The following is a 266,120-nucleotide window of genomic DNA, read 5'->3' as shown; positions in this document are numbered from 1 at the left end:
CTTTAGGGAGTTCAGCCATTCGCTGGCTCTCTGTAGGCCGTCGAAGTTTCCTGCAAAGCACACAGGTGTGTATCATTTTGGCCACCAGCTTGCTCCCACCAATGACCCAGAATCCATTTGCTCTAAGCTCCATTTGTGTCTGGCTTCGACCTTGATGGCATGTCTTAGCATGGTAGTGGGACACAATCAGCTTGGTTATATGACTGTTGCTTGGTAAGATGAGTGGGTGCTTCACTTTGTGGCAAAGAGACGACCACTTTAATCTGCCACCAACACGCAAGAGTCCATCAGACCACATGGGGTCAAGACTGAAGAGAGAGCTTGAGTTTGGAAGGTCCCTTATTGCTTGAAGCGTTTTTATTTCATGAGGGAAGGCGTGCTGCTGTACGATCTTTATCACTGCTTCAGCAGCCTTCTCACGCTCCTCGATTGTCGCATGTTCAGTATGCTTTTGTTGAGACCTCAGTCTTTTGATTCTTGCAACCACCTTTATGAGTTTCGTCCAAGATGAAAACTGATTCAGACGATCGAGAATATCATTGAAGGTACTGACGTCAGTTGCGAGCACCTGAATTGTCTTGACTTCGGGATCGCCAACAAGTAACTCAGCTGGAGTGCTGGGTGTTAGACGTAACTCACGTTCCCCAGAGAAACTTTGGTCCTTGCAGCCAGTTTGTAGAGTGGATGTCTGAAACATGAAGCCCTCTGGATGCATGATCCGCTGGGTTTTCTGAGGTGTCCACATAATACCATTGATTGGGATTGCTGTTGTCTCTAATGAGTTGAACACGGTTTGCAACAAATATGTGGAACCTGCGAGCGTCATTGTTGATGTAACCAAGTACCACTTGGTTACATCATCAATTTTCATGTCAAGCTCAGCCTTTAACAGGACGCTTACTTTTGCAGAAACCACCGCCGCTGCGAGTTCAAGCCTCGGGATACTTGTGACCTTTGAGGGTGCCACCCTTGCTTTTCCCATCACAAGGCTGCAATGGACCTCGTCCTTGTCATTTATATATCTCAGGTAAGAACATGCACCATATCCTATGCAGCTGGCGTCCGAAAAATGGTGTAGCTCTACTCTGACAATGTTTTGGAAGTCGTGTGGGTGGTAACATCTTGGAATTGAGACCTCCTTCAACTTGAACAGACCATTTATCCATTTCTCCCACTGTGGCTTCACATCTTCTGGGAGTGGGTCATCCCATCCAACGCCTCTGTGACAAAGCTCTTGTAGGATATATTTTCCACTTAGGCTGAATGGAGCGATAAATCCAAGTGGATCGTAGAGTGAGGCAATGACAGACAAACAACCACGGCGGGTTGAAGACTGATCTTTCAGGCTGGTGTTGAAGCTGAAGGTGTCGTCCTTTATCGACCATTGAATGCCAAGAGCGCGTTCTGAAGGGGATGGGTCAAACCCACGAGCTTCAATGGTTGCTGCTCTTTCAGAAGGGTCTAAGTTGGAGAGAGCAGCTTCTTCATTTGAGTTGAATTTGTGAAGGCGCAGGCCTCCTTTTCTGCACAACTCTTGTGACTGAGTGATCAGTTCTTTGGCTTCCTCAACTGATGGAACGCTGGCTAATCCATCATCAACGTAGAAGTTTTTCTCCACAAAGGCTGATGCTAGCGGATAGTCGGTTTGATGTTGTCGTGCAAGATGCTTTAAACCAAAATTGGCGCATCCTGGAGATGATGCAGCTCCAAACAGATGAACTGCCATTCTGTACTCCTGAGGTTCTTTCTCCAAATCACCTTCTTTCCACCAGAGGAATTTCAGATAGTTTCTGGATTCAGGGGTGACAGCAAATTGATGGAACATTCTTTCAATGTCACAGATTACGGCCACGGCTTCTTTCCGAAATCTGCAAAGCACTCCAACCAGAGGGTTGATGAGATCAGGTCCAGTTAATAGGGTATCATTTAGAGAGACACCATGGGATTTGGCCGAACAATCAAAAACAACTCTTAGTTTGTCCGGCTTCCTGGGGTGATAGATTCCATGATGTGGCAGGTACCACTCGGTCTGTCCCTGAGATGCTATAGGAGCAGGCTCTGCATCACCCCTGTTGATGGTTTCTTCCATGAATGTTCGGTACTGATCGTAGTATTGTTTGTTGGCCTTTAGTTTTTTCTTGAGACACTGTAGACGTACCGTGGCTAACCTCTTGTTGTTTGGCAGGTTGGGTGGGCTGTTCCCTTTGAAAGGGAGAGGCATTTCATAATGTCTGTCTTCCCTTTGTGTGATGTGATTACTGAGGAACTGTATGAAATGGACATCTTCTTGGGACACATATTTGTTCTCATAGGTTCTCTCAGCAAAATCTGATTCCAGGGCTTTTAGAACATCTGTCGCTGATGGAACAGGCAACTCTTTTACTGTGAGCCGATGCACAAAGCTCTGGTTTCCTTGTCTGTCTAGGTGGGGGTTTGATGAGCCAATTATACTCCATCCTAGTTCTGACCTTTGTGCGAAGGGTTCATGCTTGTCACCTATGATGACTTCAAGAGGAGCCAGAGCAGATGGACAGTCATATCCAATCAGGAGCCCTACATCACAATCTTGGAGGGGTGGCAACTTATTTGCCAAGCTTCTGAGATGAGGCCACAGTAATGCTGTCTCCTTCGTTGGGATGTACGACTTATCAACTGGGATAAAGTCGCGGCTATAAGCCTGTTGCAGTTGGATACAACTCTCAGAGTGGAGTCCTCTAACTTGTAAACCATAAACACTCTTACTCGAGATGACTGTGTCAATAGCCGTCATGGTACTGAGTTTCAGTTTTACTGGTTGGACATCCACATTCAGCTTATCAAGTATGTCGTCCAAGACAAATGTTGAGTCACTTTGTGTGTCTAGCAATGCATAGGTGAGTATTTCTCTGTGTGGCTCTTGTACAGAAGACACAAAGACTGGGACAATACTTGAGGTAGCCGAAACGCGTTGTGTTGATGTATGAGACATGACCTTGTGTGTTTCCTGGTTTACAGGTTCTTCCGTGGGAGTGGAGCTATTTGTTACTGCTTCTGCAGGGTTTTGCTTCCTGTTTTCGTGCAGGCAGGTTGGATGACGACGTTCACAAATGTTGCACGTGTGTCGCCTTTTGCAATCTTTGGTGATATGACCTTTTCTTAAACATCCAAAGCAGAGCCGGTTTTCATGGATGAATGCCTTTTTATCTTCAACACTCTTAGCTGCAAAGATGGGACACTTTGAGATTCCATGAGTTTCATTTCTACAAACAGAACAAGGTGATTTTGGTTTACTAATGTTTGTGTCTTGTTTCTCTTGAGCGGAACTCTTTGGTTGCATGTTTGTGTTGAAGACTTTGGCTCTCTTTGTGATTCGATCATCTACAGGTTTGAAATTCATCAACAGTGGAGAAGCTATCGGGTTGCAAGCTATCCGTGCTTCTCTACTCAGGAAGTCTGTGAAGCATGCAAGATTTGGATAGGTGCCAGATTTGTCAAGTTCATCTACAACAATTCGACTCCACTTGCGCACGATCCATTCTGGCAGTTTTTTGAGCAATTTGTGATTTTCTTCACAATCGTTTAGGATAGCTAGTCCTTTGACGTGTGGGATTGCTTCAGAGCATCCTTTGAGGAAATCGGCAAACTCTCGTAGCGCTAGTGGGTCATTTGCGCTGATTTTTGGCCATCTCATGAGTTTATCACGAAATGCTTTCTGTACAATGAATGGGTTCCCATATCTGTCCTCTAAGACCTTCCATGCTCCCTTGTATGCATTTTCTGAATCTTGGTAAAAGAAACCTTCTACCGCTTTGCGTGCTTCTCCTGCGAGATAATTTTTCAGATAAAACATCTTCTCGCTTGCTGGAAGGGGTTTTCGGTCAATCAGATTCATGAATGACATTTTCCAATCGGTAAACTGCAAAGGGTCCCCACTGAATGTGGCAGGCTCAGGGACTGGCAAGCGATTCATACTTAATGAGCTAGCGATTGCTTGTGCTAAGCTGACAGACTCCTGGGTCATTGTCATTTCTGGAATTGCTTGGTGGGGTTGGAATGATGCGGCATTTGGATTCATCTGAGGTTCAATTTGCCTTCTGTAGCAAGCAGAGCTAATTTTACTATCAATTTCCCCGTTGTGGTTCTCAAACCCTTCAAGGCTGTTGTACGCCTTCACGCGAGCTATTGCTATAGCAACTTCTTTGTCTGCTTGTAACTGCTGTAGTTTTGCTCTTTCTTGTTCCAACTGTTGTTTCATTTCCACCTCTTTTAGTTTAATTTCTGACAACATTTTTGCCTCTTTGAGTTTCCATTCACTTTCTAACTTGTGAAGATGTGCTTGCTGTGCTCTAATTTCTTCCATAGCCTTTGATTGCTCCAGCTTGGCAGCAAGCTCTGCTTCTGCATCTACTCTACTGCTGCGGGTACAGGATGAACCAGAGTGATGGCTCAATTGCTCTGACAAATCTATAGAGCTTGCAGTTTCCGTTATGCTGTCGCCAAAAACAGACCCATATTCGTTCTTGCTTAACACTTCTCTTACTCTTTCTTTCTCAAGATGGTTATTATATTCCTCATGAACAGTCTTTAGACGGTCACTTATGAGGTTACATACCTCCTTTGTTAGTGTAACACAGGCGTCCATTTTGTTGACAATGTCAGGTGTGGTGTTACTGTTACGCAGGATAGGTTCATACTGTGAACTTACAGCGTCGTGCTTTGCTTCAATGTTTTGTTGCAGTTTATTGAGGTCTTCTGCTGAGCAGAGGGATTTTAGTTTTGTTCTAGTTTCCCTTGCTACGAGCTTCCAAGAGTCATAAGTCTTGTTGAATGATTTTTCACATTTTCTGATATCGTGCTTTTGCATCTCTAGGCCTTTCTCTGTTAATTTTCTCTCACGTGAGCTAGATTTGCATGGTGCGTTTGTAGGGTTGCTTGTTTCTTCTTCTGGTGAGCTGGATTCACATGGTGCCCTTGTGGGGTTGTCTGTTTGCTCTTCTGGTAGTGACATTTTGTTTCCGTAGCTGCCTTAAGTCGATTATAGCTTTGATTGCCTTACTGCCTGACTATACTTTTAAGCTGTAGTTAATCTTTACCACAGAGTAACGCTGTGTCAAACATTTACTGATTATGGACATTCAAAGGTATGTTTAGTATAAGACAGCAACAACAAATGTTCATAAATTAGTTAATAAGCTTCACCTTTTAAACCTTTTCATAAACAGACATCTTGTGAATTATTATTCAACAAAAAACACATTTTGCTCACCAAGAAACATTAACCAGATTCAAGAATATTATGTGTTGGAAGTCCATAAATTATGGCCTCGTAATATTATTTAAAGAGTTTCTAGTTATGCATTAAGCTTGTGCATGGGTGTAAGCAGTCCCGTGTTTCTTCTTGATAGTCAATGTCTCGTTCAGTATCTGGGGTCCTGAGCTTTAGTATGCTGTTCTTTCTAACCTTGCGAGTGCAGTTTGTGTTATGCGAGTGGAATCAGCTGGCTGGTAACAGGTTGGTATCTGGATCTCTGATGAAATGGTGTCAGGTTCTCTGCAGGGATGGCAGGTCTCTTGCAGTCAAGGAGTTTTCACTGTAGCTGCCCACTTGGAATTACCACTCGTGACGCAGAGAGCTTCGACTGATGCAACTTTATTCTCTCCTCTTTAAACCACCGACAATATGGCACCGTGAAAACTATAAAGATGCACAAACAAATACCATTTAACATTTAAGTAAAAAGTGCAGAAATGTTCACATTTTACCATAGAAAATTATTTTGATTAACTCAAATAGTAACATTGACATAAATCAATAGTTTTTAAACTATTTATGTTACAGCATTTAAAATGAATTAACAACAACCTTTCTGTTTCTTAAATACGTAAACAATCATTTGCATCATTAAACCAACCTCTTTCTGCTTCCAAGGGTGCTAATCATGCTGAACCAGCTAGCCAACCTCCTCCATGCACATCTCTTAGCCAGTCTTTCCACACCACAAACAAATGACATGCATATACAATAAAAAACGAATTCCACCACATTAAGTAAACTTTCAAAGTTATAGCATGTGACAGATAAATAAAATACATAGTTTGCACAAGTATTTTCAAAAAATAAACTTTTTTACTCACTCTGAAGCAACGTGTTTGTCGTTTCGCTGAGAACAGAACAGGAAGTCTGACACAATAAAAGAGGAAGTGCCAATGTACTCTTCAAAATAAAAGCGCAAAGTAAAGTGGTTTTGCCGGCATTTACATTATCCACAGCGTTAATGTGCACAGTTAACGATTCCACTTCTTGTGTCTTGATTTTGACCCAGGTGTCGTCTACATATCTGTACCAGTGGCTGGGTACTCTCCCTTTAAAAGAGCCAAGAGCCTTTCTTTCCACTTCTTCCATGTAAAGGTTGGCTGCAATAGGTGACACAGGGGGGCCATGTTTTTGTCTGTAGAAGCCCTCGTTGTATTTGAAATATGTAGTTGTGAGGCAGAGGTCTAACAGTGTGCAAATCTGATCGGGTGTGAAGTTGGTCCTGTCTTCCAAGGAGCTGTCTTCTTGTAGTAGTTTTCTGACAGTCTCCACTGCCTCGGTGGGTGGGTGGGGGGTATGCAAGTGAAGAGAGAGACTACATCAAAGGACACCATGGTTTCATCTGGATCCAGGGTAAGTTTCTGGACCCTGTCGGTGAAGTCGGTGGAGTTCTTGATGTGGTGTGGGGTGTTCCCCACAAGGGGTGCCAGGATGGTAGCAAGGTGTTTCGAAATGTTGTAAGTGGCTGAGTTTATGCTGCTAACAATGGGTCTGAGTGGGACACCTTCTTTGTGGATCTTAGGAAATCCGTAAATGCAGGGTATGGCATCCCCGGGATAAAGGCGGTGATATGTGAGGCGGTCAATGATTTTGTCCTTTTCAAGGTCTTGAAGGCAAGCTATAACTTTCTTCTTGTAGCTGCTTGTGGGGTCTCGCTTGAAGGCTTCATAGGTATTGTTGTCAATGAGGAGAGTAGTGATCTTTGTGTGGTAATCCGTTGTGTTCAGAACCACGGTGCACCTTCCTTTATCAGCTGGTAATATAGTGATGTTGTGGTCTTTGCTCAGGAAAGCAACGACCTTCTTTTCTTATAATGTGAGGTTCGACGGTGGGACTTTGGCACTGGAGAGGGTGGCTGAGACTTTCATCCTGATTTGCTCTGCTACTTAATCCGTATGGCGGTTTCTGTGGCTGTGATGAGGTCCACTATGGGCAACTGTTGCGGAGAAATGGCAAAATTGAGTCCTTTGGCTAATACTCTCTTTTCAGGTTCAGTGAGATTCCGGTCTGAAAGGTTCTTCACCCATTTTTCCTGACTGTCCTCAGGTGTGTGTTCTTCTCTGAGTTGTGTAGGTTCAGACCGAGGAGTGTTTTTGAAAGTAAGGTGTGGAATTTCCTCTGTTGTCTTTCTTTTCCTTTAGAGTGTTGGGCCCGCTGAGCCTTGTCCACAAACTTGTAAACCTCTTCTAAAATAGGAGAGGGTAAAACGGTTTCCAGTTCCTGCAGAGACTGGCTAATCTTGCTCTGGAGGGCATCTATAGTGAAATGGACCGGTCTTATCCTTTCACTTAGAAGCTTATTTTGTGATCAGAACTCCCACTGGGTTTAAATCTGGGACTCCACCATTTGACCCTTAGAACTGAAGAAGCTTCTCGGATGAGAGGTGAAACGTCTTCAAGCAACTTAAACAAGTCCAGACGCTTTTCTTTCCAAGCTCCTTAGACTACAATGACCTGGATGACTGAGAACCTTCACAGACATATTTCTGGATTGTGTTCACTTATGGCTTATTCTTTGCATTATAGCGCTTTAACCTGCCTTTGTGGATGACGTTGTAAACTATGTTCACACACAATGATTTCTATAAGCATTTCTGAGTCCATGACAGAATCATACCTGTTTTTAATGCCATGGTGTCAAATGGACATTTTACTCATCAGTCCAGTTTTTGGAATTTGGGTTATATCGTCAGCTTTTAATGGATCAGCTACACAATAAAAGCTCTTAAGACTTTTATGTTTGTGTAAATGATCATTTCTGTTCACACTGGACAGAAACAGTGTGAACAGTGCCATCAGGTGAGGAGGGAGCAAGGTGATAAAAAGCACAATACTCTCAGCACTATCAAGAGAACCCACTAGGTGGCAGCATTAAGCAGCTATGTTCAGGCTTTGTGAGGTTTTGTTGAGCCCTCAAGAGCTGAAGTTGGACAACAGCACAGCTTTGTGTGAACCACAACTGTTCTCACAGTCAGCAGAAATTGTGGTATTCTCCATTCTCAGACACCTTGGCAGTGTAGTGATCCTGCAGGTGAGCCAGTGTGCAAGAAAGCAGTTTTTATTAGAATCTTAATGCTGTCCTCATAACATTTCACCACAGAGACCTGGATCTTGTTTCATTTATCTGCAGTTATAACTTCAACCGGATCTCCAAAGTGGGAGTTTGGCCTGTTTATCTGCCAGCTGTGTGAGGAAGAGAGGGCAGCTTTGATAAGTGTAACACTTAACAGTTATATCTCCTGGGTCTAGGTGCGGTTTCCCCCTCTGGGGGCGAGGGTACCTGAACCTGGGTTGTAAAGTATGTTTGGGGAATATGATTGTGTGTTCAGTGTCCATTTGTGTCTGTCTTCAAGTTGGGTGAGTGCTGAGTATTTTTATATGCGTGCATGAGGGTGGAAATGCACATCTGTGTCTATATGTCAGGTCGGGTCTTAGACTCCACCTCTCTGGGAACATCTCAGGCCCTCCAAAATATAGAGGCCTATCTCCCCTCACCACACCCCCTGCTGGTGGCCGATGCCCTCAGGCGTTGTTGGTTCTTGGTGTCCGGGGCTGGGCGCACAGGTATGTTCTGGCTCACTCCCAGTGGCTGCTTGGCAGGGCCTGGCGCCCGTAGCTCAGTCTGGCCTCTTCCATGCGGTGCCCTGTGGCTCGGTTCACTGCTCCGTGGCTGCTGGGTGACCCCTGCTCTGGGGCGCTCCTCAGCTCTTCCCAGGAGGGTGGCACGGATGCCCCTCGCACCCTGGGGCCTTTGGATGTCTGGGTCCTGGATCTTCTCCATGCATGCTTCATGCCCTGGAGGACGGGGCTATGGCTCCCTACACCGTCTAGCAGATCATTACATGGAGAAACCTTTTAAAGTGCGCTCATCCACACAGGTGTACACACGAGTGTTCCCTGTTCATAGACAAACCACACCTTTCTTGGTTGCTACCTCAAAGAACATTGTGCACTGTCGGTCCTGAGTGCTGCACAACAACATTCAATGTTATCGCATCAATGTCAACTTTAATGTGATGGTGTTGTGTTTATTATGCTGCTCTTTTTTTACTTTTACTTTACTTGAAAACAAACAAAGATGTGTATTTCATGAGTGATTTTGTACAGAGGCACTGTGAAAAAAGTATTTTATTAAACATGAAAAAAAAAACTGTACATACTGCACTTCAAGTCTGCAATTAGGGATACAACAATACTGATATGTACCATGACTGTGGCAAAGGGAGAAGTCACATGATGATCTAACATTCAAATATTAAAGATAAAGGTTTAAAACCTCACAGGGAGCGCTGTAACAGTTTGGAAAGGCCACATATACAAAATGGAAGACGTTTAGGGTTAAATCCCATAAAGTGCCATGTTGCACGTGTTCATCGTAAAGCTATATATCTAAGTGTAACTTTTACTGAATATTTGAAACCCTCTCAAACAATTTCAGCTTCTGTCCACCAGTTTGTAGTTAGAAAAACCTGTAACTGAGGTGTAGTGTTGTCTTCTTTGTTCCCCTTGTCTTCTTCAAAGCTCCCCGGCATCATGAATCTTTCCCTCTTCTACCTCCTCCTCCACACTTGTCTCCTCCTCAGCTCCTTCTTCATCCCCCATGTCTCCTTTCCACACCTCCTTTAGACATTCTGAGGGAAGGGGAGAGAGGAGAGAAAAAAAACAAAAAAAACCCACAAAGGGCTGTGTGGTTTCAGTTCACATTTCAGTCACTTTGCATGCAAACATAAACATTCTCCGATAGCTGTGGTTAAAAAATAAATAAGAATAAATGCACAGCATCATCCATGCTTACAGTTGAAGGACTTTGTGCAAGCATGTCTGAGTAAATCTCTCACTCTTTGTAGCCAAAGATCTACAAGTGGACACAAACACTAACAAATGTCCAAACAGCAGGGCGAGCAGCAGTAGGACTCCCTTACAGAAAAGGGCAAACATCAGTGATAACAGCATTAGCAATAATTCTGTCAGACACAGCATCAAAGATGAGTTTGGGTGCAGGTGGTTTGCAAAGTGGCTTGCAGGTAACCAAATGAAAACAGAATTGGGTCTTTACGTGTACTCACACCACAGTTCCAGTTTATCCTAGAATCTGACATCCTCTCTTTTGCTCACATACACACTTTAAAAACGTTGTATTGCATAAATTTTGTGATTTGACTTCAGGGCCTGTTTGAATTAACCCTGGGCTCGATTCAATTTACAAAACAGAGGAAATGAGAAGTTCTTATTTTCTGTTGCTTTTTCCTGGTATTTGAATGTAATCATTTTGGCAGCTTGTTTACATTCTCAAAGTGCGACTTAAAATATAAATATCATCTGCCAACCAGTAACTTGTTTTGGCATCATGCATTTCCCACCTTGCTCTGATGTCTCGAGGACGTGGTTCTCACAGAGGAAATTCTCCAGCCTCTGGTCCTGATGATGGAAGTACCAGTTCTCCACCACATCCTCATACTGCTCCAGCATCGTCTCACACTAACACACACCAAGAAATTAATATCAATTAATTTAAGTGTACACTACATTAAACACATTTCCTCTTGGTTTCCATAGCAGCACCTGCATAATGCCCACCACAATATACTGTAATATGACTAAATGATTACATATGCAGTGTCATCAAATAACTTATGCACTTTACAAAATGTGCATTTAAAACACACACACCTACCTGTTTTTTCATTTCTGTCACCTCCACAGAGGGCTCGTCCCACAGCTCGTAAGGCATCCCCAAGTCCACTTTAACCCCTTTGTGTACCAGATCCTTCAGGGTCGTCATGGTCTGACTGGAGCCCTGCAGACACAAACGAGCTAAATGTCAGTCTGACACAAAAACTGAACGCAAGGACCACGTAACCAACTTTTTAAATGCACAAGTATATATATATATAAAAAAAAAACTGTTAGATTACCTTAGCATATCTCAGGCTGCCAGGCCTCTCTGCATGAACATTATACTCCAGGATGCGCTCGCATATGTTGTCTACAGCCTCAGTCAGCCGAGTTTCCCTGCATTCAAACACACGGGGTTAACTACTGGTCTCACAGTCAGACACAAGCCACAGCCTGCAGTACAGCTCACACATGCCACAAAGAAATCCCATTAAAAAGCTTCAAATAAGTTGCATGTCCTCATTCAGAGATACCTACGAGGTGTTGTATTTGATCTTTTTCCTTCTCTTGCCGGTGCCCAACACTTCTCCGACCTCCAAGACCTCACGGGAGCGAGCGGTTTTCTCCAGAGCTTCCTGCAGCTCGACTGTCAGAAACTTACACACTGACCGAGACCAGAAATCACACGTTAACAAGAAGTTCGGTAACTGTGGGCAGGTCCAAGAATAGCTGCTGGTGCTAGTTTCTGCTCCTACCTTCGCATTTATTCGGCAGTCTCTCGTTTTCTTCCGCCGAAATAAAGCCGCAGAGCCAAAACAAAGACACAACGGCAAGTTTCATTGCAACGGTTCGCTTTAAAACCTGCGGGAAAAGTCAAACTACCACGAGTTTAAAGGCACAGGAGCCACATCGGCGTATTTGACGGCGAATTTATACTGCGCGTGCGTAGTGCGTCATAACAGACGGAACTAGTCGATGCATGATGCTGCGATGTCAGGGAAGATAGTCTATCCACAAACGTTAAAGAGCTCAGTTCTGAGTTCAGTTCTTTACTAATAAATCTATAAGCTCTTAGAATCAACGTCACTTATTATTCTTTTAATAACTGTAATTTAATGTATTCATTTTTTAACATTAGTGTATTTATTAGTATTTTTTTTAAATGGGTCCCACTCCTAAAAACAGAAAAGTGGTGGCTCTGAAGGAAAAACGGGTTCCAAACCACTTCCAGCAACATGTGGCTAATAAAGTGGACAGTAACTGTATATAGAAATGGCAGAAATATTTACAATATAATGCACATAGATATATTAACATGAAATAAAAGGATTATGCATATTGTCTCTAAACACATTATTTAAATAAAATGATTATAACCATGTAGCCACATGAATAACAAGGCATCATATCCAAAGAGTGAAATATGTGAAAATGAATTTAGGATTTTATGTGACATAAAGAATTTTTTAAGTCAAAACAATTGAATGAAACTACTGAAGTTTCAGCATGTTGCCAGGTTGCATGGATGTTATACATTATCAGCAAGTGTATTTCTAAAAATACAGAGTTTAACAAATGGATACAAAACAGTAGTGTACACAATATGAAATCTAGATAGACAATTACACAGATGGTCAGACTAAACAGAAGAATAATTTACGCACAATCTGTTCTTTGTTTTTTGTTTTTTAATATATCAATAGCTTGTCAGTTTTCACTCTGCTCCTCAATGTTTTCCTTAAAAAGCTGCTGCTGCTTATTATTGTATATGAACGGGGGATTATTGGCCTGGTGTTCAGCAGTGAAGTAGTTAACATAGGAGCGTTAGTCTCTTGGTTTCTCAGGTGTCAGGAGCAACACACTCGACAGCAACAGATCAACAGATACTCCTGTGAGGGAGAAGATAGAGAGGAGAAGAAAGAGGAGAAGAGACTACACAGATAAGACAGAAAAAGAGAAGCGAGGGAGTCACAGGCCATGTTCAAGTGAGAAGAGAAAAGAGAAGATATGAGACTCGAGGAGAAGAGGACAGAATGTGCACAGTCACCAAACAGAAAAGCTGAGGCAGCAGTAAGTGATATGAGCGCATATATACAAACACACAACCTTAGGAAACACATTTGTTGATGTTCTTCAGATGATGTCAGAGGATAAACTGTTCGTCTTGAATGTCTGAACCTTGAGTCATTGCAGTAACTGTGTGAGGATTTCCAAGTCTCTAATTGTGTTATTACACCTGGTGTGGCGGCTGTCTGTCTATTGTCTGAGTGGAGGGAGATAAAGTTACACACACACACACACACATACACTCATGCATCAGCTCTAAAAACTGCACACACAGTCATGGTGTGAGGAGTTGTGTTTCACGTTCAATTTATTTTCATCCAGGTCCAATGGCACAAATATGACACTGAGTTAATTACCTGGTGGAGATGTAGCAAACACTCCTGACACATTCAGAGGAAGGGACAACATTAACTGCTGCTGACTCTGGGATAAGGAAGAGGAAAAAGTGGACACATGTTGGCTGTTTTTGTTCTGTTTTTTTTTTTTTTTTAAATTATCCTCAAAAAATGAGGATGACTAAATGACTAAGGGAATCCACTGACGGGGCTCAGCACAAAGGTCCATCTTAGGAAGCAAGTGGATAAACTTCCAGACTTGAAGGTAAAATATATGTTTATAGAGCCATGGCAACAATGTAGGTCTACTCTTCAAATTTACTAAATGACAATATTAAGAATTGTAATTTAATAAAACTTAAAGTCGATGCACTATGAACACTAAAAAGTGAGTACTGGAGCAGGTGATCTGCCAAACTAATGCACTAACCAAGCAAACTATTGTAGGAAAAATCATTTACTAAGCAATTAAAGTCTCATGAAGTCCAGAAAACTAGTAAACCCTAAAGTTGGAGTTTTTATTGGGAATTTTTAAGGAAAGAGAAAATGATATACATTTGTAAATTTATCTTAAATACTTTGTGTTGAATGACTAGTGATATCTCGTTATTATCTTAGTTGATTACCTGAAGTGAGCTTATACATAAAACACTATAAGCAGGGAATCTGATAAGCAACTATGATTTTTATTAACCTAAGATTGTTTTCAACTATATGAAAAAAATTGAAATTAAAAATGGATTGCAAAAGCTACTACAAATCTGACTTTGAACCCTTTTCAGTTTATTAATCATTCCTGAATGATTAATTATTCAAATACAAGAACTTTGATTTGATGCTCACTGGGAGCAAATGATGATTTGTTTTGTGTGTGTTGGGATACTTTTTATAAAGTGTTGCATAAATGAAAAAGGGTCATTTTAGTCGATTACTAGGTGGTTGCTAGGCAACGTAATAACACGTTAATATCGGAAAAATATAAAAACATTCAAAGGCCTAAGATGTATTTGTGTGCCAGATATGGTTGCTCAACTAGGTGGAAACAAATAAACACACAGCAAGACAAAGATTTCATTCACTATAATAAAATTCATTATTCCACGTAGTGAATTTGGTTTTCAGTATAACAAAAATAGACTCAGATCAGCTCATCCAAAATAACAACCATCTGTTTAAAGAGTCAAAGTAGTGCACAACAACAAAACAAACATGTAGCACCTGCAGATAAATTCATAGAAATGTTACTAAAAGTACTCAGCCTATTGGTGAGAGAAGGCACCAACATCAGCATCTAATCCAAAAGCATCAAGGAAAAGACATTCATCAATTCCTGCAGCTTGATGACGTAAAAATGTGTGTTTATAGATTTTCCTTCACATTTCCTTCACATCTGTGAAAAGATCGTATGAGAAAAAAAGCCATAAAATAGACTTCACCAAAAAGTGATAACACTGACCTCCTGGCACACTCTCTCTGGCACTGAATATTTCTGCTACACAAACACAAACAGTTAAAGTTCAACTATGCTCATACTGCTGACTCCTGCCTCAGTTCATATCACTGATGACTAAAACAGTGCCGTTACTTTACTGCTGTCCTCACCCTGTGGCCCCACAGAACACCCCCCAGCTACCTCTGCCATGAGCTACATACCCCTTTAGATTCAGTTCAATTAGTTCAATGTTATGTAGCCTGCATATTAATACTTACGCAGTAGTTACTGTGTGCTTACTCAGTACTTGGATGTTATACTTGCATCATCAGGACTTTACACAAAAACTTAAAACATGCTCCATTAGGTGGTTTTATGTACATTTTAAATTAATACACTTTGTGAATTTCAATGAACTTTTATCAATAAATTAAACGATGACAGTGTTTGTAATTTTACTTTGACATTTTAGTTAAGTGGGAATTATATGAACTGTGGGGTTCACCTTAATGGGACTGCACAGAAAAGTCTCTAGGCAGGTTGCAGCCGGTCAGTGTGATGTGATACTGTTTGTAATGTTTAGTTGGGCGACACAATAATAATATTAAGTGAAGTAGTGTGAAAGATCTCAACTGTCATTGAAACAGCAAAGTCATTGGCATCTATCAGTCTGGAAGGTATTACAAAGCCATTTCTAAGGGTTTGAGTCTCCGGTGAACCACGGTGAGAGCCATCATCCAAAAAGGAAGAAAACCTGGAACAGTGTGAACCTTCCCAGAAGGGGCCGGCCTACCAAAATTAACAGAAGAGGGCATTAACAACTCATCCAGCTCACAAAAGAACCCAGAACAGCATCTAAAGAACTGCTTGTCTCACATTTACCAAAAAACATTTTGATCATCAATTCAATAAAATTTCATTTATAAAGCACCAAATCACAGCATCAGTTGCCTCAAGGTACTTTATATTGTAAAAATCCTACAATAATACAAAGGAAACAGAGTAAACCCCAACAATCATATGATTCTCCAGTGAGCATGCTGCGAGCGTATCACCGCACTACTTTAGCAGTGCATAGCTCCAGTTTCTTACAGTATGTTCTCTGACCCTCTCTCCCCTTTCTCATCTGCTTTCCACTTTCCTTAAAGGCCTCTGAGGCCCAACCAGGATGCCAGAACGAGTGTATGACTTCCAGGGCCAGAGTTTTCACAAGCTGCGGCAGGCCTGCCTCCGTCGAGGAGCGCTCTTCAAGGATCCTCTATTCCCCGCCACAGACCAGTCCCTCTTTTACAAGAGACAGCCTCCACCGGGTCTGACCTGGAAGAGGCCGAGGGTGAGTTAGACGTGGAGTGTAAAATTGAAATTCTTTTGTTTTTTAACCTGAAATACATCTCCACTCCTCCCACATCTAAACCGAGTTGCTGCCTCCACATGTTGCATTTCAGCAGATTGGGTTAATTAAAGCACTTTCTCTTAAAGGACAGGCGTCATGTCAGCTGGTGAAACCTTAGCCCTCAGGGAGCAAGTTGATGATGGACCGCTGTGTTAGTGGGATTGTGGGTGTGTACAGTTGAGTATAGAAAAAGCACAAGCCAATGTAAATAGCATGGGTGTTTTTAGCACACTGTTGTGATGGGTACAGCTGTCTAAGTATAGGTTTTTATTATGGCCACAGAGAGCTAAGGGTGTGGTAATACACTTGAATTAAACCAGGGAGTGAATGTGAATGTGTTAGGTTAAGTGTTAGGTGAATCGAGGTTGAAGGGATTGTTGTTTAGTGTGGATATTTATCAGACATTTAATGGTCCAGTAACTTTATGATTACAGAGTTTTATACCCGTCTGACGTGTCTTAATTTTCAGGACACTGATCCTCACTGTGCTGTGCTGAGGAAAATCGGTTTAATCCAAACGGCGAAACATGTGAAAGGATCAGAAATCCCCGGGTATTTCCCATCGGGGTCATTAGTTCAAGGAGTTCATTCAAAGCCAGGCCTTTAGTGCTCTTAATGCGAAACCCTGCTGACGATTAATTTGTTGACTCAGAGCTGGAGAGAAAGGGTTAAAGGTATTGCGTTCCTAATGCACTACTCAGGTATTTTAAGCGTGTATCAACACAGATGATAGGGTGTCACCTGTCGCTTCACCCTGCTGGCACACAAACACAAACACACCCTAACTCCCCATTTGCTATCAAAACTATCCAGTTCATAATTTCCGTGGTCTCATCTGAAGCTTGTTACGAACACGATAGCGTCGTAAAGAAGGTTTATTTCTTGTCTAGTGTTACAGAAGTTATGGCCACCCAGAGTGTATCTTTCTGCGTGTGTGTGAGTGTTCAGCGACACTTCTGCAGTTACCTGACCCTGTCCAAAGTGAGAGCAGAAGGTCTACACACACATTATCTGTCTCCTCAGCAGTGCTTTGACACCCTGACTGAATCAGCCCGCAGGCCCAATAAAACTCTGTGACGATACGAGCTGCTGAAGTCATTAATGGCAATGCTTGCTCCACTTAACTGTGTCGTTTAAAGCTGCTTCATGAAACAACCTGCTTTTAGAGATGAACTCACCAATAATAATGAACGCCGACCTTCCTTTAAGCTTTAGATTTAGGTTCAAGCCTCCTGCTATCATCACTGGATCTCAGATCCCAGGTGGACACACATGCCATTCACCCCATTAGCTGTCACGCAGTGATGAACAATCCCTGTATTTCCCTAGAAATGTGCAGGTAGGAGCTCATTGGCTCCTTGATGCACAAATAAGAAATGAACCTGCTGTTGCTTATAAGGTGGAAAAACTGTGGTCCAAACTTAGGATGTGAAAGTGACGACCAGAAACTGTGGTCACTTGAAGTTAGCTTCAAGCGGGAAGAAAAACTCCCTTTTAACAGGAAGAAATCTCAAGCAGAACCGGGCTCAGGGAGGGTTGGCTGTCTGCTGTGACTGTTTGGAGTGAGAGGAGGAAGACAGGGCAAAGACACTCTGTGGATATACAGTCTATTGCTAAAGTGTTACTGTTATCCTGCAGTCTGCCAGGTGATGACTAACTGCCTCCCATATTTTTTGTCATAAGTCTGATCGCTCTTCCTCTCTAGGAGATTTGTAAGGACCCCCGTCTGTTTGTCGATGGCATCAGCACTCGTGATTTGCACCAAGGAAGTCTGGGTAACTGCTGGATGGTGGCAGCCATTTCCTGCCTGGCGTCTGAGCCATCACTATGGAAAAAGGTTTGGTGTGTTTTTCCCCTCACCTTCTTCACAATCATCTTTCCTCTTTCTCCTTATTCTTTACTATCGTCCCTACTCTGCATTTCCTCCTAATTCATTCCTTGTCTTTCTTCACCCTTCCTCATCCACCTCTCTCCTCTTCCTAGGTCATCCCCGATCATTTGAATCAGGAGTGGAATCCAAAGCGTCCCGACTTGTATGCAGGAATTTTCCATTTCAGGTTCTGGCGTCTCGGTCGCTGGATGGATGTTGTTGTAGATGATCGCCTGCCTGTCAGCGAGGATGGGGTGCTGCTCTTCTGTCGTTCGGCAACACCACGAGAGTTCTGGAGCGCCCTGCTGGAAAAGGCCTACGCCAAGTGAGCATCAGCAGAAAATGCTGGTTTTGATATTTGATTAGATTAGATTAGATAAAAACTTTATTAATCCCTCGGGTGGGTTCCTCCGGGAAATTCAGTAGCATTGATGGGACTGCTGTTAATTTTACACTGCTGAACCTACGTCTTGACTGCCACAACCACTACTTTTGGCAATCCTAATGTCTAATGATCCTGAATCAATCACTCAAGCCCTCTCTCAACTTTTAGACTTAACGGCTGCTACGAGGCCTTGGAGGGAGGGAACACTGCTGAGGCCCTGATCGACTTCACTGGTGGAGTTTCAGAGCCGCTCAGTCTGGATCGTGAGGCTCTAAGACTGCACAGTGACCAGAGGAGGGCGCTCTTCCAGACTTTAACCAAGGTCCATGAATGTAAATCACTCATCACTTGCTCCATACGGGTAGGGCTTCTGAGTCTTGAACATTTAGAAAAACTGGAAAAGAAATGGGTTAAAATTATTTCACTGTTTCACGTTTCTCAGCCTGCAGAGGGAGAGACCGTGGAGTCAGTGCTGGAGTGTGGGCTCGTGCGAGGACACGCCTACGGGATCACGGCAGTGAGGAAGGTGAGGTTGGGGGAGAAGGTACTGAAGACAGGCGGGACATCCAGACTCTTTATGGTCCGCATGAGGAACCCGTGGGGGACCACAGATTGGACCGGTGCCTGGAGTCAGAGGTGAGAGGTGACTTTGAAGTCTTTGCACTGGCTTCTGCCACATGTCAGACTGCTGAGAGCATTTTGTAGGAGCTCTGGGGGGAAAAGTCTTTGCTGACTTTAACAGTGTTGCTGTGGTTTGCAGCATTTTATAATGCCACTGCTGATATTCTGGAGAGATTCTGACAGTTTACAACAGTTTGGGATTTGTTTTACTGGGGTGGAGGGACATCTGCTGTTCACATCATGGAAGTCTGAGAACTGGATCAATAAAGGTTTCTAGAAGCTGAAACACTGCTTTTATTTTTATGTCCTTTCCAAGTGTTCTGCTTTCTGTCCTTTTGTGCCCCCTTCAGGTCAGAGCAGTGGCAGCAACTGAGTCGAGCAGAGAGGGACAAGATGGGGCTCGTTGTTCGTGATGTCGGGGAATTTTGGTACTTCTGATTTTTATTATTTTAAGAACAAAAAGTCATGTGGGTTAGCTGGTTTCTGCCTCACATTTTATTCTTTTACTTTTCCCTCAGGATGGATTTCGAGGACTTCTGTCAACACTTTACGGATGTGGTGGTGTGCAGACTGGTGGAGAGGACTCTGCTGTGGCCGAGATCTCGCTGGAGAGAAGTGAGCTGCTACGGGGAGTGGGTTCTACCTCCCCCCACCCATGGAGCACCTCCACCCACTGTGCTCCAGAGTAACCCTACACTGACTCTGAGTAAGAGCAGCAACGGGCTTGGAGGGACCAAGCAGCGTGGGAACAGAAAGGAGGATCGACTAGGTGAGAGTCAACAGGAAGGAAGGAAAAGAGGAAGAAGCAAGCCTGATGTGAACAAAGTGACAACAGAAAAGGGTGGTGGGAAGGTGAATGGAGTATGGAAGGTGGAGTTGGATAAGAGGAGCCGGTGTGGTGGATGTATCAATCACAGGGACACCTTCCTGCACAATCCACAGGTAAATATAAGATTGAAACCAGGGTTTGCATCAGCACATAAATGCTAAAAATGACTTTTCATTCTTATTAGTTCATGTTTGAGGTGCGAGCCAAAGAGGAGGAGGTGCTGATCTGTCTGCAGCAGGAGGACAGGAGGATGTGGAGGAAAAATGGAAAAGGAGAAAACCTGCCTATTGGCTTTGAGGTTTTGAAGGTGAGCCGGGCCACTGAGCAACCTCAGGCTTTTTGAGTCATAAAAAAAATATTTCACTCCTTCCTCATCATCTGCAGGTGGAGGTGAACCGCTGCAGTCGGGTGCAGTGCGTGGCAGAGCAGGCGGCCAGCTCCATCTACATGGATTCCCGGAGTGTGACACTGAGGGGAACTCTGACTCTGGGACGTTATGTTGTGCTGCCCACCACCTTCCTACCGGGTGTCACTGGACGCTTCCTGCTTCGGCTCTTCTCCCACTCTCGTATCAGACTCAGGTGAAGTGCTGGTCAGGAAAGAAGGGTTAGAAATAGCTTTGAACGTTCTGATATTTGTAGATACTGAAAAGGTACGGAGGACCAAAGCTACCCAAAGGTTTCAAAACTAAAAAAGTTATTTTTTTATTACAATTTTATTTTTATATTTGCCACAATTTATGTTTCCAGTGTTCTGAATTCTGCATTTAAATTTTAATTTATTTACCTACTGACTTTCTGCATTTCAATTTATTCTGCAAGTGGCACTTTTACAAGATCAGCATTTCACATACTGGATGATTGATCCTAGTAAAAACAGATATGGTTGCTTCTACTCAGGAGATGTTTACAGATGTTCAACTAATCTACATGAAAATTTTAAAATTACTAAAAATAAAATAAAAAATCAAATAGTAAATAATCAGGTGAATAAATACAAAATTAAATAATGCAGGAAAGGTTTAGGAAGTAACAAAAAAATAAATGTAAATGACATTTTTTTAATTAAGTAATGGAACAGTTTTAATATTTATTCACTCATAAAGTATATTTATTTATTTATTTATTATTTTTGTATTTATAATTAAAATAACGTTCATTCTGGTGGTTTTGTCCTTCCACGGAACAGAGAAAAAACCAAAAAACAAACAGTAACTATGACATAGACATTTTTTGATAAATTATAAAAATCAATATGAAATCACTATTAGCATCATAAATTTTATATTATTTCTTTCATTTAATTTTTTCCACTTTAACAGAAAAAATCTATTTTTCCCTTCACTATTCCCAGTCCTCTGCGTTTAATTTAGTGATTTCTTTTTTCCATGAAGGGAACTGAGGGAGGACTTACCATCTCCCTCTGTGCTCCACTGTTTTCTACCTCAGCCCACAGTGGTAACCACAGTTTATCTACACAGGGCGTCAGGACTCAGCCCTCCCAAACAAACAGGTGACTGTAAAATGAAAGACTCACATTTGGGCAGACTCTTAATTATTGCACATATCTCCCTTGGTGTTTTCTTTCCTTCTTTCTTTACACCGTGCTGGATTTTGTTCCACAGCCCCCGATGTTTACGCTGTAGTGAGATGTGAGAATGACAACGTCAGGACGCGGGTGTTCAAGGAGAGCGGAAACCCTGAATTCAACCTGAGAACCATCTTCTACAGGAGATACCCCAACACAGACATCTCTGTTGAGGTTTGGCACATTCCTGTTCCCTCTCACGCAGCACACAAACACACAGGTCTAATGGGCTTTCTGTGTATTGACAGATATACAACAGAGGTCTGCTGTGGGACTCGCTCCTCGGTGAGACTCGACTCCAGACGGCCGAGTCTGAGAGGAGTCGAAGCCTCGTGATGAATCTGCGAGGCGGACGGTCCCGTTCAGGGCTCAGAGGTTGCGTCTATCTTGAGACGTCTTCCAGCGTGTGCCTCACAGACTTGTGACAGTCTGGCTGCCCTGGCAAACACTGCCCTCTCAGGTAGAAGCTGATGAGCAAATACTACTAAACTAAATAAAGCTGTGTGACAAAAGGTGCTGTAGTTTTTTGGAGTTTTTGACCTGTTGTATTTTAAGCCACAGTGAGCTGCTTGGTCTCTTGCACTTTGCTATGGGACTAATTAGGTTATTAATGTACTGACAGATGCTCTGTGGTGATCGGCTGCTCAGTTATGCAGGCACAACAACTCCGGCAGTTCAACAAGAAAAGTGGAACTGCTGCCAAAACAAGTTTGTGTTATTTTTAAAATATGCATTATTATGTATTGTCTTTTCATTGATTTGTTTTTTATTTTTTGTTTTATTCATTAAAAACTGTGATATTTGGGTCACATTTGCATTTCTCACAATTAAACTATAAACACTGTGTAAGGCTGTTTTATTTTATTATCACTCAGCAGACCTACTTGCCTTAAATCACTGAAATGGTCAGTCAGCTAAGAGCCATAATCTCTTCAGCATGTTCTGTCCTGTCCCTGCCATCTCCCTGCAGTTGGACATGCCTAGGCTGATGCCTGAACATCCTTCACTGGCTTCTTTCATGTATGTGGAGGAGCATCGGTTCTATTCTCTGCCCCCCCAAATGACCGAGCAACTTGCCCTGTTCCTAAGGGAAGACCCAGACACCCTTACTATAGTACACTAGAGTTCTGAACTATAGTCAATAATATCGTGTTAGTCCTGTGATATGAGTCGGGAGGAGGGAACGCCACAAAACGAAGGTGAGCAGACTTAGACTGACTCTTGTCTCAGGGGGAAGGCCTCAAATGATTTTTATGTAACAATATAACATTTTAAAAATATACATATATCATATATATACATATACAATACATAATTTTCATAAATAAATTAAACTAAAAGCACTTGTAGTAAAAAGCTAGAATTAGCAGTATGAAATACACACCGTAATTCAATAACAAATCTGACTTAACGAATATTTTTATCTCCAATGGTCAGACTGAGCGGTTCGGATTACAGACCGTTGCAGACAGAGAACCAAAAGTTCACAGTTCGCATTCCTTTTTTAAAAAAAAATCATTTTATCTTTTTTTAAAAGCATAAACATGTAAAATTAAAATCAAAGCATTAAACAGCACTGCGCTCATTGCTTTATCAGTACATATATGAGTGCATGTAATGAAATATCCGGTGACATCACTGGGACCCGTAAGGGTGAATCATTTTTAATAGCATTTCTTCTCATTAGACTCAAATCTGTCTTATAGCATTACTACACATTACAATGCTTACAAAAAGCAATGCACATATACGTGTATTGCTGATATTTGCAGAGCTCAACTCCTCTGTTTAAATGCAAACAATAAACTTTTGAGAAGAACAAACGGCCCATTCACCTTTTATCTGCTCTCATGTGACAGCATTTGATTATCAGGACAGCTGCTACGAGTGAGCAGCTGCTGTAAGAAGTGAAGGACCTCAAACTACCACGACCATTACTTTGAGCAGAAAAATGATTTCACCCTAATGACACCCTTAGTAATTCAGCCTTATTTGCATTTTATGGTACAATCGTTCCTTCGTTCTCAAATATTTAACACCAGTTTAACATATTAGCCTGGAAATTTAAAAATAAATAAATATTGAAATATGTCTCTGAAAACAGTTCAAAGGAATGAAACATTCAGAAACCTTTTTGGAGCCATTTTTTAGGCCGGTGGTATGAAAAGAACAACAGTTTAAAATTGCATTAATTAATTGTTTTTCAAACAGTTTTATTTAAGTATTGGAGTGTTTACACAGTGTGTTTCACAGTCATTTTGAAGCTTATCATTAACAACTCGCATTATTAAACCGGATGTGTGTCAGAGCCTGTCACCTCTCGCCTCTTTCACAATCAGCTGACCGCGTGAGCGAGCGCTTTAGTTTGTATGCGCGCTCCCTAGAGGCGGAGGCTTTGCATCCGACTAGGTGAGGCTGGCAGAGACGCGAGCAGCTGGCAGGAGGTGAACTCGGAGCGAGCACAAGGTAAGAGATTTAAAAGGGAATCTGTCATTCGTTTATTTAAACACAGAAACTCATTTCCCCTCCCTCTCTCTTTGTGTTGACTTTTTGTTGTTGTTTAAGGGCTCGAGAGACGACACGCGCTTCGTGTCTGTGTCCCACGCAGGCGGAGACGCTTACCGTCTTGCGAACTTAAAAAATTAAGGCGAGGCTGCAGTTTAACGTTAAACGTGCTGGATAGGGAACATTATAAAGCGAATGGGGGGGAATGGTTTTGAAAGCCATTGCGTCACTTTTCTAGGAACTCCGTAAAGCAACTCGGATGCTGTTAAAAGTTTGTTCAACAGGATCACACATGCTTTACATTTTCCCCTCGTGATTGTGTCTGCGTTCTCTTTTGTATTGTAGAACACGAGCTGTTACCTTTCCTCTGCTCTTCCAGTAATATTGGTCAAACTGGCTTTGTAGTGAATGCAGACACACCTCTCCTTCCTCCCTTTATCTTCTTCACTGCAGTTCAGTGGATCCAGTTTCCACACAGACTGAATCCACTCTGTGTTCACCGCGTTTAGTTACATTTTCTGTCTGTGCTCATAATTAAGAGCTGCAACATAAACTGCAAGAGAGTAAATTGAATTTAGGCTAATGTGACCTGCTTTGCTATTAAAGGACCTAACCTCAGATGGGAATTTGTTCGATGAGAGATGGGGTCCAGCTGCAGTATGGGAAATGTAGTATTCATTGTTTTGGACTCTGTCTCTTCTGAGTCTCTCCTACTTTATAGAAGAGACACACTTGATAGCTGGAAGCATTCCCATGAATTATAAAGTGTGTTATCATAGCTACTAATGCACGAAGCCATCTCCTTTCATTTACAATGAAATGAAAATATGTTTGTGTCTAATTTGATGATTGGAGTTTTGGTCAGTAATTTAATTTTTTGTTTAAAGCTTCTCAATTAATAAAAGTTGCTCTTTTATTTTATTTTTTTTTTTAGCAATGACACTGAAATATTTGGGAGGTTTCAGTTGACGGTCTATAAATATTACAAGAATGTAAAATAGCTCTGTAGCTTTTTGCAAGACTCAGGTGTCCATTTAACCCTCTCAAGGCAGGTGTTGCCGATTTGCAACAGTTAAAAACTAACAACCTGATTACCCCACATACATATTTTATGAGGTTTTTTTTACTCAGAAGTACCACTGCAGGACTTGGTTGTGCATTAGCAACAAAAAGTTTAATTTGAGCCTGAGAGGGTTAAGTTGTTTTGTTGTTTTTTTTTTTGTTTTGTTTTTTTTTTTTTTTTTTTTTTAAATCAGTTACATCTTATTGAGCGCTCAGAGAGCTTCAGTGTGGAAAATGGCTCCTCTGTGAAATAGAAATATTGCTGTCGAGGAATAACGAAGAAAGGAATGACGTAAGAGCATTGCACATTTTAACCTTCTAAACATGCCCATGGCTGTTTAGCCTCGTCACATTGGAACCTGTATCGTATCCAACTGTCCTTTTGGTTTTGTTTTGGTTTTTTGTGGTTTTTTTCTGTGTTAAAATGATAAGTTCAAGACTATGTCATACAAAATAAATCCAAACTTTGACACACTTTGTTATTTTGCTTTTGTTTGCAATATTATACATACCACACCGGCTGCCTACGTCATTGTCTGACAACGTGGTTGATGTCTTATTGTTTACATACTAAAATATTAATATTTCAGACGTGCCATCTCACATAAAGTTAGGGTGATTTACTGTTAACGTCTCAGTAAAAGTTTCATCATCATCTCCCAATGCTAATGCTAGCTGCCGCTCTGCTAGTGAATTTGGTTTTCAGATTTGATATAATCTTCATGTCTTAGATATACAGTATGTTGTGACTGACCTGGTGTTTCATCAGATTAGATGTGCTGTGTTGCCATGACAATTTTTTCCTGAGAGTCTTGTCTGAGACAACAATTGAGATTGTTTGTGGCTCACCACCACTGCCACCATCCTGTGTTTTTGTTCTTCCTCAACACATCAGAGGAACGCTCTCTTTCTTCCTCTAATCCTGGTACCAGTCCTCATGTTCTGGTACCAAACATCTGTTGCAGACTGATTTCGTAGTAGCCTGAAAAATACAGAGTTTGGTATCCAATCCTAGTGTGTGTGCTGCCAGCAAGCTGTTGTACTTAATCACATTGGGAAAATTCAAAAAAATAGAAGTGGTGGATGTTCATATGCTAAAATTGGTTCGTTTTAGGCCATTTCTCGATGTTTGATAGCCCGCTTGATGACCTGACAAACCTGTAGGTTAGAGCCCACAGGAGCCTCAGACGAAGGAGGAGCTCACAGACAAAGATACAAATTTCTTGTATTGTAATCAGAAGATTTGTTTTGTTTGTTTCATTGTCACCGCCTTTTCTGGCTGCTCAAAATCGCTTTGCACAACTTCACTTTAACCTTTAAAAGAATCTGAACAATTTTTTCTCTCACCAGCTCAGCTCTTTATCTTCCTCCGCAGGTGAAAAAACTCATTAGGAAAAATGGCGAGCAGTAACCTTCTGGGACGCATCCGGAACCATCCTCAACCCCCAGCACCCGCTCTAGGTAAACTCTAACAACGCTAACATGATGAACACTGGTGTCATAGTTTCATTTCTGTAAACATCATGTGAAGAAAATGAGTTCAGTGTTTGATTTTTCTTGCAGCGATTTCAAAGGTGATTTTGTGCGGCATGCCCATTGCTCAGATTGCAATTGGTGAGCTCCATACTTGCTTACTTGACTGAGTGTTCACAGTTGTTAAAGTTTCCAGGCAGCTCAGATTGTTCTTTTTTGAATCGTCCTCCTTGTGTCCACCAGGGACAATATACCTTCATGAGTGTCCGCGTGAGCGCTTCATCCCCATCTATCTGATAGTGGTGGGAGTCTTTGGCCTGATTCTGTCGTTGCTCTCCTGCTTGCCCTGCGCCAGGGAGTCCGAAGAAGGCACCTCCAACCCTCTGAGCACAATCTGCACAACCTGGAACTCCTTGACATCTATCTTTCTCTTCTGCTGGTTTATCGCTGGTGAGTTAAAAAGTAAAGGAAGTGACCTGTTTCTGGTTAGCTGCCTGTTAAAATTGTGTAAATAAAATCATGGTCATCGGACAAACCACCAGCATAAATTCACACCAAAGAGATTAAACATTAACGGCTCTCAGCACCGCAAACAGAACAGGCAATGTTTACAGTGTGCTTCATGCAGCTTTTATAGCAGAATGTTTCTATTATAGACCACATTAGTTTCAGCTCCATGACTCTCCAAACACCAAACTGAATGTATTAAAAAGCCAGCAAAACATATATGGTGCCGTGTTAAGTGCTCTCCCTTCATTGTGTCTCTTAGATTTATCATAGCAGACACTGAGTCTTATGTACTCAGGGTGCAGGATTCCCTGTCTAATCATTAAAACTTGTGACTCATAAATACACATTGATATCCCACACTAGCACAGCGTGAAAGAAGCTAGCTGCTACGAAAACAAGGAGTACAAGCTCGAAAACATGGATGTAAATTAGGACTGTAGTCTTTAGGGTTGAGTGTTGATTGATCAATATGCTCTCTTTTCTCATTGGTCAGAAGATCAATAGCCATTATTCTTGGCAGAGGGAAGAGCAGATCACAATCTGTATATGAATGATGGATGTAGCTTCCAGTTCTTAAAAGTTTAGTCAAAGCAGAAGTGCCTTAAACCTGCATGTGACTACTGCGACGTGACTACTGCGACGTGACTACTGCGACGTGACTACTGCGACGTGACTACTGCGACGTGACTACTGCGACGTGACTACTGCGACGTGACTACTGCGACGTGACTACTGCGACGTGACTACTGCGCAGTAGTCACGTCGCAGTAGACTACTGCGGTTCTAAAAATACTTAAGGTTGTGCAAAGTCTCTGAGAAAATGCTCCCCAGCTTCCTCATTGTCTCACACTTCCCGATGGCCGTATTGCCTGGGTAGGGGCATCCAAACGCCTCACAAGAAGGGATAAAGGAAGTAAAGTTATGTTAGAAAATGATGGTGGTGTAAGACTTGGATTAATCCATGTCTGGGAAACTGGGCCTAGTTTTCAGAAGTAATCTGGAAGATCTAATAAGATCAAGACAAGACATTATTTTAAAAAAGGTTATGAATTAAGAATGTTAAAGATGATCACAGTAGATAAACTTTAACTCATTAAAGGCTTAAATCTATCCATACGCTCTCAGTGTTTGCTGCTTTCTGTCAGAGCCAAAAAGTGCAGAAAATGTGTCAGCTGATGTTTTCAATCATCTTTTCAATTGTCTCTTTTGCTAGCTAACATCACCAGCAGTAGCTGACTGTATCTGTCTTAATTGTGGCTTTTGTGGTAGTGCAGTTATTTAGGTCATGCAGTACAGTGCTTCTGAGTCATGATAAAGTAAGAGAGGTAAACTTGGTTGTGGATAAAATAGCAAATTTCTTGCTAATTAAATATTCCCCAAAATAGCTGTTTATTATCAAACTTCAATCGCTCCATTAAATCTGCTCATCGTTATAACGCTCACAGGGGCGCTGGAACCTATCCAAGCTACCATTGGTCGAGAGGCAGGGTGCGTTCTGAACAGATCTTCCATTGGTCATAGGGCGTCAACAAACTTCAGGCAGTTAATTGGGAATCTTTCTAATTTTGTTTTTTACATTTTTTATTTTTTTTATTTTAGCGCCCCCAGCATCCTAATGAAAATGCTGGTAATCTGAATTTGATCATGTTTGAAAGTCTGTACTTGGGTCAGAGTGAGCCTATAAGTTCTGTTTTGAACAACCAGGATAAAAGTGAGCTGGATTAGATACACATAATCCAGAGAAGGAAAAAACTAGATTACTAAAATCAGATCATTTTTGAACAACTGTTCACATGAGCATTAAGGTATACCAGGGTGAGCATGAGAATGTTGTAACATGCAAGGGCCACTAGGTGGCAATATATGGCTGTTTTAACAGGTTACTACACGCAAACCCCTGAGAGGTACATGTAACATGAATTAAGATAATTACAATAGTTGTCTAAGCTCAGTGAGGCTTCAAGTGCTGCCGTGCACATCCTGTTAGCTGTCAGGCCTCCAAACACTAAAGTCCAGCTTATGTGCAGAGAGATCAAACAATTATTATTCATTCTTCACTTCATTTGTTTTTCTTTTTTTTAGGTAATGTATGGATCTACTCTATTTATCAGCCCATCTACACCAAAAACACAACAGATGTGAGCACCTACTGCAACAAGACCCTTTACCTGTTTGCCTTCTGGACCACCACTCTGGTTTACATCCTGATCGGTTTGTTTTTCGTGTGCGGCTTCTTGGTCCTCCTCTGCTTCTGCCTGTGTGGCCGTGCCGATCCCGACGACAACGTGTAACGACTTTCAGAAACGATGACGGTACTGGACGCACACAATGAATATGCTACTGATGCAGATATGTTTACGAATATGTTGTAAGTGTGTGATTTGACCGCGCATCTTGTGTTGAAAGATGAGTATTTTCTATACCTCTGCAGGAGCTACTGTTTACAGGAATTTTATTCTGAAATCAAGAAGATCACAGGTGTTTAAGAATTTATGCGAGAGGTGATTCCAACAGCAAAATTATTTTTACTTTCCTATTTGTTTCCATGTTTGTCCCAGGAAAACACGTCTATATTATAAATGTGAGGAAGGTTTTTTCACAATCTCAGCTCGTCATTAAACTCTTTTAGTGACGCTACAGATAAATCTCAGCCACTGACATCGTTTACTGCCATCCTATTTGCCGATAAATTCCCAGCATCGGTCATTGTCAGGATTCAGCTGATACATCTGTGAATCTGTAGATGTGCTGTTACATGATGAGCCACAAATTCGGGTTATTGCGTGTAAATGATGAAATGGAAAAAGTCACTTTGGTAATGGTATCAATCAGGGAATAAACAAATACTAAAAAAAATCCTGTGTAATGCAGTTTTTCATACTTTATAATTCTGTAAAGTGTAGGTTTGTTTTCTATGGAAACCAACACTTCTCTGTATTTCACTGTTCAAAATGTAATCACATCATTAAAGTCTGTCAGAGGTTTATCGCTGTAAGTTATGGATCATGAATCTTGAGATTTGAAATAAAAGACCTGCCGTATTTTGTCATGTCAGAAATAAAAATGAAAGACAAGTGTGGGAAGCTTTGTGTGGCTAATTGATTTTATCTGAAAAGCAGAAATTCTGGACCTACACGTTAAACGGTAGTTATCTGTGCAAAAAAGCATTAGACCCAATCGCACAATGGACAGTAAAGATATTTTTAGTGTATCTGATGTTTAAAATTTGCAATGTGGCACTGTCTCAATATCAAAGCTTATTTATTCAAACGTCTGTTTCTGTGCAAGACGACTATGGTTAAGAATTGAAGTATACACCTCTATACACCACTCTGTGCTAAATTATTCGTTATTACTTCTCCTGCTTGGCTCGCAGGACACCCCGTGTTTGTCCAGTCTTTCTCCCCTTAACCCAGCCGGTCACAACAGATGGCCGCCCCTCCCTGAGCCTGGTTTTGTTGGAGGTTTCTTCCTGTTAAAGGGGAGTTTTTCCTTCCCACTGTCGTTAAAGCACTTGCTCATAGTCGGTCACTTGTTTCATTTTTGTACTTTTGTTGGGTCTTTACCTCGCAATATAAAGCGCTTGTGATTTGGCGCTACATAAATAAAATTTAATTGAAAAGGGTTAGTGTCTGTGAATAGTCAACTGCCATTGACAACTGACTAATCTGGACCATTGAAACCACTGAATAAGAGCCTATTATATATCATGATAAAAAAAATTCTAATGAATGATGATAAACTAACCATTTATCTGCCAGTTTAGGGAAAGTAATAAAGTTAAGTGTTTTACAATCACACTCGTTCAAACCCTTTTAAACAGGTTGGTTCATATACAATGCAGTTCTGTTTGGTATGTAGAATACACCTTTCATTATGGGAAAACCTTTAAATTGCCTATGTTATTGGTGTCACAAAAGAGAAACAGTGGAGACTGTGATGATTTCACGCAGGAAGCATAGAGGCTTGCAAAGTGAAGGCTGGAGTGGCAGTTTTAGCAATTTTATTTATGAGTGGGGGCTCAGTGGAGAGGAGGAAACTGTTATTTAGGTTTTTTTCTATAAAATAAATCAGAGAAAACTGTGATAGACTAATGAAATATTAGCAGTAATGCCTTGTAAACAGATGCCAACTGCAGTTAAACCCCAGAGGAAGTGCTTGCAAATGCGTGGCTTCCTGAGGACACAACTTTCTGTTTCATCACTAATCCTCCAGCATTGTTGTTTTGGTGGCGCAGGCTTCTTCCTTGATACATGTTCACATCTTTTTTCAGTGCACCTCCAGGTAAACACATTTCCTTATAAAGAGAATGAAGGTATAACAATTTGTATGCTACTTTTGTACTTGTGCATACTTTTAATGCCAGTTAAGACATGCTTATCAGTACATGACGCTCAGTCGTTTGTGTCATATCGTCCCTCTGGTGGATTCGGTTCGGTGTTTCATAATACATCCTGTATTGTACTCTTTTATATTTGCATTTATGTTTAATAGGCTATTTACAATAAGTACTGTCCATTAATTCTCTTCACCTTATCCAATCCAGAGGGGCTGGAGCCTGCATTAACTAAATGTTACTTTTAAAAAAAGAAAAGAGCAAAAATGTTCAAATAAATTGGTTTGTTTTGTGGTAGTGAGGGGGGGGGGGAATTAGGTGGTTGCTCATTATGCAAGACTGTATGGATAGTAAACGCTTCTCTTCTCTGGCAGACTGATCTTTTCATTTTCCTGATAAATAAAAACAACTGGACTGTCTGGCTCTGTGCTGGTGAAAGTTGGCATAATGGCAAAACAAACAGCATCATTAGGTAAGAGAGTCCTGTGCAGCACATCTGGAGCTGTTGAGCCGTCTCATTTGTGATTCTAAAAATCTATTCTGTCTCCCTTCAGGTTGCATCTCATTGATTTTATTTGCCACAGTCTTTGCTCAAGTGATAGTTGGTAAGTGAAAGAAGCAGCACATTCAGACTGAATTTATCTGAATATATATTACCAGTGCATGTAGCATATGTTATTTTTATGATATTATTAATAGATTAGTTGCTTCACATACAATTGCCAGAGATAACAGGACCAGACAATAGAAAATGGCATGCATAGTTGTAAGAATACCAGAGCTTCCCTTTATGCTCCTGCACTTTAACTAATGATGGTGCTGAAGAAGGTGTTTTTGTCCTCTGCAGCCTGAATTCCAAACAAATTAGATACATAACATCTGAGACTACCTGTCAGCATCAGTAAGACGTCCAACACACATATTGATTGTTTGCTCCACACTTTGTTTGTTAGGATCTGATCGCTCAAGAAAGCAGAAGTTGTAAAAGCTTAACAGTTGAATTAAGAAAACTGCGACTCTATGAGCGAGCCCTTCACTGTGTCCCCAACAATACACCACACCAGTGTAGACTAGATCAAATAAACAGTTCATGAGAAAAGCCAGAGGTTTATAATAAGATAGTCATCAAACATGTGACGTGCAAGCAGTTCTGGTGATACTTTGTCTTTGTGCCTAAAAGGTTGGAACTCCAACGGTGACTGTCCAGGAATTCCCTTCATCCCTATTTATCTTTGTGGACCCATCTTTGCCTTCTTTGCATGGTATATGCACAGGTCATGTAACCTACTTTGTTGGTCCATGACCACCCTCTTCTTCATTTGCTGGTACATTGCTGGTAAGCTTTAAGGGTTTTACTCAATTTCTGACCACAGTAGGCAGCTCTTGAAAAATAACATGAAGCCTGCACAGCAGAAAATACCAGATTAAGCAAGCAACAAGTATGACAGAGAAAGAAAACATAAAGCAAAACTATAAGCATAGTTAATATAGGAATTATTCAAGTAACCAAGTGATAAGTTCAGATCCTAAACCTAAACCTGACCAGTTTACTCTGGAAATGGACATTTTTAACATCAAGGAGACTTTAACTTGGCAAAATAAAGGACTAATTAAGCAAAAATATCATACTAATTCAAGTACTGATGGGATTAAAGGAGGAGCTTAAATAGCTTGTTTCCAGCTGTGGATGAAGTTAGGTGCTGCACCAAAAAAAACAGATAAGGAAAATAGAAATAATGAAAGCTAAAAACGGCTGGATTCATCGCAAAGCTTGTGTTTGTTCTCCTCTCAAGTGCCCGAAGAATAGAAATATATAACAAATTCTATTCAACTGTTTCTTTAATTGATATTGCACCGAAATCATTCATTTTCTGAGATTTCTCTCATATTTCTGCAGGTAATGCAGTGATCTACAGCAATTATAAACAACTACAGATTACAGACTACAGATACTGCAATAAGACACTCTACTTTTTTGCATTTTGGAGCACCACTCTGACCAACGTCTTATTATTTATTTGTTGTTGTTGCCATTGTAAAGAACAAGCAGATGAGGTTGTTGATGTTCAAGTATAAATACACACAGAACATCAAAATCAGTGTGTATGCTGTCTAATGAGTGATTTTATGGGATATGTGGATTTAAAGCATATCATCAAATGGATAATACAGCAGCACTGACATTATAATTGACGTGTAAAACGCAGGATTTAACATGTTTAAGTTTTTGTAAAAATGCTTTTGATATTAGCATGAACTTGAGCTTTTGATTCATTATTACAAATAATATTTTCGGCACTTGATTACATGTGCACATAAAACAGGTTGGTTGATGATTTTCTGCCTCACTGAGCCACTGGCAGCTCAGTTATTACAAATTCGAGATTCTCAAAGGTCCGAAATGTATAAAGCTGAAATGCAATGAAATGTGGCAAAAACAAAACACCAGGGAGAATATTTATTTCATAAAATGCTGCAGCTGAATAAAGTTTATTCTTCAGTGGAATTGTTAGTTAACTCCAGTGCTGTGCAAAAGTCTTTAGCCGCCCCTCATTTCGGTTTATTTTGTTCAGAAAATGGGAGGTGCAGAGTTTTTTTTAAACCTGTGAAGAGACATTCATGGAAATACAGTGTACACTGAGAGGAACAGGTCCAAGGAAGGAACAGTGGTGAACCAGCGACAGGTTCATGGGCGGCCAAGGCTTATTGATGCATTTGAGGAGTGAGAGCTGGCCTGTGTGGTCGCATCCAGCAGTCGAGCTACTGTAGCTCGAAAAACATCAGAAAAAGTGGTGGTTCTGATAGTTTGTTGCACATGGGGCTTCATAACCGTAGATCAGTCACAACGGTCACGTGAGCATCAGAGCTGAACCACAGAGCAAGGAAGAAGGTGGCCTGAGCTAATGAATTGTGTTTTCTTTTACATCACGGGCCAGGTGCATGTGGGGAACACCTGGCACCAATATGCACCATGACAAGAAGGCTAGCCATCAGAGGCAGTGTGCTGTTTTTAGAAAATGTCTCGTTGGGAAACCTTGGGTCCTGTCATCCATGTGGATGTTACTTTAACAAGTACCACCCAATCATTAATGCAGGTCATGTAGACGCTGTCATGGACACAGTCTCCTTCACCTCTTTCAGGATAAAGCGCCCTAACACAATGCAAAAATGGTTCAGGGTTGTTTTAAGGTGTGGACTCCTAATTCCCTAGATCTCAGTCAGACCTGAAGACCTATTGTACAAGACCACTTAAAAAAAAACTAAAACTAAACTAACAAAAACTAACAAACAAAAGCAAGAAAAAAAAACAACAACAATCTGGCTGTTTGGAAGCAAAATATAGATAAATGAGGGGGGTCTCAAGACTTTTACTTAGTGCTTTATTAACAACAAAAGTATAGGATTATTGCAGAGATAGTACCTGTATTTAGCCTGTTAATAGCAAATATTCAATAAAAGCACCACATATCCATATTAGGACAAGTGATCTTCCTTCTATATGTTAATGATTGTATTTACTCCTCTAGTATTTTATATAAAGTAATGTTTGCTACTAATACAATACTGTTTTGTCTCATGAAAACTAGATAATCTCCAACATATTATACATTTAATAGGTTATTGTTTTCAAAAATGTAAAAAAAAAATAAAATTAAAAGGTAGTTGTATTTAACTCAAACAGAAACTAGAAAAATGTTGACAATGTATGTATCCAGATAAATAGTAGTGTTATCAAGAGGCTAAAATTTGCAATATTTTGGAAGGTTTGATGACTTTGTGACTTCCAAGAGGCAAATTGATGGTTTTATGAAAAAAGTTTCCAAATATGTTGGTTTATTTTTTAAAATTCAGAAATTGTCCTGAATGTGAATCATTGTGATAATAACATGGTGTAATATGTGTCCTACTCATTTTAGGGGATTGCAGACGTTACAAAAAGAGTTATATTTAGCTGTATCATGGTCCAAGGTAGACGCTCCCCCTAATCCTCTTCTTCATTACAGACTTCTGAAGTTGTTTAAATATAACATCCTTCATAAGGCCCGTGTAATGCATAATGTTTTTTTTTGTTTTGTTTTGTTTTGGGTTTTTTTTTTGGGGGGGGGGGGGTTACTTGTCACTCTTCAGATGTCACTGGATTCGTGTTATCTTTAAGGTATTCTTAAGATGTTTGAGTGATTTAGGGTAGTATGATGATGTCTTTTGGGAATTATATATATATGTGTGTGTGTGTGTGTGTGTGTGTGTGTGTGTGTGTGTGTGTGTGTGTGTGTGTGTGTGTGTGTGTGTGTGTGTGTATGTATTTCATATATAGTCCACATTCACAAATTATTCACAAATCATTATTTCACAAAGAACTGCATCCTATTCATGATCATGTTTGAATTTGTATTGTAGTCGATTTGTGAATAAATTGAATTGACAGTGTTACATTTCCTGTTTGTTCTTTATGTGAAATCGTTTCTTCATCGCTCATGTTTGACTCTTAGTTTCACTTCTTCCAAGTGGAGCAAAAACAGACTACAGTTATATTCGAACTCCACTAGATGCTTTCCTAATGCCTTTACATCCCGTGACATTAATGCCTTTGCAAGAATCTGTAATTCAGCAATATTTTCTTACCTGAATTTGTTCATAATCTACAAACAGCTTTACAACTGTCTCTGACCACATGCGCACAATATGATGAAATCCAGTCTGTCTTAAATGTAAACACCTGAAAAGGTTTTTATGTTGTCTGTCAGTGTAACAACAATCATAACTTAATAAATATTTTTATTGTTTTTTTTTTCCAGTTACTCAGATGTAAAACAAAGTCATGAAACCCAGAGGGGGTCATATGATTGTTGGGCTTTTCTCTGTATTATTGTAGCTCTTTGAGGTGACTTTTGTGATTTAGCACTATATTAATTGAAATGAACTGAACTGAATTGAATGTGTGATGTCACTTTATTTGTAACAACCTCAGCCAGACAATGGCTAAGCTTTCTGACATTTTCACATGTTTTTTAGTTACATTCAGCTTTAAGACTTCATATGAAACATCTTCTCCTTCCTTTTCTTTAATAATATTATTATTCATCTACAGGACAGATGAATAGAAAAATATGCTCTAATACAAAAAATATATATAAACAACAACAGATATGTGCATTATTTCACAAATGTATACACTTGGACACACGCGCTTACACAACAAAAGAAGTCTAGCATTGTCAGGATGTACATAACAAATTTAGACACCTCATCGTTAAATAAACTTAATTTTACTGCATTTAAAACATCAAAAGACACATATCCTTGTTTTTGTTCAATCTTATTAAAAACATCACACTCAGGTGCCGCCTCCTCATAAGAAGTGCACCAAAATTCCATGTCAAAAAGTACGAATGGCACAAACAGCTTGGAAGAAGCATAATTATTAATAATAATTGTCACAACTGTGTTTACCCTGCACTCCCATAGTGGCTGCTGTCGTAAAAAAATCAGCCTGCTAATCAATCAAATCAATCAATTCGCCCCTCGTCCTCTTGGGGGCGCTCTCAGCTCGTCGGCTCACCTGCTCACAGAGTTCACCAGTCACTTTGTAGGAAGTGTAAAGTCCTTCAGTGGACATTAGAGCCGTCTGTTAGTGGGCAAACTGCGCAGGTAAAATTATAAAATGAAAAGGTGAACATGGTGTTGATTTGCAGCTGTGACTGACTGAAGCTTTCATCTCAGGAACCACAGCTAGGCGTAGCAGGTAAAACAGCTATAAGGATTAAGGTGTTTAACAGGTATGCAAAAAACAAAACAAAAAAGAAAATAAAGAAGATTCATTGATCTGTGAAAGTGAGACTGAGGAAGAAAAACAAAAGCCGTCTTTAGTTCAGCTACCTACTGATAATCCCACTTTGACCCAGCTAAAATCAAGTCTTTTAAGTCACAAACCACTTCAAGAACCAGTTTGAAGCTCAGATCATCTCTAATTGGTTTGTTGAACATTACACGTACTTCACTCCGGCAGCTCTGAAGGCTGGTAATAGCAAGATACAACTGCTGAAGCAGCCAGAGGGTCTTTGTGCTGTTCTGGTAGATGTGCCGATCTGCTTCTCCTACATGATTTGGTCCGTTGGCTTATATTTTATTGTAAATTTCCACATGTAGCTTTTGCAATGAACCAAAGATAACAGACCTGTAAAATGTCAGATGCTGAAGTTTTAAGCTTAAGGACAGGTTTTGTTTTTTTCCACAGACATGTAGTGACAAACGCAAGAATCACAATAGAGTATAACAGAATAAAGTCTGCACACATATACTCTTGAGTGATATCCTATTCTTAATATATTTCATTTAATATGATGTCAGCCAACCCTTTTCCTTTTATAACAAAACCCCGGCACCCTGGAGCTGTGACATCACCTCTGAATGGGTTAGTTTTAGATAGTTAAGCTAGTGCGTCACGCTCATATCTTTATATTTCTATTACTGTACAGACAGTCGGAAACCTCTCAGCGTGATGCTAGCTAAGCCAACGCGATTTCAGTTTTGTTAGCTAATGAGTGAAATGCGACCATTAAACAGGAGCAGCTACACTGTATACGAGTTTGTTTGTTTTTTCTCACATTAGCGTTTATTCTGAGTAGTAAACCTCTTCCACCCAACTTAAGGCCGTTAATCTGTGGGTCGGACAAACAGTTTATTGGGAAATGAAAGTTACACCATCTGACAAACTATGATATGCAACCAGATTTGCGCTGAGTAACTAATTCTGTTTTACCAGTATTAAGGCACATAGATGAGTTTGTCCTGTAAAGAGGCTCATGCACCTCTCAAATGGTTGAAATCGTGACAGAGAGGATCTTCAGCATAGTTATCAGCAGCTCTTAAGATAAGAGCAAGCCTTGATAAGAGCATGGCCACTGCAATCGTCAATTCATGAACTAAATTATATGGAAACTTTGCTAACTTGTCATTTTGACCGGCAAATAAAATCTTTGTCATTTAATTTGAAGCTATAATTGAACTCATGGGAATTTTTGGTTTCCTATTTGCACATTAATTTCTATTTCCTAATATTCTGATTTACTTCATTTTCATGCAACAAAGTGTGACAAAGGTGACACAGGTGGGAAGACTTGAGGTGCTGGAGCCTAGAGCAGAAGCTTCCTGCCCACAGGAAGTGGAGATTAAATAATCGTTGACTAATCGAAGAGAAAAAAAATTAGGCAGATTAGTTCACTATAAAAATAATCGTTAGTTACAGCCCTAGTGTTCTGTTGGGGTCAGGACTTTGTGCAGGCCAGTCAGATTCTTCCACACCAAATGTGTCTTTATAGACCTTGCTTTGGTGAACTGGTTTGCAGTGTTGTTGGAACAGGAAAAGCCTGTTTCCAGAAACTCTTGAAAAACAACCCCACACCATAATCCCCCCTCCAAATAAGTTTGCATTCACTGCAATGAAATCAAACAAGTACCGTTCCCCTGGCAACTGCCAAACCCAGACTTGCCTATTGGCTTGCCAGACAGAGAAGTGTGATTCATCACTGCAGAGAACACGTCTCCACTGAGTCCAGTGACAGCGTGCTTTACACCACTGTATTGACGCCTTGCATTGCGCCTGGTGATGTAAGGCTTGGATGCAGCTGCTCAGCCTGTGATTTTATGTGGCCTACCACTTCCTGGCTGAGTTGCTGTTGTTCCCAGTCGCTTCCCCTTTGTTGTAATACCAGCTGACTGTGGAATATTTAGTAGCCAGGAAATTTCACGACTGACTTAGTGCACAGGTGGCATCCTGTCACGGTACCATACTGGAATTCACGAGCTCCTGAGAGCGACCGATTCTTTCACCATTCTTTGTAGAAGCAGTGCTCGATTTTATACACCTGTGATCATGGAAGCGATTGGAACAACTGAATTAATTAATTTGGATGGGTGAGCGAACGCCGTGGACAGCACGGCGTAGCTTGATTGCGTGAGGTTTAAAGTTCTCCTGAATATTTTATGCATTTCGTTTGATTTAATTGATCCTATGAATTGAAATTCCAGCCATCAATCCTTATCTGAATCAATTTTTTCTAAACTTAAAACATTTGCACTTCATCAATAAGTAGACAGCAAATTAAAAAGTCATCGAAAACATGAACAGAGTTCAAAGGCAAGAAGTGTTGCTTTAGATGTGTCAAATAGGTGCTGATTGCAAAATCCAGACAGCATGCTGTTCACACCTCTGTCCAGATAAGAGCTCATTTTTTCTGTTGGGAGATCCTTTACCTGTGGAAAGGATGAATCACAGGTTTCCCACTATGTGCATGTAAAGCTGTGCAAGCAGGTGGGTGGGTGGCATTCCTTGTGATGAACTGATTAGCTACACAGATGGGCGTGTCCGACTGGGAGAATCCGAGTTTGACTAATTACAGGAAAACTGTTAACTTCTGTGAGTCACAGAGAGGCCGACTGAGCTCATATTGTTAAAATGAAGAAGGTTTCATTAAACAACAAGGAAAAAACTACTATTTTTTATTTTTTTATTTATTTTTTACACCAAATTTTCACATTTCTGACACAAGACACAAACTATTATGGATTTAAACCACTTTCAACTGCTGGCTGGTGGATTTGTGAAGCAGCAGTTCTGCCTTCCCTCTGAGTCTTGACTAAATGTAGATTTTGCGGGTTTTTTGAGTCAGAGGGCTGGGCTTAGCTTGCCACAGACTGAGGCAGGAAATATCTTGCCTAACTGTGTGTGTTTAAGGTCGTGCTGCTTCTTGCATTGCTGCTCTTCTCTCCACTCCCTGCTCAGACGTGTTTTGTGCCACCGCCAGCTCTCTTCCCAAGGTAAGCATTATCACAGATTTGTTTTTTTGCTTCCCTCTACAGTTCTTCACTCTGATTTCTTCTTTCTGTTCCTACTTTGTCTTTTGCAGCACTTTTCCTTTTCCCTGTACTTTTCCCCTGTCTGCTCAGCGCATTCCTGCTCCTGGACAATGAGTCTTCAGTTTCACGTCAGTGGGACTCGCCTCTGTCCATCATTTCATTCAAAGTTTACCCTTTTTCACTGCAACGCTCTTACAGTTAGCAGTGAGGGAAGCCCCGTGTTTTTCATTTCCTTTCCTTTTACAGCTTTCTAACAATTTCCTTGAGGTTAGGGTGTGGCACTGAAGTAACTTCCAATCTGTGTCATTACTTTAGACAAGGAAGTAAACTACCCTTCGCTTTAAACCATAGCGTGCTGTCACATTGAATTCCAGCATTAAAATGACACTTTTTCCTTTCTAATCCCTCTTTGTTTTTCAGTCCACTCAGTATCTCCATCACTCTGTCTTGATTTCACTCTCATAAACGTAGAGCCCACTGAACCGTACACACACACATACACACACACCCTGTTCACCAGTCGCCAACTAACAGATTGCTCTCAGGTCTCTCCACGCCTGATGCTCTGTGCACCTGCATGTTGTACGCTCTCATATTTCATTGTGTGCCCAACAGCGCATGAATGGCTGATTGGCTCAGGGACCCCAGCAGCCTATATTTGACCTTGTGTATCCATCTAAGCCCTCCCTGTCGGCTCTCCTCTCCATCTAACCAGGCGCCACTTGATGCTTCAGTGCACAAGGCCAAGAGGGCATCTTTGCGTTTTTACCGTTTTAACCCCTCGAGCGACCTCGTTTTCTGCTCTGCAACTCGTCTTTAGTTCATTTTGCTTTGTTTCTCCTCAAAAGATTGGACTGGATTTTAGAGATTACAGTGCTCAGTTATTATGCTCCGTATTAAATAGACCAGAGGAGAAACTACTGATTTTAAAATACCCCTCATTGTTTTAAAGGCACGTGAAAGATGATTTTGAATGAAACCAATACCCAAATTTGAAAAATAATAGAAACCTAAAATGAAGTAAGAAAGAAAGAAAAAGAAATAAAAACAGGCCTGTCAGTATTTATACGTTTAATTGAAACTGCAGTAAGCAAAAAAGAAGCAGATTTCGGTTTTTAGAAGTTTGATGCCAGGCTTGTAATTTAAAAAGGAGCTTAGCTTCAGAGCTAGTTTTGAAAAGTAAAATTGTAGTTCTGAGGTTACTCTCTCTATATTACTATTTACATTGTCATTAAAAAAATTAAGCCTAATGCTGTAACTAAAAAGATGCCCCTTTCAAGACCTCCTCCTGGGACGCTGTTCTTTAAGTTTCATCAGGCTGCTAATGCATGACCCACCTCGTGCAGACTGCTTCATGAAGTCGACTTACTTTTGTGCAAATACTTATTTATATTTTTTAACTTCATTACATTTGGCTTCATTGTTAAGAAGTTAAGTAGAAGTTAAGAAGAAGTATTTTGGGTGGTTGCCGCTGGGCCACTGCAGCATCTTGATCATTTTCCTTTTCAGCTGTTCTGTTGTAGATGTACTGCTGTGCTTGGGTTCATTCCCCTCTTGCATGAACCAGATTCGCTTTAGCTGTCAGACAGATGGCCTCACGTCTGACTTTAGCATACTTTGGCATGTGGAGGACTTGATGGTCCACGTTCCCCTGGCAGCCCGTCCACACAAGCCATACTTGTTCAGTGTTTTTCTACCGGCATGAACTTTAACATTTACCATCCTAACTGAGACCTGTAGAGTCTGACATGTAGCTTTTGGGCCTTATCTTGGGGTAGAATTTGCTGCGACGTACGCTCCTGAGCAGATTATGGCATTGTGTTAAGAAACCTGAATGCTTCAGATCTCCAAACTGCTCACACTTATCGGCAACTGGCTGCTACTTACCCTCTGAACCTCAGAGGCTGGATACAGAAATGCTTTACTTAGACCAGCCCTTCGCTCCTGTTTTAAAGAGGACAGATGGGGACAAGGGGAAGAGATGCGATAGAGGAGGGGGAAACAGTGGAAAGACGAAGAAGCCAGCAGCTCGCTCTCACTGTAATTATCAGCTTGGTGTTTAGCTTTAGCCAGGAAACCAGGAACCCGACTCTCCCTACCTCCACACACACACAGCGCCCTATCTTCAGGCCTCAGGTAGGCTTTCATCACTCCGGCTTCAGTTACCTCCCACATATAAGCTAACAAGGCCAGGTGAGCTCAAGCGCTCCTCCTCGTCAGACCCCTCAATATCGTACAACCTCAAACACACAACACACACTCCAGTGGACACGCAGAATGGACCTGGAGTCAGACAGCATGCCGGAGGTACCAGAGGAGATCATACAGTTAAGTGGACCAGTGCTTTTATTTGTGCCTCCTTACTTACTCTTCAAGCGGCTGTCCAAGCACTGTAACCTTAACCCAGTGGCCTCTGCATGTGCCGCCTTTCTCCGTTTCCCTGCACCCCCTCTACACTACTCAGTATATATGTTCAAATGCTCACTTCACTGCGCTGTTTGCTCGATTGACAGTTTACAAAAACAATGCTGAGTTTTAAAAGCATGTTGACATCCTGTTAGTCTGACCACAGTGCCGTTGGTCAGCACTGATAGATGCGCTGTTTTCTGCTGCCGAATGAGTTGTTTTAAGCGCTGGGAGCAGCTTCTTATATGTTGGATCATCACTTGACTCTAATCCCTATAATTAAGCTAATTGATTGTTTTCCAGCCTCCCTTTATCTTCCTGTTGCCTCTGTAGCAGCACAGTTAAAACAAAAACTTCTCACTTATATGATGATAGAGCTAAAAGAAAGTGTTAAAGTGTAAGTGCTCCACCCCTGCTTTATTTTATAAACAGATGTTTATCTAAATGCCCGTTGGGGCTCACCCTGAATGTGTTATGACACCCATAAGTTTGCCACATTTTTTAAATTAGTTTTATCGCAAGAAAAAAACAACAACCCCAGAGCTTCTTGATGTTGTGAAACATTTTTATGATAAGGTTGATGACGAATATGCGAAACTGCAGATATACATCAGCATGCATCAATATGATAAAGATTATATGAACGCTAGGAAGTCTTTCTTCTCGCTCGTCAACGACACTGAAGTTAATATTTATCAGTCAGCTCTTTGACATTTTGAAAGTTGATTTTTGGCCATTAATACCAGTTGTGTCATCATCAGCTACTGTTTAGCCACTTCCTGTTTATTTATTTTATTATTTCCTGTTCTGTTTCCCAACCTTTTGTACCACGCAAGCTGGCCATCACTTAAGTTACAGTTTCTGTTTTTCTGTTTAAACAACATAATTCTTGTTGCGGGAAAGCTCACTAACCTAAAGAAATGGCCACTGTCCCAGAGCTTTCAAAATATCTCTTGGTCTTTTTCAGTAGATAAAGATTGCTGAGTTAATCACCCTTACCTTACAAAAGAGCAAACCTTCACTCACATGATCCAATGAGTCGCCGCCCCGGCCAAGGACAACTCGGATGTGCTTGAAAGTTCCCAAAAAAAGACACTTCAAGCCTTTCCAGTTTGATCTATTGCCTTTTTATTTCTTTGTCACAAAATAAAACTTAAATACTTGTCCTATTAACCAATATATACATAATAGTTTGGTTAATAGGGCAAGTATGTAGTAGTATGTTGGCAATAAACTAGGGACCTGTCCAGGGTGTTCCCCGCTCGCCACTCTATGTCATTTCAAATAGTCTCCAGCACCCTCACCACTGTGACCTGGATAACACTGAACAAGCATATAAAAACCGACTGATGGTCAGAAATGAACAGTACACATATCATAAAGAGGACAAACGTCATCCTTATCTCCATTTTCCACTTTTCCAATTCTGGGTCGTGTGTGGCTGAAGCCCTAATAGGTACAAGCAATAGAAAATATGATTGCAAGTTTCCACAATTTAGATGCAATGTAAAAATACAGTTGGGCACAGTGAGAGATAATGACATGAAAGGTGGTGACGTTGGTGATCTGATCCCCCTACAAAGCTAACCGTCTGCTCTCTTGCAAAGAGACAAACCAGAAAAAACAACCAAAGACAGGAAGACGTGGGCGTGTGGTTGGATGACACACTTGTTTGTGTACTACAAAAAAACACAAATTTTTCGTTGCTAATGAAAAACAAGAGGGGCACGATTACGCGAGTCCACCCTGGCCTCATTCCTACCTGCGACACCAACTGTTTTTGTGCAGTGGCACTAAGACTGCGTTGGTGTCGTGTTGCATAAAAGTCATGTAATATAGCTTGTGGTCCTTAGGTAGCAACACAACCCACACTTTGTGTCTACTTGAGGTATAATTACACTCATCACAGTGTCTCCAGCCTCTGTTCTGTTGCCTTACGATTGCGGTAAGAGCGAATCAAACAACCTCCAGCTACATTCAGAAGTGTACCTTCTCCTTGAGTGTAGAGAGGAGTGTGAGTTTAGTGAGAATTTAGGCACCTTTGAGGAGTAGACGTCACGTAAAGCCGCTCCGTTTAGACACACTGTGGCTTCAACTTCCTCTTTTACTTCTACTTACTCCAGCCAAATCTGTGCACACGCTCCCATGTAGAACAAGTTACACAACACTGTTTTGCCACTTCCTGTTTCTTCTTCCTTCTTTAAGGGACATGATGTGTGACTCAGATGTCCTCCATGGATAAGCTTCCCATAGGCTCCCTACTCTTTATTTGTTTTTTCTTCTAACACCTTTTTACTTTGTTCTTTTCTCCATGTAGTATGCTCCCCTTTAAGCCAGTGCCAGGTCAGTTCAGCCCAGAGGTCCGGCAGCAGGGCCTGTGGGTATGGAGGGTAGAAAAGATGAAGGCGGTGCCACTAGATTCCTCTGAGGTGGGAGCTTTCTTCAATGGAGACTCCTATTTGGTGCTGGATAACCGCGGGGAGGAAGGAGCTGACCTCCACATGTGGATAGGTAAGAGACTGAAGACGCATCTGGCTTATGCAACATGCTACCCGATGCAAATCAAACACAAAGTAGTCTTGACTTTATTTAGAGAAAAACAATGGAAGAGTATCGATTTCATTTTACTCCACCCAGTAAAAGAGCTAAGCATTGTCTGGCGCTCGCTACACACATAACCCTGGCTGAAAGGCTGGTAGCCACCCCGCTGATGGTGATGACACACGAGACACTCTGCTGCCCTGATGCATCATTGTGTGTCGAGAGAAGCTGGATGAAGAGGGATGATGAGGGAATGAGTCCAGAGGGAAGCATTAAAAATACAGGAGCACTGTTATAGTACTCAAATGTGGCTGTTGTTTCCAGCATGTATCCGGTGCTTTGGTAACACTAAACTGATTGTCACAAGTTGGAGAGCCCTCTCTTCACTCAAACATGCACCTCTGTTAATCCTCCCTCCTCCTCTCCTTGATGGACCGGCGGTGTCTTTGTATGTCCACTGTTTGTTTAGTTCAGCTTTTTTTAATCAGTCGTACCAGCGCCTGATTAGAGAGTATAACCTGTTTGGGTAGAATAGGTAGAATTCACAGATTTCCATTAAATATGTTGGATACAGGTAAATAATAAAGCTGCTATTTGAACAGAGGATATTGATGCGAAGCAGTGTGTGAAACACTAAGCAAAGCTTTAGTGCTTCCATATAAACAAAGAGAGTAAGTAGCAGCCAGGTGCTGATAATCAAATGCACTTGATTAACTGATCAGACCTGGCACTCAGGTCTGTGTTAACATGATGCCAAAGAGAAAAGATGTCAGAAGTGGTCTTGGAGAAGCAACTGTTGTTGCCCATCAAGGAAGAGTTATAAAGGCATTCCAGTCTACAGTGAGAAAGATTATTTAGATTCAACTGGAAACAAGTTCAGAGAAATTACAAGCAAGATCATCACAAACACCTCATACCAACTGTGAAGCTCAGTGGTGGAGGGGTGATGATTTGGGTTTGTTTTGCAGCCACAGGAACTGGGCAACGTGCAGTCATTGAGTCACACATGAACTCCTCTGTGTACTAAAGTATTCTATAGTCAAATGTAAGGCCGTCTGTCTGACAGCTAAAGCACGACTGGACAAATGATGATGCCAATGATGCCAAGCACAGCAGCAGATCTACAGCAGCAGACCTATAGCAAAATGGTTGGAAAACAAAAGAATTAAGGTGCTGCAAGGCAAACCTCAACCTTATTTTAATCCTTTTGAGTACCCTCAATGAAATGAAGCAATGCAGCAAATAAGAATGGAAACAATGTGAGGCACTGATAGTCATACAGAAACCATTACTTCAAGTTACTGTTGCTAAAGGTGGGTCGACAAACTACCCAATCTTTGGGTGTATTTAGTTTTTCACACACTGCTTCTACACTTCGGCTCAGTTTTTGTTAAATAAATAATGACACAGTCTAATGAGTAATATGTTGTTGCTCATCTGAAGTTGTATTTACATTATTTGAAGACCTGGTAAGAAACTCGTGGGTTTTTTTTCTTCTTCTTTTTTATTATGCCCTGTATGTTAAAGTGTAACTCTGCAGAAGAAGAGGCAGACTGTGGCTTTCTTGAAAACCCCTCGTGCTTATTTGTCACAGGAAACCAGGGACAACAAAATAAATTCACGCTGCTCCAGCTATTTTTGGAAGAACCGTTTTAGAGTATAGATTTATTTCCTTTAAAGCTGTTTGGCCAGCCCACAGTTGTTCCTGACCCCTGTTTAAGTATTAATACTTAGTTGTTGGTAAAGTTAAAATTAGCTTTAGTCTAGGGTAGGAGTAAAGGTTTAGGAGCAATCATTCTTATGTAAGCAGTGCAAGAAATAAGACAATGTGCAGAGAAGCAAGAAAGCAAATATGCAGTGTGTAATATTTACATATGTTAAGAAGCCTGATTGGCCTGGCAGTACAAACTGTCTGTAAGTCTGGTAGTACATGTAGCAGTACTCATATGTTATCTGCAGAGCTAACAGTGCTTTGTGGCCGTAGGGCTAGATGATGCACTAGAGCTCCACAGAAAACCTGAATGTCCAGGAAAATGTGTGGCACCAGTCTCTGTAGGCTTATTTTCACACCGTCTCCTAGCTTTAGTATAATGAGAGGTCAGCTTCAACTCTGACATCACAAAATACAGAAGTAAATATGTTTTGAATTTGTAGGAGTTCAAATTAACAATCAGAAAGTGACTCAAGTAGTCGAAGCTGCTCCTACTGGATGCACTGAGGCGGATTTATCATCACAAACTTGACCTCAGCTGGTCGAACGTATTAATATCTTACTGAATGCTTTGGGAAATCTCCCCTAAAGTGAGAACAAATTCTCATTAGAGTGAAAATTTTAAACCCAACTGTGCGCTACCAGCAGAGGCTAAAGATAGACTGTTTTATTTTACATCATGCTCATAAGTTAAACTTGCAGCAACAGGTCCAGAGCAGTTTTTCAGCTTTTTCCCAAACTTGGTTTCTCACATCTCCAATCCTTTATAAATAAACTGAGTTTTTGTACAGGAAGAACATGCTTTTCAGTGACCTGTGCTCCACCCACTTGTTCCAGGTGAAAAATCATCTCGAGATGAGCAGGTAGCTTGTGCCATGCTGGCCACCCAGCTGGATAATTTTCTGGGTGGAGACCCCATTCAGCACAGGCACGTTCAGGGCTTCGAGACTCCCGAGTTCATGGAGCTCTTCCCCCGAGGGGTCAGCTACAAGGTGAGCAGGTAGTGGTGGAAACAGCGACGTGTTTGGATGCCTAAAACTGAAAATGCCAGTAACTTTATTACCACAGCATACCTGTGCTGCACTGAACTGTGCACTGCCATTTAAAACAAGCAACAGCAAGCTTTAAAATACAATATTCTGTACCGTATGACTTTTTAATTTTATTATTTTATTTTTAGGAGATTGAGGTGGTCAGGTCTGTGTAGATTTGGCCACCTCAGGTACATCCTTGGTTACATAAATAACAAATGTTATCGTTTTAGAGCTTCTCGTGACTTCTTTACATGTAGCAATCTGAGCTTGTTAAAATGAATCAACGTTAAGGCTGAAATCGCTCGTCCAAAAAGTCAAATGTCGTAAAACGTTAAAAAAATAAACTACCATGAAAGTTCAGTCCAAGTGATGATTCTGCTTCTCCTCACAGGAGGGTGGTGTGGAGTCAGGTTTCAGGAGGGCTCAGGGCTCTGGCACCGTGCAGAGGTTGTACCAGATCAAAGGAAAGCGCAACATCCGTGCCAAAGAGGTGGAGCTGTCCTGGAAGAGCTTCAACAAGGGAGACTGCTTCATCCTCGATCTCGGAGAGGTGAGATAATCTATCAAAAGGAGGACATGCCAGGGAGAGGTGCAGCCAAACGCCACCAAATCATTTGCTCTTCTAAAATGTGTCAGAGCTATGCACTAATTGGCTACACAATAACCAGTTTGTTTAGCTTTTTTACTGCAACCTGCAAATGAAATAAGGTGCCACTTTTACCACGTTGTGTTGATCTAATGTTGATAATTGTACCCAGACGATTGTGTCCTGGATCGGCTCGCAAGCCAACATCTTCGAGAAGCAAAAGGTGCGCGAGATCGCCTCGCTGATCCGCGACATAGACCGACACGGTAAAGCCCGCATTGTGGATGCAAACGAGGGGGAAGAGCCGGAGGAAATGATCAAAGTAAATAAGTTTTCCTGATTTGTTGTCCGATTGTTTTATTCAGGAAGGATGGGTTTTTTTTTCCATTTCCAAGTCAATAATTACATAAAAAATCTATTTGTTTTGTTTTGGTTTTTGGGTTGTTGTTGTTTTTTTTTTTAAAAAGCTTCTCTTTGTAGTCCTCATAAGATGTTTTTGTGCTGCTGTGCAGGTCCTAGGACAGATTCCGACTTTGCCAGAGAGCACGCCAGAAGAGGACAGCAAAGCAGACGCCTCCAACATAGCCTCACTCTACAAGGTAAGCTCTATATGCAGAACTATATACACAACGTTGATGTTTTAAAACCACCTTTCTCATCACTATTCACTGTATGCTGATTCATCAGGTGTCTGATGCCACCGGTTCCATGACAACAACCAAAGTGTCCGATAAGAGCCCGTTTGCCCAGGAGCTGCTGATTCGTGACGACTGCTTCATCCTGGACAATGGCTCCAACGGAAAGGTCTTCGTCTGGAAAGGTGAGGAGCTGCTACTCAAACTCGAAGCGGCAAACTCGCCACCTCCTCATATTTGATATCTGATGAAATGAAATTGTAATGAACACAGTGAGAAATAATGATTGGCAGTTTCACGGGGAGGTGAGTCTGAGGACCTGCTTACATGTGATCGGAGTAAGGGTTTCTTAAAGAGCTACAGCGGGGTTTCTACAGCTTCACACTGTCAGCTCTGAACTGATCAGACAACACACCAAACACAAATAACCATCATAGAAACATGCACTCACCCAACTTTTCAGCAGGTGCACCTAATCGGTGAATCACATGGCAGCAACTCAGTGCATTTAGGGGTGTAAAGATGATCAAAGCTACTTGCTAAAGTTCAAAGTGAGCAGAAGAGCATCTCTGAACACACAGCAAATGGCAAAAAAAAACTTGTTAAAAAACTGAAGCCCAGAATTTCTGCCACAACTATAGTGAGAGCAGCTCCAAGGTTAATTTAAAAAACTGTCAGAGACATAAAGAAGCTATTAAGGTCACCAAGTTGGCTGATGCATGTGAAAATCAGACTGTATTAACTGACTTTCACATTAACTATTGTAGCTCATAAAATAATAAATGCAATCAAAACCTTCAATAAAGTTATTAAATACCCGTGTTTCTGTACAATTTTACTTTAGAAAAGGGCTGCTATGGAAAACAGTTGGCCCAGTGTGAAGAAGTAGTGTAAAAGCACTACGAGCTTTTGTTCAACAATTTGTTCATCGTTGTAGCTTGTAGCAGGGACACCACGCCTGATATCTAAAGTTACCCTGAAAGTTACTCTGTGTGCGAAAAAGCTCTCAAATAGAGCTGCTAATTAACATTAGCTCATTTAATCATCAGGTAACGGAGCCAATGCTGAGGAGAAGAGGGTGGCCCTGCAGATGGCGGACAAATTCATCGAACAAATGAATTACCCTCGCATGAAAACACAGGTACGGCTGCTAAAAGCTGCTCATGTTAAACACCGCAAACCAGTCAAGCGTCTTTCTTTACTGTAGACAGGAAAGCTCGTACAACCTCTTTGTTTCTATTTTTACAGCCACAGATCTGACGTGTGAGTTTATGATGTCAACTGTAAGGTCTTTTATATAAGCAGTAAGCAGTAAAGTTTTATGTGCGTTGCACTACAGGTGGAAATCCTGCCACAGGGGAAGGAGACCATCATCTTCAAGCAGTTCTTCAAAAACTGGAACTGAGCATTTCACTGGGAATCCTGCACATGGAGACGAGGCTGCGCATCATGAGACAGCACCTGTTACAAAATGCATCGTTTTGTTTTTTAAAGATATATATATACTGACTTGTATGTACATACTTGTAAGGCTAACAGTAAGCTGCCTCTTGCCTTGGACTTTGGTAGAATCAGAGATGTGATGCCACTTTTATATATAAAAAAAAAAAGTTCCTTGTAGTAACAGAAAAAGTATATAAGGAGAAATATTAGATATAACTCAAGAGATGTGCTTTTTTTCTTTTCTTTTTTTTACATTGATTCAATGGTGTCCCAGCTTTGCCTGCATTTCAAAAATAAATGTTAAACTCTGGTTTATACAGGAGGAAGTTGTGCTGATTTTTTTTTTTTTTTTACCTCCCCTCCAGTCATCATGTGGGGAAATTATCTGATGCTTATCAGTCACGTCTCCGCCCGGTTTTATATAACCTTTATTCTAAACTATGCCCTTACTGCTGCCACGGCTGCACAAATATTACACCCAACTGTATAATAACACACTATTAATAATTAACTATAGACCATCAATAAACTTCCACGATAATTGGCGATTAAACAATCTGGCATTATTAAGTCGGTCACAGGGGGCATTGCATTTACTGCTGAGTAATATGTGGCATACTTTTACATAAGGGACTTTTTGAAAGGACAGTTATATATACTGTTTTACCTTTTGCCTTTTCGGCTTCAGCTGCAGGGAAATCAAATGTGTATTTTTGCACAAACACGACGTCGAGATTATTTTCACGCAGCTATTAAAAAGGGGGTGAAGAGGAAACCCTAAATAATCTGAGAAGACAATATTATCAGGCCTTCATTATTCCATGTCTGTGACTTGGAGTATTCACAATAAACCAGCTGTGGGACTAAAAAATGCCAGTAATTGTTTCCTTCACTCACTTCCAAAAGTGCTGTCATCATTCCTCTTTGACCAGTCCCTGTGTGGCTCCATGACCTATTTCCTACTCAGATTAACATGCCCTGGCATTTTCTCTTAATGACTGCCTGGCATAGCACAAAGGTCATTGCTTCTTTAATAATCAGCAGGCGCGTTGAAACACACCCAAAGAATCTCCCACCTCCAGATGTCTCTCAGAGGGGATCAGCCTCTGATGCTGATGTTTATTCTGCTTTAACCAAAAACCTTTGGTTTAGTTATTTAACTACAGCTACTAAATGTTACTCAGACAGCTTTCTGATTTGTCTGCTTAGAAGCTGCTCTGAGCTCTGTGTGGCCTCCCAGGCTATCACACGTCTTGTTCTCAGAGTGATTTGTGCTGGTCAGCCACTCTCAGGGGAATTCAAAATACCAGGTATTTTGAATTCCCCTGATTTGTACCCAGTCTTTCTTACTGCAGACTGCTTAAGTTCAAACTGATTATAGGAGATTATGAAAGGTTGCTGTTTTTTGCTGTTGTTGTTTTAATGCAGAGATTCATTTTCAGTCAAGTATGCTTTTAAAGTCGGACTGAATTTGGTTCTCATACACAAACTCTGGAAACATTGATCATATTTTAGGTTACACTGCTGCTGAAGGTTAGATAATTCATAAATGTTCTCTTGCGGGATGATTTATTCAGGTTTAATCTCCACAGGACTCAATTTTAAAAGGCAAACTGAAGTTTGCTCAAAAGGGGAAAAAACTCAGCAGCTAATAGTTTACACTAGATTGGTTTTATTGTATACAAACAGAAACAGCATAAGGTTCAGCGGCTTGCATAATGACGCTCTGACCTTGAAGTCACAGATAACCAGTAGGTGGAAGAAACCCACAATGATTTAGACAAAAACTCCACGAATAAGGACCCCACTTTAAAAATCTAATTTGGACCAAGTATAGCTGACTGTAACTTTTCTTCTTCTCCTGGTTATTAAAAGTAATCCTCTCCTTCTCATATGCCTGTTTTATTTTGCACAGTGCAGCGAGATGTAAAACTGATGACTAAAGGGGAATAAAGGGCAGCGCGCTGATGATGCATGCAGGGAAGCATGTGTTTCTTTGACGTTTCTGCATGTAATGCTGAAGACATCCAGATGTGCATGCCTTGAGTCATTTTCAATGGAAGCTCCTATTTTTCTGCCTTTTTTGACACCATGCCATACCCTTCCAAATTACACCCGCTCGGGACGTCATGAGTCCAGTCAATGGATGTTATTGACATAATCAGTAACTTCTTCGACTCATAATCTGCTGTTAAGCAAAAGGAAATAAAGACATAAAAACAAATCCCACATTATGTAAAATGTAGATGTAGAACTGTAGTGTGTGTGTTTTTTGTCTTTTCAGTTCTAATAAGCATTTATATAGCACCTTTCATCACAGAGTTACAAAGTGCTTCACATGAAGATTTACTTAAAAACAAAAAAACAACAAAAATAATGAAATGAAAGAAATATAATATAGTCATTCCTGAAAGATGGCTTTATACTAAGTCACTGAAGTCTTTTTAATAAGCAGGGCTGACGGTTATATGGTGTCTTTTGCATGTTGACGTCTCTCAGAGCGCTGATGCCAACCTTACTGAACTTTTGGGAACTAATCTTAAAAGCTGGGTTCGTGCCAGAAAATCAACCAATTTAAACGAACTCTACCAATTCCGTTAAATATGCAGCTAGAATAAAGTCAGAGGCTTGTTCATGGCTACAAGAAGCATCTGGTCGAGGTGCAACTTGCTAAGGAACATGTAACCAAATATTAGAGCCTGTGTGGATGAGAGAAAATCCTGAATAGATTGAAATGTGTGCATTTGAAAGTCGTTAAAGATCTATGCTGGATGATCAGTCCAACCCAGAACAAGAACAGTGATGACCATGAAATTCATCCCCATGATGAGTGTTATAGACAAGATGGGACCAGTTACTGTAAACAAAGTGGCACGTCATATATCACATTTGTGTAATATGTGTCAAGGCAAAGATAAGAGTTGCTAGGATTCAGTTTCACTACAGTCAGACTGAATCCAGTGATGCAGTAAAAAGTAAAATCACATTTTTTTTACTGTTTGAAGAATCTTTATCTTTTATGATTTTTTGCAACAACTGAAGTATATAAAGCACAGATACTGTAAATGACTCTTAACACTGCTGCTGCATATACAGTTTACCAACAGCCACACAGAGTATCTGTTTCCCTCCCAGTCATAACCTGGAATTTACTGCAGTCATAAAAAGAAAAAATCACGCCATTATACCCTCACAGCGCCCTCGGTTACGGAGCTGCCAGGAAACGTTTCACGTCAGGGGATTCTGCATGCAGATTTCCTTGTCATAAAGTTCAAAGATCAAACCGAGAGAGACACAAAAGGATTAGACCAACAGCAGTGGCTGTCCAGTCTTAGCCACCAGCAGAGCTGCACCAGCGACAGGTACGACATAATAAGCTCATAGTTTGTGTATTAGTTTAGTGTGTCTCTTTATACCTGAGGTCTGTGGGAGATGGTTTAATTTCAAATATGAACCATTATTTTATTTTATGAATTCACTGGCAAACATAAGGCAGGTTTGTGTTTTAATTTTGTGGTGTGTTGCTTTTTTTGTTTGTTTGCTTGTTTTTGTTCTTTTCTTTTTTTAATGCTGATTTTCTTTTTACATCTGTGTTTTATATCTCGCTTTGACTTTTTTCTATATTTATTATGATTATGATTATTATTATTATTATTATTATTATTATTATTATTATTATTATTATTATCAATTTAAAGTAATTGTATTATTATATATATGTATATATTTGATTACTTATTTTATATTTGATTACTTGTAATCCTGTATATACATATACAGGATCACATATTTAACCTCCTAAGACCCGAACTCTTTCATGGCATTTTTAATTTCTCTTTGCTGTTTGGGCTGATTGGGACCGCATGAATGTAAAAACAAATTTTTTAGATTTTTTTTTTTTTACCTGATTTTTCTTTCTGAGAAAAATTAGATCCACATATGAGGACATTCACTTTAAATTTCGATAGAACAGTGGCAGTATAATGTCCTGACGCCAGGTCGCCAGGATATAGTTTTAAAACTTGCAAATATATCTATATACGTGTGTGTGTGTGTGTGTGTGTGTGTGTGTGTGTGTGTGTGTGTGTGTGTGTGTGTGTTTGTTTAGTTCTATAATTTCATATTTTATCTTTTTCATGTGGCGTGTGTTTTTTTTTCTCCACAGTGAGGACGCCATGATGGAAATGAAAAGTATCCTAAAGCCCAAAAGAAGTACGTCTTTTTCTTCCTTTGTGTTTCATGGTGATACTTAGCACACATTTCTTGCCCATCTGATAACTATCAACCTTTGCGTGATGCGATACTGTGGGGACTGATACAGTATCTAAAATATTTAGCAGAGCCATAAATCTATCACTATACTTTACACAGCCTCTGCTGCAAAGCTTTTATCTAAAGCTTGTATTTCCTGCTGCTTTTCTTAGTTTGAAAAAGCAGCATGACATTAACTGAGACTTAAAAGAGCTTTTTTTTTTTTTACCCCTGCAGAGGTGAGCATGGTGCTCTCTGGGGAGGACAGCAGCGCCACCCAGAGCAGTTCCATCGGGGCCGTACGCTGGAACCTGCCCACCCATGATGAAAGCAGCCAGCCTCACAGCTCGGTCCCCAGCAGGCCCACCAACAGCCTCAATAAACAGTCACAGGTAAACCACATTCTTCAAATAGCTTTTCTCTTCAGTTGGTCAGTGTCTGTTTGGCCTATTTGTGACCACCTCTGTCTCCTGCAGCAACAAACTCGCCAAAACGGCCTGAAAGATCTCCGCAGCCTGCAGGAGTGCGTGCAGTTTATCCAGCAGTGGAAGGAACAGGTGGATCAAGTGTGCAAGGTAGAAACTGGCAGACTCTTAGTATAGCTAGATTTAAGAGTGCACAGACAAGATAAGGATCACAATAACAAAATATTTATTGTATGCAGGAACTCCATCACACAACAGCACTCACTGTATGGATGCTGATAGCACAGCTATAACTCTTTATAGCTCACACCCTTCACCTTATAGCATATGTAGGATGGGCGTTACCTAAGATATACAATCCGATATAAACTTCCTGTATCTTTCTGTAGTTTCATGGTGTGACACACCACCTGACACAGTGTGATGTCTTTTAGCAGGAAGCTCTGGATCCAGGAGAAGGCACCACGAAGGACGCCCAGAGTTCGCACGGGCACGCCAAACGCAGTCTGGAGGAGAGCAGGAAGTTAATCCTGCAGTGGGCCGATGAGCTCCGCGATGTTGACAGGGTCAGTATTTACAGACGCTGATGTGAGATCAGACCAGATCAGATTGACCCTTCAAATAAAACTGAATTGAATTAAATTGAAAATCCTATTTTGATATGCAAGGTGTAACAAAAACTGTTAAAATCTAACAATGTTGTGATTAATTCAATGTCCTTATAGCTCCTAAAGGAGACTCCCTGGGTATCTGACAGTCAAGAACACGAAACTAAAGACAAGGATGCCAATGAGGTGGCACACATGAGGATCATGGAGTGGGCAAAGGAGCTGCAGGAGGCGAGCGAGGTGAGCAGGGGGTCACTAACCAGACACCTAACTTCAAATGTGTTTTACTTTTATGTCATTTATGTTTTGGTTTGTGTCACGCTTTTCAAAGTAAATGGAGGCAAATCTCAAGCGTTTGTTTGTGTTGCAGCGTTGTGGCGTTCAGAGCGATGAGCTGGGTAAGGTGCTGCGTGTGCTGACTCTGAAGAAGAACCGGCTGGTCAGGCTGATGCCTCTGTTGGAGTTCATCACCTGGTCGCTGCTCAAGGAAGGAAGCACGGTGAGAAACCTCAGCATTTCTACTGAATCAGCCCTTAAAAACATCCTTAAAACAATTCATTTTAATGCAGAAACTCTGGCATAAATTTGAAAATGAGATGAGGATGATGGCAAGATGTAAGTTTGAAGTGAAAGATAAACATCTTAGAGGTTTATTGCACACAAATAAACCAGTGTGCAATAAACCAGTTGTTCATTTCAAATGTCACGAAGGGCAGTCGTGGCCAGGTTGTGTAACAGCTTTATGCCATGTGTGATCCGAGTGAACTCTGCTCCTTCATTGCTCGCATCTATCAATGAAAGATCTCAGTGATTCAGTTTAATGACCCTAATCGGGCTCGATGGGGCAGTCTGCAGATAAACTGTCGCCACATTTATAGATGATGGCGTGCTGTTTTATCACAGCTCTGATTGGCTCTGGTGCCTTGCTTTAGTTTATCAGTTTCAAATTAGGCTCCAATATTTCACCTGTCACTACTACTTGCAGTTTTTTGTGCAGAGCCGTGACCTTTGAGGCTCTAATTGAGTTTTATCTGGACCTAAATTTATGAGTACCTACTAGATTATGTATGCAGTGACTAAGCATGGCATAGGTTACTCAGTCTTAAGGAAATAGAAAGCAAAGGAATATAAAGTTAGTATGAGTTTCATTTTTATGTTTTTCCTTATCAGAAAATCGTCCCACAGTTGTGGCTCCTGGCAAAGCAAAAGTCCTGGGAAGCAGGAATTCCTCGATACATCCCCAACTCAGGTGTGTATTTTAAAATTTGCACCAAAAACATTTCTTTAGCTTTTATTATGAATAATGATTCCGATGCTCAGAACAAGTTGTGGAGGGGACTATTTTAAGAGCCCAACTCATCTCTTCTGCAACTATAATAAAACTCTTCATCTGTGTTTTCAGTTTGGGGGTGGATCTGCAGCGCAGCAGGTAACAACAGCCTCAGCTTTATCTCCATCCCATAAATCAACCAACAAACACCGAAGAACATGTGGTTTAATTAGCAATTTTATTTCCTTTCTCCCAACAGCTGATGTGATTCTTGACCCCACGACCAACCACCCGTGGCTGCTGCTTTCAGATGACCAGCGTAAAGTCCAGGAGTCCTCTGTAGTGTCAGAGCAGCCTCAAAGCTCCCAGCGCTTCGACGACTGGCCCTGTGTGCTCGGCAGGGAGGGCTTCAGCAGCGGCCGCCATTACTGGGAGGTGAACATAACCAATAAGGGTTACTGGCGCGTGGGCGTGACCACCGCTGACTCTGAGCGGCACGGGAAGTTCACCATGACGCCAAAGAAGGGCTACTGGGTGCTGTGGCGCAGCACGCACAGATTCTACGCCTGCAGCAAGCCAGAAAAGGAGCTCCCCCTCAGCCTCGTGCCCAGGCGCATCGGGGTCTACTTGGACTACGAAGAAGGGCAGATCTCCTTCTACAACGCTGAAACCAAGTCCCACATCTACACCTTCACTGGAACCTTTAGAGAGAAACTGTACCCTCTGTTCGCCCCATTGGATGGACGCACACTCATGACAATCATCCCGCCAAACAAAATCTCAGGGAAATGAGAGACAGAAAATCTCACTGGACTTTAATTTGACTCCACCTGTGAGGTCTAAGTCCATAATCGGTGATAATCCTGACCCTCTGTGCCTTTTTTTGGCTTTAAAAAAAGTGTCTTTTCTTGGCAACCAGGGGGACAAAAATCACTCTAACTGAGATGTGTCAAAACAATTGCTTCTTGTATTGTATTTTTCCTAACCATACATAGGGTTAGGGTTGACTGTTGTCATAGCTGCTCAGACCTTACACGGTTGTAAAGAAAAGAAAAACCCAGAATATGCATCAAAAGTATAAAAGTAGGTCATTATTGAAATTAAAAGTGTGTCTTCTCACTTTCAAAACAAAATATTTAAAAGTAAATTTTGATAAGTTTATCTTAAATATTAATCTAAAAAGAAAAAAAGAAAAGATTTTAAAATATTTAAAACTTTAGCTCAACAACTGAGCTTTAAAAAAAGCTATAAGCTACAATGCTAATGATGTTAATAGCAGGAAGACTTTATTGATATTTTCAGTCATAGCGTGCTAAATATAGCAAATACATTTCAGAACAGTTCAGGTGTTGCAGTTACAAACAGCAACTGCTAAAGTAAATAGAAATAGAAAGATTTATTTTAAAAACCTGCAATTTAAAGAATAAGCTAACTCTGTCCAAAATTGAAGGCAACAACATGTTGCTTATTTTTTCGACATTTTGCCTCTTCGTACATGAATGCACTTTATAATGCACTTTCAGATGGCAATAAATGTTTTATATGGCTGACTTAACGTCTTGTATTCCTATCCCTTTTGGCTTCTTTTCCTAAAATTCATAGATTTTAGAGTTGTAAACAGCTTTTTGTTTACCTTTTGTGTCGTGCCAAATTGACATTGTAAGTAAACTGTGTGTAAAATAAATTGTAATTGTGTGTCAGTACTCCTTCTTACAAGCCCACGGCCCGTACTCTTCACAGTCAGCGGCGAACAGACTCGCGCCTCCCCTCAGGTCTGCGCAGTCCCTGTGATCAGCATCCCACTCCACCATCACCCTTTGAAACACACAGTGGGAGTGAAAACTCAGTGTTTAAAGCAAGCAGTACATGACAATAAACCTCATTAAAAAATATAAACTGTAAATATGTTACATAAATAAACATATGTACAGTCACATATGGTCACGTTACATACAGTCAAGTTGATGTCATTTTGTGTGTGTTTGCCTTTGGATATGTGGGTCATGTATACGTGTAAATTGTTTGTTATAATATTGTAATAAAGATTAACTTAACCTTAAACGTTTCTGTTTGTGTTTTCATTTTTTGATTGTGTTCTATTTGTATTTGCCTATACATTAGATAAAGAGATCATTTTTCATTTAATAAAAACGTTTTAGTGGCTAAAACAAGAAGCATCCTACTAATATTTATTATATTCCAAGAGACATTTCTGCAGTTATTGACACTGTACTGTACAGTTTGCTTGTTTGTTTTTACAGAAATAAATGTGCACAGTATATCTCAGGAACAGCATTCTCATCAGTGCATTTGCACTACCACGGTCATCGGGAGGGCCGACAGCGCACAGCCCACCGACATCTTCTACTCCCGCCTCTAGAGGACTCTGCAGTCAAACTTAAAGCCTCGAGCAGCTTCTAACCCACAGGTAATCAGCCCCTGCTGCCTGCTACTCCCTCAGTGCAAATAACTAAGACTGTTTTGCATTTGCAGTCGCTGCAGCAGGCAAAGTGTTCTGCAACTCCAGTTTATAACAGGAAGACTTATTATTTGATATATTATTTTTTTTTAATATATTTTACTCCTTGCACTTTTATTTCTAATTCTTCCAAAATGAGTTCCTTAATTATACCGTATTATTTTATTATTTTTATTTTGTTGTTGTGATATGACTTACTGCATGTAGTGCTGGACTGCCCTCCCATCGCCCCACAGCCACTGACCCTCCTGCTTGGCATCTGTCAGTCCCACCCACAGGAAAGGAATCTGGGAGAACTTCGTCATCACTCCTTGGATGAAATCCTGTGGTGGAAGCAACATTTAGAGCAGGGATGTCATCACCGACCACACACAGCCCACTTTGAACTTAAGTGAGCCAGAGCAGTGACACGCCCCTTTCTGTAAGGTAGAGAAGATTAATCACACATTGAATCCCTCAGTCAACTTCTTATGAAAAAATCTTTTTTTTCAACAGCATGTCTGAGTTTTTCTACACAATAAAGAAATGCTTCTATTTGAAATTTGTCAGCACGACTGTTTAAGACTAAATTGTAAGTAATAAATGTGTAAATTTAAAGAAAAAAATAAACTGTCCCAGACTGTCCTGTAATAATAAAAAGTGTATTTGCTTTTTTCTTTTCTTTCTTTCTTTTTTTTTAACTGCGTGGACTTGCTGTAAAACATAGAAATTTCTGTTGTAGATAGCACAACATTTTAAACTTGTTGTCATTTAAATGTTCATTTATTACTTAATTAACTTTAGTGTAGTATGAATGACTTCTGGGGATTTTATCAGTAGAAAATGCTGTGAAAACTGTAAAAAAAAAAAAAAGTATAAAATGTATAATATCTATGCCTAAAGCCATCTAATGGGCTTTAGTCTTTGGGTGCTGATTCTGGCCCCCAGGCTGTATGTTTGACAACCCTGATTCATTTTCTGCCAGAAATTTTACCATTTTATTTATGTTTGTTACTATGAAAAAAACAAGTGCTGGTACAGAAAGCTGACATCCACCCAGGTTGGGCCATTACTGGTTTAGCACCGGTTCTGCATTGGTTACGTAAAGAAAGCCCACATTTCATCAGTGGTCCATAGCACAAGCTGGGGTGACTGAAAGTCAAGGTGGGCAGAAGCTGCGGGATACATCTGGGAATTTCTTGTGGGAGTCCTTAGCAAAGTTCCAACTTTTAGTTTAGCAATTTGTTTGTTTTGTTTTGGGGGTGGGGGTGGGAGGGGGGAGTAAACGTCTTTTTATGCTAACTGAGACTCTAAAGGCCTCAGTTAGCGTTTAAATGTAAATATTTATGACATACAATTAGAAAAAGATGGAACAAGCGTGGCTTGTTTGGAAGGGATTGCATCTGAACAAAGTGCACGTGGAGGAGCGGTAATGATTTGGGCTTGTTTCGCAGCCACGTGACCTGGGGTCCCTGCAGTCACTGGGTCAACCACGAACTCCCATCAAAGTATTCAAAAGTCAAATTTGAGGCCACCTGTGTGACAATAAAACTAAATTGGGTCATGCAACAGGACACTCGCACAGCAGCAAATCTACAACAGAACACTAAAAAAGGAAAGAATCAAGGTGTTGCAATGACCCGGTCATAGCCCAACCTGATTTATAAGCTGTGTATAAAAAAAGGCTCGCAAATCTCAACGAACTGAAGGGACGCTGTGAAGTAGAGTGGGCCAAACGTCCTCAGCAGCTTAAAGTGAATCTGATACGTACAACTTCAGAACTGTAAGTGTGTGTGCTTCACATGACTCGTGCATGGTGCGTTTACCATCTCTGCAGAGTCTTCGATTACAACCAGGCTGCTGTTGTGCTGCCGGCAGAACTCGGCGCTCTCATTCCATTGGCGATTTTCCTGCAGTCCAACTGAGAAGAAGTAGCAACGTCCCATCCACCACAGCCACTTTTCAGGGCACAAACTGCACCTTGAGTCTCCACATAGGAGGAAGAAACACTGATTTAAGTGTCAGATAAAACCCTGTAAGAACTGGAGTCCCACAGCTTTCACCACTCTGTGTGTGAAGCATATCACAAATGTAACCAGAAACACGCAGCGAATGCAGTGCTGTGGCAGATCACCTGTGTTCACTGTGTTTGAGATCATGTAAATTACCTTGAGTGACAGCGTGAAGCATCAGGTTCACGTCACGCTGCTGTTTCTGGCACTGCTGCAGTTGCTCCAGCAGTTCCTGCCTTGTTGTCTGACTTGCTTCTGGTGCTGCTGTCAATATGACTGACAAATATAAATATAAAGATAAGAGCTGAGCACTGAAGGTCCACTACAGGCAGCAACAAAAAATAAATAAAACATCATGTCTTCCAGATGCTTCCAGACGCTATAGCTCCGTGTGTTACCTTTTTTGCATATTGAAAGCTAAAAAGCAGATTAGGATTACTTTTGCTGTTTTAAGCTACGTTAAATGCTGAGAAAGACAAATGCAATCATACTATAACCAATTTTCTTATAATAAATTAATATAACTGCATTTTTAATATTTCTTTTTCACATTTGGAGGAAATTTGAAGGGATGAACATGGAGGTGGAAACCGCAGGTTTAGAGAGACAAACACAAACAGCAGAAAATAGTAGATTAAGTACATTATGTTCTGCCAGGTTATACCCTGTGGGGGGGGGGGGGGGGGGGGGTGTCTCAAGTACCCCAAAGTTCCATCATAGCACCCCTAAAAATAACCATAGTAATCATAGTAATAATAATGTGTTTTAGTCTTATTTCCTGAGGTTGTCTTCAAATTTTGTATTTTGCCGTCTTGTGTACTGGAGACTCTTTACCTGAAATATAGCAAAACTGCAAATGCTTCTTACAATGGGGGGGGGGGGGGGGGGGGGGGCACTGCTGTGCCTTATAAAGTGTCTACTTATGTATGTTTGATTATTTAGGCTAAATGTCTGGAAATTATCAGCTAATTTTATATTTTAAAGCCATCATCCTGCTGCCACAGCTGCCAGCCAAGGAGGTGGTTTACTTTACCACCTTTACTTTTATTTTAAGTGTTTTATTTCCAGTCCAGTGGATTAGCCACCGTAATAATGACAATATTAATTATTATTATTATATAATTATATTATTCTATTCATTTCTAGTTATATGCAATGTGTTTGCTTGTGGTTGTCAGAACGAAGAAGGAATACTTGCTGATAAAATAAAAAAGTTAAATTAAATGCTTTTAGATATTTTTTATGGAAGCGATGTGTGCTTTATAGTAACACACTCAAAAAATGTAAGTACACACAGCGTACTGATTTCCTCTTTTTTTTGTATGTTTGTCACACTTAAAGGTTTCAGATCATCAAACGCGTTTAAATATTAGACGAAGTTAACACACGTAAACAGTTTTTCACGCATGGACATGTAGGCCCGGACACTCCCCCTCCCTTAATCATAAACATCTTCATTTCGAAACTTAGTTGCATTTTGAGTTTACTTGTGTTATCTTTTTCTAATATTTGGTGATCTGAAGCATTATAGTGTGGCAAACATTTGAAAAAAGAGGAAATCAGGGAGGGGGGGAACAGTTTTTCACACCACTTTGTTCGAAATAGAACGTGTTGATATGAATTTTATACAGTCCTCTGGATCTATTTCTCCACTGGGGTACATGATGATGATTTGTGCTGAGTCTGCACAATAAAAGGAGGATTTGTACGAACTCTGTATGTATGAACTACTTTCAGTTTGCTTGTTGTCCAGGTACATGGAGCAGCAGGGTGATTCTCCAGCATCTTTAATGATCATTTCAAGGCGCTGTATGCACGACCTTATGAGCAAAGGTTTGATCCTGGAATCTCCCCAAGTGTTTACAGATGAAATACTTCATGCATGTATCATTTCTATGCAGGCATATTTAGACTCACCAAATAAAATGAAGGACAATAGGAGTCCTACGATCAGGGTTAATGCTGCTATAGCAATAGCCACTCCAACTGTTAGATGACAAAACTGACAGGATCCTGCACCTGTAATGATAAAAGCTCAATGAACTGGTTCTTCTTTAGCCTACCTGAGCACTCAAAGCGCTTTATACAACTCACCTCATTCACCCATTCACACAGACACTTTTATCTATGCTCTTTCTATGTAAGTGCTTTCGATCCAACAGTGGATGAATTACAGAGCAGCTCGGGGTTAGTATTTAAGGCGATTAGGTGGAAAATAATGATATATTAAAAATACGCCTAAGAGATAATAAAAACCAAATCAGCAATCTGATAAGGAACACACTGACCAGCACAACAACACCAAAAGACCTCAAAAACCACAGAAGATAGATAAACAGCTTGTGATCTAAAGCATACCATATTATCTCTCAGACATGGTGGAGGTAGTATTATGGTAGTATGGCTATAGGACTGGCTCACTGGTGTTTATTGATGATGTGACTGCTGATAGAAGCAGCAGGGCTCTACTCTCTGCTCAGATTCAGCCAAACCTGATCAGACGGTGCTCCACAGGGCAAATGGATCAAAGCATGTAGTGCAAAAGCAACCCAAGAACTTCTCAAGGCAAAAAATGTGACATTCTTCAATGAGCTATTTGTCACGATCAACAGAGCGTGCTTTACAGTGACTTGTTACTAAAGACAAAACTAAATGCAGCTGCAGTAAAGGCCTGGTGGGCACCTCAAGGGAGGAAACAGTGTTGGGTGGTGTTGATGGGCTTTAAACTTCAGGCAGTCAGTGACTGTAATAGATTTTTTTCACCCAAATACTAAAAACAATCCATAATTGTAAAATTATGTTAGTCTGTCCAGTGAATTTGGAGCCACTCTAAATGAGGGACTGCGTATAAAAATGTCGGATCTTCTTAAAAATGAAAACAGTTTTTAAACCCCTTCAATTAAAGCTGAAAGTCTACACTTCAGGTACGTGTTGTTTGATGTAAAATCCCCAGAGAAAAAAACTAGAAAAACGGCTCTTTGTCCAAAATATTGTGGGCCCGTCAGCCGATGAACGCATTGGGAGCGTGGAGGCAAAAATACAGCAAGGAAAAAACTGAAATCCTGTTTCAATCACAAACAGGAGGTCATTTCACTTTCTAGACCACAGGAAGTGGTCATGTTAGTTTTAAAGAACTTAAATCATGAAAGGATGCAACATAAATGTGCCTCTGATCACACCGAGGCCCATCTCCTTTGCAGAAACAAAGAAACATATCATTTTTATTTTCAATATTAACTCATCAGACGTGTCCTGTTTTGAAGCCTTTTCTTTAATTGCTTTTTTTAAAACTAACCTGCAAGTGTTTCCCTCTTAGCTTCATCGTCTCCGTGTCCTTGTGAAGACTCCATTGCTGCTGCTCGATTGTGGTTTTGCTTCAGCAGTTTCGAAAGCTTTTTTGGCTCACGTTTTCTTCTCTCTGATGCTTATTTTATTTTTAAAAATGTGATCACTCCACCCCTTCCTCATATTGCAGTTTGCTTTCTTCCTCTGGAGTGTTAAAGTTATTACCGACACACTGCAGAGGAAGCTGTGCAGAGAATAACAGCTTACACGCAGCGTTACTTAAGTGCTTTTTAACAGGGACCAGCTCACACCCTGGAAGTGTTATAGATGTTACATATGCAGGCGCAGAAGCACCGCAGACATTAAGCTTTGTGTTTGGTTTTATGCCATTACTTGACCTCATAAAACTGCAGTATGTTCGAGGGCATCAGGTCCTCACCGTTGACGTATTTATTGTTCAAAAACTGAACAACGAGAGTTGTTTTTTGGAAAAAGGGGAAGTGTCTGCATGCATGTAGAATTAAGAGAACAAGTATACACAGACTGAGTTTTTTTTTTTCTTTTTTTACTGTTGATGTTGATAAAATCTTAACAGCTGGACAATCATCAGCAATTATGTGTAATTTATGATCCGTATGGAAATGTAATAAAGTCCAAAGTAACAAGTGCAGGAGTGGATATGATTCATGTTAGTCGACTTGGTATCATGGAAGATGCTTTAAGGTGTGACGTCAACCTTACACAAATATCTGTGTTACAGTGACATGCAGTGACAGAATCCAGACCACATTTAGATTATAGTGTGTTTATTTAAAACATCCTCAGCATACAAAGTTCAGGTCGAGAAGAAAAAAATAGAAGGTGATGTGAAAAAAAGAACAAATAAAATGCTGATTTTAATAATGATTGGTCATCTACTTTATTCCTATTGCCTATTAAAAATGAAAAAATAAAAATTAATCAATAAATGAATATATCTGCAGGTATAGTAATCACATATCACAATTCCGATCAGAAAAGTCGCTGTACATTTTACTGAAGCACAACCTTGAAGTTTTTAGGACTAAATCGCAGTGGCTTATCCTTGTTTCCCGTATTGCTCAAGATGCCAGTTGATGCGCCCTTTAAACAGCGTACTGAATTTGGCCTTCAGCTGTAGCAAAACACACAAACAGAAACAACACAATTAAAACAACGCACAATTGAAAACACAAAGCTGAGACCTTTCACCGAAGCCACAGCTCAGCACACTTGGCTAATCAAAATGCTGCTTATGTCCAAGTGGTGACAGATTCACCTCCTTAAATACTTCCTCCCTTGTTGAGTTCTTATCACACAGGAGAGACTCGGACGAGGAGCACAGCATCGACAGGCTGATTTCCTCTAGGTCTGGATCTGGGAAACGAACAGAGACTGTGAGATGTGCAAACAGGAAAGAAAAAGGCATGCTTCCATTCATGGTAAAATTTGCATATGGTGGAATAAATACAGCTATGGACAGAAAAATTTAAATCCTGGACTAGCTGGTCCGATATGTTTTCGCAGCCGTCACCTTTTGCTCGTATAGCATCTTGTTTTTTTCTTTCTCTCGGTCTGCCAAGCGAGTTTTCTATCAGTCATATAAAAGCTCACACTCACTGTAAATGGTAAACGGACTGGTTGCTATATAGTGCTTTTCTACACTTTCTGAGCGCTCAAAGTGGTTTACACAACTTGCCTCATTCACCCAGCAGGTGAGCAGAGGCTGTAAGCATTTCTCTGCTCTTTGTGAAATTTTGGGTCGCTGAAGGTGATTAAAATTGTTTTCATGATACGCTATTAGGTTAGATCTAAGACATAAATATCTTAACTTAAACCAGAAACGACTAAAGTGCAGAGGTAGAGCGGGTCATCTGTTGGTCTCTGGTTTGATTACTGGGGTGTCAAAGCGTAGTTTTTCCAACTTACTAGAGTCCAATCCATCTATCATCAATCATGTTAGGTTAAAAAATTGGGACCGCCTGGTGTTCAAATTGAGTAAAAAAAAAAAAAGAGATCTAAATAAGTACCTTTACATTTATTACCTCCTTTTTTAATCACTTATTTACTATTTACTTTATTTTGCAAAAATTGACCAGAGGGCTTAATTTGCTGATTTTCAAATTGCCAGTCTCCGTGAACTGTTTATCCAGTTTTGATAAGTTTCCTGGTATGAAATGCAATCATCAAATTTCAAATCAGATAATATTAACTCTATCTGTCCTCTACTTCGAGTTACATAAAACACAATCATGTTTTTCCTTTCGGTTCCTTTCTGTGGCTCAGAACTTCTTTTTGAGATGGAAAAATCCAGCCAGGCTAGACAGCTACTCGCTTACAATTCATGGGGAAAGCGCAGCTGTCTAAATCTAATGGAGAAAGTGGCCAAGTAACTTTTTCAAAAGCCATAACTGAGTTCAGCTCCTCAAAAATTTAACATCAAATAAGAAATAGCTTATTTTATCTTGGAAGCAGAAAACTTCTGAACCAGAAGTCTCTCATACTCAGCGACAGATCTGTGACTGAGACTTAGGGACTATCCACCAGACACTGATTTTTGAAAACTGAGTCTGGCATTTTCTTAATTAAACTTAATGAACGATGTAAATACGTTGTCCTATTCCTTGCTTTTGATTATCTTTTGTTGTCCTCTTACACTTGTTGGCTTTTAAATGGGACCTTAGTGCAGTTTTCACCTCATGTGAATACTGGTGTTGGAACAATAATAAAAGAAGTTCAAACCTGACCCAGCCCATAATCATGCGTGAAGTACAGAAAGAAAGTCAGCAGTTTTCTTGTCACTATTTTCTGTACTGCGCAAGCTAATGAGAATCAAAATCCATGATGAAGTCAAGGAGTATGACTCCTCTTATTTCACTAAAATCTGAGCAAGCACTCGGCGATGGTGGCAAGGAAAAACTCCTTTTTAACAGAACCAGGCTCATTTTAGGCAGAGCTTTTTTTAATCTTGATGGTTTTTTTGGAAAAGTTTGCAAATCACTGATTAAAGTTTTTTCTCTTCAGTTTCCCATAATAAGGATTATTTCTACAGTGGCCCTGAAGGGTCAAACACACTGCAACTTGTGAAAACACCAGCATACAGGAAAAAAAACTGCAAAAGCACACAAAACAAAATGAAACTTTCAATGAAAGTTGAATAAAACACAAGGGAAACAGAATAAAACACCACGAAAGCTCAAAAAAGTGCAAGTGACGAGATAACTCCTACCAAGTGTCACCTATCATGTTGTTAACAGTTTTTCTTCCAAGCCAAAAATCTTACCTGTGAAATTTGCACAGTGTGCTGAGGCACTTTTCTCTCCGTCAGCGATTGCGTACACACTGAAATTATATTTGGTCCCTGATGTCAGGCCAGAAAATGTAAACGTGGTTGTATCAGTTGTAGTACTCCAACTGTGACCCCAGAAGCTGGAGTTGAGGTTAACACCATACGTGGGTGATGATGTGCTTGCAGGTGCGTCCCAGGCAAAGGTGATGCTGTCCTTACTGACACTAATGGCTCTGGGATTAGTAGGAGGATTTGGCACTAAAATCAAAGAAGATGGAGAAAATTAGAAAGCTATTTCCCATTACTATTTTACAGTCAAGTCAGCCTGACATAAGAGTAATGAAGTAATGTTTTTTGTGCTTTTATAAATCAGACTTGTATGAAATAGATCGTTTCTGCCACTGAAGATTTTTTTTTTACATTGACATCAGAATTTTAACTTAGCTCTGCGTGGAAATCTTTTTTCTCAGTGGCGTAACAATCATTCACAGATTTGCTTTTTTAGAATAAGAATTGAGATATTTCTGCTTGTAAACATTGGTGGTGGCAACCAAACAACTCTGACCACAGAAGATGACAAAAGTGACTCACGGGTGAACTCGGAGGCGGACACCCCCGTGCTGGTAAATTGTCCACTCACTGCATAGACGGTCACAGAGTATTTGGCAGCATTCTTCAGCTCATTGAATGTGATTTTTGTTGCTTCACTTGTTTTGTTTACACAATCCTGGTTGAGACACAGCTCGGCTGTGAAATTTAAAGCGCTACCAACAGGAGACAGCCAGGTAGCGGTGAGGGAATCATTAGTTGTAGTCAAAGTCAAATTTGAAATCGGTCCAGGAGCTACAGAACAGACAAGCAGTCAGATCAGAGGCGATCAGTGTAGCGTGGGACAGTTCCCGTTTATTTGTTTCTGTGCATCAACAATGAAATCAATCTGAACAATGAGAAAGAGTTACTCGTGAAGCTGTTGATCCTTTCGGTTTCTCCCACCAGGTCTTTGTTGACCCGCACGGTCACATAGATGAATATATGTGTGGCCGGTGGCAGATCTGTTACTTCCACGCTGCTCTGAGTGGAATTTACAGTTGTATTAAACAGGCTCCTGTCACAAAGAGAAACTGTTACTAAAGCTCATACCCAAAGCTCCACTCTTCTTTTCATCCAGCTGAACAAGAAGATCTATTTAGCTGTAATAAGAAGACCTGATGGGACAGTTAACCTCAAAATCAGAAGCTACCTATCACCGCATCATTGTCCAGAAGGAGACATACACCGAACAGTGACCAGTTGGTCCAGTGACCAAATCGTGGTTTTTGGAAATTGCCGTTGAAACTCTTTCACAGGTTTTTTATTTCATCGTGAATTTTGGAGGGAGGGCTTTGAGCACTCAAAGACAGGCGCCGTAAAAACGATTCTCTCAGTCTGCCAAGCGAGTTATATTTTAAAACTTTAAAGGTTTATTTATTTCAATGATTAATTACTGAGGAAAATATAAAAAGTCAATGTATATCAATCAAAAACATGTAATAGAAATACATGGAACATTGACAGGAATTAAAATTTACATTTAAAGTCAACATTTAGGGCATTTTTGCAGCTGATCTCTCAAAAAAATAAAAGCTGGACAACTCAAACAGCAAAGGAATCTAAATGACCAAACAACACAACAGGCTACATATGTGTATATTATTATTTTATTTTTGGCAAACTTCCTATAAGTTAATCAATAAATCAAAGGGGTGCAAAACTTTGTCCTTAAAGTCTGAGAAACATGAACTCTGCTTAGAGAAAAATGTGTGTGCATACAGTGTGGCTCGATTTCTACAAATACATACGTTCCATTCGTGTAGTTCGCTACCACAAGGATATCTGTGAAGTTTCCCACAGGTCGATCCCATTTGACCAACATCGAGCGATCCTTGTTATCAGACACTGTCAGGTTGTAAACTTTATCAGGCTCTGAAATCAGGAACAAACAGATGAGCAAAAAACAGACACATCCACCAGGAAAACTTTACAGGCGCCTCTCTTCACGTCAGCAGTGGCTCTCATTTGCCTTTGCTGATTTGAATTTCATGTTATGTCAGCAAGAAAGGACAAACTGTAAACCGCTTCCTCGTTTAGGCGTAAACAAGCTTTTCGGCGCCTTTCACTGGTTTCAATCACATATTACACTTCCTGCTACTAAAAGAAGAAAAACAGATATGGATGTTACATGTGCAGCACAGACGTATACACGACAAAGAATGAGCAAAAACTCACTGGTATACGCTGAGACGTGAGCTTCATAGCTCCATTTAGATGCATCATTGACTCCCGAGACGACAGTGAAATTGTAGGGGGTTCCAGGTATCAAACCCTCAACCTTTGTTGTCTCTGTTGTCACTTCAACACTGGTGCTCTCGTAAGTCAGACGATAGAAATCCACGTTTCCCTCTGGTTTTTCCCAGCTCAGAAAGACAGAGTTTTTTTCCACATCACTGACTGTCAGGTTTGTGACGGCCTTAGGTACTGAAAAAAACACAGATATCATCAGTGTCTTTTTTTTTTTTTTAAACGTCAGGCTGAACCAGGCTCAGATGGGGAAAAGAAAGAAAAGAAAAACAAACTTTGGGTAAACTTAAAATATACCATGTAGTGCAATAACGGCAAATTCGTGATCTTAAGTGTGAGTGTTGTTCTGGGTGTTTACATGATGCTGTTCGGGGTATATTATCAGAACTATAAGCAGGTGAACAGGTGCATAAATAAATCTATATTTCTCACGTCCATTGAAACTCACTGGTGTAGAAGGTGGCGTTCTCTGGGTTGAGGTCTCTTTTACACTTGACGGGGAACACCTGGACCGAGTAGGAGGTCCCTGCTGTCAGGTTGGAGAGGCCACAGGTCAAATCAGTGACGTTAAACACCCATGTTTTGTTATCCTTTTGACCTTTGACCTCTACCCGATAATGGCTGATATCGCCCGGTGCAACCAACCATGTCAGGTTGGCGCTCTCAAAAGTTATATTGGTGACGTTGACTTGTCCCATGAAGCGATCTGTTTGAAAACATGATGAAGAATATTACTTTTACATTGTTTATACTTGTATACATAGTTTTACATTGCACAGTCTGACCGTGGGGTGAATTTGGCAACACGTCCACTACTTGCAGCACTGAGTTTAGACACACCTAAAGTGCTCACAGCATCTGGCTGTAACTTAACCTCTAAATTCCTAAATGGAAGCATTAAGCGTGGCCTTAGTTTTAACTGTAGTATTTTGTGTGATAAATTAGCAGGTATCTGCATCTGTGCACCCATACAGTTTGTGACCTACCTTCATAACAAATAAATGGCAGACGCTCCAGGCAGCTCTTTTCAATCCACGGCCCAAAGCTGAGCATGGCCACACACGAGTCTTCAATGTAATTCTCATCATTACTGTCGTCTTCATCTTCAGGTTCTTTTGGCTCCTGCACAGGCGACTTCTCACACTGTGCTGCTAATGGCATCTCAGCGGTCGTCCAGGGTGCACTTGTGGTGAAATATGGAGTTGTTCTTTGGGTTGTCATGTTTTCTGTTCTTGTTACGTGTGTTGTACTTTCGTCGGTAACAACAGATTGGTCAGTGAAGTCTGGTGTGAATTCAGTTGTTTCAGCCGGGTCATCACTCCAACTTGTCACATTATGTCCTGATTGTGTTGTTGTCGTGTTGGGCGTTGTGAATTCTGCGTTTGTAGTCATGGGTGTTGTTGGCCTTGCTGGGCATGTGCAGGAGCAGCTGCAGCACACGGTTTTGTTGGGAGGTTTTGGGGAAGGTTTAGGCAGCGGCCAGCCAGGGTACCAGTTTTGGAAGGCTAGGGGATCCCCGTCAGCCCACTGAGTCCAGTTCATAATGGGGCTGCTGGAGTCACTGTTGTTGATATAGTGTGTGGTGAAGTAGCTTTCTGCGTAGCTTGCAAGAGTGCTGGTTAAGTCGCCGGTGGAGTTGTCGATAGAGTTGTTTTTGAAGTTAAAGTTCTTGCGAAGACCGATCCAGTGGTCAGAGGTGATGTCCCGGGCAAGGGCCTGAATGTTGTCTGGAGTCAGTGTCACCAGCTCTTTGAAGCAGGCCTGGCCACACACAAAAAGCTACTGTCAGTCTTTTATAGATGGGCCAAAGACTGGAGAGCATTTCATGTTATGAGATGGTTTTCTTTAACAATTTAGATTAAACGAAATCTATAAAGTTGAGTAAAATGACAGGAAAAGCGCTACAAATTTATATACTAGTATATTTTGTCTTAAGTCTTAGACCAGTGTTTAAAATTGCTCACATATACCAACAGATGTGGCTCATGGCTCTAAACTGCAAGATGATGTTTGATACAGACATACACCTTGTGCTAAAGATATATCCGCCGCATTTAGACACACAGGTAAGCACATAGTCGACACAAGCACAACTAAAATAACTTTTTTGCTTCAAATATAACCTGGTACGTCAGTTTTGCATACTGAATGCCTGTTGCTAGCATTTAGGCTATTCTAAGTTAACAAACAGCTGTTAGTGTAATCCATAACCAAGGTTTCCAAATGTTAGGCAAGTCATGTTTCTATTATTCCTGTGATACAAGTGTACAAAAAATAAAATTTCCTTTGCCACTACTTTGTAGGTATTGATATCCTTTCATCAAAGGGAACCCAAATCCATTCAGGCCGTAATTGGAAAATATAAAAGGGTCTGTTTGATCCTGAGGATGATCTCAAACCCAGTGACGACCACCAGGAAAAGAAGTTGGAAATTACTGGTGGTCACCTGTCTCTTAGTAGATACACCTATGGTATCAGTTTTAAAATCCTATGTTGCCTTGTTAAATAGTTATCACATTCACAAGATTTTCAGAAAACTTGACCTCTGACCTTGAGTTCACGGTCACTGAGATTCAAACTGAGATTCTTAGTAGATACACCCAGGATATCAATTTCAAACTCCTATGTCAGTTGCTTCTCGAGTTATCGCATCCACAAACTTGCATTTCCACACTGGCAACCTTTTTTAAATTCCATATTGAATCCCCTCTCACATATCTGCCTTAGTGAATAAAACTGACGTGGTATAGCTCAGCTTCATGCTTCTGCCCGTTAGTGCATACATTTCAGGTTTAGCCTGTACCTGACAGTAGTTTCGGGCGTCAACCCAGGTGAGACTTTTGCGCTGGATGAAATACTCTCGCTGTGCATCGCTGTACATCGACGTCAGAGCTGAGGAAGGAAACGGCAGACAAAGGTTTGCTTGTTTGTTTGTTTTTACAGCCTTTCCAAGTTATCAGTCAACCAATCAGGAAGCATCACTAGCTTTTTTTTCCAGAGTTTTTGCAACGCTGGCGTCATCTTGTATTTGCACTATGCTTACAGAGACTATACTATCATGTAGTGTAGTGAGTGGAATAACAGAGATCTAAACATGAACATTTTCAGTTTAAAATACCTTTAAATGGTGACTATAAGAACACTTTCACACAAACATGCTCCCAGTCCTATTACCCACACTTCAGTATCATCTTTGAACAAAAAGTAGTGTTTTAAAGTACAGATGAGGAATTATTATCCACACTATTTAAAACATTTTTAAAGTATGTCTCCAAGTGTTATTAGACAGTGCATAGAATCTTTAACACTAGTATTCCAAACATCTTCATTTTTATATTAACATTATTTTATTGTTTTACTGTTATTTCCCCAAAATTATCAGGGTCAATATTATTAGCCTCCATCTTGCTAATAGTCAATGGTGTACCTTTAATTGCTGGATAACAGGCTTTGTTTATTGTAGTTTTAAACTAGCCTCACAAACGTCTGAGAAATCCCAGGGTTAGGGTTTGTTCTGTACTGTGTGGCTCTCTTTGATTTTCTGGATTATGTTTCTCATTTCAGTCCTTGACACTTGGAAAAAGGTGTCATAACTTTGCATATATCCATCTCCTGCTTTGTGTCCATCAACAATTATTTTTCTCATTTCTAATTTTTTTGTTGTCGTTGGTGGTGTTTGTAAATCAGAAGACAACCCTCACTTTAGAACTAAGCGTTATAAAGTTGAAGCACAGCACTGAACAGCAGTGGTCTGCATTATGGCTCAATTAAAACGTCGGTTTCCACGCAGAATTGAGTACAGGGGGCAGAAAAGCCAAAACGTAATGTTCCCACATAAGGACACAGAATCTCAGGAGGTTAATAAACTGACAACAAATAGATTAATTATTGGTCAGTTATCACATATGATGAAAATACAGATCATATTCCTAAAATTCTGGACTTGATGTCTCCTTGTACACTGTCTCACAAAATATTTTCTGACATACAGATTAAAAATCTGTAAGTTTTAAAAATAGTTTTAAAAATAAACTACAAATACTCACCCCAGCACAGAAAAATACAAATTTTCACCTGCAACTTCCCCATATTGGTGCTCTGTACACTTTCAGACTGATACTGTATTAGAAGAAGGAAAAACAAAACAAAGTGACTAAAAACTCCAGCTAATCAAAAACAGCCTAAAGGTGAAATATTTGATGGCTCACCACTCACCCGGTCTACAGACGCTGCATCTCTTGTGACCTCTCGGTTTGTGATGCGGGCAAATAAAACAGGTTATAAACCCCACATTTGACTGGTGTCACAAGGCTCCATTCAACTGTAGGAACCTTTAGATAGCATCTGTTTTGCATTTATAATCCAGACTTGCAAAGCACAGAAAAATATTTGTTTATGCTGTCCAACAGAACACAAAACCACAGTGATCCTTATCGCATTTATTTTACGTTAAAGCTTAAAGTTACAAGTAATTAGTACAATACAAAAGTGAAAAATAACAGAAAAATATAGAGAAACCCTCTTATACAAAACTTTTCCCCAAATAATCAAAAACAATAAGAGGAATGCCTTTTAAACATTTTTGTTGGCAGTGTAAACTGTTTGGTCAGCGGGGACATCAACATGACGTTTAAATGCAAACACGAGAGCTCACATTCACTTCTTTTTATGAAAAAGGTCCAAAAGGGGAAGGAAAAAAAAATTGTTCTCATTACATCTATTTACGGTGTGACTACTCAAGTAACACTAACTTATCAGACTGTCTTTTTTTCTCCTGTAATAAAATCTATACTAAAAGACTGTTAGTTCAGGGGATGATCCAGCCAGCCCCTCATCTACCAAATCTAACTGATAATTAAAAGAAAATGTTCCCGACAACAGGCGAAACAAAAAGAGTGACAGTGAAAACTGATACATCTGCATTTATTTAAAAAAAAAAAAAAAAAGCCCCACTAAAGAATGATCAGTTAATACCATGGGTTAGTTCGGTTTTACACTGCAAACATGATTACATATTGCATATGAATCAAGGTTGCGCAGAGGTGGTTTTATTTCCTAGACAATCATGCAAAATATATATTTTTTAAAAAATGACATGGTGCGACTGTAGCACAGTAATACAGCAACATCAGAGGCAAATTCCATTCAAGTTTTCCAAGCCTAGCTTTGAACTTTATTTAAATAAACGGCAGTGACTCGTTATGAAAAGGATCATTCTTAATCTCACTCAAACCATGCTGAACGGCTCTAACCCAATTAGGAACATAGGTTTTTTTCTTCAAAAACATTTTTTTTTTTTAAAAAAAAGAAAAACATAACTGAACACAACAGTATGTCAGTGTACAGTGACAGTACAGTTTCAGGAACCTTTTTAACTGAGGCAGGATGGCATTTGGGTTTTTAAATGGGCATTTAAAACCTGAAATAAACCTGAAGGTTTAGACAAAAACGTGACGTTTGTTTTCGAAATTGAGGTGATGGGCATTTTAGTCGCTGTCACTCCTCTCTCCTCTCTGCAGCAGCCTCTTTCCACTGGAGGGCACGGGAACCTCATGCTTCACTGAGACCTTTGACTTGCTTTTGCTGCACAGAGAAAGCAGGGTTATAAAATGATGCAACATATTTAGGATCAATGTACATCCCAGTGCACTCATCCAAGCTGCTAAACCAAAAGCATAACTTCCGCTTTGAATACCCAAAAGGTTACAGGTAGCACAAACACAAAACCATGGCATGGCCAATTAAATAGCCCATGTTAATATACTCTACACTACCTTTGGGTATTCAACACTGGATGCTTCCTTTTTGTTTTCATCTCAAATTACCATGACAGTAAAACTCAGAAAGCACTGAGCTGCATCTGTATAACCCTGAAGTTGCTGCCTGTAAGGAGTTTGTTTTAAATTAGAGCCCTCATGCAGCCATTTCTGATCTCTACATTAACTGTGGACACTGGTTGTCACCCTATACTTACACACCTGATATAATACTGGGATTCACCCTACGTTGTAGCAATGCCACGTTTACAGTAGTTTAAAAGTGCTCACATCAAACAATGTGAAACCAGAGGGTCAACTTTGTTTTCATACAACATGAAAAACAGACACCCGGACCATCAAGACGACACGGCTAATTTATTACAAAAGCTATTTTTCGCTATAGTTAGAGCATCATAAACAATACTTAATGTGGAGCTATGCTGGTATGTGCTTCAGTTTACAGGATGTGCAGCATGGTTAACCACACACAGCGACCTCTAGTGTCAGGATTAGGAGACTCCAGGTTTTGATGAAAACAGGATAAATTCTACTACAGTAAAGCCCAAAGGCACACCTGACAACTGGAAACAGCTGAGACCGACTCCCTGTTGTTGTCAGTCTGCAGTAGCTGTTGTCATATCCAGTAAAAGTTTCCAGGGTGCCTCCTACCTGTCCTTGTCAAGCAGCTCCAAACCATCATTGATCTTCTTCAACATCTCGTAACGCTCACGCCCACGAACCTGCAGCAGAAATTAGAGGACAGTCATGAAATTGAAAGGCTGAGAGAGAATTTCAGTGTACTTGTATGCATATTTACTTACAGGAAGGAGAAAAACCTCCTTGTCGTCCTCCTCAGCACTGGAGGTACATTTGGACTTCTTTGTGGACGTGGTGTCAGGAGGTGGTGCGCTCTCTGGTTAGGAGATAAATAAATAGATCAGTGAGGTCAGGAAGAAAACAAAACAAAAACAGAAACTGAAACCAGCATAAACGTACTTCGTTTTTTCGTCTCTTTGGTGCCGCTCTCCTTCTTCTGTTTATTGTCCTCCTCAGTTTTACGGTCCCTGCCTGGACAAGCGCAGACGCGCACCTCGAAGCACCTCCGGCCCAAAACCAGCCCCCTAGAGAAGCACATGCAATGCAGTAAGGGTCAAACGGCTTCTCTGTGCTGCACAAACAAACTGTAAGATGAGACTTTTCTTGAGCAGTTTTAAAGATAAAATAGGCCAAAAATCAAGATGACTTGTTAAACAACATCACCAGAGAAATGGTTTGTGCTGCACTTCTGGCCACACATGAGAGAAAACTGACTTACTCTGGAGTCTCCAGTGTCAGGATGGTAAGGATAGGTCTGCGGTTCATCCCGCCCATGCAGGAGCTGTTGCACATGAAGCTCAGCAGGATAGTGGTCATCTCTGAGCCCAACTGAAACAGGAAAAGCATAAATATTAAAATGTACTGCTGGCTCACGCAACTACAGTTGAAAGGTAATATGATACACATCCAAGAAAAAAAAAAAGAAAGAAAGAAAAGAAAAACCCTTTTCTGCACTGTTCTTTCCAAAGTAAAAAAAGAGACTACATTTGTTATATTATAAAAGTACAACTTATTATATATCAAGTTATAGCAAGATCATAAAAATGAAGTCTCTTTTTTGGATGATTGATTATTATATGTAATCTGTATGAAACTCCACTGAAGAAATGCACACCTGTATAAAAGTGAACACATTCAACTTATGTGTAAATCGTACCCCTTCCCTGAACTGTGTGGGGGTATGTTCATGTGGAAAAGAAAAATGTCTGGAGCTCTTGCAGCACTTCATCCATCCACTGACAAATTTAATGAGACCGATGGAGGAAACATGAATGGGTACAAATCAGAGTTGTGTAGAAAAAGCAGAGATGTGCACCTCAGAGTGAACACAGTTGGGCAGTCATACCTGTGGAGGCTCATATGGTACAGTCACACTCTGTCTCTTTGTGTGTAGATCTTCAAAATACTGAGCCCTCTGATTGCCCTCCACTCTGATCAGATGGCTGCGATGCTCCGCAGCTGAATAGACGGCAGATTAAAACAAATTGAAATAGTCAGGGATGCACCGACAGTTAGGCAAGACTACATTTAATGTGTAGTCTGTGTTAGTTTTGCATTAGTTAATTATTTAAATATTGTGCAATGAAAATTGCAAAGGCTCGTTTTTAATAAATGGAGAGGTTTTTTTGGCATCATCCTTAATGTTCAGAATCGATGCATCCCTTCAATCCACCTCCAACTCCTCTGCTCACAGTCATATTTCAACCAATTTGCTCCCCCCCCCCCAAAAAAAAGCTGTAAAGTGTCCCTTACAGTCCTCGTTCTGGTGATGGGGACATCTGCGAACAACATCAGCCACGTGCTCCGTCTTCTTGTACACGGCAGTAGCCCTGAGTACAGCACCCTGAGGAGGCTCCTTGCTCACCAGCACCTCAATGGGACTGGTCTTTGCCAGCTGACAGTACAGTTTATTGAGCACCTCTGAGTACTTCATAAAAAAATAAAAAGTTTTGTTAATAACATATTTCTAGATTCAAATGCCCACCAAAGACAAAAAAATAAAAATAAAAAATTGTTTAAATCATTAATCTCAAACAGAGTCAAATTGTTCAACTAGTCCAGGGGTCGGCAACCTGCGGCTCTTTAGTCCTTAGTGCGGCTCCTCGTGGTTTGGGAAAATAAATTAAAAGTATTTAGCTGAAGTGTATTTTATTTATGTTAGTTCTTTAACTTGTAGTTCTAATTTGGAAGATTGTGATATTGAAATAAAAGAAGAAAATTATATTCTATTATTTTTTCATCACTCAAAATAAGCGTCACACTCGCAGAAGCCGGTATACCCGCCGAAACGCCGTTGATTTATCGAGACTTTCAACCCCAGGTAGGTCAATTATGGATCTTCGGATCCACATTATGTCAGCAGCTATTCTCCACCGTGAACTATGTTAAAAACAAACACCGCTCACGCCTCACAGACGACAGCTTACAGTCCTGCGTAAAGATGAAAGTGACTTCGTACAGCCCCGATTTGCAGACGCTGTGCGCAGAGGTTCGGGAGCAGAAGTCCCATTGTAAACATATCACGGCAGACCCGACGATGTTTGCATGAACACTCTTTTCAGCATCTCTTTATTGACCACTTTTCACACACGGTTGCTGTACGTATACAGACGGCTGTAGCTTTTCAGCTCACAGCCCGACACACACCAACACAACAGCATAGCACAGACGTAAAGGCGGCGAGGCGTGGTTGCGAGTGCCGCTCAGGTGCGTCCGCCTCCCTGCAGCGGCACTGCAGACCACGCCCCGCCACACACGTTAACCAGGTAAAATACATATTTAGGCAGAATTTTGCAAATATCTATTTTTCATTTTTTAGCAGCATAGTGCTTTTTTCCAGTTATTTTTTAAAAGTCAGGTCAAGCCTCGAAAAGCCCAAAGGCGACCCTTGTATATAAGCTTATATACAAGTTGTGAGCCACCACCCTTATATATATATATATATATATAAGGGTGGTGGCTCACAACAGCTTTTCTTTGCTACATGGATCATTTTAGTTCAGCTTTCCTTTTGTTATATTTCTTTAAAAGTTCAAAATGTGTTAATTACATAAATAAAATGTAACTTTGGTTGTGTCCAAATTCATGGTCTGCATCCTCCTGAGGCCGCATTTGTAGACCGATTACATCACAGCGACGTGCCAAAGGCTGTCCAAATTCGTAGACACCTCCGAATGCAGCCAACAAATGTGTCCTCCTTTCCCCCCGAATTTGAAGGATGGATCGGGTGTGTCCTTCGTGGCCTACCATATCCCAGAATTCATAGCGCGGCCCAGCCAAACTCCAGTTTCCAACAATGGCGGCCGCTACTAAGTTTTAAAATTACTCCTACTAATCTTTCTGGGTCACAAAATAAACTTTTAACATATTTTCAGGCAGGAAAGTAGCTGTGTAAACATCAAATATCTGCTCGGTTTATCAAGATATCGCATATTTGCAAAAGTGCTTCGACATTTTCGGAGACGTCTGCTACCCACCAGCTCGATAGCTAGCCGGGAGCTCGAGGGTCACTGAAGCTGCCGAGAACGGCACAACTCCCGGCACATCATGTTCAGACCACCGCCGACTTTCGCTACTCGGGTTAAACGTAATCTATGTCACTTAGACAACCTAAAAATGTTATTGTTGGGCTTTTTTCAGTGTTTTGTTTGTTCGTGAGTAAATCGGTTTGGCTGAAATAAAGTTATTAGATTAGATAAAATAAAACTTTATTAATCCCCCGGGTGGGTTCCTCCTTGGATCAAACAGAAAACTGATTAAACAGAAGTATGAGACGGTCGAGAATTTACGCCAGTGTCCTGTTATATTTTAGATAGCAAGGAGCAGACAGCTGAGTTTATTAAACTCCACCGAGACAGCGGTGACGCTAATCAGAAGGCTAGACCGTCCAATTTCCCCAGCCATTTACTTCCGGCCTACCCGACCTTCTGAGGACCCGGCCCACGTAGACCGCGAAGGCCGGGTCCTCAGGAGGATGCAGCCTATGAATTTGGACACGACCTCTCTCTGTAGCACTTCATGGATTTCATAAGCAACACACCTTAGTTGTTCACACAAAGCATAAAAGGTAAAAAACATATACAGTTTTATCTTCATTTTAGATGTGTTTTCTTTTGCGTGGAAACCGGCTCCTAATGGCTCTTTCAGTGTTAAAGGTTGCTGACCCCTAAACTAGTCTTTCGACTCTAAAACAAAATAATCCAAAATTAAATACATTAACTTTTCTAAGCAGCAAAGCAAAATGAACCAGATTCAAATTTTAACCTTTTCTGTTCTGAGGGTGCAGGAACATGTCCCGTCATGTCAGAGCAGTGCTTTGCAAGCAGAAGGCCCTTCTCCTGCAGACCAGAGCAAGTGGTGGGGGTGGCGGGGGATTACACTGCAGAGCACCCTAACTTTAACTGAGCTAGCCAACCACATTGCACTACATGGTGAGTCACTGAAAACTTCAACACTATTGGCTCTTCAAATGCAGCAACTGACTGTGGAAGTTAAATTTCAGCGAATCGTCACAATGAAAAAGATTCCACATGAATGGCACAATGACCGCTACCAAAGAATGGATTTTTAATAAAAAGGTAAGATGTTTTTTTCTTCATCTTAAAATCAAGGGATAACTTAAAAGCAGTGACTTTACCAATTTAAGGCCTTTTCATTAACAAGCCTCCACATTTTAAAAACTCTATATGCGAGTTTAACTTGTTTTATTGAATTAAAACGGTTATAAAACAAATAAAATATGCCCTTCTGCATTAAAACAAACAAAAACAAAACTAAGTTCAGCAACTGCTGCCTAAACTAAAAGCAGCTTTCACGGTCTTCTTTATCTGTGAGGAAAGCCTCAAAAAGCAACTTTCTGCTCCATGTCATGTTTGGTTGCAGAATAATCGATTGAGAGCACCTTCAAACTTTACATATATAATGCGTCTTGGTTTAATTACTTGGATTCAGTTAAAATGCCCATCGTATTAAAATTCCTGGTGAAATTTCTGGTGGTTTGTTTCATACCAATTAAAACAGATGTAAGACAAATAACATTTATAATCCTGTTTAAGAAAAAAAAACGACAAGTACAGTTATAAGATTTTCCGAGGTCAGATGAACCATAACTTACAGTTGAAGTCACTGATTTTGCTGTTCCAGACTTTTGGAATCTGAGCTGAAACCCACATTCGCCAGGGTAATCTGTCGTGACCGGAACAGTGGAGGCTGGAGGTGGAATGCCGTCTTTTTGCAAGGTGTCATTTGGCAACTCAAAGAGATTTTCATCAAACTGTTCAGCTAATTGCTGCTCATTGATCATATGGAAACAGAGAAAGGGAAGTCAGTTTGCTTCCATGAATAAACATGCATGTTGAAGTCACAGGAATCTCGACAAATCTTTAAAGATGCTATTCTGCAGAAGGTCGGGTAATCACACCTGAAACATCTCCATAGTGCCATCTGGCCTCCAGGTTTCATCATGACCTGTTGTACTGCTGTTCACGGCTGAGATAGTGTCCAAACTGACAGACAGAGATTCAGTCACACTGTAAGAGTAATAATTGCATTTAAAAATAAATCAATAAATAAAAAATTAATGGAATCTGGCATGAAGACTTTACTCACGGTAGCTGGTCCCACAGCTCTTTAAATGAATCCTGGCTGAAGGGTAGATTCTGGCTCAGCTGTAAATCCTCGAAGCCCTGCTCTGCCATAGTTTCCCTCCCTCCTTTCCCAGTGGTGAGGCAGGCAGGCTGTGGATATCAACAGGAAATGAGCACGGGAGATTAAGTTAATGGAGGTATTAATTTAATAGTTTTCCCACAATTTTAATGAAAACAAACTAAATATAGCATTCGTTCGACTTTTTTAGAAAAAAAAAAAACACAACACTTTCGCTTTTATTGTTATTATGTATTTATTTATTTGTTGTGGTCGGAAAAAAAGAAAGAAACAAAGCCGTAGAAAGAGCAGAGAAAAGCAGTTTTAATTTAAATTGTTAAGTCTTGTAAACAAAGATCGTCGTAAAAACAGTTTCTGCGGCACAGGAAATGAGTTCAAAACAAGCAGGCCTTTGACTCGAAGAGCTGCTGACTAGCCAAGTCAACTACGGTTAGCTTAAAAATAAATAGATTTTATAAAAGCAAGAATAATAAAAGAATTGTTCCTTAACAGCGCTTTTGAAGATCATTTAAAGACTAGACCAACTTCTGCCTTTGCGGCCCAAACAGCGACTACGATTAGCTACCTTCCAGTAGTAGGCCGACCTTTTAATTGAATGAAGCTAGCTCGTCGTTTCACGTATGGCCACCGTGTCGACGTCTCAACAGTAATAACACCACGTACACACTTATTTCGAGTCAAAACGTACCCGAAGTAAATAAACACTGTGCATCCACAGCCCGACTCAGATTTATAGGTTGAGGTTGTCGAACTGCGTTAGCATGACTAGCTACTTACGCTAGCGTGACGTTCGGTTAAACGTTAGCTAGCGAAACTGTCGTAAAAACTTCCCCGTCGTATAAATGTTACTCTCGGGGATTTGCTTTAGTGTATGAGGCATGTACGACCACACGGGTACCTTAAGCGTCCCACTGGTGAGTCACAGGTGACTGCAGAGAGTCAAAACCGCCGACAAGTCAAAATATTTTTCTGCGGACCAAACACGTTGTTGAGGGGATTCCCACAGAAAGAGGAGGAGGGGCTCTTCTTAAGAGCTAGCTTGTCCAATCGCAGAGCTGCTTTTCTGACAAAACGCAAACGAAACGATGACGATGTGTTCAAAACTTTTGTGAACACGGCACCGCTCGCAGGAAAAGCGATAAACTTGGTCAAAACCTTCACCTTATAATGGAAAAGTGTCAACGCTTTCATTGATGTGATTTGGTTTTAAAGAGAGATCTCAATAAATGTATCTTTATTATATATTTATTTGAATAAATCCCACCAAACACATATTGTACACTAAAATTGCGATTGCAGTGTTTAAATGCTTTCCAAAGTTATCCAAATGTAAAGGCTGAGGCTACGCTATGGGCCAATACATTTTCAATTGTCTTGGTTTTAAGGATCATTCCCTTTTCAGTCAGATTTCTCATATTTTAAGGTTTTCTGATGAGTATTTGAATGTGACATCATGACATCATAATAACAAGGAGAGAGAAACGAGTAGATGTCAAAGTACAGTTTAATGCTATCCGTATGTTCAACTTACAAATAAGAAATGAGGTCATTCAGAAGGCCAGAAATACTTTCTTTCTAGTCTAACAAATGAGGAGAGTGTGTTTAGAAGATGGAAGGAACACTCTGAGGAACTGATTAATTAAGAAAGCGAGAGGGAGAGAAAGAGCAGGACAGAAAGAAAGCTACTGAATGAGGAGGTGCAGAGGATTGGTAAGGAGGCAGTGGGGGCAGAGGATGAAGAGTGGAAAGGTGGTTGGTCTAGATGACATACACTGTATTGCCCAAAGTATTTACTAACAAGTGATAAATACACAGAGCAGGGTCAGCAGATACTGAGGCATAAAGTGCACAGAGGTTACCAACTTCCTGTAAAGTCAATCACTACAGAGCTCCAAACTTCATGTGGCCTTCAGATCAGCTCAAAAGATCTTCATGGAATGGGTTTCCACGGCCAAGCAGCTGCATCCAAGCATTACATTACCAAGAGCAAAGTGTTGGATGTAGTGGTGTAAAGTGCGCCACCACTGGACTCTACAGCAGTGGAGATCTGTTCTCTACAGTGACGAATCAAGCTTCTCCATCGTGTAATTTGATGGACAAGTCTGGGTCTGAGGCACTGTACTGAGGCACTTCCATTGAAACCTCATACAAATACCTAGGTATTGTGATTGATGACATTTTTTCCTTTAAGCCACACATCGACCATGTATTAAAGAAACTAAGGCTGAAGTTAGGGTTCTTTTTCAGAAACGGATCATGTCTCTTTTTCACCATGAGGAAAAGTCTTTCCACCACCACCTCTTTTCCACTCCTCCTATTGCGGTGACATAATTTACATGAATGCCTCTGCTCACTCTCTTCATCTGTTGGATTCTGTCTATCATGGGGCATTAAGATTTATAACTGGTTGTAAACCTTTAACACACCACTGTACTCTATATTTTCTGGTTGACTTGTCCTCAATGGCCTTACACAGGATGGTTCATTGGTATCACTTTATCTATAAATCTATTACTGGTTTGCTGCCTTATTATTTAACAGAGTACATGTTACGCAAACAGTTTCGTCAATGACTAGACATTGTGCTTTTCAAAAGATGTACAAATGTTTTGGTGAAATCATCACTGTCTCATTGAGTTTCAATGGGACTACCTGTTGCACAAACATGGCATTACATACAGTGTGTTTGCACGTTTCTCATATCCCAGTACATTATTTGTGCTTAAAACACACTGACTACCTGTGTAATTAAAGGTTAAATTTAAAAGAAAACTTGACTGTACTGTGCCAAATGTAAAGTTAGTGGAGGAGGGATTATGGTGTGGGGTTGTTTTTCAGGAGTCTTTGGGAACAGTTTGGGGATTGCCCTTTCCTGTTCCAACATCACTGCACACCAGTGCATCAAAGAAAGGTCCGTAAAGACATGAATGAGATCTTTTGAGGTGGAAGAACTTGACTGGCCATCACAGAGTTCTGACCTCAGTCTAATTGAACACCTTTGGGGTGAATTGGAGCGGAGACTGTGGGCCAGTGTGTGACCTCACAAATGTACCTCAGGCAGAATGGTCAGAAATTCTCATAAAACAGCCGCAAACCTTGTGGAAAGCCTTTCCAGAAGAGCTGAAGCTGTCATAGCTGCAAAAGCTGCAAAGTCTGGGCTGGTCAATTGACTGTTTTACCATCTTGAAAAACACAGTCTTTTCAAGCAGAGATGTAGTAACTACAGAGGGATAAAGCTGATGAAGGTTAAGAAGTGAGGTGACGATGAGCAACATAGTTTTATGCTAAGAGGGCTATGATGTTTGCTTTGGTAGTGTTAGTGGTGTTACAGACACTCCCTCTTGCAGCTCTCCTCATGTGAGAGGGCTTTTTCTCATCCTTTCTGCCTTATTGCCATAGCTGAGATGTGTTGCAGCTCGTTAGCCACTGCATAAAGACTGCCATCTCAAACTGCCTTTTTTTGTTCCCTGGGATCTGATCTGCAGTGATCTTGTCTGTAAGTGTGTAACCCTGTGTGGCTTGGTGTGACTTATTTGTGGGTAAATCTGTACATTTACAAAGGCAAGTGTATTGGTTCACAGTGGAAGCTCACCTCTGGCCTCACTTCCACGGCTTGAGCCTTTCTCTTGAGTCCACCAATCCGAGTGTTGTTACACGCTTAAAGGTACGTCTAGCCTGTCTTGAGCTTGAAGCCAGAAAGAAGGAAAGCAAGGATGAGCTGGAGTTTAAGCTAAAGTGCTGGCAACTAGAAGCTGAAGCTGCTATTAGAATCCATTAGCTGGAGTTGCAGTCTAGTAAACTGTCCACTAAGCCTTCTACTCTACCTTCCAACAATGATGAAGATAATGACAGTGTTGTACGTGAACGTGCAAAAAGGTTACCACTTACAATAGGCGGCTGTCCTGGCAGAAGAGTTTGCTCTGACACAAAGATGTTTTGTGAGCAAACCCAAATCTTCCTCCCGTGACCAGATGTAGAAAGAGGTCAAGCTGCAGTCACAACAAGTTAAGGGTTGCCCAAATTCTAAGTCAGAAAGATGATGTTCATACTGTCACCAAGTGTGACGTATATTTTCTGACTGTTTGACCCTTAAACGTAAGCAGGTGCCTCAAGGACAACAAGACATTTATGAGGTGTGCGGTAGGAGTGACAGATGGGCTCAAGGGTGCCCATCTACCTTCACAGGGTTGACTGTGAAGGACTATGGGATACTTAGGGGTTTTTTTTAACTGACTGGCTCTATATACTGCAAAGTGGTTAACGCATGCTTGAATTATAACCTAAAATGTTAGGGAACTAAATAATTACATATTGGAGACGTGTGTTTAAAGCATATGAGAAACATGCAAATGCACTGTATGACATTCCAAATTCACCAGTAACTGCACTGTTTAAAACAGCTGGCAGCTGTAGTGTTAATAAAGCTACTGCATGCTCCTGCGTGCGTCTGATCGTCTCTCACTCTTTATTCTGAAGTTACATTCATTGAGGTTTAAACCAGAAACACTATGAAATAATCTCCTTCATAATCTCTCCTAACAGACCTGACGATGTTGCCTCTCATCACCCATCATGGACGCACCTTTGCCAGCGAGACGCACAGCTGCACCGACAGGCCCCTGGGGCTGCTCTCAACCTCTACAGCTGTGCCGGAGGATTTGTGTCCCGCCGCGGGACTCTTGCATGATCTGTCAGAGAACGCGCCGAATGTTGGTCGTCGTCCATCTCTCCGAGCGCAAAGTGATTGCTGGTGCCGCTTTGGGGATAGGTGGCCGTTTGACCTTTGAATGAATGCGCTGATGGGGGCCACTGAGTCCACTCTGGATCAGTTCCAGAGTGCATATAGATACAACAGTGAGGTCTAATGCAACAGCGCAACGCAGATAGAGAGAAGACTTGTTGAGGGTTCATTCACAATGCTGCAGCATATTAACTGTTCTGACTGCAGGCTCTTTCATTAAAGAAAGGTATACACATGGATGAGAGTTACTGTTTCGTTTATAAAGCCTCACACTTTTTTTTGCTCATTGTAGTGATTAGTTTGATGTAATAAATCCTTATCCTTAATCCTTTATTTAATACAACATCGGGTTTGTTAAAGTGTACTTAAATCTATTTTTGCTGATTTGGATCACATTCTATCTACCCCAGGACGGTGACACGTAAAAAGAGACTACTCAACCAAAAATACATGCGTGGTATGTGAACGATAAACCCTATCGCTGACGTTTGTTTCCAGTCTTTTTAAAATCATGACTTCCAGATTTTTTTTATCCCAGGAAATAAAACGAAATCCACGACATAGATTGGTGCAAATGTTGTTGCCTGTCACACACCTGTCATTCAATCAGCAGCTCTATTTACAGTAGCATGATTTTGAACCAGGTGACCTCACCAACCACTCTCTCTCTCTCTCTCTCTCTCTCTCACACACACACACACACACACACACACACACACACACACACACACACATACATGCCTGTGCATATATAAATAGGTCACGACAAGGAGGAACAGTATTTACACACTGGGTTAGTTGGCTGTGTCACGTGGTGTTTGAGTGCGTGTTTGTGGTTGTGCGACTTTTTTTCGGTTGGATAACAGCAAAACACACACGCAGGTGACACTGTGACAGTAAAAACTTTAACTCCTCGGCGCTTGGCTGAGTCTGTGAGGTGTGTTTGTACCGATTTGCCAGTCTTCAGCCTTCCTTGCTCACTCCAAATGAATTCATGTGATACTTTTTGGCTCTGTAATATCACCATCTTAATCCCCCCACAGTTGCGTACATAAACCCCTTAACTGTGCTGGAAGAGGCTCTACGCCACTATTCCGATGGTGTAAAGTTTCTCTACATTTAGTCAGAGTCACACATGACTGTGCTTGGGGCCCTGGCTTTGGATGAGGGGTGTCGGGTTCTCCCACTGTTTGAGGGCAGCAAAAGGCAAAGGAGAGGGCGGCATGTTCTGACCACAGAGTGGTGTGAGGTGGGGGTGTGTCTGCGAGGGGTGGTCATGACTCATTTCATTGGGAGATCTAGAGTAGATTTTTTTTTCCACTGAGCTTGCTTGCAGGATCTCCATTCCTCCCGCCCAATGCAAAACCCTCCCACAACACACTCCCTAATCTACGCCTCTGGTCCCTCCCCAAACTTTCCCCCTGATCACACCTACTGTACACTCCTAACTCAGGTGGCAGAGCCCAATTTTAGGGCCCACCTGTTGCCTGCTGGAAGAGGATTAAGCTTTGTTGTGTGCAACAGAGAAGGGAGGAAGGGGGGTTAAATGAGGCTGATGACCTCTTTGGCATGTGATCTGAAATAGAAAGGGATTTGTATCTGTTGGGAAGGCAGACAATGGCGACCACAGTGGCAAAGACGAGCCCCCTTTTCACTTCCCATTAGGGAAGTTGAGTCATAATGGCGGACTCCGACTTTTAGGTCACGTGACATCTAACATCTCTACAACTGCGTGTCCTTCATTTGCAGGTCCAGAAATGAAGTGATTAACCTTGAGCTGTCAGTGATAAGGGAGAAGCATCTTTGCACATGCTTTGCAGATTGAGTTTATCGTTCTTTTGGGGGTGGGAGGGGGGGGGGGGGGTCTATGGCCATTACGCAACAAAGCTCATGAAAACGGTCCAAAATGAGACCAAATTTGGGCCTCTGTGTCGCTCTGGCTTACAGCTCCAGAGAATGATAAATTATTGTTGATTTAAACAGGAATCTGAAAATGTAATCACACCTTTTGTTATTTAATGCTTCATCTCTTAGCACCATAATAAAAACCAGACACCTCTTCTAAATAACCCCACCCCCACCCTCCTTCCACCACCACCTCTTCAGCCCAAGATAGATTAGGTCAGGAGAGCTTCCCGCTTGCGTTTTGACCTCTGTTGCAGGGCCTCTCTGCGTCTGCCCCCCCCCGCCCCTCCTCCTGAGAGGCGTGCACGTGGGTATGCCGGTGTCAACTCTTTAACAGCTGGACAGGCAACACAAACTTCAAAGGAGAGAGGACAACCTGCGGGGCACAACGCACCAGAGCTCTTTGTTCTTCTCTTTTGGATTTAGTAGCTCGGTTCGATTTCAGTGCTAAAGTGCTCCAGTTTTAAGACGCCCGGGTTGGTCTCCATTTGGCACCAGACGCATCTGTCACCAGACTCCTACTGGGAGCCAGGAGTTGCCAAAATCATGCCGGCCGGGTTTCAGCAGCTTGGAGTGGAGGTAATTTCTTCTGGAATTTGTTATAAACAGTTTATTAATCTAGCTGTGCCTGTTTGGAGAGTTTCTGCAGGGATATCCGTTATTTGTGAACTTTGCAATGTGTTCTTTCAGCTATGGAAAGATTTTATGCACAGCACTTTTTCCTGACCTAAAACCTTTAAATATCTCCTGATTGTAGTGCGCTTCTTTAAAATAATCCCATGAGCCGTTATACACTCTTAACAGAATTTTAAAGGCAAAATCCAAATGTTGAGAAAGTCATGAATCTAGAAGAAGCTTTGAGTAACTCTGTTTCAAAGAGTGGGGGAAGCCTTTCTGTCCTTAGTGGTGACCTTGAGCAGCCAAAACTGAGTTTACAAGTCAGGCCTCATAACTGCAAGCTTATCACAGGCCACCGCATTTATAAACAAAATCTGTGTTTACTGCCCAGCTCAAGCTCCATTGGAGAAATCGTTTCGAAATGCTGGTTTTAAGCCTGACTTTCCCCTGATGTAGATTTCCATCATCTTATTAATAGGAAGTATAGGCTGCTATCCACGCTGGAATTAAGGCAAGAATTCCCAAAGTTTCTCCCTTGGGAATAAACTGGAAACAGACTAAACTATGCTGGGATGTGGCATAAAATCTGAAAACGGGAAGAAGCAGTCATATGCTTGTCTCTATTTAAATCACTTAAAGACTGAGATAACCTGCACAACCTGAGATAGCTTTGTGTTTAATCTGGGCTTGTGTTTTATCTCACAGTAAATACAAGCAGGTGCAGATTCATGCATAATGCCTGGAAATTTACTGCAAAGTGTGCATGCAGTGAAGTGCGGGATGTGTAATGAAACATTAGTGGCCACTTCTGGCACTTTACCTTTTCCACAAGGACGCACACGCTCACCAGTACACACCTCTTTGTTGTGGTTTGTGAATGTTAAGCAGCACTTATCAAAAGCTCAACTCAGCAAGGTCAAGAGTTACAGATTTACACGGACAACATGTTTGCAGAAGGTGGCTGAGCAGAACTGCGGGGTCAAATTAGGTCCAGCAAATTTTACCAGCATCACCAGCATCATGTCGCTGTTGTGTCAGTGCATAAGCCCACATCACCAAAATGGGAAAAAAAAAACTTTTCAGGAAGCTCGTTGTTTCGACAGTACCCGTCTGTGTTTGTGTGTTCATCTAACAGTTCATCGCAGACTTCTTTGCCTTAAATCTTACAGGCGGCGTTACTCCAAAAGCACAAAAGACCTATAAATAAATGAAATTAAAAATTTTATAACCATGCTGGAGTGGAGGAAGTTCATTTTCCCCAAGGTCATCCTGTCTGTCACCCTGCAGACAGGTGGCAGAGGGCTGATGGGAAACTGGAGGGAAGCTAAAGTTCAGGCGTCGACATGAAAGTAGTCAGAGAAGTCATGAACGGCACTGCAGAGATTGTCTCTAGTCAGGATCACGGTTATATATAGTTGACGGTAGCCGAGCAGCAGTGTTATGGGTGTGTGTGTGTGAGTGAGAGTTAAAAAAATAAACGTGGTTGTCCAACAGTTATCTTATTGTTACAGTTATGAAAACACTTTTCAGGATTATTCACTGTTCTGAAAAAAAAGAGTTTTTTATTTGTAATTCACTTCTTTGTGTGTTTCTGCTACAGACAGTGACTGGAACCCTCGCTCTGTCAGTCTTCACGGCTGTCCTTGGATCTTTGGAGTTTGGATATAACATCGGTGTCATCAATGCGCCACAGAAGGTAAAAAAAGAAAGAAAGAAAGAATGGACATAATATAAAATGAAAGAATAAAACATGTAACACTGGTGGCATGCACTAGTCTAACACTGTCATTTAACCAGACGTCAACAAAGTCGCTTCGCCTGATTTTACAAGGTGGTGTGTTTTGACACCACAACACGCTGCCTGGTGATGTTTAGACAATAAACCAAAAAGAATAAAACTATGTCATGTGAAGCCTTCCGAAGCAAAGTCAGGTGACCACAGACACAGCAGGGTGAGGCTCCTTTCCATCTTTACGTGTCATCACAAAAATGACAACACATCCCTGCTCCAGGCGTCATGGAAACAAGGAAATATTTCTGTTTGCATGATGAGAAAAAAGCGTGAGAAATATGATTCATTTCCCACATCTGAAAGCAAATTTTGTGTGTTTATCCGCATTTATCTCTTTAAACAGAGCGGCCCTTCATTTGTGTACCACGGTACTTGGACACTGTAGAAAAGCCTTTTGCATTTATGGGCATCTAGTCTCAGCTCTGACATCCATCATTAAAATCCTGGCACGGGTCAGGACAGCTATCAACTAAACGTTTCTGATACTTGGGAAAATGTGAGCATAATTATCTACAGATCACTTGTTTGATTTAACAAAATACGTCTTTCTTACAAATAGTGTGACACAAAGAGCAACACTTCCTTTAAGGTCACCCTATTTTTAAGCCTTTTTAATCCTGCTTTCTTCTGATTGGCTGCCCCATGTAAAGCGATCACTTAAACAGCAGCCGGGTGGGGCTGATTTGTGACCATATTTGGGTTTTCCACTCTCTATGACATCATGTAGATCCAAGAACAGAGAAAAACCCTCTGAAACCGAGTATTTAGATCACTCTGAACTCTAAACCTCTGGCTCTCAGTGGTTACTTGTACATACAAAGATCTCATTAACTGAAACCTCCCAGCACAAGTGTGTATATGTGAGATAATATAAGTCTATATTTTAAAAAAATGAGGAAAGCATTCTGAAAATATGAACTTATGGGAGTAAGTTGTTACGTACACGGTGTGCTTGTCTATTTAAATAGCCCATGGCCTGATTTACATAGTACTCTTGTGGTCCATGCAGCCATTCAAAGCGCTTCACGCTGCAAGCCTTTATCTAATCCAAGTTCATATTTAAAGTGACACATAGCTTTTTTTCCCTGTCGTAGTTCACTGTATTTAGTATTTCGCCCAAAGCCATGCAGACAAGTGACTTAACCACCAGCCTTCAAGCAGCCCATTTTATATAATCCATGTTTACAAAAGCTGATTTTAAGCTCTACGCGGGTCCTGTCTGCAAGACCTCGCTCCAAACTTACCTTCCCTTTTACCCAGTTTGTGCTGCTCTTCTCTCACTCCTCTAGTCACTTGCTCCAACTTATCTTGGCACTCCTTGCAGATCATTGAGGGGGACTACAATGCAACATGGATGTACCGGTACGGGGAGCCCATCCCCACGGGGACCCTCACCTCGCTCTGGTCGCTGTCCGTTGCCATCTTCTCCATCGGCGGCATGTTCTCCTCCTTCTGCGTGGGCTTTGTTTCTGAATGGCTGGGCAGGTGAGACAACGCAGGTCAAGCTTAGCATTTTCTAGTGGTCTCGAGGGGATACGTTGCTTTTATCCTGATAGGTTCATGAAGCTAAGCCTATGAAATACTGTTCTATGAGCAGATAGAACAGGCTGCAGCTCATTAATCTTACACTCTGCTTTAACTGTAACATTTAGAGGATGGTGTCCATCTGTGCCCATGGTTGCACAGATTACTCAAACCACAAACCAAACCACAAGATTTTCTGGAAATCTGAAACAAACTGCACAAAGTCTGAATACATGAGCAAAGATTTAACAAGTACACATTTCTTCTTCCTGAATGACACACATGCTTCGCAGTCTCCTGTTCGCAGTCTCCTTACATACAAATGAAAGGTCTGATTTTTCATGTGTACATGGATAGAAGCTGTAGGTTAATGAAGAGTGAAGGGGTAGAGAATTTGTCTGAAGTATCTTCAGTTAAAAAAAGAAAGAAAGCAGCACCCAGTCCACTCAAACACACACAAAAAGACACACTTATGTAAGGAAAGTAGGATTTTGCATGGAGCGGGAGTGGATCCATATAAACGTGGTTTTAAGGGTGAATGAAAACCAAGAAAGCAATTTTAAAAAGCACCACAAACTTCAAGTTTTAATGCACTACAACGATAACCAAGTACCTAAAACTGTTTTAGGAAACAGCCAGGCAGACACGACAAAACACCACACAGTGTTCAACAGCAAATGATAAATCTTCATTATAAACAGAGCAATTAAAACCTTAATCTAAGCAAATGACAACACTAGTCCAAAGCCTTCTCTAGCTAGTCTTCGTTGTGATACATAAGTATCTCCTTCTCAGTTCTGTATAGGCCCAAAACTAAAACCAGTCATTCAGTGAAAGCTCTGTCCGGGATGTTATGACCCAGTTTCCCGCTGTAACCTGAGTCTGTGCAAACTGGGCTGCAGTCCACAGCTTCCACTGGCTGAAAGGACATCTTAACAGAGCTGATGGCATTGGGTGATGAGGGGCGTGGAGAGAAGTGCCAGTAGGGGATGGTAGTCTTTAGAGAGGGTACACTTGGGACAAAATGTTCCTAAAAAAAAAAAAATAGTGTATTTTATTGTTTGGTGGGCGGTTTGAAATATCTGTCAGTACAAGAGGTCTTAAAAGTGCTCTTCAGTGGCTCCATGTGCAGAACGATGAATGTTCAGGCGGTCACTTTCTCCACACATGGGGTGAGAAGGGTGGGGAGGGAAGGGAAGGGGGCTCATCTCACATATCAAGCATGATCGTGTGACATCACAACTGAAAGCAAATCAGGCTCTGAATGTGCATAAGCTTACACATAAGCTTACAACTGGTGCTCATCAGAAGCAACTTTTCAGTGACTTTTAAAATATATATTAAAAAAAACATTTTCAACCCGAGGTATTAACAGAATGTTACAAAGTATATACGTGAGGTATCTTGTTGCTTGCGTCAAGTAAATTCCTGACAGTGTAAGCTGAGCTGTAGGAACCGTGCTACTTCTAAATTAGGTGGGAAAGACTCTTTTTTGGTTCCGATCACAGTCTAGTAAAGTAAAATAACACCAGACTGCAAAATGTTACTTTTCTTTAATACTCCTCTGTGCCTTCTCCAGGATTTTGTGGATCAACTAAATGTTAAAGTGCTGAATAAACCAGTGTTTCTGTGCGATACTGACTAATTTTGTGTAATACTGCCCTCTAGTGGCTTCTTAGGGTTTTTCACTACTAAACAGTGTGCATATCCAAACTAGATGTGCACAACTCTGCTGGACAAAAAAACCTGCTGTTTTATCATTTCAAAATGGTTTCAAAAATGCAGGTCTGTGCTTCTTTCAGGAGGAAAGCCATGCTTATAAACAACTTGTTTGCCTTTATTGGAGGAAGTCTGATGGGAATGTCCAAGCTCTGCCGCTCCTTTGAAATGATGATCCTTGGACGTTTTATCATTGGTGCCTACTGTGGTGAGCTGCCCACTGTCTCTTCCCTCTTTTACTCTCCATTAATGTGTCCATTTAATGAGTGGTTTAACAATCTCTTGCTTCCTTAACTCTTCCTTTGATGCAGGCTTGGCATCTGGCTTGACACCAATGTACGTGGGTGAGATAGCACCTACGAGTCTCAGGGGAGCTTTGGGGACGCTGCACCAACTGGCTATTGTCACTGGCATTCTCTTCGCACAGGTATGGCAGGAACGACCGTCTATAAATAGCATCGGCATCTTCTCTCTGTCTCCATGTCCTCGACATTCAGGTTTAAAAAATCTGCTCACAAAAACCACATCTTGAATCCTCAAATCCATTCCCTTTGTCTGTGCACCTCCCTGTCTTTTCCTTTACTTCCACCTATAAAGGATTGTCTTTAGGTGCTTTATCATATTATCTTTTGAAATGTCACACACTCAAACTTGCTTCCTCTCCCTGTGAAGGTCCTCGGCTTGGAGTCGCTACTCGGCAGTGAGCACTTATGGCCTGTTCTGCTGGGATTAACTGTTGTGCCGACTGTACTTCAGATGGCTCTGCTGCCCTTCTGCCCCGAGAGCCCCCGATTCCTCTACATCGTCCGGTGTCAGGAGCACCACGCCAAGAGTGGTAAGTAGGGCTGCGTTATTTTAAGGTCTTGGTTTACTATTATTATTCTCATTATGTAACTACAGCCACTGACGTTGTGAAGTTTTACATTTTAAATTCTACACTAGAAACTGGATTTTTAGTATTAGGAGGCAGATAGGGCCTTATAAAATAAGCTGCTGAGTTGCATTTTGGGAAATGTAGGATCTTTTTTTTTTTTTGCAATTTCATTTCAGTTCAATTCAATTTAATTTATATAGCGCAAAATCACAACAGCAGTCATCTGAAGGCACTTGATGTTGTAAGATAAAGACCCTACAATAATAAAGAGAAAACTGCACTTAGTGACAGTGGGAAGGAAAAACTCCCTTTTAACAGGAAGAAACCTTCACTTCAACCAAGCTCAACGAGGGGCAGTCAGCTACTGTGTTTCGGTTTTTCCAACTTTGACCCATATCACTTTATACTTTCTTATATATAACTGATGGAGACTAATGTTCATACCTGAGAACTCGAAGTGCCTGAAATCTGCATTCTTTCTTTTGGCCAGCAGGGGGAGACTCCTCTGGTTGCAAAAAGAAGTCTGATTCTACAAAAGTCTTATCTCTGACCATAGTAAACTGTTTGTTTTTTTTTTCAAGTTTATGGCCTCAGTAGTTACTTTGAAATATTTTTTAACTAATTCTGTAAATCATAGTCTCACGGTGAGTTAAATAGTAGATAAATCAGGTTATAGTTTAAACCACAGCTATTTGGCCTTGCCTTTACATGCTGTGTGGTGTCTCCAGTTCCTCGTTCAGATCAACTCCTCACTCATGATGTCTGGCTTTATAAGCCAAAATTGCAATTGCCAAAATGCCTCAAGGTTTGGGTGATGTCATGTTACACACAACAGAAAATCTGGATATCTGTCACTTCGGTTTTTTTCAACTACTGTCTTATACAAAAAGTAAGGATTAATGATGACGTGTCTATGCCATTACATCATCAGACATTTACAGGACTCAATGTACAGAGTATCAGCTGGCTTTACGGAATTAGCTGCTAAAATGTCAGATGAGTTTTTGTACATGAAAAAAAACTTCCTACATTTCTACTTTCTGCAGGCCTGAGGAGGCTAACAGGCAGACAGGAGGTGGGTGACATGCTGGCAGAGATGAAGGAGGAGAAGCGGAGGATGGACATGGAGAGGAAGGTGTCCATACCCGAACTTTTTCGCTCTTCGCTTTACCGCCAGCCCATCATCATCGCCATCCTCCTGCAGCTCTCCCAGCAACTATCGGGGATTAATGCAGTGAGTCCTTCAAATTACACTGACTCACCTAAAGTTCCAGAAACAAGCAGTCCTTTAAAATCAGGAGCCAGTGCTGTTCAACATTGACCTAAATTTGTTTACTCCTCTGGCAGATCTTCTACTATTCCACCAGTATCTTCATGAAAGCAGGAGTCCAGAGTCCAGTTTATGCCACCATAGGAGCCGGGGTGGTGAACTGTGCCTTCACGGTAGTCTCGGTGAGAAATCGCACCGACGTGCCTTCATCGCACTTTTGAAATTCAATTTGGGAGCGTTTAAATAACTTTTTGAATTTGGAACAATAAACATTCACGCCCTGTCACAGAGTCACTCTATTACTGTTTAACACTGTTATCAAAGGGTAAACAAGATAAGAGGAGTCAAAATGTTTCAGTGTCATCAAGCGGATTAAGATGTACGACTTTAGCCGTAAGAGTGCCACGGCTTCAGGGTTAGAGACTGACTATTGTGATTTGATACAATAGATTGTTTTATGAACGCATGCTTGTAAAATCACTGCTAAACTATGGTTAACACTGTTTTAGAAGTCCTGAACTGCAGTTAGGTAAATGTGGTTTTAGCATGATAGTGACCTGACGTTATACATATTTGAGAACAAATCTGACAAAATAAAATGCTTTAGCTCCAAATGTCAGCTGAGGTTAACCCCCCACCCTCCCTTTACCTTCATATTAACAGCTTTTCCTGGTAGAGAGGACGGGTCGACGGACGCTCCACATGTTAGGACTTGGTGGAATGTGCATCTGTGCCGTCATCATGACCATGGCTCTTGCTTTACTTGTAAGTAAGCCCCGATCCAAAAAAGGAAAATAAATAAAATCCAGACTATGGTATTCCAGACTTCGGTATTTTATCTATGATTTCTAGTCTCCACAAACATCTGAATCCACTTTTCTTCTGCTCTATAGGACAGTGTTCCATGGATGAGCTACATCAGCATGCTTTCTATCTTTGGTTTTGTGGCCTTCTTTGAGGTTGGCCCAGGTCCCATCCCCTGGTTCTTTGTAGCTGAGCTGTTCTCTCAAGGTCCAAGGCCAGCTGCCATGGCTGTTGCAGGCTTTTCCAACTGGACGGCCAACTTTATTATTGGCATGTGCTTCCAGTATGTCGCTGTGAGTATCCACAATGGATGTTGTGCATGTCCACAAATGGTTTTCCATTTTTCACCCACTTCAGTTTTGTTTTGGCATTCTTTTTTGGCTCGACAATCTTTTATCCTCTTAGATAAACTGATTAGATTTTGGTCTTTAAAGGTCACCAACCTTACAAAATCAAATTTTTTATTCACATTTGAAAAGTTAAGTCTGGACAGACAGATGAAAACATGAAAACCGCTACTTGACCGGTTAATAGAGGCATGTGGCATCAAGTTTGCAATTCTTCCTTAAAGTTAAAGTTCAACTCTTTATAATCCGACCTTCTTCCCGTCCTTCCGCAGGACCTCTGTGGGCCATACGTCTTCCTGATCTTCGCAGCTCTTCTTCTGTTCTTCCTCATCTTCACATTTTTCCGGGTACCAGAGACACGGGGCAAGACCTTTGACCAGATTGCAGCCAATTTTCACCAGCATTCAGCTGGAGGGATGATGGATATGGATATGAGCATAGGCATGGGTATGGACATAGACAAACCCAGCACTGAGATGGACTACTTGGGGGAGGATACCATGAACTGAAGACGCCCCGTGGAACTGAGAAAAATGGAACTGAGCTCAGCTTGAGAAAAGTTGGGTAAAGGGGCATGACACCAAACTTTTATTTGCTAATATGTATATTGAGATCTTTATTTTTTTTTTCACATAGATTGTGGTGAAAAAGCAGTGTTAAAAGTGTGACAATTTGGGTGTTATGGAATTGTCCTTTGGTGGTAGCACTGCAGTACAGGGTTAATAGTTATGAATTCTGGCTTCACTTGAAAGGCTACGAACCAGTGGAGTAAAGGTAGTTTCAAGGGAAGAAGATGCTAATAAGAACAACCTGTCTGGCATTGACTGCCAGTGTAATAAGACTTTATTCCATGGTGATGGCAATCAGTTGCAGTATTGACAGATGGATGTGGAGAGACTTGGGAATTCCTGCACTTTATAAATAGATATCTACAGTTTTCAAAGTTTTTAGGCATGGAAACAATAGGATCAGCAGCTGTGATGGAGCGTGCCTGTTTTTACCAAAGATGGGAACACACATTTAAGAGGTTAACATATGAATTGATTTTTTGATCTCCAATGACAGTAATCATGTCGACACACTGGGTTTTGAATCTTTTTTGGCGTCAAATGAAGTGTGTCTGTAACACCCGGTATTTATAGCCGTTATTTACTCAAAGCAGATGTAGAAAAGGTAGTATGATGGGTAGATAGTGTTTTTGTTCTTTAAGAACAGGTAACAGATGCATTTAATCATGTTATACTTTTAGAAACTGATTTTATGTGCTATGTTCATGTATCCAAAGTGTAACCTGACATCAATGTTAAATACCAGTCTGAAACTTCTCAAGGGGCATTATCAAGCGGACCAAAATGCCTCTGGAGTTGATTTCACAGATATTGCTCTGAACTCCTCCAGATATTAGCCAATGGAGGGGTCATCCCAGGACACAAGCGTCACATTCATATAGTCTGGACAGTTAATGGTCTTTCCCTGCCAGCTTCTGTCCACATGATTTCATTTGCACAAATTACAGCAAAGGTAACTCAAAGTTCATGTCGACAAGACTGGACTGCAACCAATCAGATTATAGTGTGATGCAGTACTGTGTGACGTGAAAGTGTAAACAGTCGTAACCAACTATCCTTGTTGGATGCATGGTTGCGATTGGCTCAGTATGGGTAGTGCTCTGGGGAAATGAGTTTCAGTAAAGAAACAATTTTGCCTCAGAAACTTGAACATGAGCCCTCATACTCATCTGGTTGTTAGGTTACCAAAAGAGTTTTCTGCATCAGTACCAAAATGCTGATAGTTTGAAGTTTTCACATGTGTTCTCAACTTAAGTGTGAAAGTACTCCTCTGATAATAGGAAACTCACAGCACCACAGAAATGCTACTTCTGATCAAGCGTTTTGTATTTCATGTGTACATAGTGTGTTTGAGGGTCTAGGTTTTAAATTCTTTACGCACTCCAGCTTGTGTTCGGCTTTGTAGGCAGACTCAAGAAGTTTCCAAGTACAAGCGCCGACTTTCAAGGTTTGTGCCACACAATCACCAAGTTTTTGTCGTGTTTCCTTTGCATCCGTCACGTGTGCCGTCTATTCTTTAATATGTCAGACTTTTCAGAGATCTGTAATCTGTATAGTGTGAATGTTGATGCAGTGGTTATGTAACCAGAGTGAAAGTACTGGAAATACTGTTAATGAAACCACCTGAAGAACCCTCATTTCTACACCTTCAATTTCTTCACTACAAAAGTAATCCAATTACTTTGGCAACATAAACATGGTACAAAGGCATCGGTGAATCTGCACTCCAGTCAGAAGGGAATGAATCTTAATTTGCAAACATGATTTATTAATTAGCATTTTAAGCATTAACATTGCACATAATCCCCTCCAAAGAAAAGCACACACAAGTAAAACAAAAAGGAAATTAAGCTTCTTTCTAATCCAACCTCAACCAAGAAGATTAAGGGAGTAGTACGTTTCAAGAATCGATTTGAGGTGTTAACAGAACTAAACAGAATCCCATTATGCATCACCAATTGCAGACCTGCTTAGCTTTTCCCCTCTTTAACCAAATTAATCAGAAGCCAAATTAAACTACATGATGGGCCCCATCTGCTCTATTAAAGAAAATGTTTCTAAGGGGGTGGAATAACATTCCCATTTTTCCTCTCTCCCCTTTTTAAAAGCTGTACTTTCAATTTCTAAATATGCACCCACCAACTACCTGTAACCCCTTACCCTGCGCTCCCTTCCCACCCTCTCCAGATGTCAGTGTTGACAGGACAAGACAAGATGAGGGGGTGGGGAAGGAGCCTGAAGGATGACTGTAAGAAGTGGTAGGATGGAGGATTGGGGGAGTGCAGGGAGGGGAGAGCAGTGCATGTGGTCTGAAATAGGTCCAGTCCTCCAACCCTAGGACCTATGAGAAACAAAAGAAAGCGCAGGAGAGATGGATTGAAAGAAAGACCACCAAAAAAAGACCTTTAATTTAAAAATAAAAAAATAAAAAGGGCACTTTTAATCCCGAGCCAAGGATTATATTGAAAGAAAATCCAATTTCCCAGAATTTGAGCCAAAAATCTTCCCTGTGTTAAACAAAAGTCTGACTCCAAACACAGGCAGCGTTCTCAAAGACTCCTTTCAATGCCATCATTCCGCCTTAAATCCATTTACTTGACTAAAGAGTTAATGTCCATCATCAGGCCCTCTGTGACTGACTGCTAATGTTGCACATGCAGCACAAGAAGTGCAACCCTACACCCTCACGTCTCCCACCCTGTCTAATCCAAGGTTGCGCCACTTTAGTGTGGGGTCCCACCTCTTGCCAAGGGTCGTGTGACCATCCTCGTGGTCATCACTCTGCTGGTGCTGGGACAGTTGTTGGAGCTGCCTGCTGAAGGGAAGAACACAGCTGAGATTTGTCAACAAAACACCTACCAATGAAAAATGAGCCAGCTGGAAAAGCAAAGAGCAACTTTAATGTCTTACCTCAGGCGATTTTACCGTTTTGGGGGAGATTTTGGGAGAGGTCTTTGGCGACTTTGATGTGGGTTTTGTATCAGATGGCTTTGAGGTCTGTGGTGGGGTGCCAGGCTCTGATGCAGACTTCTCTGTATCATTCTTCAATACATGGAAAAGACGTGAAAATATTAGTAAAATACCAAAGCTTTAGAACTTCAGAAGATCCAGCTAAACCATCATACAGGCACAAAACCATAGAAATTCATTTAATAGTTAGACTCCTGTCTACCATCTAGACAGTATAAATATTACAGGGACTTAAGGGTTTTCATTGTCATTCAGGCATATTTTCAGATGAGGCAAACTGCAGTTTTTCCACTCAAATCCAAATTAAATCCAATGAGAATAACACACATTGACTGTAAAATATACAAAAACATTTACAGTTCAAGTATATTTAAAAATTGTGGCAGCTCTCAGTGCTGCCCCCAGCCTACTATCAGATGCAACCAAGTTATAAATTTGAAAATCCCGGGTGATTTAGAGAAAACGTGACCTCTGACCTTATGGTCAAGGTCCCTGAGATTTGAACTTGTACAAGATTTTTGTAGACACACCCATGGTATCCTTTCTGTCAGTCTGCCCCAGGGCAGCTGTGGCTACAACTGTTGCCGCCACCAGTGTTTTGTAAAGCGCTTTGAGGGTCCCAAAAAGCGCTAAATAAATGCAATCCATTATTATTACTACTACTACTACTACTACATCACCTCGTTCTTGCATTCAAACTTAGGTGCGTTTCGCCCACCAGCCCATCCGCCGGGCATGGTGACGATAAGTGTTCAGCATTTTACTGCTTGCATTAGAGCCTTAATATCTTCTGATAATCGTTTTCTGTGACCAGGACAGCTTGGCAGTGAAAAATAAGCTCATGTGGGTACTGATCTTTTCCTCCCCAAACATCACTAACAGCTCATCTGTGCATAGTTTCCTCACTGAGTGATCTTGATATAGCTGAAGAGCATAAATATCTTACTTTGGAGACAGAGGACTCTGAATTCCTTTGCCTGCGTCGTCTGAACTGGCGGCGTTGTTTCTGGCCTTCGCCCTCCCCTGCTTCTCCATTGGTCTGAGGGCTGTCAGGTGCTGCCGCCACCTCGTGCTGTAGCTGCTGCTGCTTTAGCTCACTCTTCTCCAGGCTCTCTGCTGGTGCAGCCGCCTGCTGGTCTTCTACAGCCTGATTGGGAGGTGGGCGAGGACGGAATGGCCTGAATCCGAGGAAAGCACATTAAATTGCCTCAAGAATCAAGAAGTCCTTCAAACAGGATATCTAAGCAGGACCGTCAAGTTACCTGCGGTATGGGCGCCAGAATCTGCGTCGTGGCGGCCGCTGGGTCTGATCACTCTGTGTCTGATCACTCTGTGTCTGACCACCCTCTTCATCTCCATCCTTCTGCTCACCAACTTCACCCTAAATTGGAAAAAACAGACAAAAGACCATTAACACAACATAAGCTTTCAACTACTTCAATCCATCTCTATGTCCAGCTTCATCCTAAAGGTTGTAGTCTCCCTCACACCCATCTTTCCGCTTTAGCTTACATCTTGTGTCTCCTGCCGTGGCCTGCGCGGCCTACGGCGGCGTTGCTGAGGCCTCGCTCCCTCACTCTCTCCCGATCTGTCAGTATCAGGACCTTGGCCATCGGCTGGTTTGTTCTGGTCGCCGGGCCGAGGGCTTCGGGGAAAGAACCGTCGACGGAATCGCCGTTTGTTGGGCGCATAGCGGCTTCCTTTTACCGGAACACCACCTGGACCGGTAACATTAGCTGCTTCGGAGCCCTTCGGAACAAAGACATGCCTGAAATGCTTTCTCCAAGAGCAGTTTTTTTATACCTTTTTTAAACAGCCGAAAATGTCACATTTTGTCCCTGCCATACCTTAGCTGCTTCAATCACGTCAAACTCTACAATTTCCCCATCTCCAACGCTGCGGAGAAATTTCCTGGGATTGTTCTTCGTGATTGCTGTCTGAGGAGACATGGCTAGCATTAAAAATGTGGGTACAATTAACTCCCATGAAGAAGAAAAAGAAAGAGACACCGCCCCATAGCTTACCTGATGAACAAATACGTCTTCTTTGGTGTCATTCCTGCAAGAAATAAAACTTAATCAGCAAACAATGGACTTAAAAAAAGTGAGGAATACTAAAAAAATAAGGGAGAATAATTAAAAACACCTTACCTGTTAATGAATCCATACCCATTACGCACATTGAACCATTTCACTGTGCCTTGGACCAAAGTGGCTACAACAAGAGCACATCAAACGAATAAGTGTTATAGAGCAAGTAGTCAGAGCTCACACCGTTATCTTGATTACATCAGCGGTGACCTGCTCGCAAGTGGGAGCTCTATGGATCAATCATTAACCGCAAGACTTTGAAACCAGGCCTGCCGTAGGTCACGAGGCGACATGGGAACACGTCTGACAATTAAGGAGTTCAAGACGAGTAACACGGACACCTGAACGATGTATTCTTCCTCACAGAGACAAGCTCAAAGCCGGCTCGTTTTTGTGTTTTACGGCAGTCTAAACTCGTTTAATTTGACCAAATTTCCTTCTGCAATGATTTGCAGCTGGGAGGGCGCGTGCGCGTGTTTCGCTTACTAAGCGCGTGAACGACAGCTGATAAAGAAGAAAAATTGGGTCATGCGTTCAAAGTGTTCGGTTAACATGGACTTCTATACAGTCTGAATCAGCTCCATACCTACACAAACATTTGTGATTAAACCAGAGGCAGCCACTGGACTGACATGTGGGGAAAACTTTTTTTTTGAAAAAGCACCTGTGTCCTCGAGGCCTTTTATTATTAGGCGTGAGCTTTACAAGTCAATATGTGTGACAGTCAAATAACTTCTTTTTTTGGAATATAGTCCCCACAAAAACCTGAAAAACTCAGCCTCAAACACGTGTTGCCTAAAAAGTACCACACCGCAGACAGCAGTGGCACCCCAGCCTTCTGTAATTAACAGCAATTCAACCAGCTTGGATCCCACACTTCAAGAAATATCACAGAAGGAAGGGTAAAATATATATATACACACACACACACACACACACACACATTCTGTTTTTCACACCCAGCCTCGGTCAGAAGGTGCTAACTTTAAACGTTTTCTGGATATTTACCAAGAAATCTTGGCGAATAGAGTACTTCTACACCCACCTATAACTTTCCTCTCCGGCTGTGGTTTGTCTTCCACCGGTGCCGATGGTGGAGCGCTCTGCGCCTCGGCGTCGGTCATGCTCGCTGTCGGGTTACAACACTTCCACTCCCGAGTCCCCTCCCTCCTACTCTTCCCGAAACTTTCCCAAGCGCCACTGCTAAGTTTTTATCCCGGCATCCACTCGGACTGCCGGACGGAAGCCGCGCCCTCATTGGTTTTCACGAAAGCGCGAGCTCGAATCTGATTGGTCAAGCGAGGGCGGCAATTGGGACGGAAAATTGTCAGGTGGAGGACAGACATGAGTGATATGAGGCTGATTTGTTTTTCATTATATATATATATTATTAAAAAAATAGAATCGACAATCGTCAGGTTCTATTTATATAAAAATAGTCTGTTTATGAGAGGCCGTTCATCTCTATCGATCTATATGTTATAGCTTAAAAACACAGCCTTGTAGTGTCTTTTTCACAGAACATAAATAACTGCAGAACTTAGCTGCTAGTGGGTAAACGTTTCTTTGTGATACAATGCTGTTTGTATCGGTGAGTGAAAATCCCAATATGCATATGCAACATGTAGACAGCCAATAGCTGCCAGCAATATAACAGCAACAGTGAAACTGTAGAAGTTAGAGACATACAGTCTGATACACATTAGCATTTTTACCTGCTGTTAAACTGTTTCAGGTCTTCAAAAGAACTCTGAGTGATCTGGGAGCATTTTTCCCCATATGTAAATACAGCAATGAGAAGTTTCTGATATTTTTTTCTGCTCCTGAACAACAAATTTCTCAAAATATATATTTTTTTAAAAATGTCATTAATTAATTGATTAAAAATAAAAGCTCAGACTGGGGTGGCGGGGGGCACGACACTGTAAGTTTTCTGCCATATGGCACGGATGCTATGTAGACCAGTCAAATGTGGCATGCTTGGATCAGACACCAAATGACCACAGTAGCAGAGTCACAATATCTGGGGTACAAGAAGCTTAAGGCAAAGGTCAGTAGCAGAATCAGCTTTCTGGTACATTTTAGATGGATGCTATTTGGATGGATGAAGAGTGCAATTTTAATTGATCAAAATGTCCTTTATTTCACTATACCCCTGATTATAGTGAAATAAAGGAATTTAACTCTCTGCAGAAAAACTGGGCAGTCAGTTAAACATTGTCCATGGGTCTCCATTATGTATCTCAGCGGTGTGAAATTTCTTTCTGTCATAAAGCAGAAAATACTTTTTTTTCAAGATATTCAAACTCAAGACATAGACATCCACTGTCTGTAGAAGCCTGGTACCATTCAACTATGTTGTGTTTGTTGGAGTTACAGGCGTTAAGTTTTCTAGTAGTGAGCTAGAAAAATAGGTTACAGATGGTTTTTACATTAGTTTAACAGAAATAAACATTTTATGGGCATTTCATCACAGTCCTTACATCGACTCCACAAATCTTTCTAACTGAAATTCTAGGCAGCAGTTTTTACCTCTTGGTTTTCCAACGGGTCTTTTCAGTTTCCAAGTTTCATTATTTTAATGGCTACAGTTTTTGGGGGCCCATTCCGACACATTTTGCAACTGTGCCATAAGACCCTTCTCCAAGCAGAGTTAATATTTGGTAGGATCTGGAGGTGAGCCAATCTAAACAGTTTAAATGTTTAATCCTGACCTGCGATGAATCCTTATCTTCAGCAAGTCAGGGACTGTTGTAAATTATCACAGCATTTTTTTTTTTTTAAAAAGTACATCATAACTTCAGTCAGCTGTTTAAAAACAAATTGCATGACTATAGGTAATGTTCCACTCAGCACTGTCTCTCTGTGTTTTAACGAAGCCTTGTCTTCATTTTTGTGAATAAAGGCGACAGTAAACCAGGCTGAAAGTATTCATTAAGGTTTCATTTTTATTATGAAAAAGGAGCAGATCTTGATAAATGCATATATATGTATGTACTCCTTATATATACGCTTCTTTTGTACTTTTTTTGGTTAGTATATGTATCTGTTATTTAAATTTGTCAGGTAGTATACGTGTAATATTGTTATGCTTGCACAATGACAATAAAGAGTCTTAAGTGTTTTTCATTAATTTAAATACCTGTGTATTACATGACCTGGTATAAATGTTTGTCCAGTTATGTATCCATGTTTTAAAAAAATAAGCCAACATAGATAGTCTGTGCAGACAATATCATATTCCTGGACCTGGAGACTTGGAATGTAAATGTGTGCCTTGGGTCAGCTTCTGTTGTTTAAGTGTGCTATAAATAAAATAGATGTGACAGTGAACATAAAAAGGTTCAGGGATTTTTCACAGAGCAATGTTCTGGGGGCTACATACTGAACTTAGATTAGAGAAACAAACTATTGATCATATCGTGCCAGTATTGCTCAAGCACCAACATCAGCATTGGTATCGATGCTCTCGATATTTGGATCAATCCACCCACCTCTACCAAATAAAACCTGGCCAAGGATCAACTTTAAAATTGTACTTGATTGGTGGATGAGCTCTCTTCAGAGGTTCGATAGTCATTTTTTACCCATACATGTATTTTCCCTGTTTGAGGACTGTTGCCTTGATGTGTAGGTTGCTGTGACTTTCCATGAAGTTAAAAGGCGGCAACAATAAGTGCCTTTTAATTTGGGGGTTAAGCTGCAGTATACCTTTAACTGCAGCCCTCATAGGTTATAGGACTCTAATTTCACAGCACTAAATTTAACCCAGCAGCTCCAAGAACTGCCAAGTTCAACGAGATAGTTTGCTGGATACGCAGAGGCCATGGGTCTCTGGACAGAGAAAAGACGCTAATGAGAAGAGTAATAATTAGTAACAGAGGGAATTGCAGAATGCAGAGAGGCACACTGGCAGGATGCAGCACTGACTCTGTGGATTAAGAATGTTTTCAGTGATCCGGGTTAAATTATAAGGAGATATATTTGTATCCTGTTTAAGGTCCTGTATGCAACCTTTTCTGTGTAACTGTATTTTCGGGACAGTGTATCTGGTGGCCAATGTTCTACTGAACGCACTGCAGCTCTGGAACAGGAATTTAACAGATGGTAGTTTTAAGGAATAATTTCTGCTATTGGAAAAAAAATTGCACTCTGAAAACTGCTGTAAAATCCTTGGTACACACATTGGTCGTAGCGTTTACGAACTACACCCCACCGGGCAAGGTAAATAAGAGCAGGACTGAATGCACGCTGCGCTAGAAAAGCCACGCATGCGCAGAATACACCCAATTGTCGAGGTTTCGTGGACATTGGTATGAAAGTAGCATCAAGCCGCTATAAATTAGCCAGAGAAAGACCGGAAAAGTCAAAACTTCCCCTTTAATATAAAAGCATGTTATTGTAATAATGAAAGGAGACGTGGTTTTGCGTTTTAACGAGCAGTTATAATATTTGTAGTATTGTAGTACTGAGGCACAGACAGCTTTCGTGTTTTATTGAGAAGCAGAAAATGAAAAAAAGGTTCAAAATCTGGTCAATTCACACTCTATAAAAATCAGTGTCATATTATTCTGTGTGCTTGTGTATCTGTAGCAGTATACACAGGGCTGTTTAGACGTCTTGTGCAACCCCTCATTTCTTTGTATTTTGGCTAGACAAATGGGAATACGCATACAAATATACAGGGTAATACAGCACATATAAGTACTGTCACTTGTGGGAGACAGTTTTTTTCCAGCCCATTTCTTCTTTTGTCCTCCACTTGTTCATTTTCCTCCATTTTTTTAAGAACACACCGATTTTGTGGAGCTAAAAATAAATTCTGTTTTTGTTACAGGCTGCTGTAACAAAGTCCACTTTGCTCAAGACCACTTTTAAGGTGTGTTCAAAGAGTGTGGCTCACTGGAAGTAAAATATAAAGAAACGAGGGGTGGCTTTAGACTTCTGCACATCAGACAGTACATTTACAGTGAGCCCACAGTAGATCTCAAACAGATCTAGTTTTAAAGTGTACCCTGTCTTATTTATTATTATTATTATTATTATTATTATTATTATTATTATATTTTTCCTATCAAGAAGGCTTGCTCATGCAGTGATGTGAAATGTCAGTGTATTGCCATAAATACTGTAGACATTGCATTGAATGTGCTACACTGTAGCTACACTGCAGTATGCACTCTATTCTAACTGCATGTAACTAATTAACCAGTGCTAGTTAACGTTACTGCATAACGAGCCCTCCCTTTGCCCTCTCTCCATCTGCAAACATTAGAATCACATAAAAAAAAAACTTCAGGCTGTATTTTATTTTTTAAAACCCTGGAAAAGCGGTCACAACTGCGCAATAAAGACGCCATAACATGGATGGGGATTTTATTTTGATAGTTCCAAAGGGAAGCGGGCAGTTTAGACTTCTTTTTTCCCATGCCCTGACAGTGGTGGGGAGCTGGATGAGGGAAGAGACGGAGAAGGTGGAGTGCAGGGTACAGCCAGTACATACATAGCGGGGTTTAGGGCTCTGATTCTTTTGGGCCAGGCGGCTGAGTTTAGCGGCGGTGTACCTCTTTACGAGGTAAACTGCTCTCTGGGACAGGACAGGTGTGCTAAAAGACCCGGAATGAAAGCGGAATAAAGGAGGTAGCGAATAGCTTTTTGTTTGTTTGTTTGTTTGGAGGAAAAAAAGAGAAACAGTTGGGGACATCGCAAACGAGCCACCAAGGAGGAAACAGGCTCCGGGCCAGACGACCCGTTAGCACGGACACTGAGAGGCAAAAGAGGAGGAGGAGGAATAAGGGGAGAAAGGCTGACAAGTGACACAGGAGAGGAGACCCATTATCACTAGGGTGAGTTCCTAATCAAAACATCCTACAGACGGGGCGTGTTTGCGCCTGAGCAGTTCAGTTATCCTGTGCACATGTCCGTCCGAAGCCCTGTTATAGTCCCTTTAACCCCAACTTCAGGCTGCCAGCAGCAGCCTAATTACCCAGAGCTCCAGCACACCCTCCGCTAACCCATCACATCCTGCTACAGTCTGGTTACACTGACGCTTTTCTCCCTGTTTCTTGTTTGGAGGGGGGAGAGCGAAACATAGCCGTTTCGCCATTATCATTATAATTTATTTTGCTCTTCAAATCCTAAAAAAGGCACTGCTGAAATTGTCAATGAGAGCAGACTCTGCCACCGCCTCTGTGAACTCTCACAGTCAGCGCACAAACTTAGCTAAAAACTCGCAGGCATCATCCTCGGACTGCTGCCGTAGCCATGGTATTAGCTCAGTCATTACTGTGAGGTACAGGCACAACATTCTGTCAAATTTCCACGTCTGTGGGCGTGTGGGCTCCCGGCGCCACTGTAATGCAGAAGCTTTCCTTAATGGTGCGGAGGATTTAAGGGTCATAAAATGCGGTCTGTCCGCCTTCATCTGGAGGGCCTCGGCCAGAGTGCAGCCGCCAGTGCGCATGAATACGGGGGGTACAGCGACGTCGCAGCCGACGGGCCGTGGCACGTCCTGTGAGCTCTAGGCCGCAGTACACTGCGGAGTGAGCACACAGACTTTTACCACCCGGGGTGTGACTTACCGAAACATTTTTTTTATTTTGCTTCACAACAAGCGGGTTTAATAAGTCACCCTACGGAGACGCCTCTTTGATTTACTTATGGATTTCAAATGCGAGAGGAGTAGTTTTAGACATTTGTACGCACAGAAAGATTTCCCAAAGTTAAAATGTTCGGATTCGTGAGCTAAACGTAAGAAATTGTGCGTAAATGATCAGTATTTCTTTATTCAGGTTTGGATCATAGGCATTTTGCACTTTTGGTCAACTTCCGTTGTTTAAATGCGCTATAGGCTCAAATAAAATAGACATGACAGTCACCACAAAAAGATTCAGGCATTATTCATAATCATGTTTGAAGTATACCCCACCACACACACTCCAAAAAACAAACACACAAACAAAAAAACCTACCACAATTCACACAAACACTACAGACAGAAACAAACTATTGATCCTGTCATCCTTGTATCGATCTGATACCGATATACTTAGACCAATCCGCCCACTTCTAGCTGTCAGTGTTGGTAGGACCGGTTAAGCTGGTAAAGATTAAAACTGGATTCAGTTTTAGCTGAAATGCTAAGTACATACACCTCCTTACTCTCCTTTTTTTGGCCTCTGCAGCAGGCATGGCAGATGCAGAGCTGGATTTCCAGACTGGTGATGCTGGGGCATCCGCCACCTACCCCATGCAGTGTTCTGCCCTGCGCAAAAACGGCTTTGTTGTCCTGAAAGGCCGACCCTGCAAGATTGTTGAGATGTCCACCTCCAAGACTGGCAAGCACGGCCACGCCAAGGTCGGTAAATTCCTGATGTACAGAATTACACAGGGGATCTTCATGCCGGGACATATCCATCTGCAAAATAAGAATAATGACTGAAATAAAAAAATAAAGGTCTTCTCCAATCTGGACACAGTATAAATGCAGTTCTGAAATAATTTTAATTGGAGCTTCAGCTGAGGGAGAATTAGCGATGAGAGTCAGTGAATTAGCACTGCGCTCGTCATCCGTTCATCTCTGAAATGGACACGAGGTCACGGTCACTAATATTGATGCATATGAACTGACGCTTTCAGCCTGTTCAAAAACATTGTGCCTCATCAGGGTTGTAGCTTTCAACTCTTCAAGTACTTGGAAAATTACACGTACTAAACTTGGAAATATTATTTCTAGCAAATCATGCCTTTTAGAGGATAGCAGGTAGCTGAAGTGCTCTCTTTGCACGCCCATTAGAAAGGAGATTGTTCATCCTGTGTGTGTTTGTGTGCGCAGGTGCACTTGGTTGGCATCGACATATTCTCTGGTAAGAAGTATGAAGATATTTGTCCCTCCACTCACAACATGGACGTCCCCAACATCAAGAGAATGGATTACCAGGTGAGACACAGATGCTGCGACTCCCATGCTGGTAGGAGTAATTCTGCAGCTCCCACAATGAATTCGCTCAAAGCGACGTCTTTCATAAGACGTCTCTGTCACGCTGAGTTAATGTTCGTGTGACATTAGAAATCGAGCCTTTCCTTCTCCTTGCCTCTGTGAAAGCTTTGATTTGATCATTAGGAATGCGTTATTTGTCATTACCGGGAAATCAACGTCCCCGCCTTTGACAGCACAGCAATAACCACAAATATGCGTGTCGCTGTTTAATAAGCACAAGATTTCCTGATAGAATTTTTCCGGCTGCTCGAGGACAGTCGGCAGTTAGGTAGCAATTGCTTCCCGAGAAAAGGAGGAGGGAATATTTGCAAGATGTGGACGCGGAGAAGGAAAGAGGAGATGCTGCCGTTAATGACGTCTTTTAATATCCTGTTAATCTTTCATGAGCGCACGGAAGGAAAACAGAACCCCGCGGCTTTATTACGCAGCCGCGCATTTGAAAGCAAGAAGGCGCCGCATGGATATATCAAAGAGAGAAGAGGCGGAATTTGCTGTAGTTGTTTCAGTTTCAGGGTGCTGGTTCACTGATACAGTCGTGACCTCCCGGTGTCTAAAAATAGAACCGGGCCATCAATAATGTTAACAGTAACACTCCTGCTTTACCTGCTGTGACAAGCCAAAGTGTAGACTGGGGGAAAATACCCAGTTTAGAAATCCCCCCAAAATTAAAACCCGTTAAGCTCATTTCCACAAAAACATTTTAATCCTTGGATTCTGCTGTAGTAGCTTTGCATTACTGAAAGTTTACATTAATCCTTTTTCATCTTACACTCTCCTACGGTGTCGTTTTAGTGCCTCTCTCATTTAAAAAATCTTCTTTTCTGATTGGCTGTGACTCACAAACAGAAGGTTTGAAAAGCATGTGATCCAGTGGCTCACATGGATTACTTGTCCTTATACTGACCTTACTTAAACTTTGGCCGTGTTTAATCTGGGTATCCACCTGGAAGTTTTCCCAGTACTCCCTGAAGTGCAACCTGTGATTCAATAGCTTGTAGAAACAGCTCGTCTGTATGATTTTATTAGTCTTTCACATCACTGCAGAGGAATTTTCTCTTCTCTAAAACATTACTTCAGTTCTTTCAGATTTGTGAGCCTCCAACAGTATTTCAGTCAAGTTTTGATGTGAACTTTGACCTTAGTTATTTTCTTTTTCACTCATTCTGTTGTAGATTTAAATGCTTAGGATCGTTGTTGTGCTGTATGACCCAGGTTAGCTGTAGCTGTCAGACGGATGTCCTGACGTTTGACTTTAGTGCTGACTATTGGCTAAATTTCCCAGGATGTGCACTCCTGAGACGACTGTGGTTTTGTGTTACCACACACCTAAATGCTCTAGATCTGCAAAGTGTGAAAACGTCTGCTTTTATAGAAGCTCTCAAACTTGCTGACGATCAGTTAATCAAGTTCATTTCATTATCAGCATCTGATGCTTGTTACCCTCTTAATTCCTTATGGAAGCAGTAAGAGTGCAGTGACGTTTGCGCCGCTGGGCTACATAGTCCTGTGAAAACTTTCTTGCACAATGCACTGACTAATGTCTTGTATGCACTATGGAGCTATTTAGCATGTTCAGCATGTTGTTTTGGTTCTGCAGCAGCAGCTTTACAGTTTCGGCTCAGTCTCTCCCAGTTCTCAGGATGGGCAGTTAATCAGCTTTTACTCGCACCCTGACGAGCTGTGGTTTGTTTAGTTCATTTATTTGTTCTGTGTTATTTTATCGGTGGTCAAAAAGACATTTGAGTTGTAATTTTAGATATTCAGTATCCAGCAGCCATGCTCAGCACCAGGTGAAGATGAATACAGGAGAGCATATATCAGAGTCAGGTGTTTCTCTAGAGAGTCAAGGGAGAGGAAAATTATAGATAATGTAAAAGAAAAATAAACATTTGTCATGTTCTAATGATTCCTCAAATGTAGACTTAAACCTTGTTTTTTACCTCAAACCCATCACGTACCGATGGAAACTAGGTTACATCATATTTGTGCAGAGACCAGAGAGAGTATTGAGTGCTGCCGCTGTTGATCAGATACGCTGGATTAAACCATGTTGTGTGCAGCAGTACACTCAAGCTTACAAACTAACAACAAAACTACAGTTAATTAATTAAGGAACAGAAAGATGAAGATGATAAAGTCTCGCTGTGATTAAAGATCCTAATTCATTTAGTCTTCTGTCTCTTTTTTTCCACTGTTTTTTTTGTTTGTTGTTGCCCTCTGTCAGCTGATCGGGATCCAGGATGGCTACCTGTCCCTGCTCCAGGACAGTGGAGAGGTGAGAGAGGACCTGAAGATCCCAGAGGGAGACCTGGGAAAGGAGATAGAGAGCAAGCATGAAGCCGGAGAGGAGATCCTGGTGAGCACTGTTGCCTTTTTCTCCAGCGCCTGATACCGGACAGTTTCCACGGCTGCCTCGTTGCGAATTTAAATGATCGCACTTTACACAAGAACTTCTGCTCTTTCAGATCACCGTTCTAAATGCAATGGATGAAGAAGCTGCGATTGGCATCAAAGCCTTGGGGAAATAAGCCCGTGCAGGTAAATGCAGAGCTGCGGCTGTGGCAGCACGCAGCTGTTCTCTAACTCCTCCCGCAACCGCCGCCCTGACCCCAGCCTGCCTGAAGACAAGTGTGTGTGTGTGTCTGCGCTTGTGAGTGCGTCTCATGTAAGATTATGTATGTGCGTGAGTTCGGTCATTACACCACGCACCACCAGCATGCGCCATGCTAGTGCGATGTGTGTGTGAAGTCATGCACAGATGTTGTACATGAGTGGAGCAAGGGGAAGGCAACTCTGGACATCAAGATCCGAGGCTGAGGTTTGCTGTACAGATTTGGCCTTTGCTATTATTGAAAATAAATAAATATGACCTTATTTACAATTATTTACAATTACCAATATGCACTATACTGGAAATATCCATGTTTTTAAATATGAATGCGTGTTTTTGTGTATATACTTGTTTGGACTGGATATATTAGTGATGTCAAATGACAAAATGTTACAAATTCTGCAAATTTTTTTCAAATTTAATACTGTATAAGGTGGTGGTTGCAGAGCAGGGTGACCTGGTGGATTTGCCTAACCCTTTAAAGAAACAGTTCACCCCCAAATCAAATATGTGTTTCCACCGGTAGTGCTGTTTATGAATCCAGACTGTTTAAGCATGAGTTGGCCGGTTTTGGAAATATCGTACAGTAGAACTAAATGCCCCGTCCATGACACTGTGTTACGTCCCCTAACACACACCATTGATGGAAAGGAAAAAAAAGAATAGAAAAATCGTATTACCTTGCTGTGAGCAGTTTTGTGTAGGAACTATTTTGTTTCTCTGGAACTACAACTGTGCTGTGCAGAAGGACGTGTGGCTGTACCTGAGGCGAGAGGCTCGAACTAATTGTAAACACCGATCCTCCTGGCTTAGCTGTCAGAAGTTGCCCACTGCTAGCTTGTCATAGCAAGCTGTTGAGCTACATATATCCTGGTAATAAATACCTTACGTTATCTAGGCAACTTGAGCTTGTAAAGTCTATAAAGCAATGCATGACTGGCAGATTTCTTCCTGTGTTGATGCAGTTATTAATAATTGGCTAATTAGCTATCTGCATTCTTTCTTTCCTTGTCAACATTTTGATGTTTCTTGATATTTAGTCTTGGATGAAAAATAGTCATCCGCCTATTAGACATACTTCTTAGTTCTTCTTAGACTTTATAACAAGAAAAAGTTAGGTCCAACAATGGTTTCATATTATCATTTTGTCAATTACAAGAATGCAAAGCATTCTCAACTGAGAGACCGATCAGAACAAGAAAAAGGAGACACACTGAGGACAAATTGAAATCCTGATCTCTCACTCAGTGGTTGATTTATTTTCCTGCTGAGCTAAGAGATAAAAATGAGGCAATTACATCACAGGGTTTTAATGCTAACACTGGGACAGCACAAAAGCGGTGCTCGCAACTACAGGTTGACTGATTTATTGATATTATGGTGATATGCTGGTATTTTATCAGCCATTATTAGTTATTTTGCTATCAGTAAAAGTAAAACAGAGATGGGAGAAACACTCTACAACCATGTTGCGAATGTTGATGCTGCAAAGTTTGTCCAGCAGAGGGCACTGTGTAACTCGCAAACACTCAATGTTTGGGATGCGGCATACTACAAGCAGCTGGGCAAAGCGTAAACAATCAATAAACTTAAAAAAAAAAATACATTGATAAACTAAAAGCTACAAACACCACAACATGTTTCATGTGTGTGAAATAAAAAAAATTGGTCGATATATTGAAATATCGGATTTTTAAAGCACCAAGTATCAGTATCAGTATCAGTTTTAACAGTCCAGCCAAGCGAAGTTCACCAACAAACAAGACAGAATGTAGGGGAGACCGGGGATAGTTGTAACATTTTTGACATTTCTGTCTGTAAATTGGAGCTCTTTTAAGGTAGTAGATTCAAAATGTAATGCAAAGTATTTACACGTCTCTGCTATTAAATAGTGCAGCTATTTTCTCTGCAGCACAATTACCCATTGCATGGTATGGCCTCAAACACAAAGAGTGAAATGTTACAATTAACCCCATAGTCTGGGTTAGTTGTAACATATCCTGGGGTGAAATGTAACACAATGAAATAAGGGTACTGACAAAACATTAACATGTAATCTTTGTTTATTCAACACATGAATGCACTTAGAGCCATTTATGTAGCTGTGTGTGTGTGTGACAGAATGCAGAAATCTAGCTTTTGAACATATTCCAACCCCCCAAAAAAGACAAATTATGGAAGTTTCTGCAACTGAATATTTCATTAATTTTGGTTGGTCTTCCTTGAGTTTGGCCTCATTGGCTCAGTGGGCATTATAACCTACAACTCTTGCACCAATTTTGAACATAACAATGAAGCTGAAAAAATGTAGTTGTGCACCAGCATCGCAATTCCATTACTTTTTATCATGGCTTTCCTTGGTGTGGTTTGCAAAGTGCTTCAGAAAGATGAGGAAATCTGTTTCTTGCACCCATCTTGATTTATTTCCACTACCAATACTTCCTACTGGTCCATCTCTGACACAGTGGTCTGCATAATGTATGTGTGGGAACACAAACAGTGGAGGAATTGTGTTGCCAATGGCATTAACCGCATATACAAAAGCGACCAGTGAACCTCTCTCTGCTGATGTCGTTGCCCCAACTTGTTTAATATAAGTTAAAGTAATAGTGTGGTAAGTTGTAACATCTGCATTATTGTTACAACTAACCCAGACTGTTGCTGTTACAACTGACACAGACTCATATAGCCATGAACTAGCTAACATTACAGCCAACAGCTAAAACATTAGCACTAAAGACCTACACAGAATATATCCTCATAGACATACAAATAACATAATTTAAGTTTGATGAGTTTAACTGCAAAGCAGATAATGCTATTAGAAAATGAAATAAAGTAGAAAAACTTACTTTTTGGCATACAAATGACTTTTTTTCGTGTTAAATTGTCTGTGTTTGACAAAATGTGCTGATTTTTCACATGTGATAGCAGAACTGAGTTGGGCATGCACAGGATGAGTCACATCATTTGAAACTTAGCCCTGATTGGAGAAATTGGAAGTGTTACAACTGACCCACATTACAACTATCCCCGGTCTCCCCTACTTGTAGAGAAATGTAACTGATATAAAAGTGTTGATATTAAAATAAAATAAATAATAATTTTCTGTGTGCGTGGAGTAGACTTTGTGTAGCGGTGTTTACACGGCCACCTTGTAGCAAAAAACAAAGCAGACACTAAGCTGCTTCACTGCAGTAATATGATCTGCATTCTTGCTTTGAAATAAGGGAACTCCATTCTTCGTGGAAACATCAGCATGTTGTCGTCGCACCGTGATCAGGTTTGACTGCAAACACAGCATGCTTCGTGGGTCGCAGGGTTCAAATTGGAACCTCAGAAAGAAAATAGTCCCTACATTAAACTGCCCACATCGAGGCATGTGGACTTTTTTTTACTCACAGCCAGGTCATAATTTCTGTTCAGATACTTTACTTCTTGGTTATATAAATACATTATTTTGGAACTATGATCATCACATTCAGGTTATCTCTACAGCCAGAACTGGGCAACTCATGCCAGAACAATCTAGATGGATAGAAAACACCACAAACCCAAGAAAAACATATACAAGTTTGTCAAACTTGTGTTTCACAGTAACACTATTAAGAGCATGTGTATCATTCTTTATGTATAAATATAAATGAAAAGCTGAAAGTTAATATTGTAATATTTGATCAGTGTTCATCTTTTTTCCTGTGGGTTACACTTTATTTTACAGCCTGTTACTTCCTGTGTTTCTTAAGAAGCAGCTCGCAGCCCTGTTGTAATTGTCGGGTCAAACCTGTTTATGCACTTTCTTTCCTGTAATTCGCCTCCACACTGTGGGCTGTAGAATAAAGTCACTGTTTTCTGTGCAAGGTTTCCTCTGCAGAGGCCAGTTAAACCATCTCATTAAAGTACATCTCTAGATATATATGTATATATTTATTTATTATTTTTTTTTTTTTCTTAAGCATCCTCCTTCCTGACTTCTCCTTTCCTCTTTCTTCTCATTCCTCCCTCCCTTCTTCCAATTCTGTTTCAGGGGTAATCGAGATGCACTGGACCTGGGAAAGGAGGGGATATTGCCTCGTCAGTTATTCTCCCTCTTTGTTTTTCATACTCTCTCCCTCTCACAGTTTTCTGTCCCTGCTTCGGGTTCAATTAGTTAATAAATCATTGGAAATGTCAAACAGTTAAAAAAAAACAAAAAAACATACTCCATGTACATACACGTGTCCAGGCGTAGTGGTAGGTCTCACAAATGATGGAGGTGGTGTATGATTGAGTAGCTACTTACAAGCTGTTAAAGTCATGACTATTATTATTATTTGTCCCCGATTTATAAAGGGCTTCAACTCCACACCTGCATTGTTCTGTTGAGGCTTGCTGAGCATGTACCATACAGGAGTAAATACATGCCTCGATTTTGTATTTCTGTATGTCACCATTTCAGCACCGGGCCCCTACAAGCCCCGCCCCCTCCTTCTGCCGTCATATCATTATTAGTTTGGGTTATCAACATGGCACACCAAGGTTCAGCGTGTTTTTGTCTAAAGGTTTAAAGAGACCCGTCAAAGAGAGACAAGAAACCAATCCTCTTCAAGGAGAAATTATTTTTTCTGTTTTAAAGTCTGCTAGCCAAAACGTTTCACTTCACTGTTTGGAGTATTATTTGTCGTACTCACAAACTGTGAGCAGTGATTCGGAGGCGGACGAGTCGTGGCGGTTTGGTGTCCTTACTTTGTGTTCATACAGCCAGTCCAAACTGTGCAGAATGTCTTCTTGGCCAAAACAAATAAAGACGACACAAACTGTTGGCTGTTGCTTATTGTTTATTTAACAACATTTAAGCAAAAGCTTAAAAAAATTAGACCAGACCTAAACCTGATTGAAGCTGTGAGGGATGATGGGAAAAACTTGGGGCAGAAAATGGCTCTCTTACTTTCTGGTAACACATTGAAACAATCTTTCAGTTAATCTGAAGTATTTAGACTGTAGTAGTGTTCATCAATGTGTGTGTTTGTGTGTGTGAGAGAGAGACAAATCAGAAACATCAATTAAATCCAAATACTGTACACGTTCTCTTCCACTTTCTGCTACTTGATAGTGAGCAAAGGAACTCCAGACACACTGGACACACCCCTGGTGTCACTGTGGATATGAAGGACCGGCTCTGGACCGTGTAGTCTGGCTTTTATCAGTGTTACTAACAGTTAAACGCACATAAGCACCTCGATGATGGCTTCACAGTGCAAGTAAAATAACAACATTAATTGAAGTAAAATATGAGTCTGAAGCTCAGAGCACATATGTTGAAGAGCTGCTTAGTAGCTTATTAACAACATTAAAACAAAGCTAAAGAAAAAACTATACAAGGAATAAAACAGATCATGTGGCATAATCCAACCTACTTACAAAAAAAGAAAAAAGATAGAAAGCTATTTAAGCGCCAACAGGATCGCCAGAATCTTGAGTGGACTTCGGAAATCTGAGCACCGGTGAGTTTGATCCTCTACTTGCCGTGGTGGTAAAACCTCTGCCCGCTTTGGCTGTGGGGCAGGAAGCTATGACGGGGAGCGCTCTGGGGAGAGCTCTGGAACGGAGCCTGGGGAAGGAAAGAGGAACCATGATCACAAGACAGACAAGAAGCAGAACATTAATGAACATAATCACACTGTAGCAGCTCAGACTTTACTTATACTGAATATATTCACAAGAAAAACAAGCAATATACAAGTTACTTGGCCACATAACACAGGATTAAAAACAAATGGTGCGTGTGTTTTGGGGGTTCACCTTTGCAGTAGGAATCTGGACCGCCATCGACGATGTGGGCAGCAGACCTGGGGTGGAAGGATGCATGGCTGGGGGGTGCATGGGCCTCAAACCACTCTGACATGACGGAAGGAAAACTGTGGTCAGCTAATGGATAACGTCTATTATTTAGACGATCGCATGTCACAGAGTTTATTTTTGTGTTTGTCTAATATTCCAGCAACATCTGCTATTTCTGCTTCGCAGCATCTAAAGCTGAAATGGTCTTACTGCGTCAGTAAAGCCCGACTGTTGGTTAGCATGTTCCAGCTGCTTCTGCAGGGGTATTCCTGCTCCAGGGATGTATCCTGCAGAAGATGGTCAGATTACAACTCCTCTGAATGTTATGTAGATCGTGGAATTAGACATAGGTATAATTTACAGCAGTGAAACTCACCTTGCTGGGAGGTGAAGTGAACAGGGTAACCAGCCTGCTGGTGAGGGAGGTACTGCATTGCTTGAAATGCAGATGCGCCTGTGGCGAAAAAGGCAAAGTCATTACAATCAATACATCTCACTGTGATCTGATTGTTTTAATGATCAATCAGCGGGTTTCTGACATTACTGACGCCACAGCAGCATCTAAATAGCATACCACCAACTCCACGGTGCATCCACACTTGAAAAATACAAGCTTAAAGAAAAATGACTTCGCACTCAGTGGGGGATTTTATTTTTTGGCTGAAATCAGGGCGCTTTGATCAAACGATAGCTGTCGGCTGGACTGTCAGTTTAGCGCTTAGACTGTTTGAGAGGAGAGTTTCAAACTGCGAGAAATGATTTCATAGTTGAAACCAGCAAAGACTGGCGGCACCTGTGGGCTGAGATGGGCTCAGCCTACTAAAACATGCATCTTGCTCGTCAAAAGCATTTCTCTTTACGCCAATGAACACATATTAAAATACCAGCACTGTTTCTAACTTCTGATTGGTTGGACAATCTTCCCTTTCTTTTAAAATTCAAACATCCACAGGGCTCTGAAGCAGGCCCAGAATGAAGCTTGATGACTCAGACTACACACAGACACACACATACATGATCCACTGCTTACCTGAGGTCACACACTCACACACATAATGTTCTCTGAACCATATATGGACTCAAACAATTACATATATTAGTTTAACTTTAGCTATATTTATGTGTATCATGCTTATTACTGTCAAGACTCTGATAAGGATATAGCCTTAAAACTACTAGAATGCCTTCCTTAACCTTTGAATAAAGGCTATACCCTCCGTCTCGACTGCCAAACTATATTTCAACAAGCCCAGCCTGACACAGCAGCCTGCAACCGGCTCAGATTGATTTCTATGTCAACTCCTGAAATCCAAGTAAAGATGGAGGAATCGCACACGTGATGCTGATAATTCATTTCTTTGCGTGTTCACTGTGCCACTAGAGAACATTGTTTGAACATTAAAGGACAAAATGACCTCTTACACAATTACAACTAGTGTATAACGCATGTTTGTGTACTGTGATGCACATCATCATCCATCAATCCATCCATGTTTATTATAATTTTTTGTAATCATTTTTGACCTGGTGCCTTATGACACTGCATCTTATTTCACTCCCTCATTTCCTGTTTCTTCCTGTCTTATACAGTTTTTTTATCGTGTATATGATAAAATATGTAAGTCATGTCACTGTGACACATTACCCAAAATTTTACTGTACCACTGTACACATTGACAGCAAAGAAATCTTATCTCATCTTACCTCTGATCTGAGAGCTGCTTGCGAAACTGACTGGCACTGAGGGTCCAGGGGCGTAGCTGGAAGGATGCTGACCCTGAGCCACTCCGTAGGGCTCATGGACCCCCTGACCTCCGCTGAACTGGCCGTGCTCTGCGGAGCTTGAGCTGAAGCCAGGCGTCTGATAATGACGTGCCTAAAAGAGGACGACATGCACATGTAAAGACTGTAAGAAGCGTATTATATAGATTGTATTATATTTTATAAATTCTTTAACTGGAACACTCCTTTTACTCACAGGGAGGACAGCAGCTGGGAACAGCTGTTTGCTCCTTTCTCCGAGCAGTGGGCCAGGTCTGCTGTGGCTGACTGGATTGCCTGAAGGAGAGAAAAGGAGAATGTCACTATATGAAAAACAATGACGACTCTGGCAACGCGCAGAACCTGGAACTTTTCTCACCTTGAATGCCGAGGAGGTGCTGTCCTGGGTGCATGGGCAGACTCTGCTGGTAGCTCGCTGATGTCAAAGTTGTAATATCACTAAAGAGGGAGACCAAAAAGCTTAACCGACAATTAACAATCCTTTGACAAAACAACCAACTAAGTGAAGTATATATATATATAAACCTCTGCTCTTTTCTTCGTCTTTTCTCCTCTTCGTGGAGAACTTTCTTGAGCTGTAAAAAGAGCTGATGTTTCTCTTCTTGAAGTCCCTGAAGTTTTTCCCCCATCTTCATCACCTGATGTTTATTTGAGGAAATCATGGTGTAAGAACACACAGACTTTGTTTTGTATAGAGCTGGGAGCACAAACTAGCTGAAATGTCACATTTCAAACCTGTTCTTTTGTTTCCTCCAAGGACATCCTCTCCTCTATCTCTTTTGTCCTCTTCCTCTCTTCCTCTTCCTTCATCTTCTGCTCCATCATTTTATCCACCTCTTCCTCCTCTGAAAAAGGTTTATTTATTAAAGTGAGTATAGTGTAGCTACTTTTTTTTGATTGCCTTTTAGATCTATGACCAAAGAATAGGTTGCAGGCAGACAGCTATAACATATACACTCACCAGGCAATTTTTTGGGTACATTTTACTATTATAGGGTTGAACCCCTTTATTCTTTTAAAACTGTCTTAATTCTTCACTGGACATATTCAATGATGTGCTGTAAACGTTCCTCAGAAATGGTCCATGTTGACATGGCACATCACACACCTGCTGCACATTCATGATGTGAATCTCTTGTTCCACCGCATCCCAAGGTGCTCTATTAAATTAAGATCTGGTGACTGTGGATGTAGTTTAACTACAGTGAACTCACTGTCATGTTCAAGAAATCAGTTTCAATTTGATTTGAGTTTTGAGACATGCAGACGCACATGTTCATGAATAATACTCAGGCTGACGACTCTTAATTTGTACTAAGAGGTCCACCATGTGCAAAGAGAAAAATCACCATATAATTGCACCATTGATACAAAGCAGGATGGAATCATACTCTTATGCCGTTTACACCTAAAAGTGAGCCTACCATCTGAATATTGCAGTAGAAACTGACACTCAGCAAATGTCTGGGTTTTTTTGTCAGTCTACTGTTGCAAAATGTTGGTGAGCCTGTGCAAACTGTAGCTTCAGTTTCCTGTTCTTAGCTGATAGGAGCAGTGCCCTGTGCTGCTTTAACCCATCTGCCTCATGGTTTGACGTGTTGTCCATTCAGTGACACCTTGGTTGTAAAATTGTTTTAGCAAAGTCATTTAAATCACATTTTTTCCTCATTCTGATGCTCAATTTGAACTTCAGTGGGTCGTCTTGACCATGTCGATATGGTAAATGCACTGGATGATTATAAATTTGTACCTAACAAACCAGCAGGTGAGTGTATTATTACACAGTAAATCACAATCATGGATGGATAGATTATTCGAAGAATATATGCATAAACATAGGACTTGAATCTAAATGAGGCAGATCTTAGTCAAATTTTACAGAATTACAAAGAATGAACATGAAAAGTTAATTTGTTTTATTGACTAAATGCTACAAACAATTCATACTCTGGTTGGCTGATATTTAATTGTGACCAGGGGTATTACCTATCCAAACACAGCTCAGCGTCTTAACAGTGCTTGCTTATTTCTACAAGAATCCTTAAAGGTGTCAGATGTGACACAGTAGGGCTAAAATACTTTTTAAAGCGCATACACACATACACACACACAAAATGAGAAAGCACCTTGTCTCTTGCGCTCTCTTTCCCTCATTATGTGTTTGTGGAGAGCTCTGGCCATCGCGTTGGACAGCTTGGGTCTCTCAAGCAGGGCGGGCATTGTGACAGGCAGTGGAGGGGCCAGCTGGTGTGGGTCAAAATGTCAGTAATGAATCGACAAGGTCAGAGGAAATATTTAAAGTTCATTAAACTACACCAAAGTGTGCATCTACGCTCACTCAAACAGGTGTAACAACCACAGGCCTCGCTAGCTAGCCGATATCGGCCTAAGTTAGCACAGATAGCTGTACCTCCCAATACATGACGATATTTAGAGTAAAATGCACCAACGGAAAGCATAGTAATTTAATATAACAAGTGATTTAGCTTACATGTGTAAACCCCTAACAAAAATTACATATTTAAACTTAACCGGGAAAAAACGCTAGCTAGCGAGGCTAGCTGCAGAGCACTTTACTGCGTTACGTATTTTATCCTACATGGTCTACTTTGAATTCAGTGCTGATAAAACTGTAAAAAGCTTACTTTTATTTCGTTGTGAGTCTTTTAATAAGAATCTAACCGTCTGGCGGTTTTTAGCTTGATAGCACTCGAGCGGTTAAAACAGATAAAAATCAAAACTTCTCCCACAAAACATAAACAGACGGAGCGATTTCCAGACCGGTGACGCTGTTGCATTTCCGGTTCAAAGAACGCGGTCACGCTTCGAAGTGCACTTTGGGAGTTGTAGTTTGGAAGTGCAATGCGGCGAATCTCACGTTGACGTCAGCAAAATGAAACTTCCAAGCAGTTTTGTGTATGTCGTGTTTTTATTTCTTGATGCTTGATTTGACAGTTTTACAGTTCAAATATTTGATTTCCTATCAACGGAAAGATTTAGGAAACACCAAAGCCTCCTTGTGCTGAATGTGGGCTAACCAATTTGATTTTATTGGCAAAACATGAGTAAAATGTTTACCTCATTACTTACAACAGTAAATTACATGTTCCGCTTTATTTTTCCCCCGTCTGAAATGTTTTAATACTTCCATTACATACTAGCTTCTTTGTTATTTGCTACTTACACAGAACTATTTAACTATTAGATCAAAGTACTTACTAACTGCAAGTCTCATTCACCCAAACACTTTCCTTTTCATAAATGCACTGAGGTCAAGTTGGGATTTAGTATCTTGGCTAAACATACTTTGACTTGTAGGCTAGAGAAGCGAGGGATCAAACTACCAACTCTGATTAGTAGAAAACCTATCCTACCAACCGAGACACATCAGAGCTTCCTTCCCAACGTTTATTTTTTGTATGCCAGTCTACTTTTGTAACCCTTAAAGAAAGCAGGTGGAGGAAAGAATAGATGTTGGAGTCAAATGGCTTTCTTGCATATAACAAAAATTATAAACATACACGTGGACATGCATGACTTTGCAAGTCAGATTATCAGTGCAGCAATAGAAGCTGATATGATAAAGCAACCCACGCAACCAGAAGAAAAATGAACTAAATCACAGGTTCATGTTTTTGTATGTTGTGCAAACTGTAACTCCCTTGAAGCGCACAGCATCAAATTAACCAATGTAATGAAACATTACATTGAAAGCCACAACTCACATGGCTAAAAAAAATTAATAAAAGTGTAATTATTTGTTACCCTGTAGCAAAGGGACAAAAAAGACAAACAGCAGGTAGTTTTTAAATCACATTTTATTATGTATGGTCATGAATAGAGAGAAAGAGCCAGTTACGCAGCTGTATACAGAGTTCAATTGTAATTTTTCTTCTTACAAAAAAAAAAAAAAAAAAAAACTTAAAAAAAAAAAGAAGAAAAAAATTGCACTCAGCTTTACACGATCCTTAGAAAGTAAGCCATCTAAAAATTAACAACAATAACAACAATAATCATTAGCAGTCAACATAATAGTCTTACCACTGAAAGCAGAGGATGATTATTTAGTCTGAATTCTATTATACTCCTTGCAAAGGTCCAATGCAGAGTAGCAAGCTAAATTCTCCTTAACATGCTTTTAAATAAATTTTGCCACTTTAGTTTGTTTTTTCCTAGTGAAAGAGTTCTTTCCCTTTCATTTCTCAGCCTAAACTCAACCTAACAAAACTGAACAAACAACATTTGCGTTCATTCTAAATAACATCCAATTTAAACCCTTTCTCCCTTAAACCCAGAGTAGCTATAGTAAAGGCCTATTTCTAGTATTATTTCATTAATCTCTCTCATTGTTTTTAAGTAAAGTACGATCGGTTTTGATACTAGAAATTGAACTGGCCATGAGACCACTTAGTTACTGTTGAAAAGAAAAGCGGGAGACAAATACAATTCAGACTGCAGAGTAATAAAGACAGAATTGGATGCGAGAGGGTGGTGTATGGGTGGTGAAAGTGCATTTGACATATTCACTCTGGGAACTGTAGGCTGCTGAGCTGGATTTAATATTTAAATGAATGAATGGATGTGGAGGTCTCAGAAAGGTGGGTAGTGGTTGAAGTGGGATCAGATTTCCCTTTGGCTGTCCCCATACACACTCTCATCACTGTAGGCAATGTAGAGGAAAAAGTCCTCTTCATGATGCTCCTGATGGGAGGGGAAAAAAGAAAAAACAAGTTAGCGCAATATCAATAATGTAGGGAGAGGCTAAGGAGGAACAACCAAAGGCAACATGCTGGTTAAGCCATAATGTGAGAGCATTTGAGTGAGCAGGAAGCTTAACAGGACTCTTGCCTGGTACAACAATCCCATGGTAGCTGAGGTGGGTGGAATGACGTTGTTTACAAAGAAGAAGAGCGCGTCCTCAGCTCGCAAGTGGATTCTTTTCCGGATGAGGAAGTAAAACTGACCCACTGATGAAAGAGAATATGTAATAGTAGAAATTTAAGATGTGACATTACCACTCTAAAATAGAAGTCAACAACTTTTTATACTCCAAGGCAATGTTTACCCGTCAGGTCAGAGGGGACAAGGTACTTCTTCTTGTCCAGATCTCCTATTCTGGCTTTGGGTGCTTTCTCCACAATTACCTAAAGGTTAGAAAAACAAAATTTAAAAAACAAAAAAAAAAAAAAACAAAAAACAAAACAGGTGTACAACATGTTTTTATTACAAAGGCTGCAATATGGTGTTCGCTTCATTGTCTCAGAAAAGGGATCTGAGAGTGTACCAAACTGTCAGTCAAGCGAGGCCAGGCACATCAAACCCAGACGAAGTGTTTAATATAACACAGATTATATTTCACAAAAGTATTTCAGTGTTAGAAAGAACCTGGTATATTAACACCCCGGCTATCAGATGTGTGGTTTAATTTTTGAACGCCTTCCCTACTAAACCTCTTTAAGTCTCTCTCCAGTCTAAAAATAGGTCTGGTAAAATATCACTTGCCCACACGGTAAACACTGACTGCACAATTAATCAGCGTCCCCCCCCCCCCCTTTTTTTTTAATTATTAGCACCTGATGTGCATTTTTTGTCAGTACCATTTTATGATGGTGAATGATCGTTTTAATTAAAATGATCATACAAAACACGACATCTGTGAATGTTCTCTGGGTCTTTGGGAAGTTGTTATGGACTGTTTTCACCATTTAGTGACCAAATAAGTATTCAATTAATAGAGAAAATAAGCAGTGGTTAATTGACTACGATAGTTAATTGTTTGTTGTAGCTACGTCCTTCAATCAAACTACGATTGAAGGACTGTAAAACAAAAGCTTAAAAGTGATCATGATTGAAAGGCAAGTGAATTTCGTCATACTTAACAGGAAAAACCCGAAATCCCCACATTAAATCAGCTGATAGTTGTGACACAGACGGCCTCGATAGGCCAGACTAACTGGGGAAAGCCTTTATGATTTATCTGCAAGAAGCTGGGCGACGTAAACAACCCCGTTTTGTTGACAGCATCTATTTTAAGGCGCTCTACTGCGTTTCGACATCCAGCTACAGACCACTAAAAGAGTCTGTGCACACCTGCATGTCTTCACCGTAACCGCCGTCACAGTCATAACCACCATTATTTGGCCACCAATGATGATTCACGGAAAAATAACACGGAGATCACCTGCTGGCCTGCTCACAGCGGCCGAAATTCCTACTTAACCTCTGCCGTTGTTAGCTACCATGTGTGGCGGTTACAACGTGGCAGTAAACAAACTAAGCAATATATTGTGGGTAAAATCTCACTACAATATCACATTTAGATTTTAAGATTAAATTAGTAATAAAAATAAAACAGTGAGCATAACGAAATTAGCCTGACAGCAAGGCAACCTAGCTAGCTGTCAAGGTGCTAACGTTAGCTACTTACTGGCACCCTGTCCGGATACTTCTTTCTTATTTTCTCGCCTTCGGACCGCCTCTTCTCAAAGGGATGCTCTTCTTTGTACTGAAACTTCATCTTTGAAAGAGATGACAGACAACAAGTCGGTCACTCCGCGGTGGTACGGGTTTCTTAAGAACTGACTCGAATCGCGGACACACAAACACAAACGATGCTAGCTAGCCTTAGCCTCGCCACAGCTGTTTTCCTAGTGCGACTGCAGCGGAGGGATACAATAACAACATGACGTAGAGGAAATGGGTAGTTCGCAGGGGCGTACCTCACCTTGTTTTAAACCCCATTAACGTCGACTGTGTGATGATAATCGACGCGTATTCAAGAAGAAAATAATAATAATCTTGAAATAAACAGTATACGAAGAGCTTACTAATCAACGTTGCCTTTCTGTCTTTTTCTTTTCTTTTACGTGGAACTATTTTATTTTTTTATCAGCCGCTGCGCATAAAGACGCGGGGCAGGGCACTGAGGAGGGATCTGTCCTTGTCATATGACCGAGGCCCAGCAGTTTGTGGTTAGGGAGGAGAAACTGAAAAACATGCGACATTTCATTGTGCTGGAGCTTTCGCTGATGTCCGGTGATAAACCCTGAACCAAACACGTTTATTCACATTTCTGCAGCATGTTGGATTATTTTATGTAAGCATAAGTTACTGCGTATTTAATGGTGAACACAGTGCCTACGAAGTTTCCTCTAATTACTCGGGGTTTACGACTCATTACACCATAACAGACGAAAGAAGCAAATAATCCGGAATTTTATCATTTACGCAAATTGTTGCTAAATGCTGGTTTTAGGATAACTTTATGTGTAACTCTGGGAATTTACTGGGTTATTTTATTCATAATTTATATTTAAAAAAAGTTTCATATTTTGTCATGAACACATTTGGTAAACAAACTGTGCCTCCAAAGCTGCCACTTATACATCCTGAAACACTCACCTGCCTATTGCCCATATGATCCACAGGTCTGTGAGTCACATCCATGTGACATCACTGTGGTTCAAAACCTCATGATCTCCTTTTGTGCACAGTAATGACACAGATTGCATGGATCTAAAAAGTACTGCACATATTTTTGTTAGAGAAACAACCCTCTCCTGCTTCAGACCAGAACGTTGGCTGATAATTTTAGATAATATTGTCTCGTTTTCTTTATTTGTTATACATTTTTGGGGTTGTATTTTTCCCCTTTGTGTTCTAGATTTCAGTCTCATGGCTCTTTCACAGCAGGAACTTTAAAAATTAAAGTGTATACTCGGCTGATGTCAAACGCTGAATGATCTACATTATATATTATTATTATTATATTACATGATATTCTCTTTTTTTTTTTGCCTCTCCTGTTCGGCACTGTAGCTATCAGAATTATGGTCTGAAGGCCAAGAAAAATGCCTAACGGATTTATTTTTCCAAGTGGATCACTATGGCTTTGCCATGGTCCACTTGATTGATCTTTATTATTGTTAATTATATTATTTTATAATGGGTTACCTGCTGGAAGAAAAACAAACAAACAAGAAAACAAGCAAAAGCAGCCACCGGGAGTGAGCCAGTACATACTTGAGCGCCCAGCCTTGGATACCGTGAACCACCAAAGCACCGACGGCTGAGGGCATCAGCCACCGGCAGGGAGTGTGGTGGGGGAGATAGACCCCCACACCTGGGGGGGCCTGAGATGTTCCCAGAGAGGTGGAGTCTACGACCTGACCTGACACATATAGACAAACATGCATTCCCACCCTCATGCACACATATGCAAATACACAGCCCTCGCCCAATGTGAAGACAAACAGAAATGAACACTGTACACACACCAACACCCTCCAGGTCCTATCACCCCCAGAGGGGCAATCTGCCCCAAGACTCAGGAGATGTTGCCCTTTGCTCTGGGGTGGAGACAAGCACACCGCCCCCGGTCTTACATCAGCATGGAGGCCCTGCATCCCAGACCCCAACCAGACAGCCAACTCCTCCTCCCGGCCCCCCACCAAAATGGTGAACAGAGAACAGGGATGTGAGATTGATCAATGATAACATGATAGACTCTTCTTGGAGTGAGCTCGCAAAGAAATCCGCTCAATTTGCAAGGTGGATGAAAGCAAGGCAGGTTTAAAGGGGCATCCGTTTCGGTTTTCCTAATTTTCTATCACATATACACTCGTCACTTTATTAGGTGTCTCAATTCTCGGTGGCACAGATTCAACAAGTTGTTGGAAAAATTCCTTAAAGATTTTGGTCCACGTTGACGTGCTCACACAGCATTACAGTTGCTGCACGCTTCACATCATGGATGTGAAGCGTGCTTATTGGACTGCGATACGGTGACTGTGGAGGTCATTAAACTAAAGCAAAGTTATCTTCAAGAAACCACTTTGATATCATTTGAAGTTTTTGACATGGTGTGTTATCCTGCTGGAAGCAGCCATCAGAAGATGCGTGCACTACTCAAAAGAGATGGACGTGCTCAGCAACAATCATCAGGTAGGCTGTGGTGTTTAAATGATGCTCACATGATACTAAGGGGCCCAAAGTGAACCAAGATAATATTTTCCACAGCATCACACCACCACTAGCAGTCTCAACTGTTAATATAAGGAAGAATGGAACCATGTTTTCATGCGGATGCCAGGGTCAAATTCTGGGTCTACCATCTGAATGCTGCAGCAGAAATTTATCAGAACCGGCAACATTTATTTTTGTGAGCCTGTGCAAACTGTAGTCTGTTTCCTGACCTTAGCTGACAGGAATGGAACCCACTGCTGTAACCCATCTGCTTAAAGGGCCAAAATGACTTATATCGCCTTTCTCCCACCTGCCTGTTTGCCCCCGTTTAGCAGGGGCAGCTAATCAGAAGACTTTTGGCTTAGAGGGAAGGTGGAAGGAAGCTTAAACTACTTGTTTGAGAGGATAAACTGAGGAGTATAAGAGCGTAATAGGTTTCCTTTAATAAGGTGGCTGGAAGGAAGCTCTGGTCTAAGAAATGGCAAAAACATATTTACCTCTTTCTGCGTTTCAGCCTTTAAATCATCAGTGAGAGGCAGGTGTTAGCAAACCAAAGCATATACTGTATCAGCCTTATACCGCGATTAGAAATCACATTCTGAAGTCTTCAGCTTGGGACAAAAAACATTCACACATCACATGCACAGCTATGGCTGGCTAGCAGATGTGCAACCAAATCAGGTCTTATAATAGTGGACTATTGCACTGCATGCTTGATACACTAACAGTAAGAAAAACGTCGATACTTTTCACTGACAGTCATTCATTTGCAAAACAGTCACAAAACAGTACAAAACACTCCCTGCTGATTAAGATTATGCAACATGATTGAGATGGTCAGCAGTTCTCCCAAACGGACTTCATGTGAGGATGTTTTATCATCAAGTAAAGATGCGTATAAAAATAGAACCTAGAAAACTAATTTGCATACTTTGTCTTAAAATTACACTTTTCTTCACAATTAAAACAAATAAACGTACACATAAAAACTTAGAAGCGATTATGGCCTGCAGCAGTGCTTAAACGCACAGCTTACATGAACAAGAACAGCTTCTGTTTTTTGTCTCAAGTTCAAGCTGTAGATAAAATAAACAACAAAGATGGGACAGAAACCCATTGTCTAGAGCTTTGGGGACAAAGGTTATTCCAGTCTGAAAAAGCCTTTACCAAAACAAAGTTAGTCTGAGATCAATGCAGTTCCCCGTTACGCCACATGGTGGCAGCAGATGATTAACCAAAGTGTTCCTCTCACAGAAACGGAACTCCAGTGAAGTTAGAGCTGCAAAATGTTAGGGCTCAAACATGAAGGGTGTTACTCGCAGTAAAAGAAAACAAGCTGAATTGTAACTGGTCGATACTGACAAGTGTTTTATTAGTAACACAGACCTGGAGACAGAGCCAATAAGAAGCCGCTGTGAGCCTCGACAAGACTGACATTGTTCAGAAGGCATTTAAAGATGGAGCGTCTAATAGTTGAACCGATACAATAAAAAGGGGAATGAGTAAAAAAAATTAAATAATAATGATAAAATAAAATAAATGCAAAGGGGTGGGAAGGCTGCAAGTTTGAATCAACTAACAAACAAACTGCAAAAAAAACAAAAACAAAAAACAAAAAAAAACAAACAAAAAAAAAAAAACAGGAGATTAAGTGCAATTCTTATTAAATGAAACCAGGATGGCATCAAATAGGTTTTTTTTGTTTGTTTTTTTTAAATGAGGCGAAGAAATTGTTGTGGTATTCAGAAGTCATATTAGCAGATATCATGGTAACAGAGAAACAATCAGATATGGAAAGGCGGAACGGCAGTCCATGTATCATTACAAGCCATTCTTTTCTTTTTTTTTTCCTCACAACTTTAAAGTGTTTATCAGAGTCCCATGAAGAAGTTTGGGGGAAACAGTTGTTGGTTATGGCTGAGGGAAAAAAAAAAAAAAAAAAAACAAAGAAAAGAAACTTAGACTTCTTGGCTATTTGTCCAGGAAAAAAAATGCCTGTGGGTGGTATGTTGCAAGCAAGGGTCCATCAGTTACATCATTTAAATTGATCAAATCTTGCTGGGGGAGAAAAAAATAAAAAGTACCTTGGGAATTGATGACTCACCGCTTGGGGTATGATGGTGATCTTTAAAAAAAAAAAAAAAAAAAAAAAAAAAAAAAAGGGGGTAGTTTTCTATTTTCCCCGACTCAGTTGCTCCAAGAGGTTAAGACAGTAAACTGATGAGTTTGCTGAAGTGCAGTATGTTGTGATGACGAAGAAGAGAGAGAGAAAAAAAAAAAAGTCTTTGTTGCATCGCCAATCCTCCTCGATCTCCCAACTTTATCTTCAAATTTTTTTAAAAAGGACTAATGAACTCAGCAAGCGTACTCCGACTCCATACACACACAGTCAGTATCAGGAGCAATAAGGCAGAGAGGCTCCTCTTTGTTTTGGAGAAGAAAAAAAAAATAAAGTACAAATAAAGAAAAAAAAAACAACAAAAAAAAAAAAGAAAAAAAAAGCTGGCTCCCCCTCCCTCCCCAGTAGTTCGTGGGTTCTGTTGATCCCATACTGTTCATCCTGTGTGAGGCGGTCACCTCAGGAGGGGCTCGGAGAGGGCTGGTGGGTCGTCTACGTGGGAATGGAGGGCAGGGTGGAAGCCAGCAGAGAGAAGAGGCTGGTCAACAAGCCCGATCCCTCTCAATTCAGCCAATCACCAGAGCCGGTGCTGGTGGAGGTTTCGACTGAGGACGGAGCGGACATCAGCAGTGAACCTATGACAAACAGGAGGACATTTCAGTGTAGTTGCTGCCATCGTAGCAGGGAAACCAATGCATGTTTAACACTGTGAGGACAAAAAAGCTCATTTATTTGTTTGAGTAAGATCAAAAGATCAGCCATGTTCACGCTGGCAAGTATTCAGAGTATTCCCACTGCTTCAATGCAACACATTAGCTCTCCTTTTCAAGAATTCAGTTATTTATTTACATTTCAGTTATTTACTGTGTAAATCTTAAATTCTGCTGTTCCTTTGATGTGACCAGAGAGAAGAATGCCACACAAATTCACAATGTTTCTGTCTCCTGGCATGAAGCTGCCAAAAAGTTAAAAGTACTTCCAGTCCTATAGTGTATGCCAAGTCAGGGAACGTGACGGCAAAGGTGACTGCTTTTATTCTGTGGAAGTATTCTTTGTGCAGCGGTAAAACAGGAGCAAAACCTCTGAAACTACAGCCAGTGACTTTTTGGTTCAGTCAATGATGCCAGCCAAAAGGAAACTGATGAGCTTGCTGCTGGTGTGTTTTGAGGAAGAGATGCTACCAATATTACACGATGTGCAGAGGTAATGCCAGTGCATAGAGAGGTAAACATGCAGAAGCTTACACACCCCATGGTCATATACCCAACAAATACAAGCTAACTGCAAACCAGTCTTTCCTTTTCTCAGTAGATTACTTTTTCATATCAGTAATTATGTAATGTAACAAGTTACTTTTAACGGTAGCTTAATCCAACAATGGATAAATCAACCTGGTGTTAAAAATAATGCCTGACATACACATCTGAAAATCAAAGATAAACACTCAGCATCTCCTTTGTTTACCTCATACATTACACACTGTGCAGGTTTGCTGTTAATTCAATTCAATTTTATTTATATAGCGCCAAATCACAACAACAGTCGCCTCAAGGCGCTTTATATGTTAGCCTTAGCTTTTTGTAGGAAACTTCATCCAGATGCTTGCCACTCTTATGAATTAATTCACATGAGAGTTCTTGTCTCACACTGTGAATAAAAACAGCTCTTTAAAGCGACTGAACTACTTCTAAGAGGAACTGCAGACAAAATGCGTTAAACATTTTTTTGTTGCTGAAACATGACGGGCGACTTATAAAGAGAAATCAAGTAAAACCGCCAAAATAAAGAGATGATACTTTGAGTCCTTGTGGTCATATGAGGATTTAGTCTGGTGTTAACACACTGACAGCTTGTGAGCTCTTTGCTTTACATGTCTTAAACAACTCGTTTAGAATGAGGAAGTATGCAAATAACCTTACAACAAAGTAAGCCATGCAAGCCAGTGTCTGCGTTATCCCTTTGTTTTCATGCAAGCTTTATTATGCATTTTACCTTAGTGCATCCAGCATAGGCAGCAAGTTAAGAAGTGCTGTGTCACTAGGGTCGCTGAACCAGGACTTGATGGGTATTGCATTGTCTGGAGGGCAGAAAACAGCCAGTCAGTTGTGTCAGAAAAATGGACATGGTAGTGATTTTGTGCTGCTCTTCTAAAGAAGCCACAGAGTGTTCAAGGAGCTTCGCACTTAATGTACTGCAACAGCATTTTACAACAGCCCTGAAGTGAAAACACCGGCGGTTATGTCCTTGTCACAAAGTTCAATTCTACCAAGACAAAGATTTGATTTAATTGATCTGTTAAACATGACCGAAAACAAGCAGCTAAATATATAACTCAACTCGTTAGCAGGTATCATACCATTTCTCATTTATGTGTGTGTACTTACAGTGAGGGGAAAAGAAATCAAGTAATCCAGTGACCTTATGTATAATTAATACGTGTGAACCAAAAGCTTCAAACTACTCAAATGCTCCACTTCTGACAGTCAGTGAGGGGAACTATAACTAATACGGTCGTGTCAGGCCCACAGCTCTAGCTGTGAGCACAACAGCCACAATCTTCTGCTGTTCACATGCAAAGGTGCTCTATGTGACCAAAATAACGTAGCTTCAAAGCATCCAAGTAGAAAAACTTACACCTATACTCTAAACCATTTCTTTCTTTTTTGAGCTTGACAGGTCTAAGACATACAAAACAAAGGCAGAAATTGGTGCTCTGCTCCATGTCTTTATATTATCAGTACAAACTAACTCAACTATCTATCTCAGTAGCATTAATAAAGCTTTGATCCAGGAATCAGCAGGACCCTTTGTTATACTTCTGTTTGACACTTTCTGCTCTGAAAACATGCATTAGATTTGTTCCCATCAGTCGCAACTGGAAGGTGGGGATGCTATTCACCTATTGCACTGTAAATACATTCAACAACTTCTAATTAAACTTCATATGGACGTAACTACTGTGATGTCACTCGTGGTTTCTGAGATCTTGTTTTGAAGCCTATTTACACTTTGAAATCTTACCTGGATGGCTTCGATAAGCACCAGGCGAGTTGTCCAGGATAACAATACTAGAAAGGTCATCATGTACTACAGACAAGTCTTTAATATAACTACCTAGATCCAATGTACAGTGCTGGGAAAAGAAAGAAAAAAATGTAAATATAATCATCTACACCAACAAAAGTCAGAGTGAAAGCAGAAACTCGATCAATATTAGGTTTAACACGGGCTGTCAGAAGACAGCGTAGAGCAGTACCTGTCTGTAGTATCTTCGTTTCAGAATGTTCCTGTTGTTATCCAGTTTGTCTGCCACTGCCGAGCCGTAGATCTCCATACTAGCTGTGAAAACCACTAGCTCATACCACTGGCTCACCTATATACACACAAGAACATAACAGTCTATGTTCACAAATTACCATCCGTGTTCAGCAAGTCACAAAGGGTCAATACAAAAAATAAATACACTTTTATGAGTGTGAGAGTGCAGTACAATAGAGATTAATGACAAGGATGACAGGCAGGATTTAAAGGAGTGACGATGTTTGTGATTTACTGCTTGTTACCATCACCACACACACATACACACTCGCACTTGCACACAGTTGTTTGAACAACACTCACCACTTCTAAAAAGAAGTCAACATGTGGCCTTTTATGTACGAAGAACCTGACTGGGTGCTTATCAATGACGACCTGTAAGGAAAGGGGAAACGGGTGGAACCAGCTCATTTAGGCAGAAATGGTATTTAAACTGGGAGTAACTCATGCTCATATATGGTTGGCCGCCCGTACTTTGAGGATGAAGTCCGGCGGTGTGCCAGGTCTCACTGTGGGCCTCAGGACGCCATCATGATGAGAGTGGATCAGGGTCTCATCTAGGTCCAGAACCAGAATCTTCCTCTTTACTGCATCTGCATTCATTTAATAACATCATGCTTCATTTAGCACATCTACACAAACAAAATTATTGAGAAATTAGGCTACGTGAAAAATCATGCACTTCAGTTAACTTTTGTACAACATGTCGGTGTCAACAAGCAGGTTTCTCTTTTACTTCTAACATGTCAAACAAGGAACTGCTTATTTTAAGTCTTGACCCAAAAAAAGCAAGCCATTTTATTTTTCCCAGAGCATTTAGACAGCACAGCGAAAGGACAAACTTTTACAAAGTCATCATCAGTTTTGGTGTTGTTAACTTCCTTAGTCTTTTTTCAGTTTTAATTTTTAGAACAGAGTGTACCACCATGTGTAAAGATCTCTTTATTATTATTTACTGACTCCAATACTCTGATTGATGCACTTAAATGGTATGCAAATAAACAAAAGGAAACCCATTATGTGAGTTTCCTCTATGCCTGGTGAGGATATAATGTACTCCACTTTAATTCAAAGTCAACAAGAAATGATGGGCTGAGTAAGAATTGTTTATGATTAGGTTTATGAAAAGTATCTTATAACAATATTATAACACATCCTCTTTTATAATTAATAGTGGAAATTAAAGCCCTGACACCCAGGTGCCTTCATTTTTTCCCCTCATCTCTTTGCAATCCCTGACTTGATGAGTTTCCTAATGTGTTTTCAGCCAATTCCAGTTACTTTTTCAGTAGACTCATTTATTCCCCCAAAGGCTCTCCAGCTGATTCCAGTTAAGCACTTCGAGGACTCTGGGTGACCGTTTTAACCTTTGAAGCTGACCTTATTCAAATGCACAGATTTGGCAACCACACTGCCGCTTTACTTCTAGCAGAAATACCCACCATCTGCAGCTAAGTTAATGTACACTTATTCACTAGAGACTGGACCTGGATGTGCTGGTGACGTCAGCGGAATGAGTGAGAGGCAAGTAAAGTAGACTGAAATACAATCCTTCCTCTAAGTCAAGAGTGTGCTGTTGAATGAGCTCTCAGCTGACAGAAGGGAAGTTCATTCAGAGCTCACAAACCAAACCAGTCAGTGCCTGAGCAAGTGGTATGGCCCAGCCTGTAACATTTACATATCCTATCCTTTACTTCAAAGCAGAAAGCCAGTTTTTTTTTTGTTGTTTTTTTTTAATCAAAGATAACATTGCATTATGTGGATGCTCACACGTTGATACTGTTATAATTGTTAAGTTTGTCGGTTGGTGTTGGTATATACAGCTAGTGTGCATCTACACATTAGGCATTCACAACTTTAGCACTGCTGTCACACATCTTGAGGATATCTATGGTCTATATACTACTCCCTTATCACTAAAGACTCTGCGTGCAATGCAGTTTATAACGTCAAAGACTATTTACATTATGCAGTGTTGACATTGCTGCTAACACCAGTTAACTCACTCATGACTGTATCAGTATGCTTCACTGGAAAATATTCAGTCGACATTTACAGCTCTGCAAAAAACTAACATTTGTTTTATGTTTACAATTGTTGTTTTTTTACTTTAAAAACCAAATAAAGTCATCTAATTGAAATGCTGCAGTGCCAATATACAGCCAAATACCTTTTGTGCAAAACCACACTCTGTTGTTAAGCTATTAGTTGGTTAAACAGAGCAAAATAACAGACCTATGCAGCAAAACAGGGTTATGAAAACAATTGACAAAAACAATTGACAAAAAGAATACAGCTGTGCATGAACCCATTTAATGCAACTTAATATTTGTATCTATAAAAGAAGGTCATGGGGAAAAACAGTATCTAAAAGCTAGTGTGATTTTCCTTAGGTGGAGAAGCCAGTCAGTTTGACATAGTGGCCATTTAGTCTTTACTTTAAGGTGAACATGAGGGGGATAGTTTCCAAACTGTGCATCTGTTCCAGAAAAAGTCCCAGTCAGCACAATCACTTCTTACTTGACAAACTTGTTTATCACCTTCTTCTTCTGTCCACATTACAAAGATGCTTTTATGGTTCCTTCATTTTGTGGCCAACACACTGATGTGCCTTAGCGAAAGCATCTTTAAGACTTAGCAAGATAAGCTTTTATACAGAGAAATACCATGAAAACAACAGTGTACTCACTGAGCCTGTTTCTGGAGATGGGGGACAGGGGCAAAGTGTCGTATCGCACCGTCTGATACTGGATTATCTGCAAATGAACACAGGGAATCAAAAAGCAAATTCTCAATAGAAGGAGCACATACTGTAACATGCATTAAACACTTAAACGATGACTTAAATATACCACGACCAGAGCTTAAACTGTGATATATTTGACAATACCATACATACCAAGTACACAGAAGCCTCAAACCCCTATTTACAATCGCTCTGACCTCAAAGAACTTTTCATGTGATTTTATAGAAGAGGAAATGTTTCATCTTTTAGGAATCTTTCAGGGTATAACAGTAAAAACGGAAAACTAATTGTGCTTTGGGTTGATAAGAGATATTACCAGGATCTGAAATTTTTATTTTTCAGCTCCTTAAGATAAAGCATTCTTAGGAAACCAGATAAAGTAAGGGGACAGAGGAGGGCACCACACTGAAATAACGAAGTGGCTTGTGTCCAACCCATAGCACTTCCTCTGCTGCGATCCAAATGACTACAGCGAGGATCCTTCCCAGTGCCGCTCTTGCCCAGGGGCTCTGCACTTTTCTTCACAGGGCTATTTTTATCCCCCCCAGCTGTCAGTGGGTGTCAGCGTTGCATGGGGCACACACAGAAAGGGAGACTCACAGGGTGACTTTGACTGAGCTGCTTGGTACCTGCCTTGGACAGGACCTCCCTCTATGCTCCCCCGCCCCGCTTGCCTGGCAGGGCAAGCCTGGGAGAAGCCTACTGTTGGAAGCAGCTGCTGGGTACCACAGGGGAAATCTCACCCCCGACTAAGCTCTCTGTATCTTTAAAAACGTCCATCTGAAAACCTGGCACGCACACGTCCTGTGCCTCCAAACTAAGGCAACAATAAACAATAAAATGTGGTCTATTTTTATTAGTTTTTCCTGCCCATCATCTAAAAAACTATTAAAGTGGGGGTGACTGTACACCCAGACAAAAGTGCCCTGCATAGATATATCTTAAATGACAGATGTCTGCCTATTGTCTCATTATTTCTAACCATTCGACAAACAAAATTCTTTTTGTTACTAAATTAAACTCTTATTCAACAAAGATTACTTCACAGTCCTGATGTTTCCCCTTAGGGATGAATCAAAACCTTGTGGTGGGTGCCCAAATCTTTCAAACGCAGGAAAAACCCTCATGTAGCAGTGGGCCTCTGCTTGCGTGTTCTTTTAACCAGAACACTCGGACATAACTAATGACTAGAAATGGACGATGGCAGCAACTAACATTTTTTCCCCTTAATTAATTTGTAAAACAATTTAATTAATTGGTTCGTGTTTGTTTCAGAGCTGAAGACAACATATTCAGGCTGCTTGTTTTGGATTAATAAAGACATTAATTTAACCATTAGATCTGCAGAAAGAAGATACAGCGGATGATTTGGAGCAACGCTGCTTTAAAAAAAAGTATATTATTCATTAACTAGTTATGAAAACCATTGAAGATTTATTCTTAATCAGCTAATCAGTAAGTACAAATATCACCTATGTAAGTTATTTTTTGCTTAGCCAATTGTTGCATGCAGAATGATAAACAACGATTATGTAACACTGATGTGGGTAAGATTAATAACCAACCACCTCGTCATTTGTTGACATGGGATAGCGTGCCTGGGATTATGACCGGTTCCTAAAATACATAATCCAATTAATCTTATCTTCATTTAGATCTACGTATTGTGGATAAACAAGAGGTTATTATTAAGTGTAGAAAACTGGTTATCCCAGTTGTGAGAACATATATACACACACACACACTTCCCTCTAAACAGCCCCAACCCTGCCATATCAGCATAATAGATGCCCTGCACTTGGATCATCATGACAAATTTCCAGTGCATCACAGACCATGCACAAGAGAGCTAAACTGCGAGTGAGAATGAGAGAAACAGAGGCAGCGAGAGGGAGAACAGTGCACTCTCTGTGCTGACTTAATCCCTCTCACTTCAGCCACAACATGGACTAAACTATTCACACTCAGGGCCTGAGGTGTTACTGCCACACAATCAACTACAGACAAACCTCTAAACAGCAAGATGATTACAACACATGGGGCAGTCCTCCAAGCTTTGTTGGTTTGATATGGCGCTCGAGCTGAAGTCCACTCATGTTACACCACATATGCACATCTATTAACGACACCACGACACCTGCGCATATGTCTAAGTTACAAATAGGTGGCTTATGTCACCTTAAATGCCATGTTTATTGTGGAGGCATTTCTGAGCGATTGAAGGTGACCTGCACGCTTAATGCACTTTAAATTTAGGGTTTGGATGTAGCAGTTTTCACTGAGGACTGCAGCCGGATAAAGCAGTCCTGCAATTAAAAAAAAAAAAAGACACACAGTTTTGATGTTTGACCAATCATTCGTAAATGAATCTGCAACAGTTTTGATAACTGATCATGCAATACATGTGCAGGGGGGGGGGGGGGGGGGGGGTTAATTATCGAAAGGTTTTAGATTTAGAAACATTTTGACATTTCTTTTTAAAAATTTAACTAGCCTTTTAGGTTTTAGACCATTTAAAGACTTGTGACCATAACCTAAAGAGATTTGACAAGCACCAATTTAAAATGAGATAATTAGTGGAACTTTTAAATAATTAATTAAAGCAGTCATGAGGATATTTTGGCGCACTTGACTCATTGACTCATTATATACTTCATTTGCGGGAATGTGTCTGATGCTTTACAATAAAGGTTCAATTTACTGTTTTATCTAAAATAAAACTTAGTTGTGGAAAAAAATAGTTGTTATGAATAATTAAGCAATACTTTTTGATAAATAACTGGGAGGTTGAGGCTTCTGACATGTAAAAAACTGTCATAATATTATGACATCTCAGGTGGAGAGCGGCAGTAATTTGGCTCTCTGAAAACCAACCAAGCTTTTCATCAGGTGGGTTTCATTTAAAACTAAAACATTCAGGCACACTGGAGTCATAGCAAAGTAAAGACTTGCACGGAAAAGTGTCACACATTATTCAAAGCCCCTCTCACCGTTCGTAGGTGCTTCCTGAGGATGTACATGATGAAGCCCCATATTCTGGACGTAACGCCGAGAAAAGTGCGGATGCCAAGTAAACACTGCCGGGTCTTCAGCATGTTAATAACTAGGCAACGCGGTTTTCACCCAAGTTGCTGGGAAGGGGTAATTACTGAAAGGACTTGCTTACCACAGAGTCAAAATTCTGGTGTTTAGCCACAGCCGCCAAACTAGCAACTCTTAATTATTGGAGAGGCCAAGCAAACGTGTGAGTACCTCGCTCTGCACAATTGCGGCACAATTAGCATCAAACAGGGTAACTTCGCATTGTAACGGTGACAAGCAAACGATGAGGCGGTCGAAGAAAAAGCCGGAGAACGACGACTGCTGCTGTGTGGACCTTAGCACGCAGCTCGTTGACAAGCTAGCTCAGGAGCTAGCTGTATGTATACCAACTACCGTTAGCTCGTAGCCACCGAGCTACCGCTAGCTCGACAGGGTGACCACCTTGAACCTTGGAGAAAAATAGACCACAAAAAAGCTGTGGGGTCCTTCCTTGACAGGCACCACTTCAACGCGACTTGAGTCTGTGCGGCTTCCGAATGGAGACAGTGTTGCAAAAGTTCCCCAAAGTCTAACCGGGCCGGTTAAAATCAGTTTGTAGTCCAGTGGAAATCCGGAATGAAACTGCGAGCCGCCATCGCCGCCTTGCCGTCACTTCCGCGACCAGCTCGGTTGCGCGCAGCACGTCCACGTGGAAAGAAAACAAACCGACGAGGACGAGCATGTCAGCTAAAACCTTCAAATTAACAACTTTTAGTTTGCTCTTTAGCTCTTCAGCTGTACTCTTACATAAATACTTATGTGGAGTTTTACGTAAACATAACTCTTGGTGAGAAAGCCGTGTGACTTGGTGGTAATGGACGGGCCTGTATATTTTTAAGAGGAAATGTAATGATTTATTGGAGCATTGTGTAGCTTGTATAACGACAATATCAAACCAAACTGAAATGAATATGTGACTGTATTTGACAGCTGTCAGTAAATCACGGACTTGGTAATTGTAATTCAATGCTAAAAAGTTGCTTGAATCAAATTTCTGTAAACTATCAGACTATTAAATCTGACACTGCAATTGGCATCGGTGTTTATGTCGAACTGTTGCTCAAAACTAATTATTTAGTGCCATCAGACCTACCTGCTGACATCATCTATAAATCAGTATACATTTTCAACTTCTTTGGATTTCTCCCTATAGAGGTCACAGCAGTGGATCAACTCACCTCCTCCCTAGCTCTGTTGCAGCAGCCCTCTGCACATCCTCCTTTGTGACATCCATGAACTTCCTCTGTGGCCTTCCTCTTTCCCTCCTGCCAGGCAGCTCCAACTTCAAAATCCTTTATCCAATGTATCAACTATCCTTCCTCTGTACATGTCCAAACCATATCAGCCTTCGTTTCCAAACTGCTCAGCCTGAGCTGTTCCTCTGATGTACTAATTTCTAGTCCTGTCCATTGTGGCCACTCCTAATAAGAATCTTAATATCTTCAGCTCTGCCACCACCTGTCTTTTTGTCACTGCCACTGTCTCCAAACCATACACTGTGGCAGGTCTGAGTACCAGCTTGTAAACCTTCCCTTTCACAAATCATATTTTAAACATATATTGATTATAAATCAACCTCAAAGGGTCATAAATTTAAAAAAGTATTTAAGTATTGTACCCAAAAGAGCAACTGGTTTGAGATCATTTTTGCCAATGAGACAATATATATACGGGACATTTTCTGGTTGTGAGCAGCATTTGATTTAATTCCTACTATAGGATGTTTAGAGGATGTGGCAGATGAACAGATATCCAGGATTTTTAAGCTGCACACAAGTAATAAATACTGTTTTGTGTAGAGAAACCTGTTTGGTTTTTTTTTTTTTTTTTTGGTCTTTAAGCACTTGTGAACTCTCATTTATTTTTGTCCCAGTCACTGCAATAAATCATAGTGCGAAAAAAAAAGTCATTTCAGTGCAAAAGTCACAAAATCAAAAATAAATTATTTTGTAAATAACCAACCAGAAAAAAATAAAAATTTTATCCACAAACAACAACATAAAGTTTATATTTTTAGAAAAAGTGAAATGATAACGTCTCGTACATATCCAACAGATAGCACACATGAAATAAGTTTAAAGCATTGAAAGCTTTTCAGTCCTTCAATGGCAAAAAAAGCAGATGAAACGTGGATCTTCAGCAGATTTTCCTGCCTTAAATCTAAACATCAAGATCATCATCAGGGTCCTCCTGGTCGTAGTCATCGTTGGCATCGGGCTCATACAGAATTCGACCGGAACCTGGGCCCGATTGGAGCAGAGCGGTTTTCCTGTAAGATTAAAAGAGAACTGTATCTTTAGGTTGTTTGTTTAAAAAAAGTTTTAAAAAGAAAGAAAATCAACATATATTAGATGTGGTCACTGAAAAAAAGTCTGACTTCTCTTTGCTGAAGACAAAGGGAAGAGCAAGTTTCTCCTTGGCCTTGCGCTCTGTGTCAGACAGGCGAATGTTGAAGGTCAAGTTAGCTGTTGGGTCCGTCTACACGGACACAAAAAGGACACTTACGTCATAACAAGTTTGCTTATTTATCCGTATAATGTGTGAAGCTGTTGTACACATGTTACGCTGTACCTGCTGTTCCTCTGGTTCAGTCTGTCTGCGTCCAGCATGGCTGGTTTTACTCACTACAGTAACTGAGAAATCCCCTTTGATGCTGAATATCTCCTCCTAATGACAAAAAGCAGAACAATAAATATTTCATAAAAGTTGTAGGAATTTAAAATAGTAATTAAAGTTCAAGCTCTTCTTACATCTTGCGTAACTTTCCCCGACTTTGATCGCTTTGTTATTTTTGCCACCGCTTCATCTCCCTTCATTCCAGGTGCCACTGTGATAACTGAAGTAGCTAAGTGGCAGACACTTCCCACAGTACCCCTCTGGTGCATATCTGCGTGGAGCAGACCAATAACAGCTCTCACGGCTCCCCCTAATGAAAACAGAACGTAATCGTTAAACAGAGGGAAGTGCTGCACGGCCTAGTAAAAATAAGCCACCTGTGAAGGACTGTGAACACAGAGAGCCTTTTATGCATAATATGTTTTTTAAAGAAAGATAACCACTTAATAGATTTTTGGGGGTGAAGCCAAGACAAACATCTTTTCTGCGTTAGGTTTTGTTTTGTATCGCTGCAGATCGCACAACAGAAATGCTGATGCGATTCAATTTGTGGTCAGTTAGGCTCAGGGAAAGATGGGTAAAAGATCAAAGCATTAAAAGCATGCTCAGATGACCTCCTCCTATTCTGTAAAATTACTGAAGACATGGACCTTAAATCACACACACAGAGACACAGAAGATACATTATCACCTTTCTTAAGCTGCTGAAGAGTCTTACAGACAGCAGGTGGGCTCACATGTCTCAATATCCATGACAGCGAGTCGATTACTAAAGTCACTGGTTTGGGATGTGATGTTTGTTTGAGCAGATGAGTGAGTTCCTCCACACAAAACTGGTGAACTGTAAAAGCCGACCGATTAGTCCACCCAAGGGGGTCCGTATAAGCACTGTGAAAGTGCAACCTGAAGTAAAAGAAGAACAAGATGAACGTTTGATTCCATGTTAAAGATCCAGAAATGATGTCAGCGGAAGGAAGGCTGTCAAGAAGCTATTGTTAAGGAAACAGTGAGAAAGGGCTGAGGTATGCCAGATTACACAAAAACTTGGCTGAAAATCAGTGAAAACAGGTCTGATAGAGTTATGAATCCACATTTGGACTTCCACATTACTGAAGCAGTGTGGGACCATCTCAACAGCAAACACAACAAAAGCCAGCCAAAATCTAAAGAAGACCTTTGAATGTCCTTCCTAAATACTTCTTCATGAGAAAGTTCAGGCTGTGCTGAAAAATAAACATTGACTGAAATTTTAAAACATCAACTTTAAAGAATTTTGAAAACTCAGTTTTTGCCCTGAGAAGGCAGGGACCGAGGCCTTCTGAGGAAGAAAATAGTCTGCTGTATATGTGCACCAAATACATCAAGAATTTCCTTGTGTATCATGTTTCCATTTAGCTGTCCAATGTGTGGGTTTTTGGTTAGTCTATATATGGTATATGGCCATTAGAAAAAACACATTACACACTCCTTTAACGGAGTAACAATGGCTCACACTGGAAAAAATTGAAAGCAGGTATTGTTATGCATTTCGCTTGGTAGATGAAGTAAACCTTTAAGCAAAATCACATCATTTGTTGTTGATCAAATAACTGTTTCAGCATTAAAGTTCAATACCTCTGAGTAGATGCTGTTAATCCATCTTTCAGTTCTTCCTCACTGACATCAAAACCAAGCACGTGGACAGGTTCTTCTCTAAAATCATAGCACAGGCCAGTTACTGTTTAAGCCAATACACAACTTAGACATATTTTAGGCAACAATAGGTATACAAGGAAACACGGTTACATACTTGTTCAATGCGGCACTGATGAAGCTCTTAAGTAGGTGATGCCCAGAATAACTACAAGAATCTATGAAAGTATAAATTACATCAATTAACGTCATCATTATTGATAACAATGTATACTTATGGTCGACAACGTTCACATATTTACCTTGTATTATAAGAACCGCCCCAGTATCAGTGCCTTGCAATAGTTCAGACAACATGGTAGCATCAGCTAGTTAGCATGCCTCTGCTTCACCGCCGTTTAAAACATGAATACTTAAGAAAACATGAGTACTTTGCCTTCACGAGAACGACATAGCTTAAAGCTAACAATTATAAGTATCTAAAGTCGCTACAAGTAATGTTTCGCAGGAAAATAAAGCTTTCCCTGTCCAGTGAAAGTACAGAAGATTTCGCTAGCTACTATGTTTGGGGTGGTTAGAGTAAATAAAAAAAACTTCGTATCCCATAGTTCCCTGTGACTTCAATCGTCTTCATGAAGGAAAATGTAGTTTATTAAACGTTTACGCCCGTAAACGCGTTTGGTGAAAGGCTGAAAACTAAACTACATTACCCAGCATACACTGCAGCACACCCTTCGCTGGCAGCCTCAAGAGGCTTCTGCCGCGCACGAAGAGGACCGTGCGGAATAAAAAGCCCCAACTTCGGTCGTTTTGTATGTCTACGACGAAGAAACGAAAAACTTCATCGAGGGAAGTTTCCGTCATGGATCTGCAGTGATTTGCAGCGTTAATTAAATGAAAGTTTACTCTTCTGTTGTGGATAGATTAGTGCACTGACGAAGAGTGGGAGATTTGAGAACAAGCGACGGTGGTATTAGTATTTTGTCGGGCTAATAGTGTGGCGACAGGTCGGTGGTGGTTTGCCCCCGTTTGGGATTCCCCCTCGAGGGAATACAAGGACGACTTCGACAAAGTGTGGAGTTTCTTTGAAGGACAACATCTTCGATCCTCCACACACTTGGCTTTCTGCTGCCAAAGTTTCCCGGTGCTAAGGTGCAGCCACGCCGGGAGAAGGCGCAGAGCGACGGCCGCCACTCTCCGGCTAGCTCGCCTGCTGTTTCTGCTTCTCGGATCGAGGCCGTGTCGGCGAGGCGACAATGCTTGACATAATGTCTGAACACCAAGGTATGCTTATGGACTATCAACAAAACCCAACGAAAAACAATCCTCACTTGATGTTAATCTGTTCATCGCGTAAAGCTGTCGTTTTGAGGACAGTAAGCTAAAGTGAGTTACGGCTAACGTCGTTGTTGCGTGTGTTGTAATAATGTCACAGCTCGCTATTGACCGACAGTCGGACGTGCTGTCGTTAAACTACCGTGAAAGTTCTTTAAAAGTGAAGACTGTGTGATTCCAACTTTTTGTACAGTGATTGTAGTTCATAGATTTGACGTTAACATTTATTACACAGTTCCCGTTAGCTTGCTAGTTAATTAACGCGCCGAACCGCATAGCTTAATAGCTGCAGAGCCACGGTTGCAAACCAACTCACCAAAGCCTCTCTAACGTGTCAGTTGAGATAACATGGCTTACAAATATAATTCAGAAAAATGCCCCCTTTTTTTTGGACATTAGCTCAAACTTCAAAGGTAGCCAGCACGACACGCCCGATTAACATTAGCCGATAGCACAAAGCTATCTCTGCTATGGAGCCTCCCACTACTGTATCAAGAAAGCTACCTTGGTTTGCTAGCTGATCAAGAGGGTGTTAGCCACAAGACAACCCTTAAAAATATCAAATTAAGCCTTCGACCACGCAAAACTATCGTTGTAAAAGCTCAATGAAATGAAGTTACTCTCCCTTGCCCGTTTGCCGTTAACGCTACAAACTGCATAACATTCAGTTAGCTTCCCCTCTAAACGTCACCTAGCATTAGCATACACACAAAATGTACCAAAAGCATGGTGTCCAGCGAACAGACGCGTTTTTAGCAATCCAGTCAACGTTTCCTTATAAACTTGGCGTGAAAATAACAAACTCTTCTTCTAGAGTGATTTTTACACACCCACTAATTTTGTGAAGTTCAAGCAGTCACAAAGTGACACCGGTTGCGTTGTTTAAGGACGCAGAAGTTGTCTTGAAGATGTTAGTTGGTCTTTTTTTTTTCCGCTCAATTGACCTTCAGTAAAATATGGACGTTAACTTAACGTAGCTTTTACAAACACACTGTTTTCAAATAAGACCAGCATGCGCTTCATCGTTTATAATCCCGATTAAGGTATTGAGCCGTGTTAGCAAGCTAATGCTAGCATTAGTTCACTCTCCCTCGGCAACGGTATGCTTTGTAATGTAGTGGCTGTTAAGCAGCTGAAAAGTGGTCACTTGTGACTTACAGACGTTTTTTTGTTTTTTGTTTTTTTTCTTCAACAGATTCACTGTTAACGTGTAAAACGGAACCTCTGGTGAGTATTTTTTTTATCATTTGAGCACCTTATTTGACTCAGCTGCCCTCTGTTGTGGAGGGCTGTGTAGGTTAGCTTCACTCTCTTAAACAAAGACATGTGTTTCCTGTAGCCCCCAGAGAAGAAGAAGAGGACTGTTGAGGACTTCAACAAGTTCTGCAGCTTTGTCCTGGCTTATGCAGGTTACATCCCCAGTCCAAAAGAGGTGAGCTGTTGCTTTTTTTCTCTCCCCCACCTCCATTTTTTTATTTTTACATATCATATTAGATGTAGTGACTACTTTGCAGTTTTGACAGAAGATGTTTTTGTCTGCTTTTATAGGAAAGCTCGTGGTCCCCAACATCATCCAGCTCTGCACACAGTTCAGGGTTGTCAGCAGATGGTGGAGGTGGAGGGAGCAGCTCCAATGGCAATGCCTGGGCAGATGGGGGCTCCGACATCCACACCATCCATACATTTGTCCGCAAAGCTCGAGCAAATAAGGGCAAAAGTATTCGGCGCATGCACTCTGACAGCACCCTGCTGGATAAGATGCAGCTTAAAGACTCTCTTTATGAGACCCAGGCCAGCACTAAGGGAGAGCGCAAGAAGGACAAAAAACTGAAAAAGCTGTCACTGGATTCTGCCATGGGGGCAGCAGATAGTGGCAGCAGCGAGGGTGAGAAAAGAGCCCGTATCAAACGCAGCAAGAACTCAAAACAGCCCAAAGCTAAGAAGCTCAAGAGTTCAGCTCCTCAAAGCGAGACTGACTCCGAGGCACGGAATACGCACTCTGAGGTACGAGCTGGCAGGGAAGAGCTGCCTGGGCACGGGGGCTCCTCTTCGAGCATGCAGAGCATGGGGAAGGTGCAGCCAGACGAATCCATCAGGGAAGCAGAAATGAGCTCCAGTGAGGGTGAGACATGGATCGCTGATGAAGACATTATGGTGGAATCGGGTAAGACACTGTAATTTTGACCTTTTTGTCTGTTATTTACTTGGTGGTTGCTTACTTTGAACTAACTCACAACCATAATCCCCCTGTAACTCTGGTCTGTTTATCCACACAGGGGATGATTCATGGGACTTGATCACCTGTTACTGCGGGAAGCCATTCGCGGGGCGGCCGATGATCGAGTGCAACCAGTGCGGCATATGGGTGCACTTGTCATGCGCAAAGATCAAGAAGTCAAACGTTCCAGACATCTTTTACTGCCACAAGTGCAGGGACTTGAGGCGGTCGGGACACAAAAAAGACACTTAAAGCTGAGCAGGACTGGAGAGGAAAAGGAGCGTTTGATCTGTTTTTGCTGTCGTCTGACACTTAACTAACTTTGATGCCTACAGCCAAAACAGCCTAAACTATCACCTGGAGGGCAACTGTAAAGTCAGTTTGTTGGATTTCTTTCGACAATCACAACCATTCTTATTTATCCCTCACGTCTAGTTTTCGTTCCCCCTTTTGCTACTGTGAAGAACTGGGGAAAAAAAGGCAATATTGACGGTTCCAAATCATTTTTAAGTTCTTAATTGACGTCAGCATTGATTGGCTTCAGTATTACAGTTCTGGTGATGTGCATATACTTTTTTTTCTCAATAGTTCTCATATTGACTGAAGGTCCACTTTTGACTTGTAAATTATTTCTTGCGCATATTGACAAATTAGTGAAAACCTTCTCCTTTGGTCTCCGGAGTACCACCCTGAGCTTGGTCCAATCATTCCCAACCTTAAATCAATACAACACATGCAGAGTTGGGGAGAGGGAAGCCCAGCTTACATTGTCAGTTAAGAGGTGGATAATGTCACTCCCGTTATTACTTTATACGCACGTTATAATGCCAGACGGGCAGTTCGTTTTGGTTTCGATCGTACTCTGGTAGTTTGTGTTGAGCTTTTTCTTGGGTTGTCTTTAAGCCTCCTGAAATAAGAAGTTTCAATTCATTGACTCGGATAAGATTTATCACTTTGCATCTTCATATGCATCTAGTTGTACTCAAACTGTCCTTTCAGCAGTGCACTTTTAAAACCTAAATACACCCCTGCTGGGTTTTTTTTTTTTTTTTTTTTTTTTTTTTTTTTTTTTTTTAAATTCGGGGCGGGGCTAAGATGAGCTACAGCTAATTAAAACCGGACTTGGTCATGTGCATTCATGACAGCGTGCTTAGTGTTTCTCACAGTCCGGCTTATTAATCAGTTAGCCATTAACCGTGAGTCAGTTTTTACTTATGTGTTTGTTTGTTTTTTGTATTTAAATCATCTGATATTGGGGCGGGGGGGAACGTTGCTGTAAGACGACTGGTTTGTTGCCGTGCTTTACGATGTCAAAGTAGCTCTGAGGCTTGTTTATGAATGGTTGTTTAAAAAAAATATATACATATATATGTATTTTTTATTTCTAGGCTTTCTGAGGAAGGGGGTGATTAGAGATGCACCCCACATCAGAAAAAGGACATATGATTGTCTCACATCGAGAACAAAGTTGTAGTGTACAGAAAACAAGTTGAGGCTGTCTAGGTTGTCATTTTGTTTATGTTTGGTTTTACCATGTGCGTTTTTTCTTTTGTTCGTGGGAGAGTCATGGTAAGTCTCCAGTAGCAGTTGCATTCTCCGTACAACTTAAAATTCTGTGTACATATCCTGTTCTTTGACAACTGTACATATGTGAAAGTGAAGAGAGAATACTCAAGCAAATTCTATATTTTCTGCAGTCTGATATTGTTTTGGTTTTTTCCCTTTAATTGTAGCTTGAAAAATAAAAGTCTTTGGGAACATGCTGGTTGAGTTTTTTTTAATTTTCTTTAATAAAATGACACACAAAAAAAAACAAGAAACGGTTACATATCACATTTTGTTAGGTGTTGGCACACAGCAGTGTTTGTCAGGTTTTGTCTTCTACCAGCAGAGGGCGACAGCTGGCAGGAATCTCATTCGTTAGTATGGCACAGATACTGAATAAATGCCAAGTTATACAAAAGTTCATGCGTGATATTTAACAGGCTTTCTAGTTCTGATAATCTTCCCTGTGGAGGTCTGGTTCATCCTGCAAAACAAATATATAAATGCTCAGTTCTTCATATTAGACAAGTGCAAGGTTTTTAAATTATTAATGCTGAAGCATTGTTGTAGTGGCTAGAAATGGCTACCAGTGTCATGGAAAACTTACACATGCCATGAAAGATGATAACTGCATATGCAAATAGGACATTCAAGCAATAATGACTTCAATGACTCAAGCACATGCACACACACACACACACATACATACACATATATATATATATATATATATATATGTGTGTGTGTGTGTGTGTGTGTATTTGTGTATATTTTAAACTATTAGATATTTTTGTTCATAGAATACAAGTTTAGGAATAGATTGCTTTCTTTGCACTCAATGGGACAGCATATATTTCTGTTTGAATATTTTTTACTTTGCAGTCTACTAAAAATAATCTGAATAATAACTTCTGTTTAAAGCTAAAGCCATCGATGTTTCAGGCCCACGTGTATACTTTATGTATCAACAGTGTGAGTGTGTTGAGCTTGTGGCATTTAAATGTCGCTGCGACGCAGGTTATTTGGTGGGAAAATGGGGATAAGTGTCATTTGCCGCTCACCATTCGGGTTCTGAAGCTGGATATTTGAAAGCCGCCGATGGGGTCCAGAGGAGCGACCTTCCTCCTGTAGAGAGAAAAGCAGTCAGAATTCAACACAACATCAGGGAATCAAAGATGTGCAAGCATCAAATCAAAAGACATCATTTGGCTCCGGACTGATCATTTGATCTTCTCCTTTTTACATCAGAATTACATGTATTTTGACCAAGAGCTAAAAATCTTCAAAAGTGTTAAGATATTCATCTTCATCTACTTGACTTTGTTGTAAATTACATCATAGGATTAATACATCTAATATAAGTAACAATCATCCCTATAAATCATAACTTGTCAGTTTATTTAAGCTGCATAAGCACATAGTTGCTGTATTTACAGCTAATTTGTACTATTTACACCTTTTCTGTATCGCGTGTGGCTGTATAACCAACTGTTCGACAAATATCTAGAGCCATTTGTCCTAACCTCTTCTCATTGGCTTTCCGGTTATGCTGGTGCTGGTTCGGGTGCTGCCGCTGGGCGGGAAGGTGTTCTGTCGGGGCGATGAAAGTCTCTGACTGAAAGGAGCCATTGTCCACATCTCCCACCACCCCCCCTGCGTCACCCACAGAGAGGTCGCTCATGTCCAAGTGATCGAACAGGTGGGAAAAGACTTCTTGGTCCATTAAGGTGACCTCCTGAGGACGTAATCAGATCATTCAATAAGATGACAAAGGATTAAATGCCAGTAGCTGTTTAAATTGCTTGTCCGAAAGTGGTAATAAATTTAATGTCTGTTAAGAACAAAAAAAAGAGGGCTTACCCTCTTGTTTCTGGATCTGCTTGGTATGACAGCTGCAGATATCTCCTCCAGCAGCAGGTAAAGAGCCAGGAAGGGCAGCATCCATCTAGAGCCAAGCATCTGAACAGCGCAAAAGAGAGATTGTGAGTCTTGATTCCCTGTAAGGGTGCAGTCACACAACAAAATAAATCTGAAAACAAACTCTTTGCTCACCTTAAAATCTCTGGTTTTCTCTTTGGATTTCGACTCTAAGCTGTCTCGGGTCCAACTGTGCGTCTCTGTGCGGTTCCCTCTCTGCTGACCAGTGTGGAGAGGAGGGTATTTGTAGCCATGCTTCCAGGGTGGGTTTATATTTTGGGACTATTATGGGGCTGTTTAGGCTAAGTGTGTGTATGTGTGTGTGTGTGAGAGACTATGTGACTTCAGACATGCCAATTAAACCTGCCGCCTCGCTTCCTTAACATCATTATTGTCAATCATTATTGTCAAAACCTTAAGAGATTTTAGGTTCAGACAACATGCCCTGACACACTTACATACAGCTACACACACACATGGCTTCGGCCCCACCACGCCCTCCTCCGCTTTCATTATTGCTGCTGCGGACAGATGAGAGTATGATAAGACCACTTAGTTTACAAGCTCGCCCGGAGTAATGCATACCCTCAGGCTTTACATCCTCCCATGTCATTTATGCAGGCATGAAGCTGAGAAGCATGAGTGAAAACAACATCTTTTTACTCTTTATACTGTATCACATCGAATGCTCGTCAGCCCGGTTTTTACAAAAGCAGAGATTTAGGTGGAGTTACGAACCGTGAAGTGATCTGCAAATGTAAGCATGTCAATTTACCACCCAGATTTCTTTAGGATAAGATAGCTTAACATAAGATAACACATACTTTATTTACTACTGTGTCACGGCTGTCACAGAAGAAAATAGCTCGAAAAACAAAATTACACTAAACAAAGAGCTCAGTTAAGAAAATACAAAAAAGCGAAAAGCTCAGAATCTCAGTGTGATACAATGAAGAGCTTAAATGTAAAATCAATGCAGGTATTGTGGTATGAGGTAGTAATCTGTCCTCGTGGCAGTGGAGCTCAAACAGGTGTTGGACAAAGTCTTCAGCTGCATGTGCATTAAGTGGAGCAGAGGCTGGTCAGGATCCAAAACCACTGAGTCATTTGAATGTCCTCTGCATCATCTGATGGAGGAATCCAAACAATGTGTTGATTCAAATTGGATTCAAATAGCACCAACAACGACGAATTCCACTGGCAGATCCACTGACGGTTCAATATTCAGGGCCCCGAACATTTCCACTGCTCACCCGAAGTCCTGAAGCCAAGTACGGTCACACTGTAGTCGGAGAGTGGGTGTAGCAACATCTCACTCCATCTTTGTGTTGGCATTCTCTTACTGAATTAAGTAAGGGCTTCCTTGAAAAGGAAAAAGTCATTTGGGTGGCATCAGATGTTCCTCCTAAAGCTGCACATATTGTTCAGCATTAGTGGTGCCTTCACAGATGTGCCATGTGCACTGATGTACCGCCATACCATTGCAGATGCTGTATTTTGAACCGCGTGTCGATATAAAAACAGCTTGAGCATACAGCATCTGTGAATGTTTGAAAAACAACAACACAATTTTTTACTCACCATTTTAAAGGGCAACTTTTCCACCTCGCCTTAAAGGAACTCAAGCCCAGAGAAGACACTGCTGTTTGTGGAGACTGTTTTAACATTTGTGTGTAAAGCAACTATATTCTTTGAACATGGTATTCAGAGGTGCTCCTAAGCCCGTGCAGTGAATTCAGCTGCAGACATCAAAAACTCAGCTTTTGTTATTTCAGCTGCATTATTCTGTCAGGTTTCCTATAGACTTCATTTTCTTCAAACAAGTTCCTTTATGCAGCCTATAGTAATCAGACTTGAGCATACAGGGAACTTATTTTGAAAGAGTTGAAAGATTAAAAGACTTTTGCTGCACCGTGCAAACATCAGATGACAAATAGCATCTCAAATGAATAAGCATATTTTGTTCTGATAAGAACAAAATATGCTGTACTCCTTTTGCTCTCTGCTGGAAACTGCTATCTGTTTCGCATCCACCCAGTGAACACATAACTTGCTCAGTTATTACAGAAACCCATTTAAATGCATTTTGCAGTTAATAAGTGTATCTAGATTACCTAATCGATCATTAATAATTACTGACCAATGAAAACTGTAGTAAGTTTACTAATTAATTAAAGTATTTGTGTAAGTCAGCTTGTTTTTGTGTCGTAAATCCCCAAAGAAAATGACTCATCCACAGCAATCAGAGATAGCATCAGTGTGTGTGGTTATCTAAAGCACTCTGCTTCGCCCGACTTCAAATCACCACCCCACTGAGACCACACAGACAGCCCTCTCCACCCGTCTTCCTCCCGCCGGCCTGCTGCAGAAACAAAACACAGTAGAGACAGTGTAGCTGGGATGGATAGAGATTGGCAGAGGATCGGGTGGGGCCGGTGGGGGTCTACTCGAAGGGTATGCGCTTTGAGACACGTTTTCACTTTTCCTCTTTTTCCGCCCTGTCCTAATTATTTCTATTTTGGGACACTGAGGCTCACCAAACATAGAGCCAGTGTTGATAGATCAGTCATGTATAAATAAGCCACGACAAGGCTGGCAGCATGTCAGCACGGGCAGAGGCCAGATAGGCTGCACTGATTACCCCCATTATCAGGGACAGGCCTCGTTAGGAGCCTCGAGCTGGGTGTGCGACTGTACATGTCCTTTTGTTACAACACAGGACCAAATGTCCTCCCGAAGATGTAAGCGTGAGGACCATCTTTCAGATGTTAGGACATTTTGTTGGCTCTCGTGTTTAAGAGGTTACAGGTTTCAGTAGAGAGGATTGGTTAGAGGCTAAAGGCTAGGATTAAGCCAAACAAATGCTCCTGCGTCTTTGGTTTTGAAAGATGTGCTACGATACGACTACTTGCACTTGATCTGAGCCTAAATTTAATGTTTTTTCATTTTGAGACTGAGAGGAGAGTAGTGATGCCTAGCAGCTGGCTGGCTTAAAAGCTGACCAGTGGGCACATTTAATCATGTTTAATAGCTTAATATTTATTGAGTGTTACTGATTTTCTATTCTCAAAAAAAAAAACAAAAAAAACAATCAATCAATAAAGCAAATAAACCAGATCACATAAACCACAATGCACACAGTAAAATTTGCACACACAAAATTGTCATTGTGTGTTTTTCTATCCAGTGCATCGGCAGTGTGTTTGGGATCATTATCATGCTGAATAATGAACTTGTCACCAATCAAACTCCTTGGAAATGGTACTGCATGGTCAACCAAAATCTGATGGCACTCTTCTACCTCCATAATTCTATTAATTTATACAAGATCTCCAACACCACTGGCTGAAACGCAGCCCTAAAGCATGACAGGTACAAGAACTGGGTTGGAAAGGAGTGAAAAAGCAACCAATGAGCAAAGAAAAATCTCCAGAAAGCCTGGAAACTATTGCTCATGACCACTTTTAAAAAAAAATTAGTGGTCTTCTATGTCTGGCTCATTGGTAGCAAAATACTAGAAATAAGTGGAGGCTTCACAATTTTGCACAGTACAGTGATTGGTAGTATGTGTCCTGTGTTTGGCCCTCTCTCTCTCTTTAACTGTGTGTATGAGCTGACACACTCCGCCCCGTCTTTTTGCCCTATAAGTATCAGGCATTGCAGCAGGTCCCAAATATAGACTTGCAGAGACTATCCTCATTCACGAAAAATATTAATGAGAAAAAAATAAATAAATAATATATATATATATATATATATATATATAGGTTTATTTTTCTCCGATTGAATCTGCATTGAAATGCAATGTAAGTTCAGCTATTTGTGTTTGTGTTTTCACACAAAGAGAGATGAGCAGAAATATCAAAATGCGCAACGTATCAGTTGCGTAACAGAGACAAAAGACATATGTCGAGTTTACCGTGAGTTTACCGTGAGCTAGTACAAAGTGAGACAGCCAAAACAAACCACACTGAGCTGCTGATGGGAGCCATTTCTATTTCTACTTTTATACAAACTACTCATATGTTTATTTTTGGCCTGTTCATTTTTTTAGGACACTTTAGTTGCCCCATAAAGTCCAACGTTTTGCATCAGCTTATATATAGCAGCAGCAGTACAAGATCTTACCAATGTAAAATTGGTGTTTACCTATTACTGAATCTTAGAATTAATCTTAATTTAATAATTTAACTGAAAGTTTCCATTCTGCTTATATAAGTATGACTATTTTGATTTTTGGCTCAAGTAGCCTACATTTCACTGCTAATCCTTCCTTGCTTCTATGAATACTCGAATTTCCCCTTATGTAATGTTTTAAATTAAGTTATTGCTATTTTTTAACTTCTTGCTATGTTTGAAAAGCAAAAATATAGCATTGGAAAATGCTCAATAAGAAGAACAAGTTAGTTTTAAACATTATATTTTGAGTTTAAGTTTATTTTTACATTGTTCTTAAAGCTGGATTAATTGTACAGGGTGGGCCATTTATATGGATACACCGTAATAACATGGGAATGGTTGGTGATATTAAAGTCCTGTTTGTGGAACATTAGTATATGTGAGGAGGCAAACTCTTGAAGATGGGTGGTGACCATGGTGGCCATTTAGAAGTTGGCCATCTTGGATAGAACTTTTGTTTTTTCAATAGGAAGAGGGCCATGTGACACATCAAACTTATTGGTAATGTCACAGCATGGGAGATGGGTGGGCCCTAGTAGGGTGTCTTGCATTGAAATCTGCTGCAATGACCCGGTTACTGCGTTCACCAGATATCAACACAATTTCAATCCGCTCCTCACGTGTTAACCTCTTCGACATGTCAATGGCTGTGAACAAAGAGAAACTTGTAAATAACTCATGAAAGAATAAAGTTACATTGAAACCAAGCACACCATTGTTTTTCTTGTGACATTACCAATAAGTTTGATGTGTCACATGGCCGACTTCTAAATGGCCACCATGGTCACCACCCATCTTGAGGAGTTTGTCCCCTCACATATACTAATGTGCCATAAACAGGACTTTAATATCACCAACCATTCCCATGTTATTACGGTGTATCCATATAAATGGCCCACCCTGTACTTTTGATCATTGGGGGCAAATTCATTTAGCAAACATCAAGTATGGGTGGATATTAGGATTTATGGTTATGTGAGTTTCTTGTCCGCTGACAAATACATCAGTCCAACATAACTCTCATTATATCTGTATCTAAGATAACAATGTAGAGACCTTTAAGATGGCAACTCTGGGTGTATTTACTGTAGTGTCTGGGTTTCCTGAGGAGGAGGAGGAGCCGGAGAAGGTGGCTGTGATTTCTGGCATTTTGGCGCCCCCTGGTGGTCGGAGCTGCCCCAGTGTTTCACAGATCGCACCGCTCCTTCTCGTCTTCCTCCCGCATCTGCAGCGAGCGATAACAAGTTTAGACGTCCCTGGTGACGCCAGTCTCCTCTTCCCGCCCAGGCACAAAAGCCCTCATCTCAATGACCCACCAAAGCCTTAGCCCACGTAAAATCCCGGAAAGGGGGAGGAGACTAGAAAGAAGTGGAGGGAGGCGTACAGCACAGCTGCAGCTAACAGGTTAAAGGAAGAGCACAGCAAGCTTCTGCTTTCCCACCACTTTCTTTCCATTTCTTGTCGCTGGAACTTCAGGGAAAACAGCCACTGAGGTGAGATATTTTTGTGTGAGTGTGTGCTGTTCCTCATCATATTTTAGCTCGAGTGTTTTTTTCTTCTTCTGTCTTTTACTACGACGTAAAGACTGCTCACGAGGCAGGAGATGCTCGCGACCTTTACTTTAAGAAGCTGTAGGTGTTTTCTCTTTAATGAGCTCTCATGGGAACATGAGTGGGAACTTTAATGACGTCTAAAGGGGCAAAAAATGCTGACATTTAGTGGCAGTTAGCTGCCAGTTTTGGGCTGACACGGGGCACACCCACTCCTTTTATTTTTATGATTTAGGTCTGAGATACTGTGCATCACGGACAAAAAGGCCACGACTTTGAACCCAACATTGTCAGGATTGTTTTGGACCTCTGGGCTGTGTCTGGATATTATCCGTGAAGCTTTGTGTCGGGATGCCACCTAGGGCACATTTGCACACAACTTCGAGCCGCTCGCCTTGAACGCATGACCGATTGAAGTTAAAAATTCACGTTTGTGTTATTGTCGCTCTCTGCGCACCCTCCTCCAGTCCTGCTGCTTTCTATTACACCCACCCCTCCCTTTTTTTCCCCTCTTCTTCCCTTTATCCTTTCAGTTTCCCATAGAAACCGTGGGATTGCGTCGGAAGTGTGACCTTATTTTTCTTCCTCCGCCCAGAAAAGCTCTGCACCATGTCTGCTCCTGGTAAGTGCCTAGATTTCACATTTATGCTGACTTTTGTTTTCATTTTTTCTTTGGACGAAAATATGAAGGCGTAAGAGGGTTTTAAAAACGTGAGCAGTGTGGCGTACTTTAATAGCTTTAACACTTTGTTTCCATTACGTCACGTTTTGTAAAATGCTACAAGTTTTCTCACACTTGCCCCGTTAGCTTTCCACTAAACCCAACAGCCTGAATAATGAGCACACTGTCCAGCCCACACAGTAGACTCCTGAAGGTGGGGGATGTTTTTATGTTTTCTTCCCCAAGAAATTCCAGGAATACTTTTTTGTAAACACGTCAGAGTCTTTGGCCCAGCAGACTTCTCTCACTGAGTGGAAAAGGTGAAAGGTGCTATTGTTTGTGTATGCCAGGGCAGTGGATGCACCCACACTTTGTGAAGTAAAGAGAGGGATGTTGAGCAAAGGCAGACCTCTAGCTTCACACTGTCTAACTTCCTTTTTTAACTTTCATTACACACAAATGGCACAAGACGTTGTTTTCTGTCTTAATTGTAGTCCACAAGGCTTTATTACATTCATCAGCCTTTGCCAGCAGACTCGTGACTAAATGGGCTTTTCCAGTCACCCGGTCTTGTTCGTTGTGGTTGTAACGACCCAAAAGAAAGTAGTGCTCCACTCATGAAAGTAAATCTTTTTGGAATTTTTGGCCTTCAGACAACAATTCTAATGCCGAGACAGGAGGGGGGGAAAAACAACACAAAACGTTGTCAACTTTGTATTTATCCTTACTGCTGAGTGGGAATATCAAGTACAAACTGATTGAATACATCATTTTATAGTTTACATGTATTCCTCACTGGTGACTGAGCCTGACCTGCACATAGGTGGTAAAGCAGTGAGGGGAGCATAAATAGAGCAGGGACAGAATCTGCATTAGTGACGGCGTCACTTCACTAGAAGGATCCTCCCGGGATCGAACCAGAGATCTTTTGCTTGTTAGGTGAATATGTAAACCAATATTAGTCCTAATATTAAGTAAACATGGGGGGGGGCAGCAGAATCCTTCCTCTTTTCCACGCAGAGTACTAGCTGCCATGTCCACCTCGTTTTTGAGTGTCTTTCTCTGGACAGGATTTAATTAATAATTTGATGAAGGAATAATTTCAGGAATGTTTTTCTGAGTAGTTTCTCGCTTCTGGTTCTCCATCCCTGCCCCCGCCCTGTGCTTGTAGTGCTGTGGAGACACTCCGAGGGAGGATCTGCTTAGCTGAGCTCATGGTGCATTTTCACCCTTCCATAGAAGTCCATGCTCACTCACAAGAGGAAGTAAAATTTTCTAGATGAGACTAGGCGGGGGACAAACCATAGGCCATTGCACGATGTGAATAAAAAACAGTTTGGCCAGTCTTGAGACCAAAACCCCTTATTGACATGCCATTCCATTTAAATGTGCATAGACCTTTTGTTTAGTTTTTTTTTCCATTACCAGTATACTCGCTGCGATTCACATCAAAAAGCACATCTGTAAAGAACATACAGTGCAGAAAAGCAGCTCATATATAACATTCAGAGAGAAACTCAACAGGCATGTGGAGGCTCTCGTCAGCAAAAATAAGCTGATCTAAATTTGATCTTTCTAAATTCTTTCTAAATTATGTCCCGGCTCCTGTTAGAAAACATCACAGCACACATACTTTCACATGACGGTCTGTCAGCAGGTGTGACTCAGGAGGCTCGTCACGTCATTTGTGTTAAGGCAGTGACTTTATGGTTTATGCTTCCTGTGTAGTAAACACAGGAAGTTTCTATATAGATTTATATATTTAGTGAGCCATTAAGTAAACAATAATTTCTCTAAGAGCAAAAATGTCTTCAGCTTCCTTTTTTTTTCTTCCTTGGACAGTTCACAACTTTCCCCAAATGAATATCTGGTAAAGGTAAATTTTGTTTTTTGGGGGTCCCATCATAAACTAGAGCTGTTAACCAAAGTCAGTTTGTCATTTATATTTATATATAGATTTATATATTTAAAATAAGCAGAAAACACTCATATTGGAAAAGACTGCAAACACTGGAAAGCGAAATTACAAAGCTGTGTTGACCTTAAAATGAGTTTTCTGTGTGTCTCATTAATACACGAGGAGCCCCACTTTGATCCCAGGTGGAGACACACATCTCCTGGTGTAGTAAAAAAATAAATCTGTCACACTGAAATATGTGGAGCTACCCTTTGTCAATAAGGGAGCCGCTGAAATTAACTTTAAATCACCATAGTAACCTTTGCTGTGCACGTGATTCTTTTATTTACAGCACGTTGTAAGTGCGATACAGATTCTCTGCTGGCTACTACGTTTTGCACGAGCAGCTTGTAAAGCCGTATCTTGGCAAGATCTGGAATGAAGCGCAACAGTAAAGTTACAGCAGCTCACACTGAGCTTTGCAGTGTCAGAAAATGTATAAAAATTATTTGAGATCAGATTCTAATGTGTTGCTAAGTCTGTTTTACATGCATCCACATGTCTTTTATTAATTTATGGGATGTTAATGTTTATTGTTAGTTAAATGTGTAGCTGTCGTGTTAGGGGGAAAAAAACAAGAGCACCATGCAGTGTTTCAATAATTTTCTCAAATTAAAATGTTAATTTTTACTGCTCTGTTTACTAAATCGCAAAATCAACAAGTTTCTGCAGCTTTAAACTCTTTTATGTTTATAACAGTGGTGAGTTTCACCATTAGGTTTTTATTATTATCACCATTTATCATCATCATTTGATAATGTCTCTGATTGGTGTAGGAGACACTCACAGGGAGGCAGAAAGCCCGGCTTAATAGAGGAAGTTGATAACCATTGTTATGGCCCGTCTAGGCGTGGCCAGACCACAACATAAAGGGTGATCCATCCCCGTCCAACCCCAAGCAGCACGTCACACACTTAATACTTTGTGACAGTGATTTATTTACAATGAGTGCAGTTAAACAAAGGAAGGGAGCATATCGTACCTTCAGGGTGAACCAAAGGCCAAAAAACAAACAAAAGGTAGCCTATCTCTGGAATAAACACAACTTACCTCCTCAAAAGAACTAACTCAAACGACAATCACGTTCCTCCCTGCCTAACAAGAACAGGAGAAAACTGATCAAACAAAAAGGCGGTCCACCCCTACAGGCTCTTACATTAACCAACATAGTGACACTTTTTATCTGCGGGACAGGAAAATCAACAATGGCCTGTACTTTCGCAGCCACAGGGCGCACTTGCCCCTGTCCGACCTGTTTCCCCAAGTAAGTAATGGTGGCTTTACCAAACTCACACTTAGAGAGGTTTAATGTGAGAGAAGATTCACAAAAACGTCTGAACACCTCAGAGAGCGTTTCCAGATGTTCTGACCACGTTGGAGAGTAAATGACAATGTCATCCAAGTATGCCTCATAGTTTTTCACTCCAAGGGGGATTACAGTGTATTGGAGGAAATGATCTGGAGTTACAAACGCGGAGACTTCAGAAGCTCTGGGGGTTAACGGGACTTGCCAATACCCTTTTAACAGGTCTAATTTAGTGACTTATGTAGCTGAGCCGACACGATCAATGCAGTCCTCCATTCTGGGGAGAGGAAAAGAATCAGGTTTTGTGACTGCATTAACCTTTCTGAAATCGGTACAGAAACGTGGGGTGTTATCTGGTTTAGGCACCAAAATACAGGGCGAACTCCACGCACTGTTACTGGGCTCAGCTAACCCATGTTTAACCAGGTATTCAACTTCCTGTTGCATTAAAATCCGCTTGGTTGGATTTACTCTATAAGCATGTTGTTTCATTGGCTTATCAACTTCCACAACGATATCATGAAAGAGCGCAGACCTCTGCCGAGGATGGTCAGAGAAAAGCAGCAAATTAGCTTCAATCAGATCAAGGATATCTTTGCGGGCGGAATCTGACAGATGCGACAGAAAAGATTCTAAGTTCTCTAACACTTCTCAGTTTCGCAAACGGGCCACAGGCATACAACTGCTCTTGTCAATCAAGTCATCATCTTGCAAAACATGCAATGGTGGTGCCAATCACATAGAGACAGGCGCTATGGGAGAGGTTTTTTCAGCTGCCGCGTCCTCTCTGGAAACATAGCGTTTAAGCATGTTAACGTGGCAAACCCTCAGTTTTCTCTTTCGATCAGGAGTTTTTACTGCGTAGCTAGTGTCACTTATCTTTTTGTCCACCTCCTAGGGACCGGAAAACTGAGCAAGGAAGCAACACCAGAATATCGTGATATTGGGGTTTTAGGTCAAGCCGGCTTACACATAGTTCTCAGGGCTAAAGGAAACCATCCTCAATACAAGTATAAACGACCACCTCGATGCATTAGACTTGCACTATTAAAATTTTCTACATTTTCTGCCTCTCCACCACACCAGATTTCTTTTCTTTAATCTTGTCTGTTACAAAACAAATTGAATGGCAGCAGCAGTCCTATGATAGTGAAACTATTAACATTTTTTTTAACCTTTATTCTTGGATGCAGGATAAGGGAAGGTGGTTAATAAAATTCGGCATTGATTTTCCATTATCTCTGACATTTCACATTTTACAGTGGGGCTTAAATGAGGTCTGTACTATGGAACGAGATACGCGTGCGTGTGTGCACGACTGTAGTAGTGAGGGGAAATGGGTCTTTTTACACACCAACGACTGATCGGTCAATGCTGTATAATTTTGACCAATGTTGTTGTCGTTATGAAGTGAGAATGATCACATTTTTGCATTTTAAACAAGGACATTACAAAACCTTTCAACTCAGTTGACTTTATTGGCATAACATATGATCATAAGGACAGCTGTGTTCCAGTGGACCTTGCAGTTTATCTGATAACAACATTTTTACACATTCATAAAAGTAAGCAATCCCCAGTTAGTCATTGTTATGAATCTTGTGAAAGTGAGTCCCATAGAACACAACAGAGGTGCAACTGGCCCTGTGTAGGGTCTTATGGCCCCTCATGGCGTTCTCCAGGGCAGCTACAGAGTAGGCTGGCTGCTAGCCTCTTGAGACTAGTGTGCACTTATGGTTCTGTTGATTTAACGCAACAGCTGCTTTAAATGAGATGCAAACGCTCTGAGAGACAAAGTTACATATCCCTGTGCTGACGGCGTCCGTTCTTCCTAACTGAAATCCTCACTTAATGTAAGAATCTTCAGTTCCTGTCCAAAAAAATCCCCAAATCTCACTTTTCACATCACATATTCAGTTTTTCCACCATGGAAACACTGACAATTGGTTTCCACCATATCATGGATCCAGTTTTTCCAGTATAGGTAGGTCATTACTGTTGTGTTGCAATCACCGGCCAATTAGCTCTGCCCTGTCTACTAAAAAAAAAAAAAGGAGAGAAAAAAAAAAAAGGGTGGATGATTCACAGCGTGCGCACACACACACTCGCACTCGGCAGAGAGTCGCTGCTTCTAGCGAGACACTCGACGGTCACTGCTCTCAGCTTCTGTCTCTGCTCTGACTGGAAGGTAAGAACCTGGAGACGACCAGCCGTGGTCAACGCAGCTGGTCTATAATCCTAAACAGCAGCTTCAGGCTTTTGAGTCTTATATCATTTTTATGTGTGTATATTTATATTATCATTCATACTCAGAGTTGATGGTTTCTTTTAGTTTTTTGTGCCCTATCTTGCATATTACGGCTTCATTTATTTTGCTTGTATTCTTTGGTTGTTTTATGGTAAAAATTGAGCTCTACTTTCTAAAGTTTGACTGTCATAGTTTGTACAGCAACAACTGAGCTCATGAATTCAAATTCAGTCAAATCAGACTGTCGGTATATCTGAACAGGTTTTGATTGTGTCTATTTTTTCCCCCTTCCAGTTTACCCAGGTGCTCCAAACCAGCCACCCTATCCCATGTCTCAACCCGGCGGAGCACCGTATCCAGTTCCTCCTGGATATGGAGATCCCAGTCAAGCCCCTGCACCAGGCTTCAACATGGGCTATTCAGGACAACCTGCGGTCATGTACCAGCCAGCACCCATTGGGACAGCTCCAGGCCCTGAATACGGTGGCCCACCAGGGGGGATTTCACCACCTCCTGGAGGTCCAGCAGTCCCTGTTGGAGTCCCACCTGGACTCGAGTACCTCACACAGGTAGGGCAGAGAAAGGTTAAACCAGCACAGTTTTTGTTGTTGTTTTGTTTTATATGCTGTCCTGTTCAGCAGCTTTTGGAGTCACAATTATGATCTGAATGCACTTTTGTGCCAAACATATTTTGCTTTTACAAGATGAGCTCTGAAAATTCACTGTAGGCTCCACTTGTTCATGTCTTTCTTTTATCTATCTAGTTATTCGTTCCTATTGGTGTTATATCAGGCATTACATTGTATGTTTAGTATTACAGTATCCAAGCTGACAGGCAGATTAAAAAAAAAGAAAAGTCAGTGCAGTCAGGTGATTTTTGAGAGCTACGATTGGTTCCAGTGTCTTCTTAAATGTCACGAAGTAAACTTTCTAACAATGACCGATGACTCAATTAATCCTTCCAATTTGTATGAACCTGAAAAGCTGCTGGCCATGCATGTAACCCGACACACTCCCTGGATCTGTTGCATGCCAAGTAGTAAGAGAAAAGGTCATATGTTTAAGAATGTAGTGGGTAAAAGTGTGTTTTGTAGTTCTGTTGGCTCACCATTGAAATACTTGCAGTTTGCTGCACTTTTTGGTGATCATTAATCTCAACTAGGATGTGTGACACTAAAGTCAGTTTCCTTTTTAAAACAATATGTGAGGTCACATGTGCTTTTAATTGTTTTTAGAAGGAAGAGACTGTCAGATTGCAGGATGTGCCACAGAGTTGCCTTTTTCAGTTTGCTTTCTCTCCTTCGGTTTTAGATTGACCAGATCCTGATCCATCAGAAAGTCGAACTCCTGGAAGGTGAGGCGCGCATCTTGTTGAACACAAAATATTTAATCCTTCAGCAGCTCATAGGCAGCTGTGTGTGAGGTTTAAAGCCTCTCAAGATGAATATGAATGGAAGAAAAATGATATCTGCCCTTGAAATTCCTTACTTATCTTTACTTCATTGCTCACTGTTTTCCCTTCTCTTCTCCCAACCACGCCCAGCATTCATTGGTTTTGAGACAAACAACCAGTATGAAATCAAAAACAGTCTGGGTCAAAAGATCTACAAAGCCAAAGAGAAGAATGACTGCTGCACCAGGAACTGTTGCGGCTCTCTGCGCAGCTTCGACATGAAAATAAAGGACAACATGGATAGGGAGGTCATTCGTCTCATCAGGCCTTTCCGCTGCGTCTCCTGCTGGTGTCCCTGCTGCTTGCAAGAGGTCAGTCCACTCTGTTTCTGTGTTTGAGTAGAAGTGACTTGGCTAGTGTTGAAAGAGGTTAATGGAGTCATATTGCATTCATTTACCACACCTACACCAATATTGTTCCCGGTCAAAAGCATTTTTGGTGTCAAATCTGAGTACTCATCCATCATATCTGCATTATTGTATTTGATCTAGATGTGCTGGTTAATGTTTAGCTATAGTAAATATCTGAAGAGACTCTGATAGGGAAGAATAAACTCTTTACTTTCTGTTAAGACATACCTAATCACTTTTTTTGATTAAATAAAGATACAGTGGGGCAAAAAAGTATTTAGTCAGCCACCGATTGTGCAAGTTCCCCCACTTAAAATGATGACAGAGGTCAGTAATTTGCACCAGAGGTACACTTCAACTGTGAGAGACAGAATGTGAAAAAAAAATCCATGAATTCACATGGTAGGATTTGTAAAGAATTTATTCGTAAATCAGGGTGGAAAATAAGTATTTGGTCACCTCAAACAAGGAAAATCCCTGGCTCTCACAGACCTGTAACGTCTTCTGTAAGAAGCTTTTCTGTCCCCCACTCGTTACCTGTATGAATGGCACCTGTTTGACCTCATCATCTGTATAAAAGACACCTGTCCACAGCCTCAACCAGTCAGACTCCAAACTCCGCCATGGCCAAGACCAAAGAGCTTTCGAAGGACACCAGGAAAAGAATTGTAGACCTGCACCAGACTGGGAAGAGTGAATCTACAATAGGCAAGCAGCTTGGTGTGAAAAAATCAACTGTGGGAGCAATCATCAGAAAATGGAAGACATACAAGACCACTGATAATCTCCCTCGATCTGGGGCTCCACGCAAGATCTCATCCCGTGGGGTCAAAATGATCATGAGAACGGTGAGCAAAGATCCCAGAACCACACGGGGGGACCTGGTGAATGACCTGCAGAGAGCTGGGACCAAAGTAACAAAGGTCACCATCAGTAACACACTACAACGGCAGGGAATCAAATCCCGCAGTGCCAGACGTGTTCCACTGCTGAAGCCAGTGCATGTCCAGGCCCGTCTGAAGTTTGCCAGAGAGCACATGGATGATACAGCAGAGGATTGGGAGAATGTCATGTGGTCAGATGAAACCAAAGTAGAACTTTTTGGTATAAACTCAACTCGTCGTGTTTGGAGGAAGAAGAATACTGAGTTGCATCCCAAGAACACCATACCTACTGTGAAGCATGGGGGTGGAAACATCATGCTATGGGGCTGTTTTTCTGCCAAGGGGACAGGACGACTGATCCGTGTTAAGGACAGAATGAATGGGGCCAAGTATCGTGAGATTTTGAGCCAAAACCTCCTTCCATCAGTGAGAACTTTGAAGATGAAACGAGGCTGGGTCTTCCAACATGACAATGATCCAAAACACACCGCCCGGGCAACAAAGGAGTGGCTCCGTAAGAAGCATTTGAAAGTCCTGGAGTGGCCTAGCCAGTCTCCAGACCTCAACCCCATAGAAAATCTGTGGCGGGAGTTGAAAGTCCGTGTTGCTCGGCGACAGCCCCAAAACATCACTGCTCTTGAGAAGATCTGCATGGAGGAATGGGCCAAAATACCAGCTACTGTGTGTGCAAACCTGGTAAAGACCTATAGTAAACGTTTGACCTCTGTTATTGCCAACAAAGGTTATGTTACAAAGTATTGAGTTGTATTTTTGTTATTGACCAAATACTTATTTTCCACCCTGATTTACGAATAAATTCTTTACAAATCCTACCATGTGAATTCATGGATTTTTTTTTCACATTCTGTCTCTCACAGTTGAAGTGTACCTCTGGTGCAAATTACTGACCTCTGTCATCATTTTAAGTGGGGGAACTTGCACAATCGGTGGCTGACTAAATACTTTTTTGCCCCACTGTAGATAGAAAAGTTAGATCAGATAAAGACAAATAAATCAAGACATTACACTTTTATAAGGGGCAATGAAAATTTTTTTAAAGTAATGTAAAAATTAAAGGAAAAATCTGAAGATTTTAAGAGAAACGCGAGCTCTGTAGTTTATTTTGTGATGTTTACACTTATGACAGTTCATCTCCTGTTCAGGATTTACTTCTAGTCTTCAGGAATGTTTTTAGTGGAGCTGCTATACAGGTCTGATTTATTCCCCTGCCTCTCTTAACCCTGCTGGATTTAAAATAGTTTTTTGGGTGGGAAGTGTGCTAATTTACTGCTGATTGGTCCAGGTGACCAAAGAAACTGCTCTGAGTTATCAGTGTGCTCTGTCCTGGAACCAACCGCATGCAGATTAATGTTCTCTGTATTGACAGTCGATTGGAGCTGCAGACCCTGCCTGTATCATTAGTGATCATTGATGTGAAATTGGAGTCAGTTTGACAAGGACACTGGTATTTGCTTTTTATGCAAGTTGGAGTTTTATGGTGAAATGTACAGAGTGCACAGTGTAAGCAGTTAAAAGGAGGCTTCCAGTGAACAGTCAGAAAATTAACAGCTACTAACCGGAGTCCATCCAGGCATGCTCAAGAAGATGGTCTTGAGGCCAAATTTAGAATCAGGGAAAGCTTTTGATTCAAGAGCTTTGTGATCACCCATTAAACACTGTTCTACAGCCTGTTTAGAACATCAAATTCAAATGTTATTATCAACAGACTTTGATTATTAAATTGTCAGTGTGTTTACCACTTTGATCTGCTTTTTCCCCTCAACAGTAAATGCACTGTGGAACAGATGCAGACAGTTTAATTTCTTGAATTTCCCTCAGAACATCTGGTATCAGATGGTTATTTAAGACGACCTCTACAGATGTTATGAATGGGGATGCAATACATAAAGGCTGATACTGTTTGGTACCATGCTGTAAATATGCTTATTAAAGGTCTTGAATTCAACACGGGGAGACTGTGTGGACAGACTCGCTTTGGCGTTGGCTTCTCTTAGAGAGGATGTTAAATTAACTTTGTTTTTAAGCACGAGCTCCCTGCTCTTGTGGCTCAGATGCAAATAACATGTAAAAAAGCTACTTATCAACACATCTCTAACACATTTACAGCTTAGATTTAAATCACAAGGTTCTGGCATGGCCAGGGTAGAGTCAGTATCAGCAGGAAAAGCCAAGTCCATTATGTCATCCTTCCCATTTTCAAAAGCTGTCCAGAGGGTCAGATCTGAGTCTTTGCCAGGACAATTCTGGCCCCCAAGACATTTGAATTCACCATAGTCTAGTGCGTGTTATAGTGCATGTAACTGACATTTGATACTGCTACTTACAGCCAGACTGGAAGAAAACCTTAGTCCTGTGTTTAAAGTAATAAATAATTGTTGGTCTTTTCTCATGTAAAATACAGAGGCCTATCAGTTCTTCGTTCTTCATAACAACATGCAGCCTCACAGTGCCAGTGGTTCATACCTTTGCCTTTCCTCTCTTTGTCTTGAGTTACTGTTGCCGAGTGGTTGCTGCTGACCGGTGTTTCAGTGCCTTTGTGTGCCACTCTGCTCAGGCAGGGTTTTGTTAAGACCATGAATGGCCCTTTTGTCTGTCCAAACTATCTCCTAGACTCCCTGATCCTTTGCCATCCGTCCACTGAGACCTTCTTCTCTTTGCCCCTGTGTAATCACATCGTTAGCGGTCTGTCAGAACGTTCCCAATGGCACGAATCTAAGAAGATACCCAATCATACTGCAGCTCTCTGTTTACTGCCCAGACAGGAACCATGTGAGATGCATTCCCTTTGTTTACATGGTTTAACAAGCAAGCAGTCAGCCTCACTTATCATTCCTGCTGTCCAGCGTGACACCGCGTGACGTTTTATTTACAGCTGTCAGTGTCCAGGAAAGAGGGCAAACCAAGCTCTGTGAAATAGCTTTCTAATTTTGTGGAGAGCCACTATGTGTCTAACTAACTATGTGACCAACAGATGGAGGTCCAGGCTCCACCGGGGACCACCATAGGGTACGTCAAACAGGACTGGCACCCTTTCCTGCCAAAGTTTTCCATCCAGGGAGCAAACAAGGAGACACTCATGAGACTGGAGGGGCCCTGCTTTGCCTGTAACTGCTGTGGAGATGTCAACTTTGAGGTGAGCTCAGAGGGTCGTTGTTTGTGGGAGAAACTGAACTCTGAGTAAATTTCATCCATCAGCCAACAGTGATTTGTTACAGATCCACTCAGATAATCTAAACAGGATTGGTAACAGTCACAGAGATGTTGATGATGATTTTCATTAAGTCAAAGGAATAGTTGATAGTTTTGGAAAACACTTTCTATTCACTTTATTGTAGAGTTTAGTGAAAATTGATACGACTCTTATCTGTCCATAAAATATGAAGGTACACCTCAAAGTCAGGCTACTATCCAGCCTGTGCAATGAAAAAATTAAATCTTCCTATTAGTCTCACTTCCTGGTTTCCCACATGACATCCTACATACATTACTTGAGAATTGACATGATACAACTACTGGCTGCAAGTAGTTGTGATTAGACGCAGGAGGCATGCAGGGGAAATGCAATTGTAGGCAGGCTAAAGCAGCTTAAACAGCAGATCAGGTCAGCTAATCTGCCAGGATTGCAGCAGAGCCTGATTTTTGTCATCCGTTTGCACAAAGATTGTGCTCGAGATTTTCTTTATTACGTAATCTTCTTGTGTCTTGGTGAACTTGCTTGTCACTATTTTCTCCAACAAGCACCTCTCATGAAAGGACAAAATGCCACCAATAATAAATATCACATTATCATTGATAAGCTTCTATGATAAAACTGGAGAAATACTTTTCCAACCCTTCCATGACTCTAATTTTTTCCATTAATTTGACACCAAGTGAATGATCCTTAGTGCTGCTGGTGGTCGGATTGTGTTACCTTTCATACAGAACCAAAAAAGCTGTTTTATCTCCTGATAAGTGCATGTTAAGCTTTTATTTCTCAGCAAGAAGGCAAGAAAATTTTAAACAAATCAGCAGCAAGACTGATGTTGTTTCCATTGTTTAAAGACAGCGTGTGCGACAGGATTAACAACTTGTGACAAACGCTGGTATTGTTATTGTTTTGCAGCTGAAGGGGAAAGATGGTGGCACACCCATTGGTCGCATCAGCAAGCAGTGGAGCGGCCTTTTGAAGGAAGTATTCACTGACACAGATAATTTTGGCATCCAGTTCCCGCTGGACTTGGACGTGAAGATGAAAGCTGTGCTAATGGGCGCCTGCTTCCTCATTGTAAGTCCCCAATCTAGAAGAACATAGTTGATTTTGAAATATGTGGTGTGTTGCTGAATAAAATAATTCATTACTTTTGACGTTGCTTTGCAGGATTTCATGTTCTTTGAGAAAGTCGGAGAGGCCAACCAGCGCAGCAGTGTGTTTTCATAACAGAGGAAAGAGGAACCGTGGGGAGCGGCCTATGATGATGTTTTCCTGTTATGTAACATTTGTAATTTTTTTTTGTTCATTTGTTACCAGTCCCATAATCCATTTATATACACATACATCTCATTGTGAGTGAATAAACTCCTGATTAGATTTAAAACTTTGAATCTCTCAAAAGTCAAAGACTGAAGTTTTCAGTGTTTCTGTACAGTCTGTAGATGTTTCACCTCTTTTTAAGCACATCACTGTATTCATAGCAAACAATTCACACTACCAAAGTTAAACTTGGAAACAGGTGTGGACACGCATCCTTTTGAATGTGTTTTTGCTGCACTTGTGTTCACAAGTGCAGCACTTGTGTTCACTTTTTTGTCACCATCAGTTTGTCTTTTATTGTTAGTAATTTTATGTGCTTGCTCGAGCTTTATAAAGATATAACAGCATATCTAGTAGAAGTACAATACTGTTTTGTAGAAGATGTATTCATTGCTTTGCCTTCATTTATCCAGTTAAATGGTGGCAGAGTCTATCTGTCAGTCCATTGCTTTGGTATGATGATTATCATAATCTGTGTACAGATATTTTTTTTAATTTAAAAGTTGGCTTTTGTTTATTACTTTGGTGTATGCTCTACCAACCTATTACATTGCTTTGAGCCTCCACTGTAGACTGTATTTAGTGTTAATCAGCAAGTGTTGGCATGCAAAACGCACTAAGATATGATGCTTGACATGGTAAGCCTCAAACCTGCCTTGGCTTCATTATATCAATGTCACTGTGAATATCTTAGCATAAGCATTTGGCGCTAACCACTTGTGGGCCAGTGTTCCACTACACAGAGCCACTAGCACAGCTTTTAATCTTTTTGTCACTTATCAGAAGCCATATAGAAAACTTAACATTAGCCACAGGAATCCCGCTCTGGTTGTTTAGCTCAGGGTGGCGTCATGTGCAAATGTTAGCGTGTAAATACACTGAAGTATAATATGCCGATATGCTAATCATTAAACCTGCTTGACATTATTTTATCATCCATGTAAATAGTTTATCTTTAAGCTCAGTTTGGGCTAAATGCTAACTACAGCCAGGAGGTGCATCACCCTAAGTCTTTTTGTCATTAACTAAAGCTTATGGGAAACATTTAGCCACAGTAAACTGGCTGTTAGCATTTAGCCCACATAAGGAAGTGACATCGTACTAGCATGTAGACATGCTAAGTTAGATGGTTGAAATGGAAAGCATCTTAACTACTAAACAACCTGTTGTTAACATGTGCCACTGCTGAGGTTTTAGCATTTAGCCCAAAGCTCTACTTTGCCTACGTACAGACAGTACCTGGCTTGTCCTAATTGTGCAGTTAGTTGACTGCCTTACAAAAAAGTCTGAACAAGTTAGCCGCTGTCACTTGTTTAGGGATGCGTTGCCTTTATTGGTGTGAAGTTGTGAATCACACGTTTTTACCAAAGTGCACTCTTTGTATTCAGCAACATGTCTTCAGCCACGGTGCATGATGCAAAGCTGTTGCACAGGCTTGACTCTAAATGATCCTGTGCTCCCTTTATGGAGTTTGGTGGTTGCCTTTGACACTGGTGACACCTCACCATCCAGTTTCCTTCACATACCACTGTGTTTGAACATGTGCCTGCGTAATGACATAGGGGAGACAGAAAATGCAGGCTGAGGGAAAAATTTAAAAACAGATGTTGAGGTTAGTGAGCATTGATCTGGCCTCAGAATGGTTGGAAAACCCCACAGGCAAAGCTTGCATGAAACACTGTGTAGTTCCTAAGTCCCTGGAAAGAGTTGGTGCAGTTATGACTGCTGGTACAGAGAAATAGAGAGGAGACCAAAATCTTAACTGAATCAATTGACTTGTTTTTTTTTTTTTTATTTGGTTGCTTCGCTCTACAGTGTTTGATAGATGAGAGGTTAATGTTGCACTTCTGTGTTTAATAATCACTCTTGTTCTGGGCACGCCTCCAGCGTGAGACCTGGTTGCCACAAGTGCTTTCAAATCCAGCTAGCTGTTTGCCATCACCAACCAAATGTATTGTATGTGCATGTATAAATATATGTATATGCTGAGTGGCCAGTACTAACCAAAGCATGTACAGTTGATTTAAGTTGCGCACTCACAGTTTACTGTTCCTCTGGAGGCTTTCTTTTCTATCATATATGTGCAGCTGGGAGGGGCTGCAACATGTTTCCTGTGTTTTTTATCAAAAATGTTTTCTAACACTTTTCTTGTGATTGGACATTTTTACATATACAAGCAACGATATATTTCTCAAATAAACAAATGCAATGATAAGCCTTTATTTAAAGCACAATCGTCTCTTGTTTTTCTGCCCACGTGATGCTGCAGGAAAATCTGGGGAAGGTGCTCTGTTGTCAGCCTAAATGTGGACCATCTGGTTGCACTTGGAGAAAATGAGCTTTGGTTTAGTAGGGGAAATCTAGTCCCTCATGCTCCGCCTCAAAATGAGCTCCATTCAAATCGTGCTTTAGCCAATTTTATTTTTTTAACTGTTGAATGGCATCCTCACTTCAGTCTGAACTTTCTGTACTATTTGCCTATTAACAGAAAGTTGTTTATATCCATGCCCTTGTTCAGAAGCATGAGTGGAAGACAACAGCAGTGCTACTGGGTTAGATACCAAATCTTAGTGCTCCATCTCCTGGGAGCATGTGAGATGTTCATGTATAGTATTTCAGAACATGTCTGCACATGTCCATCCATCCCTCAGGAACACTGAGGCATGGCTTTGGAGTTTGTTTTCATACATGATCACCTAATATTTTACCTGCTATTGCTGTGCAAATATTTAAACCAGTTGTAGCGTGTCGGTGTACACAGGGTCAATCTTAGCAGGCAGTAGGACAAAGGTCAGAGCCTCTCTTGGAGAACTAAAGAGCCACAGAGATCCTGTGTTCAGGCCACCAGAGATCAGTTTTATTTAACAAAGTTTCTACTACAATATGTACAAATGTATTAAAACAGCGAACCTATGTGCAAAAGATGTGCTATTTAAAACCACATCATGTCATCTTTCTTCTAAGCTGTTTCAAGAATATTAGTCAGTTTTGTCTTCGCCCACCTTCTGTATATGTAAACATTATTACTTTTTTTTAAATGCCTTTTTATATAGAGCATATATTGTTTTGATCTTCCTTGATGGCCATTTATATTTTACATGTATAAAATAGATTCCTATGGCTTATATTTTATCATTAGCTTCAAGTGGGATTTTTTTTCTTTATTTGATGGTCTGACCTTTAGTTGCTGTTCAGCTTGCACTGGGTTCCAGTCATTTCATCGAAGTGCTTTATGAACTTCCTCCGTGGTCACATCATGTACCGCCTCCATAACCTGAACAGAGAAATGAAAACAGCAGACAGTTACTACCAACCAGACAAGCTGTAGTTTACATCAGTGTAAATATGGCCGCAATTTGTTCTTCTGTCTTTTATAGTGTTCAGTACATGTACAGGACAGAAGATGGATTTAGACAGGGTGACATCATCAGTTGGTTTACACGGTCACCATCTTGGTTGCTAAAAAGCTGATGTGGTGAGAAAGGCAGGTTGCAAAACCATTGCTCAATGACCAAGGCACCATTTTTATTCAATATGACTCTCAAATGACTTACTATGACTTACTGAGCCTATAAACTCAGGAGCAAAGTGTTTGCTCACAGGAAGCTGTGTCCCCATACCCTTCTATATGACTAGAACTCGTTTTGCAACCACAGCTACTGTGGCCTTCAGATAGAATGTAGATTTGAGACACTTCCACATTGGCTTCATTTTTTTTCAAAGTGGAAGCTATGCCCATGTTTTATACTGTGTATGGTTCAGTAATAGCCAGAAAAGGGGTTTTGCACAACACATGATGTTACAGTGATGTTGACCTTTGATTTTTTGGTTATAAAATGTTTTCTTTTTATAACATAAGACATTTTTCAAGTGAGCACTGGTTTCCCTACAGGTGTTTCACAAAAATTGCATGAACAGGAGGTCTGACCTTCACTTTGGATCTAAATAATTTCAGTTTTATCACTATAAAGGCATAAAATCATGTTGATCAGTAGGAATCTCATCACTTGCCTGTGCAATGAGACTTTCTCTTGTGTTCCGGGGCATTTTCTCCCGTTCTCTTATTCGCTCCTGATCTCTCTCCTGCTGTCAGAGTACTCATCCAGCTGTGGGGTAGAGCATGCAGCTCCCGACAACCTGCTGAGCCTGGGGTTGTGTCTGGTTTAGATTGGAGGGAACCATTTGCTGGGGGAACGTGTTGCCCTGTCCTTGGTTAATCGTGGTGTCCTTTGGGCTTTTCTAAATACTTTCAGGTTGGGAGGTGGCGGTTGAGGAGGGGCAGCAATACTAGCCTCGCTCAACGGACGAGGATCCTGTTGCATCACCGCATCACAGGAGGAAGGAGTTTGCTGTGCTGATCCACTCTGAACACCCCTACTGTATGAGCTTGGGGCCGATGTCCACCTAAGACTGACTCCAGGCTTCTAGTCATAGCTGAAGACAAAGAAAAACAGTGTTAACACGGGGAAGCATGTTTAGCTTACTTTGCTATTTAACTAGAAAAGAAATGAGAAGCGATCAATGTGGCCTAGTAGCTACTATTAACCGAGTAATTAACAAAGGCTTAACATGGGTTACTACAATAACTTACTAGCGATGTGAGTTCTTAAAATTAGTATATCAGGGTATGCCAGCAGGGTAAGCAAGCTGGCCAAAATCTGGAGGCGTTTCACTCAGTGAGGGATTTCACTAAACAAACTGCTCTCCATCATGGACAACCCATCACACCTGCTCCACTCCACAGTATTGAGGCACCAGAGCTCCTTCTCCCTCAGACTGATTCAACCTCAGTATCATAAAGGCAGCTTCAGGAAATCATTCTTACTATTCTCTATAAACCTGTATAATAACTGTATAGTAACCTCACTCTGTGACAGGTAAACACAGACATGGTATTCCACACATATACCTCAAGAAGCTGTTTCTTATATTACATATTATTGCTACTCTCTTACACAATATTAGTCATACTTTTTTTACTCTTCCTTAACTCCAGCGCTGTATTATCAAAAAGTCTGACAGTACACTCTGTATGTATTTACTGTAGTGTCTGTGTTTCCTGAGGAGGCTGAGGAGGAGGAGCTGGAGAAGGTAGCTGTGATTTCTGGCATTTTGGCGCCCCCTGGTGGCCGGAGCTGCGCCAGTGTTTCGCAAGTCGCACGCACCCCTCCCTCTCGTCTTCCTCCCACAGCTGCAGCCAGCATTAACAAGTTTAGACGTCTCTGGTGACGCCAGTCTCCTCTTCCCGCCCAGTGCACTAAAACACTCATGTTCACTGCTCAATGATCCACCAAAACCTTAGCTTTAAAATCCTGGAAAGGGGGAGGAGACTAGAGAGAAGTGAAAGGATGAGAAGCGTACAGCACAGGTTAGAGCAGGTTAGGGAAGGAACCCTCTGCTTTCCCCCCACTTAAGTTTCGTTTCTTGTCGCTAGCACTTCAAGGGAAACAGCCAGAGAGGTGAGATATTTTTGTGTGAGTGTGTGTGCTGTTCATCACCTTATTTTTCTTATTCTAACGGTGTGTTCACACCGAACGCGATGGACGCGAACAAAAACGCCCCAAACGCCCCTAATTTGACGCGTGCACATTCGCGTCTCAACGCGTGTCCAAGAAAAATCCAACGCGCTTCAAAATATGATATTTTGACGCGCGTGAACCGGAAATGTGGGAGGGATGTGGGAGGAAGTTGTGCCAGACCGGTATCTTTGCAAGATGGCAGCTGTCGAGTTAGCGCTTGAAGAGAGAGTCTCCCTTCTCTATGTACTGTGGAGAGCAGAGCAGCGGCGTAAAAGACGCCCTCGCCGTACCTGGGTCCATCAGGTCCTCCAGAGGCGTGAGCAGTTTGGTGAGTTTCACCATTTGCTCCAGGAGCTGCGCCTGGATGACGGCCGATTTCAGCGATATCACCGTCTTTCACTCGGCCAGTTTGAGGACCTGCTTTCCCGCGTCGGTCCCAGAATCGCCCGCCTAGACACCAACTACAGGCGCTCAATCCCACCTGCAGAGCGCCTGTCCATCTGCCTGAGGTTAGTAAAAGTATTTAATATGGTAGTCCTTTATTGATACCTGTGCTAATATATGCTAAACTATCCATTTATACACTGCTAACGTGGATGTGCTATGCTAACAGTGAATGCTCGGTTTTTACTGAAAGCAAACTGTGGTACGGAGACGACTGTTTATAATATTTCTAGTGATACTCAGAAGGTCTCATCAAGTCCTGATTTAATTCGATTTATGCTGTTATCAGTGTTTGAATGATAGCATAGCTGTGGTGTCATATCAATGTATGCGCTCGGTGTTTGCTGATATCAAACTGTAGCATTAGGACCACTGAGTTAACCTTTGTAGTGATACTCACTCCTTTTTATTTAGACGGAGCGGAGAAGTGTGTGAAGGCAACTTGTGTTCTCCACAATTTTCTGCGCTGTGTGGACGAGAGAGGGGCACCTGCTGTGGTGGAGCCGTTGCAAGGCCTGGGTCGTATGGCAGCAAACAACTCCTCCAGAGAGGCTGTCCTGGTGAGGGAGAAATTCATGGCTCACTTCTCGGCGGAGGGAGCTGTGTCTTGGCAACCAAAGGAGTAGCCTGTTTGAAGTCCGAGTGACTTCCCCACAACGGCTCTTTTAAGAGCCACCCACAAACCTCTAAAGAGTGTTCCTGTCCTTTTAATTTTTTCTTAATAAATGGAGCTCTACTCCAAAATAAACTAACCTATTTTTACTCTCTTAAGTAACTTGTCTTCACTATGTTCCTATATACAGTGTGGTGCACAAGTTTGGGAAACCTTATTAATAGTCATTATTTTCCTGTATGAATCGCTGTTACAATGAAAAATGTCACTTACATATATCATATAGGAGACACACACATTGATATACACTAAATATTTATTTCATTTCTCTTTTTTTGTGTTGCCAATTTATGCACCTGCTTGATTTAAACAGTTATTGCACACTTTCTGTAAACTGCATTTCACTTCTCAAATATCACTGTGTGTGTCTCCTATATGATATTTAACTGACTATTTTTATTGTGACAACCAGTGATTTGTACAAGAAAATAATTACTTTTCACAATGTTGCCCAAACTTTTGCATCCCACTGTATTAGTATGTTTTGTCATTAGTATAATATGAAATAAATTCTACTTGTGTCAAGTCGGGTGCCAATATTTGCTGTGTAGTAGAACAGAGACATTTTGTCATTATAAATGTTTATTTGAAAAAATATAAATTCATTAACAAAAACATTTATCATAAATATATGAAATTTAACTATTTACAGAGAGACAGGAATAAAAAGGACCCAGCTTGGAGTGGAAGAGCCTCAGGGAGAAGGAGGAGAAAAATAAGAACATTGTTTCTGCCCTGGAGAGCTGCTGCCTCATCAGAAAACTACTGATCATTAGGGTCCAATGTTTCCAAATTTAACACAGCTGTGCTGTTTTCAAAAACTAATTTATAAATTTGAAATTTCACGAATTCTCGTGTCTGAGGCGGCATGCTCTCCAGAGCAGGAACAAGGCCGAGGAGGAAATGTTCAGTTGGAGACGGGCGTGGCCTCTTTAGGGACTCCAGGATGGCCAGCTCCACCGCCGATGGACCGTCCTGGGACCCGTCCCTCGCCCGCCTTCGAGCTGTCCTCCGCTGTGGGCCTGTAAAACACAGCACAAAACAACACAAAGTAATGATAAGGCTGCTACTAGATTTTCATTTTCAAAATTGAAAAAAAAAAACAGGATATAAACTGATTGGTTGTAGATATTTAGTAAAGGTGATCACAAGGGAATTCAAGCAAGTAAAAAGCTGTCAGTGCTTGATGTTCATACCTGTGGGTGCAGCAGCAGGAGCTGAGGGACCAGGGACTGGAGAGCCAGGAGAAGAGACAGCTGAGGACTCTGCTGCATGATTACTTGACTCTATGAAGACAATATTAAATGTTAATATTATTATTAATGTTAATATAGGTTGAAGACAATAGTCATAGAGAATATTATATTATTATATACTTATTATTATTATTATATACAGTGGTCTCTCATTTATTGCAGCACATGAACAGTAGTCACAGTTCTCACAAGTTGATTCTCAAAGTGAAAACCTTTGTCGATTTTAAAACGTAAAAGTATTATGCCGCGCTTTTTCTCCGTCTGCGGCGCCACTTTTGTGCGCCTTTTTTGCTCCCGGTGCAGGTGTGTATTTCCGAATGAGGCTCATAGTTATGAGTGTTTTTGTGCTGTTTTTTTCTATTGGACGTGATGGTTATCAAAACCAAACATGATAAGTTTGGCAAGCGCAGGAGACACGACATGGAGGAGATTTGTCATTTGGGCTGCAGAATGCAATGCGCATTGTTGAAAGCTGTACGGTGCAATAAAAAAAATCAGCGAAAAGGCGAGGCAGTGACGGATGAACAGCGGGACTACTGTATACTGTTTATTAATAAACAAAATATGTTCCTGTAGGACAACACGCATAAATTAACTGCCTACATTAACTCAATGTAAACATACCTTCTGACTGACACTCCCCTGCTGCCTCTTCGGGCTGTCCCTGGTCCTCGGGGGAGAAGTTCTCCACGGTCCGCACCATATTGCCGCTTGTCTCCCGCGGGGTGAGGAAGGGGTCCAGAAACCCCATGACCGCGAAGAACTTCCATCTTCTCCCCGATCCTGCTGCAGACCCACTCCTCTTCTCCTTCTCTGCCTTCTTCTCCTTATTATAAGTGTCCCTGAGGCTCTTCCACTTTCTCCTGCAGATGTCCTCTGAATAAACGCATTATCTTGTTAGCGGAAAGGTATTTGTACATCAGTGGGAAAATAGCGGGACAGTAGGCGGGCTTGCTAGCTTTTGCGCGGGTTCATCGGGTCAGTCTGAAAATTAAAAAGAAGGAATGAACTTACCAGGTTGCCCGATCTCCTCACTTATGTGTCTCCAAGCTAGGTCCTTTTTATTCCTGTCTCGGTAAAAGTAGTAGCTAGCATCGTACAGCTCCGGGTGATTAGCCACGGGACTGATGAGCTTTTCCTCCATACTGAATGAAGAATGAACGGCTTTGGCTGGATCTGCCCCTTTGACCTAGGTCAGAGCCACGTCACCAGGCCCCTGATTGGTTGTCGCGGCGCGATTTGACGCTGGAGTTCAGATTTTTCCAACTCGAGCGGTAGACGCGAAACGCGCGTATGCACAAAATGCAACACAAAAACTCACGCGCGTGGTTTTATTCGCGAGTCAAACGCGCCAGACGCGCTACACTGACGCGCGTTTCACGAGTTTTGGCGTTTTCGCGACGCAAATCTGCTTCCGAATTTTCGCGGGACCCGCAATCGCGCGTCATCGCGCTTTTCCATTGACTTTACATGTAAACCTGACGCTCTATTCGCGTCCATCGCGTTCGGTGTGAACACACCGTTAGGAGCTTGGAAAGAAAGCGTCTGGACTTCTTTAAGTTTCTTGAAGACATTTCTCCTATCACCTGAGAAGCTTCTTGGGTTCTAAGAGCAAATGGTGGAGAGTCCCAGTTTTGCTCTTAGAACTGAAGAAGCTTCTCAGATGGTTGGAGAAACGTCTTCAAGAAACGTAACGGTGTGTTCACACCGAACGCGATGGACGCGAACAAAAACGCCCCAAACGCCCCTAATTTGACGCGTGCACATTCGCGTCTCAACGCGTGTCCAAGAAAAATCCAACGCGCTTCAAAATATGATATTTTGACGCGCGTGAACCGGAAATGTGGGAGGGATGTGGGAGGAAGTTGTGCCAGACCGGTATCTTTGCAAGATGGCAGCTGTCGAGTTAGCGCTTGAAGAGAGAGTCTCCCTTCTCTATGTACTGTGGAGAGCAGAGCAGCGGCGTAAAAGACGCCCTCGCCGTACCTGGGTCCATCAGGTCCTCCAGAGGCGTGAGCAGTTTGGTGAGTTTCACCATTTGCTCCAGGAGCTGCGCCTGGATGACGGCCGATTTCAGCGATATCACCGTCTTTCACTCGGCCAGTTTGAGGACCTGCTTTCCCGCGTCGGTCCCAGAATCGCCCGCCTAGACACCAACTACAGGCGCTCAATCCCACCTGCAGAGCGCCTGTCCATCTGCCTGAGGTTAGTAAAAGTATTTAATATGGTAGTCCTTTATTGATACCTGTGCTAATATATGCTAAACTATCCATTTATACACTGCTAACGTGGATGTGCTATGCTAACAGTGAATGCTCGGTTTTTACTGAAAGCAAACTGTGGTACGGAGACGACTGTTTATAATATTTCTAGTGATACTCAGAAGGTCTCATCAAGTCCTGATTTAATTCGATTTATGCTGTTATCAGTGTTTGAATGATAGCATAGCTGTGGTGTCATATCAATGTATGCGCTCGGTGTTTGCTGATATCAAACTGTAGCATTAGGACCACTGAGTTAACCTTTGTAGTGATACTCACTCCTTTTTATTTAGACGGAGCGGAGAAGTGTGTGAAGGCAACTTGTGTTCTCCACAATTTTCTGCGCTGTGTGGACGAGAGAGGGGCACCTGCTGTGGTGGAGCCGTTGCAAGGCCTGGGTCGTATGGCAGCAAACAACTCCTCCAGAGAGGCTGTCCTGGTGAGGGAGAAATTCATGGCTCACTTCTCGGCGGAGGGAGCTGTGTCTTGGCAACCAAAGGAGTAGCCTGTTTGAAGTCCGAGTGACTTCCCCACAACGGCTCTTTTAAGAGCCACCCACAAACCTCTAAAGAGTGTTCCTGTCCTTTTAATTTTTTCTTAATAAATGGAGCTCTACTCCAAAATAAACTAACCTATTTTTACTCTCTTAAGTAACTTGTCTTCACTATGTTCCTATATACAGTGTGGTGCACAAGTTTGGGAAACCTTATTAATAGTCATTATTTTCCTGTATGAATCGCTGTTACAATGAAAAATGTCACTTACATATATCATATAGGAGACACACACATTGATATACACTAAATATTTATTTCATTTCTCTTTTTTTGTGTTGCCAATTTATGCACCTGCTTGATTTAAACAGTTATTGCACACTTTCTGTAAACTGCATTTCACTTCTCAAATATCACTGTGTGTGTCTCCTATATGATATTTAACTGACTATTTTTATTGTGACAACCAGTGATTTGTACAAGAAAATAATTACTTTTCACAATGTTGCCCAAACTTTTGCATCCCACTGTATTAGTATGTTTTGTCATTAGTATAATATGAAATAAATTCTACTTGTGTCAAGTCGGGTGCCAATATTTGCTGTGTAGTAGAACAGAGACATTTTGTCATTATAAATGTTTATTTGAAAAAATATAAATTCATTAACAAAAACATTTATCATAAATATATGAAATTTAACTATTTACAGAGAGACAGGAATAAAAAGGACCCAGCTTGGAGTGGAAGAGCCTCAGGGAGAAGGAGGAGAAAAATAAGAACATTGTTTCTGCCCTGGAGAGCTGCTGCCTCATCAGAAAACTACTGATCATTAGGGTCCAATGTTTCCAAATTTAACACAGCTGTGCTGTTTTCAAAAACTAATTTATAAATTTGAAATTTCACGAATTCTCGTGTCTGAGGCGGCATGCTCTCCAGAGCAGGAACAAGGCCGAGGAGGAAATGTTCAGTTGGAGACGGGCGTGGCCTCTTTAGGGACTCCAGGATGGCCAGCTCCACCGCCGATGGACCGTCCTGGGACCCGTCCCTCGCCCGCCTTCGAGCTGTCCTCCGCTGTGGGCCTGTAAAACACAGCACAAAACAACACAAAGTAATGATAAGGCTGCTACTAGATTTTCATTTTCAAAATTGAAAAAAAAAAACAGGATATAAACTGATTGGTTGTAGATATTTAGTAAAGGTGATCACAAGGGAATTCAAGCAAGTAAAAAGCTGTCAGTGCTTGATGTTCATACCTGTGGGTGCAGCAGCAGGAGCTGAGGGACCAGGGACTGGAGAGCCAGGAGAAGAGACAGCTGAGGACTCTGCTGCATGATTACTTGACTCTATGAAGACAATATTAAATGTTAATATTATTATTAATGTTAATATAGGTTGAAGACAATAGTCATAGAGAATATTATATTATTATATACTTATTATTATTATTATATACAGTGGTCTCTCATTTATTGCAGCACATGAACAGTAGTCACAGTTCTCACAAGTTGATTCTCAAAGTGAAAACCTTTGTCGATTTTAAAACGTAAAAGTATTATGCCGCGCTTTTTCTCCGTCTGCGGCGCCACTTTTGTGCGCCTTTTTTGCTCCCGGTGCAGGTGTGTATTTCCGAATGAGGCTCATAGTTATGAGTGTTTTTGTGCTGTTTTTTTCTATTGGACGTGATGGTTATCAAAACCAAACATGATAAGTTTGGCAAGCGCAGGAGACACGACATGGAGGAGATTTGTCATTTGGGCTGCAGAATGCAATGCGCATTGTTGAAAGCTGTACGGTGCAATAAAAAAAATCAGCGAAAAGGCGAGGCAGTGACGGATGAACAGCGGGACTACTGTATACTGTTTATTAATAAACAAAATATGTTCCTGTAGGACAACACGCATAAATTAACTGCCTACATTAACTCAATGTAAACATACCTTCTGACTGACACTCCCCTGCTGCCTCTTCGGGCTGTCCCTGGTCCTCGGGGGAGAAGTTCTCCACGGTCCGCACCATATTGCCGCTTGTCTCCCGCGGGGTGAGGAAGGGGTCCAGAAACCCCATGACCGCGAAGAACTTCCATCTTCTCCCCGATCCTGCTGCAGACCCACTCCTCTTCTCCTTCTCTGCCTTCTTCTCCTTATTATAAGTGTCCCTGAGGCTCTTCCACTTTCTCCTGCAGATGTCCTCTGAATAAACGCATTATCTTGTTAGCGGAAAGGTATTTGTACATCAGTGGGAAAATAGCGGGACAGTAGGCGGGCTTGCTAGCTTTTGCGCGGGTTCATCGGGTCAGTCTGAAAATTAAAAAGAAGGAATGAACTTACCAGGTTGCCCGATCTCCTCACTTATGTGTCTCCAAGCTAGGTCCTTTTTATTCCTGTCTCGGTAAAAGTAGTAGCTAGCATCGTACAGCTCCGGGTGATTAGCCACGGGACTGATGAGCTTTTCCTCCATACTGAATGAAGAATGAACGGCTTTGGCTGGATCTGCCCCTTTGACCTAGGTCAGAGCCACGTCACCAGGCCCCTGATTGGTTGTCGCGGCGCGATTTGACGCTGGAGTTCAGATTTTTCCAACTCGAGCGGTAGACGCGAAACGCGCGTATGCACAAAATGCAACACAAAAACTCACGCGCGTGGTTTTATTCGCGAGTCAAACGCGCCAGACGCGCTACACTGACGCGCGTTTCACGAGTTTTGGCGTTTTCGCGACGCAAATCTGCTTCCGAATTTTCGCGGGACCCGCAATCGCGCGTCATCGCGCTTTTCCATTGACTTTACATGTAAACCTGACGCTCTATTCGCGTCCATCGCGTTCGGTGTGAACACACCGTAAAGATGTCCAGACGCGTTTCTTTCCAAGCTCCTTAGAGTACGATGACCTGGGTGACTGAGAACCTTCACAGACATCTTTTTTTCTTATTCTTTCTTTTACTACGACGTAAAGAGTGGTCACGAGGCAGGAGATGCTCATGGGCTTTAAGAAGCTGTAGGTGTTTTTCTTTTTAATGAGCTCTTATGGGAACCTGAGTGTACTTTAATGACATATAAATGGGGGGAAAATGGCTCCATTAGCTGCAAGTCCTGCACTGACACGGGGCACGCCCAATCCTTTGATTTTCATAATTTAGGTCTCCATCAGGGACAAAAGGGCCACGAGTTTGAACCCAACATTGTCAGGATTGTTTTGGACCTCTGCGCTGTGTCTGAATATTATCCGTGAAGCTTTGTGTCAGGATCCCAGACAGGGCACATTTACACACAACTTCGAGTCGCTCGCCTTGAGGGCATAACCGATTAAGGTTAAACATTCATGTTTATGCTACTGTCGCTCTCTGTGCACCCTCCTCCTGCTGGTTTCTATCTCACCCACCCCTCCCCCTTTTTTCTCTTCTTCTTCCCTTTATCCTTTCAGTTTTCCATAGAATTTCCATAGGATTGCGTCGGGAAGTGTGACCTTATTTTTCTTCCTCACCCAGAAAAGCTCTGCACCATGTCTGCTCCTGGTAAGTGACTAGATTTCACATTTGTGCTGACTGTTTTCCTTTCTTCATTGGGAGAAAATATGAAGATGTAAGAGTGTTTTAAAAATGTGAGCAGAAATTCCTGTCCACCCCCCCAAAAGAAAAACTACTCGCTTGTTATCACTGTCACGGTCAGCGATGGCAGACCGTGGAGTTGAGGAAAGTGGGACCCAAACGCTGGACTCTTATAGTGAAGGACAGTGGATTTATTTATAGTGAGTGGAAGAACAACAACTATGTACAGATCCAGCACTGTGGCTCCCGTGGCAATTCCTCTGTGAATCCCACACAGTGCACGTATCCATAAACAGTGAAAAAGGTGACAACTACAAAACCCGATTCTGCTCCGTGATTTCCCCTCGTGACGACGCTCTTCACTCCCGACTCCTGGTGGCACAAAAACACACACAGTTCAGCAGGAAACCCACAGTAGCAATGTCGTTCACACAAACACCCATCAACAGAGGTACTTTACAGGTTTGACATAGTATAATCCCGCACTGACTGGAGCCCCGCCACCTTCTTAAGTAGGACTCTCTTGATGAGGCCATCAGCTGCAGCTGGTGAAGGCTAACGAGCAGCAGGTGCAACAGCCTCCAGTGCGGGAACACTTCCGGGTCACAGTCCCCTCAGCGACCCAAAAAATCCAGGAGCGCGTATGACCACACACACAGGAAGGAGGAAAAAAAGGAAAGAAAACCACCAAAACACAACATACGGAAAAATAAAGATATCCAAAAAATACATGAGCCCTGGGTCCTTAGACCCAGGCCATGACATTACATCATATATTCAGTTTTTCCACCATGGGAATACTGATAATTGGTTTCCAACGTATCATGGTTTCAGTTTTTCCAGTATAGGCGTGTTCTTACTGTCATGTAGCAATCATTGGCTAATTAGCTCTTCCCTGCCTACTGTAAAAAAAAAAAAAAAAAGGGGGGGGGGGGGGAATTCACAGCGCCCACACAGACGCACTCGCACTCTGGTGAGCAGAGAGCAGTTGCTTTGGGTGAGACACGCCACTCACTGCTCTCAGCTTCTGTGTCTTCTCTAACTGGAAGGTAAGAATCTGGCCTTAAATCTTGAAATGAGAAACCATACAGGAACTTCATGCTTTATAGGCTTTATATATCTTATACACATGCTACGGCAAGGGGCAGCCAGGACGACAGTTGACGAGAGACACCCAGAATGGCTAACCGAAGGCCCCCAGCAGGGGCCGGTCCCATCCAACTACCAACCAATAACCTGTCTCAATACCACATGGAGGCTCCTGTCAGGCATAAAAGCGGCAAAGATGAACAGGTATATGGCTCAATACATGAGTGGAGCACAAAAAGGGATTGCCAAGAATACCAGAGGTGCAAAACGCCAGCTACTGATAGACCGAGCAGTTGCCCAAGACTGCAAGACTAGGCTGGCCAAACTGTGTACTGCCTGGATTGATTACAAGAAGGCCTATGACTCAATGCCCCAAAGCGGGATCCTGGAATGCCTAGACCTATACAAGATCAACAGGACCCTAAGAGCCTTCATTAGGAACTCAGTCGGATGTGGCGCCAACTTCAAGCCCATAGCACAAGTCACCATCAAGTGCGGGATCTACCAAGCAGATGCTGTGCCCCCACTGCTGTTCTGCACAGGCCTGAATCCCCTCAGTGAGATCATTAATAAGACTACGGAATGAAGCAGTTGTCAGCCACCTCCTGTCCATGGATATAAATAACAAGAATAAATAAATAACAAGACTAAAGCTATTCTGTTATACCTGTATGTAAAAAATACCCAAAATATTTCATAGTTCAGCAACACTGATCAATCTAATAAACGTAAACCTGCTCCATCCTCCCTATTCTGGTATTTTAAAGAGTACTTAGCAGAAATATTAAGCAACCTAACTAATAAGGTTGCAAACTCCCAGCAAAAAAAAAATAGGGAACCACCCCCCACCCTCCAGCTCATGATGCTTAATCGATGTAATCAAATTTAATTTGATGCAGGGGGAAAAATGCACAGAAAGAAATTATTTTTCAAGAATAATTAAATAGATTCAACATCTTTCTTCAACAGAATTGCAGACTGCACAGATGGTACTTTCCCAAAGGAAAAAGTACTATAGCTTACTAGGTTATATTAGACTTAACAGTTACTATATACAGTAATGGACTTCTATATATTTTACATCAGATTAAAACTTTGGGTGTAAGATTCAGATAATTATTTATTAAAAGCTAGACATTTTAAATGAGAATAAGAAAGAGAAGTATGTCTTTGTGCCCCCCTTTCCCTGTTCATGCCCTATCGGCCCCCCTGGCTAAACTTTGCTAGATCCACCCCTGCACAGTTACCAGCCGTCAGCTACATAGAAAAGGATCCTGGTGTAGAAAGTAATATTAAATAAATTCTAACAACAGCTTATCAAGCTTAATAGTGCTGCTGTTGTTCAGCCGCTGGTTTCCTCTTTCTGGCGCGAAGTGGGCCAAAAACAAAGAAGAGAGACGGAGTCACAACAGAAAAGCCGATCAGCTGATCATTAAGCAGTTTCACATTGAAGTAGCAGGAGGGAGAGAGAGAGAGAGAGAGAGAGGCAGTTGCTCTATATATCAGTTGTTAAGCTTAACATGGGAATGCTTTACAAACACTCAGAGATGAACTTACACACTTCCTCGGAGATGAAATGCTGGTTTGGTAGCGAGGCTACAAATACACACAGCCGCTCTATCACGTGACGCACACTGCTCCGAAGTGCTACGGTTATGAGCCAAGTTACGCCATGTCGCAAGTTTTGTGAGGTGCTTTTTTGATATTTAATGGATTGATTACATTTTTATTTCTCTCCGATATCCGATCCAGTAATTTACGTCAGTATCGGACCGATACCGATACGTAATATCGGATCGGTCCATCTCTAGTTTGAACATGTGCCTGCTTAATGACATAGGGGAGAGAGAAAATGCAGGTTGAGGGAAAAATTTAAAAGCAGATGTTGAGGTTAGTGAGCATTGATCTGGCCTCAGAATGGTTGGAAAACCCCACAGGCAAAGCTTGCATGAAACACTGTAGTTCCTAAGTCCCTGGAAAGAGTTGGTGCAGTTATGACTGCTGGTACAGAGAAATAGAGAGGAGACCAGAATCTTAACTGAATCAATTGACTTGTTTTTTTTGTTTTTGTTTTTAAATTTGGTTGCTAGCTGTTTGCCATCACCAACCAAATGTGTTATATGTGCATGCATAATTATATATGTACATATTCATCCACACTTTGATGGCATCCACACTTCAGTCTGAACTTCTATACTATATACCTATTAACAGGAAGTTATCTTTTTAGATCCATTCCCTGATTCAGAAGCATGAGTGGAAGACGACCAAAGTGCCACCAGATTAGATATCAAATCTTAGTGCTCCATCTCCTGGGATCATGTGAGATGTTCATGTATAGTATTTCAGAACATGTCCGACATGTCCATCCATCCCTCAGGAACACTGAGGCATGGCTTTGGAGTTTTTTTAAAATGCATGATCACCTAACATTGTTTAAACCAGTTGTAACGTGTCAGTGTACACAGGGTCAATCTTAGCAATAATAATTTAAAAAAGGCAGTAGGACAAAGGTCAGAGCATCTCTTAGAGAACTAAAGAGCCACAGAGCTGAGATCCTGTGTTCAGGCCACCAGAGATCAGTTTTATTTAACAAAGTTTCTACTACAATATGTACAAATGTATTAAAACAGCAAACTTATGTGCAAAAGATGTGCTATATAACACCACATCATTTCATTTTATCACATGTCATGTTTCTTCTAAGCTTCTCAAAAATATTAGTCAGTTTTTTTCTTTGTCTGCCTTCATTTTTCTATTTTCATGTGCACCGGAGTGCTCCTGTAGTTGAGGGGCTCCAAGTGTTGGAGTGTGTCACTGTTACACCACGATGGTGCAGAAAAAGTCAGCCACAGCGGCTGCCTCAAATCTCTTCAGACTCTTCTGTCTGGGCGGGTAAGAGGCCAACCCCTCTAGGGCGGGCCGGGCCTGTCGCTGGTCGTCACTCGGATTAGATAGCGGCTGGCCAGCTGCAGGTTCCACTGGTGTTTGGCGAGGATCTTGACGCAGTCCTCTCTGGAGCAGAGGCTCAGCGAGTACAGCTGCTCCATCTGCAGAGAGAAACAAGAGGAGCAAGTTCAGAAGGAGAAACAACCCATACTGTGGGTATGGAAGCAGCACAAACACAAGCAGCAGTAAGCTGCATATAACATGTACACAGACTGCAGATTTCCTCTCTTTAACTACTTGATGGTAAGTTTATAGTTAATAAGTATTTCTTTAACATGCATGAACAAGCCTGTAAAGCACAGCTGGATTTCCTGGTAGGGTTACTCTGGACACGGATTTACTGTTGGTTACATATTAAACTCACCACTGTGCTGCCCTGTGACGTCCTAGCATTAAGTGCACAAACCAGACGATAAATAGCTGTCATAATACAAAATCTATGGGACGAGCGACCTACTTCTGTGACCCATGTATTGTACCAATCTGTTTCTGAATTCCTCTTTTGTAGTCTTGAGATAAGCATTTACGCTGTCACCATGTTGGTTGCAAAAAAGCTGATGTGATGAGGAAGGGTGGTTGCAAAACCATTGGCTAATGACCTCTTTTTTTTTTTTTTATTGCCTTAACTAAAACAATAATGGTCCCGAGCTTTCAACTCGAGGACCTTCTGCAAAATTCATATCATGAGTTAGAAATATACCACCTGCCTTTATCTGCCACTAACAAAGTGCACAAAACAAGACTTGTGCTGTATTAATGTGCATATTTTGACTATTGTTACTGTTTATGTGTATGTTGGATAAGCAGTATATGTTAACATTATTACTTTTTCTCTTATATCGTACATATACTGCTTTGACTTCCCTTGATGGCCATTTATATTTTACATGTATAAACTGGATTCCTTTGGCTCATATTTTATCATTAGCTTCACAGAACGAGTACAGGCAAGTGCGATTAAAAAAAATAATTTTAATTCGATGGTCTGACCTTTAGTTGCTGTTCAGCTCGTACTGGGTTCCAGTCATTTCGTTGAAGTGCGTTAAGAACCTCGTCCGTGGTCACGCCATGTACCGCCTCCATAATCTGAACAGAGCAATGAAAACAGCAAACAGTGAGCAGGAAAACTGGAATTACTACCACTTTAATGAAATTAAAGTGAAATACTAACATTTTATTTGTACTGTATAATCTGCAGATTCTGACGGAAATCTGCAACTATCCTTTGAAGCACCGCTCCTCTCTAAAACAGCATTAAGGATCATTTTTAGGCCATATGTGAATAACAAAATAACTTAAAGCAAAATTGGGAAACGTAAAGTCCGAAACAAGTCTTTATATTAAGGTCCATCAGTCAAACAATGCTGTTTGCTCTGGGTCTGAACACAGTGCGTTGTGTGTGACGTCTGTTTTTGCACATGCGGGCCGCTTTGAGGGTTCACACTAGAGCGCGTTTGCTGTCACATTTTATTTGTAGTGTGAACAAGCAGACAAAAAAATCGGAATTGAGCATTAACACCTGCAGTGTGAACGTAGCCTTGGTTGCTAAAAAGCTGATGTGGACTTGAACTAGTTTTGCAACCACAGCTACCGCCATCTGTTGGCCTTCAGATATAATGCAGGTTTGAGACACTTGCACATTAGCAGAAGCTATGCCCATGTTTTATACCGTCTATGATTCAGCAATAGCCAGAAAATGAGTTTTGCACAATATATGATGTCACAGTGAAGTTGACCTTTGCTTTTTTTGAATATAAAATGTTTTCTTTTTTATATCATGCGACATTTTTCAGGTAAGCATTTGTTTCCACGAACAGGTTTTACTGACCTTCACTTTTTATCTAAATTCAGTTTTATCACTATAAAGGCATAAAAATCATGTTGAACTGTAGGAATTGCATCACTTGCCTGTGCAATGAGACCCTCTCTTGTGTTCTGAGGCCCTTTCTCCTGTTCTCTTATTCGCTCCCAATCTCTCTCCCTGCTGTCTGAGTACTCATCCAGCTGTGGGGTAGAGCGTGCCAGCTGGGCCATTTTGGCAAGGTTGGAACCCCCAACAACCTGCTGAGGCTGGGGTTGTGTCTGTATCAGAGCAGGGGGAATTATTTGCTGGGGCAACGCGTTGCCCTGGCCTTGGTTAATCCTTTGGATTTTTCGAAGCACTTTCAGGTTGGGAGGTGGCGGTCGAGGAGGGGCAGCAATATTAGCCTCGCTCAGCCGACGAGGATCTTTTTGCATCGCCGCACTGTGAGCCGGCATCACAGGAGGAAAAAGTTTTCCGTGCTGATCCACTCTGAACACCCCTACTGTATGAGCTCGGGGCCGATGTCCACCTAAGACTGACTCCAGGCTTCTAGTCATAGCTGAAGACAAAGAAAAATATTTTTTTAATGTGTAAACACTATCAAGTAGATTAAATTTATACACTAGTCAGTCAGTTGAAACAAAAAGCAGGGCAAGTGCTGCTTATTGCTCTTCAGAAAACCAACATATTGGTTCACACATTAATCATTTTCCCTTCATACATGCATTTCCTTAACTGCTAATTGAATTCAGAGTTGTGGTGGTGCTCGATCATCTACCAGCTATCACAGATCACCAGTCTGTAGAATCCCCAGTTAATCTAACATGCATGCATTCAACACAGTCCTCTTTGGACTGTGGGAGAAAGCAGTGGAAGTATCCAGAGTGAGCCCACAGAGGCACAATGACAGTATCCAAACTAGAGATGGACAGCTCCGATATTACGTATCGGTCCGATACTGACGTAAATTACTGGATCAGATATCGGAGAGAAATAAAAAATGTAATCCGATCCATTAAATATAAAGAAAAAAAACCACCTCACAAAACATACGACATGACGTAACTTGGCTCATAACCGTAGCACTTCGGAGCAGTGTGCATCACGTGATAGAGCGGCTGTGTGTATTTGTAGCCTCGCTACCAAACCAGCATTTCATCTCCGAGGAAGTTATCCCAGAGAGAAGTAAAGCAAGTGTGTAAGTTCATCTCTGAGTGTTTGTAAAGCATTCCAGCGTTAAGCTTAACAACTGATATATGGAGCGACTGCCTCTTCTCTCTCTCTCTTGCTGCTACTTCAATCGTGAAACTGCTTAATGATCAGCTGATTGGCTTTTCTGTCGCATGTCCGTCTCTCTGTTTTGTTTTTGGCCCACTTCGCGCCAGAAAGAGGAAACCAGCGGCTGAACAACAGCAGCACGTTTAAGCTTGATAAGCTGTTGTTAGAATTGATTTAATATTACTTTCTAGACCAGGATCTTTTTCTACAGCTGACGGCTGGTAACTGTGCAGGGGTGGATCTAGCAAAGTTTAGCCAGGGGGGCCGATAGGGCATGAACAGGGAAAAGGGAGCACAAAGACATACTTTTCTTTCTTATTCTCATTTAAAATGTCTAGCTTTTAATAAAAATTATCCGAATCTTACACCCAAAGTTTTAATCTTATGTAAAATATATAGAAGTCCATTACTGTATATATTAACTATTAAGTCTAATATACCCTAGTAAGCTATGCTACTTTTTCCTTTGGGAAGATACCATCTGGCAGTCTGCAATTCTGTTGAAGAAAGATGTTGAATCTATTTAATTATTCTTGAAAAATAATTTATTTCTGTGCATTTTTTCCCCCAACCTGCATCAAATTAAAGTTGATTACATCATGAGGTGGAGGGTGGTTCCCTATTTTTGTTTTTGCTGGGAGTTTGCAACCCTATTAGTTAGGTTGCTTAATATTTCTGCTAAGTACTCTTTAAAATACCAGAATAGGGAGGATGGAGCAGGTTTAAGTTTATTAGATTGATCAGTATTGCTGATCTATGAAATATTTTGGGTGCAGTGTATTTTTTACATACAGGTATAACAGAATAGCTTTAGTGTTGTTGTTTATTTAAACTTGACTATGAACTTATACAAAATGCAGCAATATATAAAAAAACAGTTTTATTGATTAAAAAACACACTATATCGGACTCATATCGGTATCGGCAGATATCCAAATTTATGATATCGGTATCGGACATAAAAAAGTGGTATCGTGCCATCTCTAATCCAAACTCCACACAGCACTACCGTGAATCTGCATTCCAGCTCCTACCAAGCTTCCTGATTGAGCCACCAGGGGGCAGAGTTGCTAAACAAAAGTGAGCAATTTCTGGCTGACATGAATTTGAACCTTTATAAAAGAAGTCTAAACTTTTAAGAGTTAAGATTGCATTTGCAAATAAATGAAAGCATAATTGTACAAATATAATAACACATATATATGAAATGATCAAGTCTTGCCTTCAGCCTTGGAAAAAAAAAACCTGCAATATTAACATAATGACAGTCTATTCTATTTTTTATGCTGACTTTGTATTTCTCAGAGCTGTACCTGGTGGTTTTGATCACTACATTTTAAACCCACATGTATTCTTAGTTCCTACCTGCCATTTTCTGCAGATTGGATCCCTCCTTCTCCCTGCTGGGTCCTGACCTCCAGCCGCCACCAGCTCTGCACAGGTCACCACAGTAAACGCATTAGACTGACATCTTTAGTTTACAAAATATATTAACTAAAAACAGGAAACAGCTGAGTGCCGTGCTTATCATTGTACAATAAAACTCAGTGACCTGAGATGGAAATGTACATTTATATTTTTTTCTTTCCAGGACACAAAACTTAGTTAGAATAACTCTGAGAGTTATCACTGAAACCTCTTTTTCACTGCCTTCTAGGACCTGATTTTGTATCTGGTCAACACATTATGAAGAAGCAAACACCCCAAAATTATTAAAGACTCAAAGATATTTAAAAAAACAACAACATTAGGGATGAGTGAATGAGGGTTATCACTGACTCGTCCTGGGTCTCAGGCGTTCCCCAGGAGCGCTCAGGGTTGACGTCTCCGTGCCCGGTGTGTTGCAAACTGCCCTTCACTGGGGTTGAGATGTAGCCACCAGGGTTAGGCCCAGAGCTGCCAGAGGACACTGCGGCAGCTGCAGCAGCAGCTGAGGGGAGTGATGGGACAGTGAGGCTTGCAGGAAACCAGCCGATGGCCAACGTCCTCTGGTTCTGCCCCCTCCACTCACTCAGCTCCAGACTGCAAGGAGAAAGGGAAAACAACTGGTTAATAAGGAAACGAATTTCCTACATGCCAAACAGAAGTCAGTAAAATAAATGACTTCCACTGAGAGTTGGGGTCCCAGTAGAATAAAAAAATCCCAGCATTTTATTTGTTTCTATCAGCTGGCACCGCACATAAAACACCAAAACAAGCCCACGAGGTAATTAACACATAATGCTGGCAATGACCTTGGCCACTTATGTAGGTTACATCGCAGGCTCCCTGCAGAAATCTAAACGGGGCCTTCCACTGACATAAAGCTTCCCTCTAAAGTAGCTGAGAGTTATGTGTAATCAGCTTACTTGGTGGTCATTTACAATGAAAAAACAGTATAATGATTAGCACAATGATTATGCTTCCATTAAACAAAATATAATAAATTCTGATAATGATGTAATATGAAACGCTCCATGGGATTACATTAACTACTCGCTTTGCTAAACAAAGTGAGGTTAAGTGAAACTGGACCATTACTCATTCTGTTTGCAGACGTCACAATAAACCCATGGTACACAAATAAATAAATAAAACTTAACTATACTACAAAGCACTATTGTTGCCTGGATACCATGTCACGGCAGTCTGTATCACGTAAGGAGTTACATTACATCAGTGGGCTTAACTTCCAGCATTGTCAGTCACTTCTGAAGAGAATACTTGCTGTGTGATAATCTTATTTAACTTTGGCCTTTCCCTGCATGACTACAATACCTTTATTTGTAGATTTTTGTGTCGGAAACAACAAACTTCATGAAGTTTTTCAGATTTATATTCAACCAGATTGGTGGAAGAAAAGACTAATCATGACGCAGGTAATACCAATAGACCCATCAGACGTGTTACGTAAAATAAAAACAACCCGTTAGGCGAGTTTCAAAGCTGCTCGACCTGTTCAGCAAAGGGAAATGCATTCGAGGACTCGCTAAGAGTGGAATGTCTCTTTAAGAGCGGGCTGGTTCAAATCCCTGTCTCATCTCAACAAAGGTCCATTGTGCGAGCTAAAGATTTTCCTTTACTCCTCTTTCATCCCGCCCACCCACCTTTCGCTCACCCACCTGTGGTCGATGACAGTCACGAGGTCGTTGGGCAAAAGTGTGAGCTTTCTGGGTTCTACAAATTCTCTTATTGCTTGCACCTCTCTGGGTTTAGCCTGTGGAGGAAGACAGGAAAGAATTGATGTGACATGCAGAAAAGTGCGCAGACTTTTAGGCATATTCGTGAGGCAAGAACAGCAATCTCTTCTTTGATTTTTTTTAAATGAAAAGGACAAGAAAAGCTTCAGACCTCCGCCACCATCGCGGTGAGCTGGGCAAAGCTGGGTCTGTCTGCAGGATTGCATGCCCAGGACTTTCGCATTACAGCATATAGCTCCAGAGGGCAATCAGGTGGCTTCTCCAGGCGTTCGCCCTCCCGCTCTACCCGCCATAATATCTAGTTGAAGAGTGAATGTCAGCGATGCTAACACACTGAGTCATAGAGCATGCCAGAAAAACAAACAACATAAGGGCGGTGATACGCATTCCAAACATGAATGACAAATACCTTGCTTGGCATGCACACAAATACAGAAAAAGCATGGCGTCAGTGTTCTGACAAGCGCTTACCTGCCGGCCCGACAGACCAAACCAAGGCTCTTCACAATAGGTAAACATTTCCCAGAGAGTGACACCAAACATCCACACGTCTGAGGAAAGGGAGAAAGAGCCGATGCGAAGACTCTCTGGAGCACACCTGGAGAGGAGAGAGGCAGACAAACCAGAAGCAAAAGAAAGAGTTATTGGTGTTATTAGTGAGAATCTGTTGTGCCTTTAACAAGATTTCTAATTATTTCCCACTCAAGCTTCAAATTTCACCCAACTGCCCACCATGCAAATGGTATCCGTCTGTGTGCCGACATGATGTAGTGATCTTTCTCCCGGTTCAGGCCTCGCATCAGACCAAAGTCCCCGATCTTCACCATATCCTTGGATGCCAGCAGTACATTTCTTGCAGCCAGGTCCCTGTGGATGAATCTCCTGCTCTCCAGGTACTCCATGCCTGACACAATCTGCATAGCAAAGAGCCAAAGGCGGACCAGAGAGAACTCATACTGACGTGCACGCAGGGTGTCGTAAAGTGAGCCCAAGGCGGCCAGCTCTGTTACCTAGATAAAAAGAATAAAAAGGATTTTTAAAAGAAATCTGGCTCCTACAAAACATAGTAGTTTGAATAGATCAACGAACTGTTTCTAGTTTACCATCTTGAGGGGCTGTGTGAGCACCACACCATAGAGTCGTATGATGTTGGGGTGGTCTAAAGATTGCATGACGGTTACTTCTTGAAGAAAGTCTTTCAGTGTGTCTGCCTGCCTCGACATACTGCTCCTCAGAGATTTAACTGCCACAGCCAACTGAGGAGAGGAAGGGGGTAAAGACAGATGCTCAGTTTTAATCAGGCATACAGACCGACACCTCACTTTAACAAGCCAAAGGGAGGCAGCAAGGGTGTGTACACGCCTACTGTTCCAGGGTATAATCATAAAAAAAGAACATGAAAGGTAAACGGTGCTACCCTAAAGTCACCTGCTGGTATTTTCTTTCTTTCTTTTTTTGTTTTTTAGCAATGGCTAACAATATCTAGGGTGTAAGGATGGAAGGATAAGTTATCAGCCAACCTTAGGAAGTTTGGTTTGCAAGGTGCAATCAGGTGGCAAAAAAGTTAAGCTTATACACAAGGGCCATAAACTGCAGTTCTTCTAAGGATCCCCCCCCCCCCCCCCCACACACACACACACACAAAAAAAAAAAACAGTAAATCATTTCCCTTTATAACGGTGGCACAGAGGGTGATTTTTTTTTTTTTAAACTCACGAATTTATACATCATTAAGGTTTAAACTGAGGAGTATGGCTTCTCTGACTGACAAGCACATGTTTACTCTGGCAGCTATAGCTATCCGCTATGAGCAAACTTTGACCGTCACCGAGTCATTTTTGGAGCGCTTTTAATTTAGCTTCCTGACTAAAAACACGGAATGCTATGTGATTAATTATACTAACAGTCTGCTAAAGAAGTATGTGCTCCAGTTTTTTGTGAGTGTACTATGTGAGTTATACTTTAGTCGGTGGATGTACCTTGCTAACCAAGCTTGCTAGCTTGATTAGCAAGGTAGCAAGCTTGTTGTTAGCTGACAGTTTAGCATTTCCGCTCTGTCATCCAAATATTGTAATCCATATAATTGGATTTGAGCACTCAAAGTACCCTCACATTTTTACAAGCACTTTTTCCCTCTATGCTTAAAGACCTTGCACAACACAATTACATTCCAATGGATGAATTCGAGTGATGTTATGGTGATTATGTCCACCTTTTTGTAAACAGTCCTGTCCAAAACCATTTGCCAATAACAGTTTTTAAAACTTGTGGAATCTTCGTAAAAGCCAAAACGATTATTAAGATAATTGTTAAAGACAAACTTTGTGCCACTGCCAAAAGTTTTGGTCACGACTGCAGTTTCCGGTCTGAACAACATCTATAGAGAAAGTCCAGCAGATCTGTAAAACTGGTTCTCACTAGTGATGGGTCGGTCGCAAACGAAATGGCACTTAGAGCCGGCTCTTTGACGTGAACGGCGAGAGCCGGCTCCTTATCGCGAGCTGTGGGGTTTTTTTTCTCTCTCTCTCTCGCACTGTTTTTTCTGCTTCACTCAGCATGCGAGCCGTGTGCTTTACGCTGGGAAGAGGGGGGAGGGACGGTAGTTACATTCAGTAGCACAGGAGCAGAGTAGGAGGGAGAGAGAGAGAAAGAGAGCCAGGAACAACAACGTCACATTAGAAAGGTATAGTAAGCATCCACAACTATTTTCAGTTGCAGATGATAAAGGATTCAGAAAGTTTATTCATGCAGGTCCATATGACAGAGAATATACATGTTCTTTTTGTTTTCATATTATAATTTATATTTAATTGTGTTGTGGTTTGCAGTGTTTTGTGTTGTTTCACTTTAAATTTGTAAAAGGAAAAAGCTGAAAATTTAAATAGTTAAAAGGTGAAATGTGAATAGTTGATTTTTGTATTATACGATTTATTTATTACATTTTATGTGGAGTGAATAAATAAAAGTATATTTACAGTAGCCCCTACAGACAAATCACGTACAAACTCCAAATCACGTAAAAACTCAAAACACGTACAAAAGACAACAGAAGTGCTCCAGGATGCTCTAGGGGCAGTGTTGAGCTTTTGTTACCTAGTGGCTACATAAGCCAGCAAGTATCAACAACTGGATTTGGTGTGTGGTAATAACAGGTAAATGAACTTTTTTTTTTTAATTATTTGACTATATATGAATGCTTGTGTATAAATACACAAACAATACACATATGCTTTCAATTGTGTCATTTAAGTGATCTGCTCTGTTTTGGAAGTTCAGTTCATGCTAGAAATGTGTTTTGGAGTTTGTACGTGTTTTGTCTCTAGGGGCCACCGCATATATTTATATATAAACATATATAAATAAAACCACTTTTTTTTACATTAGTAATTCCTTTTGTGCATAAATTTATATTATTGTTAATAATAAATTAATTAAAGCAACAAAACAACCTGAAGAGCCGATTCGGAGCCGAAAGAGCCGGCTCTTTTTAGTGAGCCGAACCGAAAGAGCCGGTTCTCTAAAAAGAGCTGGAAATCCCATCACTAGTTCTCACCACTCTTCCAGTGGGTGTATGCCACTCTCCCCTCTTCACCACCCCAAATGACCCAGAGCCCAGCCTCTCCGCCAGAATCAGCTCACTGTCTTGGATAAGACAAGGAAGAGCCCGGACACCGACTTCCTGGCCCTGTGCTTGACCACCTCCGGTTAACGGCTCCCCACTGAACACCTGTGTGCATCATTAAGTCAATAAAAATGACAAATTGAAAATCAGGCTTAAGAAATACAGTTAACACATAACACTCCATAACAAAGCTAATGCAAATTAAGTGTTTCGGACCTTCGGCACCCGTGACCGCACACGCACGCTCGACTTGAAGCGTTTTAGAGCGTCCCATAGTCTTCTTTGTCCTGCAAGAAAGAAAATACAGACATGTTTCCATTTCCTGTGACTGTATATGAAATATATTTAAATCAGCAGTTTCTCATTAAGTAATTGTTGCTTTCCTTATTCTACACCCTTCTGAAATGGTACACGCTAAATGAATAACTGTATAATTGATAATAAACCTATGCAATAGTTGCTGCTCTGTGTGACAGTATGTTGAAAACTAAGTAGCGCTTGTATGTTAATAATCTTAGCTGTTATTAACCATATTAATTTAAGCATGCAAACAAAGTGAATTCATTTGCATTAGAAAACATTTCTTATTATTTTAAATTAGGGGGAAGTCTGAGAGGCCAGAAGACGTGGCTAAGAGAAAGATTTCTTTTGTGTTAGACTCTTTATGCAAACGGGTTTTAAATTCATCGATAAATAAGGCCTACACTGGTTACTGCAGGTAAACAGGGGACAATGCTTTTGTTTGAGGGCCACTTAAAGCCCGTCTTTCTTTTGTGACTAACCATACCTCCATTACTGAGCCTAAGGGGAAATGTTTTCAGTCAAGGGGAGCGGTTCCTATTTATTTACACCCAGGATGAATGATCAGAGAAGATGATCAGGCTCACCAGGTTTGCTGATTCCTATCTGCTCCAGATCAGCCTCTTTGACGTAGCTGAAGTGCTCAATGCGAGTGATATTGAGGCCATCTCTGAGACGCAGGTAAAACTTCTCCAGCTGGACTTCAGCTAGGAGTTGGTATAGCCATTGAGTGTCCTGGTCCATCACCATGACCTGGCTGACCTTCCTGTTGGGGTTATAGTCAGGTCAGAGGTTATAAGACAGTGGAGAGAATTTCTGGCCTGTTTTTCTTTCTCCTGGAAAATCAAATTTTGTTTTAGTCAATGGAAAATTCTTAATAGGACCAAAAATCCAGAGATCTGGGGATATCACACCAAAAGCTCATGTTTAGATCAAGTAGGAGAAAGGTCTTGGTAAGCTTTTAACAAAGAGCCAACTTTTCTTCAATGTTGCAGGAATCTTATAATGATCACCAACTTCACATTTGCTGATACAGTGGGGCAAAAAAGTATTTAGTCAGCCACCGATTGTGCAAGTTCCCCCACTTAAAATGATGACAGAGGTCAGTAATTTGCACCAGAGGTACACTTCAACTGTGAGAGACAGAATGTGAAAAAAAAATCCATGAATTCACATGGTAGGATTTGTAAAGAATTTATTCGTAAATCAGGGTGGAAAATAAGTATTTGGTCACCTCAAACAAGGAAAATCCCTGGCTCTCACAGACCTGTAACGTCTTCTGTAAGAAGCTTTTCTGTCCCCCACTTGTTACCTGTATGAATGGCACCTGTTTGACCTCATCATCTGTATAAAAGACACCTGTCCACAGCCTCAACCAGTCAGACTCCAAACTCCGCCATGGCCAAGACCAAAGAGCTTTCGAAGGACACCAGGAAAAGAATTGTAGACCTGCACCAGACTGGGAAGAGTGAATCTACAATAGGCAAGCAGCTTGGTGTGAAAAAATCAACTGTGGGAGCAATCATCAGAAAATGGAAGACATACAAGACCACTGATAATCTCCCTCGATCTGGGGCTCCACGCAAGATCTCATCCCGTGGGGTCAAAATGATTATGAGAACGGTGAGCAAAGATCCCAGAACCACACGGGGGGACCTGGTGAATGACCTGCAGAGAGCTGGGACCAAAGTAACAAAGGTCACCATCAGTAACACACTACAACGGCAGGGAATCAAATCCCGCAGTGCCAGACGTGTTCCGCTGCTGAAGCCAGTGCATGTCCAGGCCCGTCTGAAGTTTGCCAGAGAGCACATGGATGATACAGCAGAGGATTGGGAGAATGTCATGTGGTCAGATGAAACCAAAGTAGAACTTTTTGGTATAAACTCAACTCGTCGTGTTTGGAGGAAGAAGAATACTGAGTTGCATCCCAAGAACACCATACCTACTGTGAAGCATGGGGGTGGAAACATCATGCTATGGGGCTGTTTTTCTGCCAAGGGGACAGGACGACTGATCCGTGTTAAGGACAGAATGAATGGGGCCAAGTATCGTGAGATTTTGAGCCAAAACCTCCTTCCATCAGTGAGAACTTTGAAGATGAAACGAGGCTGGGTCTTCCAACATGACAATGATCCAAAACACACCGCCCGGGCAACAAAGGAGTGGCTCCGTAAGAAGCATTTGAAAGTCCTGGAGTGGCCTAGCCAGTCTCCAGACCTCAACCCCATAGAAAATCTGTGGCGGGAGTTGAAAGTCCGTGTTGCTCGGCGACAGCCCCAAAACATCACTGCTCTTGAGAAGATCTGCATGGAAGAATGGGCCAAAATACCAGCTACTGTGTGTGCAAACCTGGTAAAGACCTATAGTAAACGTTTGACCTCTGTTATTGCCAACAAAGGTTATGTTACAAAGTATTGAGTTGTATTTTTGTTATTGACCAAATACTTATTTTCCACCCTGATTTACGAATAAATTCTTTACAAATCCTACCATGTGAATTCATGGATTTTTTTTTTCACATTCTGTCTCTCACAGTTGAAGTGTACCTCTGGTGCAAATTACTGACCTCTGTCATCATTTTAAGTGGGGGAACTTGCACAATCGGTGGCTGACTAAATACTTTTTTGCCCCACTGTATATATATATAAATAAAATCATTATTATTTTTGCATATGGCTCACACTTCGTCAGATACACAAATCATGTCACAATGAGACATAGTAAGGTAAAACGTAATGGAAGATGCAGATAAGTGAAAATGAAACAAAGGTACCGCAAACACATACCAGCATGACGTTGCATAGAAAAGGAAAAAGAAGTAAATACTTGCGACCAAGGACTGTATCTAAAAGATGGACATGGCTTTTGAGTCTGAAGAGTGAAGCTGACGTGGAATGGTCTTCAACATTTGCATGTAGTAAGCTGTTATGTTGTAAGTTATTTAGATGTTCTCGGGAAAAGAAAGACTACATTACTGCATAAAACACTGCTGGTCACATCTTCCTGATTGGACCGCTCAGTACACTTGACACAACGACGAAAACGTATCTGTATCGGACTCTAGCTTGACAGTCTGCTGAACCGCCAGTGCACCTGCCTCAAACAGGCTCTCCTCCACACTCGTCATTTACAAAGTGGTTTACAAACCCAAACATTACAGCTAACAGGTGGATTTCCTGTTTGAGTGCAGCTAGCAAACACTGAAGAACCATTTACTGCTTTAGAGACAGAGAGTGAACGTGAACAGCCTATCCTTGCTTTTTTTAACAGAAAACTCTTTGCTTCAGCCAGGAACAGCACAGAAATGACCCTTTTAACTGCTTTTTATTAGTTATTGTTCACTAGTTAGCTCATGTGAAATATTAGCAGCAACCAACCAACCCAGTGATGTCACGTTCTCTACTTAAACTAGTTGGGGTTAGACATTCTCTAAAAACTTCCATTTTAAACATTTATTTCTTAAATCCAGCTTCACAGACAGAGTCGGATCTGTGACATTCTCGAAAGCAGAGCTCCATGGTGTAAATTAGCCTTTATACATGTAGTCTTTCATGTCTACTTTAATCCGGGGCTGACTTTTGATGCACACGTTGCCACCTTGCCGCTTTGTCCCTCAGTTTCTTAGTCACATCCAGTCTAGCCTTCAAAATGGGACCTCATAAAAAGACGAGTCGACGCTTGTGCGTGACTAATTTTGAACCTCATAGGCAACGATCCTGGTGCTCTGTGAAAAACACAGTTGGAAACTTTAGCTTGTCTGAGGTTTAGGGGCACCAGTCTAACCGGATCCTGTTTGCACAGCATTTATGTAACTGCTATGTAAGCGATAATGTGCGTTGTAATAACGCTGAAACAGTTGCATGACTGTGACTGATATGAGGACTCTGGTCATATTTACTTCAAATTTACCATCGTTAGTGCTGATAGTTTTGAAGCTCTTTGTGAGTGAAACAGAAGGAGTGTGTGAATTTGAATAACTTCCTCACTACAAGAAACGAAATGTTAAATGTCAGCAAATTCTTCTTTTATGAGCCATTCTGTTTAGTTCACTGGAAGACTGTACAGCCATAAAACACTTGCTTATCACCAAACTAAGCCGAGCAGGAATGAGACAGGGAAGGCCTTCAACATTCCCCTGTCAGCTCATCTGAGGAAAAAACAAAACAAAAACACCTAGACTTAGCAACTACTTAGTTTTCCTCATTCTAACAGCCATGCAAAGGGTGCAAGAGAGTACTAGCCTGGGCTTGCATTAAATTTTCTAGGGACAACTCCCAATTAAATGAGCACTTACTGCAAGTTCAAATCAACTCAATTCCCTGCAGATTAGTTAATTAGTGAAAGCACACACACACAAAAATGCACACCGGTGAACATTGTCTTTGTGTACACAGTGATGAATATTTAACCTGTCGCCCAGCTGCTGAAATCTCCTCTCAGTCTAATGGCACGTGAACCCAAGGAGTTCAACTATGAAGTTAGCCTAATGTGGCTCAACGGTCACGTGTAGCACTCCCCCACCTTTAATCACACAGGCAGCTTTTTTTCCCTTCCCAACTTCAAATATCCAGTACAGGTGCATTTGCACTGCAGCAACTTAAGAATGAATCAAGATGAAACCGACAATGAAGTGCAGAGGAGGATTACTTTCCAAAGAAAGTGCATATTTTTAGTCGTGACTTAAATATTATAGTCCACAGACACTCTGATCTGTGATTGAAACGGTGCAGGGTGCGTCTCTGAAAAAAGGACAGTATGTCCATTAAGAGATTTAATTTCTTACCTGGGCAAAAAAGCAGTAATTAGGTAGCATACTAATATGTACAGTGTGTAAGTAAACAAATAACTGGGAAAAAAAAAAAAAAAAAAAAGAGTACTCCGAGAAAAAAAGATAATGTAGTTTATGTGGCATTATATTAGTTGCCTTTCTGGATCTGCCATATAAATAGCTTGGCGGTTTAATTATTAATAAGCTGCGTGCATCCATTTTAATACAATGATTATATCTTTTGTAGTTGTATTGAAAACACAGCTGCCAAATAAATGTACAAAAATACTAAATAGTGGCGTATTTTATGTAGTGAAACACGCTAGCATAAAAGCAACATGTAAGTAAACTACCTCGTACTTTAACAAAGACATTAACTCTCAGAATTTGTTCTTAATTATTCTACAAAGGAAATGACAGTCGATTACAAAAGGTACATTTAACACAGTTTCATATTTCTTAATAATAATAATAATGATAATTAAAAAACAATTTCTGCAAACTTACTTATATTATTGAGTTCTTGTTAAAACGATGTAGTCGCCGCTTGGTGTCTCTCTCTTAGCCACAGACGCTTCGAGACAAGTGCTCCATGTTTGCGGTGAAACCTGTAACGACGTCGACGACGGTGCTTCGCTTCAAATCAAAGCTTCTGTCTGAGCCCGAAACCCGCTCTTCTTAAATCACCATGTGACAGATCCGGGGTGTTTTTACTCACAGGTTTGCCCGATATTATTGTGTTTCCCGGAGACAAGTGGATAAGTCATCTACCTGTAAGTCTTCGGGTTCCTTCTCCACCTCTTTCCTTTACCTCACTAGACCACACCCCTCCGTCACTCCTCTCACCTGAGCTTTGAACACGAGAGTAAACCTGTTAAGTCACTGAAAGTTTTAGAATAACCAAGTCAGGCTTCACCCCATGTGGTCTGATTTTATTTTATTGTAAAAAATAAATAGAGAAATAAATCAATAGCACATTTAAACGTGCTATATGAATACTTACTAAACAATATGATTTCATGTTTAAGTATAAATATTAAATCACTTGTAAGTATTTTTTAGACAGAAAATGCAATTATATAGCTACTATATTAAAATGACTTAAGTTGTAATATTTTGTCTGCTACAGTGGTTTGAGCTAAACTAAAACTGTTTTCATTAAGTTTATTTGTATAAAGCGATCTCTAAATAAAAACTAATATAGAAGGGTCGACAGTTTAGTGAAGCTGATAAAGCAAAATAAAGTCTGTCTTATTTTAGTTAAAATATTAGCTCATTTTATTTTAACGTTAGCTTTGAAGCTAATAGCTTTTCTTATGTGCACTTAAGAGCAGGTCAATTTATTGGCAGATAAACATTAGGCAGCTAAAACTGCTTAAACTTTCAGAGAAGTGTAAGTTGCTTAAACAGTTCTAGCTGATGTTGACTGTAATAATGTACACTGTATGCTGAGGATATTAAGAATCACAAGATGAATTATCCATACATGTATGTGCCATACATGATGAAGCGCCATAGGCCTGGCAAAAACTGCTAGGCTAGATGTTTGCTATGCATAATAATAATTATTATAATGATAATGGAAATAATATAAAAATATAAAAAAGACAACTTTCAAAAAGATTAGAAGGTTTAATTAATACTTCTTTGAACTACTTTTAGTTTGAATCTCTGACTGTGTTACTGTGAATGTATTACTTGCCTTGATCAGGAAATGACCATACTGAATCATAACACTACTCCACGTGAATAGTGTTGTGATTAATTTAAGTTAATGAATACTAGAGTACAAACTGTTACTACAGTCTAATTAACACCATTGTGTTACTCTCAAGACTGAGCATGGATGAAACCTGCTATTAGGTTTGAGTCATATGAAGTTTCACAGATGGTTTTCTGTTTCAGTCTTTCTTTCTTCCGTGCCTGTTGTTGCTGAACCAGTTTGACAAGATTTTTAGCCTCTCAAGTTGCATTTGAATGCAAAGCAGACAGCACAGATAGAACTTTGCACTTCCTGGTACAGTCTCTCCTACTTTACTCCTCTCTGCCAGCCTGCCTCGGTTATACAACCCTGACAGTGGACCAGCCTATCATAGGACCGTGCACACATGATTGCCCTAAAACATGGCTATTCAACTAAGAAGTTAGTTGGGACAGATTTTCAAACCGAGGAATTTATCTGGGCCAGATATTTTTTTGCAGCCAGTAAGCAGCAGATCATGATCAATTTCAAACCGTCACAACTGTATTGAAAAACAAGTAATTTTTTTATTCCTTTTTCCCCTGTAAATCTGGTGACCTCTCACAAATGCACGCCAAAAGGTCCATTTAAAAAAGGGGAACTATAACTAAACTATTTTTTTGCACATTTGAAATAATAATAATAAAAAAACATTTTGATAATTCCCTTTCAAATTAAAATGAATATTTTGCTGACCACTCACTTTTCCTGCCATGGATGGAGCCCCATCCGTCACAAGTATACAGACACGCTTCATATCCAGACCATTTTCCTCAAAAAGAGCTGAAATCTTCTCAAACATTATTTCACCAGCTGTGTGTCCCTCTAACGGTAGCAAGCCGAGCAATTTCCCATCCAAAAAAACGGACATATATGCACAACTGTGCATTATCAGTTCTGTCTGTGAACCCATCTCCTGCTATAGATATTACATCAGTTTTCCTCAGGTCATCTAACAGCATTTCAAACTCGTCTGACGCCAGAACTTCAACTCTACGAATATTTGAACTGTCTGACAGGGGTACGTTTTTAATAGCAGATGTCACATTTACTTTAATTTTTTCATCACTTATCACCGCATCCACCACGGCCAGCATGCAGTATTTCACTGTTTCAGAATCTGTGAAAGGACTTATCTTCTTCGCCAAGAAGCAAACACGAATGAAAGCTGCTGCAACTCTCTCTTGGACTATACAGGACCCTCACCATGGTAGTACAACTGTAAGATTATTAAACTCGCAGTTAAACTGTAGGGGAGACCGGGGATAGTTGTAACATTTTTGACATTTCTGTTTGTAAATTGGAGCTCTTTTAAGGTAGTGGATTCAAAATGTAATGCAAAGTATTTACATGTCTCAGCTATTAAATAGTGCAGCTATTTTCTCTGCAGCACAATTACCCATTGCATGGTATGGCCTCAAACACAAAGAGTGAAATGTTACAATTAACCCCATAGTCTGGGTTAGTTGTAACATATCCTGGGGTGAAATGTAACACAATGAAATAAGGGTACTGACAAAACATTAACATGTAATCTTTGTTTATTCAACACATGAATGCACTTAGAGCCATTTATGTAGCTATGTGTGTGTGTGGCAGAATGCAGAAATCTAGCTTTTGAACATATTCCAACCCCCCAAAAAAGACAAATTATGGAATTTTCTGCAACTGAATATTTCATTAATTTTGGTTGGTCTTCCTTGAGTTTGGCCTCATTGGCTCAGTGGGCATTATAACCTACAACTCTTGCACCAATTTTGAACATAACAATGAAGCTGAAAAAATGTAGTTGTTCACCAGCATCGCAATTCCATTACTTTTTATCATGGCTTACCTTGGTGTGGTTTGCAAAGTGCTTCAGAAAGATGAGGAAATCTGTTTCTTGCACCCATCCTGATTTATTTCCACTACCAGTACTTCCTACTGGTCCATCTCTGACACAGTGGTCTGCATAATGTATGTGTGGGAACACAAACAGTGGAGGAATTGTGTTGCCAACGGCATTAACCGCATATACAAAAGCGACCAGTGAACCTCTCTCTGCTGATGTCGTTGCCCCAACTTGTTTAATATAAGTTAAAGTAATAGTGTGGTAAGTTGTAACATCTGCATTATTGTTACAACTAACCCAGACTGTTGCTGTTACAACTGACCCAGACTCCTATAGCCATGAACTAGCTAACATTACAGCCAACGGATAAAACATTAGCACTAAAGACCTACACAGAATATATCCCCATAGACATACAAATAACATAATTTAAGTTTGATTAGTTTAACTGCAAAGCAAATAATGCTATTAGAAATTGAAATAAAGTAGAAAAACTTACTTTTTGGCATAAAAATTACTTTTTTTCGTGTTAAATTGTCTGTGTTTGACAAAATGTGCTGATTTTTCACAAGTGATAGCAGAACTGAATTGGGCATGCACAGGATGAGTCACATCATTTGAAACTTAGCCCTGATTGGAGAAATTGGAAGTGTTACAACTGACCCATGTTACTACTATCCCCAGTCTCCCCTACTTTTGCAGCCCTCTCCTGAGATTGCTCTGGAAAGTTTGTGTAGAAAATCTGGTGTTTGTCATTGTGGTGCCTTCGTAAGTACAGCAACACACTCACTGCAAATTAAACACATTGGTTTGGCATCTGGATTGGGCGGTAAATGAATAAGTATTTGTCAGTCCAGGCAGGGTTCATTGTCAATTTTGCGCTTTTGGACTGAGAAAGACATGTTGTTGTCGCATCATATATTACGATGATTGTTTAATACGTTTACATCACGGTGCATTGTGGGTTAAATATTGCTAGGCTACTAGGAGTGTTGCATTCACAGTCTACACTACGCTGTAGGAATTTTTAATTTTTTGCGTTTTCTCTGTGTTTCTGCCAGGACCACAGGCAGGGCCACTCGCAGCTTACTTCTGGGCCGCATTTGGCCCGCGGGCCAGCATTTGAATAGGCTTGCCCTAAAAGATCTGTTACCACTTTTTTCAAGCGCTTCCAGCTCGCCTACGGCTTAACAGTCACAACAGGCTTGTGATGACTTAGACCTCTTTCAGGAATATGTTTCTTTTCTTCTTCTGTCATTAGCTTCAGACAAACAATAGAAACATTACGACATAATGAGATGACAAATTATGGTGTCATAACATTTCTTAAGTTATGCAGGACAATAATAACCCATTACACATGTATTTAGACAGATATGTGTTGTTTCCAGCAAGTGATGAGGCTGACAGGAAGTGTGTGTGGATATATCCTTTATATATTTAGAAATGCACCATGGGTGGGTCGGTGCTTAGGGTGAAACAGCATTTTGGTACACTGTATACAGTGTATACTACTGTATTGACAATAAAGCTCTTGAATCTTGAATCTTGAGAGATGTTTCCTGTTCTCCTAAATCTCACGGTTTTCTGTTACACTGGGCATAACTCTCATTTATACGATGCAAGCTTAGCTGGAAGCTCATATCACAGCAAGACAGGCAGTGTCCATCCAAAACACAGAAAACAAACAAAAGGGGATGAAAAAGAGACAGATAATAAAAATAAAGGGGAAACATGACTTATTGAAGATAAATATGTTGAAAAGTGTGAGAGCTCGTATATGTGAACTTGTATTTTTGAAATGAGTTACAGAAAAAATATTTAGTAATGTGTAGACTGCTATTTACACACAGAAATATTTGCCTCATATATTTATGTTTTTTTAGTTAATTTTTGCAAGTTCTCACATTCACAAGCTCTTGTGTTTTGCAACTCTACACGGGCAAATCATTGCCGTGAAAATGAAAAATGACACGTCTGAACTGAAAAGACCAGAAGCAGAAAGAAATATAATAGTCTTCACTGTCACTGTAACTCACACACAGTCAGACTCATATTTATAGAGTTAATAAAAGAAATAAGAGACTTAGAGCCAGTGCTTCCTCTGGGCTGGGTTCACCCTGTCAGAAAATGTTAATTATCTTAAAGAGCCTCATAAAGAGAAATAAGATATATGGAAGACGGCTAAAGAATGGAGACTTTGACAAGTCCATTCAACATCTTGTTATTTCAAACCTTTTGTGTCACTGCCGTGTACACACTGTACCACTTGCCAAATCTCACTTTAACCCCTGACTGTTCTTGTTTTCTGTTTAGGTGTAGAGGTGAAGCCGACCATGTAACAGAAAATGTATTTTTTAAAATCTCTTTTAGTGCTTATAGCTGTAACATGGATTTAAACCATAGCCCAGCAGTGATCACGCTTATGAATGAATCAAAACTTTTATATATTTGATTAGCGATTCCTGAAGTCTGGGCCATTATTTCTTTCTTTCTTTTTAAGATTCTTCTTCTTTTCTTCTTTGGTTTCTTCACACAGTGAGCTGTTTATCCTGTGCAGTATGGCCAAGGAACAGAGAACTCAAGGTCATGTTTTAATCCATCTTTAATGGGACCACAGAGGAAATATTTGCTGGAGGAAACATGGTGTCGCCCAAATTTCTTCCTTTTTAAAAAAAGTTTAAAGGGTCAAACCTTCGAAAATGGGAGAAAGATGGTGCACCATTTTTGGTGTTGTAGGTTAGACTTCAGTTCAGTTCATTGTTACAGTCAAAAGGGGCACAGGGTTTTGGACCCAAAGGCAGACGGTGAGAGAGAAACCAGGTTTGATTACACAAGAGAACAGGTTTGAGCCAAAGGCAGGCAGGTGAACAAAGTTTTTCCCAGACAGTTAGTTTTCTTTTAGACGGGCACACCAGAGGGGATCTAAGAGCGATGGAAAAAAACAGCCAATGAAGATGATTTCCTAGAGCTGCACTAGTTACTGAGTGCAGCACTGAGCTGGACATGAGTGGATGAAGAGCTGATTCGTACACATGCAGGTAACTAACGATGGACAGTTTGTGTGCCAGTTCGAGTCAGAAAGGCATTTGATAAATGTAGTGAGGAAAAACTCCACCTGGAGAACAGGATTAAAGAAAGGCATGTGGAAAAAACTCAGGTGGACAAGAAGTATTGTGAAGTGTAGTCAGAGCTCCAAGACATGGAGAACAAAAATAAAAGTCTGCGAAAAATGTTTGATGAAAGAGAAAGAGGAGCAGCAGGAAATACACCAACAGCAATGTAAGCTTCAAGATATGGAAGCTGAACTGAAAGCAGTTCAGGCAAGAGAAGCAAGAAGCACTGAGATGGAGATCAAGATCCAAGACATGATTGATTAAGCACATCAAAGAAATAAACAAATGTTGTATGAGAATGAACAGCAGGAGGAAATACAACAACATTTGCAGTGCAAAGCTATACACCAAGTGATGAAGTGCAAGCTTCAAGTGGAAGAGAAGAAAAAATGAAGGGCTGCAAGTAATGTTGGAAGAATCAGTGAGATGAAATACTCAACTGTTGAAAGACAAAGAACAGCAGGAGGCAGCACAGCAACTTATGAAGTGCAAAATTCAAGAATTGTAAGCTATAAATCAAGAGATACAATGCAAGCTTGAAGACATGGAAAGAAAGAAATCAAGGCTCGTACACAATGTTTGATAAAGCCTGCCAAAGAAATGCACAAATGCTGAAAGAGAAGAAAGGGAAGAGTCCAAGCTTGAAGACAGCGAGAAGAAACATGAAGAGCTGAGATTATTTTAATAATGTGCCTTAATTTTATGAAGAAATCTATATATTAGTGTCGACTAATCCTAAAATCAGTTGAAATGGTTCAGCAAGGAGAAGAACTCACAATTCAGAATAAGTTCTATAGAGAGCGCCAGTAGATTTTCTTAATGCACAAGCTGTGATCAGTTGATCTGTGCTGCTGCTGCTCTGAGGTTTACTGCTCTTTGTGGTTTTACACAACTGAATTCAACAAGACGTTCTGGCTGATTTCCATCCTCTACACTGACAGTACAATGTTCATACTAACTTATAATAGATACTATAAAGTTGGTACGAAGGAGGAATTTGGTGAATGAATCTAAGCATCCTCCGCTAAAAATCACATTAATCTCTGCTATACCTGGTGTAACCCAACTCTGACCATGAGAACAGCTGCTGTGCAACACTCCAACACCGTGTTCATTACTTTTCCTTCCACATCCAAGCTGGTGGAAGTTAAATCGTTGCTTAAAAAGCCATCAGTTGACCTAGCTTTCTTGGGCCAATCTCCAACCTTGTAAAACAGCATACTGATCATCGGCAGAGCAAAGGTTTATTTGAAGAGTTTCGGTCAGGTTTCAGAGCTCATCACAGTACAAAAACAGCTTTAGTGAAGGCTACAAATAATCTTCTTATACTTCTAGTGATTTCTATTTGACTTGTTCGCTATTTAGTAAAACAAAAAACAAAACAAAAACATCCCCCTAAACCCCTGAATGACTACAGAGTCATTACAGAAAAAGATAAACAGCACCCTCTATTGGGCATGGCGCGTAGATGATAGAGTTTTGTCGCTGGTGTAAACGTCATCACTCAGCGACATAGTAGTGTGTTTTTCTAGCCGCCTCTCGCTTTTTCTTTTAAATAAAGCTCTTAAAAGGTTTTTGGACCAAAGTAGGATTTATCGTAAATGATCCGTTTTTGATTTCATTGTTCTTGGAAACATATATCGGTGCAACCCCCCCAAAAACCTCCTGTCCGGAAGTTGATTCAGTGATTGTAAACACACATGCTTCGCCTGCTCAATTATGCCAAAGCTCTTCGATATAAAGTTCCCGGGAGGATGTAAGAGTCTCCCCGATGGCTTCTGGTCAGCCGTAGACGTGTGGATAAAGAAACCTCATGTTGTAAACAAGCGTCTTTGTGGAGTTAAAGAGACAGACAGCAAAGATGTGGACCAAGACGACCTACGGCTCCTGCTGCATGATCCTGAACTCTTCACAGATGTGCTGCTCTTCGTGATCACTGGGGCCTCAGCTGCCCACGAAGCCGACAAACCATGGTCCTCCAGCGTCAGGACACTTATTCCCAAAGTAAACTGTTATGGGACAAACCTGCATAAAGAAATTATTCTGAAAGGTAAGAGCTTCTCACTTCTACAAACTGTTGTATCAGTTATATTTGTTTCTAATGCCTTCTCTCCTGTTCTCTGCAGACTTTGGTAGACAACGAGTGACCTTTATTCCATTTGAAGAGGATGCAGAGGGAAAAGCGTCTCTGAGGAAAGGCAACATTTATCAGATTCAGCTCTGCAATCGGGACTGTGAGGAATGGTGAGTCGGCAGTCATCATCTTTACAGCACATTAGAACATACAGGACGAAATGCCTGGTTTTGGGTGATAGTTTACTGGCTGATTATACAATCCTGATGTTCAAACTGAGCATCAGAATGAGGAAGAAAGGTGATTTAAGTGACTTTGAGCATGGCATTGTTGTTGGTGCCAGATGTATAGGTCGGAATATTTCAGAAACTGCTGATCTGCTGGCATTTCTAGAGTTTACTGGGAATGGAGTGGAAAAAGAGAAAATATCCAATGAGCTGCAGCTCTGCTTCTTTTTGTCAGAGGTCAGAGTATGTCCAGACTTCTTCGTGCTGATAGGAAGCCAAAAGTAACTCAAATAGACACTTGTTATAACAAAAATATGCCGAAGAGCATCTCTAAGTGCACAACATATTAAACATTTAAGTGGATCGTCTACTACAGCAGAAGACCAATCCAGGTGCCACTCCTGTTAAAACTGAGGCTGCATTTCACTGGACAAGAAAAGACTGGAAAATCTCATCTGGTCTGAGTCTTGATTTCTTCTGATCCTATTTGTAGGTCAGAATTTAGCATTGGTGTTGCTTGAACATGACAATGAGTTCACCGTATCCAAATGCTACCTCCACCTCTCCACTCAGCGGTCAATCTCAGTCCAACAGAGCTCCTTTGGAATGTGGTTTAACAGGAGATTCATCACACATTATCAAAGTGTGACACTGTCATGCCAATTTGGGCCAATATCTCTGAGAAATGTTTCCAGCACCTTGTTGAATCTGTGCCATGAAGAATGAAAGCAGCTCTGAATGCAAAAGAGGTCCAAGTTGGCGCTAAAGGCAAACCTAACAGTGGGTGTATGAATGAAAGACTAGTTATTAGGGTTTTTTGAGGGTCTTCACCATATATTCCATACTATACCACACCATCTAGTATTATTATTTTTGTAGTCCACCACTGATGTTTAAAAATGGGTCAGACATTCAGTGTCAACAGCAATAAGAAAATTTAAACCACAGAGTATAATTTACAGTTGTTATTCTTATTGTTCAAACTTTGTTACATTGTCTTTGTTTTTTTTAAATCTATTTTGGGTTTATCTCCTTTTTCTTATTAATATTTAAAATTCTTTTTTCATATTTAAAAATCCTCCTGATATTGATATAAGTGAACTCGAAGCAGCGCTCTCAGGAAAGGCGACGTCACAAACTCTCAGTTAATATACATGTTAGTATAGTTAGCATAAAATGAGCACAAGACTGTAGATGACTTGTGCTTTATCTGCAGGTCCCTGGAGTTGTGTGCGCTGTCGGTCGATTCCTGGTTCTCTGATGGCGTCGCCTACCCCAAGCTGCCCTGGCTGTCCTCTGACCTGCTGCCTAAACTGGTGCGCTGGGCCACCGAGTGCAGGAGTAGCGAGTTCAGGAGCACGTTGTCTCTGCTGCCAGTGGAGAAGTACAGCCTTATGTACCAACAGCTGAAGGACAAGTACAAGGCCATGGTGAAGGTGAGGAGAATGGATGATGTGAGGCTTGTTTATTCTTTTGTTTACGTCCTATTCTCTTGTGGTGATATATATATTTTTCACACTGTTTCCAGGTTTGGCCTGAGGTTACAGATCCTGAAAAGTTTGTGTATGAGGATGTTGCTATTGCTACGTATCTCCTGGTTAGTTCAAACCTTCCAATAATCTTCTTTTCACCAAATGAGTGGATCCTATCACGATTATACTTGAATTAGCCTTTGAAATAATTAACAAATATGTCCATACAGGTACTGTGTGCGCAGGTAAAAACAGCAAATAACTCACATGACCTTATGTCAGGTGTCAGAGGGTCATGCAACTTAAGCTAAATCAATCAACCTGAATGTGAAAAATGACCTTTGACCTTAGGAATCCATCCGTAGGTCACGAGTATCAGCAGCATCAGCAGCATCAGCAGCATTTGTCACTCCCTAACCATGAGTCTGTGTCACCGTGCTGCTGCAGGTGCTGTGGGCCGAGGAGAGAGCAGAGAGAGGTCTGACTGCCAGGCAGTCCTTTGTGGACCTCGGCTGTGGAAATGGCCTCTTGGTTCACATTCTGACCAATGAAGGGGTGAGTTCAGTGCTTGATGAATTCATGTAAAAGCAGCAGTTTATTAGGCCAGATCGTCACGCTGGACCGAGTGTTTGATCTTCGTTATGAGTGACTGAATCGTCAGTTTTTGTTCTGCACACTGGTGACTGAACACTGATTTTCTTCTAAATTCAAACAAACAGCAGCTACTTCCTGGTTACATTCTCACCTAAAGCCCACAAAGTCTTCAAAATCATCCACAGTATGAGAACACTCTTCATATTTGATAACCCTGTATATGGTGGTCACATATAAAACATTTCACACTAACTTTAGGAAAGCCAGAAGCGCTGTCTTAAAGGTACAGTCAGTATTTTTCTTTTAGTTTATTTGATTTAAAAAAAAAAAGATTGTTGTACTCATAAATATACATAGATTAGTGTCTCTTTCAACAAACGGATATGTTCATATAAACTTAGAATGGATCCATTAAAAATATATAGGAGTGGGCACTGGTTAGTGCAGAGCTTTCCAAAGTGTGGGACCCGCCCCCTAGGGGGGGCGCAGAGCCATTGCAGGGGAGGCGCTAGCATAATGGATAATGGACAGGTTTTTGATGGGGCTCCCACACAAACGCAAAGCAGGAGATGAAGCATCGCTGAATATTTTTCCAAACCAACATCTCATACCTTGTTTCCTGAACTGAAGACAAACATTTTCATAACTATGCTGATTTAGCTGAGGTAAACAGATATTGTCCCAATTACATATTTTTATTACATATTTTCTACAGATTAGAAATGCGACCCTCGTATCTCCAGGCAACTGACAATGAGCTGGCAACAACAACAGTTAGTATAACGTAGAGTTTAAAGGTCACATTTTCCCTCTGATAAACAGTTTGATTACATTCTCACATTGGATGCGAGTTTATTCAGTAAGTGTTTGATTCCAACTTTGTTGGCTAACAGAAACTAACAGCGGTAAAAACAGCAGCTCAACCCGTATCGATCTCCTTTGACAAAGTAAAGCGTAAATAAAGATGGACATCTCTCACTCAGCAGGTGAGGTAAACACTGACAGCCTTTTATAGACAGGGGGAAACGCCGGGGCAGATCCAGATCTGGTAGTAGAAACATATCGGCCGGCCATTGTCGTTAAGGGGCACATTCTAAATTTTAATGTTTTTGATCTGACTTGGCTGAGTGTGTGAATGTGTTTGAGGTTGATTAGCCTCTCTGACCATCAGGCCGTCTTGTGTTACAGCACCCTGGAAGGGGCATCGATGTTCGCAGGAGGAAGATCTGGGACATGTACGGCCCCCAGACTCTGCTGGAGGTGAGCGAGCCGAGCATGAAACGTTCGACTCTGTGTCCTCACTTTGTGCTTCAATTTATTGTAATTAAAAAAGTACAATGCAGCACTCATAAAGATGTAAAAGTAATGATCAGGGAGAATTTTACACCTGCAGTGCTGTGAAAAAGTATTTTTCCTCTTCCTGATGTGTTTAGAAATTAGAAAAAGACAACCTGAATAAATAAAAAGTGCAGTTTTTAAATGAGGATTTCATTTATTCAGGGCAACGAAAATCTATCCAAGCATACACGGCCCTGTGTGGAAAAGTAATCGCCCCCCCTAAACCTATGAATGTGGTTTTGCCACCCTTGGCAGCAAAAACTGTAATCAAGTGATTGTGATAACTGGCAGTGAGTCTCACATCAGCGTGGAGGAATTTTGGCCCACTCATCTTTGCAGAATAGTTTTAATTTAGCCACATTTAAGGGGTTTCCAGCATGAACTGCTTGTTTAAGGTCACGCTAAAGCATCTCAGTTGGATTTAAATCCACACTTTGACTAGGTCACACAGAGAGAGCATGCAGACTCCACACAGAAAGGCCTGACAACATGGTGGGTTAGAAACCTGGACGTGTGCGACGGTGAGGCAACAGTGCCGTTATCTGAGCCATTTAGAGGCAGACCTGCTGGTGTGTTTCAGATCTTGAGGTTTAGGGCATAACTCGATGGTCGTCCCATGTATGACGTTCTTTTTATGATTTGCTTTGTTCGATTTATGCCAGATGTAACGGAGGAAGTGGATTTCTCCTTGTTCTCTCCCATCGATGCTGTTTTTACTCAGTCTCTTTCTATCGTTGAATCATGAACGCTGACATTAACTGAGACAAATGAGGCCTACAGGTCTTTAGATGTTGTTCTGGGTTCCTTTGTGACCTCCTGGAGGAGTTGTCAGTACTCTTGGAGTCAATTTGGGAAGCCGACCCCTCCTGGGAAGGTTCACACTGTTCCAAGTTTTCTCCATTTGGGGAATATGGCTCTCGCTGTGGTTTAGTGGATTTTTTTTTAACCCTTAATAGTTAAATTGTAATCTAAAACCTGCAGTTTGTATTTGCTTTTTACCTTTTTCTGATATTAAAAGTGGATTTTAAGTGTTAAAATTATGCACAAAACTAGGAAGGGAAAGGGGAGAAATACTTTTTCACAGCACTTATATTTCTCGTAGTATACTTAAGAGATTCTTGCTTTTATGATTGTATTAAGCTGCACAAAGAAAATACTACCACAGAAGCTTGCATACACATGTGGACACACACAAATTTCCAGAGAAACCTGCCCTGAAAACGCCGCTTTCTCCTGTCTGCCTCCTGTCCTCAGCCGCTCATTTAACAACAAGCTGCTGACTGCTTCCATTTCAGGTCATCTATTATTGACCGATTTTAGCGGAGCGGATGTGGTAGAACAATCTCTCTGTGCCCCCGGGGCAGCTGTTCTCAGTCCTCAACCTTTATTCGGAAGCTCTCTGGACTTCACAGCCTCTTAACTCTCATCATTTGTGATGTGTGTGTCAGGGCCATCTGTTAAATATGAAAGGATTTATATAAACTCTCAAAAAAAAAGTTGTTGGGATCTTGTAGTTGTTTTCTAATTGCAATTATAAAAAAAACAAAAACCAAACCAAAGAAAAAAAACCAACCCAAAACTTTAAATGCATCTCAAATAAAAGTCTAAGAAGATAAAAAGACTTATTTGTATTAAATGATATTAAATTCGACCGGTGTGCATCACTCCTGCTCTAAGGACCTCTTGTGCTCTTTGGGTCTGTGCTATTTCAGGAAAAGGCAATTACTCCCAGCGAGAGCTTCTTATTCCCGGGTACAGACTGGCTGATTGGGAACCATTCGGACGAGCTCACACCGTGGATCCCAGTTATAGCAGCCAGGTGAGTCATCAGGAGACACAATCACACTCAGCAGCTCAAGTGCCAGCTGATCTCTCCAATTTTGGAATAACATTATGGGCAGGGGGTGATGTGTGAAGAGTACGTGTGTGGGTTTACTGAGACGGCCACCTGATGGCGATGTTGAGCCTCAGTGTGAGGAGTCAGATTTCTCCTTGTTTGAGACTGCAGATGATGATTTCTTGTAGTGTGTGTGTGTGTGTGTGTGTGTGTCGCTTCCTGTCTGAACAGTTTGAGTTAAAGGTGGAAAAATGCTTAAGTAAAACAAGTCCTCTGTAGTCTGACTGCATTAAAGAGTAATGATCGGCACTGTGTAGATTTATTTTGTCCCTTCTTTTTCAAATTATAGGTCGTCTTATTCCTGCCGCTACTTTGTCCTCCCCTGCTGTTTCTTCGACTTCTGTGGAAAATACCAAAGACGCCAGTGTAAGAAGTCTCAGTACAAGGAATACATCGACTTCATCGCTGAGGTCAGCCAAGTCTGTGGCTTCAACACTGACGAAGACTGTTTGAGAATACCTTCCACTAAACGGGTAGGCTGACAAAAACAGAGTGGAGGCGGCTTCACAGTAAATCCATCTGCCTTGTTGTAAACATTTGTTTGACCCCGGCCTGTGTTTTTTTTCCTTCTTCTTTCAGTCTGTGCTCCAGAACAAATCACATCATATTAGTTCAGCAATTTGTGAATTCTTCTTCTCTCTACACCCGTCTACCGCGCAGCTCTGCTGTCAGCTATCAAATAATTAATGCAAGACAGAGAGGGAAAGAAATAAAGAGAGAAATCCGTTTGGTGGGCTTCTGTAATAGGTGCAGGTTTAAAGTGTAAAAATGTTTGTGAAAATTAAAACACACCCTAGTTATGACGTTTCCCATAATGCACCTGAACTGCATCTCTCCCCTGCACATATCTGAAAGTTATAACTCTTCTTTCAGAATAGCACAAAAGGGCTACGTTGCCAAGACAGCATCACAGTTGCTGCACATCCATGATGAGAATCTGCCGTTTCACCGCATCACAAAGGTGCTGTGTTGGGTTGAGCTCTGGTGACTGTGGAGGACTTTTGAGTACAGGGAACTCGCTGTCATGTTGAGCTTTGTGACATGGAGTGTTACACTGTGGTCATGAATGTATGGACATGGTAACAACAAAACACATGCAGATTGGGGTGTTTAACATTTGGTTAGTACTGAATGTCCCACAGTGTGCCAAGACTGCCTGTTGATCCGAGGCAGGATCCATGCTTTCATGTTTACACCATATACTGACTCTACCGTCTGAATGTCACAACAGAAATTGAGACTGGATCAGGCGATGGTTTTCCAGTCTGCTGTTGTGTGGAAAGTCTGTGTGAACTGTAGCCTCAGCTTCCTGTCAGCTAGTAAGGTCTTCTGCTGCTGTAGCCCAACTGTTGTAGCTGTAGCCTTTCTGCACCTCGGTTGGAATGAGTGGCTATTTAAGTTACTGTTACCTTCCTGTCAGCTCAAAACAGCTTAGACCTTCATCAGGTTGTCTTGACCAGCTGCTGTCATGCGATTAGCTTATTAGCAAATAAGCAGTTAAAGATACTAAAGTGGCGGGAGGGTGAATTTTACATTTCGATAGAACAGAAAATCAGTACCTGTAGAAGTTTGTCAGTAAATTCATTACATGTTTTTGTAATCCTGGGATTATGTGGAAACACTTCTCAGCGCTATGATCAGTGGATGGCTGAAGTAAATCATACAGCTGTGCTTCCCAGCCTTTTCTCCACCTGGGCTTCGTTTAGTGTAGACGTACAATAAATCAAGGATGTCTTTATAATCCCAGAGGGAACAATAAATCTGTTAGCGGGTAGCCATTAATAGCTACAATATACTCGTGGCCATAAAAAGAACAAGCTATTATTTTCTGGGCTTTGCTGTTTGCTCATCAGTAACACTCAGTTTGCTCATATCAGCAAAAGCTCTCCCACAAAATGATTTCATGTGAACATTTTCAAATGAAAAGAAAAAGCATGATTTCTTTGAACTCCCAAAACAGGGAGTCGCCCTCACACTTCTTTTTTTTCTGCAGGTGTGTCTTTTAGGAAAGTCAAGAAACTATCAGTTATCTGATGAACCTGAGTTAGAGCAACAAAGGGCTCATTACATCCACAGCCGCTGCACTGCTCCCGGGGTCACAGTTCAGAGGTCAGACGTCAGTAATGACGAGGACTGTTGCATTGGGAACGGAAGCTGTAACGGCACCCCCGGGAGCTCCTGGGGAGCCGGGTTCCAGCCGCGAGATCGCGTCGAAGCGGTGCGAAATTGTGCTGCTCTCCCACGGGACTTTGTTGACGGTGTTGTTCTGCGGGTTGCTAATGCTCTTCTGGGAATGACCGCGGGCGATGGAGAAGGATCCTGCTGTGACTGGAACCAAGGAGGTAAAATGATTGACATGAGTCGCTGCTGAACTGAGTCACAGGTTAAATCCAGAATAGGATCAGTGCCTGTGAAGTGTTCCTATTTGCCTGTAAGACAGAAAGACTCTCTGTGTGATGCATCTGAGTGCCCGGTCTGAGCATCAAGACCTGGCGCTCAGATGCATCTTAGGCCCCTGAAGGTTCTTGTCTAGATGAGATATTATGATGTCATCATGTTGCCTAACTACCACCTAGCAGTCGGCTAAATTGACCAATTATTCGCACCAAAAACAGCTTTTAAAGACATTGTCACGTTTTTATATTATATCCCAATTATTATTAATTATTGCCTTTACCCCCCAAAAAAAGCACCGCGAGGCAACCGCTGTAGTGATTTGGCGCTATGTAAATGACCCAGTTTTAGCATATCAAAAACATCTATCACCCCTATTTTTTATTAACTTCTCTCACTGTGATTAAGTGTATCAACCTGTAATTAAAGGCAAAATGACTTTATAATGTGTTTTCTCCTGGAGAGGTGAGAAGAACATTAGATGAGCTTGAACGTGTATATAATGTAAGAAAGCTGTATAAGGGCTGGTAGGTGGATGTTAATGTCTTTGGATAAGCAGCTGTTGTGAACCACACTATTTAAGCCTTGTCCACATATACAGGAGACAGATTCACTACTCTCCCTTTGCTTCGAAGCTAATGGTTGGCTATTAGTGGACGTCTCGTTGCCTCTAATGTATTCACCACATTGGTGTACAGTACTCTGCTAAAGTCTTCAGCCACACCTCGTTTCTTTATATTTTGCAGGGAAAATGAGAAACGGGTCCAGTGATTTATTGGAGCGTGCATTTGAATGTGGGAGACAGACACGCTCTCAACTTTCCTTTTTTGATAAAGATTATAGTTAAGGTTAGATCAGGTAACCCTGAGTGCTCCCTTAGTTACGCTGCTGGGTTGCCAGGGGCTTGTTGAGTGTTTCTTGTTCTTTCACCCTTTTTTACTCTTTGTTTTTATGCACCACTCTGGATTTCCACAGTGTGCCTTTTTCCCCGTCTCCCTCCCTTCACCCCCAACCAGTCACAACAGATGGACGCCCCTCCCTGAGCCTGGTTCTGCTGGGGGTTTCTTCCTGTTAAAAGGGAGTTTTTCCTTCCCACTGTCACCAAGTGCTTGCTCACAGGGGGTCAACTGATTAAGGTTTTGTCTTTATTATTGTAGAGTCTTTACCTTATAATATAAAGCACATTGAGGCAACTGTTGTTGTGCTTTGATGCCTCTGCTGTCCATTACAAAGAATGCAGGTTTTTGGGGCATTTCCCTACCGTGGTCACTTTTCAGACCCCCGAGGCTGCTTCCATCTTTTGTACACAGTCTATGCCTTTGATCAGTTACATAGTGAGTGCTTTTTACCTCGTATGGTGCCGTGCAGATGTAACCCGATGCCTCTGAAACGACACCGTCACAATCAATCGTTACATATAGTGTCAGCACTTTTTAAAACACACCAGCTACACCATTACATCCGCAGCACCTACAGCCTGAACTTTGAATTTCATTCTTCGTCCATCATCCCATCTGACCCCCCACCTCGCTGATTACAATCCTGCCCCTCAGCATCATCCGGTGAGACCTGATGACACAGAGCGACGCCTCTTTGAACTCTGCCACACCCTCCGCCAGCTGCGTACCACACAGCCCGTATCAAACACCCACAGACACGCACACACATTTACTTTCACAGCACCCACGCAATCACCTTTGTCAACACCTCTGCAGCCCCGCTGACACACACACTCACACACAGTCACACGTAATGAACGAGATAAGGGCACGAAGCCTGCTATTATTAAAACAGAACGTTTCTTGTCGGGGTGTCGGTGGAATTAAAGGTAGAAAATTTTACGGAGAGTGAATAAAGGGAGAGTGTAACTCTGTATGGAGATGACTGGATGAATAATGCACCACCATCTATGATTTATGCATGAGCATGCATTTGTATTGAGGGATTCCTACCAGTTATCTGCTGTGCACGAACAAAGGCTAAATTCAGAGGGAGCCAGCGCATGTTAAATAAATCCAGATGGGTCTCGGAGTCATTTAAAGTGCTTTGGAGTTTAGTTTCTGTCTATTCTTTAATGCATCTTCAAAAAGTCTAATCATTTTCAGTATGGTGATGGATCCCTTTTTGGCACTTAAGCGAATGTTTTATATATCATTTTGTTTCTGTGGCTTTATGGCTCTGGTGCGACGTCAGACGATGTTCTTTTATCTTTGCTTTTTATCTCTTTTACTGTAAATACAAACAAATAATACGTATTGAGCTCTGAAACTGTCAGAAACAAACAGGTTTTCACTATGCATTAGAGTCAGTATTTTTCCTGTTTGGCCAACTATTGTTGGGTTTGTATCATAAGACTGATACTCAGTGATTTATAGTAATTCTTTGAAATGAAAATTCCTATTTAACATCAATCAGACTCTTTCCTTTTTCATTTGGGACAAGTTCTATTTAAAAGATTTGCACTGAGCAAGTTAAAACATCTTAGTAGTGTCTCTGCTGCTTATATCAGTTGCATATATTGTGCTTCCTGTGCATTAAACTTAAAAATATCTCACAGCTCTTCTGAGACACTGTAAATATGAAGCAAGTTACTAATTCATGTGTGCTGTAGTGCTGAGTCACAGAGTTATGTAATCACGCCGAGAATGAAAATCTGTGTGTAGCTGTACATCGAGCGACACTAAATGTCAACTCAATAAAATGTCAGTGGTACAGAAAACACGCTATTGTACTGAATAGAAGCAGCCTGCGTGGAAGGGCGCGGGCGCTGTGTGTTTTTGATGAGTGAACGCTTCACTTCACTCTTTTACATGCTGGAACATTTTCTGCTTTCCTTCAGTTTAAACCAAATATTTTTCAGATTGTTGGGTTGAAAAAATCCAAACTGAGTTTTTTGGCTTTTGTCTCCAAAATGTCATTCATATAAAGACCGGTTTTAAAGTTGCTTTCAGCTGCTCCCTTATTCGCAAAGGGTCACCACAGCAGGTAGCTCCGCACGTTTGATCTGGATGTGCTGGATGCACTTCCTCCCAGACTTGAACCGGGGGATCTTTCGCTTGGCAGGGAAATGTGTAAGCCACATGCTCGAGCCATAGATATATGAAGATGAGTGTAAATATTATTTATTGGGTACTATAAGAGGATTCAGCAAGCATGCATATTAACTTTTATTAGTAATAATAATGTAATTATTGGTTCTAGTACATGTCAGTGTCCTGCATTACTATATAAATGCCAATAGGCCTTTTTTTTTTTTAGGTTGCCAGGCAACACAGTGGCATCATGATATAGCAAGTTCATGTTTCAGTTCACCTGATTGTTACTAGCTTTGCACCTTTGCCAGATCATTTCCCAACTTTTCATCACCCTGTAAATAGATTTTTTTTTTAAAGGTCTAGCAAAAAGCTCGCGTACTTATTCCTTTGCATTGCAGGGACATCTTGCTCTCCTGGCACAGCAATAGCCTGTCTCCTTTCCTCTCTCTCTGCTGTGTTTATTGCTCTGTGAGCTAGCAGTGAGGTTGCAAAGAGAGACGGGGGGCAGCCGTGTACAGAGAGACCGATTAAGAGATCTCAAATGTGATGGAAAAAAGCGAGACTTCTGTTGTTGTTTTGTCTGAGTGACCATTTTATGCGCAAGTTAAATGGTTTGCAGAATCATAGCATTGCCATTGTCTCCAAACCCTATGATTCCTCCTCCCAGAAGTATATAGATTTCTTCTTCTTCTTTTGGCTTCTCCATTTAGGGGTCACCACAACAAATCACCAGCCTCCAACCTCTTTTGTCACCCCAACCCTCTGCATGTCCTCCTTCTCTACATTCATGAATCTTCTCTGTGGCCTCCCTCTATTCCTCCTGCCTGGGCAGCTCCATGTCCACTACCCCTCCTCTGCTCAAGACAAATATTACCCTAAAAGTATGTCATCCCTCAGAAATATGTCCTGTCATCTTTACACGCCTTGTGAGCGTTGCAGTTTTTGCAAAGATGGAAATCACAGCTGAGCTCTTCTCTCTTTTTTTTTCCTTCAGCACAACAAAAACAATCCTACACAACAGGCATAGTTTCAAACAAACAAGTCCAACTGTACTTTGAGCCAAGCCATTAATACTCATCTGCACCTGGTCTTAGTCCAAGCTGAATCTACTCTGTCAATACTGTCCCTATTCCATTAATCCCCATTAACATTGTAGGCAGTAAAGGGCAGCTCTAAACGGTGTATTGATATTATATCAAGGCCTGGAGCTCCCTGGCGTCAGAGCTGTGGGATGAGAGTCTGCCCAGTTTCACACTCTGCAGCATACGACTGGGTTTGGCTGCGCTAGTGTCTGTGAATGTGGGAGTGTGTCGCATATTTTAGGGATTAACGCAGCAATTTGGCCAACTAAAATTAGGATGTATTTGGGTGGACAATATGTTTTTCGATGAATTTCAACGGCAGAAAGACGAGGTTCAGAGACCTGACAAGCAGAAGAGTTTGAAACTGAACAGTTTTTGGAAAACTGAGTTTTGGATCAGAGGGTCAGACGGTGCTTTTCATTCATATTCAGTATTCATATCATCTCTAAGCCAGCAGGGATTGCAGCGAGTGACCACAGAAGTACGATGAAGATATCACTGAAGATGCAGATTTAAGTCGAATATAGTTATGAAATCATGTGGTGTGTCTCTCCCTCCAATACGTCAGAGAAAGGAGGAAGTTTGTCATTTGTATAAACCAAAGGTCAGCTCAGATTGAATCCCCTTGTGGTGTAAAAAGGGCAAGGCCAGAAATGCCAAAAGATCTTTATAACCACAGTGCGAAAGTATGTGTGAATACAAAGGGGTTTGTCATCTATACTATGCTAATCCTAGAGGTTAGAACTGTACATATTCTCTTTCTCCTTTCTAAAATCTCTGCCCCAGTGGAGAGGTGACAAAAATGATTCAGGCTTTCAAATGGCTACTCTGGCAAAACGCGTTCCAGCTGCCCTGACAGCTTGTTGGAACGGCTTTAACTGAGCATACTTCACAGCTCTGACAAACACTGACAGATAGTATATAAAGATCCGTTTACAGTAGAGAGTAGCTATGTGTATATATAGCTTTGCTCGCATTTTCTTGTCATAGAACAGTCGATAACATCAACTCAAGCCGAGTGGTTCTTTGTCTGAAATGCTGGATAAAAACGATCTCTGTGCATGCTGAAGCACTGTGTTAATGCATTGATGATTATAAAATCAATAGACCTCTTCCTGCACATGTATAACTCCCATCTTTCATTGTTTGTCCCTCTTCCCTGCCCTTCAGGCAGCCTTTCTGTGAGCGAGGTTGCGGGGCTGTTAGGGCAGGAAACCCTGCGGCTCCTGAAGAAAGAGTGCGGAGGTCTTCAGACGCTTCTGAGGAACAATCATCAAGTATTTAGAGGTAGCTTTTCTCTACGTTCTTATAGATGGTTCATTTGAAAGTTGTATTGTTGAGAACTAGACTGTTCATTAAGTACAATATAGTGCTTAAATGAAACCAGTGACAGTGAGAGAGATACTGGAGGTTATATGAGTAACAGAAAGGGTGTTAAATAAAAAACCGTTAGCTTCTTTTTTAAAAAAAAGATTTTGTTTGACATTTTTTTCCCAACAATTTAAATCATAGACTGTATATAAAAGATGGAGCCTTTTACCCTACATTCTGGGGATATTTCAAAGTTACTCTACTTCTCGTTTGATTTATGACTTGAGTAAAAGTCTATCTTCCTAAATTCTGGTTTCAAGTCTTCTTTAATAGATCCTTAAAAGAACGTCTTAATTAGAATACAGTTTATGCTTTATTTTTTTACACCTTGCTCGTTCAGTGTTCGTCAGTACAAAAAGCCCTCAGAGGAGTCAGCTGTCCAGTTTTTCCATTACGAACATTTTGTTTGATCTAAAATGAGCATCCTATTTAACATCACAGTGAATAATGTATGTAAGCTAATTCTTCATACTAGCTTGCTAGCTAGCATTAGTTCCACCTCCTGGTCTAAATATGGGCACTTCTTTAAAACAATAAGGTGGCGATGGCCTCGTTCCAGGTTGCAAAATTTTACCCATATGTTGACATCTTTTAACTACAGTGTATGCTTTTAAGACTTTTAAAAGGGACTATTTTTAAAGATAAACATGGCAACAACATCTTTTTTTCAAATTTTATTCACTCATGAAAAAGTCTCGCGCTCAGAACCACAATTTGGAAACAACAATCCAAGCCACAATTCTTTCAAAATAACTGGACAAACACTTTTTAAAATGCAGTCCTGGAAGTCGTACTGTCGTTGACCGTAAAGCAGTGTGTTTTGCTGCTATTCCTGGTTAAAAGTGTCAGACAGCAGGGTGAGAAGTATGCCTTCCTTTTCTTCCCCACCAGAACAACAACACTGATATCAAAGCATATTTAAGCGTACTTGTGCCAAAACTCTGAATCATCTGATGCAAAGAGTTAATTTGCTTGGCGTCATGGCATCACACTGGGCTTTTGTTGATTGAAAAAGAGGGCAAATGAGCGCTTTTACCATCGTCATTTGGAATTTGGTTGGTCTCGAGGGATCAGTTTGAGAAAATTGGATCCCCTCCCATACAGAAATTGCTTAGAGTGCAAGCAAAGTCAGACTTGAGATAAAAACAAAGTTGACATTTCTTTCTGATAATAGATAAAAATGTGCATGACCCTCGAAAGGTGAGAATCTTATATCAGCGCAGACATGACTTTTTCTACCCCGGTGCCCTGACAGCCAGGCATCTATGTTGTCTTCTTCTCCTAATTTCTTTCTTTTAAGAAAATATTTCTTTGTATCTTTTGGGAGGAGGAAATCAAAATCTGATAGATTTTGTGTCTCCCTCTTGTCACTCCTCTTTAGTTGAAGGAGGGCGTGTCTACATAAGAGACTGGCGGGAGAGGATGCCCTTCAGGGCGGATGTTAAAAGGAAGCCCGTCGCCCCGGGTGCCCTGAAAACACGCCTCTGCTGGTTTCACGCTCACCACCCTCAGGGCTGCCCCCTGCAGGCTGAAAGCTGCGCCTTTGCCCACGGAGCACATGACCTGCGACCCTCGACGAGACCGCTGAAGAAGATAAAGAATGAAGCCTTTTGATCGACTCGTTCTTCACGACTTTTCATTGACTTTGTTTGGATTTTTAATTTGTGCAGAGCTCTGCACATCGTCGTTTGAACTCTAATTTCCAGCCCTGTAGCCTCAAAGATAAGATTCAGGTCCAAGCAGCGAGTTTTATTGAGGCAACGTTACATCATTTCTGGGAATTGAAGCCTTGAAATATCACTGTCCTCTTTCTTCTTTGTAAGGCTGCCAACATGCAGTGCTTCCTGGTGGGCTTCACTGCTGGAGCTCTCTAAACCTCTGGGTTATGTTGTCTTGTGAAAGGCAGGTATACGTTCAGGTATACTTACTCACTATAAAGCTGATTTCAAGCTACGTCTTTGTATTTTTATTTAAAGATTATCAGCTCTGTGGTGGATCTTCTCTTCGCCCACAGCATAAAAACTCTAAAAGCTCCTGTAAACTTTCAGTATTTAACTGCGTGCTTCCCTTAGAGATTTCTTTCAGCTCAGACGTGTGCTTTGGGGTTCACAGACAGGGCGGGGGAGAAAGGCCGGACAGCGTTTGAACAAAGTAAATGTTAGCGGTATGAATTATTTGTTGGCAGGAGTCAAGGGCTGAGCTGCGTGTTGTCCCGTCTGGATGGGCGCTCACTGCTGCGTCTTTCTAACACAGCTTCCATCACCCTGTGGCTCAAATGTCAAAGACGGTAAGGCCCTCCGAGGGACTGCAGCCGAGCAGTGAGAAGCGCCTCCCTGGGGTTTGTTTTGTGTATGTGACAGACAACAACCAGACCGCTGATACAATAAAAACATTGTTTATACAATCTGTCTGTGAAGGTTCTCAGTCATCCAGGTCATCATAGTCAAAGGAGCTAGCAAAGAAAAGCATCTGGACTTCTTTAAGTTACTTGAAGACGTTTCACCTCTCATCCGAGAAGCTTCTTCAGTTCTAAGGTCAAATGGTGGAGAGTCCCAGATATAAACCTGGTGGGAGTATCCCCCCACAGAGGGACAAAAGGACCCCCTGATGATCCTCTAATCGCCTGAGCCAAGGTGTGAAACTGGGTGTGGGTCCTAATCAGTCAGAATTTCGGGTTAGTTCATTGTGAAACCTGGCCCCACCTTATCATGCGAATTTATGAGGTCAGATGGCCCAGGATGTGAGTGGGCGTTAAGGCGTCTGGGAAGGGAACTCAAAACTGGATTATAGATGGCAGAGAGTTGGTGTCGTAAACCACCGCCTCTGTTCAGAGATGGTCGCTCACAGTGGACATAGATGGCTTCTTTCACTCCTCTTTCAAACCATCTGTCCTCTCTGTCCAAAATGTGAACATTGGCATCCTCGAAAGAGTGTCCTTTATCCTTAAGATGCAGATGGACAGCTGAGTCTTGTCCTGTGGAGGTGGCTCTTCTGTGTTGTGCCATGCGCTTGTGAAGTGGCTGTTTGGTCTCTCCAACGTAGAGGTCTGGGCATTCCTCGCTGCACTGTACAGCATACACCACATTGTTAAGTCTGTGTTTTGGAGTTTTGTCTTTCGGATGAACCAGTTTTTATCTGAGCGTGTTGCTGGGTCTGAAATGCACCGGGATGTCGTGCTTGGAGAAAACTCTCCTGAGTTTTTCTGATACACCGGCAACATAGGGGATGACAATGTTGTTGCGTCTGTCCTTCTTATCCTCCCTCGCTGGTGTCTGATCTTCTTTTTTACAATCAGTGTGTGGCAACAATCATATTTTACCAGATTGCCTAACAATTTGCAATTTGAAACCTAAATGTATTCTGAGTGCTGTGTTTCTGCTGTTTGAAGCTAAAAAAATACATTTAGTTTGAGACTGTAACAAATGTAACACATAGCAAAGGTCCTCAAACACCACTCAGTTATAAAGAGAGACAGTCATGTATTGTGAAAGAGAACGCACCATCAATGCTGAACGTAATGCACTGACATTCAGAAGTCTTTGTTTCAGACAGCAGGCAGTAAAAATAATAAAATAAAAACACAGTAGAGGAAGGAAGACTGAAAAATGCTGCTTTCAAAACTACTTTTTCTACTCAGAAGCACGACATTGTTAAAAGATTTGACTATATACACTGTGGTGTGAAAAAGTGTTTACCCCCTTTATGATTTCCTATTTTTCTATGTTTGTCACAATTAAATGTTTCAGATCATCAAACAAATGTAAATATTAGACAAAGATAACACAAGTAAGCACAAAATGCAGCTTCTAAATGAAGATGTTTATTATTAAGGGGGGAAAAAGTGTTCTGTGTGAAAAAAATGAACCTAAACTTTATAACTGGTTGGCTCAGCCTCCGCAAGCGAGGGTGCAATCAAACGTTCGCGATAACTGACAACGAGTCTTCTACAGCACCGTGTTGTAATTCAGCCACATTGGAGGGTTTTCCAGCATGAACTGAATTTTTAAGGTCAAGTCACAGATCGTGTATTTGTTTGATGATCTGAAACATTTGTGAAACCTCTAGCAGAACCAGGCTCAGGGTGGGGCAGCCATCTACGGTGACCGGTTGGGGGTGAGGGGCGGAAGCCAGGACAAAAGACACACTGTGGCTCCTTAAAAAGGCGAGTGCCTCTCATAAAGTCCATACTGTGGTTGAAATGGACATCCTGAGGTTACGTATAGCTGACCGGGTGCTCACACGTCTCCCTGCTCAGTGGCTTCGTCGCTGAATATTGATGTGGATCCACAATCATTTGCTCAGCCTGTTCAAAGGTTCAGCACAGTGAGGAAGAAAGTTCTCTGGAGTTTTTGAGTAACTGCGATCAGTAAATAGAAACTTCCTCAGAGATGAAACAGCATTTAAACACAACCGATGCTTCAGCTGTGAGATGGACATAAACTGCTCAGTCGTAACGTGTGTAGCAATGTGTGGATTTTAATGACCTGTTTAAATCACTTCTCCCCCTCCCACCATTCACCCCACTCTGTTATGTTTCTTGGAAGAAATGAAATGATGAAAATGCTCCTGCTGCTCTGCATCTGCAGAGATCATCTGATCAACCCGCTGCCCTATATTTAACTGCTGCGACATGGCCGGGGAGTGGAGGAGGTTACGTACCCATCCCAGCTCGACACTGTTGCTGATGCTGTTGTTGTGGTCTTTTGGCCCCAGCCCTTACTGACACAATGACTGTTTATGTCTGTTTCACACCGCTACCCTGGAGATCAGTAAAGCAGACCCACCCTGTCCCTATAAAACATAACAGGAAGTCTGCTGGCTACTCATTTGCAGTATGCCAAAAGGCAAAAACGGATATAAACAAAATCAAATATACATATGCACGTGCATAGACTTAACCCTTTAAAGCCCCAAACCATGAAAATTGAGTGTTTATTGAATGCTCTGACAATCTAAAAAATTCTATTATTAATTATTATTATAATATTACTGCTTAAAAAATTACTGTGCAGCATATGTAGGTTCATCGCACTGATGATATACAAGTCTCAAAAACTCATAGGATACACCAGACGTTTAGGGGTTAAATAAAGATGCAGTGCATACGGGTCTGGGTCGAGTCGCTGTCTGGGACTAAATGTTAAAACCAGACTTCATCTAGTTCAGCAAAGAAAAACAATTAGCAAGGTTACATAAAGCCATTTTAGGAACCTGAGGGATATTAAAACGTGGTTATTAAAATGCTCTTTCCATTATTGCTGAAGGATTGTCAAGTTTCACAGCCGGCTTTTTAGCCAATTATTTAAACCTCTTCTGACTTTAAAAAAAAAATCAGTTTCCTGAGAGCTCCTCAGTGGGTGCAGCATTAGTATTAATTATAGTAAAAAAAAAAGTGATTAGAGGCACAGAGAAACAGTACCAGTGATGTAATTAAACAGCCCTCCATCCTCTTATTCAGTCATAAACTGGAATTCTGAAATGCATGACAAATTGTTTATCATTAGCATCAGTAGCTCTGGCCTCATAACTGCTGGGTTAGTTGTATTTAAGTAGCTTGGCTATCACAGTACAGATTGCAGATTTAGAGCTGAAATACATTGAGCAACTTTCTGGTCTTGTCAAGAGACAAGACCAGGTCATGAAGACGGAAAAGAAGAAGAGCCCAGTCAAACACTGCAAACCACACAGAAAGTAGAGGAGGAGCAAACACGCAGGAGCACAGAGACCAAAACAGGAGATGGATCTCTTACTGTAGTGTTGGGTGCTAAGTAGAACCCTGACGGGTGTCACTGAACTGCCACGGCCTCACGCTCATCACCAACATCTAAAGAGGTTGTGGATGCCTCAGAGTCTGGTAAGGGGATGCAAATGATTTCAAATAAATCATCCCATTAAAAGAAAATCATCCAACAGTGGATTTGAATTGACTGCCTGCTTGTCCTGGATTGTGACCTCAGGGCAGCCCACAGATATTTATTTAATTTCTTGATCTGTAGATATATTTAACACACACACACAAAAAACTATTTCCAATGACAGACAAGTATGCCAGGAAAAAACTGAACACTTACGCAAAGAGCAGGCATCTTTTTGGAACTTTTTGCATGCACAGAGACAAAGGCAGCAGAGTCATTCAACATAGATCAAAGCTTTCTTGGATGACCTGATACCAGCTGTATAGCACAGTAAGAACTATGGGTCAGTGTTTCTTTGCTGCCTGCAATGGACAATGTTGGGAAGGTTACTTTTAAAATGTATTCCATTACAGAATACAGAATACATGCCCCAAAATGTATTCTGTAACGTATTCCGTTACGTTACTCAATGAGAGTAACGTATTCTGAATACTTTGGATTACTTAATATATTATCATGCTTTTTACAACTACATGAATGTACTATTGCTGTGATTTATTACTGTTACTGAAGGTCCGCGGCTCCGAACCATAGTAAAGGGACCTCTGGCTAATACATCGGTTCGTGTTGGGCTCATAGCCGAAAACTAGCTTTACTTTGTTGTCTGGGTCAACTTTGCTAGCGAGAGACAGAGAGAGGCGTTGAAAGGCTGCTCCAACGGAACTTATTGTTTTTGGATTTAAACACGAACACGGTGTACAGTCGAGTCTTAATAGCTTACTTACAACTGGGCTTGTCAGGCACTCTTCTTGGCTGCAGTGGGTATTATTATATTCACATGCTTCCAGCTCCCGTTTTTGCTCGATGACAGCTCGTACTTTTCTTTTTTCTCCCTCCCTCGCTCACAGACACATAACGTCCATAAAGTCCATTCTCCCTGCAGCACGGACTACACTGCCGATGATGCTACATTCTTTAGAGCTATAACTGTAGTATTCTGCCTGTTAGCTTAGCACAACAACAAAAAGGCCTCTCTCACCCAGGAAACACGCAGAGAGAGAGAGAGAGCATCACCCTGTAACCATGGCAACCGTAACGCTGCCACCTGGAACAACAGAACGTAGCTGTCAAACAAAACTCAAACAGTCCTGACCCGCCACAATATGAAACATTTATTTCAACAAAGTAACTGTATTCTAAATACCACCTTTTTAAACGGTAACTGTAACGGAATACAGTTACTCATATTTTGTATTTTAAATAGTATCGGCGGTACATGTATTCCGTTACTCCCCAACACTGGCAATGGAAAACTTTAAGATTCTGCTACATATCTTTGTCAAGTTGACTTCACTTAGTGAAAAAGCTCCATATGATCTTATTCTATCTCCATGTGATCAACACTGCTGACGGCGAGCACGGCGAGGCTGGAGGAGAGGCCCAGGAGAGACGTGCAGCTGCACCAACAGCGCACACACCTGATAGTTTATAACTTATGCTTTTCACACAAGCTATTTCCTACTGTGAAGACAAATTGTAGGTTTCCAGGTCCTTCAAAGGTCAGTGGCGGCTATGTTTCCTCTGTCAGCACGTCAGGGTAAGTGGTGAGAAAAAAATCTTGTTTTATTACTTATCTGTAATCATGGATCAGTGGAAAACCTAACCTTAGACCTCATTTTTACTGCCTACCTGTTGCCACATAGGGGCATCGAGCTGTGATCTGATGTGTTTTTTATTGTAATACCTGTACTGAGTTTAATCAAGCTTGTCTAAATGGGTGACCTCCATACAGTAATAATAAAAAAAACTAAACTAAATTTAAATATCAAATAGTCCTGATTTATATCGATAAAAATAAAAGACCTTCCGTCCAGTTCTGGGACAACAGAACAGCAGACACGAAGGACATGTCACAGAATGAGGATCTCAACCCAACCACTGCCATGAGCTAAATATGTGTTCATTGCGTTTGTCGTTTTCTCTGTTGTGTAGTGCTGTGTGTAAATCTGATGCTGCCAAGGTATATTGATCACTCCCTGTCAGATGAGTGGGTTAAGTGTGCGCCTCAGCCAGGACGTGATGAAGAATCACAGGTTTTAGTATAAAAATGGACGTTTTGTCTCATTGCTGCTTGTTACGCAGCAAGGAGTGGCATTAGCATGCTTTCTGTATGACACACTGGGATGACCTCAGTCAAACTTGTCTGAGTGTTTTGGGGAGTGATGTTTATGTCGCAAATCTGATTATCAAAATGAGAAATGCAGTGGAAATTTTTTAGGATTGTGCTACTTCACTATGTCATTTTTGAGCTACACCACACGTTGATGCACAAATGATCTTTTGCACACAGTGATACGAATCTATTCTGTGACTATAGCCAACAGATAATTTGATCTGTGTTTACAGTCCCTGTTTGTCAGAAAAGCATTCAGACTGCTGTCATAGTCTCCGTACTGTTGTTTGACCCCTTTGCAAAGGAAAATAAAATTCACACAGACAACCTGGTTGTGCGCGCTTCAATTTATTTCAGATTTTTACAACACTGCCTCAGAAAGTGTAAAGCTTACTGTCACTGATCCAACAATAAATTCTCCATCATACCAGCACTTTTCAACAGGATAAAGACTGTTGAGCACACTGGCAAATCCTCGGAGAAACAAAACAGCCAACAAAAAAAGAGCAGCTGAACACATTTTCCATGAATGAGGACGTAATGGGCTAAAAAAAAAAAACTCTTTGAATGAACATAAAAAAATCATGGAGAGAATTTCCACGTAATTAAATTGCTTTATTTTAGCATTATGCAATTCTGTTATTCCAACTTAATGTGCTTGAGTTAGACTAACTTGATTAATTAATGATGAATCAACTGTTTTACTACAGTTGAGTCCAACTTAATTTAATTGAGTTGATCCAACCCATGCAAATTACTTTAGTGTGACAAAAAAGCTTAATTGTAATAGAAAGCCATGTGGAAATCCTTTCCATGATTATTTAAAGTTATTTTTTGGAGTGTTCAACAAAGTCTAGAGTCTGCTTAACATAAAATGTTAATGGATTTATAACAACTTCCACAATATTCATCCTCTTATCTTTGCCAGGGTTGCAGGGGCCTATCCCAAATGTGATAGGGTGAGAGCCAGATACTGGACAAGTCGCCAGTCTATCACAGAGAGACAGACAACTTGCAGACATTGGCACTCATAGATATTCTGGAAACACCAATTAACCTAACCCTAATTACTGCATGACTTTTAACTGACTAGAGTACCCAGAGAACCCACTGCAAACTTGGCCAGATTGGAGATTTGAACCCAAGACCTTCTTGCTGCGAGGCAACAGTGCTAACCACTGTGCCTCTCACTCACTATGTATTAATAGACTTCTCTGCATTGAATCATATCTGTTATTAACCTCTGTCTCTCTTCCACAGCATGTCTTTTATCCTGTCTTCCTTCTCTCACCCCAACCGGTCGCAGCAGATGACCCCGCCCCTCCCTGAGCCTGGTTCTGCCGGAGGTTTCTTCCTGTTAAAAGGGAGTTTTTCCTTCCCACTGTCGCCAAAGTGCTTGCTCATAGGGGGTCATATGATTGTTGGGTTTTTCTCTGTATCTATGAAGCGCCTTGAGGCGACTTTTGTTGTGATTTGGCGCTATATAAATAAAATTGAATTGAATTGAAGTGCCACCGAGCTGTCAATCTAGACTTAAAAAAAAATCCAACAAACTACTCTCACTAGATTGTATCATGTCATCTCAACAAGAATAAATGAAGTTGCTGACTTTCATGCAGATCCTATATGATTTAATTACGTTCACCACAGAAACATGAAATTATTTTGTTCACATTACAAGTTTGAATTTTGTAAATGTAACAACCACCCAATTTCATTTTTTTTGAGTGTGCTAGAACCTATAAAAAGTTATCTGTGCTAAAGGAGGAATAAATAGAGTAAGAGGGCAACAACGTGCATTTTAATTCATTCTTGGCCTAAGGAGCAGGAGTTATACAACTCAAGGTCCTCCCACAAACCTTTTTTTTAATATTTTTATCTTTACCCATCCATAAATAGTCTGCATATAAGTAATGATTAAAACAGAAGGCATTAAAACTTATTATTGAGCTGTACATGAAAAATTATGTTTAGTACTGTAGGAGAGCAGTTTAACGGTGACCAAGTTCCCTGAAGATAAATTGTATAATGAAACAGAATTTTTTTAAACACAACAAAAATGCATTTCTTTATTTTCTTACATGTTCAAACTGCTCACTTTATACAAGGGTCCGAATAGCTTAATCCTGTTGTTGCTCCACTGGTGAACTATGTGAATTATGTGAAATGTGTAAACAAACGGCCTTTCTTTGTTACGCTGAAGCGTAAAACTGATACTTTGCTACTTCACATATTTATATGTTTCTTATAGCTAAAGTAGTTTGTACGACGTCCATCAGCTCTGATTAATGAACTTAGAGATGGTGAAAGCAAACGACAGGACAGAGGGGAACACATTATCAGATAAAATGACTCGCCGTGCTCGAAATCTAGGGCAGAGAGAAGTGGCTGCATATCTTTGCCTAAGCCAACAACTTTCCCCGTGTTTCTCTCATGCTTTATTCATCGTGGCATCGTGGGACTCGATGTAATGCAACATCTCTGAGAGTGAACAGAAGTCTCCCTCAGCAAAAGTGAACCATATTGGACTGTGATGCTGACAGCTGTCACGGCGATGACTTCTTTTGTGTGTCTGTTTCCATTTTAGAAAGAAAACAAACCTTTCTACATGTTATTCTTCAAGTTTTCTTTTAAATAGAGGGTGTTTTTATACTATTATTTTGTCACTATCTGTGAGCTTGTTTACGGCTCAGTCACACGTAAAAATAGGATGGCGACCAACTTGCAACAAGAGGAAAAAAATAAATAAATCAGTGGTTGCCTGGCGATGGCATTTTTGGCTTTGGTGATTTCAAGTAGCTGGATAAGTAACTGGTTTCCCAGCGATTGAGCTTCCAGCCCTCTCAGTCTCTGTTTGACTGTTTCCATCTCCACACAGTCATGCTCTGATTTGGACTGACTGCAGTCGCTGTCAGACAGATTGTGACAATAAAGGCATATTTCATTTTCCCAGAAGCTGATCTAAACAGATAAACTGTCATTATACATGCACAAAATCACATATATATATTAGTAAAACTTTGAAACTCACAATAATTTGCACTTACTAATGAATTGCATTGAATACAACAATGCTATTCTTTGATTTGAGGCTTTACCTGACTTTGTTTCGTGTCTCAGACACATCTGGCTTCACCTGGACTTTTTCAACAGGCAGTTGAAAAGGTAAATGTTTGCATCTGTTTCATATTTTCCAAACAGCAGCTCTTACTTTTACTCTTGTTAAAGAAACAGCTTTTTAATACCCACAACCTTGAAATATCTGTTAGTCAATAATAACTGAGTCATGTGACACACTATGAGTCGTGTGACACACTAATGTGTGCATCCTACATTAGAGAAGACTCTATTTGTGTTACAGCTCTTTATGTATTACACCTTACAGAAGCTTTACTAGTAGCTTACAACCCCACCTGTTTTTCTTTAATGGATGGATTTAATGAATTAAAGAAAGATCAAATCTAAAGCTATTATTTGTTGAGTGGCTCCATTAATATTCTTTCAAACTGAATTTCTTGGATGACTAAGTCACCTCGCTCATCCCAGAAAAATGCAGAGTTGTGAGTTTAAATTAACAAGATATCAGTGAGTCACTGGGTGATTCGTTGCGGTGATGTCATGTCATGTGTAATAATGTGTTGAAACCGAGGAATGCCACAAGATATTTTTTCACACTCTGCTTTCATGGTTCGGTTGTGTTTTCCTCCACGTTCTTTCATTCTCAATTCTTCCGGTTGTGTTTGTGATCTTGTCAGGGTGCTCGGTCTCTGACGCAGCATTTTGAGTTTATTTTTGAAGTCATGGTTTTTTCCTTTACTTTTGAAGTTGATTTAACTTCAAGTCTTGAGTTTGGTTCTTTTTATGTCTTTGAGTTTATTTGTATTTCTGGTTCATGGCTTCTTGTCTTTGTCTTATCCCTGTGTCTCTCCGGTGAGAGTCTGCCGTGTCCTCTGTGTTTATTTGCTCTGTTTATTCCCTCTCTGTCTCACATTTGTTTTCCTGTTTGTGTCTCCCTTACCTGTTTCCTTGTTCCTCCTCAACCTGTCGTGTTTGCTTATTCCCATCCTAGTGTCAGTGCGCGTGTTTGTGTTACTTCCCGTTTTATTTTGTTATCCTTGTCTCATGTGCATTGTGTCCAGTTTTGCTTCCCCTGTCATGTTATGCCTGATTTGTCCCTCCAGTGTTCTCATGCATCTCCACTTTCCATGCATGTCTCCTCATGTGTATATATTGTGTCTGTTCCCCTTTGTACCTTGCCAGATCTTCTGTTTGTCTCCATCCTCCATGTTCTCTCTGTGCTAGTTTGAGATTTGCCCAGATTAGCTTCTTAGAAGTGAACATCCAGTCTCCTTTTGCTTTTGTTTTGCATTTCCATGCAGCCCTAATAAACAGCTTGCTTTTTGTTAAAAAAACAAAAACAATTTTGGATCCTCTCTGCAAACAGATAATCTGTGCCTGCAGATCTTGACAAGTCCAGAAAGAACACCAGAGCAAAACAAAATTACTAATGACCATCCAGCCAATGATTCTCTGAATTCAGCATCTTTTAGACGAGTGATTCTAGATACTGACAAATTGGCAAATTCACTGAGGGGTGAGTTAAAAAGACCCAAAGTGTAATTTAAACAGCATAGTCAAACAACAGGTCTGATTCCCCTTGAAATTTTTTGTCAAACCTTGCTGCTGATAAGCTACAGCAGTAAAAGACCACACTGGGTGGCACTGAGGAAACTGAGGCTTACAATTCACACGGGCTCTGCAAAACTCAACATCAGTAGCTGGAAAAATGCTGCCTGGTCTGGATGAGTCTCGATGTTGTCTTTGGTGTAGACACCAGGAAAACATGGATCAATCATTCTTTGAATCAGTGGCTCAGGCTGGTGCAATTGTGTGGGGGATATTTGCTTGTACCCATCTTCTAATGGCTGCTTCCAACAGGATAACACAATCAAATAAAACAATTCAAACAGGCCCTCAAACAACCCTTAGTTATAAACAGACCCAATTATATACATAAAAAGGGGGTCTAACTCCCATAAACTGGCCTCTGTCACTATATTCTGTAACTGTTATCTTTGTCCAAACAGAGTAGAAAGTACAAATAAACAGTACATTCCAAAATCTGAAGCATTTCCTGTTTAAGTTTAGTATAGAAAAAAGTTCCTAGGAGGATTTTCCAACATGAAATCTCTCAAAATCTCTGCCAATTGAGCTTTCATGAATTGATCCAGGCACTCGATCAATATCTCAAAGCTACAGAGTGAATGGCCACGGTAGATGACTCAGATGTCGCTCTACACTTGAAGGAAACACTCCCACCTGCCTCAATTGTCCTCATCACATGAGCGGCACTCAGAGGCTTACCAATTCATACCTGGTGCTTCCTCAGTTTGGCATCGTGTAAACCTTCCTGCACCCCCGCAGACAGAAAGAAATATGGAGGGAGGGTTTGTTTGGTAATATTTCCACATTCAACACGTTCTTTGTTTGAAATTCAAAAAGTTTAGCTTCGTGCCATCACCAGTGGAGAGCTGCCAGGCGCGGATGGCACTTCTTCTCAACGCGGAGCTGGAAATACACAATAGACACATGGGCTGTACAGTGGCATCTACCCAATTCACTCAGATTAACATGCAGTTAAAATTAGTACACTGTTTCCCTGCAGATACAAGGCTGCTGGATCCCATCCATATCAGTCCATCAGTTCATCAGATTTATCACATCCAAACTGCTGAACAGAAGAAGAATATAAATATATATTGCATTACTGTAGATGAAGTGTTAATCTTATACTGGTTTCATCACAAAATGTGAAGCCTCACAGAGTGTGAATTCCCACTCTCTTGGTCCTTTCCTTCTCCCTTCGCTACTCATCAGATAAAAATATACATTTTCTTGCTTCCACATTGCATTTAAGTCACCTAATTTTGTGCAACTGAAACATCTTTTAGCGATTAAAAGAAACAGGCCAAGGCGTCATGACAGTCAGATGGCTTCTTTGCTGGTTTAGCTTCAGTGTCACAACGACAACACCAGGATTAAATAATGAGAGACTTGCTGCTGCTTTCACTCAGAATGCATCATGTTGTCACACGCCTACAGGTTCTGCGTCTCCAGGTTTTTGGTTAAAATTTATTTATTTTTTAATAAAGTCACCGCTTTAAAGTCAGTGGTGACAGCAGATGGGTACAGATACATGTAAAAAAATCCAGAATTGAATTTAAAATCCTTTTCCTCACATACAAGGCTTTGAATGTACAGGCCTTATCTTTTCTTAAAGGCCTCATAGTAAAGTAAAGTAAAGTAAAATTTTATTTATATAGCACCTTTCAAGATAAAATCACAAAGTGCTTTACAGAGGCAGAAAACAGACATTAAAATCTAGTACCATAATATCATTTCAAGGAATGGCCATTCCTTGAAGTGATATTATGGTACTAGATTTAATGGCTAGTACCTTGGTCCTTTTACAGCATCCTGCCACGCGATTACATTTGTTCCTGACCACTGAGAACACTCACGTTAACTTTTATTGAGTGGAAAAAAAGTTGTTTATATTATGCTAACATAGCTGTGTCGCTAGCAGTCACGTAGCACATCATTATATACCAGCTAGCCAAACTGGTATATAATGTAACCCAAAAGCTGAATTGTCCTCATCACATGAGCGGCACCCAGAGGACTGTCTAAAAGCTGTCTAAAAGCTGAAGGCTCTGCCTCCCGGGAGGCAGAGCCTTCAGCTTTCAGGTCTCTCTGGGATGGAACCAACTTTTAGTTTAGATTCACCTCCTTTGGTGTACATACCTACCTATCCCCTCCTGATTTAAGAAATATCTCTTCCTTCTCTCTCTTTAAGTCCCAACTCAAAACTCACTTCTTCAAAATAGCTTATCCCACATAAACTCTCCACTCTGCTATTTTAAATTTGTTTTATGTCTTTTATGATTGTGTAAAGTGCTTGCTTTTATGTTGCTACTGTGTACAGTGTCCTTGAGTTTTCTGAAAGGCGCTTTCAAATAAAATGTATTATTATCATTATTACATAAAATGTACACCGTACCCTCTACTTTTATGATTAGGCTCAGAAATATACTTTCTCATAAAGCCTTATAGTTAGGGATGGTTTCTTCCTGTTAAAAGGGAGTTTTTCCTTCTCACTGTCGCCAAGTGTTTGGGGGTTGTCTGATTGTTGGAGTTCTCTCTGTATTATTGTACGGTCTTTACCTTACAATTAGTGCTGTCAGCGTTAATCTCGTTAAAATGATGTTAACTGGTTAACGTCAACGTGTTAGCGCGGTTAGCTCGTTAATGCGTTAGCGCCGTCCAGCCCCACGCGCGGGGCGATCCGTGTTAACTCGTTAGCCTATTTGCTGCGTTAATGCGGTTATGGCGTTAACGTCATGTTAACGAGATTAATGCTGACAGCACAACTTACAATATAAAGCTCACAGAGGAGACTGTTGTTGTGATTTGGTGCTATGTGAATCATGAAATGAGTTTTTTGCTTATGTTGAAATCCTCTCGTTTTATCATAAATTAACAATATTCTCTTTTGCCAAATACAAAGTGACATTTGGAAAACTTGATTTATAGCATGCATTGTTGCACATGACACAACGCCCCCCCCCCCCCCCCCCATCTAAATATGGATAAAAGCCCATAAATAATTGTTTAGTTTTAGCATTTAGTTTTATGCTGTTCAAGCTTCAGCATATTTGTTTTAATTTATTTCCCTTGAGTCTTTTAATCAGAATAAAATGTATTGGATCATCTACCCTCTGCTGTGGGAGTGCAACAATTCCCACAGGATAAACACACATCCAGTTTTCCTTTTCATTTACAGCAAACATGGTGCAATGCACCATCAGAACACCCCCCCCCCCCCCCCCCCCCCCCCCCCAGTTCTTTTGATTTTAGTTTGACATCACACCTTTAGCTGATGATCACATGAAGGATGTTAAAGTGCTGTGAAAATCCACTATCCATTAGGTAAGCCTTCACAAACCTGCTAAAATGAAAAGAAAGAAAGAAAATGCATCTGACCAACATAAGAGCAGTGCAACGGCTCTGATGTGAAGTGAAAATGGGGTTACCACGGAGGCAGACCAGGGAGGGGGTGTTGTTACCATGGGCGACGGGCCTATGTGACCCAGATGGTACAAAAGCAGCTGAGACTATTGGACCACTGACAGCTACACCTAGTCTGTCTGCACTGATTTAGAAAAGCCACCGATGCTACATTATCCACAACTTCAAATAAGGTCACACGTCTGAGTGAAGAGAAAGGCAGCATCCTTGTTCACTCATTTCCTGCTCCTGGATAATGGACTGTCAATAGTTTAATCAACAGCCATGAGTAAATGAAGATTTTAGACAAAAATAATTAAATAGATAAATGAAACCCATCAGTAGCGTGCTTTCATCAGTCACAGCTTTTCAAATACAGCTCATGTGTTTGCTTGAAGGTAGGTGGCCCTGGCAGCCAATGAGGAAAAGCCGACAGGTGATCAAATCCCACGGGTCTCTCAGGGTAGGCAAACATTGTCAAAATACAGCCTTCTGCTGTCCTGTTCAATTTATGAAAGCTGACCAACGTAGCATGTGCTATATATGGATTTTATATCATGTATTTCTAAAAATTTAAGGGGAATAGTTATTGACAGAATTACAGGTTTAAGCTAATTTCCAAGAGGTAGCAATTGGGATAAGCTGGAGATATGTAGCCTGTCTTTGTCTGGAGCTATAAAGATTATGCACCAAAACAAGTCAATTCTCTAAAGCTTTGACTCGCCATTTGGTTAAATGCTACTATTGCATGTCACTAAATTGTGTCTCATTTCCTACAGTGAGTATTTTCATCCCGTCTGCCATTGTTCTCCTTTACCTCGTTCCCCTCACCCCCAACCCTTTGGTGCAGATTCCCCCTGTCACCAAGTACTTGTTTATAGAGGGTTATTTATATAAAAAAGCTGGAACAGCTGATTGGATTAATCTTTTTTGTACTCATGCATTTCTTTTTAAAATGTAAAACTGACAGTTATTGTGGCTAACAACAGAGCGCCCTGCAGTTGCTCTCCACAGTTTGCTGTTGATTTCCTGAAACTGTTAATTCACTGAGTAAACATACTTGAGCTTGGAGTGGTATAACAGCCATTTAACATATTCTGTCATATGAATGTTTGGCAACATAGCTTTACCACATACTTTACCTCCTAAGTCTGTCTGAATTTGAGCACATTTCCTACAAATACACATACAAGTAGCTTAACAAAATTGATTAGTGACTGAAAGCTAACACAATAAGAAGCAAACATATTTGCCATATTTTCTGCACTCCTGTTGCTGCCCAGGCTGCTTGTTCAAGATCAGTTTTGGATTCAGGAAGTTATCATTTGTAGGTTTAGTAGCTCTGCTGTTTGTTTTTGAGCCTCCACACTGGTGAGATGAGAAAGTGGTACTCATTTTCACTGGGTGCTACATAGGGGTGGGTTTTTATAATCGATTTATCGATTAAAATCGATTCTGGCTTGGATAAAGTAAAATCGATTCATTAAAATCCTGAATCGATTTTTTAATATAAATTTATTTTGCCCGAAATGCCAGAATCTCTGGTGAAATCTCAACAACCACCAAACAGCTAAGACAGTAAATGAGAGCAGGAACACGGATTCTGCACAAACTACGCTTCACATAAACATCGTCATGTATTCACTCTGACTTTTACTGTTTTGCTTCGACCACGATGCACAGCTCTCTCTCTCTGTACTGTTTTCTTCATTATTTGCTTGCTTGTTACGCACAAGTCTACCGTTGTTTACAGCGCTGTCGGCCAACGTTTTTTTTTCCCGTTTTATATACTTCTGAAAAGAAAACCTAATTTCTGCCGTTCAATACTGAACAAATTTAAACTTTTTAAAATTATGCAAAATGCAAAACGCTTATCTGTGTCTCTAATAAAACCGCTGTAACGTCAGAGGTAACGTTCATATGTTGATTAATGGTTTTCTTTCGTTTTTGACTGCAGAATATTTGTATAAAATCCAGGCCAGGAAAATCGCCTTCATGTTTTTCTGTGTTTTATCTTCAGCTACTTTGACACAAAGGCATCTGCTGTGATTCTCACACCTTAAGTCTTGCGTGTGTCAGCTTCCTTTTTATAGATACAAAAATATGTAAATGCACTGATCTGAATTATAATATTTCTGACTGTCAAAATTTCCCAGATTCAAATCGAAGTGAATCGAATCGAATCGAATTAAATCGAATCGTGGATCGAATCGATTCGGGACCTTGTGAATCGGAATTGAATCGATTCTAGAAATCAGTGACGATACCCAGCCCTAGTGCTACACCTCAGTAAGGTTTCCAGAAGTTGACCTATCAGAGGAAAGTGGACTTTGTAGGGAAGTGGAAAGCTTAAAAGGACAGAAGGTAACATGGCCTCTTTCAAGCACATGCTCAACCGAGGTGCTGCAAAATAGGTGATATTAAATAAAGGGTTTAATAAGGATTTATTAACTGTGAATAATGCACAGCTGTCTTAATGGAGTGCCTAATTGGAAATATAGAGCATATTAGATCCACTTTATGTTTGGGTAGAGCCATGTTCATTCTCCTTACCTCTGCTGCCTGTATGCTAAACCAAATTACCTGCCTCCCGATTCTTGCTCCTCACTTATTGAACTGATTTGAGATCGATCTTCTCATTTAACTCTTAGAAAGCCCATTTCCCAAAATCCCCAGCCAATCCTTTAGTGGTCACTCCATGCTGGTGCTTGATATTGGGCTTATAATACCACTAGCATTATTCCATAAGCCTATCCAGTCGTTAACTCTGACGTCACTAGCCGTGTCTGGGCCTAAACTCCGCTGCAGGTCCATATATCAAACGATCACTATGGCATTACTGAGAGTTGAAAAACTGTCTAAAGTCTTTCACCTTTAATAAAATGATCAGCGTTCTGCTCTACCAGGTGTAACAATTGAGTTTAACATACAGGCATCCATGAAAATGGAATTTATGACATTTAACGGAGTTAGAAGTTAGCAGGAAGTTAGCTCGCTAGCTTGTATCTAAATACAATATAGCATGTCCTGACTGCGGGGTTTTGGAAACAAATTAAAACGTACAGCTCTGTTATCACTTCCAACATAAATGAAGACAGAAAACTAAACAGCAGTGACGTTTGTAGGGTTACTGAAGTTTGGCTAGCTGGTATATAACGATGTGCTACGGGATCGCTAGCGACACAGCTATATTAGCATAATATAAACAAGCTAACCTTTTTTCCACTCGATAAAAGTTAACGTGAGTGTTCTCGGTGGTCAGGAACAAATGTAATCGCATGGCAGGATGCTGTAAAAGGACCAAACTTCAGCCAGGAGAACAACTGAGATAATCCATCCACAATACGAGGTTAGTCATTCATATACTGCTGCATGGGCTGGGCTGTAGTTACATCCTAAGGTTTTAAAAACTGAGCTTAAATAAATGATTAGCGGTAATAAAAGCCGAGGGAGGTCAACAGTGATCACTGACTGTTTTAGGATCTTTTTGAGATTAAATAGAAGAAAATACAAAACATTAAACATGTTAACAACACAAAAGCCATATTAAACGCAGACTACTTTAGGCCCGGAAGTAGGATTCGTCACGTCATCACTTAACGACCGGATAGCTGATGCAAACTCAGTATTTTCTAAATGATAGCAAATCTGGTGATAAAAATGGCCAGGAGATGGCTTCCAGCTACTTGAAGTAAGACCAGCTCCAGCTGAAATGGGCATGGTGTGATGTACAGTCCTAAAATATTCATTGGTTATTCATTATTGTCTTCATCATGTCACAGTGAGAAATGCTGATATGCAATGACATTTCACTTGTTCTGGGTTCTTAGTGCACAATGTAAGCTTGATGGCAGGGCCAACATCAAGTGCCAAAGCACATGAATTATGAATCAAGAACACTTTCTGTTTCGATATGCCACATCTCTAATCATATTCCCTGAATCTCTAGAATGATATCAAGCACAAGAAGTCACATGCTGCAGACACCATGATTATTTTACAGCATTCATGTCACAATTCAAACAGACATATGCTTTGAAGTGGCCTTCCTCAATCCAATCACTCTTTGACAGGACTATTGGGTAGCCTCTTCTTCGCTTTTAAAGGCTTCCCCTACCTCCCCAGAGAGGGGAGGAGTGGGCGACGCTGGCTAAAAATAGATCTCGTTGAGAAAGGATGAATCAACACTGCACCTTATGCTTAATTAAAGATTAAAGAGAAAGTGCTTGCTGGCGTGGAGGTTTCTCAAAGCTTCACTTTACTTCTCTGATTAAGGTTATGTAACACTTGTTAATAGTGCATGGGCCATACTAAAAAAAGCGATGACATATGCCAGTGAGGCAAAATCAATCCTGTGATGACAGGTTACAGAAGGTTTTGTATTAATTTGCTGCTCACAGCTGCTAAATCACTTAAATCATCCTGATTTGTGCAAAATGTATCTGAATTAATAATGAACCCGACATGAGAATGCCCGAGGATCTGGCCTAAATTTGTCATGTGTCAAATTAATGAGAAATAGACTAACTTGCTCTACAAAATGACTCCAACACCTCACCGGTTAACATGAAGACGTGGTACGTTTTCAGCACAATACCTGTTGATGTGATGTTGGCTTCCTGTCGAGCTGTTTCCTGTTTTATTTTGTTGTTGCTGGCCTTTGTGTATTCTTGTAACTTCCTGTCTGCTTCAGTGTAAGCCCTGCCTTGATTTGCCCATCACAGTGTAAATACTTGTAGTTATTCTCTTATCTACATGTCTTGTATTTGGGGATTCTTCAAATCTCCTCACAATACCGGAATTTCGGTCATTTAGTACCAGAGCCAAAGTAGAGCAATTTTAATCCTCTAATGGAAAACAGTAGTTGCTAAAAAAGTTAAAGGTTAACCTTTATATTTTGCTAGAAAAATTGAAAAGTGAGTGAATCAATTTATTGAAATCTGCAAACATACAGGGACTCCGGGGAATCCATGACTTCTGCCCCAGTGTGTTTTTCTATCCAGGTATGCTTTTACTGCTTTGGCAGTTTGGGCATCAGAGCAAACAACGAAGCTGATGCCAGTCAGATGTTTTCCAGGTGGCACTGATTGGTGGATCTAAATCTGGTGGTATTTTTCTGCATTCATAATTGAATAAATTTTGACAACCTCTCCAACACCACTGGCTGAAAACATGACAGATCCCTCAACATGTTTTAGAGATGTCTGTAGACAACCCCTGTTGTACTTTTCTGCTTTCCTCCTGTGCACATACTGATGACTATTTGAATCAAAAATGTCAAAATAAGATTTAATACTTCATAAGACCTGTTGCTATTGATTTACAATCCAGTCTGTTTCCTTCTTTAAGAAAGTTTTCTTGACAGCTACACTCCAGTGAGCTGATGAGGCTTCAGTGAACAGTAGATGGATCAGCTGAAGGGCCAGATGCATCTCTTAGGTCCTGTGTCTTTGCTGGATTTTGTTTAAGGCCATGGCTTTCTGATGCTGTTCAAGATAGCTTCTTGGGCCTGACACGACCACTTTCAAAAATCACTCTATAGAATCAAAATGTAAAGAAAATAGTGGAACTTTTTTGGGACAGTACATACCAGAGGATGTTATTTACAGTTCAACAACAGGTGGTAGCATTTTGTTTTTGGTCATTTTCTTCTGGTAAGTAAATTTTAGTTTAGCAGCTGGCCATTAGCTGATAACTCTTCAGGTTATTGATTCAAGTTTATCCAATTAAAACAACAACAACAGCAAAACAAAAAACAAACAAACACAAAAACCAATGGTGATTGTTAGATGGTTACAGAGATTAAGATTAAGATTAAGAGTAGTAGTCCTTGAACTTTTGCTTGACTCAACGGTGGCTAGGCTAGTCTTTTATAGTCAGAGCTAGCTATGTCTGTGAAGGTTCTCAGTCATCCAGGTCATCGTAGTCTAAGAAGCTTGAAAAGAAAAGCATCTGGATTTCTTTAAGTTTGAAGACGTTTCACCTCTCATCCTAAAATCTTCTTTAGTTCTAAGAGCAATTGGTGGAGAGTCTCAGATTTTTAAGCGGAGCTAAAAAGAAAAAAAGCTGAGCTAGCTAGTTAGACCCCAACCTTTAAGGGTTAGGGTTTCAGACAATCTGAGTTGGTCAGCTGTAATATATCCAATTTATGCAGCAGATGACAAACAAGGGGGAGATGATCCAGAGGTAGCTGAAGCCAAAATCAAAATCACAGCTCCTCCATCTTGCTAAACTTAAGGCAAATACAGCATCCATTAGTTGGTGTTTATCTGGCCCCAGCTATGCAATTTCCCCCCAAATCTCATTTTTATACAAGAATCTTGAATGGCGATTAGGTGTAATGGGGTGCTGGCTGCCACACTCCCCTTTGTATCTTTACCTTTTTTCCGCTTTACTTTGCCTTTGACAAAAACTGTGCAGAAATGAGGCAAAAATAAATAAATAAAACAACCGACAAAACCATTTTCTATGAAAAATGTGACAGAATGACTGTTTGTCTGGATTTGATCTGAGGTGTCTCACCCACCACTTCTGCCTCGACTCCCTCCTGACCCGGAGCGCCCCCCTCACTCCCTCTCCTTGTTTGTCTGTCTGTGTCGTTTCCTGATTATATGAGTGGGATCAGGTGCACAGGAGATGAGCAGCCGGCTGCCAATCATCTCCAATCATCTCTGCCATAAACCACACTGCCACATCATAGACTGGGATTCACAGTTAGCCTTGTTCTAGCCATTCTTTGAACATCGTTGCTTGTTAGTGCTTTTTGCCTACTCTGCTTTGCATCTGCGAGCTCTTCCTCCCCCTGCCCGACTCCTGCCAGTGCCAGAACAGTAGGGAAGTGGCACAGCCTCTGACCTGCTCTGCCATTTCCTCAAGCACGACTCAGCTCAGCTCCTACAGCCTCTGGCCCTGCTGCTTCCTTCTTACAACTCAATTTGTTACTACATATATCCTTGCTCACCTGTGATTGTCTGTCAGGATTTTGGCTTCACGAAACAAGGACCATGACATAAAGCTGAAAGGATCTTTTATGGATCTATGTCGCCCGATTAGATTGCAGATAATGACTATTTTACAGCATAAATAATGCAGGCCGAACTTGGACTATGGTTTTTAATAGATTTTGCAAAATGCACTTTTTCCACAGTTTGCATTAAAATATAGATGACTTCATTTCAGCGAGGAGCAGCTGGAGCTTATCACATCCTCCTTTAGGCAGAGCCCAAGCAATTACTCAACCGTAAACTTCACCCGTGTCTGCTGCTCTCCTCGGGTCATCAGGTGTATAAATGGAATAAAACTTGCTTCATGAGAAAGCAGAGGAGATTAGCATGGATATTAACTATAATAAGTTGTAGAGAGTACAGGATTCTCAATGCTTTTCTCTGTTTGCTCTCTTCTCATCTCCAAGAGTCTCTCTGTCATAAATGCGAGGTCTTCAAAGTCCTCCAGCTTTTACTCTAGGCTGTCTTTATACATGTGTTGCGGTTTTCAGTCCTTCCAGATGTCTATTGTTTTGGTGTGTGTGTGTGTGTGTGTGTGTGTGTGTTACAGGCAAGTCTTTGCATTTTTTTTTAACCCAAAAGAGGTGCCTGAATTAAGGCAATAACACTTTTTTAAGCATTCCTTCTCCCCAACTTTCTCCATGGCATCAAAAAAAGAAAAAAGAAAAAAAAGAGGATACCCGCCCACCCCCTCCCCCCCGCACAGTAGGCTTTAATGAAAAATTATATAATCTTCTTTCACCTAGATTGGCATCTTCAGCTTCAGCTTTATTAAAAAACACAGTCTTATTCATGAACCCAGCCAGTGGGAGTAGTTGTTGAGCAAGGGAAAATTGCACACATACACCCACTTGGGAGCCACCTAGTACAAATACAATCTTGTACTTGTGGCAAGCGAGCCGTGAAGCCTGCTCACCGGTGCAGTCACAGTCATTTTTGGAAAAGGGAAGCACATTTTCTTTTAGCGGTGCTAGACAGAGTCTTCTATATCTTTGAAGTTATTGCTGTCCACTCCTGTAAACCTGTTAAGCCTCCACTTTGCACCCTTTAAATCTTAAAAATATCACATCTCAGTGTACCTCTGCTGTGACAGGAAGTGTAAGGTGGATGTCCTGACCTTAAGCTTGGTGTGTAGTGACTCATGCAACTTATTTAGATGAGTCATGTGTACTGGAGTCCACACCTTTTCAGATCACTCAATCCTAGAAAATACCTTGGAGCAGATGTTTTTAGAAACAGCCTGTTCTGGGAGCGTCTTGTCCTTACGGCCTATGGGCTGCAGTAAAGGTTAGGTGAGGATGAGTAAGAACCGAGGACTCGGCTTTGGATCTTGGTGTGTGCAGGGAGAGAGAAGAAAATGGGCACAGAAACGAGTGAGTCAGTGCTTGGACTGTGTGTATAACAAAAGGCTGGAGCACAAGGAGACAGCTGGTGAAATTATAGATCTCATAATATATTCACTTGCTGTGCAGAAAATGTAAAATCTCCAGAAGTCTCATGCTGCTGTAGCTGTTGGTTTCCACGAGCTATGAAAGCAATGAGCAAAGATGAGCTTTGCATTACTCTTGGATGATCAGGAAGCTCCTGAACAGCATTATGTTTTGATATTTGATAGTGAAGGCCGCAGCGAGTCCCTCCTTAGCCCAGTTGTGCATTCACCAAGCCCTGGCCCTCTCAGTATAGTTTGGCTTTCTTTTTAATAATAATATCTAAATATTTTTAGTGATGAGCCAGTAATTGAAATCAATTTTTACTATGTAAAGTGGATATGAAACGTTTTTAATACCTGTAAAAATGCTAAAATTCAGGTTTCAAGTTTTTATTTGTCATATACAGGTAACAATGGCTCATTACTACCTGCAATGAAATTCTTAGGCTCAGCGTCTCCTCAATCTTGAACAATGAAAGGTAAAATTGCACTTAGATGAAAAAAACTGTATAAATAAAGAAGATATATATTTATAAAAAAGAATAGAATAAATAAATATAGAGTATTAAATGGACTGTAGCTGTTGCGATCCTGGGTGTTTTGAGTCCTTCAGGTTTTCTAAGTTCATTTCTATTATGCCTATAGTTCTTTGTTATTAGATTCCCCTTTTGTCCTCAACCATGTCATGTCTGCCTCTCACTATGTTTCCTGTTCTATTTTGAAGAGTTCTTGCGTTCCTACGTTCAGTGTGTTTGGTTTTACTCTGCCCCTGTGATGTCGTTATGTTCATTCAGATCATTTGTTTCCCCATGTGTTTCCACTTCCCCTGATCACCTCATGTGTGCATTTACTCTGTGTGTTTCCAGTCATTCGTCGTCAGGTCGTCTGCTAAGTTCATGTCATGTTTCCAGGCATTCATGTACTATTGTCAGGTTTCCATGTTTAGGGTTTTGTTTAGCATTGGCGTTGATTTCGCCTTTTGTTTTGTACCTAATCATCATCCACAATAAAAATACCGCTTTGTGTTAAAAGTCCAATTTTTGTTTTGCTTGTCTGCATTTGGGTCCTCTTCCTCACTCAGTCTCAGCCAGACTGTGAATGTAGCAGCTGTAGTGCAGAGGCAGTGCTGTGTTGATGTAACTATAACCTGCACATTTCAATGTGTACATACCTTCCTATTGAGGCTTTGCAGACGCAAAACTGCTGACTCTGTGACATTAGGCTGTCGGCCATTTTGGATGTGCGACCGTCATGGTGACAGTGCAGGGTCGAGTGAATAAGGCCTCAGTTACACAAGCCTAGAGACCATCTGGCAACCACTGGTTTTGAGGCAAAAACATAAATTGATTGATGGATTGATGGAAGTTTGCTAAAGTCCCAGTCGCACAAGGATACAGAGGGTCAGTGACTCCTGGCCACCGCCTGTCGCTAGGGGAAAAAAATATGCATTCCCTAGCCTGTTGGGAAAAACCTCCTTGTGATTCCTTTAGCCACTAGCATATTGCTGTCCATATTGATGGACTTGAGTGCAAACACAGTCCAGCTGCTCTCTGAGTTGTTGTGAAACTGTGAAGTCCAACACAAACTGGAAAAGGCAACGGTTCAATCACAAAGTAAAAGATGTGCTTAATGAATCATGCTGGCTGCAGTGCTGCCAACATGCTACTTTAAAGGTGATATGTCTTCATTTCCAGATAGTGTTGTACTTTTCACAGTTTCATGACAGCTCGGAGAGTAGCTGGACAGTGTTTGCACTCAAGTCCATCACTTTACACGTTTCCCTAGTAACCAGTGGCTGTATTACATCCGATATGGCAGGGAAATTGTGAGCAAAGTGTGTATTATGTGGCCAACCTCCATACTAAGTTGCATCTTACAGCAAAGAGTTTACAAAGCATCAAAAGGTCTCAGTCAGGAGAATGGTACAAAAGGGCATTAAATGCCCTGTGGAACACAGTGTAGCCAGTAAATATGGCACAAGAGTGGCATCACCAAGAACTGGATGTCCCTCTAAAATTGCTGGAAAAACACAAAGAAACCTCATCATGGAGGCTGCAACAGTCCCGCTGTATCATTAAGGAGCTCCAGGAATTCACACAGTTACTGTTTACTACATGGCTATGGGGGAGTTAGAGAAACCATCCAAAAATGGCTAAATTAGCAACAACATACAACAACATACAGCACATCAACCCTCTTGAAAGCAAGTGGGTAAATTTGTTCTGTCCTGTGAGACTGAGTTTCAGCTTCTTAGTCATAACACCTACAGAGATGTTTGTCACAGAAACAGAACTGCATACAGTACTCATGGTGAAGCATGGTGGTGGCAGCATCCTGGGATGAGTTTCTTCACCTGGTGCTGGATTTTTGTTTAAGGTGGAAGAAATGATCAGCAGTTCCAAGTACTTATCAATTTAGACACAAACCTTCAGGGATCTACTAGAAAGTTGAAGATGAAGAGGAATTCCACATTTAACCCTTTAAAGCCGGCATCTTGATGTTGCCCATCATGGAAAATCTGAGCTCCACCTTTGGAAGCCTCAACTTTAGCTTTATGGCTGCTGCCATTGTGGAACCACAGGTGACAATATTTGAACAAAAGGGTGAAGATGTCATGAGGAGTAAGCACCACCCAATTTTATGTGTGCGGTGTACTGAGATGGATAACTGGTAATAAGTGCTAAGTGCCTGGCTAATAAAATAACAGCTCACAATTCCATTTAAAAGCTCACACACTGCAGAGAGCTCCAGTGCAGTAACCTGTGTCGGCACATCTGCAGCCATGCACCCAACTTTCAGTCTTGCCAAAAGGTTCAGTTGTTATGATGGAGGAAAATATCTAAAGCGATTAAGACTATTTTCTTATATGCGCTTATAAGCACAAGAGTGTTATGGCTGAACTTGGCCATTTTACTCAGCCTCAAGTGGTCAGTAGAGGAACTGCAGTTTCAGACCTGTTCCTGTCCTTATTTAAACCAAATTTACATTTTCCACCCGCATTGCTTAATATTCATTTTAAAGTTTCTTCTAAAAAGTAAAATTCCAGAATTTATTCCAATTTTAACCTGATCCAGGAATGCATTAGGACGCATGAAAGTATGATCATGTTTGACAAGAAAATGAGAGATGTGCTTGAAGGTTGTGCCAAATTATCAATTTAGTGCTTTTTAATTAAAGTACATGTCAAGACTGAGAAGGCTTTTGAGATTTTTGTGTATTTTCTTAAGCGAAAATCCAATTATTTGTTTTGTTCAGAAATAACTCACAGCCTCCTCAAAGAGCTCAGTTTTCATGAAACGACAGAGGGCGCTTTGATCGTGTTTAATAGGTAATGTTACGACAGCAAAAAGTGATGACAAATCGGTTGAAATAGGTTTTAAAAATTAAAAACAAATGCCCCAATTTCAAAGATTAGCAGGGACAAACCAATATCACAGATTACTTTTGAGAGAAGCTTTTTCTTAGCACCTTTCTCTCTTTTCAAATTATTTTCACACAGCTATCAAATCAGCTTAAATGTGTGTCCACTGTATGTCACTGTTAAAGTCAAAGCTTTCACATGCAGTGGCACATGAATCTTAGAGAGCAGTTGTGGTGTCTGCACATCATCATTTCTAAAGGCCGGAGCTGTTCATTAAAGCCTGCCTGTACAAAGCAGTGTTTTCTTCATCAGTGGGCTGGCATGTTTTAAGAGGCTCTTTTCATAGTTGGCTGCAGAAGCTGTAATGCACCATCACGTGCCTGCTGGCCTGGTCTGCCTGCCCACTGGCTTCAAAGCGCTGCTGTCGCCTAATGGTAATGAATGCAGTGTGTCTGCTCGCTGTGCTTGCGAGCTCACTGTTAATCCATTCCAGTCAGACTCAGGTTACAGTCTGCTGTTGCTCTGCTCCCCATACAAGAGAAGCTGCCAAGAAAGTCCGTTTTCCTGGTTCAGCGGCCTGTTGGCTGCGCTGGATCTCTGGTCACGAACCCTCTGCCATAACAATGTGTTTGTTACCCTGGTCCGTACCAAAGGAATGCCTTTTTAAATCCAAGACAAACACTCCATCCAGCAGTTAGAAACAGAGCTGAACTCGCTGCGTTATTCTTCCACAGATCCTTGCGACACCATCCAGGACGCCTGTGGATCATATGGAATATATACAGTTCCACAAAGAAAATCTTTAACCACGTAAAAAAGGATTGATAAAGACATCAATACATGAGTAGGCCATTTCCTGCTGGGTCATTAATAAACCACTAAAGGAGTCCTTTCAAAAGTGGCTTTGTGTGGTCTGTCCTCATTGGGTCAAAGCAATCTATTTATGCTTCGTCCTCACCCCTGCTATCTCCTTTAGGTCTCCAGATAAAAGAGGGCTCATTGTGAACAAAGCAACTGCGTTGACAGAGCTTTGGGCACCTGCAGCGGATCAAACCGTTCTGTGCGCTCAGGTTCGATAAAACGGGGACTGCGTGATGGTGGGGGAGGCCACTGTGCCTACACGTTAGGAAGTCTATCAGCTGTACAAGCGTCCTTTGATATACAATTAAAAAACAAACAAAACAAAAAGCGGCACCAGACAATGGAGACCTCGTAATGTCCATTAATGACAACAGCAGCCTCCATGTAAAAGATATTTACATCCACAACGAGAGCATGTGCTGCCAGAGATGGTGCGATAACTTCTTCGAATGAGGCGTTGCTATGGGAATATGACTCACCACAAGTCTTCCTGCCTTACCTGTGGCAGCTGCACAGCACTCATGAAAGCTATTTCATGCTCCTTTTGTTTGCCAACCAGCAATAACGTATCATTATCAGATGTCTGCGAAAACACAGTGAGACTCGGGTGTCTAAAAAAGGGCTACTCTCGCAAGTTTGTTTTTTCCCCTTCTGAACATGTTTTACTGACTTTAGAGCGAGGCTGCGATTGTTTTATAATCAGGCAATCAAACGATGATGACGACATCTCTGATTGTGTAACGAGGGGCTGAAGAAACCGACATTTTCCTGCGTTTGCTTTGGTGCTGCGTTTTGTAGAGACGTGATCATTTCTTCTGAATCAGTCAAAGTCTACCCTAGCAACACTCTCAAACTCTGCGAGGAGTCTAGTACAGCATCTGACTTTTATTTATCTACTAAGGAGCTGAAAATAGAAATCTTAAACATAAATACAAATCTGGCTTAGAGGACATGATGACTGATTGACTACATGGCTTCCAGTTGGACTTGGAGTTAACTAATTGTTCTCAATTGTTTTTATGATTGTTTTGTTAATTTTGAATCAGTAATGAGGTTCAGGAATTACACTGCAAGCTTGGAAATAATCACCATCTTTGACCTACGGGATCTGAAAATGACCTTCTGCTCTGTAAGAGCAAGTCCCATGGAGCTGAAAATATCTGTGCTTGATTAGTCAGATCTTTGAATTGAATTCAAAATCCTGCTCCTCACATACAAGAATTAAATAATCAGGCCCCATCTTATCTTAATGACCTTCTAGTACCATATCACCCTATTAGAGCACTTCGCTCTCGCTCTGCAGGCCTACTTGTTGTTCCTAGAGTATTTAAAAGTAGGATGGGAGGGAGAGCCTTCAGTTTTCAGGCCCCTCTTCTGTGGAACCAGCTTCCAGTTTGGATTTGGGAGACAGACACTATCTCTACTTTCAAGATTAGGCTTAAAACCTTCCTTTTTGCTAAAGCATATAGTTAGGGCTGGACCAGGTGACCCTGAATCCTCCCTTAGTTATGCTGCAATAGACGTTGGCTGCCGGGGGATTCCCATGATGCATTGAGTTTTTCCTTTCCAGTCACCTTTCTCACTCACTATGTATTAACAGACCTCTCTGTATTGAATCGTATCTGTTATTAATCTCTGTCTCTCTTCCACAGCATGTCTTTTATCCTGTCTTCCTTCTCTCACCCCAACCGGTCGCAGCAGATGGCCGCCCCTCCCTGAGCCTGGTTCTGCCGGAGGTTTCTTCCTGTTAAAAGGGAGTTTTTCCTTCCCACTGTTGCCAAAGTGCTTGCTCATAGGGGGTCATATGATTGATGGGTTTTTCTCTGTATCTATGAAGCGCCTTGAGGCGACTTTTGTTGTGATTTGGCGCTATATAAATAAAATTGAATTGAATTGAATTGTGCTCAGAGGTTGAGTTCTGTGTTCTGCTGCCTTTTAATGACTCCTTACAGGCACGCCATGTACCTCAGGTATGGCAAGATGCTGTGGTGGTCCCTGTACTTAAATCCAGGTAAAACTCTAATTGATTTCAGGCCAGCCACCCTTAGATCAGGGACAGTGAAACTGATGAGGACAAACGGAGCATGTGCCTGAACCCATGCAGTTAGCTTCTAGACCACATAGAGGAGCAGAAGGTGCCACAGTGATCTTTTTGAGCCTGATTGTTAAACACTTTAAGGGAAAAGCTGCTCGTGTTCGATTACTGTTTGCTGATTTTTCTTCAGCCTTCAGCAAAACTGAGCCTCATATTTTAAACATAACATTTCAGCCTGAATAATGGATTTTTAATGAACAGGACTCACAAAATCCAGATTAACGGACTCCCATGCAATAGAGTCTGCTCCTCGACTGGCTCCCAACAAGAAAGCGTGCTCTCGTCGTCGTTGTTTATCCACTACCCAAACACATGTCACAGCAGTTATGAAAAAAGGATCATTTTAAAGTTTGCAGATCACTCTATTATTGTTCTGTTAGCCATGGTCCATTCCTCTGCAACTTTGTTAAATGGTGTGATGACTTCTATCTTCAATTACAAATCTGAGACCAAAGATGTGACGTCCATTAAGGATCAGACGAGGGAATCTGATCAGTCTTATAAATATCTTGGAGCTGTTGTTAATTTAAAGTTGAACTTTGAGCCAAGTTGTGTATTTATTTATTTTCAGACTGACAAAACCGCAACAATTTCTATTTTATTGTCCTTTTACTTGGTGTCATGGTTTTAATACTCACCCGTGAACAACAGAAACTCACTCAGCGGTGAGCAATAGCTGAACCCAGCATCTCTGTATACCACACAGTTACAGAGGTTGGCTGGTTCAATTCTACCGGACAGTTTTCAGCCTTTGCAGAGTGATTTTCTTAAAGACTTCACAAAGTGCACAACAACATACAAAACTGCATCGTTCCATCAGCCAAAACTCAGATGAACAAATTATTTTTGTTGTCTTACATGTTACAGTGTAAATTCTTTATCATAATTTATTCTATCTGTTCTGTTTTCTATTGTAACTGCGTTTGTTTTGGAAATGTACTCGTGAGGATGGATGACTCATCTGCTGCAGACCAAATCTACATACAGGAACTAATAAAGTAACGTGAACCTGAATCTTTCAAAGTGGTTTTTATATTGATGTTTGATATAAATTTGTGTAACTTGATGATCATATGACATGAGCACTGATCTTGATCAGTGATCTTAATGTATTGGTTAATGGGCTGATGTAATAGGAGCTTTGCAGTTGCTGAATGGAGTAAAATATACGACGAAGATTTATGTCATATACACCTACGTGTGAATGCAGTTAATAAATCACGTAATTTAAAAATAATTTCAAAGGAAAATTAGTCATGAGGCTTTTAAGGTTTATTTATTGAGTCTGGCAAAAAAATGAAACAAACACCAAGTGTGAACTGATCGGAATTTTAAAGTAAGATTTAGTAGCTCCAACTCCAGCAGAGTATTAAAAAAAAGAAACATTCTCTGCAACCAGCTGAATGTATCCCAATACTAGTGTGATGAACAGTTTGCACTGCTGCAACTTTAAATACTTTAGCAGTAAGCTCAACAGGTTTCAAATGTAAGCCTAAGTCATCAGCATATTGTAAACATGCTCTAACTGCAGCATAAGAATCTGTGAAAAAGTGGCACTTCCAGATAATTTTAACCCTTTCACGCAGTGGCGGTCCTAGCCTGTTAGGCGCCCTGGGCGAACACCCCCTCTGGCGCCCCCCCCCCCACACACACACACATACATACGAAGAGGGAGAGAGTATGCATAGTATGCAAACGGCTACTAAACAGACATCATACTTCGTCATACAATGAGAACAGGACAAATCAACAATTGACACTGACTAATTAATATTATATTATTGTATATATTATTTGGAGTTTAGTCTGTTGCTGTTACTATTTGTACCATTTCATCTTGGAGGAACTGTAACCCACATAATTTCCTTAGGGATTAAGAAAGTATTCTGATTCTTAATGTTTTAGGATACATGACCTGCCATTATCAAATGACACATCTGCTTACCTGTGTCTTTTGCTCGTTCCTCCTTGTAGGAGCCATAATTAAATGTATTGAATTTTAAGGATCACTGGGTTTTTATTTGTTTGGTTGCTATGGTAATGTGTAACAGGAGTCACGTGGGTGCTAGCGATGACATTAAGAGGGCGTTGTCAGTCTGTCTTTCACTGGTTTGCTTTTGACAGAGAGGAGGGCTGGGTAGCCGTAGTTTTTGTTGACCGCAGCACAACGAGTTTCCCCTTGTTGCATTAGAGCCTGTGATGTTTTAAGAGTTTGAATCGCGAGCCGATCACATTGCTCTGTAAACTTTTCAAGCACTTTAATAAACAAGCAAGCAATTCCACCTCTGACATTACTGCGTAAAGTTGACAGCGCGTCAGGCAAATAGGCAGGCTCCATCCCCGGCCTCTAGCGACTGTGGAAGTCGCTACACTCCTCTTCTTTTCTCTTTTTTTAAACTTTAAAAACGGGTTGTGTGTGAGACTTTAAATAAACAAAATATAAAATATACATTTTAAATTGTTATTGATCCCTTTACCCCGAGTCCTAAAGTGTATATTTATTTTTTTTACTCTTAAATATTTATTGTTTGTTTTCTTGCACTGCTGTAACTGGAGCCTCGTCGTCTCGTCTCTCTATAAACTGGACTGTATGTAGCGGAGATGACAATAAAGTTTACTTTGACTATAGCAGCAAGCAGGCGCACCGAGGGCTCTCTCGCTCACTTGCATACAGAATTTCGAAAAAACATCGGTGCAAATTATAAGTCTGTATCATGATGTCTGGTGTTTTCGTGTTTGTTAGTTTGTTTTTATTTAGTTTTATTTTGCGAGTTGGTTATTAGACGCTGCTCCAGCCAGCCAGAGAATCCCCCGCTGCCCCGCCCTCTCCTCCCTGTGCCGCAAGCAGCAGGCGCACCTCGCAAACGGAGGGCGCCCTTACTCCCATGGGCGATAGAAAATCTATCGGTGCCTGTGCCATTCCCAATATGGGCTCGCATGATGTCGGGGCAGCATGAGTACAAGCATTTTTTTTTTTTTTTTTACATTTTTTTTATGATGCCGCCCCCCACCACGATGCCGCCCCGGGCAACTGCCCGTGTCGCCCGTATCTAAAACCGCTACTGCTTTCACGCATAGTGGTCACTACAGTGGGCAGCTATTCAAAGGCCGTTTTCTTGTATTGGTGTCAGTGTTGATGGTATACTTGCACTTAAACCATACATTAGACACTGATGTGGTGGTATGTTACTATAGATGTATGACGCGTTTCATTGTAATTATTGTTATTTAACCCTGTCGTGCATGACTTATAATTCATGCACGACAGGGTTAAAACAAAACTCTCAACATAACCTGCTCCGGATCATTTACCATGTTGATCTAGCCAGGTGAGATAGCCGCTTTCATTACACTGACAATTCTGACTTTAGGCTCAAATTATGTCGCTAACGCAGGGATCTCACTTCATTTCACGCCCCTCTGAACCTCTTCACTAATGTTTAAACTGCTGGTTCTTTTTTAACATTGGATTTATCTAAATTAAAAGCTGTGCAGGACGTCAAATTAATTCAGTATTTCTTTTGTAACTTAGCAGTCGTTAGCAAGGATCTGTGTCTATACAATATATGTGTGCTAATATATGCTAACCAAGCTTGCTATCATCAGCTGATAAATTAGCGCTCCATGGTCTGGTCCAAACATGTTTCCATAGCAGCCTGGAACTACCCAAAATATAAATGTCTGATCTAGAATCCAGTGGGTGATGACAGGCTGTCTACTCCCATCCTTTTTTACAGTCTATGTTTTTATTTTTTTTTAAATATTTGTTTTCTGATCAATATTGCTGCTTTATTTATCAAATTGCCACTGGCCTGCTGTCAAGTAAACCAAGTGTCTGTTTAAGTAAAGTCTTTACAGCTGATTTTAAGTTTGGATTATTTGTATTGTGGAGATATAAACTGCATTTTAAGGGAAAATAAAGATGTATGCTTCTTCTACTGCACCTGCTAAGCTGATAAATATGAATTTATCAGCTTAGCATAATTAAATTAGATAAATGTGATTTTTTTTATATATATAATTGAAGCTATATTTCATGGAAACTACTCCAGCAGGTAAAGTTACAAAATGAATGTATAATAAGACATAAAAATAAGAATATTATTCCAACAATAATGACAATAGAACAAAAGTTTTAATGTCATTTTTACAACATCTTTTCTGAAGGTGCACCACACTGTCTAACAGACAAACTGCAAACGGCGGTGCTTGTCACCATTAGATGTAGCGCAGAAATGAACGCACGCATGGCAGATGTTTGAGTTCGGTTTTGTTTCTGTGCGGCGCTTCAGGTATGTTGTCATACACTGAGAAGTGTGGAGGTGGCCCATCTGTCACAGCACTACTAACCCTGTAAACAAAAATCCTGAGCTGTCATTCACTGCACGCCCACGCTCTTTTATTCTCACTGGTAACTTCTCAGGCAGGCAGCGCCGATGAAGGTAAAAATAAAAACTCCCCCAAACATAAACAATTCTACGTTACATATATAATGTTGAACAAACTGTGGTTTGCAGAGGCTGTAAGAAGTGAAAGTCATAGTGTGTCGCTCCAGGCAAGCATGAAGATTAATGAGCTGTTGGACGCATGAAAAAATAAATAAATGCGAACCTCAACATGAAATTGATTTGTACATAATGAATCATTGGAGTATGAGCGTGATCTTCCTTTAAAGGTTAATAACTTCTGACCTTGTTTCTAACCAGCTGACCTATAGTTAATATGAACACAAACAATTAGCTGGATATTTATTTATATTGATGTTATATCAATTTACTGTATACACACGCAGATGCTGAATAGGTGTGTATGAAATTAGGACCAATCAGGTAGTTAAGCAAGTCCATTTTCCAAGCTGTTAAAAAAAGATTTTAGATTGATAACCATTCGGTGTCGCTATCATTTAGATTCACTGCACATTATACTATGCAAACAACAATTCATCACTTCTAGTAACTAACATCGATTTGTTATAGTTAGCTATGGATTGCAGCTGCTAGCAGGAACTGAACAAGATTAGAGTTTAATGGTGCGTTCAAGTCCTGCAACCAAGAACTGCATATCCAATGTTAAAATATTAACATGGTTTCAAGGATGTTATAGATTTTTATTGATTAGGATTACTCAAAAACTTGTGGTTGGTTTTCCAGGATTAGTTTTTAATCAGACGTTAGGAGTTAATCTAGATCTAAGAACGTTTATTGCGAAAATTATGAAATGGTTATAACAACTAAACAAAATTGGACAATTTTGCATCCAATCTTCACAAACACATCTCAAAGAGAAATAAGAAAAATCCAGGCAATCACTTGATGTTATCACCGGGCCAAGATTTCCACTATCTGAAGGGACTTTTCAGCCCTGGCAGAGTCAAACTGCTCTTATTTCCAACTAGATTAAAACATTAAAACAAGGTTTTCAGTTTATATTTGCACTCCGTCCCAAGCTCACTGCCTCATAAACCTTATCAGCACAAATGCCACAATAACAGTTTATTATTTTGGCTATGAATGAAGCCGCGTGTTCCCATTTTTAATTATACCAAAACTGACCAAAAGTTTACTCACTGTTCTGTCTAATCAAAGTAGCTGTGAGGAAAAAAAACAGGATGTATCTTTAAAGTTTATGATGAGTTGTACAAAGAAATTCAGTTCTTTTTTAGTATGGTTGACATGAGAGCAACAACCAGTTCAATCTGTGAATATTTTAGCGGTTCAGTGGAACACAGTAAGGATCTGTGGACTGCTTGATCCTCTTTATTCCATGTACCTGTCCAAAAGCATCGTGTTACCCTCTACTGTATCTTGTGCCGTGCCTCTGAGACAAGACATACCAACTGCTGAGTTACCTAACGCATGACCTGAGATCCTCCCCCTCTTCCTTCCTGTCCTCAGGCGCTGCTCTGTGCTCTGGGGACGCTGTAAAGGCAGCGTATTTAAAAAGGTGCAGCACAGCTACTGGATCCAAGTGACTTCAGGTACTTGTAGGGCTGCAGGGGGATTTCATGACTGCACTGAGATCACACTTTTTCTGAACATGAAGCACTTCTACTGGCTTGAGGTGATCGTGATATAGGCCTTTATGAACGTCAGACAATGTTGCATAAGATCATTGGTTAATGGAAATCTGAAGAGCTCTCAGAGAGCTTTTTGTTATGAGGCTGAGGCTGTGACATGCTCACAAAGAACCAATTTTGCTCTCAGTGAGCTCACTTTCATTCTTGCCTACGCTGCGAAAACAGTCATTGTGTTGTTCTATATCGGCACTGAAAGCTCATCTTGGTGTAATTTAAGCCTTTAAACACCACATGTACCAAACAGCAGTATTACTTATTTGATATGAGGCTGTTTTGTCCAGATTTGATTTGACATCATATTTTTAATCTGCACATTTTTTCAATTAATCAATTTCTTTCATGCAAAAGAAAAATATGAAAGAGAAACCATCTCGCAATGAGTCCCAACAGTCAGACACTTGTTTGTGGATGTAACCTACTTACAGTATGCACTCACTGGACGCTTTATTGGTTACACGTTTAAATGCTCCTTAATATAAATATCTAATCAGCAAATCACCTTTCAGTAATTCAAAGCAGTTAGTTATGTAGACACAATGAAGGTGACCTGCTAAGGTTCAAACTGAGCAGGGCTGGTCCCACACAACCATCTCTAGGGTTTAAAGAAAATGGTCTGAAACTGGAAAATATCCAGTAAGGGTTAAAATACCTTGGTGATTTCAGAGGAGAATGGACAGATTGCTTTGAACTGAGAGGAAGGCAAAGGTAACTAAAATAACCACACGTTACAACCGAAATACAGCCAACCAGTACAAGACTGGAAAAACACTGCCTGGTGTGATGAGTCTCAATTTCTGCTGTGACGTCTGGATGTTAGGGTCAGGATTTGGCATAAACAGCAAGCATGGACTCATTCTGCCTTTTATCGATGCTTCAGGCTGCTGGTGGTGTAATGGTGTGGGGGATATCATTCGGCCACTTTGCACCAACTGAGCATCATTTAAACACCACAGCCATCCTGAGTGTTGTTGCTGACCATGCCCATCCTTTTATGACCACAGTGTACATATCTTCTGATGTCTGCTTCTAGCAGGATAACACAGCATGTCACAAAGCTCAAATCACTCTAAACTGGTTTCTTAAACATAACTTGAGTTCACTGTATTCAAATGTCCTCCACAGCCACCAGATCTCAGTCTAATAGAGCACCTTTGGGATGTGGTAGAACAGCAGATTTACATCATGGATGTGAAGCCGACCAATCTGCAGCTACTGTTTAATGCTATCATGACAATATGGACCAAAATCTGTGAGGAATGTTTCCAGCACCTTGTTGAACCTGTTCAATAAAGAATTAAG

At 41.1% G+C, this 266,120-nt stretch overlaps 20 protein-coding genes and 2 long non-coding RNA genes across 40 annotated transcripts; 10 read left to right on the top strand and 12 right to left on the bottom strand.

Moving 5' to 3' along the window:
* Nucleotides 1-4,852: 4,852 nt before the first annotated feature.
* On the bottom strand, nt 4,853-6,233 carry LOC146521893 (uncharacterized). Of its 2 annotated transcripts, XR_014873451.1 has the most exons (3): nt 6,115-6,233; nt 5,892-5,966; nt 4,853-5,674 (listed from the first exon to the last, which is right to left on the bottom strand). It is a non-coding gene; the product is annotated as an uncharacterized LOC146521893 (long non-coding RNA). The 2 variants fall into 2 exon arrangements; XR_014873450.1 differs by lacking the exon at nt 6,115-6,233 and having other exon boundaries at nt 5,892-6,108.
* Nucleotides 6,234-9,795: 3,562 nt separating this feature from the next.
* cnpy4 (canopy FGF signaling regulator 4) lies at nt 9,796-11,834 on the bottom strand. Its single transcript, XM_085146442.1, has 6 exons — nt 11,664-11,834; nt 11,446-11,572; nt 11,208-11,304; nt 10,967-11,089; nt 10,653-10,770; nt 9,796-9,923 (listed from the first exon to the last, which is right to left on the bottom strand). The coding sequence occupies exons 1-6, from the start codon at nt 11,746-11,748 to the stop codon at nt 9,808-9,810; spliced, it is 666 nt and encodes a 221-aa protein (XP_085002568.1). The 5' UTR covers nt 11,749-11,834; the 3' UTR covers nt 9,796-9,807.
* A 704-nt stretch (nt 11,835-12,538) lies between these two features.
* On the top strand, nt 12,539-23,897 carry LOC146521891 (calpain-5). Of its 2 annotated transcripts, XM_085146272.1 has the most exons (13): nt 12,539-13,575; nt 15,891-16,075; nt 17,841-17,972; nt 18,119-18,330; nt 18,559-18,751; nt 18,833-19,026; nt 19,362-19,439; nt 19,530-19,953; nt 20,025-20,147; nt 20,225-20,421; nt 21,234-21,352; nt 21,465-21,601; nt 21,676-23,897. In XM_085146272.1, exons 2-13 carry the CDS (start codon nt 15,911-15,913, stop codon nt 21,850-21,852), a joined length of 2,151 nt encoding a protein of 716 aa, XP_085002398.1. In that variant the 5' UTR covers nt 12,539-13,575; nt 15,891-15,910; the 3' UTR covers nt 21,853-23,897. The 2 variants fall into 2 exon arrangements, with proteins under 2 accessions (XP_085002398.1, XP_085002405.1); XM_085146279.1 differs by having other exon boundaries at nt 12,539-16,075.
* LOC146521890 (transmembrane protein 272-like) lies at nt 23,774-35,569 on the top strand. Of its 3 annotated transcripts, XR_014871598.1 has the most exons (9): nt 23,774-23,893; nt 26,370-26,455; nt 26,558-26,608; nt 26,711-26,917; nt 29,060-31,261; nt 31,688-31,785; nt 31,868-31,918; nt 32,494-32,649; nt 33,211-35,568. XR_014871598.1 is itself a non-coding variant. In XM_085146457.1 (5 exons), the coding sequence occupies exons 2-5, from the start codon at nt 26,392-26,394 to the stop codon at nt 29,266-29,268; spliced, it is 531 nt and encodes a 176-aa protein (XP_085002583.1). In that variant the 5' UTR covers nt 23,774-23,893; nt 26,370-26,391; the 3' UTR covers nt 29,269-31,595. The 3 variants fall into 3 exon arrangements, 1 of the variants encoding a protein (XP_085002583.1); XR_014871601.1 differs by lacking the exon at nt 23,774-23,893 and having other exon boundaries at nt 26,345-26,455; nt 33,211-35,569; XM_085146457.1 differs by lacking the exons at nt 31,688-31,785; nt 31,868-31,918; nt 32,494-32,649; nt 33,211-35,568 and having other exon boundaries at nt 29,060-31,595.
* A 4,427-nt stretch (nt 35,570-39,996) lies between these two features.
* On the top strand, nt 39,997-50,847 carry LOC146521889 (macrophage-capping protein-like). 2 transcript variants are annotated; one of them, XM_085146385.1, is made up of 9 exons: nt 39,997-40,130; nt 44,893-45,086; nt 47,665-47,819; nt 48,253-48,411; nt 48,620-48,769; nt 48,960-49,046; nt 49,135-49,267; nt 50,132-50,223; nt 50,422-50,847. In XM_085146385.1, exons 2-9 carry the CDS (start codon nt 44,894-44,896, stop codon nt 50,485-50,487), a joined length of 1,035 nt encoding a protein of 344 aa, XP_085002511.1. In that variant the 5' UTR covers nt 39,997-40,130; nt 44,893; the 3' UTR covers nt 50,488-50,847. The 2 variants fall into 2 exon arrangements, with proteins under 2 accessions (XP_085002511.1, XP_085002502.1); XM_085146376.1 differs by lacking the exon at nt 39,997-40,130 and adding an exon at nt 41,596-42,496.
* A 3,814-nt stretch (nt 50,848-54,661) lies between these two features.
* On the top strand, nt 54,662-57,871 carry LOC146521888 (butyrophilin subfamily 1 member A1-like). 4 transcript variants are annotated; one of them, XM_085146333.1, is made up of 9 exons: nt 54,662-54,737; nt 55,014-55,168; nt 55,253-55,351; nt 55,639-55,767; nt 55,927-56,049; nt 56,180-56,308; nt 56,980-57,058; nt 57,212-57,238; nt 57,339-57,871. In XM_085146333.1, the coding sequence occupies exons 1-9, from the start codon at nt 54,662-54,664 to the stop codon at nt 57,869-57,871; spliced, it is 1,350 nt and encodes a 449-aa protein (XP_085002459.1). The 4 variants fall into 4 exon arrangements, with proteins under 4 accessions (XP_085002459.1, XP_085002448.1, XP_085002437.1 ...); XM_085146343.1 differs by having other exon boundaries at nt 54,681-54,737; nt 55,636-55,767; XM_085146322.1 differs by having other exon boundaries at nt 55,014-55,351.
* A 905-nt stretch (nt 57,872-58,776) lies between these two features.
* LOC146521887 (natural killer cells antigen CD94-like) lies at nt 58,777-65,508 on the bottom strand. The gene is made up of 6 exons (XM_085146433.1): nt 64,845-65,508; nt 63,467-63,568; nt 61,706-61,825; nt 61,364-61,524; nt 59,757-59,881; nt 58,777-58,894 (listed from the first exon to the last, which is right to left on the bottom strand). Exons 1-6 carry the CDS (start codon nt 64,897-64,899, stop codon nt 58,777-58,779), a joined length of 681 nt encoding a protein of 226 aa, XP_085002559.1. The 5' UTR covers nt 64,900-65,508.
* Nucleotides 65,509-65,623: 115 nt separating this feature from the next.
* Nucleotides 65,624-75,267, bottom strand: LOC146521886 (receptor-type tyrosine-protein phosphatase eta). Its single transcript, XM_085146260.1, has 12 exons — nt 74,694-75,267; nt 74,525-74,597; nt 73,282-73,370; nt 71,465-72,239; nt 70,927-71,184; nt 70,407-70,655; nt 69,980-70,103; nt 69,101-69,246; nt 68,733-68,984; nt 68,136-68,399; nt 66,132-66,229; nt 65,624-65,987 (listed from the first exon to the last, which is right to left on the bottom strand). Exons 2-12 carry the CDS (start codon nt 74,565-74,567, stop codon nt 65,913-65,915), a joined length of 2,373 nt encoding a protein of 790 aa, XP_085002386.1. The 5' UTR covers nt 74,568-74,597; nt 74,694-75,267; the 3' UTR covers nt 65,624-65,912.
* Nucleotides 75,268-75,416: 149 nt separating this feature from the next.
* Nucleotides 75,417-82,563, bottom strand: tp53 (tumor protein p53). Of its 2 annotated transcripts, none has more exons than XM_085146356.1 (10): nt 82,442-82,563; nt 82,254-82,362; nt 81,948-82,121; nt 78,587-78,761; nt 78,180-78,292; nt 77,553-77,662; nt 77,234-77,358; nt 77,059-77,150; nt 76,907-76,977; nt 75,417-76,061 (listed from the first exon to the last, which is right to left on the bottom strand). In XM_085146356.1, exons 1-10 carry the CDS (start codon nt 82,528-82,530, stop codon nt 75,965-75,967), a joined length of 1,155 nt encoding a protein of 384 aa, XP_085002482.1. In that variant the 5' UTR covers nt 82,531-82,563; the 3' UTR covers nt 75,417-75,964. The 2 variants fall into 2 exon arrangements, with proteins under 2 accessions (XP_085002482.1, XP_085002490.1); XM_085146364.1 differs by having other exon boundaries at nt 82,254-82,338.
* Nucleotides 82,564-89,123: 6,560 nt separating this feature from the next.
* LOC146521884 (solute carrier family 2, facilitated glucose transporter member 4-like) lies at nt 89,124-101,092 on the top strand. 2 transcript variants are annotated; one of them, XM_085146289.1, is made up of 11 exons: nt 89,124-89,723; nt 91,363-91,458; nt 92,879-93,039; nt 94,881-95,005; nt 95,109-95,224; nt 95,470-95,632; nt 96,718-96,905; nt 97,019-97,123; nt 97,605-97,706; nt 97,835-98,038; nt 98,365-101,092. In XM_085146289.1, the coding sequence occupies exons 1-11, from the start codon at nt 89,691-89,693 to the stop codon at nt 98,599-98,601; spliced, it is 1,530 nt and encodes a 509-aa protein (XP_085002415.1). In that variant the 5' UTR covers nt 89,124-89,690; the 3' UTR covers nt 98,602-101,092. The 2 variants fall into 2 exon arrangements, with proteins under 2 accessions (XP_085002415.1, XP_085002423.1); XM_085146297.1 differs by lacking the exon at nt 89,124-89,723 and having other exon boundaries at nt 92,844-93,039.
* On the bottom strand, nt 100,409-104,901 carry LOC146521883 (Y-box-binding protein 2-A-like). 4 transcript variants are annotated; one of them, XM_085146403.1, is made up of 10 exons: nt 104,767-104,901; nt 103,782-103,845; nt 103,656-103,689; nt 103,479-103,568; nt 103,144-103,380; nt 102,894-103,012; nt 102,578-102,809; nt 101,572-101,703; nt 101,402-101,476; nt 100,409-101,002 (listed from the first exon to the last, which is right to left on the bottom strand). In XM_085146403.1, the coding sequence occupies exons 1-9, from the start codon at nt 104,843-104,845 to the stop codon at nt 101,438-101,440; spliced, it is 1,026 nt and encodes a 341-aa protein (XP_085002529.1). In that variant the 5' UTR covers nt 104,846-104,901; the 3' UTR covers nt 100,409-101,002; nt 101,402-101,437. The 4 variants fall into 4 exon arrangements, with proteins under 4 accessions (XP_085002529.1, XP_085002548.1, XP_085002522.1 ...); XM_085146422.1 differs by having other exon boundaries at nt 101,402-101,473; XM_085146396.1 differs by having other exon boundaries at nt 100,409-101,476.
* A 4,261-nt stretch (nt 104,902-109,162) lies between these two features.
* Nucleotides 109,163-119,130, top strand: LOC146521882 (eukaryotic translation initiation factor 5A-1). Of its 2 annotated transcripts, none has more exons than XM_085150609.1 (6): nt 109,163-109,567; nt 110,909-111,078; nt 111,556-111,660; nt 113,945-114,076; nt 114,186-114,258; nt 118,359-119,130. In XM_085150609.1, exons 2-5 carry the CDS (start codon nt 110,911-110,913, stop codon nt 114,246-114,248), a joined length of 468 nt encoding a protein of 155 aa, XP_085006735.1. In that variant the 5' UTR covers nt 109,163-109,567; nt 110,909-110,910; the 3' UTR covers nt 114,249-114,258; nt 118,359-119,130. The 2 variants fall into 2 exon arrangements, with proteins under 2 accessions (XP_085006735.1, XP_085006725.1); XM_085150599.1 differs by having other exon boundaries at nt 109,165-109,567; nt 110,906-111,078.
* Nucleotides 119,131-124,755, bottom strand: gps2 (G protein pathway suppressor 2). Its single transcript, XM_085150546.1, has 11 exons — nt 124,579-124,755; nt 124,060-124,177; nt 122,669-122,778; nt 122,459-122,571; nt 122,292-122,371; nt 122,130-122,209; nt 121,856-122,027; nt 120,528-120,605; nt 120,362-120,438; nt 120,113-120,208; nt 119,131-119,921 (listed from the first exon to the last, which is right to left on the bottom strand). Exons 2-11 carry the CDS (start codon nt 124,151-124,153, stop codon nt 119,829-119,831), a joined length of 993 nt encoding a protein of 330 aa, XP_085006672.1. The 5' UTR covers nt 124,154-124,177; nt 124,579-124,755; the 3' UTR covers nt 119,131-119,828.
* A 1,103-nt stretch (nt 124,756-125,858) lies between these two features.
* Nucleotides 125,859-128,602, bottom strand: gabarapb (GABA(A) receptor-associated protein b). The gene is made up of 4 exons (XM_085150635.1): nt 128,361-128,602; nt 126,999-127,077; nt 126,782-126,900; nt 125,859-126,634 (listed from the first exon to the last, which is right to left on the bottom strand). The coding sequence occupies exons 1-4, from the start codon at nt 128,448-128,450 to the stop codon at nt 126,554-126,556; spliced, it is 369 nt and encodes a 122-aa protein (XP_085006761.1). The 5' UTR covers nt 128,451-128,602; the 3' UTR covers nt 125,859-126,553.
* A 3,632-nt stretch (nt 128,603-132,234) lies between these two features.
* LOC146521879 (CTD nuclear envelope phosphatase 1A) lies at nt 132,235-142,802 on the bottom strand. The gene is made up of 8 exons (XM_085150588.1): nt 142,072-142,802; nt 139,024-139,090; nt 136,809-136,927; nt 136,638-136,709; nt 136,273-136,389; nt 136,038-136,149; nt 135,009-135,093; nt 132,235-133,651 (listed from the first exon to the last, which is right to left on the bottom strand). The coding sequence occupies exons 1-8, from the start codon at nt 142,174-142,176 to the stop codon at nt 133,591-133,593; spliced, it is 738 nt and encodes a 245-aa protein (XP_085006714.1). The 5' UTR covers nt 142,177-142,802; the 3' UTR covers nt 132,235-133,590.
* Nucleotides 142,803-143,542: 740 nt separating this feature from the next.
* elp5 (elongator acetyltransferase complex subunit 5) lies at nt 143,543-147,019 on the bottom strand. The gene is made up of 8 exons (XM_085150574.1): nt 146,713-147,019; nt 146,568-146,628; nt 146,393-146,470; nt 145,470-145,681; nt 144,913-145,088; nt 144,734-144,829; nt 144,540-144,640; nt 143,543-144,431 (listed from the first exon to the last, which is right to left on the bottom strand). The coding sequence occupies exons 1-8, from the start codon at nt 146,765-146,767 to the stop codon at nt 144,323-144,325; spliced, it is 888 nt and encodes a 295-aa protein (XP_085006700.1). The 5' UTR covers nt 146,768-147,019; the 3' UTR covers nt 143,543-144,322.
* Nucleotides 147,020-147,249: 230 nt separating this feature from the next.
* On the bottom strand, nt 147,250-156,379 carry LOC146521876 (uncharacterized). The gene is made up of 5 exons (XM_085150624.1): nt 153,561-156,379; nt 153,369-153,467; nt 153,032-153,243; nt 152,570-152,633; nt 147,250-151,992 (listed from the first exon to the last, which is right to left on the bottom strand). Exons 2-5 carry the CDS (start codon nt 153,465-153,467, stop codon nt 151,954-151,956), a joined length of 414 nt encoding a protein of 137 aa, XP_085006750.1. The 5' UTR covers nt 153,561-156,379; the 3' UTR covers nt 147,250-151,953.
* On the top strand, nt 147,568-151,019 carry phf23b (PHD finger protein 23b). The gene is made up of 5 exons (XM_085150560.1): nt 147,568-147,694; nt 148,941-148,972; nt 149,085-149,177; nt 149,294-149,909; nt 150,022-151,019. Exons 1-5 carry the CDS (start codon nt 147,667-147,669, stop codon nt 150,213-150,215), a joined length of 963 nt encoding a protein of 320 aa, XP_085006686.1. The 5' UTR covers nt 147,568-147,666; the 3' UTR covers nt 150,216-151,019.
* A 2,597-nt stretch (nt 156,380-158,976) lies between the features above and the next one.
* Nucleotides 158,977-174,781, top strand: LOC146521874 (phospholipid scramblase 1-like). 3 transcript variants are annotated; one of them, XM_085150895.1, is made up of 8 exons: nt 158,977-159,097; nt 159,688-159,776; nt 165,621-165,895; nt 166,638-166,680; nt 166,870-167,090; nt 171,006-171,167; nt 172,140-172,301; nt 172,395-174,781. In XM_085150895.1, the coding sequence occupies exons 2-8, from the start codon at nt 159,764-159,766 to the stop codon at nt 172,452-172,454; spliced, it is 936 nt and encodes a 311-aa protein (XP_085007021.1). In that variant the 5' UTR covers nt 158,977-159,097; nt 159,688-159,763; the 3' UTR covers nt 172,455-174,781. The 3 variants fall into 3 exon arrangements, with proteins under 3 accessions (XP_085007021.1, XP_085007039.1, XP_085007032.1); XM_085150913.1 differs by lacking the exons at nt 158,977-159,097; nt 159,688-159,776 and adding exons at nt 159,802-164,418; nt 164,523-165,266; XM_085150906.1 differs by lacking the exons at nt 158,977-159,097; nt 159,688-159,776 and adding an exon at nt 159,802-165,266.
* LOC146521875 (uncharacterized) lies at nt 167,097-169,549 on the top strand. The gene is made up of 2 exons (XR_014872313.1): nt 167,097-167,389; nt 168,995-169,549. It is a non-coding gene; the product is annotated as an uncharacterized LOC146521875 (long non-coding RNA).
* A 15,731-nt stretch (nt 174,782-190,512) lies between the features above and the next one.
* On the bottom strand, nt 190,513-206,555 carry tnk1 (tyrosine kinase, non-receptor, 1). 2 transcript variants are annotated; one of them, XM_085150873.1, is made up of 14 exons: nt 206,236-206,554; nt 201,545-201,723; nt 200,874-200,944; nt 200,589-200,762; nt 198,139-198,291; nt 197,768-198,045; nt 197,507-197,633; nt 197,187-197,333; nt 196,958-197,052; nt 195,636-195,878; nt 195,222-195,289; nt 192,683-193,137; nt 191,765-191,860; nt 190,513-190,875 (listed from the first exon to the last, which is right to left on the bottom strand). In XM_085150873.1, the coding sequence occupies exons 2-14, from the start codon at nt 201,705-201,707 to the stop codon at nt 190,738-190,740; spliced, it is 2,208 nt and encodes a 735-aa protein (XP_085006999.1). In that variant the 5' UTR covers nt 201,708-201,723; nt 206,236-206,554; the 3' UTR covers nt 190,513-190,737. The 2 variants fall into 2 exon arrangements, with proteins under 2 accessions (XP_085006999.1, XP_085007008.1); XM_085150882.1 differs by lacking the exons at nt 200,589-200,762; nt 200,874-200,944; nt 201,545-201,723 and having other exon boundaries at nt 206,236-206,555.
* Nucleotides 206,556-213,868: 7,313 nt separating this feature from the next.
* trmt44 (tRNA methyltransferase 44 homolog) lies at nt 213,869-236,231 on the top strand. Of its 2 annotated transcripts, XM_085153767.1 has the most exons (12): nt 213,869-214,466; nt 214,543-214,660; nt 215,934-216,153; nt 216,246-216,314; nt 216,637-216,744; nt 217,972-218,043; nt 219,834-219,940; nt 220,308-220,491; nt 222,012-222,360; nt 226,158-226,328; nt 227,700-227,816; nt 229,282-236,231. In XM_085153767.1, the coding sequence occupies exons 1-12, from the start codon at nt 214,136-214,138 to the stop codon at nt 229,512-229,514; spliced, it is 2,079 nt and encodes a 692-aa protein (XP_085009893.1). In that variant the 5' UTR covers nt 213,869-214,135; the 3' UTR covers nt 229,515-236,231. The 2 variants fall into 2 exon arrangements, with proteins under 2 accessions (XP_085009893.1, XP_085009892.1); XM_085153766.1 differs by lacking the exon at nt 226,158-226,328 and having other exon boundaries at nt 213,876-214,466.
* The last annotated feature ends 29,889 nt before the right edge of the window (nt 236,232-266,120 follow it).

This window comes from Neolamprologus multifasciatus, chromosome 3 (genome assembly GCF_963576455.1).
Source record: "Neolamprologus multifasciatus chromosome 3, fNeoMul1.2, whole genome shotgun sequence".
Lineage (NCBI taxonomy): Eukaryota > Metazoa > Chordata > Actinopteri > Cichliformes > Cichlidae > Neolamprologus > Neolamprologus multifasciatus.
The sequence above is the reverse complement of the archived record's forward strand: the minus strand, read 5'-3'. Positions and strand labels throughout refer to the sequence as shown.

What these genes read in the sequence shown, in the direction of transcription:
- LOC146521879 (XM_085150588.1), bottom strand. Translation starts at nt 142,176, where the DNA reads ATGCTGAAGACCCGGCAGTGTTTACTTGGCATCCGCACTTTTCTCGGC. An exon ending in CATCTCCAGAAACAGGCTCA is followed by an intron (nt 136,928 to 139,023) that starts GTGAGTACACTG and finishes AAATGAATGCAG; the next exon opens with ATGCAGTAAAGAGGAAGATT. An exon ending in CCTATGCTGGATGCACTAAG is followed by an intron (nt 133,652 to 135,008) that starts GTAAAATGCATA and finishes TGTTTGTCATAG; the next exon opens with GTTCACTGCTGATGTCCGCT.
- LOC146521876 (XM_085150624.1), bottom strand. Translation starts at nt 153,467, where the DNA reads ATGCTTGGCTCTAGATGGATGCTGCCCTTCCTGGCTCTTTACCTGCTG. An exon ending in GCAGATCCAGAAACAAGAGG is followed by an intron (nt 153,244 to 153,368) that starts GTAAGCCCTCTT and finishes TTACGTCCTCAG; the next exon opens with GAGGTCACCTTAATGGACCA. An exon ending in CCAGCTTCAGAACCCGAATG is followed by an intron (nt 151,993 to 152,569) that starts GTGAGCGGCAAA and finishes TTTGTTTTGCAG; the next exon opens with GATGAACCAGACCTCCACAG.
- cnpy4 (XM_085146442.1), bottom strand. Translation starts at nt 11,748, where the DNA reads ATGAAACTTGCCGTTGTGTCTTTGTTTTGGCTCTGCGGCTTTATTTCG. An exon ending in ACTGCCGAATAAATGCGAAG is followed by an intron (nt 11,573 to 11,663) that starts GTAGGAGCAGAA and finishes GGTCTCGGTCAG; the next exon opens with TGTGTAAGTTTCTGACAGTC. An exon ending in TGACAGAAATGAAAAAACAG is followed by an intron (nt 10,771 to 10,966) that starts GTAGGTGTGTGT and finishes GGTGTGTGTTAG; the next exon opens with TGTGAGACGATGCTGGAGCA.
- tnk1 (XM_085150873.1), bottom strand. Translation starts at nt 201,707, where the DNA reads ATGGTGATGGACCAGGACACTCAATGGCTATACCAACTCCTAGCTGAA. An exon ending in TCACCGCGATGGTGGCGGAG is followed by an intron (nt 197,053 to 197,186) that starts GTCTGAAGCTTT and finishes CTTCCTCCACAG; the next exon opens with GCTAAACCCAGAGAGGTGCA. An exon ending in GAGCTGAACAGCAACTAAAG is followed by an intron (nt 190,876 to 191,764) that starts GTCAGACCATCG and finishes TTCTCTCTGCAG; the next exon opens with ATGGAGCAGCTGTACTCGCT.
- LOC146521888 (XM_085146311.1), top strand. Translation starts at nt 54,662, where the DNA reads ATGTGGCGTGTGTTTTTTTTTCTCCACAGTGAGGACGCCATGATGGAA. An exon ending in AGGTGGATCAAGTGTGCAAG is followed by an intron (nt 55,352 to 55,635) that starts GTAGAAACTGGC and finishes GATGTCTTTTAG; the next exon opens with CAGGAAGCTCTGGATCCAGG. An exon ending in AGCTCCGCGATGTTGACAGG is followed by an intron (nt 55,768 to 55,926) that starts GTCAGTATTTAC and finishes ATGTCCTTATAG; the next exon opens with CTCCTAAAGGAGACTCCCTG.
- LOC146521891 (XM_085146272.1), top strand. Translation starts at nt 15,911, where the DNA reads ATGCCAGAACGAGTGTATGACTTCCAGGGCCAGAGTTTTCACAAGCTG. An exon ending in CCTTCCTGCACAATCCACAG is followed by an intron (nt 19,954 to 20,024) that starts GTAAATATAAGA and finishes CATTCTTATTAG; the next exon opens with TTCATGTTTGAGGTGCGAGC. An exon ending in CACTCTCGTATCAGACTCAG is followed by an intron (nt 20,422 to 21,233) that starts GTGAAGTGCTGG and finishes TTTTCCATGAAG; the next exon opens with GGAACTGAGGGAGGACTTAC.
- LOC146521887 (XM_085146433.1), bottom strand. Translation starts at nt 64,899, where the DNA reads ATGGAGTCTTCACAAGGACACGGAGACGATGAAGCTAAGAGGGAAACA. An exon ending in GCTTCACGCTGTCACTCAAG is followed by an intron (nt 61,525 to 61,705) that starts GTAATTTACATG and finishes TCCTATGTGGAG; the next exon opens with ACTCAAGGTGCAGTTTGTGC. An exon ending in GCAGTCCAGCACTACATGCA is followed by an intron (nt 58,895 to 59,756) that starts GTAAGTCATATC and finishes TGTGTTTCAAAG; the next exon opens with GGTGATGGTGGAGTGGGATG.
- elp5 (XM_085150574.1), bottom strand. Translation starts at nt 146,767, where the DNA reads ATGTTGTCTGAACTATTGCAAGGCACTGATACTGGGGCGGTTCTTATA. An exon ending in CGGGGAAAGTTACGCAAGAT is followed by an intron (nt 144,830 to 144,912) that starts GTAAGAAGAGCT and finishes TTTTGTCATTAG; the next exon opens with GAGGAGATATTCAGCATCAA. An exon ending in CTGAACCAGAGGAACAGCAG is followed by an intron (nt 144,641 to 144,733) that starts GTACAGCGTAAC and finishes GTGTCCGTGTAG; the next exon opens with ACGGACCCAACAGCTAACTT.
- trmt44 (XM_085153767.1), top strand. Translation starts at nt 214,136, where the DNA reads ATGCCAAAGCTCTTCGATATAAAGTTCCCGGGAGGATGTAAGAGTCTC. An exon ending in ATCCCAGTTATAGCAGCCAG is followed by an intron (nt 219,941 to 220,307) that starts GTGAGTCATCAG and finishes TTCAAATTATAG; the next exon opens with GTCGTCTTATTCCTGCCGCT. An exon ending in AGACAAATATTACCCTAAAA is followed by an intron (nt 226,329 to 227,699) that starts GTATGTCATCCC and finishes CCTGCCCTTCAG; the next exon opens with GCAGCCTTTCTGTGAGCGAG.
- LOC146521882 (XM_085150609.1), top strand. Translation starts at nt 110,911, where the DNA reads ATGGCAGATGCAGAGCTGGATTTCCAGACTGGTGATGCTGGGGCATCC. An exon ending in TCAAGAGAATGGATTACCAG is followed by an intron (nt 111,661 to 113,944) that starts GTGAGACACAGA and finishes GCCCTCTGTCAG; the next exon opens with CTGATCGGGATCCAGGATGG. An exon ending in AAGCCGGAGAGGAGATCCTG is followed by an intron (nt 114,077 to 114,185) that starts GTGAGCACTGTT and finishes CTGCTCTTTCAG; the next exon opens with ATCACCGTTCTAAATGCAAT.
- gabarapb (XM_085150635.1), bottom strand. Translation starts at nt 128,450, where the DNA reads ATGAAGTTTCAGTACAAAGAAGAGCATCCCTTTGAGAAGAGGCGGTCC. An exon ending in AGTATCCGGACAGGGTGCCA is followed by an intron (nt 127,078 to 128,360) that starts GTAAGTAGCTAA and finishes TCTAACCTTTAG; the next exon opens with GTAATTGTGGAGAAAGCACC. An exon ending in CCATGGGATTGTTGTACCAG is followed by an intron (nt 126,635 to 126,781) that starts GCAAGAGTCCTG and finishes CCCTCCCATCAG; the next exon opens with GAGCATCATGAAGAGGACTT.
- LOC146521874 (XM_085150895.1), top strand. An exon ending in GACTCGAGTACCTCACACAG is followed by an intron (nt 165,896 to 166,637) that starts GTAGGGCAGAGA and finishes CTTCGGTTTTAG; the next exon opens with ATTGACCAGATCCTGATCCA. An exon ending in GAAAGTCGAACTCCTGGAAG is followed by an intron (nt 166,681 to 166,869) that starts GTGAGGCGCGCA and finishes AACCACGCCCAG; the next exon opens with CATTCATTGGTTTTGAGACA.
- LOC146521886 (XM_085146260.1), bottom strand. Translation starts at nt 74,567, where the DNA reads ATGGGGAAGTTGCAGGTGAAAATTTGTATTTTTCTGTGCTGGG. An exon ending in GCGAACTACACGAATGGAAC is followed by an intron (nt 69,247 to 69,979) that starts GTATGTATTTGT and finishes TCTTTGTGACAG; the next exon opens with GAGCCTGTTTAATACAACTG. An exon ending in ACACTGTGCAAATTTCACAG is followed by an intron (nt 66,230 to 68,135) that starts GTAAGATTTTTG and finishes TTCGTTTCCCAG; the next exon opens with ATCCAGACCTAGAGGAAATC.
- phf23b (XM_085150560.1), top strand. Translation starts at nt 147,667, where the DNA reads ATGCTTGACATAATGTCTGAACACCAAG. An exon ending in CATAATGTCTGAACACCAAG is followed by an intron (nt 147,695 to 148,940) that starts GTATGCTTATGG and finishes TTTCTTCAACAG; the next exon opens with ATTCACTGTTAACGTGTAAA. An exon ending in ACATCCCCAGTCCAAAAGAG is followed by an intron (nt 149,178 to 149,293) that starts GTGAGCTGTTGC and finishes CTGCTTTTATAG; the next exon opens with GAAAGCTCGTGGTCCCCAAC.
- LOC146521890 (XM_085146457.1), top strand. Translation starts at nt 26,392, where the DNA reads ATGGCGAGCAGTAACCTTCTGGGACGCATCCGGAACCATCCTCAACCC. An exon ending in ACCCCCAGCACCCGCTCTAG is followed by an intron (nt 26,456 to 26,557) that starts GTAAACTCTAAC and finishes TTTTTCTTGCAG; the next exon opens with CGATTTCAAAGGTGATTTTG. An exon ending in CTTCTGCTGGTTTATCGCTG is followed by an intron (nt 26,918 to 29,059) that starts GTGAGTTAAAAA and finishes TCTTTTTTTTAG; the next exon opens with GTAATGTATGGATCTACTCT.
- tp53 (XM_085146356.1), bottom strand. Translation starts at nt 82,530, where the DNA reads ATGGCAGAGCAGGGCTTCGAGGATTTACAGCTGAGCCAGAATCTACCC. An exon ending in TACCATATGAGCCTCCACAG is followed by an intron (nt 77,663 to 78,179) that starts GTATGACTGCCC and finishes TTCCTGTTTCAG; the next exon opens with TTGGGCTCAGAGATGACCAC. An exon ending in CTGACACTGGAGACTCCAGA is followed by an intron (nt 77,359 to 77,552) that starts GTAAGTCAGTTT and finishes GTGCTTCTCTAG; the next exon opens with GGGGCTGGTTTTGGGCCGGA.
- gps2 (XM_085150546.1), bottom strand. Translation starts at nt 124,153, where the DNA reads ATGCCCGCCCTGCTTGAGAGACCCAAGCTGTCCAACGCGATGGCCAGA. An exon ending in AAGCAGCTCTCAGATCAGAG is followed by an intron (nt 120,606 to 121,855) that starts GTAAGATGAGAT and finishes TTTTCGCCACAG; the next exon opens with GCGCATCTGCATTTCAAGCA. An exon ending in TCCAGATTCCTACTGCAAAG is followed by an intron (nt 119,922 to 120,112) that starts GTGAACCCCCAA and finishes TTCCTTCCCCAG; the next exon opens with GCTCCGTTCCAGAGCTCTCC.
- LOC146521884 (XM_085146289.1), top strand. Translation starts at nt 89,691, where the DNA reads ATGCCGGCCGGGTTTCAGCAGCTTGGAGTGGAG. An exon ending in CTGGCATTCTCTTCGCACAG is followed by an intron (nt 95,225 to 95,469) that starts GTATGGCAGGAA and finishes CTCCCTGTGAAG; the next exon opens with GTCCTCGGCTTGGAGTCGCT. An exon ending in AACTATCGGGGATTAATGCA is followed by an intron (nt 96,906 to 97,018) that starts GTGAGTCCTTCA and finishes CTCCTCTGGCAG; the next exon opens with ATCTTCTACTATTCCACCAG.
- LOC146521883 (XM_085146396.1), bottom strand. Translation starts at nt 104,845, where the DNA reads ATGACCGACGCCGAGGCGCAGAGCGCTCCACCATCGGCACCGGTGGAA. An exon ending in TTCTGGCGCCCATACCGCAG is followed by an intron (nt 102,810 to 102,893) that starts GTAACTTGACGG and finishes CCTCGGATTCAG; the next exon opens with GCCATTCCGTCCTCGCCCAC. An exon ending in CAGAGTCCTCTGTCTCCAAA is followed by an intron (nt 101,704 to 102,577) that starts GTAAGATATTTA and finishes CATGTATTGAAG; the next exon opens with AATGATACAGAGAAGTCTGC.
- LOC146521889 (XM_085146376.1), top strand. Translation starts at nt 42,447, where the DNA reads ATGGACCTGGAGTCAGACAGCATGCCGGAGGTACCAGAGGAGATCATA. An exon ending in TGACCTCCACATGTGGATAG is followed by an intron (nt 45,087 to 47,664) that starts GTAAGAGACTGA and finishes CACTTGTTCCAG; the next exon opens with GTGAAAAATCATCTCGAGAT. An exon ending in ACCCTCGCATGAAAACACAG is followed by an intron (nt 50,224 to 50,421) that starts GTACGGCTGCTA and finishes GTTGCACTACAG; the next exon opens with GTGGAAATCCTGCCACAGGG.